This window comes from Pristiophorus japonicus, chromosome 19 (assembly GCF_044704955.1).
Source record: "Pristiophorus japonicus isolate sPriJap1 chromosome 19, sPriJap1.hap1, whole genome shotgun sequence".
Lineage (NCBI taxonomy): Eukaryota > Metazoa > Chordata > Chondrichthyes > Pristiophoridae > Pristiophorus > Pristiophorus japonicus.
The window spans coordinates 88,063,529-88,351,886 of record NC_091995.1 but is presented as its reverse complement, the minus strand read 5'-3'; the positions used below and the strand labels follow the sequence as shown (position 1 = coordinate 88,351,886).

At 48.0% G+C, this 288,358-nt stretch overlaps 5 protein-coding genes and 1 pseudogene across 10 annotated transcripts in view; 3 read left to right on the top strand and 3 right to left on the bottom strand.

The window, feature by feature from the left end:
- The window catches only part of LOC139230286 (proline-rich protein 12-like), an 84,843-nt gene extending 51,938 nt beyond the window's left edge, over positions 1–32,905 (bottom strand). The window contains exon 1 of the mRNA XM_070862115.1: positions 32,556–32,905. Coding sequence (XP_070718216.1) covers positions 32,556–32,650 — 95 coding nt within the window. The 5' untranslated portion in view covers positions 32,651–32,905. The remainder of the gene's footprint in view (positions 1–32,555) is intronic.
- Positions 32,906–50,620: 17,715 nt separating this feature from the next.
- prrg2 (proline rich Gla (G-carboxyglutamic acid) 2) lies at positions 50,621–72,000 on the bottom strand. Its single transcript, XM_070862352.1, has 7 exons — positions 71,854–72,000; positions 64,638–64,756; positions 61,915–62,078; positions 59,751–59,790; positions 55,599–55,728; positions 54,693–54,863; positions 50,621–51,922 (listed from the first exon to the last, which is right to left on the bottom strand). Exons 2-7 carry the CDS (start codon positions 64,744–64,746, stop codon positions 51,892–51,894), a joined length of 645 nt encoding a protein of 214 aa, XP_070718453.1. The 5' UTR covers positions 64,747–64,756; positions 71,854–72,000; the 3' UTR covers positions 50,621–51,891.
- Positions 72,001–93,253: 21,253 nt separating this feature from the next.
- nosip (nitric oxide synthase interacting protein) lies at positions 93,254–113,584 on the top strand. Its single transcript, XM_070861755.1, has 9 exons — positions 93,254–93,324; positions 95,394–95,490; positions 99,775–99,880; positions 100,573–100,654; positions 104,776–104,917; positions 105,913–106,031; positions 108,978–109,165; positions 111,584–111,692; positions 113,284–113,584. Exons 2-9 carry the CDS (start codon positions 95,421–95,423, stop codon positions 113,353–113,355), a joined length of 888 nt encoding a protein of 295 aa, XP_070717856.1. The 5' UTR covers positions 93,254–93,324; positions 95,394–95,420; the 3' UTR covers positions 113,356–113,584.
- A 6,096-nt stretch (positions 113,585–119,680) lies between these two features.
- Positions 119,681–137,148, bottom strand: rcn3 (reticulocalbin 3, EF-hand calcium binding domain). The gene is made up of 7 exons (XM_070861754.1): positions 137,001–137,148; positions 134,925–135,156; positions 132,314–132,507; positions 128,010–128,188; positions 125,151–125,211; positions 122,117–122,316; positions 119,681–121,070 (listed from the first exon to the last, which is right to left on the bottom strand). The coding sequence occupies exons 2-7, from the start codon at positions 135,149–135,151 to the stop codon at positions 120,963–120,965; spliced, it is 969 nt and encodes a 322-aa protein (XP_070717855.1). The 5' UTR covers positions 135,152–135,156; positions 137,001–137,148; the 3' UTR covers positions 119,681–120,962.
- Positions 137,149–137,926: 778 nt separating this feature from the next.
- Positions 137,927–187,259, top strand: LOC139230022 (F-box only protein 47-like). Of its 6 annotated transcripts, XM_070861749.1 has the most exons (13): positions 137,953–138,089; positions 141,737–141,766; positions 146,207–146,328; positions 149,790–149,994; positions 152,404–152,583; positions 154,591–154,667; positions 162,555–162,632; positions 163,502–163,610; positions 169,683–169,859; positions 170,956–171,099; positions 173,374–173,516; positions 174,403–174,562; positions 182,964–187,259. In XM_070861749.1, the coding sequence occupies exons 4-13, from the start codon at positions 149,790–149,792 to the stop codon at positions 183,074–183,076; spliced, it is 1,386 nt and encodes a 461-aa protein (XP_070717850.1). In that variant the 5' UTR covers positions 137,953–138,089; positions 141,737–141,766; positions 146,207–146,328; the 3' UTR covers positions 183,077–187,259. The 6 variants fall into 6 exon arrangements, with proteins under 6 accessions (XP_070717851.1, XP_070717850.1, XP_070717852.1 ...); XM_070861750.1 differs by lacking the exon at positions 141,737–141,766 and having other exon boundaries at positions 137,927–137,996; XM_070861751.1 differs by lacking the exon at positions 141,737–141,766 and having other exon boundaries at positions 146,207–146,311.
- A 52,437-nt stretch (positions 187,260–239,696) lies between these two features.
- Positions 239,697–266,310, top strand: LOC139230522 (paired box protein Pax-6-like; annotated as a pseudogene).
- The last annotated feature ends 22,048 nt before the right edge of the window (positions 266,311–288,358 follow it).

The following is a 288,358-nucleotide window of genomic DNA, read 5'->3' as shown; positions in this document are numbered from 1 at the left end:
GGGAGAAAGAGAGAGAGGGGGAGAAAGAGAGAGAGGGGGAGAAAGAGAGAGAGGGGGAGAAAGAGAGAGAGGGGGAGAAAGAGAGAGAGGGGGAGAAAGAGAGAGAGGGGGAGAAAGAGAGAGAGGGGGAGAAAGAGAGAGAGGGGGAGAAAGAGAGAGAGGGGGAGAAAGAGAGAGAGGGGGAGAAAGAGAGAGAGGGGGAGAAAGAGAGAGAGGGGGAGAAAGAGAGAGAGGGGGAGAAAGAGAGAGAGGGGGAGAAAGAGAGAGAGGGGGAGAAAGAGAGAGAGGGGGAGAAAGAGAGAGAGGGGAGAAAGAGAGAGAGGGGGAGAAGGAAGGAGAGAGAGGGGGGAGAAGAGGAGAGGGGGAGAAGAGAGAGAGAGGGGAGAGAGAGAGAGGGGGAGAAAGAAGAGAGAGGGGGGAGGGAAGACTTTGCATTTAGCTCCATGACCACACAGATCAAGCTCTTTACAGCCAATGAAGTACTTTTGGAGTATAGTCACTGCTGTAATGTGGGAAACGCTGCAGCCAAATTGCGCACAGCAAGCTCCCACAAACAGCAATATGATAATGATCGGATAATCTGTTTTTTGATTGAGGGATAAATATTGGCCAGGACCCCAGGGAGAACTCCCCTGCTCTCGAGTGCACATCCTGTGACATAACTGGTGACAGGATATTGTACAACCCCCACAAACCCAGCCCGACTCCTACTTTTGCCAACTTTACTTGGGTGCATTCCTGGAGGTTTCATCACATGATTTTCCCCTCCCCGCCTCGAACTGCCCCACCCCCACACACCCGCCATTGATCTATCCTTCAGGCGACACGGCCTTCTCACAGCCAATTGGAATGCGAACATACTTTTTGTTAACTAACTTAATTAATCTTCACTGTTCATGAAAGAGCCTTTTTTGCCCCAAACTCTCAATATTTTTATAACTAATAAATGAGTGTGTTGGGTATGTTCTTCTCTCCTGGCTTACTGGCAGTTCTTGGAGACTCCAGGACATTCTAGAGGTGGAGAATTGAAAAGTAGCAAAGTTATGCTAACCCCGTATCGAATCTTGGTTAGACCACATTTAGAGTACAGGTTGAACCTCCCTTATCCAGAACTCCCTTATCCGGAAGCATCCCTCATCCGGAACCAGTCCCGGCCACCAGGTGGCGCATGCGCAGAACTCCGACACAAGCAAATTAAAGTCCTTCCTCGCTGCTGACTCCCGCAATCGCTGGCCTGACCCCGCGATCCTCTGTGACCCCATAATCTCTCTGCCACACTCCAGCCCCAAGCCATCCCCTTGCTCAGTTCCCTGTACCATCCAATTTAACGTGACCATCCCTCGTCCGGAAAAATCCCTGATCCGGAACAGGCCAGGTCCCGAGGGTTCCGGATAAGGGGAGGTTCAACCTGTACTTATAAATCTCCTCCCTGGCCTGGCGATAATGAAGCTAAATTGCGATATAAATTGCAATATATTGTTGTTCTGCACCCTCTCCCCACTGCTGCCTCGCAGTTCATTGGCTCAATCAGCACAGACCAGTGATAAGAACATAAGAAATAGGAGCAGGAGTAGGCCATATGGCCCCTCGAGCCTGCTCCGCCATTCAATAAGATCATGGCTGATCCAACAGACAGGTAGCCCTACACAGGGCGACGGCAGCGAAGAGTGACGTCATCAAGGTCCAGGTCGGTGATTGAAGCATGGGCAGATACAGCAGGAGCGGCGAGAGACTGTGGAGGGATGTGATCGGGGGCCCAGGAAAGGCGTGAGTTCAGGGCCAGGGACCCAGGGGCAGCACGGGCCAGCCCACACTGCGATATGTGTGTGCACTAGGTCCGTGCAGCAGAGCTGGTCTCCAGTCGCCTTGGTTAATCCTCGCCACTGGACCAAGACCTGGCTCTGTCAAGCCCGTGTGGTGGCTGGTGTGCAACGGTCACCATGCGTTTAAAAAAAAATCCACCCACAGGCATCTTCCACCCTTCAAGAATTTAGTTCTGGATCTGGAATATTGAAACACCTGTGAACTCATTCCTTTTTGGCATGGAAGCAAGTCATCTGCGCTTCGAGGGACTGCCTATGATGATGATGATGATGATGATGGTTGATCTGATCATGGACTCAGCTCCACTTCCCTGCCCGCTCCCCATAACCCCTTATCGGTTAAGAAACTGTCTATTTCTGTCTTAAATTTATTCAATGTCCCTGCTTCCACAGCTCTCTGAGGCAGCGAATTCCACAGATTCACAACCCTCAGAAGAAATTTCTCCTCATCTCAATTCTAAATGGGCGGTCCCTTATTCTAAGATCGTGCCCTCTAGTTCTAGTCTTCCCCATCAGTGTAAACATCCTCTCTGCATCCACCTTGTCAAGCCCCCTCATAACCTTATACGTTTCGATAAGATCACCTCTCATTCTTCTGAATTCCAATGAGTAGAGGCCCAACCTACTCAACCTTTCCTCATAAGTCAACCCCTCATTCCCAGGATGAACCTTCTCTGAACTGCCTCCACAGCAAGTATATCCTTTCGTAAATATGGAAACCAAAACTGCACGTAGTATTCCAGGTGTGGCCTCACCAATACCCTGTACAGCTGTAACAAGACTTCCCTGCTGTTATACTCCATCCCCTTTGCAATAAAGGCCAAGATACTATTGGTCTTCCTGATCACTTGCTGTACCTGCATACTATCCTTTCATGTTTCATGCACAAGTACCCCCAGGTCTCGCTGTACTGCAGCACTTTGCAATCTTTTTCTATTTAAGTAATAACTTGCTCTTTGATTTTCTTTCTGCCAAAGTGCATGACCTCACACTTTCCAACATTATACTCCATCTGCCAAATTCTTGCCCACTCACTTAGCCTGTCTCTGTCCTCCTGTAGCCTCTTTATGTCCTCCTCATACATTACCCTTCCTCCAATCTTTGTATCATCATCAAACTTGGCTACGTTACACTCAGTCCCCTCTTGCAAGTCGTTTATATAGACTGTAAATAGTAGACGGAACCTTGATGCTTCCTGCTGGGTGACTGAGCAATTGGAGGGGGTGGGGCCAAAAGGATGTCTCCTCAATGGTTGGCCTGGAAGCTTTCTTCACTTATTCGTGAGTCAAGTCTTAAAGAACTTACATTTACACAGCAGCTCAGCAACATCTCAAGACCCTTTTAAAAAAAAAAATGTATTCATGGGATGTGGGCATCGCTGGCAAGGCCAGCAATTATTGCCCATCCCTAAGGAGGTTGGGCCTCTACTCATTGGAATTCAGAAGAAGAATGAGAGATGATCTTATCGAAACGTATAAGGTTATGAGGGGGCTTGACAAGGTGAATGCAGAGAGGATGTTTCCACTGATAGGGGAGACTAGAACTAGAGGGCATGATCTTAGAATAAGGGGCCACCCATTTAAAACTGATGAGGAGAAATTTCTTCTCTGAGGGTTGTAAATCTGTGGAATTCGCTGCCTCAGAGAGCTGTGGAAGCTGGGTCATTGAATAAATTTAAGACCGATAAGAGGATAAGGGGTTACGGGGAGTGGGTGGGAAGGTGGAACTGAGTCCATGATCAGATCAGCCATGATCTTATTAAATGGCGGAGCAGGCTGGAGGGGCCGTATGGCCTACTCCTGCTCCTATTTCTTATGTTCTTATGTAAAACCGATTGTGGCCTTGTTTTGTTAAAAGTGTCGTCCGATGACCTGTAGATACCTCAGATTCACCGTGTTGCAACCAGGGTCAACTCCCTGCGCTGGGTCGAGTTGCCACAGCCCTCCAGGATTGTCCAGGTCACGAAGCCTCCAGGAATATGGCCAACCAGAGTTGGGAGCTCTAGGGCTGGGCTTCACTATACACAATCAAGGGGTATGGCGAGAAAGCAGGAATGGGGTACTGAAGTTGCATGTTCAGCCATGAACTCATTGAATGGCGGTGCAGGCTAGAAGGGCCGAATGGCCTACACCTGCACCTATTTTCTATGTTTCTATGTTTCAATTGAGGAAGAGTGCAACCCTGGCTCCAATGTATTTTGCTCGCGTGTGATCTGCGTCATCGCCCAGCTTAACATTTACGTCAATCACTCTCTGGAAATGGGCATCACTGGTAAGGCCAGGAATTTATTGCCACTCCCTGGTTGCCACGAGGGATCGGTGGCGGTGTGAACCGCCTTCTTGACCCGCCGGGAACGCGGATTTTGTTTCAACGGAGCGGTTCGGCACACAGGCCGTTGAGAGCCAACCACATTGGTGCGGGATGGGAGTCATGTGTCGGCCCAGACTGGTTAAGGACAGCAGGTTTACTTCCGCCAAAGGACACGAAGCCCATGTGATCCCAGGGGTGCTTGCGAACCACCTGCACCCCGGGGACACATGGGTCTTTAGGCATGTCTACGCACAGAGGCCCAGGAGCGCGAGTCTCCGTGGATCCCGAGGCAGGAGGTCGGCGCGGTCTATATTTGAGGATCGAAACCTCCGACCCAAAATTCTGCCCAATAACTTGGGGCTCTGCTCAAGGACACAAGCTGGGAATTTACCAATCTACATCTGCCAATCTACAAGCAACGTACGCCTCTAACTAAATACCATTTGGGTATTTAGGGCAATCTGACAGCTTTCATTGTCACTTTTCTTGATAGCAGATTTTTTTTAATTTCCAGAATGCAACTTCTCAAACTGCCCTGGATTTGAACTCGTGTTGTGTGGATTATTAGTCCAGGCCTCTGGATAATAGTCCATACATTAACCACTACATTACCAAGCAGTGCACAGTTTATGCTGTCAAAAGTATCAAAAAAAGCCACAGTCATTTCCTGCTTATTTTCTGACATTGTCCCAGATTTTCCAGGGGCCTACGGGCACATACGCGTGAAAACCCAGAATCTTCGACAGGTCATCCCCATCCCCGGAAAATGGACATTCACTGACGGAGAGTCGGGCTATTTGCCCAACTACTACCCAGCGAATATCTGTGAAATTCTTATACCTAGTAAATGCATGTTTCTATATGCGGCCTACTTTTAAGAGTTTAAATGAACATAAAAATGTTTTTTTTTAAGTTATTTAAATATTAAAAAAAACCTGTAAAATAAGTTCATTATTTTTAGCCCCTTTAAAACATTTCAATTTCATTTATGAAAATATTAATACTTTAATTGTATTTTACTTAATTTTATGTATTTTTATCAATATTTATTTGGTATACAAATGTGTATTTTTAATGTGATCACCATTCATTTCGAAAATGGAACCTCCACAAGCATGACCATTCATTTCGAAAATGGAACCTCCACAAGCATGAATAGTAATTCCCTTCGTTTATTGGTTGGGCCGGCCCATGTGATCCCAGGGGTGCTTGCGAACCACCTGCACCCCGGGGACACGTGGGTCTTTAGGCATGTCTACGCACAGAGGCCCAGGAGCGCGAGTCTCCGTGGATCCCGAGGCAGGAGGTCGGCGCGGTCTATATTTGAGGATCGAAACCTCCGACCCAAAATTCCGCCCAATAACTTGGGGCTCTGCTCAAGGACGCAAGCTGGGAATTTACCAATCTACATCTGCCAATCTACAAGCAACGTACGCCTCTAACTAACCTCAGGGTGCGCCTCTTTGGACCACTTTCTCCAGAGAGTGCCTTGAGCAGAGGCTCGACAGGGAGTGGCCAGGTCCATAAACCAGCTAAGTGTTACAACTGCGCTCCAGACCCAAAACCACAGGGAGCAATAGAAACATAGAAAATAGGTGCAGGAGTAGGCCACTCGAGCCTGCACCACCATTCAATAAGATCATGGCTGATCATTCACCTCAGTACCCCTTTCCTGCTTTCTCTCCATATCCCTTTAGTCGTAAGGGCCATATCTAACTCCTTCTTGAATATATCTAATGAACTGACATCAACAACTTCCTGCGGTCGAGAATTCCACAGGTTAACAACTCTCTGAGTGAAGAAAGTTCTCCTCATCTCGTTCTCAAATGGCTTACCTCTTATCCTTAGACTGTGTCTCCTGGTTCTGGACTTCCCCAACATCGGGAACATTCTTCCTGCATCTAACCTGTCCAGTCCCGTCAGAATTGTATATGTTTCTATGAGATACCCTCTCATCCTTCTAAACTCCAATGAATACAGGCCCAGTCGATCCAGTCTCTCCTCATAGGTCAGTCCTGCCATCCCGGGAATCAGTCTGGTGAACCTTCGCTGCACTCCCTCAATAGCAAGAACGTCCTTCCTCAGATTAGGAGACCAAAACTGAATGCAATATTCCAGGTGAGGCCTCACCAAGACATCTGTACAACTGCAGTAAAACCTCCCTGCTCCTATACTTAAATCCTCTAGCTATGAAGGCCACCATACCATTTGCCTTCTTCACCACCTACTGTACCTGCACGTCAACTTTCAATGACTGCTGTACCATGACACCCAGGTCTCGTTGCACCTCCTCTTTTCCTAATCTGCCGCCATTCAGATAATATTCTGCCTTCAAGTTTTTGCCACCAAAGTGGATAATCTCACATTTATCCACATTATACTACATCTGCCATGCATTTGCCCACTCGCCTAACCTGTCCAAGTCACCCTGCAGCCTCTTAGCATCCTCCTCACAGCTCACACCGCCACCCAGTTTAGTATCATCTGCAAACCTGGAGATATTATACTCAATTCCTTCATCTAAATCATTGATGTATATTGTAAATAGCTGGGGTTCCAGCACTGAGCCCTGCAGCACCCCACTGGTCACTGCCTGCCATTCTGAAAAGGACCCATTTATCCCGACTCTCTGCTTCCTGTCTGCCAACCAGTTCTCTATCCACGTCAGTACATTACCCCAATACCATGTGCTTTGATTTTGCACACCAATCTCTTGTGTGGGACCTTGTCAAAAGCCTTTTGAAAGTACAAATACACCACATCCACTGGTTCTCCCTTGTCTACTCTACTAGTTACATGCTCAAAAAATTCTAGAAGATTTGTCAAGCATGATTTCCCTTTCATAAATCCATGCTAACGTGGACCGATACTGTCACTGCTTTCCAAATGTGCTGCTATTTCATCTTTAATAATTGATTCCAACATTTTTCCCACTACTGATGTCAGGCTAACCGGTCTATAATTACCCGTATTCTCTCTTCCTCCTTTTTTAAAAAGTAGTGTTACATTAGCTACCCTCCAGTCCATACGAACTGATCCAGAGTCGATAGACTGTGGAAAATGATCACCAATGCATCCACTATTTCTAGGGCCACTTCCTTAAGTACTCTGGGATGTAGACTATCAGGCCCCGGGGATTTATCGGCCTTCGATCCCATCAAATTTCCAAACACAATTTCCCGCTGAATAAGGATTTCCTTCAGTTCCTCCTTCTCACTGGACCCTCGGTCCCCTAGTATTTCCAGAAGGTTATTTGTGTCTTCTTTCGTGAAGACAGAACCAAAGTATTTGTTCAACTGGTCTACCATTTCTTGGTTCCCCATTATAAATTCACCTGAATCTGACTGCAAGGGACCTACGTTTGTCTTCACTAATCTTTTGCCACAGGAGATTACCTCGTTGGAAAATAAAATCACACTTAAGGCACTGCATTCTAAATGTTGTGCCAATACATTTCTTATGCGATGCTCTTAATTTATCGGCTTAAATTGCTGCCACCATTATAACCCTCTTGGTGACAGACGTGTAACCACCAACACTTCATCCGTATTACACAGGATTACACAGGTTATACGGCCCAGAAACAGGCCATTCGGCCCAACCAGTCCATGCCGGTGTTTATGCTCCACTCGAGCCTCCTCCTGTCTTTCCTCATCTAAATCTATCAGCATAACCCTCGATTCCCTTCTCCCTCATATGCTTGTCTAACCTCCCCTTAAATGCATCGATACTATTCGCTTCAACCACTCCCTGTGGTAGCGAGTTCCACATTCTCACCACTCTCTGGGTAAAGAGGTTTCTTCTAAATTCCCGATCGGATTTCTTGGTGACTATCTTATATTGATGGCATCTAAGTGGAACTCTCTCTGTATCTACTCAATCAAACCCTTCAGAATTTTTATGACCTCTATTAGGCCACCCCTCAGCCTTCTTTTATCCAAGAGAAAAGAGGCCCAGCCTGTTCATCCTTTCCCGATATATAAACCCTCGCGTTATACAACTCAAAATGCTCTCTCTCAACAACAGCTTGCATTAATATAGCGCCTTTAACGTCCCAAGGAGCTTCACAGAAGCATAATCATTAGGGCAGTTGACTAAAAGCTTGGAGAGAGAGAGATAGGTTTTAAGGAGCAGCTTAAAGCAGGCCCGAGGGGAGACGGGCGGAGAGGTTTAGGGAGAGAATTCCAGGACTTAGGACCCAGGCAGTGGAAGCGATGGCCACTGTATTGTATTTGCTGCAAGCGTTCTTTGCTTAAGAATTCATGGCAACATGCTGCTATTAATAACCAGTTAGTTTATTAGCAAAGGCTTAACAATCACACTACACATTACCAGTTCGTCCATGAGGCTCACAACTGCATACCTCATCGTGCATGACCTAGACCCAACTGACTGGGGTTTTATTGAGTCTTGTGAACATCACATGACTGGCTACGCAACAGCTCCATAATTATTTTAAACTAAACTTGAAATCAAGTACACCCTTTTTGTAAGGGCACTCAAACCCACAAATTTAGAAATTAACTGGGAACTTTGCCAATCAAATTACAATCTGTTCCCGGGGGTGATGATGCACTCCAGTCCCTCCGGCGCCCACCTCTCGCGGAAGGCCGCGAGCGTACCGGTGGACACCGCGTGCTCCATCTTCAGGGATACCCTGGCACGAATGTACCCGTTGAATAGAGGCAGGCAGTCAGGCTGAACGACCGCTGCCTGGACCAGTTAATGGCCACCTTGGCCAGGCCCAGGAGCAGTCCCACGAGGAGGCCCTCTGACCTGCCCGCTCCCCTCCGCACAGGGTGCCCAAAGATCAGGAGCAGCACCTTCAAATAATGGAAGAGGGGCTGCAACCACACACACTGTACATATACATAGAACACGGACTCCTCTAGACTGCAGAAATTGCAGGCGGCCTGGGAGTCCGTGAGCCGACTTAAAAACTTATTGCACGGGACTGCACCGTGCAACACCCTCCAGGCCAAGTTCCCAATAAATAGAGGGAGGACTCCCACGTAGAGTGCACTCCATTGGTGACTCCCGCCTCCTCCAGACGGCAAGATGGTGCGCCATGGTGTGTCCGGATGGCAGACGAGGATGGCAAGGTGGAGAGTGTGCAGGAGCAGCCCGTACAGTTGTACAGGGCCTTGGTGAGGCCTCACCCTGGAATATTGTGTGTAGTTTTGCTCTTCTAAACTGAGGAAGGACATTCTTGCTATTGAGGGAGTGCAGCGAAGGTTCACCAGACTGATTCCCGGGACGACAGGACTGACATATGAAGAAAGACTGGATCGACTAGGCTTATATTCATTAGAATTTAGAAGGATGAGAGGGGATCTCATAGAAACATATAAAATTCTGATGGGATTGGACAGGTTAGATGCAGGAAGAATGTTCCCGATGTTGGGGAAGTCCAGAACCAGGGGTCACAGTCTAAGGATAAGGGGTAAGCCATTTAGGATCGAGATGAGGAGAAACTTCTTCACTCAGAGAGTGGTTAACCTGTGGAATTCTCTACCACAGAAAGTTGTTGAGGCCAGTCCGTTAGAATTATTCAAAAAGGAGTTAGATGTGGCCCTTACGGCTAAAGGGATCGAGGGGTATGGAGAGAAAGCAGGAATGGGGTACTGAAGTTGCATGATCACCCATGATCATATTGAATAGTGGTGCAGGCTCGAAGGGCCAAATGGTCTACTCCTGCACCTATTTTCTATGTTTCTATGTACAGGAATCCCCTCCGCACAGAGTTGAAAGGTTAACAGCTGTAGAAACCAATGAGCAACTTCACAGGTGTATGCATCACTGCCGTCAATGGTGGAGCGATTAAAATCGGGGATACACAAGAAACCTCTCCAGAACCAATCCAAATTCAGGAAGAGAAATATATAATTATACTGATCTGCTGAAGGGCCATCGAGTGGCAACGTTAACTCTGTTTCTCTCTCCACTGATGCTGCCTGACCTGCTAGGTATTTCCAGCATTTTCCCGATGTTCTATTAATTATACGGCTGGATACTTGTGTTTTGTTCAAACGGACACAACGGGAACGTTTCAGCCACCCAGCGATGCACTTCAACAAAATCTTCGCAGCAACACTGACAACTGTGACAGTGCTGCCCCCGGATTCACATTCCAGATAAATTAAGGATTCTTTATTTCAGTAAAATAATTAGACAAAGCTCGCCGGATGGTCCAGTTGGTAAAGACACTGCCTTGTGTCCGACTCGACTGTCCTGGAAACTAGGTCAGTAATTTTCTGCAATTGAATATTAGGAAGACCGAAACCATTGTTTTCGGTCCCCGCCACAAACCCCGTTCCCCAGCCACAGACTCCATCCCTCTCCCCAACTTCCGTCTGAGGCTGAACCACACTGTTCGCCAACCTTGGTGTCATATTTGACCCCAGAAATGAGCTATCGATCACATATCCACAGCATAACCAAGACCGCCTATTTCCACCTCCGTAACATCGCCACTCGCCTCAGCTCATCCGCTGCGGAAGCCCTCATCCATGCCTTTGTTACCTCCAGACTTGACTATTCCAACGCACTCCTGGCTGGCCTCCCACATTCTACCCGACGTAAACTAGAGGTGATCCAAAACCCGGCTGCCCCGTGTCCTAACTCACACCAAGTCCCGCTCACCCATCACCCACTGTGCTCACTGCCCCGTGTCCTAACTCACACCAAGTCCCGCTCACCCATCACCCCCTGTGCTCACTGACCTACATTGGCTCCCGGTTAAGCAACGCCTCGATTTCCAAATTCTCATCCTTATTTTCAAATCCCTCCATGGCCCTCACCCCTCCCTATCTCTGTAATCTCCTCCAGTCTCACAACCCCGCTGAGAAGTCTGCGCTCCTCTAATTCTGCTCTTTTGACCATCCCTGATTATAATCGCTCAACCATTGGTGGCCGTGCCTTCTGTTGCCTGGGCCCCAAGCTCTGGAACTCCCTGCCTAAACCTCTCTACCTCTCTTTCCTCCTTCAAGACGCTCCTTAAAACCTACCTTTTTGACCAAGCTTTTGGTCACCTGCGCTAATTTTTCCTTATGTGGCTCGGTGTCAAATTTTTTTGATCTTCTGTTAAAGGCGCTATATAAATACTTGTTGTTGTTGTGTACAACTCAACTGTCCTGGAAAGTAGGTCACGGGCTCCAATCATCTCGAGTTAGCCGACTTCACTCAGGCCAGCAATTGAGACACGATGATTGTCTGCAGTACTTCGGGGCTGGAGGGTAGGAGGGATTGGCCAATATTCCCAACCAGATCATTGCCTAATGACTCCAGCGACAATGTCTGTATCTGGTGATAGGAGTGGCACTCCACTGTGAAGCGCGACACCATCCAGGACAAAGCAGCCCGCTTGATTGGCACCCCATCCACCACCTTCAACATTCACTCCCTCCACCACCGGCGCCCCCTGGCTGCAGTGTGCACCATCTACAAGATGCACTGCAGCAACTCGCCAAGGCGTCTTCGGCAGCACCTCCCAAACCTGCGACCTCTACCACCTAGAAAGACAAGGGCAGCAGGCGCATGGGAACACCACCACCTCCACGTTCCCCTCCCAGTCACACACCATCCTGCCTTGGAAATATATCGGCCGTCCCTTCATCGTCGCTGGGTCACAATCCTGGAACTCCCTCCCTAACAGCACTGTGGGAGCACCTTCACCACACGGACTGCAGCGGTTCAAGAAGGTGGCTCACCACCACCTTCTCACGGGGCAATTAGGGATGGGCAATAAATGCCGGTCTTGCCAGCGACGGCCACATCCCTGTGAATGAATTATGAAAAATGCTCCATAGCCAAATAACCCACCAACTCTCACACCTGGTGAATGACCATTTTGGCCAAGATACTCAGGGCTTCCTTCAGGGGCAGAGGGTCGGAACCTGGAGTGAACAATAAAAACCAAGGCTCAAGGAACTGGCTGAAAGCATTTCGAACAATGCTTATTCACTATCAGGACCCGGGCTCCAATCCTGTCCCGACCTATAGATTGAAGAGTTTCTCCCAGATACATCACATGAGACAGGGGCACGCTTGCTGCATTTCAACAATGGATTGGCATCTCACTCGTGCAAGGTGCAATAATAAGCTGTGAAATGGAAAGCTCAGACTCCTTTCAGCAGGGGAATATTTTTCCTGAGGCTGAAAGGGAGCTTTACTCTGTATCTAACCCCGTGCTGTACCTGCCCTGGGAGTGTTTGATGGGACAGTGTAGAGGGAGCTTTACTCTGTATCTAACCCCGTGCTGTACCTGCCCTGGGAGTGTTTGATGGGACAGTGTAGAGGGAGCTTTACTCTCTATCTAACCCGTGCTGTACCTGCCCTGGGAGTGTTTGATGGGACAGTAGTGGGGAAAATGCTTGAAGCTATCATTAAGGAAGAAATAGCGGGACATCTAGATAGGAATAGTGCAATCAAGCAGACGCAGCATGGATTCATGAAGGGGAAATCATGTTTAACTAATTTACTGGAATTCTTTGAGGATATAACGAGCATGGTGGATAGAGGTGTACCGATGGATGTGGTGTATTTAGATTTTCAAAAGGCATACGATAAGGTGCCACACAAAAGGTTACTGCAGAAGATAAGGGTACGCGGAGTCAGAGGAAATGTATTAGCATGGATAGAGAATTGGCTGGCAAACAGAAAGCAGAGAGTCGGGATAAATGGGTCCTTTTCGGGTTGGAAATCGGTGGTTAGTGGTGTGCCACAGGGATCAGTACTGGGACCACAACTGTTTACAAAATACATAGATGACCTGGAAGAGGGGACAGAGTGTAGTGTAACAAAATTTGCAGATGACACAAAGATTAGTGGGAAAGCGGGCTGTGTAGAGGACACAGAAAGGCTGCAAAGAGATTTAGATAGGTTAAGCAAATGGGCTAAGGTTTGGCAGATGGAATACAATGTCGGAAAGTGTGAGGTCATCCACCCTGGGAAAAAAAAACAGTAAAAGGGAATATTATTTGAATGGGGAGAAATTACAACATGCTGCGGTGCAGAGGGACCTGGGGGTCCTTGTGCATGAATATCAAAAAGTTAGTTTGCAGGTGCAGCAGGTAATCAGGAAGGCGAATGGAATGTTGGCCTTCATTGCGAGAGGGATGGAGTACAAAAGCAGGGAGGTCCTGCTGCAACTGTACAGGGTATTGGTGAGGCCGCACCTGGAGTACTGCGTGCAGTTTTGGTCACCTTACTTAAGGAAGGATATACTAGCTTTGGAGGGGGTACAGAGTCGATTCACTAGGCTGATTCCAGAAATGAGGGGGGTTACCTTATGATGATAGATTGAGTAGACTGGGTCTTTACTCCTTGGAGTTCAGAAGGATGAGGGGTGATCTTATAGAAACATTTAAGATAATGAAAGGGATAGACAAGATAGAGGCAGAGAGGTTGTTTCCACTGGTCGGGGAGACTAGAACCAGGGGGTACAACCTCAAAATACGGGGGAGCCAATTTAAAACCGAGTTGAAAAGGAATTTCTTCTCCCAGAGGGTTGTGAATCTGTGGAATTCTCTGCCCAAGGAAGCAGTTGAGGCTAGCTCATTGAATGTATTCAAGTCACAGATAGATAGATTTTTAACCAATAAGGGAATTAAGGGTTACGGGGAGCGGGCGGGTAAGTGGAGCTGAGTCCACGGCCAGATCAGCCATGATCTTGTTGAATGGCGGAGCAGGCTCGAGGGGCTAGATGGCCTACTCCTGTTCCTAATTCTTATGTTCTTATGTTCAGTGTAGAGGGAGCTTTACTCTGTATCTAACCCCGTGCTGTACCTGCCCTGGGAGTGTTTGATGGGACAGTGTAGAGGGAGCTTTACTCTGTATCTAACCCAGTGTTGTACCTGTGTTGGGAGTGCAGACCAGTATCCGTCATGTACCTGTTGGGTCGAATGACCTGATTCTGTACTGTAAACGCTATGCACGATCACGGACAAAGAAATAATATCCATCAGCAACACTGACAGCTCTCCCCTCGATAAACACAAAAATATATCATTTAAAATAGAGGATTTACAATATCAACTTGTATTTATATAGCCTCTTTAAGGAGTATTACGAGATTAAAAATTTGACACCGAGCTGCATAAGTAGAAATTAGCGCAGGTGACCAAAAAGCTTGGTAACAGAGGTAGGTTTTAAGGAGCGTCTTGAAAGAGGAACTCGAGGCAGAGAGGTTTAGGCAAGGAGTTCCAGAGCTTGGGGCCCAGGCAACAGAAGGCACGGCCACCGATGGTTGAGTGATTATAATCAGGGATGCTCAGGAGGGCAGAGTTAGAGGAGTGCAAATATCTCGGGGGGTCGTGGGGCCGGAGGAAATTAGAGATAGGGAGGGGCGAGGCCATGGAGGGATTTGAAAATAAGGATGGGAATTTTGAAATCGAGGCGTTGCTTAACTGGAAGCCAATGTAGGTCAGCGAGCACAGGGGATGATGGGTGAGCGGGACTTGGTGCGAGTTAGGACACGGGCAGCCGAGTTTTGGATCACCTCTAGTTTACACGAAGTGTTATTATTTAAATGGATTATTATTTAAATGGAGAAAAATTACAAAATGCGGAAGTACAGGAGGAGCTGGAGGTCCTTGTGCATGAAACACAAAAAGTTAGCATGCAGTTACAGCAAGTAATCAGGAAGGCAAATGGAATGTTGGCCTTTATTACAAGGGGGATGGAGTATAAAGTCAGAGAAGTCCTGCTACAACTGTACAGGGTATTGGTGAGGCCACACCTGGAGTACTGCGAACAGTTTTAGTCTTCTTATTTAAGGAAGGATATACTTGCATTGGAGGCAGTTCAGAAAAGGTTCACTCGGTTGATTCATGAGATGAGGGGGTTGACTTATGAGGAAAGGTTGAGTGGGTTGGGCCTCTACTCATTGGAATTCAGAAGAATGAGAGGTGATCTTATTGAGACATATAAGATAATGAGGAGGCTCGACAAGGTGGATGCAGAGAGGATATTTCCCCTTGTGGGGGAATCTAGAACTAGGGGGCAAAATTTTAGGATAAGGGGCCGCCCATTTAAAACTGAGATGAGGAGAAATTTCTTCTCTCAGAGGGTCGTGAATCTGTGGAATTCTCTGCCCCAGGGAGCTATGGAGGCTGGGACATAGAATATATTTAAGGCAGAGATAGACAGATTTTTGAGCGATAAGGGAGTGAAGGGTTATGGGGAGCGAAGGGTTATGGGGAGCGGGCGGGGAAGTGGAGCTGAGTCCATGATCAGATCAGCCGTGATCTTGTTAAATGGCAGAGCAGGCTCGAGGGGCCGAATGGCCGACTCCTGCTCCGATTTCTTATGAAGTGCGTATTCCTCCTGGAAGAGCTGAAGTCCAGAGGGGGGAGAAAAACTTGTTACCGATTCGGGATAAAACTCTGGGAAAGTCCTCGAGCTTCCCAAGTTAATCGAGCAGAGCACGAGGGTGAACGGGACTCGGTGCGAGTTTGGATACGGGCAGGATCGCAACAGTCATCCACATATCCGTCATAACCGGGGCGAGCAGGGAACATGACCTCTCCGACTGGAAATGCTCCCTTCCGTCAGGAATTTGTCAAGTTTTAAACAAAATATTGGTTCCCGAGATGCTGGCGTCTCTGGCAAGGCCGGCATTTATATCCCATCCCTAATTGCCCCTTGAGATGGTGAGCCGCCTTCTTGAACCGCTGCAGTCCGTGTGGTGAAGGTGCTCCCACAGTGCTGTTAGGGAGGGAGTTCCAGGATTTTGACCCAGCAACGATGAAGGAACGGTCGATATATTTCTCAACTCCATTTCCCTGCCCATTTCCCATAACCCTCGACTCCCTTATCATTCAAAAATCTGTCTATCTATCTATGTATCTATCAGCCTCCACAGCTCTCTGGGGTGGAGAATTCCAAAGATTCACAACCCTCAGAGAAGAAATTCCTCATCTCCATCTTAAATGGGCGACCCCAATGAAGGGTGTTGGAGACATCATCATTGACTGGATGGTGTGGGCTGGATAAACCCCCTCTCATCAGTTTTACTGATCGACCTATTCAAAATCCTTAAAACCCTGTAATTATTTGTTTACTTATGTTCACAGCTGCTGCAGGGAGGGGAGATGATCAGACGTTTCTAAGGACGAGATGAATAGTCTCGCTCATTTACATTTATCATTGTACAGTATTTCATTCTGTTTCACATGCCAGATAAATTAAGGATTCTTTATTTAAGCAATGAAGTAATGATGGTCCAGCTGGTAAAGACACTGCCTTGTGTACGGCTCAACTCTCCTGGAAAGGTGGTCAGAGATTTTCTCCAACTGAATGTTGGGAAGACCGAAGCCATTGTTTTCGGTCCCCGCCACAAACTCCGTTCCCTAGCCATCGACTCCATCCCTGCTTCTCTGAGGCCGAACCAGACTGTTCGCAACCTTTGACCTGAGCCTCCGACGCCATATCCTTCCCATCACAAGGACCCTCGATTTCCACCCGTCACATTGCCCGACACCGGCCCTGCCTTAACCCTCATCCACACTATGGTTACCTCCAAATTCGACTATTCCGATACTCTCCTGGCCAGCCTCCCTGCTTCCACCCTCCATAAACTTTAGCTCATCCAAATCTTTGCTGCCCGTGTCCCAACTCGCACCAAGCCCCGCTCACCCCTGTGCTCGCCGGCCGATATTGGTTCCCAGTACGGCCTCGATTTTAAAATTCTCACCCTGGTTTGCAAATCCCTCCATGGCCTCGCTCCCTCTGTAACCACCTCGGGCCCCACAACCCTCTGATCGAAATCCAGAAGTCACGACACTGTCACTATTCACTTCATAGCCAACAGGGCGTGCGTTGGAACAGTCAAGTCTGGAGGTAACAAAGGCATATGGCACAGGAAGCGGCCATTCGGCCCATTGTACCTGCGGCGGCCCTATGAAAGAGCGATCCACTCCCGCCTGCTCTTTCCCCTAAAAGTAAGATCCCTGCAGCAGAGCTGGTCTCCAGTCGTCCTGGTTAACCCTTGCCACTGGACCAAGAGCCCGCTCTGTCAAGCCCCGTGTGGTGGCTGGTGTGCAACGGCCACCCCACGTTAAAACAATCCACCCACAGGCATCTTCCACCCTTCAAGATGTAGTTCGGGATCCGGAATATTAGGTCCTTCATTGAAACACCGGTGAACTTTTTGACATGGAAGCAAGTCATCCTCGACTCGAGGGACTGCCTGTGCTGATGAAAAGTATTTATCACATTCTCTTTTGAAAGTTACAACTGAATCTGCATCAACCGCCCGTTTCAGGCAGTGAATTCCAGATCACAACCACTGCGTAAAAATATTCTCATTATTTTAAATCTGTGTCAGTGGAAACAATTTCACTCCAACTACTCCATCAAAACCCTCATGATTTTGAACACGTCTATTAAATCGCAACGTAACCTTTGCTGCTTTAAGGAGAGCAAACTCAGCCTCTCTAGTTTCTCCACGTAACTGAAGTCCCACATCCCAGATACCTTTTGAGTAAATCTCCTCTGCCCCCTCCCAGGCCTTCATATCCTGCCTAAAGTGCAGTGCTCAGAATTAGACACAATATTCCAGCCGAAGCCAAACCAATGTTTTATACAGGTTTGGCACAACTGCCTTGCTTTTGTACTCTAGGCCTCTACTTATAAAGTCGAGGAGCCCGTATGACAATGAAAGACAGACTTGGATTTATATAGCGCCTTTCACGACCACCGGACGTCTCAAAGCGCTTTACAGCCAATGAAGTACTTTTAGAGTGTAGTCACTGTCGTAATGTAATGATACCAACATAACAAAAACAGATTATCTAGCCATTGGACTGTGAACGGGCCCAGCTCACACTGTGCGATGTGTGCACGCACTAGGTCTGTGCAGCAGAGCAGGTCTCCAGTCGTCTTGGTTAAGCCTTGCCACCGGATAAAGGTCAGAGTGCTGAGGTTGGTTATCGGGACAGGAGTAGGCCATTCAGCCCCTCGAGCCTCTTCCCACATTCAGCTCGCTCACGGCTGCTCTGTCTCTCAACTCCAGCTACCCGCCTTGGTTCCCGCTTTGAACGATAAGGGAGTCGAGGGTTGTGGGCAGCGGGCAGGGAAGTGGAGCTGAGCCCAAGATCAGATCAGCCACGATCGTATTAAATGGCGGAGCAGGAGCCAGGGGCCGAATGGCCGACTCCTGCTCCTATTTCTCATGTTCTTCTTATCCCTTGATACTTTTGCCTAACAAAAATCTTATTGCTCTGATTTTGAAATGTTCAAATTGACCCCCAGCCTCGACAGCGTCTTGGGAGGAGAGTCCCAGATTTCTCCGGCCGGGTGGTGGCTGATGTGCAATGGTTGCCACACATTAAAAATAAATCCACGCATAGGCATCTTCCAGCCCCTCAATTGGAGTTCCGGACTGAAACATCGGGTCCTTCATTGAAACATCTGTGAACTCATGTGGAAGCAGGTCATCCTCGTTCGAGGGACCGCCTACGAAGATAATGGTAATGATGTTTGAGAAGCATTTGCAACTTTCCGTGCCACTTTCAAATATTCGTGTGTGTGTGTGTGTGTGTGTGTGAGAGAGAGAGAGAGAGAGAGAGAGTTTTGTTTTTGGCATGGAGCCAGACAGAGCAGAAAGTCCCGAGTTTGTGCTCAGTTATCGGGTCTCAGCTGAGCTTAGGGATAGGAGCAGGACAATCGACCTCCGACCTGCAGGATCCAATTTCCAGAGAACATTACGGGATATTTTTTTGGGAGTTTTTAGTGCATCACCTGGGGTTTTTTCGATTCTTCGAAAATGATATCTGGTGCTTATTTTCTTTGTTGTCTGCGTGTATGTGGGGCGCATATTTCCTCTGGCTGGGTGGGGGGGGTCCAGTCGGACCCTTAAATTTAGAGCCAGGCCGTTCAGGCGTGATGTCAGGAAGCACTTCTTCACACTTCTTCAAAGGGTCGGAGAAATCTGGGACCCTCCTCCCAGAACGCTGTCGAGGCTGGGGGGGTCAAATGAACATTTCACAATCGAGAGTAATAAGATTTTTGTGGGGCAAAGGTATCAAGGGATAAGAAATAGGAGCAGGAGTAGGCCATTTGGCTTTCTCTCTGAGACCTTATGAAATGGTTCCTGGTGGAGTGGTGTGTGTGTGTGTGTGTGTGTGTGTGTGTGTGTGTGTGGAGTTGGATGGCATTAAAATGGCGGGAGGAGCATGTGTGGCACAGGACCTCCTCCTAACTCGCTCGGAGGGAGATTGAGTCGGGACACCGAGCTACATCCTGGGGGACACAAATCCACGTGCAGCCCTCGTCCATCTTTGAAGGCTGTTTTGATTATTTCCTCCCCCCCCCCCCACCTTAAAACCCACCCCTCCCCAGGCTCGCCTCCAGCTGAGCGAGAGCCATTGAGCGCCTCACACCAGAGCCGTGTTCTTCACAGGTGACCCTCAGACAGCGGTAAGCAGGCTACACGACTGTGGAGGTCATCAGGGTCAAGTCCTGTCCCATCCCATTGTCACCTGGCAACCACGCTCGTGCACTTTATCAGCCGGTGTCACTGGACTGGGGCTTAAAGGGTTAAATTACGAGGGTGAGTTCCACAGACTTGGCTCGTGTTTCCTCGAGTTTATGCGGTTGAGGCGGGGGTGATCGAATCGCAGGGGGTTTCCAAGGATTAAAAAGGATTCGATCGGGCAGATACAGAGAGGCTATTTCCTCTGGTGGGGTCATAACCCTAAAACTAGAGCAAGGCTGTTCACGGGCAAAATCAGAGAACACACAGGGTGGTGGGGATCTGTAACGGTCCCCCGCAAAATGCTGTCGAGGCTTGGGGGTCAACCGCGATTCTCAATACCGAGATCGACAGTTTTTTGGTTGGGTAAGTGCGATGACGGATATGGATCAAGGGCGGGTAAGTCGAGCCAAAACTCGGCTGCCCTGTGTCCTAACTCGCACCAAGTCCCGCTCACCCATCACCCCCTGTACCCTGTACCACCACTTCTCTTGACCCCTCCACGGTCTCCAAGTTGTCAGACTGCTTGTCCGACATCCAGTTCTGGATGAGCAGAAATTTTCTCCAATTGAATACTGAGAAGACTGAAGCCATTGTTTTCCGCCCCCGCCACAAACTCCGTTCCCTGGCCACTGACTCCATCCCTCTCCCCAACTCCTGTCTGAGGCTGAACCACACTGTTCGCAAGCTTGGTGTCACAGTTGACTCTGAAACGAGCTTTCGGCCCCAGATCTGCAGCATAACTAAGGCCACCTATTTCCAGCTCCGTAACATCGCCCGTCTCCGCCCTTGCCTCAGCTCATCCGCTGCTGAAGCCCTCATCCCTGCCTTTGTTACCTCCAGACTTGATTATTCCAATGCACTCCTGGCTGTCCCTCCCACATTCTACCCGACGTAAACTAGAAGTGATCCAAAACTCAGCTGCCCGTGTCCTAAGTCGCACCAAGTCCCGCTCACCCATCACCCCCTGTGCTCGCTGACCTACATTGGCTCCCGGTTAAGCAATGCCTCGATTTCAAAACTCCCATCCTTGTTTCGAAATCCCTCCATGGCCTCGCCCCCTCCCTATCTTTGTAATCTCCTCCAGCCCCACAAGCTTCCAAGGTCTGTGCGCTCCTCTAACTCTGCCCTCCTGAGCACCCCTGATTATAATCGCTCCATCATTGGTGGCTGTGCCTTCTGTTGCCTGGGTGGGGAAGGAGGGAGGGGTGGCCGGGGAAGGAGGGAGGGGGGGGTGGGGAAGGAGGGAGGGGGGGGGTGGGGAAGGATGGAGGGGGGGTTGGGGAAGGAGGGGGCGCGGGGAACGAGGGGGGGGGGGCGTGGGGAAGGAGGGAGGGGGGGCGGGGAAGGAGGGAGGGGGGGCGGGGAAGGAGGGAGGGGGGGGCGGGGAAGGAGGGAGGGGGGGGGCGGGGAAGGAGGGGAATTCAGCTCGGATTCCCACTCTTGGTCACTATCCAATCACACGCTTGAAAATACTTACAGGCATCAGAGACTCGACTGTGAGGTTCTCCATGGCCAAATATCCCGCCTACACTTGCTGTGCAAGTGCGCAGATGACGAATAGCTGCTTGGTGGGGGGGGGGGGGAGGGGGGGGGAGGAACCAGGCATGCAGCCAGCGCAATTGTGTATCCTCAGCGAAAAACAGCAACATGAGAAAAAAATTGAAAATATGTAACTTAAGGGCAACAGACTCTAATCGCTTCTAATCCACAGGAGTGACCTCTGACCTGTGGCCTCAAAGTTGGTCAAAGAAACACAGCCAACAATTAAAATCAAGCAATAATAGTAAAAACGCCAGTGTCTGGGTTGAAACAGAGCTGGGACTCGCTCTCTGTCTTAGCCTGTCTGAAGATAGAGCAGCCTGCAGCACCACAGCGATAATGTACATTCACGATGTTGTAGTGGTTATGTTATTGGGCCAACAATCCAGGCAATGTCAATTCAAATCCCACTATGGCAGTTTGAAAATTTGAATTCAGAGATTAAATTGCTGGCACCAGTTAAAGTGACCACTAATGCTGCTAGATCGCTGTAACCAACCCAACTGGTTCACTAATGTCCTTTACTGTGTTCTTCGAGTGTCAGACGTGGCCCAGTGGGCAGCACTCTCGTCTCCCGAGTCCCACTCCAGGGACTTGAGCACATAAATCTAGGCTGACACTCCCAGTGCAGTGCTGAGGGAGCGCTGCACTGTCGGAGGTGCAGTCTTTTGGACGAGACCTTAAACCGAGGCTCCCGTCTGCTCTCTCGGGTGAATGTAAAAGATCCCACGGCCACTATTTCTAAGAAGAGCAGAGGGAGTTATCCCCCGGTGTCCTGGGGCCAATATTTATCCCTCAATCAACGTCACTAAAAAAAAACAGATTATCTGGGTCATTATCACATTGCTGTTTGTGGGAGCTTGCTGTGCGCAAATTGGCTGCTGCGTTTCCCACATTACAACAGTGACTGCACTTCAAAAGGTACTTCATTGGCTGTAAAGTGCTTTGGGACGTCCCGAGGATGTGAAAGACGCTATATAAATGCAAGTCTTTCTTTCTTTCGGGAAGGAAACCTGCCGTGCTAACCCGGTCTGGGACTATATCTGACTCCAATCGCACGTCAATGGGGCGGAGTCTTAACCACTCTCTGAAGTGACCTAGCGAGACACTCGGTTGTCTCAAAACCTTTCATGGTGGCGGTTCACCGCCCAGGGCCGGATTCAGAGCCGGGGGCAGGGCCGGGTTCAGGGCCTGATGGGTCGGGGGCAGGGCCAGGTTCAGGGCCTGATGGGCCGGGGCCTGATGGGTCGGGGGCAGGGCCTGATGGGCCGGGGGCAGGGCCGGATGGGCCGGGGGCAGGGCCGGGGGCAGGGCCTGATGGGTCGGGGGCAGGGCCCGATGGGCCGGGGGCAGGGCCTGATGGGCCGGGGGCAGGGCCTGATGGGCCGGGGGCAGGGCCTGATGGGCATGGGGCAGGGCCGGATTCAGGGCCTGATGGGCCGGGGGCAACTTGGTCCACATGGGCTGATAGTTCTGTTTGTTCATGTTTATTACATTACGTGTATGATTCTGATTCTGAGTATGGAAACACAGGCCGGTATATTCAACAATGAAAGTATATATTCTGCATTAAGTAGGTATATATTCTGGTTCTAATAACATTGCAATACTAGATTCCTATATATATATATGCAAATTTCTCTCAACATGTGAAATAAAACAGGCTAGTACATATTCTGTTCTGTATATAGGTACATCTGTATATCGGTATAAACAAGTGAATCTATTTCCCTCGGTCTTGTTTTTCCTCTCTTTCTGTCGATCCTATTCGGCCTATTCGGGAGGCCTTACATTATTTTTCCTACATTTATTTGGTGGGCCTGGGGCTGCATTGTTAATCTGCCCCTGTCATCTTCTCAAGGCATCTAGAGATGGGCAATAAATGCCGGCCTTGCCAGCGACACCCACATCCTCAGATTCAATGTTTTTTTTTTTAAATGTGCTTGAACGATGCGCCCATCAACTTGGTCAGGAGGCAGTGTCCTTGGACAATGTTTTTGGCTTCACCACCCCCGGCCGTGACCCCCCTTCCCTCTCTGCCCGAGGTGCTCTTGCTTTCCCCGCCGCGCCCCCTCTCCCCCCAACCCGGCCAAGTAAAGATCAAACTGTGCTCAATAAAGGGTTCTCTGTCCACACCCTCAGCCCCGCAGTAAACTTGAGGTCATCCAAAACTCGGCTGCCCCGTGTCCTAACTCGCACCGAGTCCTGCTCACCCATCACCCCCTGTGCTCACTGCCCCGTGTCCTAACTCGCACCAAGTCCTGCTCACCCATCACCCCCTGTACTCACTTACACTTGTCCTAACTCGCACCAAACCCCGCTCACCCATCACCCCAAGCCCCGCTCACCCATCACCCCCTGTACTCACTTACACGTGTCCTAACTCGCACCGAGTCCCGCTACCCATCACCCCCTGTACTCGCTGCCCCGTGTCCTAACTCGCACCGAGTCCCGCTCACCCATTACCCCCTGTGTTCGCTGCCCCGTGTCCTAACTCGCACAGAGTCCCGCTCACCCATCACCCCCTGTGCTCGCTGCCCCGTGTCCTAACTCGCACCGAGTCCCGCTCACCCATCACCCCCTGTGCTCGCTGCCCCGTGTCCTAACTCGCACCAAGTCCTGCTCACCCATCACCCCCTGTACTCACTTACACGTGTCCTAACTCGCACCAAACCCCGCTCACCCATCACCCCAAGCCCCGCTCACCCATCAGCCCCTGTACTCACTTACACGTGTCCTAACTCGCACCGAGTCCCGCTACCCATCACCCCCTGTACTCGCTGCCCCGTGTCCTAACTCGCACCGAGTCCCGCTCACCCATTACCCCCTGTGTTCGCTGCCCCGTGTCCTAACTCGCACAGAGTCCCGCTCACCCATCACCCCCTGTGCTCGCTGCCCCGTGTCCTAACTCGCACCGAGTCCCGCTCACCCATCACCCCCTGTGCTCGCTGCCCCGTGTCCTAACTCGCACCGAGTCCCGCTCACCCATCACCCCCTGTGCTCGCTGCCCCGTGTCCTAACTCGCACCGAGTCCCACTCACCCATCACCCTCTGTGCTCGCTGCCCCGTGTCCTAACTCGCACCAAGTCCCGCTCACCCATCACCCCCTGTGCTCGCTGCCCTGTGTCCTAACTCGCACCAAGTCCCGCTCACCCATCACCCCCTGTGCTCGCTGCCCCGTGTCCTAACTCGCACCAAGTCCCGCTCACCCATCACCCCCTGTACTCTCTGACCCAACATTGGTTCCCGGTCCAGCAATGTCACGATTTTAAAATTTCTCATCCTTGTTTTCAAATCCCTCCGTGGCCTCACCCCTCCCTATTCAGTAATCTACTCCAGCCCCACAACCTCCCAGAGATATCTGTGCTCCACCTCTTCTGGCCTCCTGAGCATCCCCGAACTTAAAATCGCTCCAGCATTGCCTTCAGCTGCCTGGGCCCCAAGCTCTGGAACTCCCTCCCTAAACCTCTCCGCCTCTCTCTCCTCTTTTAAGACCCTCCTTAAAACCCAATGCTTTGAGCAAGATTTTGCTCACCTGCCCCGATATCACTTTTTAGAAACATGGAAACATAGAAAGTAGGTGCAGGAGCAGGCCATTCGGCCCTTCGAGCCTGCACCACCATTCAATATGATCATGGCTGATCATTCACCTCAGTACTCCATTCCTGCTTTCTCTCCATACCTCTTGATCCCTTTAGCCGTAAAGGCCACATCTAACTCCCTTTTGAATATATCCAACGAACTGGCCTCAACAACTTTCTGTGGTAGAGAATTCCACAGGTTCACAATTCTCTGAGTGAAGAAGTTTCTCCTCATCTCGGTCCTAAATGGCTTACCCCTTATCCTTAGACTGTGACCCCTGGTTCTGGACTTCCCCAGCATCGGAATGTGGGTTATGTGGCTCGGTGTCAAATTGTGTCCGACAACGCTCCTTGTTCAGTGCCCGGGACGTTTTACTACGTGGGAGGCGCTAGATAAATTCAAGTTGTTGTTGTTGCCACAGTGTTAACTCTCATTGAAACATCTGTGAACACATTCCTTTTGGTGTGGAAGCAAGTCATCCTCGTTCGAGGGACCGCCTATGATGACCCCTCACAAATCTCCCAGGGTCGGATGGGGGTGCATCTGTGCTGGTTTTAAACGCTGCAGACACACCAGTCCAGAGAGTGCACTGGGGAAGAGGTAAGGGGGAAAGGGGGAGGGGGGGGGGGGAGAAGGGGGATGGGGAGTGAGGGGAGGGAGGAGGGGGAGGGGGGGGGAGAAGGGGGATGGGGGGGTGAGGGGAGGGAGGAGGGGGAGGGGGAGGGGGGAAAAGGGGAAAAGGTGAAAAGGGGGGGGAAGAGGGAACGAGGAGGGGAGAAGGGGGGGCGAGGGGGAGGGGGAGAAGGGGGAAAGGGGGAGGGCGAGGCAGTGCAGTCGGGAGATCTGCCTGCAATATCGCGAGCTAGGGAACTGGCACAGACATCATCACGGATCGATCGAGACATTTGCAGAGATTCTGGGAGCGATGGGGGAGGAGTAGGAATCCCGCGACCATTCTGCAATCAGGCGTGGAATGTGTGTGAAGCTTTGATCGAGTGTGGAGTTTGGGGGGAGAAGGCCGGAAGAGCAAAGACCGGCTTGTGATAGCCTCATTCTGATGTGCTGCTGGAGCTGAATTTCCATTAGATTTCAATTGGGTAAGGTCATCAAGGGATATGGGTCAAAGGCAGGCTCCTGGAGTTGAGGCAGAGAACAGCCATAATCTAATTGAATAGCAGAACAGGATCGAGGGGCTGAATTGCCATCTCCTGTTCCTATGTTCAACACTCACCCAGAGCAGTGACCAGCTGTAAATAAGAACATGAGAACATAAGGAGTCGGCCATTCGGCCCCTCGAGCCTGCTTCACCATTCAATGAGATCCTGGCTGATCTTCGACCTCAACTCCACTTTCCCGCCCGATCCCCATATCCCTCGAATCCATTAATATCCAAAAATCTATTGATCTCTGTCTTGAATATACTCAAAGACTGAGCCCCCACAGCCCTCTGGGGTAGAGAATTCCAAAGATTCACCACCCTCTGAGTGAAGAAATTTCTCTTCACCTCAGTCCTAAATGGCCGACCCCTTATTCTGAGACTGTGACCCCTGGTTCTCGACTCCCCAGCCCGGGGGGAAACATCCCCCCTGCATCTACCCTGTCAAGCCCTGTAAGAATTTTGTATGTTTCAATGAGATCACCTCTCATTCTTCTAAACTCTGGAGAATATCGGCCTAGTCTGCTCAATCTCTCCTCATAGGACAATCACCCCCATCCTTGGGATCAGTCTGGTGAACCTTCGTTGCACTCTCTCTATGGCAAGTATATCCTTCCTCGGGTAAGGAGACCAAAACTGTGCACACTACTCCAGGTGTGGTCTCACCAGGGCCCTATAAGGGAAGACACAATAAAATCTTACAGCACAGCAAGAGGCCAATCTGCCCATCGTGCCTGTGCCGGCCCTTTGAGCGAGCCCAATTAGTCCCACTCCCCTGCCCCTTCCCCATAGCTCTGCCAAATCCTTCACTTCAAGTATATATCCAATTCCCTTTTTGAAAGTTATTATCAGATCTGCTTCCACCACTGATCTCGTAAGTGGAAAAGACAAGGCTGAAGGGTTCGCAACCATCTTCAGCCCCAAGTGCTGAGCAGAGGATCCATATTGGCCTCCTTCCGAGGTCCCCACCATCACAGATGCCAGTCTTCAGCCAATTTGATTCACTCCACATGAAATGGCTGCACAGACTGGATACGGCAAAGACTACATTCTTTGTAGTCCCGACAACATTCTGTCTAGAGTCCTAAAGACCTGTGTTCCAGCACTAGACACACCTCTAGCCAGGCTCCTCAAGCACAGCTGCAACACTGTGGAAAATTGCCCAGGTGTGTCCTGTCCAAAAAGCAGGACAAGTCCGACCCGGCCAATTTACCGTCCCATCAGATTGCTCTCAAACCCTCAGCAGAGGTGAGGCGAGAGTGACTGCCCTTGATATCATGGCAACACGTGACCAAGTGTGGCACCAAGGAGCCCCAGTAAAATTGAAGTCAAAGGGGATTGGCAGGGAAAGCTCTCCACTGGCTGGAGTCATACCGAGCACAAAGAAAGGTGTTTGTGGTTGTTCCTCGGGGCAGTGTCCTAGGCCCAACCATCTTCAGCTGCTTCATCAATGACCTCCCCTCCATCATAGAGTCAGAAGTGGGAATGTTCGCTGATGACTGCACAGCGTTCAGTTCCATTCACAACTCCTCAGATAATGGAGCAGTCCGTGCCCGCATACAGCAAGACCTGAACAACATCCAGGCTTGGGCTGACAAGTACAAGTACAATTTGTGCCATCAAGTGACAGGCAATGACCATCGCCATCAATAAAGAGTCTAACCGCCAGCCCTTGACATTACCGTCACCGAATCCCCCATCAACATCCTGGGGGTCACCATTGACCAGAAACTTAACTGGACCAGCCACATAAATACTGTGGCAACAAGAGCAGGTCAGAGGCTGGGTATTCTGCGGCGAGTGTCTCACCTCCCGACTCCCCAAAGCCTTCTACAAGGCACAAAATCAGGAGGGTGAGGGAATACTCTCCACTTGCCTGGATGAGCGCAGCTCCAACAATATTCAAGAAGCTCGACACCATCCAGGACAAAGCAGCCCGCTCGATCGGCACGCTACCCACCACCTTCAACACTCACTCCCTCCACCACCGGCGCCCCCTGGCTGCAGTGAGTACCATCTACAAGATGCACTGCAGCAACTCGCCAAGGCTTCGTCGGCAGCACCTCCACCACCTAGAAGGCCAAGGGCAGCAGATGCATGAGAACACCACCACCTCCAGGTTCCCCTCCCAGTCACACACCATCCTGACTTGGAAATATATCGGCCGTTCCTTCATCGTCGCTGGGTCAAAATCCTGGAACTCCCTCCCTAACTGTGAGAGCACCTTCACCACACGGACTGCAGCGGTTCAAGAAGGCGGCTCACCACCACCTTCTCAAGGGGCAATTAGGGACGGGCAATAAATGCCGGCCTTGTCAGTGACACCCACATCCCGGGAATTAACTTGTAAAAAAAAACCCTCTCGGGCAGTACATTCCAAATCATAACTCTCTCTGCAAAAAATTCTCATCTCCCCTCTAGCTCTTTTGCCATAAATTACAAACACTGAGTCTCCATGGGTGAATTGAACTCCAAGTTACTGAATAGATATGGCTTATTAGTACAGGTTGCACCTCCTTTATCCAGAACTCCCTCATCCGGAACCATTCCCAGGTGGCGCATGCGCAGAATTCCGACATGAGCAAATTGAAGGCCTTCCTCGCTGCCGACTCCCGCAATCGCTGGCCTGACCCCACGATCAACCGCTTCCCCCCCCACCCCATGATCTCTCTGCCGCACTCCCAGCCCCAATATCCCCTTGCTCAGTACCTGTACCATCCAATTTAACGTGACCACCCCTCGTCTGGAAAAATCCCTTATCCAGAACAGGCCAGGTCCCGAGGGTTTCAGGTAAGGGAGGTTCAACCTGCACAACCCTTACTTACACCACCCCGCTATGGACATAGAGTGTTGAGGTGATTTTTTTTTTAATATAAAAGATCGCCTATTCTTGCTGTTTCTGTCTAGGGAGAGTCAACTTCTGTGTCTGACCCTCTCCCGTTGGATAAATATTGTCCAAAATATCGCCAAGTCGGGATGGTGTGTGACTTGGAGTGGAATTTGGGTGGTGTTCCCACGCGCCTGCTGCCCTTGTCCTTCTAGGCGGCGGAGGTCGCGGGTTTGGGAGGCGCTGCTGAAGAAGCCGGAGGCACGGGACGGCAGTGCGGGACGTGAAGCCCACCATTGCTGAACAACCGCAATCTCAGCAGACCAGCTCCTGATGCCTGACTTGCACTCAATCCTGCTCCACTTTCATAAAGGAGATTCTGAGTTGTACGGGGCCCTGACACCACAGACTTCAGATAGAGACCAGCGATTTCGAAAAGTAGAATGCCTTAATAAAAATAGGGGTCGATGGCTCCAATTAAAAGGCACAAGTTTTCCACAAGTTGAATTTGAGGTCATAGAATCTGACGGCAAAGAAGGAGGCCATTCAGCCTGTCGTGCCTGTGTCGACCCTTTGGAAGAGCGATCAAATTAGTCCCACCCCTTCCTGCCCTTTCCCCGTAGCCCGGAAATTTTCTCCCCGTCATGTATTTATCTAATTCCCTTTTAAAAGTTACTACTGAATCTGCTTCCACTGCCCTTTCAGGCAGCGTGTTCCAGATCGCCACAACTCGCTGTGTGCAAACATTTCCCATCTCACCACTCAATATTATTTAGAACTATAGAGCATCGTAATCGCTGGAGGAAAAAAAAAAATTCTAGAATACACATTTATAATACATATCTGGCCCCTCATTGTCCATTATTAAAGATAGTTTTAAGCTTTGCACAGTAAAGCTGTGGTAAGTCTCAGTACCAATGGCTCCTACCCCTGACCTGTACTCTTCTCAACCCTGTTCAATTAACAACTTGTATTTATATAGCGCCTTTAACGTAGTAAAACATCCAAAGGTGCTTCCCAGGAGGGTTCCCAAACACCGAGCCACACAAGAAGATATTAGGGCAGATGACCAAAAGCTTGGTCAAAGAGGTAGGTTTGAATGAGGTAGAGAGGCGGAGAGGTTTAGGGAGGGAATTCCAGAGTTTGGGGCCTGGGCAGCTGAAGGCACGGCCACCAATCCTAGAATGGTCACAGCATAGAAGGAGGCAATTCAGCCCGTCGAGCCCGTGCCGACTCTCAGCCAGTCCCACTCCCCCGTCCTTTCCCCGTAGCCCTGCTAATTTTTTGTCCTTCAGATACTGATCCAACTCCCTTTGGAAACGCAAGATGGTGCCACCTCTGCCATGTACCGGAACCAAAAGAGATTCCACTCGCTCATTGTCCAGCTCATGTGCGACCACAGGCAGCGAATTTGCAGGTCAACAACACCAACAAATTGTATTTATAGAGCACCTTTAACATAGTAAAACGTCCCACAGCACTTCATAGGAATACTACAAGACAAAAAAATTGACACCGAGCCACACGAGGAGAAATTAGGGAAGGTGACCAAAAGCTTGGTCAAAGAGGTAGGTTTTAAGGAGTGTCTTAAAAGGAGGAGAGAGAGGTAGAGAGGCAGGAGAGGTTTAGGGAGGGAGTTCCAGAGCTTGGGGCCCAGGCAACAGAAGGCACGGCCACCGATGGTGGAGCGATTATAATCAGGGATGCTCAGGAGGGCAGAATTAGAGGAGCGCAGGCATCTCGGGGGGGGGGGGGGGTTGGGGGGGGTTGTGGGGCTGGAGGAGATTACAGAGATAGGGAGGGACGAGGCCATGGAGGGATTTGTAAACAAGGATGAGAATTTTAAAAATCAGGGCGTTGTTTAACCGGGAGTCAATGCAGGTCAGCGGGCACAGGGGGTGGTGGGTGAGCGGGACTCGGTGAGTCACCAGCTGTTGGGTGGTGGTGCAACGTGCGATCGTCGGCAGGGGGTGAGCACAGCTCCTGACGGCAGAGTCTTGCCGCGACACAGTTCCGTCGGGGTGCTGCCAGCCCAGTGCCACTTTACCCAGCTGACCACGGCCACGATCGTGTCCCGTCACCTCACCCGACATCCCGGCACGTGGCATTGTCCGATGGCGATCGGGAACGGGAAGCCCGACTGATGATTTTACCCTCCCTCTTTCACCCCTACCCCCTTATGGTACTGAGCTCACACCACAGCATTCCAACCGTGACCCTAACCGAGCACATCTCAGCACTGACCTCAAATCAAACTTGGTGCCCACCCAACCTGGAATTTTTAGTGCAATGTCAGCTGTGGCTCAGTGGGCAGCACTCTCGCCTCTGAGTCCGAAGGTTGTGGGTTCGAGTCCCACTCCAGGGATTTGCACACAAAAAGATCTGGGCTGACACTCACAGTGCAGCGCTGAGGGAGCACCGCACTGTCGGAGGTGTGCCGTCTTTCGGATGAGACGTTAAACCAAGGCCCCGTCTGCTCTCTCTCAGGTGGATGTAAAAGATCCCGTGGCTACCATTTTGAAGAGGAGCAGGGGAGGTGTCCTGGGGCCAATATTTATCCCTCAATCAACACAACAATACAAAGGATTATCTGGTCATTAGCACATTGCTGTTTGTGGGAGCTTGCTGTGCGCAAATTGGCCGCTGCGATCCCCACATTACAACAGTGACTACACTCCAAAAAGTATTTCATTGGCTGTAAAGCGCTTTGAGCTGTCCGATGGCCGTGAAAGGCGCTATATAAACTCAAGTCTGTTTTCCTTTTACCCCTGAAACTGTCCATAAATAAACTTACAAGAACAGGTGAACTCTTCCCTTTCCCCCACCCCCCCCAAAAAAAAACACAAGTGGGATGGTGGGTTCAACAAAGAGAGGCTGCAACTCACACTCAAAAAAATAATCCAGGTACCATCTTTATTACAGCCCTCATTCAGATGTGCCCGTTGTCTCACTATCAGACGAACGCCAGCAAGATCAACAAAATTAATGTTTTTTTGCAGCTCGCTCTCCGGTATTCCCTGCCTCTCGCCCCGTCTTTGGGGGAAGAGAGAAAAAAGGTCACACAACTCAAAAAAAAAAAATTGCCAAGCACACAGTATGTGAACCCGAGCAGGCAGGCAGAGAAGGCCACTTGTAGTTTTTGCAATGCATTACACAAATGGCTATGAGGCCTAGCACACAAGAGAGATAAAAAAAGAGATTTGATTCTACATTGGAGAAAGAAAGGGAGAGGGAGCGCATGCGTTTCCAAATTGGAGCAATTTACACACACACACAATTGTGGAAAGGCCGGGGTTGTGGTGCTGGGGAGGGTGGATAAAGGGGGCATGATGTATCCAGGGAAAATCTCAGGCCCGCCGCCTTGTTATCAATAACATCCAATTCTTTCAATTTCACTCGCGTCTCTTTCTCTCTCCCGCGGCCCTTTGATCAGTTTCCAGCCGCTCGCAGGCGCTACATTATATCGCACATTTGTTACAAATTCTGTTCGCCCCCTGTATTCATTTCGCTGGCTACATCAAAAAGGCCCTTTATTGCAATCTTTGTGTGTGTGTGTGTGTGTGTGCATTACGTTGTATCTTACACACAAAAACCTTTTTTTGGAGAGGGGGGGTTAACTTTACATTGTAACCCGTATGGTTTTTTTTGTGCAAGCAAAGCGACTCGCAAAAAAAGCAAACCTTCTAACCACCCCCCCCCCCCCTCTTTTTAACATTCACCGGCTTTTTTTTCTCCTCCAATTTTGAGGGGGGTGGGGAGAGAGGGAGGAGAGGGGGGGGAAGAGAGGGAGGAGAGAGGGGGGGAAGGAAGAGATGAAACGACGGATTTTTCTTCTCTAACCTGGCTTTTACTCCTGATGATGTCCTGTCGTAACTCCATCCTTGCCCAGTGCCTAAAGGGTCTCCGAAGCCAGAAGCAGGGTAATTTCTATCCATTAAAATCACTTTGAGCTGGGTTTTTTTTCCTCCTCCTTTTTGAATTGTTAAGCCCGGGCTCTCGCTTTTTTTTTTGCAACCTTTCGAGTCGTTTCTTGATTGCAATTTCCCCCCCTACCCCGGATCTGACTGATTTAATCTGCTGCTAAATTATTTTCCTGGTTTGTTTTTTTTTAAATGCAATTTTTTTTTGCAATGTGTATATATATATATATATATATAAAATCTTGCAGAGGACTTACGGTGCGGCCATGTTTCAGCCGCGCTCTCTCTGCCTGTCTGTGATCTCAATACCCAGAATACATTTCAGAGAGACAGAGAGGGAGGGAGTGGGATAGGATCAGATATCTTGAGAGCAGTGATATACTAAAACGGTACACACAAGATTCAGCCGGGACCACACAGCAACACACACCAGAATGGACCAAAAATAATTCAAATAAAGAGCTGAAAAACAGCGACTCAGGATTAAAAAGGAGGAAATGTATTCAGATCAGGAGGGTGGAAAAGGGAGCAGGGCTTGTGGAAACTCAAAATGCCCCCAAAAAAATCCTCATATATTGATCAACGGGAAAGGTGTATTTGCATTTTCAGAAGGCATTCGATAAGATGCCACACAAGGGGTTATTAAACAAAATTTGGGATTTTGGGTAATCATCATCATAGGCGGTCCCTCGAAGCGAGGATGGCTTGCTTCCACGCAGAAAAGGGATGGGTTCACAGGTGTTTCAATGAAGGACCTAATATTCCAGGCCCTGAGCTACATCCTGAAGGGTGGAAGATGCCTGTGTGTGGATTTTTTTAACGTGGGGTGACCGTTGCACCCCAGCCATCACACGGGCTCGACAGAGCTCGGTCTTGGTCCAGCGGCAAGGGTTAACCAAGACTAACTAGAGACCAGCTCTGCTGCACGGACCGAGCACGCACAAATATCGCACAGTGTGGGCTGGGCCCGTGCTGCCCCTGGGTCCTCGCCTCTCCTGGGCCCCAGATTCACGCCTCTCCTGGGCCCCGGTCACTTCCCTCTACAAACTCTTGCCGTTCCTTCGCCCCTCCTGCTGTGCCTGCCCGCACTGCGATCAGCGACCTGGCTTCGCAGCCGTCGCCCTCCTGCAGCAGCACGTGCTGCTCCCTGCAGCGGTATACCACCGCACGCTGCTCCCTCCAATGGCCCCAGCCTTCAAAACCATGGATTGAGGATTGGTTAACGGACAGAAAACAGAGAGTAGGAATAAACGGGTCATTTTCGGGTTGGCAGGCTGTAACGAGTGGGGTGCCGCAAGGATCGGTGTTTGGGCCCCAGCTATTCACAATCTATATTAATGATTTGGATGAGGGGACCACATGTAATATATCCAAATTTGCTGATGGTACAAAGATAGTTGGGAATGTAAGTTGTGAGGAGGATGCAAAGAGACTTCAAGGGGATACAGACAAGCTAAGTGAGTGGGCAAGACCTTGGCAAATGGAATATCACGTGGAGAAATGTGAAGTTATCCACTTAGATAGGAAAAATAGAAAAGCAGAGTATTTTTTAAATGGTGTGAGATTGGGAAATGTTGGTGTTCAGAGGTACCTGGGTGGTGAATCTTTGTAATTCTCTACCCCAGAGGGCTGTGGAGGCTCAGTCTTTGAGTATATTCAGGACAGAGATCGATAGATTTTTGGATATTAAGGGAATCGAGGGATGTGGGGACAGTGCAGGAAAGTGGAGTTGAGGTCAAAGTTCAGCCATGATCTCATTGAATGGTGGAGCAGGCTTGAAGGGCTGAATGGCCGACTCCTGCTCCTAATTCTTATGCTCTTATGAAATATTGCAAGGGTCAAAATACAGGGATCATGAATCAATTCCAACATTCAAATCATAGATTCTTAGAATTTACAGCACAGAAGGAGGCCATTTTGGCCCATTGTGTCCGTGCCGGCCGACAAAGAGCTATCCAGTCTAATCCCACTTTCCAGCTCTCGGTCCGTAGCCCTGTAGTTTACGGCACTTCAAGTGCACATCCAAGTACTTTTTAAATGTGCCACTACCATCCTTTCAGGCAGTGAGTTCCAGACTCCCACCACCCTCTGGGTGAAACAGTTTCCCTTCAAATCCCCTCTAAACCTCCTACCAATTACTTTAAATCTATGCCCCCTGGTTGTTGGCCCCTCTGCTAAGGGAAACAGGTCCTTCCTATCCACTCTATCTAGGCCCCTCATAATTTTACACAACTCAATCAGGTCTCCCCTCAGCCTCCTCTGTTCCAGAGAAAACAACCCCAGCCTATCCAATCGTTCCTCATAACTAAAATTCTCCAGTCCAGGCAACATCTTCATAAATCTCCTCTGCTCCCTCTGTAATCACATTGTTCCTGTAATGTGGTGACCAGACCTGCGGCCTAACCAGTGTTTTATACAGTTCAAGCATAACCTCCCTGCCCTTGTATTCTATGCCTCAGCCAATCGAGGCAAGCATTCCGTATGCCTTCTTAACCACCTTATCTACCTGTCCTGCTACTGGGATCTGTGGACATGCACTCCAAGGTCCCTCTGTTCCTCTACACTTCTAAGTGTCCCATCATTTAATGTGTATTCCCTTGCCTTGTAAGCCCTCCCCAAATGCATTACCTCACACTTCTCCGGATGGAATTCCATTTGCCACTGCTCTGCCCACCTGACCAGTCCATCGATATCTTCCTGTAGTCTACAGCTTTTTTTCCTGAAATATAGTGATGCAAAGTAGGTTTCGACAGCGGTCTTCTCAAGCACTCAAGCAGCAGCCCAGGCACGAAAGTATCTGGTGCATGTCAGGATCCTCCATGGAACGCTCCCTTCCACGGGCTTGTCCGTGCCCAGGTAACCTTGGAGGGGGAGCATGCAGTGCCCACCAGTACCCTCGCCGCGACCAGTGGACACAACAGGGCATGGGATGCCTTCTTCTTTGGCAGTCCCTCGGAGCCGAGGAAGACTTGCTTCCACGCTAATATGAGTTCTCAGGTGACTGATGAGACCAATGTGGGACCTACAGTCTCTGTCACAGGTGGGGCAGACGGTGGTTGGAGGGACGGGTGGGTGGGGGGTGCTTGGGCTGTCGTACGCCCCTTCCGCTGTTCGTACTCGGCTTCCGCGTGCTCCCGGCGAAGAGACTCGAAGTGTTCGGCGCCTTCCCGGATGCTTCTCCTCCACTTTGAGCGGTCTTGGGACAGGGATTCCCAGGTGGCGGTGGGGATGTTGCACTTTATCAGGGAGGCTTTGAGGGTGTCCTTGAAGCGTTTTCTCTGCCCACCTGGGGCTTGCTTACTGTGTTGGAGTTCCGAGTAGAGCGCTTGCTTTGGAAGTCTCGTGTCGGGCATGCGGGCGATGTGGCCCTCCCAATGGCGCTGATCGAGCGTGGTCAGTGCTTCGATGCTGGGGATGTTGGCCTGAGCGAGAACACTGACGTTGGTGTGCCTATGGATTTGCCGGATCTTGCGGAGGCAGCGTTGGTGGTACTTTTCCAGTGCTTTGAGGTGCCTGCTGAGCATAGCCATGTCTCTGAGGCATATAGGAGGGTGGGTATCACTACTGCTCTGTAGACCGTGAGCTTGGTGCCGGGTTTGAGATCCTGGTCTTCAAACACTTTCTTCCTCAGGTGACGAAAGGCTGCACTGGCGCACTAGATGGATTGTAGACGCCAATTACAGAGTGATTATTTAATTGCTGTTCTTTTTTATGTTGCTTATTAAGCACATTGTTATGTTGAATTTTTTTTCTGTTTACTTAATAGTTGTCATATTGATTTTGTGTTTCCGTTTGGGGACACTGGGGCAACTTAGTGATGTCCCTACAGGTCAATCAAGAAAGGCTGGTGTGAAATGTGGTTGGCACATTCAACACTCTTCCTCGTGTGCAAGTGCAAATCACCACCCTCGGGGACTAAGTGGGGCAAAGCGCAATCAAATGCAAACTGACACAGTTGGGGACATTTGTTCTCAGACATCATCTGAGGAGCTTTTTTAGGGGCCAGTATAGAGGGAGCTTTACCCTGTATCTAACCCCGTGCTGTACCTGCCCTGGGAGTGTTTGATGGGACAGTGTAGAGGGAGCTTGACTCTGTATCTAATCCCATGCTGTACCTGCCCTGGGAGTGTTTGATGGGACATTGTAGAGGGAGCTTTACTCTGTATCTAACCCCGTGCTGTACCTGCCCTGGGAGTGTTTGATGGGACAGTGTAGAGGGAGCTTGACTCTGTATCTAACCCGTGCTGTACCTGCCCTGGGTATGTTTGATGGGGCAGTGTAGACGGAGCTTTACTCTGTATCTAACCCCATGCTGTACCTGCCCTGGGAGTGTTTGATGGGACAGTGTAGAGGGAGCTTTACTCTGTATCTAACCCCGTCATGTACCTGCCCTGGGAGCGTTTGATGGAACAGTGTAGAGGGAACTTTATTCTGTATCTAACCCCGTGCTGTACCTGCCCTGGGAGAGTTTGATGGGACAGTGTAGAGGGAGCTTTAATCTGTATCTAACCCCGTGCTGTACCTGCCCTGGGAGTGTTTGATGGGACAGTGTAAAGGGAGCTTTACTCTGTATCTAACCCCGTACTGTACCTGCCCTGGGAGTGTGTGATGGAACAATGTGAAGGGAACTTTATTCTGTATCTAACCCCGTGCTGTACCTGCCCTGGGAGTGTTTGATGGAACAGTGTGGACGGAACTTTATTCTGTATCTAACCCCGTGCTGTACCTGCCCTGGGAGTGTTTGATGGGACAGTGTAGAGGGAACTTTACTCTGTATCTAACAACAACAACATGCATTTATATAGCACCTTTAATGTAATAAAGCGTCCCTAAGACCTCACTGAACAGCAGAATAGGTTTGAGGGGCTAAATTGTCTACTCCTGTTGACATGGGGCTACCCACACTAAATTTGACACCGAGCCACATAAGGAGGTATCAGGACAGGTGACCAAAAGCTTTTTGAAAGTGGAAGGTTTTAAGGAGGGTTTAGATTAGGTAACTGGAGAAATAAAAACAAAAATGGAACATTTAGAAATAGTTCTAAAGATACAGCTATGGGAGAAGTCCTAACCTTCCCCTCATCCAATTGTTTCAGAAATGTGTTCAGGATTTCTGGCCTCCGCGACTCTACCCGGGAGTCTAATCCACATGTTGCTCACTTGTTTCGGGAAGAAGAAAGCCCTGATTCCAGCAATTTCTCTCTCTCGATCCCTCTACAATTTTGCCTTGAAATCTAAACTAAATGAGCAGACGCAAGTTTAGTTTTCACGGCTGGGCGAGGCCTCGGGAAGAGCCTAGGCCGAGAAATGGGCCTGCTTAGCACCTCCCGTTATCACCTCCGGAGGGGGGCGTTAATGGGGCGCCAACCACTTACCGACCGGGCGCGGCAAGGTGATCGACTCCCGCTAAATTCGGCAGGAGGTTTTTGCGGCGGCGGTAACATGTTGTGTGACGATTTCCTTCGCCCGGGGGAGTGTGACGTCATCGCCATGATGTCATCGCCCCCGTTAACGCCCCGGATCCGAACTTGGGTTCCGCCCCCTGCAGCATCGCCGGGGCGACAACACTGACAGCTGCAGGGGGCATCGATCAGGAGGCCGGGCACTTCGGGGGGGGGGGGGGGGGGGTGCGGGGGCGAGGGGGCGAAGGTTAAAGGTGAGGTGGCCGAGGTAAGTAATTTTAAAAATTCAAAACGGTGTTTACTACTTTATTTTGCTTCCTCTTCGGCCGCGATCGATCAGCCCAGCCCTCACCGAATCCGATCGTCACCTGAAGGGAGAACGTCAGCAGAAGATGGACAATTGGCGGCGTGGAGACAGAAGGAACTGAAGAGTGGTTTCAGACAGACTCGTGTCTCCAGAGGATGGAGATGGGAGCAATAGTCCAAGAGGAACACCTCAAGAAGCCCACACCTTGTGATAAATCAAAGCGTCTTTAAAGGTCGGGGCTCCCCACCCCCAGTCCTTGTACCCGGAGGGACCAGGGGAGTGGGACCAACTGGATATAACCGGATCGCGGCAGCCGTCAGGGACCAGGTTACTCTTTCCAATGCAGAGCCTGCAGCGATTCCTCCTTTAAAGGAAGGTTGGAGCCTCTGAACGTGGCAGCGTGGCCCAGCTAAATTCGGCGGGAGGTTTAACGCCGGCGGTAACACGTTACGCCCCGATCTCCATTGACCAGCCTGCGTCCTGTTGCAACAACAACGTGTATTTATATAGCGCCTTTTAACATAGTGAAACATCCCAAGGCGCTTCACAGAAGTGTTATGAGATTAAACAAATTTGACACCGAGCCACACAAGGAGAAATTAGCAAGGGTGACCAAAAGCTTGGCCAAAGAGGTAGGTTTTAAGGAGCGTCTTGAAGGAGGAAAGAGAGGTAGAGAGGCGGAGAGGTTTAGGGGGGGAGTTCCAGAGCTTGGGGCCCAGGCAACAGAAGGCACGGCCACCGATGGTGGAGCGATTATAATCAGGGATGCTCAAAAGGGCAGAATTAGAGGAGCGCAGACATCTTTCGGGGGGTTGTGGGGCTGGAGGAGATCACAGAGATAGGGAGGGGGGAGGGCCATGGAAGGAGTTGAAATCAAGGATGAGAGTTTGGAAATCAAGGCGTTGCTTAACCGGGAGCCAATGTAGGTCAGCGAGCACAGGGGGTGATGGGTGAGCGGGACTTGGTGCGAGTTAGGACACGAGGCAGCGAGCACAGGGGGTGATGGGTGAGCGGGACTTGGTGCGAGTTAGGACACGGGGCAGCGAGCACAGGGGGTGATGGGTGAGCGGGACTCGGTGCGAGTTAGGACACGGGGCAGCGAGCACAGGGGGTGATGGGTGAGCGGGACTCGGTGCGAGTTAGGACACGGGGCAGCGAGCACAGGGGGTGATGGGTGAGCGGGACTTGGTGCGAGTTAGGGCACGGGGCAGCGAGCACAGGGGGTGATGGGTGAGCTCGACTCGGTGCGAGTTAGGACACGGGGCAGCGAGCACAGGGGGTGATGGGTGAACGGGACTTGGTGCGAGTTAGGACACCGGCTGCCAAGTTTTGGATCACCTCTAATTTATGTAGGGTAGAAAGTGGGAGGCCAGCCAGGAATGTGTTGGAATTGTCAAGTCCAGAGGTAACAAAGGGATGGATGAGGGTTTCAGCAGTGGAGGAGCTGAGGCAAGGGTGGAGACGGGCGATGTTACAGAGGTGGAAATAGGCGGTCTTAGTTATGCGGCGTATATGTGGTCGGAAGCTCATTTCAGGGTCAGATATGACACCAAGAGTGCGAACAGTGTGGTTCAGCCTCAGACAGGAGTTGGGGAGAGGGATGGAGTCGGTGGCTGGGGAACGGAGTTTGTGGCGGAGACCGAAAACAATGGCTTCGGTCTTCCCAATATTCAATTGGAGAACATTTCTGCTCATCCGGATTTAGCACTCCACTTCCTTCCTGGAGCACTAACCACAAATTTTTTTAAGTTGAAAATCATTAGCGCTTGCTGCTAATTGTTTCAACTTTTAAAAGGTCGCGCCCCAAGCTTGGAAAGTGTCAGAGGAGAGCTACGTAAATGATTCCCAGCTTGAAGAACTTTAGCTACTCAGATAAGAACATAAGAAATAGGAGCAGGAGTCGGCCATTAGCCCCTCGAGCCTGCTCCGCCATTCAGTAAGATCATGGCTGATCTTCGACCTCAGCTCCACTTCCCTGCCTGCTCCCCATAACCCTTGACTCCCCTTAGTTCAACAATCTGTCTATCTCCACCTTAAATATATTCAATGACCCAGCCTCCGCAGCTCTCTGGGGCAGAGAATTCCAAAGATTCACGATCCTCTGAGAGAAGAAATTCCTCTCCATCTGCGTTTTAAATGGGCGACCCCTTATTCTGAAACTATGCCCCCTAGTTCTAGATTCCCCCACGAGAGGAAACATCCTCCCTGCATCTACCCTGTCAAGCCCCCTCAGAATCTTAAATGTTTCAATAAGATCACCTCTCATTCTTCTAAACTCCAATGAGTACAGGCCCAACCTGCTCCACTTTAATAAGACAACCCCTCATCTCAGGAATCAACCTCGTGAAACTTCTCTTCAAATTGGGAAATACAGCCTATTTTGCACATGGTGGTATTGCACAAACAGAAAATTAATCAATGGCCAGATAATTGTGTTCTTGTTTTTGAGTGTGTTGGTTGAGACATAATTGTTGGTTAGACAACCAGAAGAACGCTCTTTGTCCTTCTTCAAATAGTACCCTGAGCTCTATTAAATACACCTAAAGCAGGCAGATGGGGCCTCGCTTTAACGTTTCATCTAAAAGACGGCACCTCCACCAGTGCGGCACTCCCTCACTACCACGCTGGGAGTGTCAGCCTAGATTTTGTGTTCAAGCCTCTGGAGCGAGGCTTGAACCCACGACTGTCATGTATTCAACCAGCATTGTAACCCATGTATAACCTGACCTAAGTTGTACACTCATGTTGGAGGCGTGGAGGCACACACTCAGCCGGAGTTTGCAGAGATGAGCAAAATACCTGCAGAATTTGCAGAAGTGAACGCTGGGGGAAATCGCTGGAAGCTGAAGTTCAGCGAGTTCATGTGGAGCACGTATACAGTTCATACACCAGGACGCCACCGATAATGATGAAAGTGCTCCTCAATGGAATCCCAGTATCAATGGAGCTAGACACGGGGGCCAGCCAGTCCCTGATGGGTATCAAACAGTTCGAAAAGTTGTGGCGTCCAAGGCCAGGAGGCCAAAATTATCGCCGATTGATGCACAGCTACGGACGTACACAAAGGAGATCATTCCGGTGCTAGGCAGCGCCACGGTAGTCGTGACCCACAAAGATTCGGAGAACAAGTTGCCACTCTGGGTTATCCCGGGGGACGGTCCCGCACTACTGGGGAGGAGTTGGCTTGCTGTCATGAACTGGAAATGGGACGATGTCAATGCAATTTCCTCTGTGGAGTGAGTATCATGCTCACAGGTCCTGGACAAATTTGACTCATTATTTCAACCCGGTATTGGCATTTTCATGGGGGCCAAGGTAGTGATTCACATAAACCCGGACGCCAGGCCAGTACACCACAAGGCCAGAGCGGTGCCGTACGTGATGCGGAAAAAGATAGAAGGCGAATTGGACCGCCTGCTGAGGGAAGGCATCATCTCGCCAGTCGAATTCAGTGACTGGGCGAGCCCGATTGTGCCGGTGCTCAAGGCGGATGGGTCGGTCAGGATATGTGGTGATTACAAGGCCACCATCAATCGGGTGTCACTCCAAGACCAGTACCCGCTACCGAGAGCGGAGGACCTCTTTGCGAGGCTATCCGGTGGCAAACTTTTTTCAATATTGGACCTGACCTCAGCTTACATGACCCAGGAGCTAGCGAGTGAGTCGAAGAAGCTGACCACCATCACGACACACAAGGGGTTGTTTGAGTACAACAATGTCCGTTCTGGATTCGCTCGGCCGCCGCGATCTTCGAACGCAATGTGGAAAGCCTCCTCAAGTTGATTCCAGGTTCGGTGGTTTTTCAGGACGACATCCTCATCACGGGTTACGATACTGAAGAACACCTCCACAACCTGGAGGAGGTGCTACGCAGACTGGACCGGGTAGGTCTGCGACTGAAAAAGGCGAAGTGCGTCTTCCTAGCTCCAGAGGTAGAATTCCTGGGGATGAGGGTAGCAGCAGACGGGATCAGCCCTACTGCATCCAAGACGGAAGCGATCCAGAGAGCACCCAGACCCCGTAACACGACGGAGCTGCGTTCGTTCCTGGGGCTCCTGAACTATTTTGGTAACTTTCTTCCCAAATTGAGCACGCTGCTAGAGCCGCTACACGTGCTCCTACACAAAGGTCGCGAATGGGTCTGGGGGAACAGCCAGGAAAGGGTTTTTAATAGAGCACGCAATTTGTTATGTTCCAACAATCTGTTAACACTATATGACCCATGGAAGAAACTTGTGTTAACGTGCGATGCGTGTCCTTTGGTGTCGGGTGTTTGTTGCAGCATGTCAATGCCAAGGGTCAGTTACAGCCGGTAGCTTATGCCTCCAGAAGTCTGTCCCAGGCAGAAAGGGGCTACGGGATGGTAGAAAAAGAGGCGCTCGCATGTGTATATGTGGTAAAGAAAATGCACCAGTACCTGTTTGGCAGGAAATTTGAGCTGGAGACAGATCACAAACCCCTAACGTCCCTTTTGGCCGACAACAAGGCCATAAATGCAAATGCATCGGCCCGCATACAGAGGTGGGCACTCACGTTAGCCGCCTATGACTACACAATTCGGCACAGACCGGGCATGGAAAACTGCGCCGATGCACTCAGCAGGCTCCCACTAGCCACCACCTAGCGGGCTACTGAGCATGCTGCTGAGATGGTCATGACTGTTGAAGCTTTTGGAAGCGATGGCTCACCCGTGACAGCCCGTCTGATTAAAGTCTGGACAAATAGAGACCCGCTATCGTCTCTAGTCAAGAAATGTGTCCTGAATGGAGACTGGGCAGCCACGTACAGGGCATGCCCTGAGGAATTTAAACCATTTCACAAGCGCAGGGATGAACTCTCGATTCAGGCCGATTGCCTACTGTGGGGAAACCGCGTAATCATGCCTCAGATGGGCAGAGAGGTGTTCATCAGAGAACTCCACAATGAGCACCCAGGCATTGTCATGATGAAGGCAATTGCCAGGTCACACGTTTGGTGGCCAGGGATAGATGCAGATCTGGAACTTTGTGTTCGCAGGTGCAACACGTGTGCCCAACTGGACAATGCGCCCAGGGAAGCCCCCCTTAGCCCCTGGCCATGGCCCGCCAAGCCTTGGTCACGCATCCATGTGGACTACGCAGGTCCTTTCATGGGAAAAATGTTTTTGGTTGTAATAGACGCCTACTCCAAATGGATCGAGTGTGACATTTTAAATTCAAGCACATCCTCTGCCACGGTAGAAAGTCTACGGGCAATGTTCGCCGCCCATGGTCTACCGGACATCTTGGTCAGCGACAATGGCCCGTGCTTCACAAGCACTGAATTCCAGGACTTCATGGCAGGCAATGGAATTAACCATGTTAGAACGGCACCGTTCAAGCCGGCCTCAAACGGCCAGGCAGAACGAGCAGTGCAGATAATCAAACAGGGGATGCTCAGATTCCAAGGGGGTTCCCTACAATGCCGCTTATCACGCCTCCTGTTGGCCTACAGATCCCGACCACACTCGCTCACAGGGGTTCCACCCGCAGAGCTGCTAATGAAAAGGACGCTCAAAACCCGGTTATCCCTTATACACCCCACCATGAAAGAAATTGTCGAGAGCAGGCGCCAATCACAATATCACTACCATGACAGGAATGCGAGGGCACGATATATTGATGTAAATTACCCTGTTTTTGCCCTCAACTACGCTGCAGGGCCCAAATGGCTCGCAGGCACTGTGATTGTCAAAGAAGGAGATAGGATTCTGGTAGTTAAACTTACCAATGGACAAATCTGCCGCAAACACGTGGATCAAACAAAAAGGAGGTTCAACAGCCCCATAGAAGAAGCAGAGGAAGAACACGATATAGAGTTGACTCCACCACAGGTGACCGAACACCGGAACCAAAGGGAGGAGAGCCCAGTTACTGTGGGCAGTCCGGACAGGCCTGAGGCACCACAAACAGCAGACACTCAGGCCAGCGCCCAACAACCGGAGCCCCAACTCAGGCGCTCTACAAGGGAGCGTAAACCACCAGAGAGACTCAACCTGTGATCCCAATAAGACTTTGTGGGGGGAGGTGATGTCATGTATTCAACCAGCATTGTAACCCATGTATAATCTGACCTAAGTTGTACACTGTGAGAACAATGACCACTAGGTGGTGAACTTGTGGGAGACACTCCTAACCTGGACCTTCAGGTATAAAAGGGGAAGCTCCACCCACTTCCATGACTTGAGTGCTAAAGAATAAAGGACAGGTCACAGACTGAACTTCTCTCAAACATGGGCCTCGTGTGCATTTATACTGTGTAGTAAGGACGTATCAACGACCTTCTGACTGAGTGGCGGATACTGAGCCAAGCCGACACTGATAAATTGAGTCCTCTTGGAAGGCAGCTTTGGATTGATGCCAGCAGGATAATGAGGAGAAATGCAGGGAAACATGGGGAGTGTTGGGAATCACTAAACATTTACTTGATGTCAATTCAATTCATGTCATTCTCTGTCCCAAAAAGGAAAAAAAAAGACTTGCATTTATATAGCGCCTGTCACGACCGCAGGACACCCCAAAGCGTTTTATGGCCAATTAAATACTTTTGAAATGTAGTCACTGTTGTAATGCAGGAAACACCGCATGACAATTTGCACACAGCAAGCTCCTACCACCAGCAATGTGATAATGACCAGATAATCTGTTTTTGGTGATGTTGGTTGAGGGATAAATATTGGCCCCAGGACACCGGGGATAACTCCCCTACTCTTCTTCAAAATAGTGCCATGGGATCTTTTACCTCCGAGTGAGAGAGCAGACGGGGCCTCGGTTTGATGTCTCATCCGAAAGACGGCACCTCCGACAGTGCGGCGCTCCCGCAGCACTGCACTGGGAGTGTCCGCCTGGATTTGTGCTCAAGTCTCTGGAGTCGGAATGGAATATTTATTGCAGAATTGATTAAACAAAAGAACTGAAGCTAAAAGCAATTTTATTACAGAGATCTTACAGAAATATATATTAAAGCACTTTACAGAAATATATATTAAAGCACTTAAAACACTAACATTCACACCTAGCACAAGGCACACTGGTTCAGTTTTTTATCTAATTTGCAGGAAAGCCTTACTCAGAATTTATTTTAGTTTTGTTTCCACACTCCTGCACCCCCATCGCTCCCAAATACTTTTGCAGGGAGGGGGCAAGTTTAACTTGACTCGTGGAGCGGGAAACCCACACTGTAATGTATGCACCTGTGACCATACGGGTTTGTAGAACTGTTGGGCACCGGAGGGACTGGAGTGCAACCAAAATGTAATTTGATTTAAGTTTACAATAGAAAGTTAATTTGTTTATTTGTCAGTTTTAGTGCCCCCTTTAATAAGGGGTCACTTGTTTTACGGTTTCAACTAAAAATAGTTGCAGAGCTGTTGCATTGTGTGTGGCTTAGCCAGTCATGTGATGTTCACAAGGCTCAATAAAACCCTGGCCAGTTGGGTTCAGGGGATCCACGATGAGGCAGGTGGTTGTGAGCCTGGTGGATGAACTGGTAATGTGTAGTGTGATTGTTAAACCATTTGCTCATAAGCACATAAGAAATAGGAGGAGTCGGCCATTTGGCCCCTCGAGCCTGCTCCGCCATTCAATAAGATCATAGCTGGTCTGATCATGGACTCAGCTCCACTTCCCCGCCCGCTCCCCATAACCCTTTACTTCCTTATCGCTCAAAAATCTATCTCTTCCTTAAATATATTCAATGACCCAGCCTCCACAGTTCTCTGGGGCAGAAAATTCCACAGATTCACGATCCTCAGAAGACATTCCTCCTCATCTGTTTTAAATGGGCGGCCTCTTATTCTAAGACTATGTCCCCTAGTTTTAGTTTCCCCTATGAGTGGAAATATCTTCTCTGCATCCAACTTGTCGAGCCCCTTCATTATCTTATGTTTCGATAAGATCACCTCATTCTTCTGAACAATGAGTATAGGCCCAACCTACTCAACCTATCTTCATACGTCAACCCCCTCATCTCTGGAATCAACCTAGTGAACCTTCTCTGAACAGCCTCCAATGCAAGTCTATCCTTCCTTAAATAGGGAGACCAAAACTGTATCATCAACCAAATAGTTCTTAAGAATTTATAGAAACACACTGTTATTAAGCAAAGAACCCATGAAGCAAATACATTACATGCGGGATTAGATGGAATGCCAGTTTCACGCCCCTTGACCTCAACGGAGACTAAAATTGGGCCGGGCGTAAAGTCAGCATTGCACCCAATCCGGTCGGTTCCCCCAACAGGCAGATTAAGTTAAAATTGACCATTGCTGGGGTATGGTTTCCATGGGCATTAGGTAACTTCCGGTACCTCACTCTTCACAGTGTGGGCCCAGAAGCGGAGAGGCAATTGGCTCTTCGGCTGCGGGAGGGAAATCAGAAACCCGATGCCCATATTCATCATCGAGGTGGTCACTGGATAGCGACTGGAATTCCACACCCTGGCTGGTTTATCCGCCCTCTTTAGCCCAGGTATTTATCCGGCTTCCCCATCGGCAAAACGCATCACGGGCCTGACTGACTTTGCCCGTGCCTCAACCCAGGGTGCCGAGGGCCAACTGTCGCATCCCAACACAACGGAGATCGGCAGCGACTCGGTATTGAGCCTGGGAAAACCGTGTGGCTCAGCTCCCGACTACACCATGCAGTTACCCACTCAAACCACTGTCGGGGTGGGGTCAAATGGGCGGGGTTACTGACGGACCTCCAAAGCCGTCAGCCAGCCACATGGAGACACCGCTGGTAACTCGGCCTTCAATAAGGTAACAGCCCGCGTTCCGAGCCAGAACCCCATGTCCCTCCCGATGACTGCTTTTGAAAAACTCAATGAAGATCACACGGCAGTCGAAAAATTAGAGACAGACACTGTTCCTGTTAAGCTGCGTGGCCGCACAGAGATCTGGAGGTTCCGCGCAGGCTGATCAACGGCTTTACAAGCAAAATAAGCGTGCATGCAAGAGAAATTGAATGGGCCGCGCACTCAAAAAATAATTGTCAGGGACACTGAAGCCTGTCCTTTCAGGAGCCAAGTTAGGAAACACTTGGTAGAAGTTTGGAATTCAACGGCAATTGATTCTGGATCAACTGTTCATTTTAAATCTGAGACTGATAAGATTTTTCTTTTATTAAGCAAAGGGTTTTAAGAGATAGGGGTAAAGGCATTAGGTCATAGGTCAGCCATGATCTCATTGGATGGCGGGACAGGCTCGAGAGGCTCAATGGCCTCCTCCTGCTCCTGTGCCTTGCACTTACAACCCAGAGCCGGAGAGCTCAGGATGCCAAACGGGACTACTTGGTTTCTTTATATCTTAAATTTAAAAAAGTCTCACCCCCTCGCTGCTCTGCCTGCCCCCACCCCACCTCCGTTTGGCCTATGGGTGAACTCCAACACCAACGCAAGCTGATTGACACTCAACCCCCTCAGGAGAAATGGGAATGGGAGATAACGACAGCCGAGGTAGTGTTACCTCCAATCAGAGAACGAATTTCGAACCAAAAAAAAAAATTCATACACCAGTGTAACTACTTTCGGCCTTTTAAAAAAAGAAAATTCATTTTCTAACTCAGAGTTTCTCTCTGCCCCTCCCGCCCAACTTGGACTCAACGAAGCAAGTCAGTGACTGTGTGAATCATACACTGCCCCGTTAAATTGAGGACACCAAGCACAGTACACAGTCTTACAAATAATTCACAGCAGTTACTAAAAGTTTAAATAAGCTGCTGTGTTGCCTGCCGCATGGTTAAACCCGCCCTTTATTAGGTAGGAGTCAGAATTACAGCGGAAAAACACGGGCCTTCCATTTCAACAATTATTTATACAAGCTGGAATTCCCCCCCCCCCCCCTCCCCATGGCTTTATTTTGTGGGGCATTCCTGGAAAATGCCCATTTTTGTGCAATTTATTCGCTTCGTCTCAGTCCCCAGGATCCTCCTCACCTTAATGGTTCAGTAAATAGGGGCATGGTAGCACAGTGGTTCTGTTATTTGGAGTAATCCAGAGACCTGGACTAATGATCTGGAGATCCGAGTTCAAATCCCACCACGGCAGCTGGGGGAATTTAAATTCGGTTAATTAAAATAAACATCGAGCGTCAGTAAATGGTGAAACTATCGGATTGTCGTAAAAACCCACCTGGTTCACTAATGTCCCTTTAGGGAAGGAAATCTGCTGCCCTTACCCGGTCTGGCCGATATGTGACTCCAGACCCACAGCAATGTGGTTGACTCTGAAATGGCGCCTCACTACCACCTTCTCAGGGGCAATGAGGGATGGGCATTAAATGCCGGTCTTGCCAGCGATGCGCACATCCCAGGAATGAGCTTTTTAATTGGGAAGGGGTGGGTGCTGTCAGAAGTCAAGACCTCGTTGCCATGGATACCCCAAATGGAGGCCTCCATAGTTATTGGTACAATTTTTGAAACTTTTTCCCCCTCAGAATTAACTAACTCGGATACAGGAGAGATATCTCCCTTACAGTCGTTCCCAGTTCGGGTCCAAATTGTGGTTTTCTGGGGTGGGGGATGGGATTTGGCTCGGAAAGAACTGTTAATCACTTGTTTTCTGTAAACGTGCAGATTGCTCTGCTGACAGTCTAAATCTTGAATCAATAAAGTTTCGGCAATTTGAAGTCTGCCTGCGGGGAGCAGATCCCATTAGAGTGCTGCCAAGCTGCCCGGCTCTGTGAGGTCACCAGCGTGAATGGGGCAATCTCTATTCAACCCCTCCCCCTCACTTGTCCAAAAGGTACCGTTGCACACGTGGGTACAGTTCCACAAGCACCAACACCCCCTCCCCCCCGCAATACTTCACCCAGTGGCCCATTCACTTGCGAGCTGATGCAGCGAGCATCACTATACTATTGAACCATGCAAGGCATCACAGTGTTACCAACCTCCTCATCCGGAATACCCGGGCTTCAAGGGTTAAGTTATGAGGAGAGATTACACAGACTAGTATTGTATTCCCTGGAATTTAGACGCTTAAGGGGTGAACTGATCGAAGTTTTCAAGATATTAAAGGGAACAGATAAGGTAGATAGGGAGAGACCTTCTACTGGTCGGGGAGTATAGGATTAGGGGGCACGGTCTAATAATTAGAGACAGACCTTTCAGGAATGAAATTAGGAAACACTTCACCACACAAAGGGTGGTATAGGTTTGGAACTCTCTTCTGCAAGTGGCAATTGAAGCCAGATCAATTGTTAATTTTAAATCTGGGATTGATAGATTTTTGTTAACCAAAGGTATGAAGGGATATGGGCCAAATGCGGGTTTATGGAGTTAGGTCGCCGGTCAGCCAGGATCTGGTTGAATGGTGGAACAGGCTCAAGGGGCTGAATGGCCTCCTCCTGTTTCTATATTTCCCCCAGGCATTGACTCAAATCCAGATTTAAATACGGAGGGACATTCATTTTCCTTGTGCCGATGAGGAATGTTTAAGATTCTAGTGGCTGGGCCTGGCAGTGACATTACAAAGGCCTTAAGCGGGGCTTCGTTTCAAATACAGAGGAACCAGCCTTCAGTGTTCACTCTCAGAACGGAGTTCCCGTCAACATGTTCCTCTGCTCCCCTCCACCCATCCCATTTATTTATCACCTCAGGATGTCCCAAAGCGCTTTACAGCCAATGAAGTACTTTTTGGAGCACAGTCACTGTTGTAATGCGGGAAATGCGGCAGCTCCCACAAACAACAATGTGATAATGACCAGATAATCTGGGGAGGGGTTGGGGGGGAAGGGTGTGTGATGTCAGTTGAGGGATAAATATTGGCCCAGGACACCGGGCAGTACTTCACCCCCCCCTGCTCTTCTTCGTAATAGTGCCGAGGGATCGTTTACGTCCACTCGGCACTCGGGAGGGCAGACGTAAAGCTCCAAATACAAGGCAGACCAGATACACACAAAGATCGACACCCAGTCACAATACGTGGGAGGTGGTGTTATGGTGGGTTATCCTTCATTGGGATGGATTAAGAACATAACATGAGTCGGCCATTAGGCCCCTCGAGCCTGCTCCGCCATTCAATAAGTACATGGCTGATCTGATCCTGGGCTCAGCTCCACTCCCTTTGCGGTGCATCTCCCAGCTTGGGGGCAAGAGTGAGATGGGGTCTGGCATTAGGTGACCCATCCAGAGGCCAGAGGAGCTGGACCTTCCACGGGGAGAAGAAAAACCAAGTGATTTCAGCCCTCAGTTCCCCCCCAAAAATGGACTGATCTGCCCCCCCACCCCTCCCGCTCCCCCAATAGTTTCTCCCACTGGAGGTACAGCTCTCTGGCCTTTGGTGGCTCTGGGGAACTGGACCTACCTTTGGCCACCAACCAAGAAGATCATCGTGGCCAACCCCATCGCATCACCCGCCCGGGGGCACCCAAAGGCCACACACAAAACAGGTGACCACTGGATAGTGGCTGCAATGTATGCACCCGTGAGCATGCTCACAGGCTTGTAGAGCCGTTGACACGCCAGGGTTTCCCCGGAGATGGAACACGCGGTGTCCACCAGTACGCTTGCGGCCTTCTGCGAGAGGTGGGCGCCGGAGGGACTGGAGTGCATCGTTACCCCCGGCAACCACATTTTAATTTGATTGCTTTAAGTTCACGGCAAAGTTTTATTTGGAAATTTGTGGCCCTGCCAAAAGGGGCCACCGATTAATGTTCCACTTAAAATAGTTGTAGAGCTGTTGCGTTGGGAGTGGCTTAGCCAGTCACCATGACATTCACAAGACTCAATAAAACCCCAGCCAGTTGGGTTCGGTGGATCCACGATGGGGCAGGTGGTTGGGAGTCTGGTGGATGAACTGGTCATGTGTCGTGTGATTGTTAAACCTTTTGCTAATAAACCAGCGAGTTCTTAATAGCAATGTGTTGCTGTGAATTCTTAAGCAAAGAACCCATGGAGCAAATACATTACAGCGACCATGAATGAAAATCTTGCCCCATTCACTCTCCCCCTCCGCTCCTCCAAACTTGGCGGAGGGGGGGGGGGGGTGAAGAAAGAGCACTGAGGCCAACTGTAGCTCCCCCTTACACCCACTTTGACTGAAACCAGCCACAAAACACCCCCCGCCCCCCCCGAGAGATTTAATTCCGGGCGAGCGTTTAACATTTTCGCACCAGAATGGCTTCACTGAACATCAAAGGTGCACTGCAGATGGTTGCTCCGGCGATGAGTTATGCTCGGGGAAATATTTCAATAGAAAACCGATGACATCAAAGCGGCAGGATCGAGTGTTCGGTTTGAAATGACAAAGTGTGTGTGTAAAGCGAGAGGAGAGGTGGGCGACAATATAAACCGCGACTGGTTCTCGAAGTCCCTTGTGGAAGAACGTGTCCCGGTGATGGCAGACACTTGCGGGGTGGGTGCTTGGTGTGTTTTTTTTTCCTCTTTCTTCATTTGTTTTACGATCCTCGAAATACTGCCCGGCAGTGTTTTCCCTCCATCTCCCCGTCGCAAGATTTCTCTCCTCCCCCTCCACCGGCAGATTGTAAAATCAGAAGCAAAAAGGAAGTGTCCCAAATCGATCTCTGTGTTTCAGCTCGGTTGTTGCGCCCCAGAAGGTCCGCTGCGGAGACAGGGAGGGCAGGTTAGGGGGTGGTACACAAGAAATAGGAGCAGGAGTCGGCCATTCGGACCCTCGAGCCTGCTCCGCCATTCAATATCATGGCTGATCCGATCACGGACTCAGCTCCACTTTCCCGCCCGCTCCCCATAACCCTCGACTCCCCTATCGTTCAAAAATCTATCTCCGCCTTAAATATATTCAATGACCCAGCCTCTACAGCTCTCTGGGGTAGAGAATTCCACAGATTCACAACCCTCAGAGAGGAAATTCCTCCTCATTTCCGTTTTAAATGGGCGGCCCCTTATTCTGAAACTATGCCCCCCCCCCTAGTTCTAGATTCCCCCACGAGGGGAAACATCCTCTCTGCATCTACCCTGTCAAGCCCCCTCAGAATCTTCAATAAGATCACCTCTCATTCTTCTAAACTCCAATGAGTATCGGCCCAACCTTTCTACATAAGTCAACCCCTTCATCTCAGGAATCAAACTCGTGAACCTTCTCTGAATTGCCTCCAATGCAAGTATATGCCTCCTTAAATAAGGAGGCCAGAACTGTACACAGTACTCCAGGTGTGGTGACTTCTTACTGTACAAGAGCCCACAGCCTCCCCTCCCAGAAATATTGATCCACCCTCCAGAGACCGCCCCACCCCCGCCTGAAAATATTGACACGTTACAGGTAAGCCTGCCTACAGATACTGACTCTGTCCCTCTGGAGATACAGAGTGTCCCTCTGACTCTCCCAGGGGCCAAATCCTAAACTCTGAAATACTGCATCAGGCTCCCAAGAACGAAAGCAATGTCGGTCTCAGAAAAGGTGTCTGATTGATACACAGCATCAAATAAGAACATAAGAATTAGGAGCCATACGGCCTCTCGAGCCTGCTCCGCCATTCAATAAGATCATGGCTGATCTTCTACCTCAACTCCACTTTCCTGCACGATTCCCATATCCCTTGATTCTCTATCGATCTCAGCCCTGAATATTCAGAGACTGAGCCTCCACAGCTCTCTGGAACAGAGAATTCCAAAGATTCACCACCCTCTGAGTGAAGAAATTCCCTCATTTCATTCCTAAATGTCCGACCCCTTATCCTGAGACTGTGACCCCTGGTTCTAGACTCCCCAGCCCGGGGGAAACATCCTCCCTGCATCTACTCGGTCAATCCCTCTCAGAATCTTGTATGTTTCAATGAGATCATCTCTCATTCTTCTAAACTCCAGAGAGTTCAGGACCAGTTTAGCCGCTCGCCAAGAATTTCAGAAACGCAATGGCCCCTCTGGAACACCCTCCGCTCCCAAGTGACTCACGCCGGACTACAACTGGTCACCGGGCCCTATCCCCCCACTGCCTCGCCCGATCGGTTCTCCGCCATGTGCCCGTTTGGGCAGCAGGAGGCATCACAGCCGACCTCATTCAACCTGGCGCACCGTGGCTGCAGTGTGCACCATCTACACGATGCGCTGCAGCAACTCGCCAAGGCTTCTTCGGCAGCACCTCCCAAACCCACGACCTCTACCCCCTAGAAAGACAAGGCGCGACCTCTACCGCCTAGAAGGACAAGGGCAGCAGGCGCATGGGGACACCACCACCTCCACGTTCCCCTCCAAGTCACACACCATCCAGACTTGGAAATATATCGGCCGTTCCTTCATTGTCTCCCTCCCGAACAGCATCATAGACTCAGAAATTTACGACATGAAAGGAGGCCATTTCGGCCCATCGTGTCTGTGCCGGCCGACAAAGAGCCGGATCCCGCTTTCCAGCTCTTGGTCCGTAGCCCCTGTGGGTTACAGCACTTCAAGTGCACATCCAAATGTGGTGAGGGTTTCTGCCTCTACCACCCTTTCAGGCAGTGAGTTCCAGACCCCCACCACCCTCTGGGTGAAAAAGGTTCCCCTCAAATCCCCTCTAAACCTCCTACAAATTACTTTAAAACTATGCCCCCTGGTTGGAGACTCCTCTGCTAAGGGAAACAGGTCCTCCCTATCCACTCTATCTCGGCCCCTCATACAGCTCAGTATCAGCACTGTGGGCGCACCTTCACCACACGGGACTGCAGCGGTTCAAGAAGGCGGCACCTTCTCAAGGGGCAATTAGGGATGGGCAATAAATGCCGGCAACGCTCACATCCCAGGAACGAATAAAAAAAAAAACTCATATAAACATCTTCCAGCAAAAGGTCATCAGGGTCAAGGCCTCAGGCTTTTCCTCTCCCAATTGCCATGGTAACTTATTGCTGATCAGCACAGACTGGAGATTGAACCCTGAGCCCTTAAGGTAGGGTTGTTCTGGAGTCTCTGGGATCGTCCTGGAGAGTTTGCAACCCAGGAGAAAAATCTCAAGGGGCATTAAAAAAAAAAATTGGGCGTTTAAATTATTTTTCTTCAATAACGCTAGTTATTAGTAATAAATATCTGAGATGTGGGGGGGGTGTGGGAAAACAGCTGTTTGACACTCAGTCAGAAAATCAACCAATCGGGTAACAAAGAGTCTATTCGCTTTCCAATTGGCTGTGGGAAGGCGGGGCGCCGCGACGATGGGTGTGTCGGGCGGCCAATGGCGGGGCCTGTTGGAGGCACAAAGTCCTGCGACGGCACCTCCAGCAATACGTCCAATCAGACGAGGCGACTTCAGGGTCACGGTGCCACAGTGTCGTTACCAACCAGGGGGGTTCCAGAGATTTACTCATTGAGACTAAATTTGCTTGCGAACAGCTTTCAAAAAAAAAAAATAAATAAGAAGAAGAGGGATAAGCGAGTGTACGGACCCAGTGTACGGTGGGGGAGCGGAGTCATAATGTCCCGATTTTCTCAGTGCCTCCTCGTACGATGGCAGTCCGGGGGCGCTTGCCCCCAGGGCCGTCAGGGGCAGCTCTTCGTTTGGGCCGGCAACTGGTTGGCTGGTCGGCACCAGGGCTCGCGTTCGGTAGTTGGGCGGTCTGGAAGAAAAAGAGGAAGGAGGGAGTTAGAAACGCGAGGGGGGGGAGGAAATGCCGCGGACCGGAGGACATTCTTGCTCCCGCTCCCTCACACGATTCCAGTCGAGGTTCTCGTTCAGCTCCTGCTCGCCCCAAATTGCAACCCCCACCGCCACTCCCCAACTCTCCTGACTTAGGCGGGGAGGGAGGGGTGTGAATGCAAGCGTTGGGTAACCCGAGCGACCATTCTTCAAGGTGTTGACGGATGCACCTGTGAGTATGCTGCCGCGTTTCCCACATTGCAACAGTGACGACAATTCAGAAAAGTACCTAATTGGCTGTTGGTCGCTTTGAGACGTCCGGTGGTCGCGAAAGGCGCTAGAGAAATGCAAGTATTGTCCCTTTCTTTCAAAGTGTGCACACGCTTACTGCTGGGGTTTAAAGTTCCAAAACCCAAAATGACAAGGACGTATGTCGGCCGTTCCTTCATCGCCTCCGGGTCACAGTCCTGGAACTCCCTAACAGCACTGTGGGAGCACCTTCACCACACGGGACTGCAGCGGTTCAAGAAGGCGGCTCACCACCACCTTCTCAAGGGGCCATTAGGGATGGGCAATAAATGCCGGCCTTGCCAGCGACGCTCACATCACATGAATATATATATATTTTTTTTACAAAGACCACCCCCTCCCAGAACGCACCACCCCTAACTTCCCCTCTCCGGGACATGCCTCTGGTTTAGAGTCAGATACCGACCTGTCGGTTCTCTTCCCTCGCTCTTTGCAGAGGTAGACGATGAGCAGTCCGAAGAGGATGATGAGGATGAAGCCTCCGATCAAACCCGCCACCAGGCCGGCTACGTCGAACCGGTGAGCAGTGGGGCCTCCTGCGGAACACACAAGGCAGACTCAATCCAAAGCTCGACCCAGAGCGGGAAGGAACACAAGAACTTAAGAAATAGGAGCAGGAGGCAGCCATTCGGCCCCTCGAGCCTGCTCCGCCATTCAGTAAGATCATGGCTGGCCTGATCCTGGCCTCAACTCCACTTCCCTGCCCGCACTCTTGACTCCCTTATCGTTCAAAAATCTGTCTATCTCCACCTTAAATATATTCAATGACCCAGCCTCCACTGTTCTCTGGGGCAGGGAATTCCAAAGATGCACAACCCTCAGAAGAAATTCCTCCTCATCTCCGTTTTAAATGGGCGACCTCTTATTCTGAAACTATGCCCCCTAGTTCTCGATTCTAGAGGGGAAAACATCCTCTCTGCATCTACCCTGTCGAGCCCACCCCCAGAATCTTATACGTTTCAATAAAATCACCTCTCATTCTTTTAAACTCCAAGGAGTACAGGCCCAATGTGAATCAAGGAAAACCTCGCGTTAAACGGGGCCCCACCTTCACCAAACATCAGAGAAACACACTTTCCAATCGCTAGCCGTGGACGACACAGTGATATGGTCACCTTATTTTGGTGTCCATATCACAGTTTTGGTCACCTTACTTAAGGAAGGATATACTAGCTTTGGAGGGGGTACAGAGACGATTCACGAGGCTGATTCCGGAGATGAGGGGGTTACCTTATGATGATAGATTGAGTAGGCTGGGTCTTTACTGGTTGGAGTTCAGAAGGATGAGGGGTGATCTTATAGAAACATTTAAAATAATGAAAGGGATAGACAAGATAGAGGCAGAGAGGTTGTTTCCACTGGTCGGGGAGACTAGAACTAGGGGGCACAGCCTCAAAATACGGGGGAGCCAATTTAAAACCGAGTTGAAAAGGAATTTCTTCTCCCAGAGGGTTGTGAATCTGTGGAATTCTCTGCCCAAGGAAGCAGTTGAGGCTAGCTCATTGAATGTATTCAAGTCACAGATAGATAGATTTTTAACCAATAAGGGAATTAAGGGTTACGGGGAGCGGGCGGGTAAGTGGAGCCGAGTCCACGGCCAGATCAGCCATGATCTTGTTGAATGGCGGAGCAGGCTCGAGGGGCTAGGTGGCCTACTCCTGTTCCTAATTCTTATGTTCTTATGTTCGTATAAAACCGCGAGGAACTGCATCACCTTCAAGCGGCACGAGGACTGGTTACATTTCCGAAATTAGATAGCAAAGGCAAACCCTTCCCCTAGCCGTGGCTCAGTGGGCAGCACACTCTCTCGCCTCAGAGTTAGAAGGTTGTGGGTTCGAGTCCCACTCCAGAGACCTGAGCACATAAATCCAGGCTGACACTCCCAGTGCAGTGCTGAGGGAGTGCTGCACTGTTGGAGGTGCCGTCTTTTGGATGAGACGTTAAACCGATACGCGTCTTCCATCTCAAGTGGACGGAAAAGTTCCCACAGCACTATTTCGAAAAGCAGGGGAGTTATCCCCAGTGTCCTGCGACCAATATTTATCCCTCAATCAACGCCACTAAAACAAGATTATCTGGGTCATTATCACATTGCTGTTTGCGGGAGCTTGCTGAGTGCACACTGGCTGCCACGTTTCCCACATTATAAAAGTGACTACACTTGAAAAAGTACTTCATTGGCCGTAAAGCGCTTTGGGACATCCCGAGGGTGGTGAAAGGCGCTATAGAAATGCAATTTACCCCCAGGGATGCTTGGACGACCTGCTGCACCTGAACTGATGCCCCAGGCCAGATCAATCAGCTCAATGGCGACCAATGATCCCGCCAGAGACAATCGTGGTCTTTATCACTCGGCGGTTCACCGGTGGGGGAGGAACGAGGCCCCAGTGGGTGGGGCAGAGGAGGAGCTGAGTTTTTGCTCACTGTGAGCAGTCAACAAAAACAACTTGTATTTATATAACGTAGTAAAACGTCCCAAGGCGCTTCACAGGAGCAGTTGCAGAGAATGAATTTGACACCGAGCCGCAGAAGTAGAAATTAGCGCAGGTGACCAAAAGCTTGGTCAAAGAGGTGGGTTTTAAGGAGCGTCTTGAAGGAGGAAAGAGAGGTCGAGAGGCGGACAGGTTTAGCGAGATGTTCCAGAGCTTGGGGCCCAGGCAACAGAAGGCACGGCCACCGATGGTGGAGCGATTATAATCAGGGATGCTCAGGAGGGCAGAATTAGAGGAACGCAGCCATCTCGGGGGTTTGTGGGGCTGGAGGAGATTACAGAGATAGGGAGGAGCGAGGGCCATGGATTTGTAAACAAGGATGAGAATTTTGAAATCGAGACATTGCTTAACCGGGAGCCAATGTAGGTCAGCGAGCACAGGGGGTGATGGGTGAGCGGGACTTGGTGCGAGTTAGGACACGGGGCACAGGAGGTGATGGGTGAGCGGGACTTGGTGCGAGTTATGACACGGGGCACAAGTGATGGGTGAGCGGGACTTAGTGCGAGTTAGGACACGGGCAGCCGAGTTTTGGATCACCTCTAGTTTACGTCGGGTAGAATGTGGGAGGCCAGCCAGGAGTGCGTTGGAACAGTCAAGTCTAGAGGTAATGGATGCGGATTTCTGCAGCGGATGCGGAGGGAGGTCGCACCGCTAGGCCGGACAGGCTGGCTGAGCACAGAATCAGAGAATGACACAGCACAGAAGGAGACCATTCGGCCCATCGTGCCTGTACAGGCTCTTTGAAAGAGCTGTCCAATTGATCCCTCTTCCCCCTGCTCTTTTCCCATAACCAATGTTCTCTCTAATTCCCCCCCCCCTCCCCCCGGCACCATGAATGGTCCACATTAAATTTCCCCGCGGCTCAAACAAAGTTTGCGCATGTGCGGCGGATTTTACAATGAGCGGCCCTGCATGGAACTTCGGACACTGCACATCAGCGAAACCATGCAGCTTCCAGGGAACATTGCCCATAGCCCTGCAATGGCTGCCTGTTCAACTATTTACCTAATTCTCTTTTGAATGCGAGGGTTTGAATGTGAACCTCCCTGATCCAGAACTCTCTTATCCGGAACCACCCCTCGTCCGGCACCATTCTCGGCCACCAGGTGGCGCTTGCGCAGAACTCCGACATGAACAAAGTGAAGTTCTTCCTCACTACCGACTCCCGCAATCGCTGGCCTGACCCCGCGATCCACCGCCCCCCCCCCATGATCTCTCTGCCGCACTCCCAGCCCCAAGCCAGCCAGCCCCAATATCCCCTTGTTCAGTAGCTGTACCATCCAAGTTAACGTGACCACCTCCCATCCGGCAAAATCCCTTATCCAGAAGAGGCCAGGTCCCGAAGATTCCGTATAAGGGAGGTTCAACCTGTATTTAAAAGTTATCAGGCGAGTGCATTCTAGATCGTAATCATTAGCTGTGTAAGAAATGATTTGCTCATGTAGCCTCCAGTTCTTTTACCCATTACCTTAAATCGGTGTGTCCTCTGGTTACTGATCCTTCTGCCCCTGGAAACCATTTCTCCTCATTTACCCCATCACAACCCTTCATGAATTTTGAACGCCTCAATCAAATCTCCCATTAACCTTCTCTGCTCCAAGGAGAACTGTTATATATGTAAACTTGTATTTACTCTGTTCAGCCACCAGAGGGCTCATCCACTGCAGTCCCAAGGGATCCCATAATCCCTTGGGAGCACAGGTATTTAAGGAGGCCTCACAGGTTGGAGGGGCACTCTGGAGACCTGCAATAAAAGACGAAGGTCACACTTTACTTTGAGCTCACAGTGTTCAGTCGGACTCTTTCTCCATACACAACAAAAACCACCCCAGCTTCTCCAGTCTCTCCACGCAACTGACGTCCCCCAATCCCTGGAACCATTCGAGTAAATCTCCTCCACAGCCCTCTCCAAGGCCTTCACATCCTTCCCGACATGCGGTGCCCAGAACTGGGCTTCAGTCACAGCTACAGCCCAACCCTACCTTAACTAAAAATCCGTAGCTTACGTGAATCGTACCAAAGTTGGCCACGGACCTGGAGATACATGGCACTCTGGTGGTGCTTACCTGGTTGCTGGTTTTGCATGTATTTCTTCCAAAACTCTTCCTGCAAAAAAAAACACACGCACATCATCAGTTTGAATAATAAAATAACCTTAAGATTAGAGCCAGGCTATTCAGGGGTGATGGCAGCAAGAATTACTTCACTCAAAGGGTCGCGGAAATCTGGAACTCTGTCCCCCAAAAACCTGTGGAGGCCGGGACACAATTGAACATTTGAAAACTGAGATTGATAAGATTTTTGTTCGGCAAGGGTTTTGAAGGATACGGAGCCAAGGTGGGTGAATGGATTTAAGATACAGATCAGCCATGATCTAATTGAATGGGGAAAAATGGGCTCGAGGGGCTGAAAGGCCTCCTCCTGTTCCTGTGAAACAGGCTCGAGGGGCTGAAAGGCCTCCTCCTGTTCCTAATGTAACAGGCTCGAGGGGCTGAATGGCCTCCTCCTGATCCTGTGTAACAGGCTCGAGGGGCTGAAAGGCCTCCTCCTGTTCCTGTGTAACAGGCTCGAGGGGCTGAAAGGCCTCCTCCTGTCCCTGTGTAACAGGCTCGAGGGGCTGAATGGCCTCCTCCTCTCCCTGTGTAACAGGCTCGAGGGGCTGAATGGCCTCCTCCTGTTCCTGTGAAACAGGCTCGAGGGGCTGAAAGGCCTCCTCCTGTTCCTAATGTAACAGGCTCAAGGGGCTGAAAGGCCTCCTCCTGTTCCTAATGTAACAGGCTCGAGGGGCTGAATGGCCTCCTCCTGTTCCTGTGAAACAGGCTCGAGGGGCTGAAAGGCCTACTCCTGTTCCTAATGTAACAGGCTCGAGGGGCTGAATGGCCTCCTCCTGTTCCTGTGTAACAGGCTCGAGGGACTGAAAGGCATCCTCCTGTTCCTGTGTACAAAGGTTGATCAGCTCACAATCATCGACCTCAACTCCACTTTCCCACCCAATCTCCATATCCCTCGATTCCCCTCGACTCCAAAAATCTATCTATCTCAGCCTTGAATATATTCAGAGACGGAGCCTCCACAGCCCTCTGGGGCAGAGAATTCCAAAGATTCACCACCCTCTGAGTGAAGAATTTCTCCTCATCTCAGTCCTAAATGGCCGATCCCTTATTCTGAGACTGTGACCCCTGGTTCTAGACTCCCCAGCCAGGGGAAAACAACTTCTCAGCATCTACCCTATTAATGCCCCTCAGAATCTTGTATGTTTCAATGAGATCACCTCTCATTCTTCCAGAGAGTATAGGCCCAGTCTACACAATCTCTCCTCATAAGACAGCCCTCTCATCCCAGGTAGCATCCAAATTAACCAAACCCACAAGACACTACCAAAAAAAACACTACAGATTAAATGGCCTTTAATAAAAATCCTAGCATGTAACGGCTGTCATATTTGTCAACATAACAAATACACTATGCCCAGTACTTCAACAATAACTTATATTTATATAGCGCCTTTAACGTAGTAAAAAGTCCTGAGGCGCTTCACAGGAGCGTTATCGAACAAAATTTGACACCGAGCCACATAAAGAGATATTAGGACAGGTGACCAAAAGCTTGGTTAAAGAAGTAGGTATAAGGAGCGTCTTAAAAGGAGGAGAGAGAGAGAGGTGTAAAGAGGCGGAGAGGTTTAGGGAAGGAATTCCAGACTTTACGGCCCAGCCAGCTGAAGGCATAGCCACCAATGTCTAAAGTTTAATTTGTTTAATTTGCCAGTTTTACTGCCCCCCCCCCCCCACCCTTTTAGCCAGGGGACACTTGTATAATTTCTGATTTTAGTGTCCTAAAAAAAAATTTTAAAGGGGCACTGGAAAAAATGTATTTTGGAGTGTGACCCCCCCCTCTTGCAGGGGACATTTGTTTAATGTGCACAACTAAAATAGTTGAACTGGTAATGTGTCGTGTGATTGTTAAACCTTTTGCTAATAAACCAACTAATTCTTAATAGCGATGTGTTGCTATGAATTCTTAAGCAAAGAACCCATGAAGTAAATACATTACAGTGCCAGAGCACGTTACCTGGGCTGACACTCTCAGTGCAGTTCCGAGGGAGTGCTGCACTGTTGGAGTTTGCTGTACAAGGCACTATGTAATTGCAAATTGTCGTCGTCACTCCCATCAGAGACATTCCCAACGCTCGGTGAAGCGTCGCAGCCCGACAACCCCCGGGATGAGGCTTACCGTCTTCTTATCGTCCTCGAAGATTTCATGCACTTCCTCGTAGTTGCACAGTTCCTCATTGCATTCCCGTTCCAAATTTCCAGGCGTGATGAGTTCAAAATCCCAGCTATTGTACATCAGCTTCCGGCTCAAGAAGCCAGCGGCGTGCCTTTCGTCCAGGAACACTGCACGGAATGAGAAAAAAATATATACATCAATTTTATACACTTTACTGCATCCGTGTGATTCGAGTCAGATTGCAAGAATTGAAATATTACGTGGAATTTACAGCTCAGACACAGGCCATTCGGCTCAACAGGTCCATGCCGGCGTTTATGCTCGATACGAGCCTCTTCCTTCTTTTCTTCATCTCATCTTGTCAGAATAACCTTCTATTCTGCAATGTAGGCACCTGTGAGCATGCTCACGGGTTTGTAGAGCTGTTGCACTGAGTGGCTTAGCCAGTCACATGATGTTCACAAGACTCAATAAAACCCCAGTCAGTTGTGTTTAGATCATCCACGATGAGGTATGCCGTTGTGAGCCTGGTGGATGAACTGGTAATGTGTAGTATGATTGCTATTAACAACTAATTAACAAAGGTTTAACAATGTGTTGCTATAAATTCTTCAGCAAAGAGCCCATGAAGCAAATACATTACATACTCCTTTCAGCCGTTGTTTTTTTCCAACTTCCTCTTAAAAGGCATCGATACGATTCGCTTCAACCACACCCTGTGGTAGCGAGTTCCACATTTTCACCACTCTCTGGGTAAAGAAGTTTCTCCTGAATTCCTTATTGATTTATTAATGACTATCTTTTATTTATGGCCAATGTGCACTGTAAATTTTTTTGGCAGCCAAGCGGCCCATTCAAAATTCCACGTACAAGAACATATGACCCCTCGAACCTGCTCCAGCATGCAACAAGATCAGAGCCGATCTTCGACCTCAACTCCACTTTCCCGCACTATCCCCATTGTTATGTATGTAAACATTACCAATGTGTAAGACTTGCCACCAGGGGGCGCACCTGTGGGAGACCAAAGGGTCACTTGCACACCCCGGGCAAGCAGGTATAAAAGGCAGTCTACCATGTTGCCTCCTCACTCTGGAGTTACATTAAAGAGACCAAGGTCACAACAGTTTGAGCTTACAATATACAGTCTTGTGGAGTTATTCTGAACATAACACCCATTGCAATGTATGCCCCTGTGAGCATGCTCACAGGTTTGAGCTGTTCAGTCACTCTATGCGGGAGTCCTCCCTCTATTTATTAGGGACTTGGCCTGAAGGGTGGTGCACGGAGCAGTGCCGTGCAATAAGTTTTTAAGCCGGTTCACGGGCTCCCAGGCCGCCTGCAATTTCTGCGGTCTGGAAGAGTCCGTGTTCCATGTTTTTATCGACTGTGCGAGGTTGCAGCCCCTCTTCCATTACTTGAAGAGGCTGCTCCTCAATTTCTGGCTGCACTTCAGTCCCACGCTCCTGATCTTTGGGCACCCTGTGCGGAGGGGAGTGGGTAGGTCCGAGGGCCTCCTCGTAGGACTGCTCCTGGGCCTGGCCAAGGGGGCCATCAGCTGGTCCAGGCAGCGGGCGGTCGAGGGGGTCGTTCAGCCCGACTGCCTGCCTCTCTTCCGCGGTCACATCCGAGCCAGGGTGTCCCTGGAGCACGCGGTGTCCACCGGTACGCCCGCGGGCTTCCGCGAGAGGTGGGCGCCTGAGGGACTGGAGCGCATCATCACCCCTGGCAACCAAATTTTAATTTGATCATTTAAGTTTAAAGTTTAATTTGTTTAATTTTTTGGTTTTAGTGCCCTCCCCCCAGTATAATTTCTCTTTTTAGTGCCCTAAAACTCTCCTCCCCCACCCCCCACTCCAAAAAAAAGGTCACTGCAAAGAAAAAATGTATTTTCGAGTGTGACCCCCCCTTGCAGGGGGCATTTATTTCAAGTGCACAACTGAAATAGTTGAACTGGTAATGTGTAGTGTGATTGTTAAACCTTTGCTAATAAACCAACTAGTTCTTAATAGCAATGTGTTGCTATGAATTCTTAAGCAAAGAACCCATGAAGCAAATACATTACACCCATATCCCTTGATTCCCTTAATATACAAAAATCTATTGATCTCTGTCTTGAATATACTCAAAGACTGAGCCTCCACAGCCCTCTGGGGCAGAGAATTCCAAAGATTCACCATGCTCTGAGTGAAGAAATTTCTCCTCATCTCAGTCCTAAATGGCCGACCCCTTATTCTGAGACTGTGACCCCTGGTTCTAGACTCCCCAGCCCGGGGGAGACATCCTCCCTGCATCTACCCTGTCAAGCCCTGTAAGAATTTTATATGTTTCAACTAGATCACCTCTCATTCTTCTAAACTCGAGGCCTAGTCTAGGCATGTGCGGCTTGTCCTGTTTAAAAGCCAATGAGCTGGCTGCACGGGAACCGTAGAGTGTTGCGTGGTTGCGCAGCTTAAAGGGAGCATGGTTCGTGACTCTCTTATATTTCTGGCCCCTAGTTACGGACTCCCCCTCCCCTGCCTCTCCCCTGCCCCCTCCCCCGCCTCTCCCTCTCCCCCGCCACCTCCCCCGCCTCTCCCTCTCCCCCGACACAAGTGGAAACATCTTCTCTATGTCAATCCTGTCAAAGCCCTTTTGTAAATCCCTCCATCAATAAACGGTTAGAGAGCTTTTTGGAAGATTTGGTCGACGCGCAGAAAAGGTAAAGTAGAAGAAAGCGTGCGTACCTTCACCTCGGGCGCCCCCGGGCCAAGTCAGCATCCGTGCGGCGGTCGGGCGGGCGTTGGCGAGGGCCCACATCGCGAGCACAAAGTGCGGTAACCAGTCAGCGAGCATGCTGGAGGCCCTGGTCCCGGACGGAGGGAGAGAAGTCACACACGTGTTAGTTAGCACAGGTTAGGGAGGGGGAAATTGGGGGCGGGGGGTGCATTCTGTGTGTCCAGCGACCGCGAAAGGGGGCGCGACGATCCTCATCGTCCTAACTCCCGAAGGACGGCGCTCCTCGGGCCTCCTCAACCCAACTAACCAGACGTCACCTGCGAGCCTCGGCAGGTGGTTCCAGCAGTCGGGTCGCCAACACGGGTTGGACATATTCCTGGGAGTTTCATCACATGACCTCCGCCCCATCCCTCGGCCTCCAACCGCCCCAACCCCACTCGCCCCCACCCAACCCCCACTCACCCCCCATCCCCCAACCGCCCCCACCCCAACCCCCACTCACCCCCCAGCCTCCAACTGCCCCAACCCCCACTCACCCCTCCCCACCCCCATCCCCCGGCCTCCAACCGCCCCAACCCCACTCGCCCCCACCCAACCCCCACTCACCCCCCATCCCCCGGCCTCCAACCGCCCCCACCCCAACCCCCACTCACCCCCCAGCGTCCAACTGCCCCAACCCCCACTCAAAACCCCCACTCACCCCTCCCCACCCCCATCCCCCGGCCTCCAACCGCCCCCACCCCAACCCCCACTCACCCCCCAGCCTTCAACTGCCCCAACCCCCACTCACCCCTCCCCACCCCCCGGCCTCCAACCCCCCCCATCCCCCACTCACCCCCCATCTCCCAGCCTCCAACCCCCACTCACCTCCCCCACCCCCAACCCCCACTCACCCCCCATCCCCCAGCCTCCAACCGCCCCAACCCCCCTCACCTCCCCCACCCCCAACCTCCACTCACCCCTCATCTCCCAGCCTCCAACCGCCCCAACCCCCACTCATCCCTCCCCACCCCCCCCCCCCACTCACCCCCCCATCCCCCAGCCTCCAACTGCCCCCGCCCCCGCTCGCTCACCCCCCCCCACCCCAACCACTCCCCGGCCTCCACCCACCCCGTCGATGATTTTGGTCGCTGTTTGGCCTGCGGAGGCATCAGAGCTAAAACCATCATCATCGTGTCCGAACGTTTACTGCCCCCTCTTTCGTTTCCCCAAGGGATGATGAGCCTTCTTCGCTTAGCACTGAATTTAAAAAAAAACATTCTTAAACAATTGATTGGCTCAGTGAATGGCTTCAGAGATCGTGTGAGACCCGAGACACATGGGGGGCGGGGGGGGGGGGGGGGGGGGGGAAGGGGAAAGTGAGACGACCACCAGACATCTCAAAGCGCTTTACAGCCAATGAAGTACTTTGAGTGTAGTCACTGTTGTAATGTGGGAAACACGGCAGCCAATTTACGCACAGCAAGCTCCCACACACAGCAATGGGATAACAGGCCAGATCATCTGTTGTAGTGATCTTGGTTGAGGGATAAATATTCTTTGAAATATGGAAGATGAGAATAAGATGAGAAACGCACCTCACTAGGGTAACAATAACGGGGGGGGGAATACAAGCAGCCAGAACTTTGCTTTTTCACTTTACGTAATCGCAATACGGCGCAATGCGATACCGAGACCACAGATGCGAAAGTAAAACTGAATTGTTCTCCCCGCTGCTTCCTTCCTGTCACTGCTTTCCAGCTTTCAGATCGTGTGGCTAATATGACTCACCGTTTGAGGACACGCCCCGAAATTATAAACAGCTTCTGCCTGATTCAACCCACTGCGATACCCAACAAGTCCCGGCAACTCTGCCCACACTCACACGGAGTACGTCACCTCATAATATTTACCACACGCCGACTGTCCCAGTAAATCACCTTATAATACAGTAGCAACTTATATTTATATAGCGCCTTTAACAACAACAACAACAACTTGTACTAATATAGCGTCTTTAACAACAACTTATATTTATATAGCGCCTTTAACAACAACAACAACAACTTGTACTTATATAGCGTCTTTAACAACAACTTATATTTGTATAGCGCCTTTAACGTAGTGAAACATCCCGAGGCACGTCACAGGAGTATGAGGAGATAAAAATTAGCGCAGGTGATCACAAACTTGGTCAAAGAGGTAGGTTTTAAGGAGCGTCTTAAAAGGAGGAAAGAGAGGTAGAGAGGGAATCAACATTACTGTAAGCTGTGCGGCCGTGCTATGGTCTGGAGGTCCTGGGCAGCCCATTAAAGGGACTGTGCACAAAAACGTTTTTTTTACAGGGAACGCTGGAGGGAATTTCAGAGCTTAGGGCCTTGGTAGCTGAAGGCACAGTACCACACTGACTGTCTCAATACATCACCTTATAATGAAAGAAAGAAAGACTTGCATTTATATAGCGCCTTTCATGGCCACCGGACGTCCCAAAGCGCTTTACAGCCAATGAAGCACATTTTTAAAGTGTAGTCACTGTTGTAATGTAGGAAACACAGCAGCCAATTTGTGCACAGCAAGCTCCCACAAACAGCAATGTGATAATGACCAGATAACCTGCTTTAGTGATGTTGATTGAGGCCTAAGGGGAATCTAGAACTAGGGGGCATAGTTTCAGAATAAGGGATTGCCCATTGAAGATGGCGATGAGGAGGAATTTCTTCTCTCAGAGGGTCGTGAATCTTTGGAATTCTCTGCCCCGGAGAGCTGTGGAGGCTGGGTCATTGAATATATTCAAGGTGGAGATAGACAGATTTTTGAATGATAAGGGAGGCAAGGGTTATGGGGAACGGGCAGGGACGTGGAGTTGAGGCCAAGATCGGATCAGCCATGATCTTATTGAATGGCGGAGCAGGCTCGAGGGGCTGAATGGCCGACCCCTGCTCCTATTTCTTATGTTATGTTCTAGGAGCGGCATCTCCAGACAGGGCAAACTTGTACATTCCCTTTTTACTTTCTGCATACCTTAGTTCCAAACACTGGAACGCATATTTGAGCCGTACATCCTGCAGCACAACAATGATCACACCTCAAAAAAAAAGTACTTCATTGTCTATAAAGCGCTTTGTGACGTCCCAAGTTCAGGTGACTTGCCTTAAAATAGTGCCTTTCACAACCTCTGGATGTCTCAAAGTGGGTTACAGCCAATGAGTGGCCATGGGATCTTTTCTATCCACCCAAGAGGGCAGGTGGGGCCTCGATTTAACGCCTCATCCGAAAGGCGGCACCTCCGACAGTGCGGCGCTCCCTCAATTTGCTGTTCGCACCCTGGCCCTCTCAGGCTAGTGGCTGTATCGCCACCGATTCAGCTCCCTTTTGCCGTCAGACCTCCCAGCATCTCTTCCTGGACTGTCGATTTGTCAGCACTCTCTGTGCTGTGTGAGGAAGAGAGAGTGTTTGAAGACCAAGCCCTCAAATCTCATGGTCTACAGAGCCGTAGTAATACCCGCCCTTCTGTATGGCTCAGAGACATGGACCATGTACAGTAGACACCTCAATTCATTGGAGAAATACCACCAACGATATCTCCGCAAGATCCTGCAAATCCCCTGGGAGGACAGACGTACCAATATTAGCGTCCTCGACCAGGCCAACATCCCCAGCATTGAAGCACTGACCACACTTGATCAGCTCCGTTGGACGGGCCACATTGTCCGCATGCCAGACACGAGACTCCCAGAGCAAGCGCTCTACTCAGAACTTCTTCACGGCAAACGAGCCAAAGGTGGGCAGAGGAAACGTTACAAGGACATCCTCAAAGCCTCCCTGATAAAGTGCAACATCCCCACTGACACCTGGGAGTCCCTGGCCAAAGACCTCCCTAAGTGGAGGAAGTGCATCCGGGAGGGCGTTGAGCACCTTGAGTCTCATCGCAGAAAGCCAGCGCAGTCAGCGGAAGGAGCGTGCGGCAAACCAGTCCCACCCACCCTTTCCTTCAACGACTATCTGTCCCACCTGTGACAGGGTCTGTGGCCCTCGTATTGGACTGTTCAGCCACCTAAGGACTCATTCTAAGAGTGGAAGCAAGTCTTCCACGATTCCAAGGGGCCGCCCGTGATGACTCTGTGCAAACAAAAAGTAAAAAATTCCCAAATCTAACAGAGGGGCTGCGCGGCTATCCACAAGAAGACGGCTTTACCATCCAGCAGGCCGCAATTATCAATCCACTTACCGTGGGCAGACCTTCAACATTCAGACCTCTCGCAACTATGAGTGTGATTCCCCCGGTCTGCGTTGGAACCATATAAACGCAGAGCGAGGATAAATGAATCTAAAGCTACAGTGTCAAACAGGCAGGTGCTGAAGCACCATTGTCTCACCTCGAGTGCCTAGCTTCAGGCCCAGTCGCTCGCTCTCCCTCCCTCCGAGGGAGGGATTGGGTGTTGCCATCAGTGAGACCACTGAACTCTCACCCTCTGCTATAATTAAACTATTCAGCCTGACAATCGTGCTGACAGCTCCAAAACTAATTCCCTACTATTCACACATCCGCGCACCTCAAAGGCTGCGTCATTTTCACAACACAAAAGGAACAGGCTCTACAAGCGTCCAACAAAACAAATACTTTCCACCCCAATTCTTGCCGGGTCTCAGTGGAGAGGTTGCAACCCCGAGTACCTTGACTAAGTAGCTGTTCTTCTTGAACAAGAACATACTAAATTAGGAGCAGGCCATTTGGCCCCTCGAACCTGCTCCACCATTCAATGAGATCACGGTTGACCTTCTGCCTCAACTCCACTTTCCTCCAGCGTCCTCGACCAGGCCAACATCCCCAGCATTGAAGCACTGACCACACTTGATCAGCTCTGGTGGGCGGGCCACATTGTTCGCATGCCCGACACGAGACTCCCAAAGCAAGTGCTCTACTCGGAACTCCTTCACGGCAAGCGAACCAAAGGTGGGCAGAGGAAATGTTACAAGGACAGCCTCAAAACCTCCCTGATAAAGTGCAACATCCCCACCGACACCTGGGAGTCCCTGGCCAAAGACCGCCCTAAGTGGAGGAAGTGCATCCGGGAGGGCGCTGAGCACCTCGAGTCTCGTCGCCGAGAGCATGCAGAAACCAAGCGCAGGCAGCAGAAGGAGCGTGCGGCAAACCTGTCCCACCCTCCCCTTCCCTCAACAACTCTGTCCCACCTGTGACAGGGACTGTGGTTCTCGTATTGGACTGTTCAGCCACCTAAGGACTTATTTTAAGAGTGGAAACAAGTCTTCCTTGATTCCGAGGGACTGCCTATGATGATGATGATGAGGTGAATCTCATTGAAACATACAAGTTTCTGAGGGGGATTGACAGGGTAGATGCAGGGAGGATGTTTCCTCCTGGCTGGGGAGTATGGAACCAGGGGTCACAGTCTCAGGATAAAGGGGTCGGCCATTTAAGACTGAGATGAAGAGAAATTTCTTCATTCAGAGGATGGTGAATCTTTGGAATTCCCTACCACAAAGGGCTGTGGAGGCTCAGTCATTGAAGAGAGCAATAGATTTTTGGACTCTAGGGGGAAATCGAGGGATATGGGTATCGGGCAGGAAAGTGGAGTTGAGGTAGATGATCGGCCATGATCTCATTGAATGGTGGAGCAGGCTCGAGGGGCCGAATGGCCTACTCCTGCTCCTAGTTCAATATCTTATGGAAAAGGGGGAAATAATTTGACACCACGAGTGGGTTTGGCAGACTAAAACCCAAAAGATATGGGGGGAGAACTAAAAAGGAAGACACTCTCCGGTCAGATACTGAAATTGCTCAGTGTTGCAGGGAGTGCTTGTGACAATATTAGAATATTTTGTCACAAGATAATTACAGATGACTCATTTTAGTTCATCACCACATTGCAACATCTAATTGTCTTTTTAAAATTCGATTCCGGGGTTTTGACTTCCACCACTTTATATGGGAGACCAGTCCCCACATTGGTCACGCTGTGTAAACAACAAAAACAGCTTGTGTTTCTATAGCACCTTTAACGTGGTGAAACGTCCCAAGGAGCTACACTGGAGTCTTATGAGATAAAGTGCAACATCCCCACCGACACCTGGGAGTCCCTGGCCAAAGACCAGTCCGCCCTAAGTGGAGGAAGTGTATCCGGGAGGGCGCTGAGCACCTCGAGTCTCGTCGCTGAGAGCATGCAGAAACCAAGCGCAGGCAGCGGAAGGAGCGTGTGGCAAACCTGTCCCACCCTCCCTTTCCCTCAACCACTGTCTGTCCCACCTGGGACAGGGACTGTGGTTCCCGTATTGGACTGTTCAGCCACCTAAGAACTCATGCTAAGGGTGGAAGCAAGTCTTCCTCGATCCCGAGGGACTGCCTATGATGATGATGGTGCCAGGAGTGGGACTTGAACCCAGAAGCGAGTGTGCTGCCCACCGAGGAGGGAATATACTAGACTATTTGGAAGGCATAATTCGAGGTAGCACTGGAGGGGAGGAGGATATTATTTGGAATACCTGAGGATGGATTCACTAAAATGAGATTAATGTTCTTCCTCAACGTTAAATATCGTTTGACCACCCACCCCACATACACACACACATACACACACACACACGGTCTGCACAACAACCGAACAGGGAGATGCCATCTTAAGTAAACAAGTGGAGGGCTGTGTTAAAACAGGACATGGCAGAACGAGAAGCGGCGGCGCCCGAGCAGGAGAAATTAACCTCCCAAGTGGTTACATATAAACCCAACGAGCCAGGATTTCTCTCCCCCTGCTTGAACAAGCCCGGACGCACCCACGGCCTTGCCCCAGACTTACTGGGGTCCCGACAAGTCAAGGAATTCTTTAAAAAAGAATAGATAGAATAATATCAACTGCTGTTACTGTCGCCTGGATTAATGACCTGGGGTGCGTGTGGAAAAAAACACTCAGTACAGAGACAGAGAAAATATCTATTTTCCCAAAGGGGGTCATAACAAAAAAATTATATACAGCATTAAATGAAAGAGAGAAAGGAAAAACCAGACAATCTGGTTTAACAGCGGAGTCAATTTACATGGGTAAATGTTCCCTTGTCTCTCGCTTAAAAGTAGCTCAAAAATGGTTTGAAGATTTTTTTAAATACAACAATTCAGGGGTTGGTTCAGTAACCGAGAGAGGAAAGGCAGAGACAGATCGCCCCCTTTCACTTCCACGCACTTCTCACTCAAACGAAACAATCACTTTTTAAAAAAAAAAGTGTCCAACTCACAAGAACTTCGCGTGTTGTCCAATTTCGGGTCAGTTTCAAAGCGAGGGAGATTTTCCCCAAATGAATGAACCCCGGATTCCTCAGCAGGTTGAAGCAACTTGTCTAACGATTACAAACCACCATCTCTTGTTTTTTTCCCCCTTCCCGAAGAGTCAGGTGTAGGAGAAGGAAGGGAAAAAAAACAATGCACAGAATACTCTCGGATTACTCAACCTGACATCCGCCAATCAGATGCTCGCTACGTTCAGGTGAAGGCAAAGTTGCCAAGTTCTTAAAGGTAGAAAAAGTTGTCAAAGGTAAAAAGTTTTTAAAGGGAAAAAGTTCTTACAACAACAACTTTTATTTATATAGCGCCTTTGACGAAGTAAAACGTCCCAGGAGTATTACTAGAAAAAATATTTGACACCGAGCCGCATAAGGACAAATTAGAGCAGGTGACCAAAAGCTTGGTCAGAGAGGTATGTTTTAAAGAGCGTCTTGAGGAGGAAAGAGAGGCAGAGAGGTTTACGGGGGGAATTTCAGAGCTTGGGGCCCAGGCAGCTGAAGGCACGGCCACCGATGGTGGAGCGATTGTAATCAGGGATGGTCAGGAGGGCAGAATTAGAGGAGCGCAGACATCTCGGGGGGTTGTGGGGCTGGAGGAGATTACAGAGATAGGGAGGGGCGAGGCCGTGGAGGGATGTGTAAACCAGGATGAGAATTTTGAAATCGAGGCGTTGCTTATAGAGCCAATGTAGGTCAGTGAGCACAGGGGGTGATGGGTGAGTGGGGCTCGGTGCGAGTTAGGACATGGGGCAGCGAGCACAGGAGGTGATGGGTGAGCGGGACTCGGTGCGAGTTAGGACATGGGCCAGCGAGCACAGGGGATGATGGGTGAGCGGGACTTGGTGCGAGTTAGGACACGGGGCAGCCGAGTTTTGGATCACCTCTAGTTTACATCGGGTAGAATGTGGGAAGCCAGCCAGGAATGTGTTGGAATAGTCAAGTCTGGAGGTAACAAAGGCATAAAAAAATTCTTAAATGCTCTGTGCAAGTATGACCCAGCCTTTTTCTTTTCTCTCACTCCAGCCTTCCATTTAGTTGCCTTATTTCCCACATTACAACAGTGACTGCGCTTCAAAAGTACTTCATTTATACCTGTTGAATTATGCAGTGTTGCTCAAATCCCTCCCATTTCTCCTCTTGTCACTTGATTTACCCTCGTGTTCAGAGGCAAGTTTAGGACCGAGGGGAGCCACTCCACACACCAATAAAGCTTTTCTTTATTCGTTCCCGGGATGCGGGCATCGCTGGCGAGGCCGGCATTTATTGCCCATCCCTAATTGCCCCTTGAGAAGGTGGTGGTGAGCCGTCTTCTTGAACCGCTGCAGTCCGTGTGGTGAAGGTGCTCCCACAGTGCTGACTTTGTCGTAGTGGTTTGGTACAACGGAGAGTCTCGCTGGGCCATTTCAGAGGGCAGTTAAGAGTCAACCACGTTGCTGTGGGTCTGGAGTCACATATCGGCCAGACCGGGTATGGGCGGCAAATTTCCTTCCCTAAAGGACATTAGTGAACCTGTTGAACTTTTCGGACAATCTGAAAGTTTCATGGTCACCATTACTGACACAAGTGTTTAATTTTTAAAATGATGATTTATTTAATTAACTGAATTTAAATTCCCCCAGATGCTGTGGTGAGATTTGAACTCATGTCCAGTAACATAACCAGTCTGCTACAGTACCCGACTACATACTGAATTTAACACTTGACATGATGCATTGCCCAGGGTTTTGGAGTTGCCTTTTTTCTTGAATACTTCAAAAAGCAACAACTTGCACTTATAAGAAAGAAAGACTTGCATTTATATAGCACCTTTCATGACCACCAGATGTCCCAAAGCTCTTTACAGCCAATGAAGTACTATTTGGAGTGTAGCCACTGCTGTAATGTAGGAAACCCGGCAGCCATTTTGCACACAGCAAGCTCCCATAAACAGCAGTGTGATAATGAACACATCATCTGTTTTTAGTGATGTGGGTGACAGGGTGCAGGGCTGTGGCCCAGAAGTGACGCAGCATGGACCAACAGCGAGTTCATGAGAGCGCATTGCATCCTATGAAACCCAGGGATAGAGGCCCTGCGGAAAGGAGGAAGAAGGATAGTAAGAGTATTTGTGTGTGTATGAACTAGGCCCATACAACAGAGCCTGATCTCCAGTCATCTTAGATCCCCTTGCCACTGGACCAAGACCTTGTTCTGTCAAGCCCGTGTGGTAGCTGGTGTGGAACCCCCACGTTAAAAGAATTCATGCACAGGTATCTTCCACACTTTGCTGGAGTTCTTTGAGGATGTAATGAACAGGGTGGATAAAGGGGAACCAGTGGATGTGGTGTATTTGGACTTCCAGAAGGCATTTGATAAGGTGCCACATAAAAGGTTACTGCACAAGATAAAAGATCATGGGGTTGGGGGTAATATATTAGCATGGATAGAGGATTGGCTAACTAACAGAGAACAGAGAGTCGGGATAAATGGTTCATTCTCTGTTTGGCAACCAGTAACTAGTGGAGTGCTGCAGGGATCAGTGCTGGGACCCCAACTATATACAATCTATATTAACGACTTGGAAGAAGCAACTGAGTGTAATGTAGCCATGTTTGCTGACAATACAAAGATGGGAGGAAAAGCAATGTGTGGGGAGGACATAAAAAATCTGCAAAAGGACATAGACAGGCTAAGTGAGTGGGCAAAAAATTGGCAGATGGAGTATAATGTTGGAAAGTGTGAGGTCATGCACTTTGGCAGAAAAAAAATCAAAGAGTAAGTTATTATTTAAATGGAGAAAGATTGCAAAGTGCCGCATTACAGCGGGACCTGGGGGTACTTGTGTATGAAACACAAAAAGGATAGTATGCAGGTACAGCAAGTGATCAGGAAGGCCAATGGTATCTTGGCCTTTATTGCAAAGGGGATGGAGTATAAAAGCAGGGAAGTCTTACTACAGCTATACAAGGTATTGGTGAGGCCACATCTGGAATACTGTATGCAGTTTTGGTTTCCATATTTATGAAAGGATATACTTGCTTTGGAGGCAGTTCAGAGAAGGTTCACTCGGTTGATTCCGGGGATGAGAGGGTTGACTTATGAGGAAAGGTGGAGTAGGTTGGGCCTCTACTCATTGGAATTCAGAAGAATGAGAGATGATCTTATCGAAACGTATAAGATTATGAGGGGGCTTGACAAGGTGGATGCACTGGTGGGGGAGACTAGAACTAGAGGGCATGATCTTAGAATAAGGGGCTGCCCATTTAAAACAGAGATGAGAAGAAATTTCTTCTGAGGGTTGTAAATTTGTGGAATTCGCTGCCTCAGAGAGCTGTGGGAGCTGGGACATTGAATAAATTTAATACAGAAATAGACTGTTTCTTAAACTATAAGGGGATAAGGGATTATGGGGAGCGGGCGGGGAAGTAGTGGGCCATCTTAGAGACTCCCCGTGCGGGATAAATGAACGCCTCACGACCCTTCGGCTCACTCTAGCCCGGCATCAGTGCGCTACAGTCTTCAGTGCGTACGCCCCAACACTGGAAGCTACAGACGAGACCAAAGAGGAATTCTACTCCAGCCTTGAACAATCCCTGTCCCAAGTCCCAACGAGTGACAAGCTGATCCTCCTCGGCGACTTCAATGTCAGAGTTGGAAAGGACACTGACCTCTGGGGAGTTGTGATCGGCAGAGAGGGGGTAGGGAAAGCCAACTCCAATGGCACCCTCCTCCTGACGAAATGCTTAGAACACGACCTCATCATAACCACTAACCTGTTCCATCTGAAGGACAAATATAAAGCTTCGTGGCAACATCCTCGCTCCAAACACTGGCACCCGCTCAACTACGTTCTTTGAGGATGTAATGAACAGGGTGGATAAAGGGGAACCAGTGGATGTGGTGTATTTGGACTTCCAGAAGGCATTTGATAAGGTGCCACATAAAAGGTTACTGCACAAGATAAAAGATCATGGGGTTGGGGGTAATATATTAGCATGGATAGAGGATTGGCTAACTAACAGAGAACAGAGAGTCGGGATAAATGGTTCATTCTCTGTTTGGCAACCAGTAACTAGTGGAGTGCTGCAGGGATCAGTGCTGGGACCCCAACTATATACAATCTATATTAACGACTTGGAAGAAGCAACTGAGTGTAATGTAGCCATGTTTGCTGACAATACAAAGATGGGAGGAAAAGCAATGTGTGGGGAGGACATAAAAAATCTGCAAAAGGACATAGACAGGCTAAGTGAGTGGGCAAAAAATTGGCAGATGGAGTATAATGTTGGAAAGTGTGAGGTCATGCACTTTGGCAGAAAAAAAATCAAAGAGTAAGTTATTATTTAAATGGAGAAAGATTGCAAAGTGCCGCATTACAGCGGGACCTGGGGGTACTTGTGTATGAAACACAAAAAGGATAGTATGCAGGTACAGCAAGTGATCAGGAAGGCCAATGGTATCTTGGCCTTTATTGCAAAGGGGATGGAGTATAAAAGCAGGGAAGTCTTACTACAGCTATACAAGGTATTGGTGAGGCCACATCTGGAATACTGTATGCAGTTTTGGTTTCCATATTTATGAAAGGATATACTTGCTTTGGAGGCAGTTCAGAGAAGGTTCACTCGGTTGATTCTGGGGATGAGGGGGTTGACTTGAGGAAAGGTGGAGTAGGTTGGGCCTCTACTCATTGGAATTCAGATGAATGAGAGATGATCTTATCGAAACGTATAAGATTATGAGGGGGCTTGACAAGGTGGATGCAGAGAGGAAGTTTCCACTGGTGGGGGAGACTAGAACTAGAGGGCATAATCTTAGAATAAGGGGCTGCCCATTTAAAACAGAGATGAGAAGAAATTTCTTCTGAGGGTTGTAAATTTGTGGAATTCGCTGCCTCAGAGAGCTGTGGGAGCTGGGACATTGAATAAATTTAATACAGAAATAGACTGTTTCTTAAACTATAAGGGGATAAGGGATTATGGGGAGCGGGCGGGGAAGTAGTGGGCCATCTTAGAGACTCCCCGTGCGGGATAAATGAACGCCTCACGACCCTTCGGCTCACTCTAGCCCGGCATCAGTGCGCTACAGTCTTCAGTGCGTACGCCCCAACACTGGAAGCTACAGACGAGACCAAAGAGGAATTCTACTCCAGCCTTGAACGATCCCTGTCCCAAGTCCCAACGAGTGACAAGCTGATCCTCCTCGGCGACTTCAATGTCAGAGTTGGAAAGGACACTGACCTCTGGGGAGTTGTGATCGGCAGAGAGGGGGTAGGGAAAGCCAACTCCAATGGCACCCTCCTCCTGACGAAATGCTTATAACACGACCTCATCATAACCACTAACCTGTTCCATCTGAAGGACAAATATAAAGCTTCGTGGCAACATCCTCGCTCCAAACACTGGCACCCGCTCAACTACGTCATTGTCCGAGCGAGGGACCGCAAAGACGTGCACATCACCCGTGCCATGACGGGAGCTGACAACTGCTGGACGGACCACCGCCTAATTCGCTCTGGCATCACCATCAACATTGCCCCAAAACAGCCACGGCAATAGAAACGATGCCGCGGGAAAATCAACACCGGTGCACTCAAAGATCCCGCTACGAAAGCCCTATTCAGCCAGTGCCTCACAACCAACCTGACGACTCCCAGTGACCCAGAGATACAGATTGTCCACAGTATCTGGTCAACCCTCGAGGCTTCCATAATCAGCACCTGCGAAGAGACGCTCGGTCACTCAACCAGGAAACACCAAGACTGGTTCGACGAGAACGGCCAGGAGATCCAGGAGCTAATATGCCGCAAGCGCAAGGCATTCTTGGACTGGAAAGCTGCAACACAACTCGAGAGCAAGAAAGCAGCTCCACAGACGTCTGAAGGCCGAAGTCCAACAGAAAACCCGTGACCTAAAGAATAGATGGTGGGTGGAGAAAGCTCAAGAAATCCTGCAGCTAGCCGACAACCACGACGTGTGAGGATTCTTCAGCGCAGTCAAGGTGACCTACGGTCCAAGCACCCAAGGCCCTACCTCACTGCTGGCCAAGAACGGAGAGGTGCTCATCAAGGACAGCGAGGCAGTCAGTGCCCGCTGGAAGGGGCACTTCGAGGATCTCCTTGACCGAGACTCTGTCTTCGATGTGAGTGTCCTCGACACCATCCCACAGCATCCCACCCGCCACCATCTCAGCACAACCCCAGCCCGGCACGAGGTTGAAAAGGCCATCCAACAACTGAAGAGTAACAAATCATCAGGAGCAGATGGAATCCCTGCCAAAGCCCTAAAACATGGCGGAGAAGTACTACTGGCGTGGATCCATGATCTCATCTCTCTTATCTGGAAGGAGGAGATCATGCCAGGGGATATCAGAGACACTGTAATCATGACCTTCAAGAAAGGGGACAAGTCCGACTGCGGTAACTCCAGAGGAGTTTCTCTGCTGTCAACCACAGGGAAAGTCATCACAAGAATCCTCCTCAATCGCCTTCTCCCTGTGGCTGAAGAGCTCCTCCCAGAGTCGCAATGTGGATTCCACCCACTAAGGGGCACAATGGACATGATCTTCACCTTGTGGCAGATACAAGAGAAATGTAGGGAACCAACCCCTGTACATGGCCTGCTTTGACCTCACAAAAGCCTTCGACACTGTCAACCGTGAGGGATTATGGAGCGTTCTCATCCATTTCAGCTGCCCCCCAACAGTTAGTCACCATCTTCCGCCTGCTCCACGATGACATGCAAGCTGTGATCCTGACAAATGGATCCACCACAGACCCAATCCACGTCCGGACCTTGATCAAGCAGGGCAGTGTCATCGCACCAACGCTCTTCTCGATCTTCCTTGCTGCAATGCTCCATCTCACCCTCCGTAAACTCCCCGCTGGAGTGGAACTAAACTACAGAACCAATGGGAACCTGTTCAACCTTTGCCGCCTCCAGGTTAGATCCAACGTCGTCCCATCCTCTGTCGTTGAACTACAGTACGCGGACGACGTCTGCGTCTGCGCGCACTCGGAGGCCGAACTCCAAGCCATCGTCAACATCTTCACCGAGGTGTACCAGAGCATGGGTCTTACACTAGTCATCCGTAAGACATTCTCTACCAACCTGCCCCCGCCACACAGCACTGCCCCCCCCCCCGGTTATCAAAATCCATGTCGCGGCCTTGGACAACGTGGACCACTTTCCATACCACGGGAGCCTACTATCAACAAGGGCAGACATCGACGACGAGGCCCAACACTGCCTCCAGTGCGCCAGTGCAACCTTCGGACACCTGAGGAAGAGAGTGTTTGAAGACCAGAACCTCAAATCCGGCACCAAATTCACGGTCTACAGGGCTATGGTGATACCCGCCCTCCTATATGGTTCAGAAACATGGACTACGTACAGCAGGCACCTCAAAGCACTGGAGAAGTACCTCCAACACTGCCTTGCAAGATCCTGCAAATCCATTGGCAGGATAGGCGCACCAACATCAGTGTTCTCGCTCAGGCCAACATCCCCAGCATCGAAGCATTGACCACGCTCGACCAGCTCCGCTGGACGGGCCACATCGTCCGCATGCCCCGACACGAGACTCCCAAAACAAGCGCTCTACTCGGAGCTCCGACACGGCAAGCAAGCCCCAGGTGGGCAGAGGAAATGCTTCAAGGACTCCCTCAAATCCTCCATGAAAAAAAATATAACATCCCCACCGACACCTGGGAGTCCCTGGCCAAAGACCGCCCTAAGTGGAGGAAGTGCATCCGGGAGGGCGCTGAGCACCTCGAGTCTCGTCGCCGAGAGCATGCAGAAAACAAGCGCAGGCAGCGGAAGGAGCGTGTGGCAAACCAGTCCCACCCGCCCCTTCCCTCAACCACTATCTGTCCCACCTGTGACAGGGACTGTGGTTCTCGTATTGGACTGTTCAGCCACCTGAGAACTCATTTCTAGTGTGGAAGCAAGTCTTCCTCGACTCTGAGGGACTGGCTATGACGATGATGAATGAGCAGATAATCTGTTTTTAGTGATGTTGATTGAGGGATAAATATCGGCCCCAGGGCACTGGGGATAACTCCCCCATTCCCCTCATCAAAATAGTGCCGTGGGATCTTTTACGTCCACCTTGGGGCCTTGGTTTAACGTCCCATCCAAAAGTCGGCACCTCCGACAGTGCGGCACTCCCTCAGCATCGCACTAGGAGTGTCAACTTGGAATATTTTGTGCTTGCGTCCCTGGAGTGGGACTCAAAACCACAACCTTCTGAGAGAGTGCTACCCACTGAACCACGGCTGGCGCATTTAACACTAGAACATGAAAAGATATATATTGGCCTTGGAAGAGGTGCCGCTCAGATTGCCCAGAATGCTACATGGGGTCTGAAAGGGTTAAATGACGCTGACAGGTTGCACAGAGTAGGCTTGAATTCCCTGGAGTACAGAGATTAAGGGCTGATCTAATTGAGGTGTTAAAGATAATTAAAGGATTTGATCATGTCGATGGAGAAAATCTATCTCCTCCGGTGGGGAAGTCCAGAACAAAAAGAAAAGACTTGCATTTATATAGCGCCTTTCACGACCTCAGGACGTCCCAAGGCACGTTACAGCCAATGGAGTACTGTTGTAACGTGGGAAACAAGGGGGCGTAACATGAAAATTAGAGCCAGGCCGTTCAGGGGTGATGTCAGGGAGCACCTCTTCACACAAAGGGCAGTGGGAATCTGGAACTCTCTCCCCCAAAATGTTAATGAGGCTGGAGGGGGTCACAAGTGAACGATGAGGAAGTTAGGGGGAAGAGGACCCAGTGGGAAAATCAAGTTATAGAATCACAAAACGGTTACGGCACAGGAGGAGGCTATTCGGCCCGTCGAGCCCGTGCCGGCTCTCTGCAGGAGCACCTCAGCCAGTCCCACTCCCCCGCCCTTTCCCCGTAACCCTGCAAACTTTTTTCTTTCAGGTACTTATCCATCACATCATCATAGGCAGTCCCTCGGAATCGAGGAAGACTTGCTTCCACTCTAAAAGTGAGTTCTCAGGTGGCTGTACAGTCCAATACGGGAATTACAGTCTCGGTCCCAGGTGGGACAGACAGTGGTTGAGGGAAAGGGAGGGTGGGACTGGTTTGCCGCACGCTCCTTCCGCTGCCTGCACTTGTTTTCTGCATGCTCTCGGCGACGAGACTCGAGGTGCTCAGCGCCCTCCCGGATGCACTTCCTCCACTTAGGGCGGTCTTTGTCCAGGGACTCCCAGGTGTCGGTGGGGATGTTGCACTTTATCAAAGGGACTTATCTAGCTCCCTTTTGAAAGCCATGATTGAGTTTGCCTTCACCGCCCGCTCAGGCAGTGCATTCCAGACCCTAACCACTCGCTGCGCAAAAAAGTTTTTTTCTTATGTCGTCTTTGGTTCTTTTGCCAATCACCTTAAACCTGTGTTCTCTGGTTCACGACCCTTCCGCAAATGGGTAGAGTTTCTCTCCATTTACTCTGTCCAGATCCCTGGCTGACACTCCAGTGCCGTGCTTAGGGAGTGCTGCACTGTTGTAGGTGCTGTCTTTTGCCACGGTACTGGAGATTTATTTTTATGGTAATGCCATTGGATGTCAAGGGAGGTGGTTAGTGTTATGTATTTAACCCCTTGTAACCTGCATCACACCTGTCCACCAGAAGGCCGCCCTGTTGGAGTCTCAAGGGATCCCAGCATCTATTGGGAGTACAGTATATAAGCAGGCCACCCACGAGGTACCTGCACTCTGGAACCTTAAGAAAGAAGCTAAGGTGACACTTGCTCATTACACACAGTACTCAGTCTGACCATTTATTATGAGTGTAACAATTGGCGACGAGGCAATGAACAACCGCGCAAAAATGCAAAGAACAATGGGCATCCTAGAGAAGTTCTCAGAGGGGGATGTTTGGGAGGCCTTCATGGAGAGACTTGACCAATACTTCGTGGCCAATGAGCTGGAAGGGGACGAGAACGAGACCAAACGAAGGGCGATCCTCCTAACTGTCTGTGGGGCAACAACCTATGGCCTCATGAAGAATCTCCTGGCCCCGGCAAAACCAACAGAAAAATCCTACGAAGAACTGTGTACGCTGGTCCGGGAGCACCTAAATCCTAATGAAAGCGTTTTGATGGCGAGATATCGGTTCTACACGTGTCAACGATCGGAGGGCCAGGAAGTGGCGAGCTATGTCGCCGAACTAAAGCGCCTTGCAGGACATTGAGAGTTTGAGGGATTCCTAGAACAAATGCTCAGAGACTTTTTTGTACTGGGCATCGGACATGAGACAATCCTTCGCAAACTGTTGCCTGTAGAAACTCCGAATCTGAGTAAAGCCATAACGATAGCTCAGGCATTTATGTCCATCAGCGACAACACCAAGCAGATTTCGCAGAACAAAGAAATTTCGGCCAGTACTGTGCATAAAGTAATGTCGGTTTTGAGCAGAAATGTACAGGGCAGAACGTACACGCCGGCTGCTGTGGCCTGACCTCAATTGACTCAGAGTCCACTATCATCTGTTAATGCGAGGCAGTTAACACCCTGTTGGAACTGCGGGGGTGATCATTGGCCCCATCAATGCCGCTTTAAGCACTATGCGTGCAATGGCTGCAGAACAATGGGACTCCTCCAATGAATGTGCAGGCGAGCTGCAAACCCTGAAAACCATCACGTTGCAGAGGAAGATCGATCCACAGTGGATCAGACGGAATTGGAAACTCGTACTGAGGAGGCAGAGGTGTACGGGGTATACACGTTCACGGTGAAATGCCCACCAATAATGTTGAAAGTTGAACTGAACGGTATTCCAGTGTCTATGGAGCTGGACACGGGCGCAAGTCAGTTCATAATAAGTAAAAAGGCCTTCGACAGGCCGTGGGGGCAGAAGGCACACAGGCCCAAGATCAGCCTCATTCACACCAAACTAAGGACTTACACCAAGAAACTAATCCCTGTAATTGGCAGTGCTGAAGTCAAAGCCTTCTATGATGGAGCAGTACACGAATTCCCGCTGTGGATTGTGCCAGTGATGGCCCCACATTGTTTGGCAGAAGCTGGTTGGGAAAAATCCGCTGGAACTGGGATGACATCTAAGCGCTTTCGTCCGTTGACGACACCGCATGTACCCAGATTCTAAGCAAGTTCCCTTTGTTATTCGAGCCAGGCATTGGAAGCTCTTCGGGGGCGAAAGTGCAGATCCATTTGTTTCCCGGTACGCGACCCATCCACCACAATGCTCGGGCGGTACCGTACATGATGCGTGAGAAAGTGGAAATCGAGCTGGACAGGCTGCAACGTGAAGGCATCATCGTGCCGATGGAATTCAACGACTAGGCCAGTCCGATTGTCCCGGTACTCAAGGAGGACGGCACGGTTAGAACTTGCGGAGACTATAAAGTAACGATTAACCGTTTATCGCTGCAGGACCAGTACCCGCTATCCAAGGCAGATGACCTATTTGCGACCCTGGCTGGAGAGAAGACGTTCAGCAAGCTGGACCTGACCTCGGCCTACATGACGCAGGAGCTGGAGGAGTCTTCGAAAGGCCTCACTTGCATTAAGACGCACAAAGGTCTGTTCATCTACAACCGGTGCCCGTTCGGGATTCGGTCGGCCGCAGCGATCTTCCAGCAGAATATGGAGAGCCTGCTAAAGTCAGTTCTTTGCGCAATGGTCTTCCAGGACGACATATTAGTTAAGGTCGGGACACCGTGGAGCACTTGAAGAATCTGGAGGAGGTTCTTAGTCGGTTGGATCGCGGGGCTCAGGTTGAAACGCTCAAAGTGTGTTTTCCTGGCACAGGACGTCGAATTGATATAATTGGCATCACGGAGACATGGCTCCAGGGTGACCAAGGCTGGGAACTCAACGTCCAGGGGTAGTCAACATTCAGGAAGGATAGACAGAAATGAAAAGGAGGTGGGGTAGCGTTGCTGGTTAAAGAGGAAATTAATGCAATAGTAAGGAAGGACATTAGCTTGGATGATGTGGAATCTGTATGGGTGGAGCTGCGGAATACCACGGGACAGAAAACGCTAGTGGGAGTTGTGTGCAGACCACCAAACAATAGTAGTGAGGTTGGGGACAGTATCAAACAAGAAATTAGGGACGCGTGCAATAAAGGTACAGCAGTTATCATGGGCGACTTTAATTTACATATAGATTGGGTTAGCCAAACTGGTAGCAATACGGTGGAGGAGGATTTCCTGGAGTGTATTAGGGATGGTTTTCTCGAAACATAGAAACATAGAAAATAGGTGCAGGAGTAGGCCATTCGGCCCTTTGAGCCTGCACCACCATTCAATATGATCATGGCTGTTCATGCAACTTCAGTACCCCATTCGTGCTTTCTCTCCATACCCCTTGATCCCTTTAGCCGTAAGGGCCATATCTAATTCTCTCTTGAATATATCCAATGAACTGGCATCAACAACTCTCTGCAGTAGGGAATTCCACAGGTTAACAACTCTGAGTGAAGAAGTTTTCCTCATCTCAGTCCTAAATGGCTTATCCTGAGACTATGTCCCCTGGATCTGGACTTCCCCAACATTGGGAACATTCTTCATGCATCTAACCTGTCCAGTCCCGTCAGAATTTTATATGATTCTATGAGATCCCCTCTCATCCTTCTAAACTCCAGTGAATACAGGCCCAGTCTCTCCTCATATGTCAGTCCTGCCATCCCGGGAATCAGTCTGGTGAACCTTCTCTGCACCCCCTCAATAGAAAGAACGTCCTTCCTCAGATTAGGAGACCAAAACTGAACACATCAAGGCCCTGTACAACTGCAGTAAGACGTCCCTGTTCCTATACTCAAATCCCCTCACTATGAAGGCCAACATATCATTTGCCTTCTACACCGCCTGCTGTACCTGCATGCTAACTTTCAATGACTGATGTACCATGACACCCAGGTCTCGTTGCACCTCCCCTTTTCTTAATCTGCCGCCATTCAGATAATATTCTGCCTTCGTGTTTTTGCCACCAAAGTGGATAACCTCATATTTATCCATATTATACTGCATCTGCAATGCATTTGCCCACTCACCTAAGCTGTCCAAATCACCCTGCAGCCTCTTAGCATCCTCCTCACAGCTCACACCGCCACCCAGCTTAGTGTCATCTACAAACTTGGAGATATTATACTCAATTCCTTCATCTAAATCATTGATGTATATTGTAAATAGCTGGGGTCCCAGCACTGAGCCCTGCGGCACCCCACTAGTCACTGCCTGCCATTCTGAAAAGAACCCGTTTATCCCGACTCTCTGCTTCCTGTCTGCCAACCAGTTCTCTGTCCATATCAGTAAATTACCCCCAATACCACGTGCTTTGATTTTGCACACCAATCTCTTGTGTGGGACCTTGTCAAAAGCCTTTTTGAAAGTCCAAATACACCACATCCACTGGTTCTCCCTTGTCCACTCTACTCGTTACATCCTCAAAAAATTCTAGAAGATTTGTGAAGCATGATTTCCCCTTCATAAATCCATGCTGACTTGGACCGAACCTGTCACCGCTTTCCAAATGCGCTGCTATTTCATCTTTAATAATTGATTCCAACATTTTCCCCACTACTGATGTCAGGCTAACCGGCCTATAATTACCCGTTTCTCTCTCTCTCCTTTCTTAAAAAGTGGTGTTACATTAGCTACCCTCCAGTCCATAGGAACTGATCCAGAGTCGATAGACTGTTGGAAAATGATCACCAATGCATCCACTATTTCTAGGGCCACTTCCTTAAGTACTCTGGGATGCAGACTATCAGGCCCCGGGGATTTATCGGCCTTCAATCCCATCAATTTCCCCTAACACAATTTCCCGCCTAATAAGGATTTCCTTCAGTTCCTCCTTCTCACTCGACCTCGGTCCCCTAGTATTTCCAGAAGGTTATTCGTGTCTTCCTTCGTGAAGACAGAACCAAAGTATTTGTTCAACTGGTCTGCCATTTCTTTGTCCCCCATTATAAATTCACCTGAATCTGACTGCAAGGGACCTACGTTTGTCTTCACTAATCTTTTTCTCTTCATGTATCTATAAAAGCTTTTGCAGTCAGTTTTTATGTTCCCAGCAAACTTCCTCTCATACTCTATTTTCCCTTTCCTAATTAAACCCTTTGTCCTCCTCTGCTGAATTATAAAATTTCTCCCAGTCCTCAGGTTTGCTGCTTTTTCTGGCCAATTTATATGCCTCTTCCCTGGATTTATCACTATCCTGTTTGTGGGAGCCTGCTGTGTGTAAATTGCTGCATCTCTTTCATTACAACAGTGACTGTACTTCAAAAGCACTTTATTGTCTGTTAAGCGCTCTGGGATCAATGTCCCCTTGAAGCCATGCGGCCAAGAGCGCTCTGGAACTCCCGTGCAGCCGGCCTGGAGTGGGATTTGAACCCACGACTTTTTGACTCAGAAGCAAGTGCGCTACCCACTGAGCCACAGCTGACACCCTACGTGGAGCAGTTGAACAGGGCCCCCGACAGTACCCCAAAAGCCACGTGGAAAAATTGGGGAAACCACGTGCGAGCGGAATTTGGACCGGGCCGCGCAGTCCCTTAAAGGGACCTGCATCTAAAACAAAATTAAAGGGAACATTGCTTGGGAACATGTCGCGAAAGACGCTACGTGAATGCAAGTCTTTCTTTCAAGACTTAAGCGGGGAAATGAGTGAGGAAATTGCGCAAGTTGTGTTCACTTACGGCTTCAAACATTGCCTGTTACCATGGCGAGGAAGCGAATGTTCAAAGATCAGACCCTCAAATCTGGCACCAAGCTCATGGTCTACAGGGCAGTAGTGATACCCGCCCGCCTGTATGGCTCAGATACAGTCGACACCTCAAGTTCCTGGAGAAATACCACCAACGATGTCTTCGCAAGATTCTGCGAATCCCCTGGGAGGACAGACGCATCACGTCAGTGTTCTCGATCAGGCCAACATCCCCAGCATCGAAGCACTGACCACACTCGACCAGCTCCGTTGGGCGGGCCACATTGCCCGCATGCCTGACACAAGACTCCCAAAGCAAGCGCTCTACTCGGAACTCCTACACGGCAAGCAAGCCCCAGGTGGGCAGAGGAAACGTATCAAGGACACCCTCAAAGCCTCCCTGATAAAGTGCAACATCCCCACCGACACCTGGGAGGGGAGTCCCTGGCCAAAGACCGCCCTAAGTGGAGGAAGTACATCCGGGAGGGCGCTGAGCACCTCGAGTCTCGTCACCGAGAGCATGCAGAAACCAAGCACAGGCAGCGGAAGGAGCGTGCGGCAAACCAGACTCCCCACCCACCCTTTCCTTCAACCTCTGTCTGTCCCACCTGTGACAGAGACTGTAATTCTCGTATTGGACTGTTCAGTCACCTGAGAACTCACTTCGAGTGGAAGCAAGGTTCCCGCTCCCAATCATTATCCCAACCTGCTGGGAAAAAAGTGAACATGGAGTAGGGCAGAACGGGCTTACATGTAATGCCCCCCGCGGTTGAATTGCCTACCGACCTCAATATCCAGCCAGACACAACAACAACTTGCATTTATACAGCACCTTTAACATATTAAAACGTCTATGAGGCGCTTCACAGGAGCGTTATAAAACAAAATTTGATACCGAGCCACATAAGGAGATATTACGAGCAGATGACCAAAAAGCTTGGTCAAAGAAGTAGGTCTTAAAGATGGAAAGTGAAGTAGAGAGGCGGAGAGGTTTAGGGAGGGAATTCCAGAGTTTGGGGCCCAGGCAGCTGAAAGCACGGCTGCCGATGGGGGAGCGATTAAAATTGGGGGTGCTCAAGAAGGAAGAATTAGAGGAGCGCAGACATCTCGGGGGGGGGGTTGTGGGGCTGGAGGAGATTACAGAGATAGGGAGGGGGCGTGGGCCATGGAGGGATGTGAAAACTAGGACGAGAATTTTGAAATCAAGGCATTGCTTAACTGGAAGCCAATGTAGGTCAGTGAGCGCAGGGGGTGATGGTTGAGCGGGACTGGTTGCGAGTTAGGACACGTGGCTGCGAGCACAGGGGGTGATGGGTGAGCGGGACTCGGTGCAAGTTAGGACATGGGGCAGTGAGCACAGGGGGTGATGGGTGAGCGGGACTCGGTGCGAGTTAGGACACGGGGCAGTGAGCACAGGGGGTGATGGGTGAGCGGGACTCGGTGCGAGTTAGGACACGGGGCAGCCGAGTTTTGGCTGAGCTGAAGAAGGATTCTTCACATGTAAAGAATGCCCTTCTGGGTTAATCACCAGAGATCTGCTGCAGCCCGCAGAACAGTGCAAATGTGCATATGAAATCATGTTAAATTTGTGATTAAAAAGTTTTAAAAAATTACATTCGAAGTTACTTTTCTTTGTGGAGGGACAAGCCCAGCTTCTATAATGGTTAAGAAGTGAGAAAAGTGGAAGTGGTGAGGGGTCATATCTCCTCCACCCTGAGATAACACGAGCGAGTTCACAGCTTCTTAAAGCTGAATCTGTGTGTCAATTACTGACACCTTGCCCTCTCCCCACTCCCAGCCATCAGGTTAACCACAGACCAATCTTATCTCTGTCTCACGTCACGTGCCTCCAGTTCGAGGCTCCCGTTCGAGAACAGTTCACTCTCAGTGGCGAAGATAGCGAGCCTCTGTAAAACCTGCTCTGTTAATATTTACCCCTTTATTCTCTTCCTGTGTCCCTCCCCCTGCCTCTTTAGACACTGACTCATGCTGATTCGGTTCCAAATACTCAAACCTCCACGTTCCAGACACACAGGTAGTCACAAACAAAAGGAGTGGCTATTTTTACAAGCCAGATACTTTGGTGTCCGGTTGATATTGCTGAAATAGCCAGACAACTTGGTGCAAGTATTTGTGCAACTTTTCTGTAATACGAATTGCATCAACCCCTCATCAATTTTTTTTAAACATGAAACGGCATTTTTTTTAAATGCCCTTTATAACTTTCTTCCTGTTTTCTCATAGCTTTTCTTGCAGCCCCGGTTTCCCAAGGGTGTCAGCGGCCTTCAGTATCTCACCTGTTATGTATTTAACTCTTTGTAACTTGTATCACACCTGCCCGCCTGTTGGAGTCCCAAGGGATCCCAGCATCCCTTGGGAGCACGGTATATAAGCAGGCCACCCACGAGGTACCTGCACTCTGGAGTCTTATTAAACGAGCTAAAGTCACACATGCTCATTGTACACAGTACTCAGTTTCACCCTTTTATTGAGTGTACCATCACCCAACCAGCCTAATTCACCTGTGATCCCAGACAGTTGGTAGGCTAACGGACCGTGGGGGGGGGGGGGTAATCATTATCATCATCATCATTATTTAAATGGAGAAAGATTGCAAAGTTCTGCAGTACAAAACTCCCCTCGGGCTGTACTTGTAACTTCTTTTTTGTGTACATGGAGCACCATGATCTGTAAACACCTATGTGGTGCCATGTACAATGCAAGGCCTGTTTCGTAATGCACGTTGAAAAGAAAAAATGTAAATGTACCGTCACCCATTCCGTGTACTGTATAGTGACACATGTAATGTAATTTGTCGAATGTACTACAATGTATCCCGTATTGTACCGAATTGTACTTGAAATGAAAAGCAAGGAAATGTATCGTCGGAACTGCCATCAGCACCCAAATGTAGTGTATGGGATTGCTGACCACAGCTAAACGTACTGAACTGCTTTTGAATGTACTGTACAAATTTTTATATGAATAAAGTATATTTTGAAATTAAAAAAAAGTTCTGCAGTACAGCAGGACCTGGAGGTACTTGTGCATGAAACACAAAAGGATAGTATGCAAATACAGCAAGTGATCAGGAAGGCCAATGGTATTTTGGCCTTTATTGCAAAGGGAATGGAGTATAAAAGCAGGGAAGTCTTGCTACAGCTGTATAAGGTATTGGTGAGGCCACACCTGGAATACTGTGTGCAGTTTTGGTTTCCATATTTACGAAAGGATATACTTGCTTTGGAGGCAGTTCAGAGAAGGTTCACTCGGTTGATTCCGGGGATGAGGGAGTTGACTTATGAGGAAAGGTTGAGTAGGTTGGGCCTCTACTCATTGGAATTCAGAAGAATGAGAGGTGATCTTATCGAAACGTATAAGATTATGAGGAGGCTTGACAAGGTGGCTGCAGAGAGGATGTTTCCACTGATAGGGGAGACTAGAACTAGGGGGCATGATTTTAGAATAAAGGGCCGCCCATTTAGAACAGAGATGAGGAGAAATTTCTTCTCTCAGAGGGTTGTAAATCCGTGGAATTCACTGCCTCAGAGAGCTGTGGAAATTGGGACATTGAATAAATTTAAGACAGAAATAGACAGTTTCTTAAACAATAAGGGGATAAGGGGTTATGGGGAGTGGGTGGGGAAGTGGAGCTGAGTCCATGATCAGATCAGCCATGATCGTATTAAATGGCGGAGCAGGCTCGAGGGGCCGTATGGCCTACTCCTGCTCCTATTTCTTATGTTCTTATGTTCTTATCATAGGCAGTCCCTCGAAGCGAGGATGACTTGCTTCCACACCAAAAAAGGGCTGAGTTCACAGGTGTTTCAATGAAGGACCTGATATTCCAGATCCCGAACTACATGTTGAAGGGTGGAAGATGCCAGTGGGTGGATTTTTTTAACGTGGGGTGACCGTTGCACACCAGCCACCACACGGGCTTGACAGAGCCAGGTCTTGGTCCAGTGGCGAGGGTTAACCAAGACGACTGGAGACCAGCTCTGCTGCACGGACCTAGTGCGCGCACATATCGCACAATGTGGGCTGGGCCGTGCTGCCCATGGGACCCTGGCCCCGAACTCACACCTTCCCTGGGCCCCGATCACATCCCTCCACAGTCTCTCGCCGCTCCTGCTGTACCTGCTCACGCTCCAATCACTGACCTGGACCTTGATGACGTCACTTTTCGCTGCCATCCCCCTCCTGCACCAGCGCACGCTGCTCCCTGAAAAAGTACGCCTCCACGTTGCTCCCAGACTGCTCACCTCCGCTCCTTTTATGGCCCCGACCTGCCGCTGGTGTTCACACGCAGGCCGAGGCCTCCACGCTGCTGGGGGCTATACGGAGGGTATACAGCTGCATCCTATCCACTTACGCAGACTTCTGTAGTTCATTCACTTCATGGGTTCTCTGCTTAAGAATTCATAGCAACACATTGCTATTAAGAACTAGTTGGTTTATTAACAAAGGTTTAACAATCACACTACATATTACCAGTTCCTCCACCAGGCTCACGACCACCTGCCTCATCGTGCATCCACCAAACCCAACTGGCTGGGGTTTTATTGAGTCTTGTGGCTAAGCCACTCACAATGCAACAGCTCTTTTAGATGAAACCATCAATCAAGTGCCCCCTTATTAAAGGAGGCACTAAATTCGACAAATAAACAAATTAACTTTTTACCGTAAACTTACATCAAATTTAAATTGCTGCGGTGATGATGCACTCCAGTCCCTCCGGCACCCACCTCTCGCGGAAGGCCGCGAGCGTACCGGTGGACACTGCGTGCTCCATCTCCAGGGACACCCTGGCTCGGATGTAACCGTGGAAGAGAGGCAGGCAGTCGGGCTGAACCACCCCCTCGGCTGCCCGCTGCCTGGACCGGCTGCTGGCCCCCTTGGCTATGCCCAGGAGCAGTCCTACGAGGAGGCCTTCCGACCGGCCCGCTCCCCTCCGCACCGGGTGCCCAAAGATCAGGAGTGTGGGACTGAAGTTCAACAACAACTCTACAAACTTATGCGCATGCTCACAGTTGCATACATTACAACTTCCGATGAGCACCAACATAGGGATCAGAAAATTTGGTGGATTTTTCCTAAGACCACCTATTTCCACCTCCGTAACATCGCCCGTCTCCACCCTTGCCTCAGCTCATCTGCTGCTGAAGACCTCATCCGTGTCTTTGTTACTTCCAGACTTGACTATTCCAACGCACTCCTGGATGCCTCTCACATTCTACCCTACGTAAACTAGAGGTCATCCAAAACTCGCACCAAGTCCCACCCACCCATCACCCCCTGTGCTCGCTGACCTACATTGGCTCCTGGTTAAGCAACGTCGTGATTTCAAAATTCTCATCCTTACTTTCAAATCCCTCCATGGCCTCACCCCCTCCCTATCTCTGTAATCTCCTCCAGCCCCACAGCCCCTTGAGATGTCTTTGCTCCTCTAATTCTGCCCTCTTGAGCATCCCTGATCATAATCGCTCAGCCATCGGTGGCCGTGCCTTCTGTTGCCTGGGCCCCAAGCTCTGGAACTCCCTCCCTAAACCTCTCCGTCTCTCTACCTCTCTTTCCTCCTTTAAGATGCTCCTTAAAACCTACCTCTTTGACCAAGCATCTGCCATAATTTCTTCTGTGGCTCGGTGTCAAATTTAACTGTCTGTAACGCTGTTGTGTGGCGCCTTGGGACGTTTTACTACGTTAACGGCGCTATATAAATAAAAGTTATTATTACAGGCAACTCTTGATTATCCGCACACGGGTGCAACGGGAAACCGTTGGAACGGCATTTAAAATTCCATGTGAGTGCGCTGCTGCAGCCGCTATCTCTCGCGGCCGCCGCTGACATCGGAGTCCTTTCAGCCCGGGAAGGCATCGGACCGGTGCGTTCGGAGTCCATTCAGCCAGGGAAGGCATCCCGGAACCCCGGAGCTGGACAATCTCCTCCTCGAGGCCACCTGCATGTAATCTGGTAATGTCCATACTTAACTGTCTTGTTACTGTTTGTAGCTGGTTGCACAGTATTTATTCATTGCAGCTTTAACTTTATAATGTCAACTCGCTCTAACGGAGAAATCGTTTACCCGGCATAGCCCAATCCCCGGGGGACCCGGATAATCGAGAGATGACTGTATTGCCTCTTTGACCAAGCTTTTTGGTCACCCGCACTAATATCTCCGCATGTGGCTCGGTGTCAAGTTTGTATCTTATTCCATTAATGCAATGTGCCTTGGGACATTTTACTAAGTTGGAGGCGCTATATAAATGCTTGTTGTTGTTGTTGTATGTGGTCAGTGCTCCTCCCGGGCGGCAGGGGGCGCTGCAGGCGCACACCAACACGCCTGCCGGGCGGCAGGGGGCGCTGCAGGCGCACACCAACACGCCTCCCGGGCGGCAGGGGGCGCTGCAGGCGCACACCAACACGCCTCCCGGGCGGCAGGGGGCGCTGCAGGCGCACACCAACACGCCTGCCGGGCGGCAGGGGGCGCTGCAGGCGCACACCAACACGCCTCCCGGGCGGCAGGGGGCGCTGCAGGCGCACACCAACACGTCTCCCGGGCGGCAGGGGGCGCTGCAGGCGCACACCAACACGCCTCCCGGGCGGCAGGGGGCGCGCCAGGCTCACAGCGCAGTGATGGGAGACAGTGCGCATGCTCAACCGTCGCTACATCCGGGACTGCTGGCCGGCGGGGGTTTTGTTTCCGGTCGGGTCGAACGTGACGCACTTCCGACCTGGTGGAACCTGTGTTGTTGGGGGTGAGTCCCAGAGTTAAATGTACTTCAGTAATCATCATTTGGTGTATAATCTTGTACCAGGTTTGCATGCAGCTTCAGTAGTGGCTTTCCACACAAGTGGCATCAGATATCTGCTTGAAATAGGGGAGCAGTCTGCAGGGATTGGATAATTCCCCCAAAAGGGGCTAGCACAGGCACAATGGACCGAACGGCCTCCTCCTGTGCTGTCTCAGCCTCAAAATAGTCTTTAAATGTTTAAATATCATCATCATAGGCAGTGCCTTGCGATCGAGGAAGACTTGCTTCCACTCCTGAAGTGAGTCCTTACATGGCTGAACAGTCCGATACGAGAACCACAGGCCCTGTTACAGATGGGACTGGTTTGCCACACGCTCCTTCCGCCGCCTGCGCCTGACCTCTTCACGCTCGCGCCGTTGAGATTCAAAGAGCTCAAAGCCCACCCGGATGCACTTTCTCCTTTGTCGGGCCGAATGGCCTACTCCTGCACCTATTTTCTATGTTTCTTCGGCCAGGGTCCTCCCAGGTGTCAGTGGGGATGTCGCACTTCACCAGGGAGGCTTCGAGGGTGTCCTTGTAACGTTTTACGCCGCCCCACCTTTGGCTCGTTTGCCGTGAAGGAGCTCCGCGTAGAGCGCTTGCTTAGGGGGGGGGGGGGTGGGTCTCGTGTCTGGCATGCGAACAACGTGGCCTGCCCAGCGAAGCTCATCGAGTGTGGTCAGTGCTTCAATGCTGGGGATGTTAGCCTGGGCGAGGACACTGATGTTGGTGCATCTGACCTCCCAGGAGATTTGCAGGATCTTGCGGAGACATCCTTGGTGATATATCTCCAGCGACTTGATGTGTCTTCTGTAAGTCGTCCATGCCTCTGATCCATTCAGGAGGGCGGGTATTACTACAGCCCTGTTTAAATACACATATATGTTAATGCACTTATGCATTGGAGACACTCTCACCTCTACCCGAGCCCACAATCTGCACCGACACTTCCAATGCAGTGCCGAGGGAGCGCTGCCCTGTCGGAGATGCCGTCTTTCAGATGAGATGTTACACCGAGGCCCTGTCTGCCCTCTCAGGTGGACATAAAAGGTCCCACGGCTGCTATTTCGAAGAAGAGTAGGGGAGTTATCCCCGGTGTCCTGCGGCCAATAGTTATCCCTCAATCAATGTAACAAAAACAGATTATCTGCTCATTTGTGATTTGTAGCATCTGGTTTTGTGAAAAATGGTGGCCTGCGTAAGTGATTTAACTTTTCAGTGTACGTGAAGTGTTTCCGAGATGTGATTAGGTTCTATGTGAAGGTTTCTTTTTACTTGGGAGTAATCATGTTTTAAGTTTATTTACTTGCCATGTAAGGTGGATGAAAAATAATAACTTTATTAGTGTTTTAAAACAATGTGTAGAAGCTGATAGTCTCTGCCAACCAACTTGTATCTTATCTTTATTTCTGGGGCAGTGTTTCTCAAACTAGCTGTCTGATACTGATAGTTAAAGGAATGTCTCCAAATTGTGTTTGGGAACTGATATAAAACACTGACGCATATTAATTGAATGTTTTTATAAATGCTCAAAAGATGTAATTACAAACTGTTGTCCCAAACTATAAAGAAAAAGAAAGACTTGCATTTATATAGCGCCCTTCGTGATCTTGGGACGCTTTACAGCCAATGAAGTACTTTTGAAATGTAGTCACTCTAGGAAACATGGCAGCCAACTGCGCACAGCAAGCTCCCCCAAAATGTGTGATAATGACAAGATAATCTGTTTGTTGTTGTTTTGATTGCGAGATAAACATTGGCCAGGTCACCGGGGAGAACTCCCCTGCCCTTCTTTGAAACAGTGCCGTGAGATCTTTTACGTCCACTTGAGAGAGCAGACGGGGCCTCGGTCTCATCCGAAAGACGGCACCTCAGAGTGTAGCACTCCCTCAGAACCGCACTGGGGAGTGTCAGCCTAGATTTATGTGCTCAGGTCCCTGGAGTGGGACTTGAACCCACAACCTTCAGACTAAGGCGAGAGCGCGGCCCGCTGAGCCACGGCTGATATTTCTTCCTTTCGTTCATTCCTGCAGGACTGAGCCACGGCTGGTGTGTGAGTGATGACGAGACACGGGAAGAACTGCACGGCGGGAGCTGTGTACACCTATTACGAGAAGAAGAAGGACACAGGTACCGGGCTGCAGGTGGGAGGGGGGGGCAGGTGGGAGTGAAAGCCCGTATTACCCGAATGCCTCGCTTTATGGCGCAGTCTGGAGATGACACACACACTGGGTTAAAAGTTGAAGCAGCTTTTCTGATGAACATGGAGTGTATTGAAGCTTGGACCAAAGCAGAGGATGTCAACACAAAAACAGGATGCTAGATGGTGTGAGAGTCATTCAGCAGTTTAAAATGTGTCAATCTGATCACCTGTGTGTTTACAGTATTTCATGGCAAGGGTCGATTGTGGCAATAAGACCTGGTTTCAGGACAATGGGTAGCTGATCGTTTAGTCTACGTCGTCTGTTTGTGATACCCGCCCTCCTGTGGCTCAGAGACGTGGACCATATACAGTAGACACCTCAAATCACTGGAGAAATATCATCGACGATGTCTCCGCAAGTTCCTGCAAATCCCCTGGGAGGACAGACGCACCAACGTCAGCGTCCTCGATCAGGCTAACATCATCATCACAGGCAGTCCCTCGAAGCGAGGGTGACTTGCTTCCACGCCGAAAAGGGACGAGTTCACAGGTGTTTCAATGAAGGACCTAATATTCCGGATCCCAAACTACATCGTGAAGGGTGGAAGATGCCTGTGGGTGGATTTTTTTAACGTGGGGTGGCCGTTGCACACCAGCCACCACACGGGCTTGACAGAGCGAGGTCTTGGTCCAGTGGCAAGAATTAACCAAGACGACTGGAGACCAGCTCTGCTGCATGGACCTAGCGCGCGCACATATCCTAGTGTGGGCTGGCCCGTGCTGCCCCCGGCTCCTCCGGGCCCAGTACCGTCATCCCCAGCATCGAAGCACTGGCCACACTCGATCAGCTCCATTGGGCGGGCCACATTGTTCGCATGCCTGACGCAAGACTCCCAAAGCAAGTGCTCTGTTCTGAATTCCTACACGGCAAGCAAGCCCAAGGTGAGCAGAGGAAGCATTTCAAGGACACCCTCAAAGCCTCCCTGATAAAGTGCAACATCCCCACCGACACCTGGGAGTCCCCGGCCAAAGACCGCCCTGAGTGGAGGAAGAGCATCCGGGAGGGCGCTGAGCACCTCGAGTCTCGTCGCCGAGAGCGCGCAGAAATATTGTGACGTGATCAGGGTTGACCTGCAGGCTGGAAGGGTGGCTGGAAGTAAATGGTGTGGTAATGAACGGGATGTGAAGCTTGAAGCCCAACACTGGGTTGAGCAAACTGCTGAGACCTCGTGCAGTTTAGATCATCTTGAGCGAGCGGCCAGGGAGGGAGACGGAGTCAGCAGCGAGGGCAACGCTGTTTTTGTTGGGCATCGAAAACAAGGGCTTCGGTCTTCCCGATGCAGAGAGGATGTTTCCACTCACGGGCGAATCTAGAACGAGGGGGCATAGTTTCAGAATTAGGGGTGGCTCATTTAAAACGGAAATGAGGAGGAATTTCTTCTCTGAGGGTTGTAAATCTGTGGAATTCTCTGCCCCAGAGAGCTGTGGAGGCTGGGTCATTTTATATATTTAAGGCGGAGATGGACAGATTTTTGAACGATGAGGGAGTGTGAAGGGTTATGGGGAGCGGGCAGGGAAGTGGAGCTGAGCCCGAGATCAGATCAGCCGTGATCTTATTGAGTGGTGGAGGCTTGAGGGGTCAAATGGCCGACTCCTGCTCCTATTTCTTATGTTCTTTTGGAATAAAAACAGAAAATGCTGGAAATACTCAGCGGGTCAGGCAGCATCTGTGGAGAGAGAAACAGAGAGTTAACGTTTCAGGTTGGTGATCCTTCGTCAGAACCCAGTCGACTTGAAACTGGTCACCGACCTGAAACATTAACTCTGTTTCTCTCTCCACAGATGCTGCCTGACCCGCTGAGTATTTCCAGCATTTTCTGTTCTTCTTTCTGATTTCCAGTATCCGCGTTGTTTGGAATGTATTTACTTGGATCTGTTTCCTCCGTCTTTTCCATTGCTTACGCAGCTTTTCTTTTAATATTGTGATGACTCTAATTATGTATGATCTGACCAGTGCATTGTAAAACCCCAGCACAGCCTTTGTCCTATCCTGCCAATGAATGTGCAGGATTTTCCAGTGGACAATGTGGACCCCTTTTACCGTACCCTGGGGGCCTAGGAACATCGGCTCCTTCATCGAAACACCTGTGAACTCGTGCAAGCGAGCCATCCTCGTTCGAGGGACCGCCTAAGATGATGATGATAATGACTATCAGCAAGGATAGACATCGATGACCTATCCTGTTCTGCCTGTACTTCTATTCACGTGTTTATTACTTTGGCACACTGTCGAGACATTGAGGGTGACCTGTCTACTGTAACTCCCAGCTCCTGTTACTAGTCTATCTGCATTCATTCAATGCCTTCGGCAGCACCTCCCAAACCCGCGACCTCTACCCCCTCGAAGGACAAGGGCAGCAGGCGCATGGGAACACCACCACCTCCACGTTCCCCTCCCAGTCACACACCGTCCCGACGTGGAAATATATCGGCCGTTCCTTCATCGTCGCTGGGTCACAATCCTGGAACCCCCTCCCTAACAGCACTGTGGGAGCACCTTCACCACACGGGACTGCAGCGGTTCAAGAAGGCGGCTCACCACCACCTTCTGGATGGGCAATAAATGCCGGCCTTGCCAGCGATACCCACATCCCAGGAACGAATTGGAAAAAAAATCCATTCACTGTGTATTTGCATTACACATTTTTTAATAGATCAAATGTGTATTTAACATCTTTGAGCGTTGTCTATCATTTGCTAATTGTGCATTCAGCGTTGGTGGTACTTCTCCAGTGCTTTGAGGTGCCTGCTGTACATGTTCCATGTCGCTGAAGCATAAAAGAGGGCGGGTATCACCACTGTTCTGTAGACCATGAGCTTGGTGCCGGGTTTGAGATCTTCGCCTTTGAACACTCTCTTCCTCAGGCAGCCGAAGTCTGCACTGGTGCACTGGAGTGGGTGTTGGCCTTTGTCATCGATGTCTGTTCTTGCTGATAGTCGGCTCCCAAGGTATGGCAAGGGGTCCACATTGTCCACTGCAAAAATCCTTCAAATTCATTGGCAGGATAGGCACACCAACTTCAGCGTTCTCTCTCAGGCCAGCTCCGACGGGCCACATTGTCTGCATGCCCGATACTGACTCCCGAAACAAGCACCCTACGCCGAGCTACGTCACGCGGGCGAGTCCCAGGAGGGCAGAGAAAACGCTTCAAGGACACGCTCAAAACCGTTTTTAAAAAAAAAAAATGTAACATCCCCACCGACTCCTGAGAAGGCCACTCAAAGTGGAGGAGGATTATCCGGGAAGGCGCCGAATACTTCGAGTCTCTTCGCCGGGAGCACGCGGAAACCAAGTACAAACAACGGAAGGAGAGCACGACAACCCCCGAGCCCCCCACCCACCCGGCCCTCCAACCACCGTCTGCCCCACCCGTGACAGAGACTGTCGGTCCCACATTGGTCTCATCAGTCACCTGAGAACTCGTGTCAGTGTGGAAGCAAGTCATCCTCGACTCCGGGGGACTGGTTCAGAAGAGATTGTTGGTACATCAACACAGTTCAGTTTCATGTGGGGTCAGTCATGATGTGACAGCGGGGAGACAGAGAGGTAGAAGGAGCGTGGGGCAGGTGGATGTGTTTCCTGCAGTTTAAGGGACTAAGGCTGGTGGTTGACGCGAGTGAGGTGTTCTATTTTAATGGTTAATCCTACTAATTGTTCAGTCTTGTGTCCATGCTATCTACAGTGTTGAGATTAATTGTGGTGCAGGGGATGCCTCTGTGCTCCAGATGACTCTAAATACTTGTGTCAGCCATGGCTCAGTGGGCAGCACTCTCGCCTCTGAGTCAGAAGGTTGTGAGTTCAAGTCCCACTCCAGCACAGAATCCAGGCTGACACTCCCAATGCAGTGCTGAGGGAGCGCCGCACTGTCGGAGGTGCCGTCTTTCGGATGAGACGTTAAACCGAGGCCCCGTCTGTTCTCTGAGGTGGACGTAAAAGATCCCACGGCACTATTTTCGAAGAAGAGCAGGGAAGTTTTCCCCGGTGTTCTGGGGCCAATATTTATCCCTCAGTCAGCATCAGATGATCTGGGTCATTATCACGTTGCTGTTTGTGGGAGCTTGCTGTGCGCAAATTGGCTGCCGCGCTTCCCACATTACTGCAGTGACTACACTCCAAAAGTACTTCATTGGCTGTAAAGCGCTTTGAGACGTCCTGGTAGTCGTGAAAGGCGCTATATAAATGCAAGTCTTTTTCTTTCTTTCTCGCCCAGCGGTCTCCGGCTATGGTACGCAGTCCTTGCGTCTCAGCAAAGATGCCATCAAGGACTTTGACTGCTGCTGCTTGTCCCTGCAACCATGCAAAGATCCCGTCATCACGTGAGTCTTCTTCTTATGGCCAATATTTATCCCTCAGTCCACAGTACTGAAACAGAAGATCTGGCTCATTCTCACGTTGCTGTTGGTGGGAGCTTGCTGTGCGCAAATTGACTGTCGCGTTACCCACAATACAGCAGTGACAACACTCCAATAAATGTACTTCATTGGCTGTAAAACACTTTGGGGACGTCTGGTGGTTGTGAAAGGCGCTATATAAATTCAGGTCTTTCTTTGGGGCGGGAATCCCAGAGCACGTGCCCAGAAAAGACCTTAATTTTAACACTAGTGATGAGCAAACAAACAAGAACTAAGTGCATTATGTAGGAGGACGACAACAAAATGTACCACATGCCTTTAACCAGCACCTGCAGCAGACTGAGGCTGCCATCCAGCTTTCCCACATTGCAACAGTGACTACACTTCAAAAGTACTTTATTGGCTGTAAAGAGCTAAGGGACTGATGTTGATGTAAGGCGCTGTAGAAATGCAGGTTCGTTCGTTCTTAACTCGGCACAGATCAGGCATCAAACCCGTGGCCTTTCGGTCTCAGTGGGTCACCGGGCACTTGGCCTTTGAACCAATGAGGGGGCGGGTCAGAATGTGGTTAAATGCAACACGTCTGTGTTCAGTGTTGGAAAGGTCAGCGGTTTGTCTCACGAATAAATGTTTCTTTTTCTGTATCCGTTTTGCAGACCCGACGGGTATATCTATGAAAAGGAAGCAATCCTGGAATACATCTTGCACCAGAAAACCGAGATTGCCAAGAAAATAAAGGTGGTGTCCCCTTTCTCATCACTTCCTCCGGCGCCCCCTCCCCCCCCCCAAACCTGGAGTGGCAACCTTCCCACGCTTTGGTTGGATCTCTCTCGCTCGCGCGCTCTCGCTCGCGCGCTCTCGCTCGCGCGCTCTCTCTCGCTCGATCGCTCTCGCTCGAGTGCTCTCTCTCTCGCGCTCGCGCACGCTCTCTTTTTCTCGCTCTCCTTTTCGTTCAAATAGCCATTCTTCAGAATGGGTTGAGTGAGTGAGTGATGGTAGACACTCTGACCACAGAGCGAGACAAAAGCTAAAACCAATCCTTTTTACCTGACTGACCCTGCATGCATTATTTCCCCGGTAGAGTGCAGCAGAGACTGAGACTGGGAACCTGGGCCGGTATTCACTCTCGGACCTCTGGACATTGAGGCCAATTCTGCCTACCTCTTACTGGCTGAGAATTGGAACCTGTTCAACCTTCGTCGCCTCCAGGCTAGATCCAAGGTCGTCCCATCCTCTGTCATCGAACTCCAGAATGCAGACGACGTTTGCGTCTGCGCTCACTCACAGGCCGAACTCCCAAGCCATCACCGAGGCATTCAAAAGCATGGGCCTTACACTAAACATATTGCTCACATGCCCGACACACAACTCCCAAAGCAAGCGCTCCACTCAGAACTCCTGCACGGCAAGCGAGCCCCAAGTGGGCAGTGGAAACGTTACAAAGGCACCCTCAAAGCCTCCCTGATAAAGTGCAACATCCCCACCGACACCTGGCCCAAGATCGCCCTAAGTAGAGGAAGAGCATCCGGGAGGGCACTGAGCACCTTGAGTCTCGTCGCCGAGAGTGTGCAGAAATGAAGTGCAGACAGCGGAAGGAGCGTGAGGCAAATCTATCCCACCCACCCTTTCCTTCAACGACTCTCTGTCCCACCTTTGACAGAGACTGTAATTCCCGTATTGGACTGTTCAGTCACCTGAGAACGCACTTTGAGTGGAAGCAAGTTTTCCTCGATTCCGAGGGACTGCCTATGATGATGATGATGACTGGCTGAGATCAATGAGAGATTTACTAGGTTGACTCGTGGGATGAAAGGGTGTCCTAATGGGCCCACACTCTATGGAGTTTAGAAGAATGAGAGGTGATCTCATTGAAACATACACAATTCTTACAGGGCTTGACAGGGTAGATTCAGGGAGGATGTTTCCCCCGGGCTGGGGAGTCTAGAACCAGGGGTCACAGTCTCAGATTAAGGGGTCGGCCATTTAGGACTGAGATGAGGAGAAACTTCTTCACTCAGAGGGTGGTGAATCTTTGGAATTCTCTGCCCCAGAGGGCTGTGGAGGCTCAGTCTTTGAGTATATTCAAGACAGAGATCGATCGATTTTTTGGATACAAAAGGAATCATAGAAACATAGAAAATAGGCGCAGGAGTCAGCCATTTGGCCCTTCTAGCCTGCACCGCCATTCAATGAGTTCATGGCTGAACATGCAACTTCAGTACCCCATTCCTGCTTTCTCGCCATACCCCTTGATGCCCCTAGTAGTAAGGACTTCATCTAACTCCTTTTTGAATATATTTAGTGAATTGGCCTCAACAACTTTCTGTGGTAGAGAATTCCACAGGTTCACCAATCTCTGGGTGAAGAAGTTTCTCCTCATCTCGGTCCTAAATGGCTTACCCCTTATCCTTAGACTGTGACCCCTGGTTCTGGACTTCCCCAACATTGGGAACATTCTTCCTGCATCTAACCTGTCTAAACCCATCAGAATTTTAAACGTTTCTATATGATCCCCTCTCATTCTTCTGAACTCCGTGAATACAAGCCCAGTTGATCCAGTCTTTCTTCATATGTCAGTCCCGCCATCCCGGGAATCAGTCTGGTGAACCTTCGCTGCACTCCCTCAATAGCAAGAATGTCCTTCCTCAAGTTAGGAGACCAAAACTGTACACAATACTCCAGGTGTGGCCTCACCAAGGCCCTGTACAACTGCAGCAACACCTCCCTGCCCCTGTACTCAAATCCCCTCGCTATGAAGGCCAACATGCCATTTGCTTTCTTAACCGCCTGCTGCACCTGCATGCCAACCTTCAATGACTGATGTACCATGACACCCAGGTCTCGTTGCACCTCCCCTTTTCCTAATCTGTCACCATTCAGATAATAGTCTGTCTCTCTGTTTTTACCACCAAAGTGGATAACCTCACATTTATTCATATTATACTTCATCTGCCATGCATGTGCCCACTCACCTAACCTATCCAAGTCATTCTGCAGCCTCATAGCATCCTCCTCGCAGCTCACACTGCCACCTAACTTAGTGTCATCTGCAAATTTGGAGATACTACATTTAATCCCCTCGTCTAAATCATTAATGTACAGTGTTAACAGCTGGGGCCCCAGCACAGAACCTTGCGGTACCCCACTAGTCACTGCCTGCCATTCTGAAAAGTCCCCATTTACTCCTACTCTTTGCTTCCTGTCTGACAACCAGTTCTCAATCCATGTCAGCACACTACCCCCAATCCCATGTGCTTTAACTTTGCACATTAATCTCTTGTGTGGGACCTTGTCGAAAACCTTCTGAAAGTCCAAATATACCACATCAACTGGTTCTCCCTTGTCCACTCTGCTGGAAACATCCTCAAAAAATTCCAGAAGATTTGTCAAGCATGATTTCCCTTTCACAAATCCATGCTGACTTGGACCTATCATGTCACCTCTTTCCAAATGCACTGCTATGACATCCTTAATAATTGATTCCATCATTTTACCCACTACTGAGGTCAGGCTGACCGGTCTATAATTCCCTGTTTTCTCTCTCCCTCCTTTTTTAAAAAGTGGGGTTACATTGGCTACCCTCCACTCGATAGGAACTGATCCAGAGTCAATGGAATGTTGGAAAATGACTGTCAATGCATCCGCTATTTCCAAGGCCACCTCCTTAAGTACTCTGGGATGCAGTCCATCAGGCCCTGGGGATTTATCAGCCTTCAATCCCATCAATTTCCCCAACACAATTTCCCGACTAATAAGGATTTCCCTCAGTTCCTCCTCCTTACTAGACCCTCTGACCCCTTTTATATCCAGAAGGTTGTTTGTGTCCTCCTCAGTGAATACCGAACCAAAGTACTTGTTCAATTGGTCTGCCATTTCTTTGTTCCCCGTTATGACTTCCCCTGATTCTGACTGCACGGGATCTACGTTTGTCTTTACTAACCTTTTTCTCTTTACATATCTATAGAAACTTTTGCAATCTGTCTTAATGTTCCCTGCAAGCTTCTTCTCGTACTCCATTTTCCCTGCCCTAATCAAACCCTTTGCCGTCCTCTGCTGATTTCTAAATTTCTCCCATTCCCCGGAATCGAGGGATATGGGGATATGGGGATCGGGAGGGAAAGGCGAGTTGAGGTAGAAGATCAGCCATGATCTTATTGAATGGCAGAGCAGGCTCGAGGGGCCGAACGGCCAACTCCTGCTCCTATTTCTTGTGTGCTTATGGGCTAACTCAGCACAGACCAGGAATCAAAGCTGGGACATTGCATGGTTCAGGCACACCGGGTGTGCTGACCACTAGTGGGGAGTGTTGCACCTTTGCAATGAACGGCTGTGCCAAGTGCTGCACCTTGCTCGTTCTAAGGTTCTCGGATGATTTCTCTCTCGGGCGTTTTCCAAGTGGTCCACAGCTGCTGAGCAGGGCAATAACCTGCCTCGTTTCATGTTGGTAGCAACGATAAAAGAAAGAAAGACTTGCATTTATCGATAGATTTTTGGATATTAAGGAAATCGAAGGATTATGGGGATCGGGGGGAAAGTGGAGTTGAGGTCGAAGATCAGCCATGATCTTATTGAATGGCGGAGCAGGCTCGAGGGGCCGAATGGCCGACTTCTGCTCCTATTTCTTATGTTCTTCTGTAATAACTCCAGAAGGGCAATAGGGATCTATGACAATGTTGGTGCTCCCCTAGCTGCTCGGTGATGTTAGTGCTGACTTGCCTCCACCTGCTTGACCCCGTCCGGGACTTGACCTGCGGGAGGTCGCGAGCGCGGACCTGACCCCGACCTCGCCTGGCGCCGTGCCTCTCCTCGTTTCAGCTTTCGTAAAGCTTTATTTAAAAAAAAATATATTCTTCCCCCAGGCATACGAGAAGCAGAAGAATGTCAAGAAGACGGAGTTGGCCGAGCTGGCCAAAGCGGAGAAGGAGACCAAAGTCAAAGCCTTCCTGGAGAAAGAATCGACCATCGTGAGCAAGCCGCTGAATCCCTTCAGCGCCAAAGGGGGTAAGGTGTCCTACGGCGGGTGGAAGCCTTTGTTACCTCCAGACTCGACTATTCCAACGCACCTCTGGCCGGCCGCCCACATTCTACCCTACGTAAACTCGAGGTGATCCAAAACTCGGATTTCCGTGTCCTAACTCGCACCAAGTCCCGCTCACCCATCACCCCCTGTGCTCGCTGACTCACATTGGCTCCCGGTCCAGCAACGCCTCGATTTCAAAATTCTCATCCTTATTTTCAAATCCTTCCATGGCCCTCGCCCCCTCCCTATCTCTGTAATCTCCTCCAGCCCCACAACCCCCCCAGAGATGTCTGCGCTCCTCTAATTCTGCCCTCCTGAGCATCCCTGATTATAATCGCTCAACCATCGGTGGCCGTGCCTTCTGTTGCCTGGGCCTCAATCTTGGAAACTCCCTCCCTAAACCTCTCCACCTCTCTAAACCTCTCTCTCCTCCTTCAAGACACTCCTTAAAACCTACCTCTTTGACCGTGGCTTGGTGTCAAATTTTTCTCGCATAATACTCCTGTGAAGCACCATGGGACGTTTCACTACGTTAAAGGCGCTATATAATTACAAGCTGTTACATAAGAACATAAGATATAGGAACAGGTGTAGGTCATTTGGCCCCTTGAGCCTGCTCCGCCATTCAATAAGATCATGGCTGATCTGATCTTGGCCTCAGCTCCACTTCCCCGCCCGCTCCCCATTACCCTTGACTCCCTTATCGTTCAAAAATCTGTCTATTTTCAACTTAAATATATTCAATGACCCCCCAGCCTCCACAGCTCTCTGAGGCAGAGAATTCCAAAGATTCACGAACCTCTGAGAGAAGAAATTCCTCCTCATCTGCATGCACTGGGAGTGTCAGCCTAGATGTTGCGCTCGAGTCTCTGGAGTGGGGACTTGAACCCACAACATCGACTTTTAATATATGCGTATCTGTGCCGTGTATGGTCTTTTTTTGTCCCCCCTCTGAACTTTGCCCTTTGATCCCCAGGGGAAGCCGAAGCTAGTTCCAGCAAGGATCCTATTCAGCAGGAGAAGCAAAAACATTTGCCCAGTTTCTGGATCCCATCACTCACTCCGGAGGCCAAGGCATCTACCATAAGAAAACCGGTAAGGTGATCTGAGGCAATTGGTTGTATTTCGGCGCTCTTCCAGTCTGCCCCTTTTATATTTAAAAAAAAAAATTCCTCCCATTTCAAATCGGGACCGAATTACACCTGCACATTCTTGTCCTATAATCCCATCCTGCGGACGCTGGGAATCTGAAATAAAAACAGAAAATGCTAGAAATACTCAGCAGGTCAGGCAGCGTCTGTGGAGGGAGAAACGGAGTTAACATTTCGGGTCTGAACTGGAAAAGTTTGAGATGTAACTGGTTCTAAAGGAACTGCACCTAGAGTACTGCGTATAGTTTTGTCTCCGTGTTTAAGGAAGAATATACTTGCATTAGAGGCTGTTCAGAGAAGGTTCACTCGGTTGATTTCGGAGATGAGAGGGTTGACTTATGAAGGTGGGTTGGGCCTATACTCATGGAGTTCAGAAGAAAGAGAGGTGATCTTATCGAAATGTATAAGATATTGAGGGGGCTTGACAAGATGGATGCAGAGAGGATATTCCCACTCATTGGAGAAACTAAAACTAGGGACACAGTCTCAGAATAAGGGGCCGCCCATTTAAAACTGAGATGAGGAGGAATTTCTTCTCTGAGGGTTGTAAATCTGTGGAATTCTCTCCCCCAGAGAGCTGTGGAGGCTGAATATATTTAAGGTGGAGGTAGACAGATTTTTGAGCGATAAGGGAGTAAAGGGTTATGGGGAAGTGGAGCTGAGTCCATGATCAGATCAGCCATGATCTTATTAAATGGCAGAGCAGGCTCGAGGGGCCGAATGGCCGACTCCTGCTCCTATTTCTTATGTTCTTATGCAAGGGCACTGAAAGAGGGAAAGGAGGAATAAATAAAAGGGAAGGTCTGTGAAAGGGTGGAAGGCAGGAGAGATTAGAGAGCAAAAATGAGATGGTAATGGGTCAAGTTAGGAAACAAAAGATGAGTCGAGATGGGGTGTGAATGGCAGAATAATCCCTCATCCTGGCTTCACCTGGCACGGCCCTGGACAACATGGACCATTTCCCATACCTCAGGAACTTTTATCAACAAGAGCAGACATTGACGACGAGATTCAACACCGCCTCCAGTGTGCCAGTGCAGCCGGCTGCCTGAGGAAAAGAGTGTTTGAAGACCAGACCCTCAAAACTGCCACCAAGCTCATGGTCTACAGGGCTGTAGTAATACCCTCCCTCCTGTATGGCTGAGACATGGACCATATGCAGTAGACACCTCAAGTCACTGGAGAAATACCACCAACCATGCTTCCGCAAGATCCGACAAATCCCCTGGGAGGACAGATGCACCAAAATTAGTGTCCTTGACCAGGCCAACGTCCCCAGCATTGAAGCACTGACCACACTTGATCAACTCTGTTGGGCAGGCCACATTGTCCGCATGCCAGACACGAGACTCTCAAAGTAAGTGCTCTACTCTGAGCTCCTTCACGGCAAACGAGCCAAAGGTGGGCAGAGGAAACGTTACAAGGACACTCGCAAAGCCTCCCTGAAAAACTGCAACGTCCCCACTGACACCTGGGAGTCCCTGGCCAAAGACCGCCCTAAGTGGAGGAAGTGCATCCGGGAGGGCGCTGAGCACCTCGAGTCACATCGCCGAGAGCGTGCAGAAACCAAGCGCAGGCAGCGGAAAGAGCGTGCGGCATACCTGTCCCACCTGTGACAGGGACTGTGGTTCTCGTATTGGATGGTTCCGCTCATTTCTAGAGTAGAAGCAAGTCTTCCTCGATTCCGAGGGACTGCCTATTGATGATGGTGACTGATCTGACAGTGCAATGTTCTGGTTATAAGGTACAATGTACAGACCACACTGTTCTGTACTAGCAGAAAGCATGTACTGTCCTACTGGCAAACTGTGTTCAGTCCTCACCTGTTCAATATTTCTTTCCCCTTCCTCCTCCTCTTCTAAAGCACTTTCTCTGACTGGGGAATGCTCCCAAGGGGGCCTACAGACCTCCACACCGCATCCAACTGGCTGTTCTTGTAAGTTTCTAGAAAACTATTTGACTGTGGTGGTGTCGCTGCCAAGCCCGGTCTTGGCCTTGCCCGGCATTTACAACCATACACTTTGCAGGAATGGCGACTGCATAATGATCAGGATCTTGGGACCCCTGGTTGATCCTTCACTGATCGTGTAACACTGCCCTGGCTTGAGGTCAGCACCGACTGACCCCGAGGCGAGAGAGCGAACCCACTGAGCCACGGCTGACGCAGATGACCCATGGGCCGTACTGCCGAGGTACGGCGATACTTTAAACACACCGAAGGACTGACTGATGATGTCTTGACAGCCTCTGGAGGCTTGCTGACTGGTGCAGCCCAGGGTTAAAAGAAAGACTTGCATTTATATAGCATCATTAGCAATCTCAGGACGTTCCAAAGCGCTTTACGGCCAATGAAGTACTTTAAGAGTGCAGTCACTGTTGTAATGTGGGAAACACGGCAGCCAATTTGCGCACAGCAAGCTCCCACAAACAGCAATGTGATAATGACCCAGATAATCTGTATTTTAGTGACGTTGGTTGAGGGATAAATATTGATCTAGGACAGCGCTACCAACTCCCCTGCTGTTCAAAATAGTGGCCGTGGGATCTTTTACATCCACCTGAGAGAGCAGACAGGGTCTCGGTTTAACGTCTCATCCGAAAGACGGAACCTCCGACAGTGCGGCACTCCCCCAGCACTGCACTGGGAGAGTCAGCCTAGATTTATGTGCTCAAGTCTCTGGAGTGGGACTTGAACCCACGACCTTTTGACTCAGAGGCGAGGGTGCTGCCCACTGAGCCACGGCTGACGGAGAGGGAGGGGGAATTGGGATTAGCGAGAGGGAGCTGCAGGGCGAATGAAATGACGGCGCAACATCAATGGGCCAAACATCCTGCTCCTGCCCCTGTATCTCTGAATTGTAAAGCTGCCTTCTCCCGCCTCTCCTCGCAGGACAAGACCGTGTACTGCCCGATGAGCGGGAAGCCCCTGAAGATGAAAGACCTGATCCCTGTCAACTTCATGCCGGTCGACGAGAAGCTGGAGCGCGTGCAGCTGATCACCAGGCAGGAGCGTTATGTCTGCGCCGTGACCCGGGACGTGCTGGGAAACTCCGTACCGTGTGCCGTGCTGCGCCCGTCGTAAGTGATCCGTGAGCCCGCGTTCCCCCACCCCCTCGGCTCCTCCACCCTCCCTTCCCTCCCCCCCCCTCCACCCTCCCTTCCCTCCCCCCCTCCACTCTTCCCTTCCCCCTCCCCCCCTCCACTCTTCCCCCTCCCCCCTCCACTCTTCCCCCTCCCCCCCTCCACTCTTCCCCCTCCCCCCCTCCACTCTTCCCTCCCCACCCCTCCACTCTTCCCTCCCCACCCCTCCACTCTTCCCTCCCCACCCCTCCACTCTTCCTTCCCCACCCCTCCACTCTTCCTTCCCCACCCCTCCACTCTTCCCCCCCTCCACTCTTCCCCCCCTCCACTCTTCCCCCTCCACTCTTCCCCCTCCCCCCCTCCACTCTTCCCCCTCCACTCTTCCCCCTCCCCCCCTCCACTCTTCCCTCCCCACCCCTCCACTCTTCCCTCCCCACCCCTCCACTCTTCCTTCCCCACCCCTCCACTCTTCCCTCCCCACCCCTCCACTCTTCCCTCCCCACCCCTCCACTCTTCCCTCCCCACCCCTCCACTCTTCCCTCCCCACCCCTCCACTCTTCCCTCCCCACCCCTCCACTCTTCCCTCCCCACCCCTCCACTCTTCCCTCCCCACCCCTCCACTCTTCCCTCCCCACCCCTCCACTCTTCCCTCCCCACCCCTCCACTCTTCCCTCCCCACCCCTCCACTCTTCCCTCCCCACCCCTCCACTCTTCCCTCCCCACCCCTCCACTCTTCCCTCCCCACCCCTCCACTCTTCCCTCCCCACCCCTCCACTCTTCCCTCCCCCCCTCCCCCCCTCCACTCTTCCCTCCCCCCCTCCACTCTTCCCTCCCCACCCCTCCACTCTTCCCTCCCCACCCCTCCACTCTTCCCTCCCCACCCCTCCACTCTTCCCTCCCCACCCCTCCACTCTTCCCTCCCCCCCTCCACTCTTCCCTCCCCCCCTCCACTCTTCCCTCCCCCCCTCCACTCTTCCCTCCCCCCCTCCACTCTTCCCTCCCCCCCTCCACTCTTCCCTCCCCCCCTCCACTCTTCCCTCCCCCCCTCCACTCTTCCCTCCCCCCCTCCACTCTTCCCTCCCCCCCTCCACTCTTCCCTCCCCCCCTCCACTCTTCCCTCCCCCCCTCCACTCTTCCCTCCCCCCCTCCACTCTTCCCTCCCCCCCTCCACTCTTCCCTCCCCCCCTCCACTCTTCCCTCCCCCCTCCACTCTTCCCTCCCCCCTCCACTCTTCCCACCCCCCTCCACTCTTCCCTCCCCCCCTCCACTCTTCCCACCCCCCCTCCACTCTTCCCTCCCCCCCTCCACTCTTCCCTCCCCCCCTCCACTCTTCCCTCCCCCCCTCCACTCTTCCCTCCCCCCCTCCACTCTTCCCTCCCCCCCTCCACTCTTCCCTCCCCCCCTCCACTCTTCCCTCCCCCCCTCCACTCTTCCTTCCCCCCCTCCACTCTTCCCTCCCCCCCTCCACTCTTCCCTCCCCCCTCCACTCTTCCCTCCCCCCCTCCACTCTTCCCTCCCCCCCTCCACTCTTCCCTCCCCCCCTCCACTCTTCCCTCCCCCCTCCACTCTTCCCTCCCCCCCTCCCCCCCTCTCTTCTCTTTCCCCCCCCTCTCTTCTCTTTCCCCCCCCTCTCTTCAGCTCCCATCCAATCCTTCTACCAATTACTTCAATCTATGCCCCCTGGTTGTTAACCCCTCTGCTAAGGGAATTAGGTCCGTCCTATTCACACTATTTAGGCCCTTCATAATTTTATACACCGCAATTAAGTCCTCTCCTCAGCCTCTTCTGTGCCAAAGAAAACAACCCCAGCCTATCCAATCTTCCCTCATAGCTAAAGTTCACTTGGGATGGTGTCTACAGCTGATTTTCCCAGCCTAGAGGTACTGAAATCCGTTGTAGCGCCCCTTTCTGTCAACCCAGCTCAGATCATCCAACTCTGATCCAACCTCGGATTTTTCTAGTCAAAGCTGCTTATAATTTTATTTATTTTCTCTCTTTCTCTCTCCCTGCCCCTTATGTGACCCATTAATAATAGGACCTTAATGGGCAGACTTTAGGTGGAGGGCAGTAACAGAAGGGGGACAGTGTCGCCCATCATTGGAAATTTCTTCTCTCAGAGGGTCATGAATCTTTGGAATTCTCTGCCCCAGAGAGCTGTGGAGGCTGGGTCATTAAATATATTTAAGGTGGAGATGGATAGATTTCTGAGCGATAAGGGAGTCAAGAGTGTGGGCAGAGAAGTGGAGTTGAGGCCAAGATCGGATTAGGCATGATCTTATTAAATGGCGGAGCAGGCCAAATAGCCTACTCCTTCACCTATTTCTTACGAGTTTCAGGGCTGCGTGCGTAGGAGTCTTTGCCGCTCGTGTGGCAGTCTCGATTGATTGTGTCCTTTTTTTAAAAACTGGTTTGCAGAGGGGCCGTGGTCACTATGGAGTGCGTGGAGAGACTGATCAAACATGACATGGTAGATCCAATCAACGAGGCCAAACTGACGGAGAAGGACATCATCCAGATACAGAGGGTGAGTGAGGAAGTGTGGCCCATTTGTGTGCGTGTGAGTGTGCGGCGCCTCGGGATCTCCGCACGGGCGTCTACGAGTCTCCCACTCGGTGCTACATTCCAGCTTGTGATCGTACGGAAATGTAAAAGGCCAGCTGGCTCATCGAGCCTGCCCCTCGCTCGTGATGCTCCAGGCATCATGATCAGACACTTCCCAGCCCCATTCCCTGCTGCCGTGTCATCTCCCGAGAGGAAAAAAAAACTAGGGCCAATAAGGGGTAAAAGAAACTCTGGAAAATCCCTCTCCGATCCCCGCAGGTGAACCCAGTCCAGAAAATGACACCGACTGTAATATATGCAGACTACAGTTATACTCTGTGTAGTCACTGTATAGTTGCATAAGATGGAGACTTGTTACCTGATGGACTATCACTAAGGTTTACACTGTGTATATAATATGCTGGCACCACTAGAGGGTGTAACTGGTGGAGACCGGCGTTTCCTGCCCCTGTGGCAGAGGCTGTCCACCAGAGGGCACTTCGGTGGGAGACCTGAGGGTCACCTGCACAGGTGTGCAGGGCCCAGTATAAAAGGCTGCCCACCATGCTTGTGCCTCACTCTGGAGTTACGAATAAAGGACCAAGGTCACTACAGTTTGAGTATAAGTGCATTACAGTCATAACACTGACAATGTGCAAGTGAACTGTTAATCCACTTGCTTGCTATAAGAACCGGTCTAGCTCCCGCTTGAAGGCTGGCAGAGAGTCAGCACAAGCTGGCAATGCATTCTAGAGGCCCTCCCATCATAGAAAGAGGCCATTCGGCCCATGGTGCCTGTGCTGAGAAAGAGCAATCATAACACAAGAAATAGGAGCAGGAGTCGGCCATTTGGCCCCTTGAGCCTGCTCCACCATTCACTAAGATCATAGTTCAAGAAGCTCACCACCACCTTCTCAAGGACAATTCGGGATGGGTAATAAATGCCGGCCTTGCCAGCGACGCCCACATCCCGTGAACAAATTAAAAAGAATAAGTGTTGCTTCTGAGTCAGAAGGTTGTGGGTTCAAGTCCCACTCCAGAGACTTGAGCACAAAATTCTAGGCTGACACTCCCAGTGCAGTGCTGAGGGAGTGCTGCACTGTCTTTCAGAACATGCATTAAACCGAGGCCCCGTCTGCCCCCTCCAATGGATGTAAAAGATCTCGTGGCACTATTTCAAAGAGCCATGAATTCTATGGTGACTTGTCCACCATTTCTCCCTCAACCAACATCACTAAAACCGATTAACCCATCATTGTCTGGGACAGGTTAGACAGACCAGCTGCCCTTTCCCTGTTTGACGTTTCCGTATGCACCATGGCGTCGTTTGTGGGATCTTACTGTGTGCAAATCGGTCGCCACATTTGCCTACAAAACAACTGCCCGTCGAAAGTAATTCATTGGCTGTGAAAGCACTTTGGGACGTCCCGAGGACGTGAAAGGTGCTATATAAATGCAAGTTCTTTGTAATAGGGTTCTTTGCCTTTAATGAAGTTAAACACTGCTGGATGGTGAAGATTGCGGGATTGTGTCTTACGGTAGTTCTTGCTCACTCACCTGTTGTTTGAATGCAGGGCGGGACTGGATTCGCGGGATCTGGAGTGAAACTGGAAGCCAAGGAGTCGAGGCCGGTGATGCAGGCGTAATAGGTCAATGGGCTGCGACAGCCACCGTCTATCAGGTGTCTATCCAAATAACAGGCTTCAACTAAACACAGGTGGACTTTCTTCTGCTCAAAACCCCATCACCAGCACTTGGTCAGCGCATTGAAGTTTAGTAGAACTGAAATTTGTTTTGTCATTTTGGTCCCTTTCTATCCCCAGACTCCCTCTTTGCTTTGTTAATATCTTGTATTAAATAAAATGATCACCTTCACCACTTTCCCCCTTCTGTTGGACTAAAAGTACCGTCACCAGACTGATTCCCAGGATGGCGAGACTGACATATGAGGAGAGTGGATCGACTGGGCTTGTATTCACTGGAGTTTAGAAGGATGAGAGGGGATCTCATAGAAACACAAAATACTGTCGGGACTGGACAGGTTAGATGCAGGAAGAATGTTCCTGATGTTGGGGAAGTCCAGAACAAGGGGGTCACAGTCTAAGGATAAGGGGTAAGCCATTTAGGACCGAGATGAGGAGAAACTTCTTCACTCAGAGAGTTGTGAACCTGTGGAATTCTCTACCGCAGAAAGTTGTTGAGGCCAGTTCGTTAGATATATTCAAAAGGGAGTTAGATGTGGCCCTTACAGCTAAAGGGATCAAGGGGTATGGAGAGAAAGCAGAAATGGGGCACTGAAGTGAATGATCAGCCATGATCATATTGAATGGCGGGGCAGGCTCGAATGGCCTGCTCCTGCACCTATTTTCTACGTCAGTTATCGAAGCGTGACAACTGTGTATGAAGAGAAGCTTACTCGTAGAATCGTACAGCAAAGGAGGCCATTCGGCCCATCGTGCCTGTGCCGGCTCTTTGAAAGAGCTCTCCAATCAGTCCCACTCCCCCCTGCTCTTTCCCCACAGCCCTGCAAATTTTCCCCTTCAAGCATTTATCCAATTTTCTTTTGAAGGTTGCTAACTAGCTGCGTTAAAAAAAATTCTCATCCCCTGTTTCGCCAATTACTTCTGTGTCCTCTGGTTACTGACCCTCCTGTTGGTGGAAAAAATTTCTCTTTATTTACTCTTATCAAAACCCTTCTTGATTTTGGATGCCTCTGTTAAATCTCCCCCTTTAACCTTCTCTGCTCAAAGGAGAACAATCCCAGCTTTTCCAGTCTTGCCACAAGTCGCTCCGCAGACGCCGTGACACCTATGTCACGCCGGTCAGAAGGTGCCGGGTTTGATCTCACCCATGTTAGCCGTCGTTGCGCAAGAATTGGCCTCAGTCCCTGGGGGCGGGGGAGGAATCAGCAACGGTTCCAAATTTAGATCACCATCCAGTGACTTTTACTAGAAAGTGCACATCTGAGCAAGATGTGAGGGCAAGATTAGACTCGGCTATGATGCCGCCCCCAGTCAAATAGCCTTCTGACGCTTGCTGTCCAGGCTTGCACATTTTTTGCGTGGGGAATCAGAGGGCACAACACTGTACACTGAACAATTCTGGAACTGTTTCCCTACTGGAAAGGAAGAGAAATAAATTCATTTTATTAGTTTTATTCTGTGAATTACTGTGAAACCCTCTCACCATTTTCTCTCCCTCCTAAAGACACTGACTCTTTGTGAGTTGCAGTGCCAACAGCATTCTCGGAACCCTTGTCCTGTTCCATTTATTGCATGCGAGGCCCGGCAGGCAATTTGACTATGGGGAGCATCACATCTTGGGCTCATCTTGTTCTTGCCTGCAGTGCCCACATGTGCAGCTTCCATCCACTTGATATTTCTGCACGACATGATTTCACGCGCCCCCAAACATAACCCAGGGTCGTTGAGACGGATTGTGGCGCTCAGGCCCCAGCCCCAGTGAAGGATGTCTAACTCCGTGCAGACCAGGAATCGAATCCAGCCGTTTCTGCTATTTCATGACTCATTACTACCCGTTGCTTTATTTGCCCAGTGAACCCTCTGAGAACCCTGCTGCTGTGTAATCAGATGCTCGAGGTGGTGTGGGGAGCAGTAGAAAGACTTGCATTTATATAGCGCCTTTCACAACCTCAGCATGTCCCAATGCGCTTCATACTTTGAGTGCAGTCACTGTTGGAATGTGGGAAATGCGGCAGCCAATTTTCTCACAGCAAGCTCCCACAAACAGCAATGTGATAATGCCCCAGATCGTCTTTTTGTTATGTTGATTGAGGGATAAATATTGGCCCCAGGACACCGGGGATAACTCCCCCTGCTCTTCTTCGAAATAGTGATGTAGGATTTTTTTACGCCTACCTCAGAGGGCAGACGGGCCTCGGTTTAGCTTCTCATCCGAGAGACGGCACCTCCGACAGTGCAGCGCTCCCTCAGCACTGCACTGGGAGTGCCTGGGTGTATGCTGTGCAGTTAAGGTGTAAAACTCCTCATTACTCAGCGGGGCACGGAGTGTACCAACATCCTGTATATCAATATTTAGGGGGTGAGGGGGGCTGTAGGGGAAAGGAAAAACGTACAAAGATTAGTTTGAAAAGTAGGCGCAGAATACAGAAAAGTTATTTTAATAAAGGATTTATTGACAAACTGAGTTTCTCGTCAACGACTGGCTCTATAACACAGGACCAGGCACTATCTCCACACGTTCAGCAAGAGAATCCAACACTGATGAGTGAGGCAATGGAAATTCAATAATAAACCCGTGGGCCTCAAGCCTGTTTATTCCCCTATTCCCCCTGACCATTTGACGCTGAATCTCACTGGGGTTCAGTTCCTAAGCTGCAGTCCGCCTTTTATTCACGGGTGAACTTTGTCACCAAATTATTCAGAGCCTCCCCACCGATCCTGGTCTCTCCCGACCTTTGCTCCCACATGCACTTTCCAAGGGTCATAGTTTAGTGATCGGGAGCAGTAATCCCGACTGATTTTCTAACCCCCATTTCCTCAAGCCGAGGAAATGGGTTGCCAACCCACCAGGATTGTCCAGAAATGTAAAAAAAAAAAACAACTTCCTGGACTCTGCTTCGAGCAAATCCAGATCATCAATCGTAGGAGCATGTATATAAAAAAAAAACGTGTTCGTTTCTCTCATTTTTCTTCAACACTCTTGTTTATTGGGAGCGGGGAAAGGCTGTTTGATTGGGGAGGGGGGCGGTCGGAGGCATATGTAGTCATGTGATAAAGCCTCCAGGAATATGTCCGACAGAGTTGGCAACCCTCCGAGGAAATGGGGAGGCGGTTTCAACATTTTAATCTCAATGTTTAAAATCTCGTAACACTCCTGTGAAGCACCATGGGACATTTCACTATGTTAAAGGCACCATGTAAATACAAGTCGGTGTTGATAGATTTTTTGGACATGAAGGGATATGGGGATCGGGCGGGAAAGTGGAGTTGAGGTCGATGATCGACCGTGATCTTATTGAATGGCGGAGCAGGCTCGAGGGGCCACGTGGCCTCCTCCTGCTTCTAAATCCTGGGGAGGTTGACCATCAAAGGTTCTGCTTGATCAGTCAAACTGCCAAGTGCTACTTTTTAAGCCAATCACCATGGACTCTCGGGTTTGCATTGTTCAGCGCTCAAATGCAAAAAGGGTTCGGGCAGACCTTGGCTGTTGGATGGATATTGCACATGTAACACTCCTGTGGAATGGTGGGTAAACAATTAGTGCTCAATAACACGGTCAATACTGCGGGTTGGAGGCGATTGATGGAAACTGTTACATCAGGTGATTGTACCACGGGTGTTCTGGGGGGTGGTGGGGGGGGAAGACTCCATTCCAGCCTCATTCGAGAGGTAAGTTAGCAAAGGCCTCGTTTAAGATGCGGGCAACCCTGAAACTAAACCTCATGACGCCCACAAGCCCCTCGTGTCCGGTGGGCACCAAAGGATCCATCGCTATGGAGAATAAGGTCATGATTTAACTTGCCGTGTACGGTTTTAGTCTGTTCAAACCAGTCATTTTAGTGGTGTTCCCCCGAGGAGGCTATTGTTGGGAATTAATTGGTTTTTGGTGGCATTGGGGAAAACCCTCACTGCTCAGACCACATAGAAGAGGAACGTTGGTGCTGGAGAATGGAATGGGTCTCCTTTGCTCACTCAGCGGCAACATCAGCCGCCTATCTGGTACAGTGTGGTTACATGCAGAGCAAAGTTTCCTGTACAACATGCCAACTATGTACCTCAGCCCCAAACTCAGATGTAACCACAAGTGAAAGATTCTTCTCCCCCCCCCCTCCCCCCAATCATCCCAGTCTATCTCCCCCCTCATCCCATTCTATCCCCCCCCTCCCCCGGGCGTGAGACCATCAAAAGATTTGTCCCATAACACTGGCTTCAACCTAGATCGAGTAAGTGGAAGAGACATTGGGTCTTAAAAGGTTCGCGGATTAAATACAGCCCAATGATTGGGACAAAGGCCAGCGAGATCTTTCCATCCAAAGAAAACGAGTTAAGAGATTAGGTACAAAAATCCAATACACAGCGCCAAAATGAACCCCGCCCCCAGAACATGGGGAACTGTGCAGCCTCGTGCAGGGGGCGAAGGGGACGCGAAGAGCGATAACTCAGTAACCGTGGGCCAACTAAAGCTCGTCGTGCGTGACCATCATGTCTCCGTAATCGGTCACCGCGCTCCCTACGAACCTGGTGTAGTCCTCCAGGAATTCTTCCCTCGACAGTTTGCCGTCCTGACAGAGAAGCAAGACTTCACATTAGCAAAGGAGGACGAGACAACAGCTGCGTCCTCTCTTAAAAAAATATAATAATTTGTAACAGCTCATCCTCCAGATAGATAGTTGACAGAGAGAGAGAGAAAACATTACACAACCGATTCTCATTAACATCTTGCAACAGCTCTTTAGGACGATCTTGGTGAGGTCCAAGTGGTATGAATTAACTAATACTGTAAGTTTGGAGTGTTGCTTTTGGTTCCTCCTCCTCGAAGGCCTGTAGCTGGGTTGTGGTTGCCTGCGAGTGCCTTGCGCAAGAGGCTGTTTTGTGCACACACATTAGCGCTCAGACAGCGGCTCTCCGCAGACCACCTGACTCGCTGCCGTGGCGCATGGTGGCATTCTCGCCTGTTATTCAGACCAGCGAGGAGGAAGGGGGCGTGCAGAGGTGAGGGGGCTACTGGAGTGGGGAACGGGAACCCAGGCTGACCGCTCCCTGCACTGACTTGGCGGCCACGCGAGAGATTCAGCGGCAGCGCCCCCCCCATTACTGCCGGGGTCAGAGCGAGCCCCAGCCCGGGTGGGGCAGCGACCCTGGGGGACCCCTGGCTCCACACCGCTCAGTATTACACAGTGGAGTCCATGAAGCTAGGCAGGCTTTCGCTATAAAAGTGAACGAGTGTAACCAGCTAAATATGATCTAATTCAGATTTAAAAAGGGGGCACTGATGCAAGACGTGTGTCCCACCCTCCCGAACTTTCTCCAGATAATTAAAGGGCCAGGAACCATCAGGTAAAGGATGGACACCTCGGCCTAGGGGCAGGAGTTATAAAGACCACCATTGTATATCTTAAGTGGCCAATTCCACAGCAACAGCTGCCAGGCCCAGAAACCACCCTTCAGTATATTCAGGTGGGTTTCCCCCATAGACGGACCCTCCAGTGCAGGAATGACACACCCTTGGGACTTGCTGAAGGAGAGGTGAACTAAGCCTCCTTCTCTTCCCCTGTAGCCAACTTCCCATTAATGGCTGGCTTCTCTCTCTCTCCCCCCGCCCCCCCCCACCTCTCTCTCCCTCTTCCCCTGCCCCCTCCCACCTCTCTCTCCCTCTTCCCCCGCCCCCCCCCCCCACCTCTCTCCATCGGGAAAGGCCGAGCAGGAACCTAGCTTCAGAGGAAGAAAGAAAGGTAGAAGATAAAGTCAACAATCATAGCCTTCAGTGGCCCAGCTGACGATACTTGGCACAGAGTACGATTAAATGAACACTGCATTAGACAGCCAACGGGAATCGAATCAGACGCGGGGACCGGCAAATGCCTGCCACTTGGGCCTGCTTTTCCAGCTCTCTTCGAATGAATGGACAGCGCGGAAAAAGTCAACTGGACCCTAAACAAAATAAATGTCCCCCGTTCCTCCGCACAGTGCCCTCCATATTACATCTGTGCTTTGTAACGTGGAGGTGGACTGGAGATATCGCGATGACTTGGTCAGTGAAGGAAGTCTCACCACTTAAGCCCCGATCCCTCTCAAATTCAGGCAGGGCAGCAGTCAATGTCCGAAGCTGGATATGGCGTGTATGGTCTGGCACAGGTCCCCACAGAGGACATACACCACCCAGTCTCTACACGGCAAAGTGTTTGCTGCAGCCGACGGAATGCATTACAGGTCAGCGCCTGCTGATCGGGATACATTGCCCCCTCTTGTCCCCCTTACCCACCCCCCCGAAAATTGTCAAGACGCCCCATCGAGAAAAAGCCATTGAATTCGGCGCAAGACATTCCAATCGGCCCTGGGTGTTAGTGGAGCGCGGAATCGATTCAGGTTTCTGAGCGCTTGGGGAGTGTTCAACTGATGCCATAGCCGTCTCTCTCCCCTCCCGATTGCTGGCCATGGATCCTGCTTCACCATGACCCTTGCCCTCTAGACCACTGGTCACTCAGACCCTGCCACTGCCAACAGGAGGCCCAAGGTCTTGTGCACGCGCCCCCCGGCAGCAGTTGGGCGCGGTTATAACTAGCATCAGTTGGACACTTCCCTGACCTCGCCCGGCAGGACGGGGGAGGTATATGCTTGGGTTGCGATGAGAAATGCACTTTCCATCAAGTTCCCTCGGCACTGATCCTTTTTTGAGATTGTACAGGGTGGTGGGCAGAACGTGCCAAGATGGGGGTCGGCCATTTTAGGACCGAGATGAGGAGCAACCTCTTCTCTCAGGGGATGGTGAATCTTTGGAATTCTCTACCCTAGTGGTCCGTGGAGGCTCAGTCGTTGAGTACATTCAAGACAGGGATCGATAGATTTTTGGATGTTGAGGGAATCAAGGGATATGGGGATAGTGCAGGAAAGTGGAGTTGAGGGTAGAAGATCAGCCGTGATCTCACTGAATGGCGGAGCAGGCTCGAGGGGCCGAATGGCCGACTCCTGCTCCTAATTCTTATGTTTTCAGACTGCCCGCTGACTTGAACCATTGAACCGAATCTCAAATAAAATCGATGAGATTGGTAATAAAAGAAAATGATGATTTGAAAGAGGAGGCCCTTTTGTGGGACAAGGCTGAGAGAAAAAAAAATGCAGACCATTGCAATGTAGCCTTCCTGCCGGAGAAGGGGATGGGGAGCTCACTTAAAAAAAAAAAATTCCCCCTCAAGAATATCGAACCCGTGGGAGGGGACAAATGAATCCAATTACAATCCCACCAATAGATAGATGGCGGACATTAACCCATTACTGGGACAGCTCCTCGGTTGCAGCAGATGGGATTGGCCAGATTCACCTCATTGCGACCTACGCCCACGGGGCATTGAAACCCACTTTTTTTTTTGAGGAGGAGGCGAAACTTGATGGAAATTCAGTTCCTCGAAACAGGAGTGCAGGGTAATGAACTCAATAAATACAATTAACGTTTATGATCACAGTTCCAATTATCCATGTCCTGGGTTAGTGATTCCTGCAGGATTGGCACCAATTCCAATGGGTTCACCGATTAGAAATATTGATTCAAAGGCTCAGAGTTCGTCGTGTTTCCGCGTCAGGTCCTCCCCGTAATTGGTCACTTGGCTTCCAACAAACATACTCCAGTTGTCTACAATCTCCTGCTTGGTCAGTTTATCATCCTGTGAACAGACATCACAATAGAGAGAGAGAGAGAGAGAGATGACGAGGTTACTGGGAGTTTTCTGAACAGCACGGTGAGCTGTCGAACTTTTTCGGCGTTTCCTCGGTGAAGCTCACCCGGGGAGTTGGGAGTGTTCCAGCGCAGAAGGAGGCCATTCGGCCCACACCGGCTCTTTGGGCCATCCCAATTAGTCACACTCAGCCCACCCACCCACTGCTCTTTTCCCCCCCCCCCCCAGAGCCGTGCGAATTTAGGGGGCATGGCTTTACAAAGGGGTACCAAGGGCGAGAATGCAAGCGAGGAGAAGGGATGAGTGGGAGAGGGGGAGGGAAGGACAGCAGATTAGAGAGTAGGGAAAGAGAGGCTGCAGGCGTGTGCAAGGCAGAATGGGAATGTGCACAAGAGTACGCGCGTGTTCGCACATGCACACACGAGAAAGAGAGACGGAATGACAGCAAGAGGGAGATAAGAGAGAGAGCGGGAGCAGGCCATTCAGCCCCTCGAGCCTGCTCCGCCATTCAGTAAGATCATGGCTGATCTGATCTTGGCCTTGACTCCACTTCCCTGTCCGCTCCCCATAATCCTCAACTCCCTTGCATGAGAGAAAGGGAGAATAGAGGGAGAGTAATGAGAGCGAGTGTGAATGAAACAGCACGTATGAGAGGTAGAGCACGTCCGCAAGAGAGCGCACTGTGGTATATTCTCTATGACATCACAAACACACAGACTTCCAAGATGGCTCTTAACACAGGAACTTGTCAGGTGACCTGTCAGCTGACGCTTTGTTATTGTAAACAGCAATGGCTGCATTACCACAGTAGTCCATCAGGTGGAGCAGTATTCCACTAGATGGAGCTCTATCTTACACACGTGTGTGTGTGCGCGCATAAGAGGAAAACTGCGAGGGGAGCGAGCTTGACAGAGAGGGAGGTTAGAGAGAAAGAGGGAGCGAGAGGAGAGAGAGAAAGGATTGAGCGGGAAGTCAGATATTTCAGCGGGGGTCTCGAGATGGGAGCAACAACCGACCGGAGGATGAACTCTGACCTCGTTTTTATCGGACTCGTGGATCAGATGTTGGGCCTCCGACTCCACGTGATTGTAATCCCCGGGGAGAATCCAACGCTCGATCTCGCTGTGGTCCATTTTCCCGTCCTTGTTTATGTCGCGGAACTGTCGGAACTGCTCCTTTTCATTCGTCACCCAACTGGGTTCCGGCTCGCCTTCTTCGGGAGTGTACATGTCACCTGTCGGAAGCGGGATACGGGGAGAAAGTTACGGGCGCCGTCCTCTCTGGGAAGCTGTGGGCGTTAAAGGGCGAACATTCGAGGCCCAGGCATCTTTTCAGATAAAGGACTGAAAACTGGGGCCATATCTATCCATTTAACAAATGTGTTCATTAAGATTTAAAGGAATTAACCAGCGTGTCTATTGATACCACTGTGTCAGACAATGAGTTGGAGGCGGAGTGGAACTTACGGCAGGACTCGCAGCCAACTATCTACTTTACGGCCAGCAAAGACTACTTACTCAGCAAACAGTGTCTATTTTAACAACGCATGACAGCAAACAGTCTACAGTGTCTATTTAAACACCACACTACAGCAAACAGTCTACAGTGTCTATTTAAACACCACACTACAGCAAACAGTCTACAGTGTCTATTTAAACACCACACTACAGCAAACAGTCTACAGTGTCTATTTAAACACCACACTACAGCAAACAGTCTACAGTGTCCATTTAAACACCACACTACAGCAAACAGTCTACAGTGTCTATTTAAACACCACACTACAGCAAACAGTCTACAGTGTCTATTTAAACACCACACTACAGCAAACAGTCTACAGTGTCTATTTAAACACCACACGACAGCAAACAGTCTACAGTGTCTATTTAGACACCACACGACAGCAAACAGTCTACAGTGTCTATTTAAACACCACACTACAGCAAACAGTCTCTATTTAAAAAAAAAAAGTTTCTACCAACTACAGCAAACAACTCCCGATAAATTAGGTCGACTTCTCCAGCGTAATGCAGCAAGTGGAAGATAGTTACAGAACACAAATTCTGTCGCAGTCACTGACAGAGATGCGGTCTCCAGGAGTGATGGACTGGGGGGGGGGGGGGGGCAGGGGGAAATTATCCAATCACATCCATTCTGGCCGGGACTTGTGATGTCACTATGCGCAGCCTTAATTAACTCAAAAAATGACATTGGGCACTCTGTTGGAACACTGTCCAAATGTCCCTGGAATTGAGATTCAAGTCAAGTCCAGCCTAGAAATGGGTCCATTGACCCCCTCCATCTGTTGGGTGCAAGGGTTCGAAATGAACAGGTTACAATCCTGCACAAAACTTCCTTTGGGATGAGGGGGTTGTCCTCGGAGGAGAGATTGTGTCGATTGGGCCTATACTCTCTGGAGTTTAGAAGAATGAGGTGTGATCTCATTGAAACATACTAAAATTCTGAGGGGGATTGACAGGGTAGATGCTGAGAGGCTGTTTCTCCCGGGCTGGAGAGTCTAGAACCAGGGATCACAGTCTCAGGATAAGCGATCGGCCTTTTAAGTCAGAGATGAGGAGAAATTCTTCACTCAGAGGGTGGTGAATCTTTGGAATTCTCTACCCCAGAGGGCTGTGAAGGCCGAGTCATTGAAACATAGAAAATAGGAGCAGTAGTAGGCCATTCGGCCCTTTGAGCCTGCACCGCCATTCAATATGATCATGGCTGATCCTCTATCTCCCCATACCCCTTGATGCTTTTTGTGTCTAGAAATCTATCTCTCTCCCTCTTAAATATATTCAGTGACTTGGCCTCCACAGCCTTCTGTGGTAGAGAATTCCACAGGTTCACCACCCTCTGAGTGAAAACATTTCTCCTCATCTTGGTCCTAAATTTCCTATATTAAATAGCTAGATTTTTGGGCTCGAGGGGAAATCGAGGGATATGGGGATTGGATGGGAAAGTGGAGTTGAGGTCGAAGATCAGCCATGATCATACTGAATGGCGGAGCAGGCTCGAGGGGTCGTATGGCCGACTCCTGCTCCTAATTCTTATGTTCTTATGTCCAGCACTAAACTGGTAACTGGACTTAAGTACGTAAGATTGCAAAGTGCCGCAGTCCAGCGGGACCTGGGGGTACTTGTGCATGAAACACAAAAGGGTAGTATGCAGGTACAGCAAGTGATCAGGAAGGCCAATGGTATCTTGGCCTTTACTGCAAAGGGGATGGAGTATAAAAGCAGGGAAGTCTTGCTACAATTATACACGGTATTGGTGAGGCCACACCTGGAATACTGCGTGCAGTTTTGGTTTCAATATTTACGAAAGGATATATTTGCTTAGGAGGCAGTTCAGAGAAGGTTCACTCGGTTGATTCTGGGGATGAGGGGGTTGACTTATGAGAAAAGGTTGAGTAGGTTGAGCCTCTACTCATTGGAATTCAGAAGAATGAGAGGTGATCTTATCGAAACATAAGATTATGAGGGGGCTTGACAAGGTGGATGCAGAGAGGATGTTTCCACTGATGGGGGAGACTAGAACTAGAGGGCATGATCTTAGAATAAGGGGCCACCTATTTAAAACAGAGACGAGCAGAAATTTATTCTCCTGAGGGTTGTAAATCTATGGAATTCGCTGCGTCAGAGAGCTGTGGAAGCTGGGACACTGAATATATTTAAGACAGAAATAGACAGTTTCTGAACCGATAAGGGGCTAAGGGGAGCAGGTGGGGAAGTGGAGCTGAGTCCATGATCAGATCGTCCATGATCGTACTAAATGGCAGAGCAGGCTCGATGGGCCGTATGGCCGACTCCTGCTCCTATTTCTTATGTTCTTATGTAAAGACCAAAGGATAGCTGGTTTGAGAAATGGGAATCTTTATGAAGTAGGTGGTGTATTCTTGGAGTTGGGGTTAAAACATGTTTTTGGGTTGATGCAGGCAAAGGGAGCATCCCAGGTCAACTACCTCCTCGGGTAACTAACTGCCCCACTGATGAGCAAAATGTTTTATCTAAATTATATTCACCTCGGGTAAAACTACAGTGGGAGAAAAAGTCAACACAGTCTTACCGATGTATTCATCCAGATCCACCAGACCATCACCATCCTTGTCGATGTCTTCAATGGTTTCCTAGACAAAGAGGAGATGTTAGCACCCTCCGCTCACAAGCAAAATCCGGGCTTCAATAATAATAATAAACTTTTATTTATATAGCGCCTTTAAAAGTAGTGAAACGTCCCAAGGTGCTTCACAACTGTGTTACGGACATAAGAAATAGGAACAGGAGTAGGCCATACGGCCCCTCGAGCCTGCTCCGCCATTCAATATGATCATGGCTGATCCGATCATGGACTCAGCTCCACTTCCCCGCCCGCTCCCCATAACCCTTCACTCCCTTATCGTTTAAGAAACTATCTATCTCTGTCTTAAATTTATTCAATGTCCCAGCTTCCACAGATCTATGAGGCAGTGAATTCCACAGATTTACAACCCTCAGAGAGAAGAAATTTCTCCTCATCTCTGTTTTAAATGGGCGGCCCCTTATTCTAAGATCATGCCCCCTAGTTCTAGTCTCCCCCATCAGTGGAAACATCCTCTCTGCATCCACCTTGTCAAGCCCCCTCATAACCTTATACGTTTCGATAAGATCACCTGAATTCCAATGAGTGGAGGCCCAACCTACTCAACCTTTCTTCATAAGTCAACCCCCTCTTCTCCGGAATCAACCGAGTGAACCTTTTCTAAACTGCCTCCAAAGCAAGTATATCCTTTCGTAAATATGGAAATCAAAACTGCACGCAGTACTCCAGGTGTGGCCTCACCAACACCCTGTATAGGGGTAGCAAGACTTTCCTGCTTTTATACTTCATCCGAGCCACTGAAGAAATTAAGGCAAATGATCAAAAGCTTGTTTAAAGAGATCGGTTTTAAGGAGCGTCTTAAAAGGAGGAAAGAGAGGGGGAAGAGGTTTAGGGAGGGAGTTCCAGAGCTTGGGGCCCAGGCAGCTGAAGGCACGGCCACCGATGGTGGAGCGATTATAATCAGGGATGTTCAAGAGGCCAAATTTGAGGAGCGCAGACATCTTGTGGGATCGTGAGGCTGAAAAAGATTACAGAGATCGGGAGGGGGCGAGGCCAGGGAGTGATTTGTAAACAAGGTGAGAATTGTGAAATCGAGGCGTTGTTTAATCAATGCAGACTGAAGCCCTCCTTCTCTATTAGCGGGCAGCAGGCAGTTAAAGGGGGGGGGGTCTCGGAACTCCAGTTCCTGGTGGGGGCAGACATTAGACCCGGAATCTCCCTTAGAATGGCCGCCTCTTGTGCCACAGTGTACTATCTACCAGATGCTGCTGAAATGTGCCTGCGGGTTGTCCGGCTATTTCAAGAGTTTAACCAGACACTGGTCCAGTCAGCGAACCGCCAACGGGCACCACTCCCACCACGGCCCTGGTTGCACCATGCACTATGCGGGATTAGCTGGTCGCAGCTCGGGCAGCACAGTTGGCCTTGTGACCCAGGACAGGGGGATAAACCCGATCGCAGCCCAGCGATTGTTGCTGGAAAGCGTGCCTTCGCGCGCGAGTTAGGATCGGGCTTCGCTGGCGTGACCCTCAACCTTCAAACAGCTGACACATACAGGCGCAAAGAACAGACTCTCGGGCGAGATACCAAAGATCTGTCTGAACTGTACGCCCCAGCAAGGCCTCCGCAACTTCAGGAGTGCAATGTATTTGCTTCATGGGTTCTTGACTTAAGAATTGATAGCAACACGTTGCTATTAAGAGCTAGTTTGTTTATTAGCCAAAGGTTTAACAATCACACGACACATTACCAGTTCATCCACCAAGCTCACAACCACCTGCCCCATCGTGGATCCCCCTGAACCCAACTGGCCGGGGTTTTATTGAGTCTTGTGAACATCACGTGACTGACTAAGCCACTCCCAACTCAACAGCTCTACAACTATTTTAAAGTTGAAACATTAATACAAGTGCCCCCTGATTAAAGGGGGGGGGGGGGGGGGAAAGCACTAAAGCCGAGACAATTAAACAAATTAAACTTTGGACAGTAAACTTAAATCAAATTAAAATTTGGTTGCCGGGGGTGATGATGCACTCCAGTCCCTCCGGCGCCCACCTCTCGCGGAAGGCCGCGAGCGTACCGGTGGACACCGTGTGCTCCATCTCCAGGGACACCCTGGCCCGGATGTGACTGCGGAAGAGAGGCAGGCAGTCAGGCTGATCGACCCCCTTGACCGCCCGCTGCCTGGACCGGCTGATGGCCCCCTTGGCCAAGCCCAGGAGCAGTCCTACGAGGAGGCCCTTCGACCTGCCTGCTCCCCTCTGCAAAGATCAGGAGCGGGGGACTGAAGTGCAGCCAGAATTTGAGGAATATTCCCTTCAGATAATTGAAGAGGGCCTGCAACCTCACACATTCGATAAAAACGTGGAACACGGACTCTTCCAGACCGCAGAAATTGCAGGCGGACTGGGAGCCCGTGAACCGACTAAAAACTTATTGCACGGGACTGCTCCGTGCACCACCCTCCAGGCCAAGTCCCCGATAAATAGAGGGAGGACTCCCGCGTAGAGTGCACTCCATCGAGGACCCCCCCCCCCTCCTCCGGACGGCAAGATGGTACGCCATGGCGTGTCCGGACGGCAGACGAGGATGGCAAGGTGGAGAGTGCGCAGGAGCAGCCCGTACAGGAAACCCCCCCCGCGCGGAACTGAACAGCACGGAGGGGATTTCCCAGAGGAGGCTCACGTTGTGAGGCGCCTGCTCTCGAGGGAGGTTCTGGGGCTTGGTGACCACAGCCCTACAATCCCGTGGCCATGCATGACAAAGGAGAGAAAACCTGGGAGGGGAAAAAAAAAAAAAAAGAGCAAAATTTGTCATCTACCGCTCCTTCACCCCCTTCCCACTTACCGTGACGACAATGGCCTTCATGTAACCAAACTCCTCGGGGTGAAGGAAAGCAGTGAACTCCTCTCGTGTGGCGATCAGGTCGCCATCCTTGTCCGCATTTTTGAATCGGCGTTCGTCTCGCCTCAGCATCTTCTTGTAGCTGGCTTTGTCCGCAGGGTCAACATCACTAAACTCCTCGCCTGGACGGGGAATAAAAAGCGAAAGAGGAGGGTTTTTGACACGAGTAGGTCGGGGAGAAACGGTCTCCAGTGGCGGTAACCACAGCGCACAGAATTGGCAAACGAACCAGGAGGGATGAGATGAGGAAAACGTTTTTTTTTTAAAAAAAGGATAAACGCAGCGAGTTGTTGTGATCTGGAATGCGCTGCCTGAAAGGCCGGTGGCAGCAGAAATGTTGATTGGACAAATTATCGACTGCAGGACGTATGGGGTGAGAGCAGGGGCAAAGGGGGGGGGGATGCGGAGTGGGAATAATCGGGCAGCTCTTTCAAAGAACCGGCACAGGTACGACGGGCCGAATGGCTTCCTTCTGCGCTGTGAGATTCGACGGTGACCTGCCACGCGTTTTAAACTAGGCGTTCCTCATTTCCCCCACCTCCCCGCCGACAGAATCCACGTGTGAAGGGGGCTGCCCCTTTGCTGGGGTCCAGTTCCAAGGGCGCCCTCAAGTGACCACTCTTGAGTGCTTATGTTGATTGAGAGATAAGTATGTGCTTTGAAATAGCGGCCGTGTGATCGCCTTTGTCCACCCGAGAGGTTTAACGTCTCATCCGAAAGACAGTGGGAGTGTCAGCCTGGATTTGTGTGCTCAAGTCCCTGGAGTGGGACTTGAACCCACAATCTTCTGACTCAGAGGCGAGAGTGCTGCCCACTGAGCCACTGGCTGACACTTACCAGTGAGATACCAGAGGGCAGATTTTGACTATAAAACGTATAAAATTCTGACGGGACTGGACAGGTTAGATGCAGGAAGAATGTTCCCGATGTTGGGGAAGTCTAGAACCCGGGGTCACAGTCTAAGGATAAGGGGTAAGCCATTTAGGACCGAGATGAGGAGAAACATCTTCACCCAGAGAGTTGTTAACCTGTGGAATTCTCTACCACAGAAAGTTGTTGAGGCCAGTTCGTTAGATATATTCAAAAGGGAGTTAGATGTGTCCCTTACGGCTAAAGGGATCAAGGGGTATGGAGAGAAAGCAGGAATGGGGTACTGAAGTTGTATGATCAGCCATGATCATATTGAATGGTGGTGCAGGCTCGAATGGCCTGCTCCTGCACCTACTTTCTATGTTTCTACATCGGAGGCAGCATACCAATTTGGATTTTGATAGATTTCATCGGATATGGGCATCGCTGGCAAGGCCGGCATTTAAATTAGATTGTAGAAGGTTAAGGAAAATGGGACTGAGTCACCCAAATATGTGTTCCTTTTTTTCCCCCTCAAGCACAGGCAGCTGGTTGCTCTTTGGAGGTCGAACCGTGTCTGATGATGCTAGTTACCTCGTTTCTTAAATATAGCGTTTGCAGAGCAGGAGGAGCATCTGTTCTCCGCTGTAAATAAACCGCTGGGCTGCCCCAGTGTCAGAACGAGAAAGACAAATGTACAAGTGGCCCCTCAAACTGAGGAGGCAGCACCAATATTTTAAAAAATGGAGTGACTCCTTCCAACAACCGGAAGCTGCACACAAACAGAATCGTTTTTTTCCCCCACAAAGCATTTTTGACCAGCATTCTTCCTCACAGCCTGCTCCCTCCCGGCATTTAATTTTATTTTAAACGAACCCTATCTCGTGACAAACCGGCAGCGAAGCCTGCGCAAACCAGCTCCGGTTCGTTGGCAGCAATCGCGTCCTAATTAAACAAAAATAAACTCCCAATTTAAACAACATTCACAACACTATCCAAATGTGTTCGTTGACACAAACTTAAAAAAGCAACAAGATATAAAAGCAGGGAAGTCTTGCTACAGTTATACCGGGTATTGGTGAGACCACACCTGGAGTACTGCACGCAGTTTTGGTTTCCATATTTATGAAAGGATATACTTGCTTTGGAGGCAGTTCAGAGAAGGTTCACTCGGTTGATTCCGGGGATGAGGGGGTTGACTTATGAGGAAAGGTGGAGTATGTTGGGCCTCTACTCATTGGAATTCAGAAGAATGAGAGGTGATCTTATCAAAACGTATAAGATTATGAGGGGGCTTGACAAGGTGGATGCAGAGAAGATGTTTCCACTGATGGGGGAGACTAGAACTAGAGGGCATGATCTTAGAATAAGGGGCCACCCATTTAAAACTGAGATGAGGAGAAATTTCTTCTCTCAGAGGGTTGTAAATCTGTGGAATTTGCTGCCTCAGAGAGCTGTGAAAGCTGGGACATTGAATAAATTTCAGACAGAAATAGACAGTTTCTTAACCGATAAGGGGATAAGGGGTTATGGGGAGCAGGCGGGGAAGTGGAGCTGAGTCCATGATCAGATCAGCCATGATCGTATTGAATGGCGGAGCAGGCTCGAGGGGCCGTATGGCCTACTCCTGCTCCTATTTCTTATGTAAGATCAGTTGCATTACTGACTTTCCTCCACTGGAGGGCGATGCTGCGCTTTGCACCACGTTAGTGTCTGTCACATTGGAGCTCGATAAAAGTTTTGAATAACTTCACTACTTTTCAATTCTATCGCTCTAGAAATTAACCTGTGTTTGGTTTGCTTTTTATGGCCTTGTTAATCTGTGTCGATACTTTTAGTGATTAGTGTAAGTGTACTCAGAGATCCCCTTGTTCCTTTACCCCATTTAGATTCTGATTTTGAGTAATTTGTGACCTCGCTAGTTTTAAAAAAAAATGTAATATCTCACATTTATCTGTGTTAAACTTCATTTGCCAATTATATGCTCAATCTGCAAGTTTATTAATCCCTTTTTGGTGTGGAAGCAAGTCTTCCTCTATACCAGGGGTCACAGTCTAAGGATAAGGGGAAAGCCATTTAGGACCGAGATGAGGAGAAACTTCTTCACTCAGAGAATTGTGAACCTGTGGAATTCTCTACCACAGAAAGTTGTTGAGGCCAGTTCGTTAGATATATTCAACAGGGAGTTAGAGGTGTCCCTTACGGCTAAAGGGATCAAGGGGTATGGAGAGAAAGCAGTAATGGGGTACTGAAGTTTCATGATCAGCCATGATCATATTGAATGGTGGTGCAGGCTCGAAGGGCCGAATGGCCTGCTCCTGCACCTATTTTCCATGATATGAGGGGCCACCCAAGAAGCAGACATTGGGGCTTTTCACACCATTGCTCATGTGAAACTGGAACACCAGGGACTGGAGGAGGAGGCCATTCAGCCCCTCACGCAGTTTCTCCATTTAAAAGCCAGCCTCTGGCTGCGCGGGACCTACAGTGCGCTTCACGTACACGGAGATTAAAGGGAACATTGGGCAGATTTCCAGATTCCTACTGCCCTTCGTGTGAAGAAGCGCTTCCTGACATCACTCCTGAACGGCCTGGCTCTAATTTTAAGGTTATGCTCCCTTATTCTGGACTTCCCCCTTCAGAAGATATAGTTTCTCTCAAGAAGAAATAATTACCCTTGGGGTATAATAGTAGGGAAGTCCTGCTACAACTGTACAGTGAGACCACACCTGGAGTACTGCGTACAGTTCTGGTCTCCTTATTTAAGGAGGGATATACTTGCTATGGAGGCAGTTCAGAGAAGGTTCACGAGGTTGATTCCTGAGATGAAGGGGTTGACTTATGAAGGAAGGTTGAGCAGGTTGGGCCTGTACTCATTGAAGTTTGGAAGAATGAGAGGTGATCTTATTGAAACACAAGACTCTGAGGGGGCTCGATAAGGTGGATGCAGAGAGGATGTTTCCCCTCGTTGTGCAATCTAGAACCAGGGGCCATATAGTCTCAGAATAAGGGGTCGCCCATTTAGAGGTGATCTTATTGAAGCATATAAGATTGTGAAGACAATTGGCAGGGTAGATGCTGAGAGATTGTTTCCCCCGAATCGGGAGTCTAGAACTAAGGGGCATAGTCGCAGGATAAGGGGTCGGTCATATAAGACTGGGATGAGGAGGAATTTCTTCCGTCAGAGGGTGGTGAATCTTTGGAATTCCCTGCTCCAGAGGGCTGTGGAGGCCGAGTCTCTGAATATATTTAAGGCCGAGATCGATGGATTTTTGGAGTCTCGGGGAAGCAAGGGATTATGGGGATCGGACGGGAAAGTGGAGTTGGGGTCAACGATCAGCCCATGATCTTATTGAATGGCGGAGAAGGGCCTCCTATTTCTTAAGCGTTTATCTTACCAACGTAGTACCCGTAGGTAGTGTTCTTGTACTCGTCCCAAGCCACCTTCCCGTCCTGGTTGAGGTCGTAGTCCTTCCAGTTCTTGTTGACGTTCTCTTCCATGTAACGGTTCTGCGCGCGCTTGATCCAGGTGGCCAGCTCCTGTTTGGTCACCAGTCCGTCGTGGTCGTGGTCGATGCGATCCACGATCTTCCTGCAGGGGGCGGGACCAGAGAGAAGACACAAGGCAGGCAGAGGGTCAGAGGCGAGGGAGGAGAGGGCTCCTACCCAAGAGGGTGGCCCAAAGAGCTGCCGCCTGCACTCCTCCCCAGCCACCGCGCCCATCCTGGTTGGCATCGTAAATGCCCAACTGTTGGCTCATGCGCTCCGTCAGCCAGCGCCGCCCAACCCGCTCGATCCACCCGCGCAGCTCGCTCGATCCACCCGCGCAGCTCGCTCGATCCACCCGCGCAGCTCGCTCGATCCACCCGCGCAGCTCGGTGGCCGTTACTGAGCCGTCGGGAGACATTGTTGGTTTTATCTACAAGTAAGTTTGGAGATCTCTCCACTTTACCAGACGTTATTATTAAATTGCTCCGATCTCTCTCCCTCTCTCTCGGGCTTTGACCGCAAACGGTCAGCGGCCGGAGCCCAATCTCACCAGCGCGGCCTCACATCACCAACACCCCAGGCCGGCTAGCTGTATTCGGGGTGTCAGACGTGGCTCAGTGGGCAGCACTCTCTCGCCTCCAAGTCAGAAGGTTGTGGGTTCAAGTCCCACTCCAGGGACCCGAGCACGTAAATCTAGGCTGACACTCCCAGTGCAGTGTTGAGGGAGTGCCGCACTGTCGGAGGTGCCGTCTTTCGGATGAGACGTTAAACCGAGGCCCTGTCTCCACTCCAAAAGTACTTAATTGACTGTAAAGCGCTTTGGGACATCTGGTGGTCTATGAAAGGTGCTGTAGATATGCATGCAAGTCAAATTTATTTACAGCACAGATTGTAGAGGTCTGGGATTAAATGAAAAGAAAGACTTGCATTTATAGAAAGCGTTTAATTATCATGCTCCGCCCATCGAGAGTGGCTTGATGGACCAGCTCGTCTTTTCCCGCCCGTCAATTTCGTATATTGTAATGTGGGAAACGTGGCAGCCAAGTTACAAACAGCAATGTGATAATGACTCAGATAATGTGTTTTTGTTATGTTGATTGAGGGCCCCAGGTCACCAGGGATAACTCCCCCGCTCTTCTTCAAAATAGTGGCCATGGGATCTTTCACGTCCACCTGAGAGGGGGCAGACGGGGCCTCGGTTTAACGTCTCATCCGAAAGACGGCACCTCCGACAGTGCGACGCTCCCTCAGCCCTGCACTGGGAGTGTCAGTTTAGATTGTTATGCTCAAGTCCCTGGAGTAGGACTTGAACCCACAACCTTCGGAGTCAAAGGCGAGGGTACTGCCCACTGACTGACACACAGACTCTTAAAATGTACCCCCTCCCACACCCAGTAATATAACGTCTGATCACTTTTTATCCTCCCCTGGATCCCTACAATCTGTGCTGTGAATAAGTGCAGTGCAGAAACATGCAAATAATTACTGGTCTGGACTTGCTTGGCGGGTGGCCACGGGGCCTGAAGTTGCTTGCTCTGCCACGTCTATTGACTCTTCAGATAAAAAAAAAGTTCCATCACTGCCTGGGAGTGGGAGTGGTCCTCACTGCCAACTCAGCTCAAAGAGCAGAGACACAAGAAGGGGGAAGTCTAGAAAGCACCAGCCCAGATCAAAGGAACACCGCCAGTCAGTTACAAGGGGATTGCATCACGGTCTGACCACTGGCTTTCAACAAGGACTCAGAGCTGAAATTTACTCAAATAAAGTCCACAAGCTAACAAGCGGCACACGTCAGGCACTCTGCCTTTTCCGATTTCCCCTTCAACTCATGCAATAAACCCCAGCCTCTCCCACACCCACGTTGCAAACACATCCCAGTTAGAACTGCAACATTGAAGATTGCAACATACAAATTGTCACTAGTTTTGTTACAGGCTTTCTCACTGTTTATCCAGTGTAAAAAGTGTCATTAACTTACCACAAAAAGCAAGTAAGATCTTATCGACAACAATTACCGCTACCTTAGAAAGAGCAACAACTTGGAACCAACTGGGCAGAGATACTCTCCACAAGCGGGTGTGAGGGAGCTCGTTAAAGGGGCGTGCGAGGAGTGAGGGGCTGGGGTTGGAAGGTCAGGGAAGGGGGGCATTAGGAGTGGCCAGCTGCAGTTGGAGGGTTGCTTCAAGAAAAGAAAGACTTGCATTTATATGGCACCTTTCATGACCTCAGGGCGTCCCAAAGTGCTTTACAGCCAATGAAGCACGTTTTTGAAGTGTAGTCACTGTTGTAATCTAAGGGGTAGATTCGGAGAGTGTAGCTGGATTGGAGGGTCAGTTTAGGGGTGTATAAGGAGTGTAGCTGGATTGGAGGGTCAGTTTAGGGGTCCATTCGGAGTGTAGCTCAGTCGGAGGGTCAGTTTAGGGATACATTAGGAGTGTAGTTCGGTCGGAGGGTCAATTTAGGGGTACATTAGGAGTGTAGCTGGATTGGAACAGGTTCGAAGTATATATTTCGGGTTACCCCAGTCTCTCTTTGCTCTCCTCGGGAGTGAGTTGGTCGAACGTCTTCGACCCCTCTTTCCCCAGGAAGGCCTCGTGATCGAACTGGAAGCCTTTCTGATCCTCGGGATCCCGCTCGCCCAGGTCATTGGCGTGGTGCACCCGATCCTTCTTCTCGGAGGTGGGCTTGCAAAAGGTCACCGAGGCGCAGATTGCCAGCAGCCCAAGGAGTCTCAGTAACTTCATCATCACCACTGAAAGAAAACACACGGAATCAGAGGCTGGAAAGGCAAGGTGAAGCATGAATTAAAAAAACATAGCCTCTTGTATTTAACAGAAAGCAGTATCACCCTTTCATTTACATTCTACCAGTTTCAAACAACAATCCTTCTGAAACTTTAAGGAACCTTTTAAAATCAGGAATAGAATCTAACATTTAGCAAAGTGCTCACATTTCAGAAAAGTGCCAATAATTTTGCTCGATGTAAACAAATTAACTGGAGGTAAACACAATTTTGCTCGATGCAGAAGGAGGCCATTTGGCCCAACGTGCCTGTGCCAGCTCTCTGAAAGAGCTATCCAATTAGTCCCACTCCCCCTGCTCTTTAGCCAAGCAAATCTTTCCTTTCCAAGGGTCAAAAATGTTGTCTGCCCCTGTAATGCACCTTGGGACGATTTTAACTATATTAAATACAGGCAGTGGAGTATATCTACTTCTGCCACCCTTTCAGGCAGTCCATTCCAGATCATCATAAATTTTGTACAAAGAAAAAAAAAGTGCTTATCTCCCCCTCTGGTTCTTTTACCAAATTGTCTTAATGTGTGTCCTCTGGTTACCGACCCTCGGGCCAGTGGAAACAGTTTCTCCAGAGATAATCACATAAAACCACAGGATGAACGGATTTTTGAAACGGTTCAAATTGCAAATATAATTAAATGCAAGTCAGATAATATTGAGGAAATTAGCACATTTCCTTGCCTGCAGGCAACACATAACATGCTATATAATGCCTGGGTGCAAAACAAGCCAGCCCCCTCCTTATCCAAAGGATAATGGACGCATCACCACTTCCAGACCTGAGCAAGTTAAGTATTTGTGTTAGAAAGATCCCGGGCAGAACTTTTATTTATAAAAAAAGGTGGGATTTCAGCTTTCCTATTGAGTTAGACTTTAATATTAATGTGAATTCATTACTGAAATCACACTGAACAGGACTAGACAAGAGACAATTCTAAAATGTTTGATAGAATGAATAGGAAGTGAAAGTTTCTGATTTATTTCTTATCTCCTTTTGCATAATGCATTATTCCCAGGAGTATTTTCCCTCTAGCCTGAAGTGTTTATAAATATTAATTATTTTGTTCACATTCAAACCCATTTTAAAAATCTCGTTAAATATATCATTGCCAAAAAAAAATCACTGTGGCTTCAAAATCTGCGAGTTAGAAAGAAGTGTAATTTATGCAAAAATGCAATTTACAGTTAGCGAAAATAACTGTCCTTACAAATTTCAGGAACCGGTTGAGTCTGTTAAGACAGTGTCTGTGCAGTACAGTCCGTTTTTCTACCTGCTTGATCGATTTTACCATGCAAAGCAATAGGGGAGATGTTGGTGGGTCTCTGAATGGGGTTTTGCAAATACTCCGCTCTATTTTTAGTGTTACAGACCAGACACAATCTACAGAAACCCTTTGGGAAGTTCAGAACAATCCTCCAGAGCTCTAACAGAGCATTGTAATTAAATTTAACAGAAAGCAGCACTACCATTTCATTTACATTCATTCAACCAGTTTAAAACAACAATCCCTTCTGAAACTTTAAAGGAAACTTTCAGAAAACTTTTTAAAACCAGGAATAAAATGTAACATGTAGCAAAGTGCTCAAATTTCAGAAAAGTGGGCAGTAAAACATAACTTTGCTGACAAATATAACTTTGCTAAACAAATTAACATGAGGTAAACACAATTTTGCTAAATGTAAAAAGATAACATGACCTACTTATGTAAACTTTAAAACATTCTTCAAAACTTTTAAAGTTGTAACTTAAAACAAAAAGTAAAATGCACAATTGTATTAAAACAAATTAAAGTTCAATACCTGGGATTTTAGCAGCGCAAGTTGAAATCTGATTTTCTCTTTGATAAATCTCGCCAGTTTTATCAGTGAGTATGATAAGATGCTGAAATTATCTAACTCCGCGGCTGCACAAAGTTATAACTACGGCCAAAGAAAGGGCGGCCAAATTACCCAATCGCCGCTCGGCTTTCATTTTGCTAACTGGGCCCTCACATTTGTCACGGGCCCTGCGATTGGCGGAGTTCCTTTGCGTTGCCATCGTTGCCGCGGAGGGCTTTCTGATTGGTCAGGAACCGCCACGTTGACAGGCGTGCGAGTGACTGCGCCTGCGCAGTGACCGTACTGCCTTCTGGGACTTGTAGTTTCTAAAATAAAATGAGTTTGCATTTATTTAGCGCCTTTGACGTCCCAAAGCAAAAATAGAAGATTACGGGAGGGGGGGAAATGAGTAAAAAGGACTAGAATGCTTTTTCACTCATTTTTGATCGACGGCTGAAACCTCCAATCACAATAAGGTCGGGGCTTGAATGATGTTCTTTCAGCCAATGAAAATGATGGAAAGACGCTGGGGCTCCACCCACCGCCCGTCAGAGGTTAACCAATCAGAATTAAGCTGGCACTTGAGTGATGTGCTCGCAGCCAATGAAAATGAAGTAACGGTGCTGGGGGCGCCCACTCACTGCCAACCAATCAGTTATCCAATCAGAATTAAGTTGCTACTTGAGTGATGTGCTCGCAGCCAATAAAAATAAGGTAGCGGCGCGAGGAGAAAGGGGGGGCCCCCGACGCAGCGCTGCTCGGAAGAATGACCAATCAGAATGAAGCTTATGATTGATTGATGTGCCCTTGGCCAATGGAAGAGGACCCCCGCCTGGAGCAGGTCGGAGGTGGACCAATCAGGCATCCATTGGTCCCGCCCCACCGCTGATTGGCTGGCCGCGTTTGAGCGGGAGGGTGTTGTCCGCAGGTGGGAGGCTGGCGGCGCCACAAGTCCACACAGACCAGAGTTCACACCAAGTAAATTGTAAAATATTTGAGCAAAAAGTCTATTTTAACATTTTATAAATAAATGTTCAGGGTAGGTGACAGCTTTTTACCCGAAAAAAAGAGGTGAGGAATAAAATATAAAAAATTATTGTGAGCAAAAAAAAATCCTCTAAAATATTTTATAAATTCTGTCAGAATTTGCTGCATTTTACCTGTGGCCTACAGAGAGAGAACTGAAAGGGCTCGGAGGTTAGCATTAGGGAGGCATTTATGTTTTACAGTCAAGACAATTATTATTTGCATCAAAATTCAGGGATGTCCCTGTTAAATGTTGCACCAAATTCCCCGCACTGCTAATCACTAGAAGGATGCTTCATGGGTCCCAATTGAATACTGGGAAGACCAAAGCCATTGTTTTCGGTTCCCGCCACAAGCTGCGTTCCCCAGCCAAGCCACCGACTCCATCCCTCTCCCCAACTCCTGTCTGAGGCTGAACCACACTGTTCGCAACCTTGGTGTCATAATTGACTCTGAAACGAGCTTTCAGCCCCAGATCTGCAGCATAACTACGACCGCCTATTTCCACCTCCGTAACATCGCCCGTCTCCGCCCCCTGCCTCAGCTCATCCGCTGCTGGAGCCCTCATCCATGTCTTCGTTACCTCCAGACTTGACTATTCCAACGCACTCCTGGCTGGCCTCCCACATTCTACCCGACGTAAACTTGAGGTCATCCAATACTTGGCTGCCCCGTGTCCTAACTCGCACCGAGTCCCGCTCACCCATCAACCCCTGTGCTCGCTGCCCCGTGTCCTAACTCGCACCGAGTCCCGCTCACCCATCACCCCCTGTGCTCGCTGCCCCGTGTCCTAACTCGCACCGAGTCCCGCTCACCCATCACCCCCTGTGCTCGCTGCCCCGTGTCCTAACTCGCACCGAGTCCCGCTCACCCATCAACCCCTGTGCTCGCTGCCCCGTGTCCTAACTCACACCGAGTCCCGCTCACCCATCACCCCCTGCGCTCGCTGCCCCGTGTCCTAACTCGCACCGAGTCCCGCTCACCCATCACCCCCTGTGCTCGCTGCCCCGTGTCCTAACTCGCACCGAGTCCCGCTCACCCATCACCCCCTGTGCTTGCTGCCCCGTGTCCTAACTCGCACCGAGTCCCGCTCACCCATCACCCCCTGCGCTCGCTGCCCCGTGTCCTAACTCGCACCGAATCCCGCTCACCCATCACCCCCTGCGCTTGCTGCCCCGTGTCCTAACTCGCACCGAGTCCCGCTCACCCATCACCCCCTGTGCTCGCTGACCTACATTGGCTCCCGGTTAAGCGATGCCTCGACTTCAAAATTCTTATCCTTATTTTCAAATCCCTCCATGGCCTCACCCCCTCCCTATCTCTGTAATCTCCTCCAGCCCCACAACCCCCCCCCCCGAGATGCCTGCGCTCCTCTAATTCTGCCCTTTTCAGCATCCCTGATTATAATCGCTCAACCATCGGTGGCCGTGCCTTCTGTTGCCTGGGCCCCAAGCTCTGGAACTCCCTCCCGAAACCTCTCTGCCTCTCTTTCCTCCTACAAGACGCTCCTTAAAACATACCTCTTTGACCAAGCCTGTGCTAATTTCTCCTTATGTGGTTCGGTGTCAAATTTTTATCACATAATACTCCTGTGAAGCGCCTTAGGACGTTTCACTATGTTAAAGGCACTATATAAATACAAGTTGTTGATGAGGTTGAAGCAGACTGTTTGCAATCTTTGGTGTTGTATTTGACACCAGATAGAAGCCCCCTACCACATCTCCGCACCATCACTAAGAATGCCTATTTCCACCTCCAGAATTTCGCACGACTCCACCATCAGCTCATGCGCTGCTGAAACCCTCATCCACGCCTTTGATATCTCTAGATTTGACCATTCCAACACTCTCCCGGCCAGCCTCCTATCTTCCACCCTCCGTAAACTGGAGGTCATCCATAACTCACCCATCACTGTCGTCCCCTCCCCCGCTGTGCTTGCCGACTAACATCGGCTCCTGGTCTGGCAAAGCCTTGATATTAGGTGTTAGCCATGGCTCAGTGGTAGCACTCTCGCACTCCGAAGTGGATGTCAAAGATCCCACGGCACTATTTTGAAGAAGAGCAGGGGAGTTCTCCCCGGATTCCTGGGTAATATTTATCCCTCAATCAATGTCACTAAAACAGATTATCTGGTCATTATCACATTGCTGCTTGTGGGAGCTTGCTGAGCGCAAATTGGCTGCAACGTTTCCTGCATTACAACAGTGACTACACTTCAAAAAGTACTTGTTTAGCTGTAAAGCACTTTAGGACGTCCCGAGGTTGTGAAAGGTGCTATATAAATGCAAGTCTTTGTTTCTTTACCTCCTCCAGCCCCACAACCCTCCAATATCTCTGCGCTCCTCTAATTCTGGCCTCTTGCGCATCCCCGATTTCCATCACCCCACCATAAGCGGCCGTGCCTTCTGCTGTCTTGGTCCTAAGCTCTGAAATTCCCTCCGTAGGCCGATCTGTTCTCTACCTCCTTCTTTAAGCCTTAAAACCTATCTGACAAAGCTTTGGTCACCTGCCCTAATGGCTCCTCAATTAAAATCAGAAACTGTTGGAAATACAGGTCAGGCAGCATCTGTGGAGAGAGAAACAGAATTCCATCAGAAATGGAAAAGTTCGAGATGGAACAGGTTTTAAGCAAGGAAAGGGAAAGGGGAGGAAAGGGGAGGTCTGTGATATGGAGGAAGGCAGGAGAGATTAAATGACAAAAAGAATGATGGTGCGAGGCAAACGGAGATGGTAATGGGACAAGTAAAGAAACAAAAGATGGGTCTAGAGGAGATGTAAATGGCCATAGCAGCATCATTAGCCTTTCTCTGTCTGAAAAAATAGGAGCAGCTGTTATGATTTGACATTGTTGAACTCGATGTTGAGTCCGGAAGGCTGTAAAGTGCCTGTTCGAAAGATGAGGTACTGCTCCTCGAGCTTCCATTGTGCTTCATTGGAACAATGTAGGTCCTTCCCTTAAGACCTTCCCTTTTGTTCGTTCCTTCCCTTCCTCCCCGTTCCCTGTCTCTGCTTGCTTAAAATCTGTTATAGCTGTATTAGTTAAGTTGCCCATGGACAATTGATGAATATCGGTATTTTTATGTAAAGATACTAGTTCTGATGAAAGGTCGTCTGAAAGGTCATCGACCTGAAACGTTAACTCTGTTTCCCTTTCTGCAGATGCTGCCTATCCTGCTGAGTATTTCCAGCAATTTTTGTTTTTATTTTAGATTTCTATCATCCGCAGTATTTTGCTTTTGCTCTAATAGCTCCTTATGTGGCACGTAAGTATTATGTATTACGCTCATGTGAAGTGCGTTGGGATGTTTTATTATGTTAAAGGCCCTATATAAATGCAAGTTTTATTTATATATATATATATTAAAAAAATTACATATCTTGAGTATGTGCGCAGTTCCTGTTTAACTTCTTGTCATATTTGGCCATGATTTGATGTCAAGGTTTAACATTAACACAGCATGGAAATCCTGTATGTAAACAGTTTCCTGTAACACTGTAGTTGCAGGCTGTGGCCAGTAGGTGATGCTGTGGAGTGAGTTTCTAAAGTCTGTCACCATCTTTGTATGAAAATACCGATATTCATCAATTGTCCATGGGCTGTTTAACTAATAGAAATATTAGCTTTATCCTTCTGACATTTGCCAGTCTCTAATTTTTCCTCCATCCTTGTCTCTCCCTTTTGATCTTGCTAGGCTGGACACCTGCTGTGGCTGACAGGATTGGTAATCCTCTTATTTCTAAGCCTCCGACAGTACTGCTTTGAATCTGTTGCAGGGAAGGGTTGGAAAGTCGCCTTTTTTTTCTATATTGTTCCCATCATGCAATGGCTCGTCACAGCTGAATTGGACTGAAATCAGGATCCTGGTAGAACAGAAAGGTCCCCTGTGCTGCAGAACCGGATAATCTAGTTATTAATTGTTATATTTTAGACAAAAAAGGGGAACATAAATAATCTCCTCAGCACAGAACTGGAATGATGCAGGGATGTAAACATGCACTGCCTTTATCCAGGTTTGATTTGGAAATTTGTGGGTTCTAGTGCCAAAGGGGAGGGGGGGGGGAGGGGGGCACTTGGATTTAAAGTTTCAACTTAAAATAGTTGTATCCAGGTTTGCAGTAGGGGAAGGACTACCTTTATGAAGAAAGGTTGAGCAGGTTGGGCCTATAATCATTAGAGTTTAGGTGATCTTATTGAAAAGATTAAGATTCTGAGGGGGTCAAACTCCCTCAGAATCTCAGAGGATGTTTCTCCTCATGGGGGAATAGTGGGCATAGTTTCAGAATAAGGGATCGCCCATTTAAAATGGAGATGGGGAGGAATTTCTTCTCTCAAAGGGTTGTGAATCTTTATAATTCTCTACCCCAGGGAGCTGTGAAGGCTGGGTCTTGGAATATATTTAAGGTGGAGATGGACAGATTTTTGAACGATAAGGGAGTCAAGGGTTATGGCGATTGGGCGGGAAAATGGAGTTGAGGTAGAAGATCAGTGCGGAGCCGGCTTGAGGGCCCAAATGGCCTACTCCTGCTCCTAATTCTTATGTTCTGTCCTACTTCATCCTGATGACGATAAATTGAAAAACAAAATGAGGTTTGTAATGAGCAGGGATGTCAAGGGTGAATCCTTACCAGCAATAAAATTAAAAGAGAGAGACGACAATTCTATTGAAACCTTGTTGAGCGTCCAACATGTTGACTGTCAGAATAATCTTGTGTTGTCCAAAAGTGTTGAAATGATCTGAGCTGAGTGTCCTTTCTCACATCTCATCACGTTCTTCCACTTTCTGCAACATTGCCGGTGTCTGCCATAACCTCGCCCCAGCCGCTCCCGAAACTCTCTTTCACGCCTTTATCACCTTGAGGCTTGATTTCTATAATTATCTCCCCGCTGGCTTCCACCTTCCACAAATTTCAACTCATTGAGAATTCCACCGTCTTAACTTTTAAAGGAATCTTTTCCTTTGTTGCAACCCTTTGAAGGTTGTCTTTAGAAACCACAGATTACAGAAAACCTTTTGTTAACGGGCTAGAAAAAGAGTATTATGTTAGGGACTTTACCAGAATCCCAGCATAATGGTCGAGGGAATGAGTATCATCTCGGTGATGTTTATAACTTCTGACAATCAATCATTTTGAGACAATCACTGCCAAGAGAAATTCACATAGAGTAACAATATGGAGGACCCCATGGAAACAAACAATGGAATGAATTTTATGCCGATAGATATGCTTCGAAACAGCAAAGAAAAGTTATTTAAGTCAGACATTCCCTGTAGACACACGATCTGCAGACTTCCAATTTGAATCTTGACGAGGGAGAACAGATTTAACTCGAGCCGTTTTAAAAGCTATATAAAGGCATTGTAAAATTGAAAAATGGCTTAAATGTAGACCCAATGCTAGCCAGCGCACCTTATACCACAAAGGCTATTGTCTACAAGGCCACATTGCACAGGAGCATTGGCGCTGTGCTAAATGACCGCAGGGACAATCAGCTGACTGCTTGAGCCATAAGTTCTTTCTGAAAGAAAGGATGTACTCAGCAATTGGAAGAAAGATATTCAACCTTCATTTGGCTGCTGGAAAAGTTACAGCCATAGCTGTTTGGACTGACATTTAAAACATAAGAACATAAGAAATAGGAGCAGGAGTAAGCCATTTGGCCCCTCGAGCCTGGTCTGACATTTAATAATGGCTGATCTGATCTTGGGCTGGCTCCCCATAATCCTTCACTCCCTTATCGCTCAACAATCTGTCTATCTCCACCTTAAATATATTCAATGACCCAGCCTCCACAGCTCACTAGGACAGAGAATTCCAAAGATTCAGGACCCCCTGAGAGAAGAAATTCCTCCTCATCTTAGTTCTAAATGGGTGTCCCCATATGCTAAAACTATGCCCCCTAGTTCTAGATTCCCCCCATTACTGTACATTCTGACCACAATTCCGAGTCAGGTTAAACGCTAGGCAAATTTGTTCCCAGGAAGGGCCAAGCCATTCAATTCAAATACAAACATCTTTTGACAAGAACCCATAACTAAGATCGCCTATTTCCACCTCCGTAACATCACCCGTTTCCGCCCTTGCCTCAGCTCATCCGCTGCTGAAGCCCTCATCTGTGCCTTTGTTACCTCCAGACTTGACTATTCCAACGCACTCCTGGCTGGCCTCCCACATTCTACTCTACGTAAACTAAAGGTGATCCAAAACTTGGCTGCCCGTGTCGTAACTCGCACCAAGTTCCACCCATCACCCTTGTGCTCGCTGACCTACCTACCTAAGCAATGCCTCGATTTCAAAATTTTCATCCTTATTTTCAAATCCCTCCATGACCTTGCCCCTCCCTATCTCTGTAATCTCCTCCAGCCCCACAACTCTCCGAGATGTCTGCGCTCCTCTAATTCCGCCCTCTTGAGCATTCCTGATTATAATCGCTCAACCATTGGTGGCCATGCCTTCTGGTGCCTGGGCCCCAAGCTCTGGAACTCCCTCCCTAAACCTCTCCACCTCTCTACCTCTCTTTCCTCCTTCAAGACACTCCTTAAAACCTGCCTCTTTGACCAAGCCACTGCCCTAATTTCTACTTATGCGGCTTGGTGTTAAATTTTTATCTCATAATACTCCTGTGAAGTGCCTTGGGACATTTCACTACGTTAAAGGCACTATATAAATACAAGTTGTTGTTATCACTGATACAACAGATAGAGGGAACTCAAACACAAAAGCAAAGTACTGCGGATGCTGGAATCTGAAATAAAAGCATCAAATGTTGGAAATACTCAGCAGGTCTGTGATAGGGTGGAAGGCAGGAGAGATTAAGAGACAAAAGGAAAAGTGGTGTCAGGCAAAAAGGAGATGGTAATGGGACAAGTTAAGAAACAAAAGATGAGTCTAGATAGGATGTAAATGTATTTTCATCATTCCTTTTGTCTCTTAGTCTCTTCTGCCATCCACCCTATCGCAGACCTTCCCTTTTGTTCTCTCACCTCCACCCTTTCCCTTCCTCTGTACTTGCTTAAAACCTGTTACATCTCTTAACTTTCTCCAGTTCTGATGAAGGGTCATCGACCTGAAACGTTAACTCTGTTTCTCTCTCAGATGCAGCCTGAACTGCTGAGTATTTTCAGCATTTTCTGTATTTATTTCTTATATTAGAGTGTGTTATCTCCACAATCATTTCAAGAGTGAGTGTTAACGCCGGGTGAAAATTTTAATAGAGTTTGTTTCAGGCCTGGCGTAGTAAACAACTCTTAACCAGCAAAGGGACAGCTGTCTGCATCCCTTAACTCGAGTGATAGATAGAAATAATTAAAGTTGTTGCGACCAAAATGAAGCATTTCCCTGCTTCATTTTTGTCTGTGGTGAATTATATTAATTGCTTCCTTTTTCATAGTTATGTATGTGATTAAAGCCAGATTCGATATAAGAAATGTCCAAAAGCAAAATACTGTTGATGCTGGAATCTGAAATAAAAACAGAAAATGCTGGAAATCTCAGTGGGTCAGGCAGCATCTGTGGAGAGAGAAACAGAGTTAACGTTTCAGATCGATGACCTTTATATTGCAGTTATTAAAAATAAAGTGTCTGTTTGTATAGGTCAGGGAGGCCTTCATCTGCAAATGAGTATTGCTACTACAGGTTGAACCTCTCTTATCCAGAACTCCCTTATCCGGAACCACCCCTCGTCCAGAACCATTCCCGGCCACCGGGTGGCGCATGCACAGAACTCCGACATGAACAAATTGAAGTCCTTCCTCGCTGCCGACTCCCGCAATCGCTGGCCTGACCCCGCGATCCACCCCCAACCCCCCCGCCCCCTCCATGATCTCTCTACCACACTCCCAGCCCCAAGCCAGCCAGCCCCGATATCCCCTTGCTCAGTACCTGTATCATCCAATTTAACGTGACCACCCCTCATCCGAAAAAATCCTTTATCTGGCACAGGTCAGGTTCCGAGGGTTCCCGATAAGGGAGGTTCAACCTGCACTATTATTTTTGATCGGGAAAATCTCAGTTAATCCAAAATGTTTGAAAGAGGTTAATCTGTTTCCAGGAAGAAATGGCTAAAGCATTTGATTCAAATCCAAACCTTTTTTGTGTCTGTTAAAGTATGTGTTTGACAATTCTAAGTTTGAGAGATACATTTTTGATTTCCTTTGTTCCAGTCAAAGCTGAAAGGATTTTGAAAGGACACCTTGGGGAGTACAAGGTCTGTTATTCAGTCCTTATGACGTCATCAGAAATATAGAGGCAAGGGGGCTCCATGGAAGGTTAGCAGCGAACCCAAGTAAGATTACGGCCAGGGACCCTGTTTCAGGTCCAGTTTTACATTGAGTTATAGTGCAGGGGTTGTGCGTTTGTTATTTTCTATGTTTGTGTAGAACTAGTTAAACTCCGCATATTACTATAAATAGCGTTGCTCTTGTTACTTAGATTTCTTAACATTAAACACATTGGGCCCAAGTTTCCACATGATTTGCGCCTGATTTTTAGGAGCAACTGGTGGAGAACGGACTATCTTAGAAATCGCAATTCTCCACATTTTTTTTTTCTGCAGTTCTAGTCAGGTAGAACAGTTCTACTTTGGAACAGAATTTTTTCTTCAAAAGGGGGCGTGTCCGGCCACTGACGCCTGATTTCAAAGTTTCCACAGTGAAAACGTACTCCAAACTAACTTAGAATGGGGCAAGTGAAGATTTTTGTAGAACTGAAAAAACCTGTTCTACACATTAAAAAATCAGGCGCAGGTTACAAATTAGGCGTCCAGAACGAGGTGGGGGGGGGGGAGGGGGGGGGAGAAGGGAAGTCATTAAATTCTACAATAAATCCTTATTTATACTTCTACAAATATTATACAAATAAATCCAACCTGAATAAAAATTTATAAGCAAAGAAAAGATTAAATAAACCATCTTCCTACCTGTGTGAAAGTGCTTCAGCCAGCCTCACAAGTTCGTTCGTTCGTTCCCGACGGCAGGGGGGGAGGAGGAAGCCGTTCCCGACGGCGGGAGTGCGGGACCGACCGACCGACCGCAGCGGGGGGGGGGGGGGGGAGGAAGACGTTCCAGACGGCGGGCGGGAAGGAGACAGTGAGAAGGCTGCAGGAAGCCTCAGTGCTGATGGCAATGTGCTTTTATTAAAAAATGTTCAAAAATTAAACAGCTACAAAGAACTACAAAAATGGCCGAGTGCCAATGTTTCCTTCACACTGCGCGTGCGCGAACGCTCCAACGCACACGCGCAGGGTTGCCGGCAGGAAAAAAACGAATTTAAATAGTACCCGCCCCCTCCCACTTACAAAATCGGCGCGAGTGTAGGCTCCGCCCCCCCCTGGGCGCCGTGCCAAACAGACAAGGAGCTGCAGGGCTCTCCAGAATCGCGAGTTTTTTTCCGGCGCCGTTTTAGGCGTGAAAAACGGGCGCCCAGCTCGGAGGGGCGCCCGTTTTTTATCGTGTGGAAACTTGGACCCATTGTTAGTTTAATGCCTCAGCCATTGTCTGATAGTATGCATCTACTGTTTTCCGAAGTAAGGGAAATCACGTGACACCTGAATATAGCGACATGCATTTCTGTTTGACCCCTGGGCTCACCACCTAGCCACAATTACCTAGCTACTGGGCATGTAAAAGCACGCTCCAATTCATCGGGAGTGAGGGCTTGCATACAGGAGTAGTCATTGGCACTGAGCACAAGGAAAATATCTGAGGTAAATGTTCAAAAACATTGACAGTTATGGCCATAATTCTTAGCTTGTTGCAAAGTATTGGGTATTCAAAGAAACATGCGGCTTTGATCAAGGGTGGCTAACACAGGTGTGGAGAAGTGTTAGTGTGGTTGGCCGTTTCTCTGCTAGAGTTCCCTGTTTCAACTAGTTGTATTCCATGTTACAGCAGTGAGATAGAACTCCGCGGGCATAAACATGCCTATGCTACGATCTTCAAGGACTCTAGGCCTTTAGGGCCCAATTTTGGCCATGACTTGCATCAATTTTTTTGGAGTAAGTTGTTTTTTCTGGCGTAAGGTTAAAAAATGCCATTTTCCCCGAAAATTTGCCCCGGAGTAAGTCAGTTAGGTACGATTTTTTTTTAGGTCAGCTTTTTTTTCAAAAGGGGGCGTTCTCAGACACTTACGCCAGTTTTGGCCATTTATGCCACTTTGGCCAGCTAAAACTTACTCCAAATCAACTTAGGTATGTGGTCAGCTCTGAAAAACCTTGCGGGCAGTGAAGAAAAAGCAGCGCACATTCGGCAGAGATTAGGGCAGGGATAGGGGAGGGAAGGGAACTGGAGAGGACCTCAACAACCAAGCATCAAACATTGCAAGGAAAAGCTCAAACAATTAAAATACTAATAAAAATGAAGTAAATCCTACCAGAGAAATGCGAATTGCTGGTCGCGATGTCACCGGGTGGAGGGGTGGGGGGTGGGTAGCCTGAGAAAGAGAGAGAGAGAGAGATGCTGGTATACAAAACACTTTTTCTCTCCCCCGTCCCCCCAATACACTCTTTCTCCTCCCCCCCCCACCCCCCGCAAACTCTCCTCCTACCCCCCCCGCACAAAACTCTCCTCCTCTCCCCATACCCCCAATCAAAACTCTCAAGCACACACAACCACTAAATAAAAAATAGAACCAAAGTCCTACCTCAACTCAGCGGGCCGGCCGGCCGGTGCGGGAGGCCACTCGGCCGGGGACAGGGTGCGGCGAGATCGGGCGTCCCTTCAGCCAGGGATAGGGGCTGCGAGCATCGGGTCCTGCTCACAGCCCACATGACGCGCTGGGAGGGCAGGAGCATGCGCGCAGCCCTCACTGAGCATGCGTGCAGGTGCCGGCAGTGCTTTCTGGCTGGCCTGTTGCTCCGCACCCCCCACTTCAGTCTGCACACCAGACCACGACTCCGGGGATTCCGAAGAGCGGCCAGGATGGGGCCCCTTTTTTCTGGCGCCCTTTCCAGCGCGCAAAGTCGGCGCGCTTCAGGTCAATGCGCCGAAAAAAAGGCTTGGGCAATGTTGGGCCCATATTCTCTAGAGTTTAGAAGAATGAGAGGTGATCTCATTGAAACATACAAAATTCTTACAGGGCTTGACAGGGTAGATGCAGGGAGGATGTTTCCCCTGGCTGGGGAACACAGGAGTCACGGTCTGAGAATAAGGTGTTGGCTATTTAGGACTAAGATGAGGAGAAACTTCTTCACCCAGAGGGTGGTGAATCTTTGGAATTCTCTACCCCAGAGAGGCTCAATCTTTGAGCATATTCAAGACAGAGATCGATAAATATTTGAATATTAAGGGAATCGAGGGATATGGGGACAGTGCAGGAAAGTGGAGTTGAGGTAGAAGATCAGCCATGATCTTATTGAATTGCGGAGCAGGCTCGAGGGGCTGAATGGCCGACTCCTGCTCCTAATTTTTATGTTCTTATGGCTCAGTGAAAAGATCCTGAAATGGGATTTTAAGATTTGAAACATCATTATTTTATTTTTTGGAAACAGTTTAAGGTATTATGCCAGTCAAACTTTGTGTTGTGAATTGCCTCTCAAATATCCTGCTGACACTGTAGGCTCACGTGTTGAATGGCTACTTGGGTGAAGGGCAATGGGACTGCTGGCTATTGATCCATACGCCAGCTTGAGTTACCACCTTCAGGAGAAACGGGGAGAAAACTAGGCGGGGGTGGGGGGGGAGGGGAGAAACAAGAAAGGAGTTGCTTGGCTTGTAACATATACTTGACTGTTTCCTTTGCAAATACCAGATGAAGCCAATGGAGGGAGATGAGGTGCCATTGAGGATAAATACTTTCACCCTGATTCCAAACCAGAAATACAGAAGAAGTTGTAGACATCTGCAATCCAAGAAGGATGGTGACAGGCTGGAAAACTTTCACATACAGTATAACTGTGGCTACTTCCAGATAATACCGGTTGAAATCTTTCACAAGGTCTTGTGTTATCTTTCAGGTACAAATATAACAATCCATATGTTTTTAAGTAAATCAACTTTTTTTTCTCTCTCCTTTTTCTTTTTTAAATTCATTCTCAGGATGTGGGTGTCACTGGGCAGGCCAGCATTTATTTTCCATTCCTAATTACTCTTGAGAAGGTGGTGGTGAGCCACCTTCTTGAACTGCTGCAGTCACATGTGGTGAAGGTCTTAGTATACTTTTTTTGTAGCGGTTTGGTACAACTGAGGGGCTTGCTAGGCCATTTCAGAGGACAATTTAGTGTCAAGCACATTATAGGCCAGACCGGGTAAGAACGGCAGATTTCCTTCCCTAAAGGACATTAGTGAACCAGATGGTTTTTTGTGACAATTCAATAGTTTCATGGTCACCATTACTGATGCTAGCTTTCGTAATCCAAATTGAAATTAACTTCCCCAGCTGCTGTGGTGGCTTTTGAAGTCATGTCGCCAGATGATTCGTCCAGGCCTCTGGATTACTAGTCCAGTATCATAACCACGATACCACCTGTCTTAATTTCCTTCCCCATCTCTCCTAAAGAGATTGACTCATGCTGGGATAAAGTTCCATAGACAGCCCCTCTAATACCTCATCCATTCAGTGGCTATATGTTGCATGCGAGCTTGGATAGTGATGGTTAACAGTTTATTCGATTGTCAGGGGCCTCACCGCAAAGCTTTATCCTGCTTTCACGCCATGTTACAAGCCAAGCAACTCACAAACTTTCCATCATGGTCCACTAAATATTAATCAAGAGATGGTTTTTCAATCACCCCTAACCCAGGAGCGCTGAGTGCAATTATAACTATAGTATAGTCTGAGGAAATCAAGCTTGTAATCTTCCTGGTCTATAGTTTCAGTACCACACTGGGTGATGTACTGCAGTTAGTTAAATTACTGTTATCCAAATTAGGTGCCAGTAGGGTATCTTAAAGAGTCATCCCTGGTGAAGTGATTTGTAGCTAATGTTACCAGGTTTGTAAATGCTGCTGCTTGCCGATACAATATACCATTGTGTCACTGGTTTCGTTTGCAATATTTTCTTAAAAACTAAAAGATCAGCATGGAAGCTGAATTGTGGGTCTCCCTATGGCATTATAGATAAAGTCACTGCCCGATGTAGTACTGAGCCATGCAAACCAGAAGGCCCTATGTTAGCTAATCCTTGGCAAATTCCCATTCCCGATCACTTCCCAATGACCCCTGCACATGTGTGTATTTTTCAGTGAGAACAAAATGGAAGTCCCCCGTGTTTGAATAGCCTGCTGACTCTCACTGTCTCGGTTCACAGCTGAAGAACAGACACTTGGACCTGGTATCAAGAGCATGTTGCTGTGTTTGGAGCTCTATCCAGCAAGATTTGGTGCTTTTGGAAGATATGGGGAGAAAATTGCAAATATGGGGGCCTATGTTTCTGGTACAGTTTTGGCACATGTGGTGGCATATTGCGCTGAGTCACCAATGCTAGTTCCAGAATGGAGTAATGCAGGCTTCATTTCTTAAGCCTATAAGTCTCTAATCTAGCTGTAACAAGATGCTGAGTTTAGGTCAAAACTTTCCCACTGGCGACAGATACTTGTGCAGTTTCTGCCACTGGGCTTCTAATGGTGGAATTTGACAGAAGCCCTGAAATAAGTTGCCCTCGGTTGCAGGACATGGATAAGTCAGTTCGACCTGTGCAGAGAAAAAAAAAAGAGACATAACAGAGTGACTTTGGGCTGGATTCTCCGGTGATGTCTGTCTCTGCTTTTGCCCCGGAGGGGCGGCAATGGCGGTGGCGAGCCCTTCTGGGTGGGCAACCAGCTTCCAGGGGGTTTTGGGGGCCGGTTTTGCGGGGATGCAGAGCAGTATCGCCCGGAAGAGTTGAGCCGGTGTGCCTCAGCGGCTCGCTTTTGGACTCCCGCCCGACCTGTATGGCCCGCTGCACGCCCTGCTGGGACTGCCTGAAAAAAACGGGCAGTCCAACCTATACCGGCTGCAGTGAGGGACGTAATGTCCATCTCAGGTAAGTGTGTTTGTTTTTTCTTTTCTTTTTTCTTGCGATTTATGTTGGCATGAGCTATGGATTGGGAATGTTTTTGTTATTTTTTCCTCAAGTTTTTTTTTTCTCCCCAAGCCTCTCTTAGGGTGATCCTGGGCTGGCTCTTTAGCTCGAGATTTTCCTATGCTCAGCTGGCCTAGCGCCCTAAGAGAGGTGTACAACGCCTCCCTTAGTGCTCTGCCCCACACTCAGGGCCCACACCTTTTGATGACGGAGGCGCAAACTGTTCCCGGGCGCAAACTTTACCGCCCCGAAATCAGCAAAGCCGAAAAACCAGCCCTTTATGCCCCCTTTTTAAATATAAAGTAAAATCAAGAGCTAACATGATCAAATATGGCAGCTTACTTTTTCACCCTGTTTTTGCAGTGACAGACATCAGTGTTCTGAGCATGGCGTCAAAAGTGATTGGCACTCAGGTTGTGGGTTACATTGCCACTTCATCTGGCATCAAACGGCTTTTGTTGGAGGGATTCCACTCTACTGATGTTTCCAAGAAATCAATTGCACTGGAACACTACAGATCCTTAGGTAACATCCTAATGCAGGGTAAGGCATACTGAATGGTGCTTAAAGTCATCCATTGAAGCTTGCAAATCATTATGATTCCTCTACCCCTGAAGACCGATTTGCCGCTGTACTGATCCGCAGGCATTCGCCACCCACCCGCCTCCGATTCAAATGGCATTCTTCATGCGAAGCAGAGATTTGGTTTGTACTGGAAGCATAAAGGGAGAGAGGTTAGGAGAATTTTTTTCAAGCAAATGGTTATTGAATCTAATTCAATTACACTTGACTAAGAGAAATATAAAAGGATTGGTTTTGGGGGGTGGGGGGGGGGAATGGGGGAGAAGAGCAACAAAATAGCACTGTAGTGTATAGCTCCAGTCTGGAATTATTCGTGGTGCATAGAAACATAGAAAATAGGTGCAGGAGTAGGCCATTCGACCCTTCGAGCCTGCACCACCATTCAATATGATCATGGCTGATCATGCAACTTCAGTACCCCATTCCTGCTTTTTCTCCATACCCCTTGATCCCATTAGCCATAAGGGCCACATCTAACTCCCTTTTGAATATATCTAACGAACTGGCCTCAACAACTTTCTGTGGTAGAGAATTCCACAGATTCAAAATTCTCCGAGTGAAGAAGTTTCTCCTCATCTCGGTCCTAAATGGCCTACCCCTTATCCTTAGACCATGACCCCTGGTTCTGGACTTCCCCAACATCGGGAACATTCTTCCTGCATCTAACCTGTCCAATTCTGTCAGAATTTTATATGTTTCCATGAGATCCCCTCTCATTCTTCTAAATTCCAGTGAATATAAGCCTAGTCAATCCAGTCTTTCTTCATATGTCAGTCGTGCCATCCCGGGAATCAATCTGGTGAACTTTTGCTGCACTCCCTCAATAGCAAGAATGCCCTTCCTCAGATTTGGAGACCAAAACTGTACACAATAATCAAGGTGTGGCCTCACCAAGGCCAGTAAGACCTCCCTGATCCTGTACTCAAATCCTCTCGCTATGAAGGCCAACATGCCATTTGCCTTCTTCACCGCCTGCTATACCTGTATGCCAACTTTCAGTGACTGATGTACCATGGCACCCAGGTCTTGTTGCACCTCCTCTTTTCCTAATCTGTCACCATTCAGATAATATTCTGCCTTCCTCTTTTTGCCACAGACACAATGGGGAGAAATTGCCTCCTGCTTTGTTCCTATGGCACGTAAGTGTACATAGTTGCGTGGCAGGATATTTAATAATCAAAGCAGAACCCAATTCAGTTCTCTCAACATATACACATGTGCACAATTAGTAGGAGACACATGATGCCGATTTAAGAACAGAATTCCTGGCTGTTTTTTTCCCCCATTTTTGAATGCAACTAACAAAAAAAGAATTATATCATATGAGTGGCAAATTCAGAAAGGTCACTAAATATCAGTTAAGAGCGGGAACCCAGTCTGATTTTTCCTCTTCCCGGGATACTGAGGAGGGTTGTACATAGCACAACAACAGGCAATTTGGCCCAACAGGTTGTGTTTATGCTCCACACGAGCTTCCCAATATTTATTTCCTCTCACTCTAACAACATATCCTTCTATTCCTTTCTCCCTCATGTACCTTCTATGCTATTCATCTCAACCACTCCCTGTTCCACATTCTACATTCTCACCACACTCCCGGTAAAGACGGTTCTCCTGGATTCCTTACTGGGTTTATTAGTGACTATCTTATGTTTCTGGCCCCTAGTTTTGGACTCCCTACAAGTGGAAACATTTTCTCTATGTCTACCCTATCGAAGCCTGCCATCATTTTAAAGACCTCTATCAGGTCACCTCACTTTGTTCTAGAGAAAAGATCCCATTTGCTGCTGGCCTCTCCGAAGGAGGAGGGACCAATTCTAGCACCCAATAGCTTCTTCAACTGAGGCCATTAATTCATCGAGGACTGAAAGTGGATTGGAACTAACAGTATGCATTTAGCAATCACGAACCCTATCAATCTGTGGCACTATGTTACCACAACAGTCAATTTTGATTTCTTCCACCCAGGTTTGCTGTTTAAAAGATGTACCCTTTTACTGCCCACGAAGGAGCGACTAAAGTTTGTGCAGAACCAGTTATTAAAGGTAAGATACCATTATAAAGATTTTATTAATGCAGTGTCCGCGAAAAAGTATAAATGATGGAGCTAGTGTCAAGTCTGTTGATCCACGGCAAAATCTAAGCTGTTCGAGTGTAATTTTTATTGGTTGGCAAATACTGGAGTATGGGTTGGATGACATTGTTGTGCCAAATTTATACCTTCTATAAAACTTCCTGAAGATGTTACATGTGCCCCCCAAAAAACAGAATGGGTTGAGAACATCCTAAATGACTGTATGGGTAAATGCACCTGCATAGTATACCTGATTCGTTCAAGTTTCCCCAGGAGTTGCTCCGTTTTTTTTGGAGCAACTAGATTTTTTTGGAGTAAATTTAAAAATCGCAATTCTCCCCATTTAAGTTGCTCCAGTGTAAATGAGTTAGTTAGGTTTTTCTTTAGTTAATTTTTTTTTCAAAAAAGAGGCGTTACCAGCTATTTACGCCTGTTTTGGCCATGTAAGCAAGTTTAGCCAGCTAAAACTTACTCCAAACTAAGTTAGGCCAGAGTAAGTGGCCACATTTGTATGTTCTGAAAAACCCTGCGGTGAATTAAGAGATCAGCGCAGGTAGTCTCCAAATGACAGTGTTATGATAGGAATGCTAGTTTAAAAAAAAATCCCAAGCAGCGAGATGGGACAGGGTGTATCAGCCTGATTACACTGAGTATATTTTTAGTAAAGAGAGCTAGTTATCAAAGGAAAACCTTTGAAAACTCTTTCCCTCCCCCCATCAAAACTCTTCCCCTCCCCCTCCCCCATCAAATCTCTTCCCCTCCCCACCCCAATCAAATCTCTTCCCCCCTCACCAACCTGTCTCTTGTAGCCCTCAGCGTGGGAAGGCAGCGGCCAGCCTGTGCGGCAGGCCACTCGGCCCGGGATAGGGACGGCGAGCGTCGGCCCCTCCCACACAGCCTGCATCACAGACCCTCAGATTCTGGGGGCGAGGAGCTACTGCACATGCGTGCTAGTACTGCGCATCCGCGCGCACTCTAGCGCGCATGTGCAGAAGTCCCGGCACTGTTTTCCGCGCCGGGACCTGGCTCCATCCCCAAATCCAGTGGCCACGCTATGCCACCATGGAGGAGAGGCCAAACTCGGCCCGAAGATTTTTGCCGCCCTTGGAGCTCTACAAAAGTGGCGTACCTCTGGTGAGTGCGCCAGAAATCTGTACTGGCCAAATTTGGGCCCATATAAACCAGAAAGATTCCAGGTTCAACAAAAACAACCCCTTACTCCCCCCCCCCCCCAAGGAGTTTAAGTCTCCCCTTTGATTGCAGCCCCCCCACACCCTGCAATTTCACAGTCTCTGAACTCCATGGGAAAGGTGGGAAATGATTCTGTTTAAAGTTAATGCGGTTTAACCTCGTTCTGACTCCCAACTAGTCATTATTTATAGTAGCTCACATAAGTGTCTGTTTTTCATGTGGGCACATTGCAGCGAGATATTTAAATCATCCATCTCCCAGGCAGCCGGAGGCAGTGCTCAAGATAGGAACCCCCCGATTCCAGGAAGCTGTGGAATGAGATGTGATGTTGCACGGCGCAGTTCCCGGCTTTTGTGGAATCTGGAGTTATTTACCCATCTATCGTGGCAGAGAAATTGCTCTGTCCCTGGGCTAGAGCTCTGAAAGCATTCAATCCCAGAGATAGAGTGGTTTCTGTGCCGCAGTGGATGCTGGGTAAAGAAATCGCCATTCCAGAAAAGCAGTTTCTTTCACCCGCTGCCGCCTCGCACTTACCGGCTTGTCCCGTGTTTTAAGTTTTAAACGGACTTTTAAAACATTTATTCGTGCACGGGATGTGGGCATCATTTATTGCCCATCCCTAATTGCCCCTTGAGAAGGTGGTGGTGAGCCATCTTCTTGAACCGCTGCAGTCCATGTGGTGAAGGTACTCCCACAGTGCTGGCTTTGTTGTAGCGGCTTGGTACAACTGAGTGGCTCGCTGGGCCATTTCAGCGGGCAGTTAAGAGTCAACCACATTACTGTGGGTCTGGAATCACATATATAGGCCAGACCAGGTAAGGACGGCAGATTTCCTTCCCTAAAGGACATTAGTGAACCAGTATTTTTACGACAATCTGGTCACCATTACTGATAGGAGCTTTTAAATTCCTTGTGGGATTTGAACTCATGGCTCCGGATTATTAGTCCAGGCCTCTGAATTACTAGTTCAGTAACATAACCGCTATGCTACCATACCCTACTCGGTACATTGAAGGCTGTCCATAGTTCGTAATTTCCGAGTGTCTGTGATTTAAGAGTGCAGCTTGTATTTATTACAAAGTCATCATCACCATCATAGGCAGTCCCTCGAAACGAGGATGACTTGCTTCCACGTTGAAAAGGGATGAGTTCACAGGTGTTTCAATGAAGGACCTAATATTCTGGATCCAGAACTGCATCTTGAAGGGTGGAAGATGCCTGTGCATGGATTTTTTTAGTGTGTGGTGGCCGTTGCACCCCAGCCACAGCACGGACTTGACAGAGCTAGGTCTTAGTCCAGTGGCAAGGATTAACCAGGACTACTGGAGACCAGCTCTGCTGCACGGACCTAGTGTGCACACATATCGCAGTGTGGGCTGGCCCTTGGGCCCTCGCCTCTTCTGGGCCCCGAACTCTCGGCTCTCCTGGGCTCCGATCACATCCCTCTACGAACTCTTGCCGCTCCACCGTCCCGACCTCGCCACTCCTGCTGTACCTGCCTGCGCTGCAATCAGCCGTCGCCCTCCTGCAGCAGCACTTGCTGCTCCCTGCAGTGATATGCCGCCGCACGCTGCTACCTCTAATGGCCCCGTCCTGCTGATGGTCTTGGAGGCCGGGAACGCATCGATTTTTGGGCAGGGCTGCCACACGCGGCTCCCTTTAATGGCCCCAGCCTGCTGATGGTTTTGCAGGCTGGGACTGCGCCGATTTCCGGGCAGGGCCGCCGCATACTGCTCCCTTTAATGTCCCCGGCATGCTAATGGCTATTTGAGACTGGCAATAAGTTTATTACAGGTGTCCGTTTGTACAGGTTGCACTCTGCATTTCTAGAGCACCATTAACGTAGAAAACTGACCCAAGACGCTTCACAGAGGCATAATTAAATAGATGGCTAAACAAAGAAAGAGATAATAGTGGTGATTAGCAGCAGTCAAAGAGTTGGGTTTTAAGGAGGGTCTTGAAGGAGGAGAGGAAATTGAAGAGGAGGAAGGGTGAGGAGGGAATTCAGAGCATGAGATCTCGGCGGCTGAAGTGAGATGGAGGGTGGGGAGGGACGATGCAAGGAGGCCAGTCAGAGGAATGGCGAATTTGAGAATGGAGTTGTAGGGGGAGAGTACAGACAGGGAAGGGTGAGGCCACGGAGGGATTTAAACACAAGGAGGTGAATTTTCAAATGTAAGCTGTTGTGGGTCAGTGAGGTCTGCGGTGGTCGTTGACTGGGACTTGGCGCAGGATAGAATACAGGCAGCAGAGTTTTGGATAAACTGGGGCTCACGGAGGGTGGGAGGCTGTCGAGGAGAGCATTGGAATAGTTGAGCTTGGAGGTGACAATCGTATGAATGAGGGTTTTAGCAGCAGATCGGTTGAGGTTTGGGCAGACTTGGCTGTTGTTACAGAAGTAGAAGTAGGCTTTCTTTTAAGTTTGAAGCTCAGCTCGGATCGAATAGGGTGTTGAGGACTCACCTACCTATTCTCAATTAGTGGGGTCGACTACATCAATATTCCTTTTTGAAAATCTGTCTGTAGTGTATTTGTTTAATCGGTTCTTTGCTTAAGAATTCATAGCAACACATTGCTATTAAGAACTAGTTGGTTTATTAGCAAAGGTTTAACAATCACACTACACATTACCAGTTTATCCACCAGGCTCACAACTGCATACCTCATCGTGGATGACCTAGATCCAACTGGCTAGGGTTTTATTGAGTCTTGTGAACATCACGTGACTGGCTAAGGCACTCACAATGCAACGGCTCTACAACTATTTTTAGCAGAACATTAATACAAGTGCCCCTTATTAAAGGGGCACTAAACCGACAAATGAACAAATTAAACTTTAGATGTTACGTGGTTCAAATTAAAATTTGGTTGCTGGGGATGATAATGCACTCCAGTTACTACGGTGCCTGGAACAGCTCCACAATTATTTTTGTGTATCTATAAATCTAGTGCCCCCTTGTTAACAGTGGGGGGGAGGGGGGACTAAAACTGTAAAATTAAACAAATTAAACTTTAACGATCAAATTAAAATTTGGTTGCTGGGGATGATGGCGCACTCCAGTTCCTCCCATGCTCACCTCTCGCGGAAGGCTACGAGCATACCGGTGGATACCGCACGCTCCATCTCCAGGGACACCCTGGCTCGGATGTAACCGCGGAAGACAGGCAGGCAGTCGGGCTGAATGACTGCCCGCTGCCTAGACCGGCTGATGGCACCCTTGGCCGTGCCCAGGAGCAGTCCTACGAGGAGGCCTTCGGACCTACCCGCTCCCCTCCGCACAGGGTGCTCAAAGATCAGGAATGTGGGACTGAAGTGCAGCCAGAATTTCAGGAGCAGCCCCTTTAAATACTGGAACAGGGGCTGCAACCTCGTACATTCAAGAAAAACGTGGAACACGGACTCTTAAATTGCAGGCGGCCTGGGAGCCCGTGAACCGACTTAAAAATTTATTGCACGGGACTGCTCCATGCACCACCTTCCAGGCCAAGTCCCCGATAAATAATGGGAGGACTCCCGCATAGAGTGCACTCCATCGGGGACCCTCCGGACGGCAAGATGGTGCGCCATGGCGTGTCCGGACGGCAGACGAGGATGGCAAGGTTGAGAGTGTGCAGGAGCAGCCCGTACAGGAAATCCCTCCACACAGAACTGAAAGGCACGGAGGGGATTTCCCCGAGGCGGCTCAAGTTGTGAGGCGCCGGCTCCCGAGGGAGGTTTCGGGGCTTGGCGCCAATGAGGAATTCCGTTCGGACGGGATCTCCCCACGTGCTTGAATCTCCTCGACACACCTAATGGAGTGAGGGGCCCAGAGCTGTTTTTAGCGACTTGATGGCATTGGCTGCACGCCGGACATCGGCCCAAGATAGGTGCCGTGCCAGCTCTTCAGGCATACGACAGCTCTACAACTCTTTTGGTGACGACAGCTCTACAACTCTTTTAGGGAAGCAAAAATAAACGTTAAATCAAGTGTCCCCCCAATCTGGGGGACACTCCAAACACTTTTCAACTGCCCTTTTTTAAAAAAAAAAATTTTTTTGTGTTTTTTTTTAATGGTTTTTTTTGTGGGTTTTTTAAATGTTTTTTGGGGGGTTTTAAAAGCATAAATTATTACAAGTGCCCCCTATAAAAGGGGAGGGGGATACTAAAACCGGCAATTAAAACAAATTAAACTTTAAAACATATAAAATCAAATTAAAATGTGGTTGCCGGGGGTGATGATGCACTCCAGTCCCTCCGGCGCCCACCTCTCACGGAAGGCCGCGAGCGTACCGGTGGACACCGCGTGCTCCATCTCCAGGGACACCCTGGCTCGGATGTAGGCACGGAACGACAGCTCTACAACTCTTTTGGGGGAACAAAATAAACATTAGATCAAGTACCCCCCCCCCCCGATCTGGGGGACACTCCAGACACTTTTAACTGCCCCTTTATTTTTTTAAATGTTTTTTTGTGATTTTTTTGGGTGGCATTAAAACCATATATTTTACAAGTGCCCCCTATAAAAGGGGAGTGGGACACTAAAACCGGCAATTAAAAAAAATTAAACTTTAAAACATATAAAATCAAATTAAAATTTGGTTGCCGGGGGTGATGATGCACTCCAGTCCCTCCGGCGCCCACCTCTCGCGGAAGGCCGCGAGCGTACCGGTGGACACCGCGTGCGACAGCTCTACAACTCTTTTGCGGGGGGGAACAAAATAAACATTAGATCAAGTGCCCCCCAATCTGGGGGACACTCCAGACACTTTTAACTGACCCTTTGTTTTTTTAAATGTTTTTTGTTTTTCTTTGTTTTTTTGTGTGTTTTTTTTGTGATTTTTTTTTGGGGGGCATTAAAACCATATATTTTACAAGTGCCCCCTATGAAAGGGGAGGGGGACACTAAAAATCCGGCAATTAAAGCAAATTAAACTTTAAAACATATAAAATCAAAATTTGGTTGCTGGGGGTAACGATGCACTCCAGTCCCTCCGGCGCCCACCTCTCGCAGAAGGCCGCGAGCGTACCGGTGGACACCGCGTACGACAGCTCTATAAACCTGTGAGCATACTCACAGGTGCATGTATTACACTGTGTAATAAGTTTTGCTCCAATGTGCCTACTCCCTCTCGGAAGCTTGGGAGTTGAATTTTATTTCTTTCTGCAAGCTTCTTTTGTTCATCTCTGATTTTTCTTCCAATATTTTTCGGGTCTCCATGCATGTGTGACAAGTGAAATGTTGCCATCATTTATTGTTTATATCTTGCAATCTATTAAAAAATGGATAGACAGTAGCGTTTCTTTATATGTGTTTCTGAACGAAAACTCAAAACCAAACAGCCGAAAAAGGATTAAGATGAGTGGCAAATTTGGGAAGGACTGTCACAAGTTTAATGGGAGGTCCTGATGTTTATCTATGCAGAACCTTTGCACTAATTATTGTTACAGATCTGTTCGGGAAAAAAGGAAATATACCAATTAATTAAATAGTTAAGTTTTATATTTCTTAATCTTCAGTATAAAAAAAGATCCTAAACAAGTAGTATAGTCTGCCATTTGATATACTGTGATAAGTCTCTTTTGAAAGGAAATGTTTTATAACTCTTAATAATTAAGAAGACAGAAGAAACTGGTGCATTCTCCGCATCAGTCCCTGCGAATGGCATCGGACCCTGATTTGTGTGTTACAAGTAAGCTCGTGATTGAAACACGCGAGCACCCTGACTGCTTATTTCCAAAATGGGTCAGATATGGTATTGGGCGGATCGGTAGGGGATTGGAGCGATACATAGCCCCCTTCCTGCCCTACGGAGGACCCGAAAATAGGCTCCTGTGCCTCTCACCAGCCCCACCCAAGTTTTATATTCTTTGTCTTTCGGATGTGATGTTAAACTGTACGTAAACTGTCTCAGGGGCACTTTTCAAAGAAGAGCAGAGGAGCTGCCCCGGTGTTCTGGGCCATTATTTATATTTCAACCAACATCGCTAAAACAGATTATTTGGTCATTATCTCATTGCTGATTTTTGCGTAAAATTGGCTGCCACGTTGCCTACATTGCAACAGTGACTACAATTCAAAAGGTACTTCATTGGCTGTAAAACACTTTGGGACAACCCGAGGTCATGAAAGGCGCTATATAAATGCACATTCTTTCTTTTTCTGGCCTCTACCCTGCGGCCACGATCCCTAACTCACCACTCCTCAACTGCTTACGTACAGCCTTTACAGCACGGAAGGAGGCCATGAGACCAATGATGGCCACGGGTTCGGCCAGGCCGTACCCCCTCTTGGGTGCCAGGCCGCTGGCCCAGCCAAACCCGCTCCCTGATGGCCCAGTGGGCTCCCTGGAGGCCTCACTAGGCCTGGCAGCATACCTCTCCTTTAAGTGAAGGGGGGATGTTGCGACACATCAGCGCCGCGCTAAATGACACCACTTGCCTTCCGCTCCGCTCCCGACTCTGTTGCGTCCCGCTCCCGCCTCCAACAGCACCCGAGAGCGCCAGTAGGCTTCCCAAGAAATAAAGTCCCAAATATCGTTCCATTCTCTGCCCCAGCTCTACGGCGCTATAACTTCGGTGAATTCAAATTATCCGCCCCAAACGTGCCTTTTTTATTCCAATATTTTCTGTCTCTCTCTGTGTTAATATTGTTCTTAAAGGTGTCTTTTTATTCTTTCCCCTTGTCAGAATCCATGCTTCAGGATGGGTGGCTGTACAATGCTTGCACAGTGTTCAGGATTTGCTTGTTTCGGGATGTTGTTACAGGTAAGGCTATAAGTAGTGATGATACATTATGGTTTTTGGTAATGTGTAAAAAGGATGTAATGATCTGCTGTGGAATTAAGGCCTTCCTTGCTTTCCCAAGTTATTAACAAATATTTATTCACCCTCATTGTTTTAATCAATACTTGTTTTAAAAGGGTGTTGAGGGTCATTGAGATAATAACAGATCTGTTTGATTCACGTAGGTAGGCGGAGAGTATGAAATTCGGGGTGGGGAGATTATGGTTGGGCTGCCATGCTTAGACTGGAAGGAGCAGGCTGAATTATCTTTTCTCTTATGTTCTTGCCGTACCCTTGCATAACCTTGAGAGGACGAATATGCTTCAGGATAGACACAACACAGCTCATTCATTCTTGGGATGTGGGCGTTGCTGGCAAGGTCCATCCCTGGTTACCCTGAAAAGATAGTGGTAGGCCTTCTTCTTGAACCGCTGTTCATAATGGTTTGATACAACTGAATGACTTACTATGCCACTTCAGAGGGCAGTTAAGAGCCAACTGTGTTGGTGTCATTGCAGCCATCTTGTGTCCTCCCTGACTTAAACTACCCGTTAGTATTGAATTGGGGCAGTTTTTGTCTGTGGATCTTTGCCCACTAGAGCTGTACGTAAAAGCTTGGCTTGAGTGGAAGAGAAAATTGGAGGGAGAGTTACTCTGCCAGCTCCTGTTCACCCTCCTGGTATTTATCGAGGTATTGCTGGAGGCAGAGAAGCAATCCTCCACCTCAGTTGTAAAATGAAGAGACCCGGGGAGGGAAGAAAGCAATAAAGTAACTTAAGGGAGGAAAAAAAAAGAGAACTCTACATTTTGCAATTGTCATGTAATACAAATTTTCTTACACCTTCCTGCAGACTCTTATAGCCGGCTGGGATGAGCTGGAGTGCCATCGTGTGTTTAACTTTCTGAGTGAAGGTGCAAATCTGCCACGAAAAATGCAAAGTGTGGTGTGCAGTAGACCAGGTAACTTGGTCAAAATTACAATGGAGCAGGCAAGGTCAACCAGTGAAAGCACAATGCCAAACATGGTGCATATGCAAATTGATATATGCCTAATTTTAAACTATACTAGGTCAGTTGATGGTTTGAGGGAAATAGCTGGGGAAAATTACTACGCTTGACAGTGTTATGGAGCTGAGCTAAAATATTAGTGATACAGCCATTAACAGCAATTTGCTTCAGTGAACATGTCATCCCAGCTCTGTCTGTTAATTCAGCACCCATGCAATGTTGGGCTCAGCAACTCTTTCCAGCCAGAAGCCCCAGTGAAGGCTTCAAACGCAATCACTGTTGAAGCAAAAATTAATATGTACAGACAGTGATGACTCAGTGGATAAATGCACTCTTGATATGATACTACGCCATACTAACCAGAAAAGTCCCGGGTTTGATCACGGCTGCATACTGAAAGAGCTCGTCTCCAGCTGGGCCAGCAGTTGACCTCATCGTCCCTGGGTTGCGGAGGAAGAAAATCTGCCCTTGTTCCTGCTCCCGATTGTTTTCCAGTGACTCGAGCTTCCCTGCATGATGAAATAGCTTGCCAATACTTACACGCAAGGCTCGCGCATGAAGAATAGCCACTTGTGCAAAATTCCAGCGCGAGGCTGGCACCAACAAGAGGCACGTGCTTCAGGGAAAAGAATATTTGCATGTATACAAAAATAAAAGGATGTTAAGTTCAATCTTTTGTAACTAATCTTTTGATTTGTAATAAGGAGCCTGATGGCCAAACTCCTTTTTAAAGAGGAGCGTACAATTAAATGAGATTAATTGTATAGCTTCTGTAGTAAAATGTGGGTGCGAGTCCCACTCCAGGGACTTGAGCACAAAAATCTAAGGCTGACACTCCCAGCGCAGTGCTGAGGGAGCGCTGCACTGTCGGAGGTGCTGTCAATGCGAGTATTCGGAACCCAGGAGAGGGCTCTGAGCTAGTTAGAGTGGGTGAGAGCGCAGATGAACAGGACCCCAAGGAAGAATGCGAAAGGCAGGAGGCAACAGAGCAGAGTAGCACTGGGGTAAGTGTAAACCACAAGGTGATAGGAAGGGACAATATGTATGAATATAAAGGGGCTGCAGGAGGGGTCAAAACTAAAAATAATGGTTTAAAAACTAGTATTAAAACACTCTACCTAAACGCATGCAGCATTCGAAATAAAGTAAATGAGTTGACGGCACAAATCATTACAAATGGGTATGATTTGGTGGCCATTACAGAATCGTGGTTGCAGGGTGGCCAAGACTGGGAATTAAACATACAGGGGTATCTGACAATTCGGAAGGATAGACAAGAAGGGAAAGGAGGTGGGGTAGCTCTGTTAATAAAGGATGACATCAGGGCAGTTGTGAGAGATGATTTTGGCTCGAATGAACAAAATGTTGAATCATTGTGGGTGGAGATTAGAGATAGTAAGGGGAAAAAGTCACTGGTCGGCGTAGTTTATAGGCCCCCAAATAATAACTTCACGGTGGGGCGGGCAATAATCAAGGGAATAATGGAGGCATGTGAAAAAGGAACGGCAGTAGTCATGGGGGATTTTAACCTACATATCGATTGGTCAAATCAAATCGCACGGGGTAGCCTGGAGGAGGAATTCATAGAATGCATACGGGATTGTTTCTTAGAACAGTATGTAACAGAACCTACAAGGGAGCAAGCCATCTTAGATCTGGTCCTGTGTAATGAGACAGGAATAATAAACGATCTCCTCGTAAAAGATCCTCTCGGAATGAGTGATCACAGTATGGTTGAATTTGTAATACAGATTGAGGGTGAGGAAGTAGTGTCTCAAATGAGCGTACTATGCTTAAACAAAGGGGACTACAGTGGGATGAGGGCAGAGTTAGCTAAAGTAGACTGGGAACACAGACTAAACGGTGGCACAATTGAGGAACAGTGGAGGACTTTTAAGGAGCTGCTTCATAGTGCTCAACAAAAATATATTCCAGTGAAAAAGAAGGGCGGTAAGAGAAGGGATAACCAGCCGTGGATAACCAAGGAAATAAAGGAGAGTATCAAATTAAAAACCAATGCGTATAAGGTGGCCAAGGTTAGTGGGAAACTAGAAGATTGGGAAAATTTTAAACGACAGCAAAGAATGACTAAGAAAGCAATAAAGAAAGGAAAGATAGATTACGAAAGTAAACTTGCGCAAAATATAAAAACAGATACTAAAAGCTTTTACCGATATATAAAACGGAAGAGAGTGACTAAAGTAAATGTTGGTCCCTTAGAAGATGAGAAAGGGGATTTAATAATGGGAAATGTGGAAATGGCTGAGACCTTAAACAATTATTTTGCTTCGGTCTTCACAGAGGAAGGCACAAAAAACAAAAATTGCTGGTCACGGGAATGTGGGAAGGGAGGACCTTGAGACAATCACTATCACTAGAGAGGTAGTGCTGGACAGGCTAATGGGACTGAAGGTAGACAAGTCCTCTGGTCCTGATGAAATGCATCCCAAGGTATTAAAAGAGATGGCGGAAGTTATAGCAGATGCATTCGTTATAATCTACCAAAATTCTCTGGACTCTGGGGAGGTACCAGCGGATTGGAAAGCAGCTAATGTAACGCCTCTGTTTAAAAAAGGGGGCAGACAAAAGGCAGGTAACTATAGGCCGGTTAGTTTAACATCTGTAGTGGGGAAAATGCTTGAAGCTATCATTAAGGAAGAAATAGCGGGACATCTAGATAGGAATAGTACAGTCAAGCAGATGCAACATGGATTCATGAAGGGGAAATCATGTTTAACTAATTTACTGGAATTCTTTGAGGATATAACGAGCATGGTGGATAGAGGTGCACCGATGGATGTGGTGTATTTAGATTTCCAAAAGGCATTCGATAAGGTGCCACACAAAAGGTTACTGCAGAAGATAAAGGTACGCGGAGTCAGAGGAAATGTATTAGCATGGATTGAGAATTGGCTGGCTAACAGAAAGCAGAGATTCGGGATAAATGGGTCCTTTTCGGTTGGAAATCGGTGGTTAGTGGTGTGCCACAGGGATCGGTGCTGGGACCACAACTGTTTACAATATACATAGATGACCTGGAAGCGGGGACAGAGTGTAGTGTAACAAAATTTGCAGATGACACAAAAATTAGTGGGAAAGCGGGTTGTGTGGAGGACACAGAGAGGCTGCAAAGAGATTTAGATAGGTTAAGCGAATGGGCTAAGGTTTGGCAGATGGAATACAATGTCGGAAAATGTGAGGTCATCCACCTTGGGAAAAAAAACAGTAAAAGGGAATATTATTTGAATGGGGAGAAATTACAACATGCTGAGGTGCAGAGGGACCTGGGGGTTCTTGTGTATGAATCCCAAAAAGTTAGTTTGCAGGTGCAGCAGGTAATCAGGAAGGCGAATGCAATGTTGGCCTTCATTGCGAGAGGGATGAAGTAAAAAGCAGGGAGGTCCTGCTGCAACTGTACAGGGTATTGGTGAGGCCGCACCTGGAGTACTGCATGCAGTTTTGGTCACCTTACTTAAGGAAGGATATACTCGCTTTGGAGGGGGTACAGAGACGATTCACTCGGCTGATTCCGGAGATGAGGGGGTTACCTTATGGTGATAGATTGAGTAGACTGGGTCTTTAATCGTGGGAGTTCAGAAAGATGAGGGGTGATCTTACAGAAACATTTAAAATACTGAAAGGGATAGACAAGATAGAGGCAGAGAGGTTGTTTCCACTGGTCGGGGAGACTAGAACTAGGGGGCACAGCCTCAAAATACGGGGGAGACAATTTAAAACCGAGTTGAGAAGGAATTTCTTTTCCCAGAGGGTTGTGAATCTGTGGAATTCTCTGCCCAAGGAAGCAGTTGAGGCTAGCTCATGGAATGTATTCAAATCACAGATAGATTTTTAACCAATAAGGGAATTAAGGGTTATGGGGAGCGGGCGGGTAAGTGGAGCTGAGTCCACGGCCAGATCAGCCATGATCTTTTTGAATGGCAGAGCAGGCTCGAGGGGCTAGATGGCTTACTCCTGTTCCTAATTCTTATGTTCTTATGTTCTTATGTCTTTCGGATGAGACGTTAAACCGAGGCCCCGTCTGCTCTCTCAGATGGACGTAAAAGATCCCACAGCCACTATTTCGAAGAAGAGCAGGGGAGTTATCCCCGGTGTCCTGGCCAATATTTACCCCTCAATCACCATAACAAAAACAGATTCTCTGGTCATTGCCACGTTGCTGTTTGTGGGAGCTTGCTGTGCGCAATTTGGCTGCCGCATTTCTTACATTACAACAGTGATCACACTCCAAAAGTACTTCATTGGCTGTAGAGAGCTTTGAGACATCCGGTGGTCGTGAAAGCTGCTATATAAATACAAGTCTTTTCTTTCTATAATACTGATAATTTTGCTTAAAATCCATTCGGAATCTCCAATAGTAAGCTCTAGATTTTCCAATTACAAATATTTTAATGATTGTGGTAATCAATTTAAAACAAATGGCTCCATAAGGTTTGAAAATAAATAGGTTATTGCCAACGGTAAAATAATTGAATGGAAAACCTAGGCTTAACACTCTTAAATGCCACTGTTTTTCGGAAGCAGTGCTTAATTCTTGCCACCAGAGGCTGCTGCGGTATTATGTAAAATGTACTTAGTTTGTCAAATCACATAAAAGTTTAAAGGCTCCGTACTGTCTCCTTTTCGAGGGAAAAGCATATCAGCCCGATCATAATAACTGCTTGGAAGAGCTTAAGCTGTGAGGTGATGTGGTGTTCAGTTTCTTACAGCATTGATGGGACTCGTGTTTGCATTCCTGTGAATCCTCACATAGTGAGTTCTCATCACCATCACACTGCTGGTGGGGCCCAGTGGAATGTCACCGAGTCGAAGTCAGGTTCTTCTCACAAGCACCAATCAGGTGGACATGAAAGATCCTGAGGCACTGTTTCGAAGAAGAGCAGGGGCATTTTTCTCTGGTGTCCTGGCCAATATTTATCCCTCAACTAATACCTAGAAACAGATTATCCGGTCATTATATCATTGCTGTTTGTCGTACCCTGCTATGTGCAAATTGGCTGCCACGTTTCCTACATTACAACAGTGATGGCACTTCAGAAAGTACTTCATTGGCTGTACAGCATTTTGGGGCATCTTGAGGTCATGAAAGACGCTATATAAATGCAAATCTTCTTTCTTTTTACCATTTTTCTGAACAGTGTGCAGTCCATTGTTCCCAAGTTGAAATGATTGTATCTGCCAGAAAAGGCCTGATCTGCCCTGGGGAGGGGAAGGGGATTTATCCCTGGGACACAATAAAGCTTTTTATCCACACCTTTTGGTGTCTGAGAGCCCCCATACACAAATATCATTTTAAAAACTTTCTCCCCTTTTTTTAGATTTTTCTGTGCCACACATGAAGGCATTTAAATAGTCAGACAATCTGCTCCCTGACTTCAGCCAATGCTGCACTTGAGCTGGTTGATAAGGGGAGGGGACAAAGCAACCAGGGAGACCACCCAAATTCATCCCTCTGGGGAAAGTGCCTCGTGTCTGCTCTGCATCTTTGCCACTGGCATATCCCTGCTTAGCAACTTACTATGCAAGGAAACACAGTTACTTACTTTTAGCTTACCACTCTGTCTTAAAGCACATTGGAGCACTCTTACACTGTGCCATTGTGCTTTCGTTGGTGAGACTTTAAGGCAGCAACAGAAACTTTGCAGTAGGGGACATAAACTTGCCCAGTGAATTTGGAAATGCCATCACGTATCACCTCCAAAGACTAAAGAGTAGACGTTACTTTGCAGAGAAGATTGTGAGAGCTTTCTAGCCAATGATACGAATTGTAGTGGTACCTAAGACTCCTGGTAGCATTAGTTATACATAGAGAGGATGCACAAGTTTCCTCGTGTCAACATTTTCTTGTTCCTATGTCTCTCCTTCCCCCCCCCCCCCCAACAAATCCACACGGGGCTATTCATGACATAAATATTTATTCTAGCGATCTGAATCCTATAAATCATACATCATAGTCTTCGAATTTGTAGAATTTCTGATTTTTCTTTTGTTTTGCGCTTGTAATAGGTGCGACTAGAAAGCTGGAGTTACAGATCCGTCTGTTCTACCGACGGGTTCTCTTAGATCACTGGGAGCATCAGTGCGACATAGCTTTCTGGCTGACTCGCATCCTAAAGCCATGGCCGATGGTGAACCAAGCAAGATTGCTGTATCTACTCTACGGACCTATGTCCATCAGTGATGGTAAGGACAGGCTTAGAACTCTTGAACTTTTTTATATACTTTTTAAAAAAAATTAATTTTCTCCCTTATTTTTTGACGTACCTGATTCTTGCTGAAGCACAGCATCATGAGTGCGGGCAACTTTCGAGTACCTCCCTCAAGCGATCACTCCTCATGTGCAAGGCTGAACAGTAAGTGTGGCTAATCAATCATGATGGGCATCGTCGGTGACACCAATGTTCCCTTTAAGCTGCGCGGCCGCACAGAGCTCTGCAGCACTCGCGGAGCTGGCTCACTGGCTCGGAAATAGGAAAAACCACACCTATTTCGAATAGGCTGCCCACCCAATAAACAAATTAAAGGTGACACACCCTTCCGACTTTTAAAAAAATTTGTTCACAGGATGTGGGCGTTGCTGGCAAGGCCAGCATTTATTGCCCATCCCTAATTCTCCTTGAGAAGGTGGTGGTGAGCCGCCTTCTTGAAATGCAGTCCGTGTGGTGAAGGTGCTGACTTTGTTGTAGCGGTTTGATACAGCTGAGTGGCTCGCTGGGCCATTTCAAAAGGCAGTGAAGAGTCAACCACATTGCTGTGGGTCTGGAGTTACATATCGGCCAGACCGGGTAAGGGCAGCAGATTTCCTTCCCTAAAGGACATTAGTGAGCCTGAAGGGTTTTTCCGACAATCCGGTAGTTTCATGGTCACCATTACTGATACTAGCTTTTTAAATTTCAGAATTATTTAATTAACTGAAATTAAATTAAATTCCCCAGTTGCTGTAGTGGGATTTGAACTCATGTCTCTGGATTATTAGTTCAGGCCTGTGGATTACTAGTCCAGTAACATAACCACTCGGCCATCATGTGACATGCCAGACGATGAGTGGTACTATTCCAGTAAGAGTCAATTCTTTCATGTTTAAACAAACATCTCTTGTTTCTAATTTTCTTTTTTTCCCCTCATGGAGATGCATATCCATGCTGGGATACAGTTTCACATGCATGGCCCATCCTGTACTACACTCAGCACTCTTTCTCCAGTAGGAAGAGTCTTGTGACTACTTTCAAAGTGTTCTATAAATGCAAAATGTTGTTGTTTGTTTACATTTCATTCTCAGGTCAGATCCATTGGCATCATATGACCCAGATACCTGCGAGCGAGGACAGTATAAAGGGTCTTGCAGCAGCGGTTAGATTACTGCATGAAAATGCCAAGGAATGGACAGCGGATGACATCTTCACCTTGTTAGAAGAATTGGCAGGTAACTGCATTTTTTAAAATGCCTGCAGATTGTAAGAGAAAGGAAAGAATGCGCGAGGTAATGAGGTCCACAGTTTCGAGGTCCTGGGAAAGAAGGAATAAGAGTGGTAGATGATGCGATGTCTCTCGGTTTCATGTAAAAAAAATAATGCTCGTCGTAGGATGCAGGGAGGACAAATGTGTTAATGGATGGATAATTCCAGGCTGAGAAGAAACAAAAGAAGTATATTCAGAAAAGTATCGACTGGTAGTATAAGTAAAATAGAGGCAAGAAATTGTGATGGAGAGGTTAAGAGTTACCGAGGGGAAAGAAAGTGAATTGCATGAACTGAGGAGACTGTGCTTGAAGGCATCTTGTCATCTTGTAGATAAAGTTTATGGTTGACATTTCTATAATCCCAGCAGCACAGGAACTATGATATCCTATAGAGTATTTGATCACCATGTCTGTAATTCGCTTTCTAATCTTCAGACCTTCTTGTTAACCAGATGTGCAACCAGCTCTATTTTCAAGCGTGTTGTCCAACATAACATGGAGCATTGTTGATGGAAGCCTCGGCAACATATCCACTAATTTGTATAATCTCTAGTTCTTATTTGGCACTTTAACTTTGCACGGTGCACTCCTCTGTCAGCTGTGGCTCAGTGGGTAGCACACTCACCCCTGAGTCAGAAGACTGTGGGTTCAAGCCCCACTCCAGTACAGTGATGAGGGAGCGCTGCACTGTCGGAGGTGTGCCGTCTTTTGGATGAGACGTTAAACCGAGGCCTCGTCTTTTTTTTTCCAAAAATATACTTTATTCATATCACATTTTCACAATACATTGGAAAATAGTTTAGTACCTTGTGGTCAGCAATTCCATACAATTCGTTTGGATGCTAACAGCAGTTCCATACAATGCACTAGGTTGCGTTTCATTTCAAGGTACAGTTTAGTACAATCCGTAAATCACATTACATGTAGTACTGTGCAAATGAGGGTATTACATGGAGCAGATGAGAACAGGTTTACGTTACATTCCAGGATACATTTCAATACCGATTACGAATCACGTTACATGTAGCGCTATGCAGATGAAAGCAATACACGGAACGGATGGGGATACATTTACATTTCTTTACAAGTTACTAAACAATGCAGAGACTTTCATTATACATGGCACAACACAGGTGTTTTTCAGTACATGGTGCTCTATGTATACAAGCAGATTAGCAAGTACAGCCCGAGGAAAGCGAGGAAATGTATCGAACGGATCTGCCGTCAGCACCCAAATGTAGTGTATGGGATTGCTGGCCGCAGCTAAATGTACTGAACCGCTTTTGAATGTACTGTACAAATTTTTACATGAATAAAGTATATTTTGAAATTTAAAAAAAGTACAGCCCGAGGGGGGTCTGATTCCATCCCCTGGGTTTACCGTGGCGGAAGGGCCTTAAACTGTGGCTCTTCCCCATTGTGCCTTTGTAGCGACTGCACTAATCTTTAGTGCGTCCCTCAGCACGTACTCCTGAACCTTGGATTGCGCCAGTCTGAGACCTCGTCTGCTCTCTCAGGTGGGCGTAAAAGATCCCATGGCACTATTTTGAAGAAGAGCAGGGGAGTATTATCCCCGGTGTCCTGGCCAATATTTATCCCTCAATCAGCATAACAAAAAAACAGGTTATCTGGTCATTATCACATTGCTGTTTGTGGGAGTTTGCTGTGCGCAAATTGGCTGCCGTGTCTTCCACTTTACAACAGTGACTACACTCCAAAAGTACTTCATTGTTGAGACGTCCGGTGGTCGTGAAAGGTGCTACGTAAATGCAAGTCTTTTCCACTGATAATTAGAGGGAATGACTGTTTGTTGCCCCGATTTTAATGCATAAACACACCATATGATACTGAGCCATTTGGCTGAGTGGGTCCCAGGTTTGACTTGACTAAGTTAGTTGAGTTTGTTCAGGACAGTGAACAGGATGTTTCCTTGGCATGCCCGGATTAAGAAGTGGGGGGAGTGATATCCAGCGATCCCTGCTTAAAAGGTGCATGTGTGCACTTCAGGCAAAGACAGGATGGAGCTTGTATGCGATGTCCCAAGAGTTGAATAGTCCAGATGACATTCACTACGTAGGCTCACAAATGAAGAATGGCCACCTGGGCAAGGTACAAGCTGCTGATGCCCATGGAGATGTACCCCAGAAGGAGTTCTAGCCTTGAGGAGAATAGGGCAGAAAAGAGGAGAAATTTGGAAAAATTGAAAAGGGGCTGATGACTGGTCTGTGTTCATTCCAGGTTTCCCTCAAGAGTGGCTGCTGGAGAACAGTGCCCGTCTTCTGATTTGTTGTGGAAATAACATGTGCTTTACATTCCTGGCCAATAAAGCTGTAAACGGGAGACTCAATGAACTCGCCACACTCATTGTGTTCCTGTCTTTGGTGAGTAGATAGAAAAGAACTGAATCAGATTGCATCAGACTGAGGAGAACCTATTTGTTACGTTCAGGTATCCTCGGGCTATCGCAGTTATGGGTGTAACTAAACAGATGTTTTCTTTTCAATTTTCGTGTCTTTGTAAAGTGCCCTGGTAAGAAGATTAAGGCTGGTTGAGAGCAGTCTGGGGAGGGGGAGAATGGAAATAGTTACTGAAAAGAGAGATTATGAGAATTAAAAGTGGGCTGAAAAGTAGTTTCAGAGGCCCCAAAACTGTAGTTACATCCAGAATTATAGCTTGGATGCCTGCCACAATTTTAAAGATCATAAATTGTACAGCCCAGTGTTAAGAATAATCCTCTTCTGTTATGAATAATAATCCTTTTCTTTCACAACTGAAACTTGAGTTGGGATGAAAAACTTCTCTCACGACGGAACGTAGTATGGGGTGACATTGGACAATTCCTAATAAGGGCACAGCACAGAATTGCCCCTAAATCAATAAAATTGGCATTAAGTTTGTAATCGTACTTGGATAGACCCTAAGATTGGCTGGTTGGTGATGGGAAGTTGAAATGTTAACTTTTGCTTTGGGCGCTATTCGTCAGAGGTTGGGTTTCTGGCACATAGTTGGGGCAGAGTGGAGAGAGCTTTACTTTGCGCCTGGTCTCCAATCTGCTTCTAATTCTGATGAAAGGTCCCAGCCGAAATGTTAACCCTATTTTTCTCTTTCAGGTGCTGACTGGCCTGGAGTGCATCTTCCAGCATTTCTGTTTTCACTTCAAATTTCAAACATGGTTTTTACTTAAAAAAAAAAAATAATATGCTCTAGTATAGTATTTGTGCTTGTAGTAGATATCAACACCTTCAGTCCTTTGATTTCTGGGTACAGGTCTGTGAAAAGGATGGGTACTGCATGGACTGGACTGTGAAAATGGTTCACAGAATCTGCAAGGTGATAGCTAGCAATGAAAGCAGGTGGAATTTTCTACAGGCCATCGAGAAGGTCTTTGCTCGGGTTACCATGGATATGATTGAATCCTTAATGTTTAGTGAGTACATTTCACTTATATATTTTTAAAGTTAGTCTGAGGAAATCAAAAATATTTTTTTTGTTACGGGTGATTCATGGCCTTCACTGTTGGTTGTGTGGCGGGGGTTAATTTCTGTATTGATGCTCAACAACTGTTTCTGGACCAAGACAATTCTTTGCCAACATTGGTCACGAGCAACACAACAACAACTTGCATTTATACAGCGCCTTTAACGTCGTAAAATGTGCCAAGGCGCTTCACAGGCACCTTATCCAATGAAAAAGTGGGTATGCTCACAAATAATTGAGGTAAGGTTCTCATCAATCTTCTGAACATAGAACCCACACCCTCGCTCATATTTTACCACTGAAGTAAAACAAGCAGTTTTCAAAATCTAACTCTGTGAAACACTAACTGTTATATATTAATATAACCATGCATCACTCTGGACTCATTCGCTCACCCACCTATTCCGCTCCACAAACACTCATTTAGTTTCTTCTTGGTCAAGTGTTCTATTGCCTCAGCAATCTGACTTGCAAAATGTAACTTGTGTACAAATCAGAGGGGAATTCTACTGGCATCCTTTCTAAATGACTGAGGTGATAGCTGGGGATGCGGGGAAGCTGACTGCTGTGACTGAATAACTTAGAATCCGCTGAATTCCCCAGTCCCCATCTGGCCTCCCTTTACTCTCATTGGTCCAGAGACCTGTCAGTTAATACAGAACAATTATAGAATCATGCAGCAGAAAAGGAGGTCATTCAGCCCTTTGTGCCTGTGCCAGCTCTTTGAAAGCTAGCCAATTACGCCTATTTCCCTGCTCTTTCCCCATTGCCCTGCAATTTGTTTCCTTTTCAAGCTCATCATCATCATAGGCAGTCCCTCGAATCGAGGATGACTTGCTTCCACGTCAAAAAGTTCACAGGTGTTTCAATGATGAACCTAAAATTCCAGGTCTGAACTAAATCTTGAAGGGTGGAAGATGCCTGTGCGTGGATTTTTTTTACCGTGTGGTGCCGTTGCACACCAGCCACCACATGGGCTTGACAAAGCTAGGTCTTGGTCCAGTAGCAAGGATAACCAAGATGACTGGAGACCAGCTCTGCTGCACGGTCCTAGTGCGCACACACATTGCAGTGTGGGCTGGCCCGTGCTGCCCCTGGGCCCTCGCCTCTTCTGGGCCCCGAACTCATGCCTCTCCTGGGCTCCAATCACGTCCCTCTACAATCTCTCGCCGCTCCTTCGCCCCGACCTCACCGCTTCTTCGCCCGACCTTGCCGCTACTGCTGTACCTGCCCACGCTCCAATCACCGACCTGGACCTTGATGACGATCTATGAAAGTTACGATTGAATCTGCTTCCACCCTCCTTTCAGACAGTGCATTCCATATTATAACAACTTATTGCAGAAAAATATTTATGCTCATCTCCCCGGGTTCGTTTGCCAATTATCTTAAATCTGTGTCCTCTGGTTACCGACCCTCCTGCCAGTAGACAGTTTCTCCCTATCAATTCTATCAAAACCATTCATAATTTTGAACACGTCTTTTAAATCTCCCCTTAACCTTCTCTGCTCCAAGAAGAACAATCCCACCCCCTTTAGTCGCTCCACAGAACTGAAGTCCCTCATCTCTGGTAACATTTTAGTAAATCTCCTCTCCAAGGCCTTGACATCTTTCTCTTGAATGGATTAAAAAAAAATCGACTTCAAAGATCCAGATTTAAGGTACAAAGTTCAGGGATGTTTAACGACTGTGAATAAACAGACAAGAGTTCAGCCAATTAGGTTAGTAATGGACTTACTAGTGGCCAAAGAGCTTGTAGGACAGTCACACTCATGGAATGGGTGTGTGATCACTGCGGCAATGAGACTGCTGAATAGTGACATGTAACAATTTAAAAAAATTAATGTGTAATATTCAAAACTAAATAAAATAGAAAATAAATGTTTGAACTGAATGTTTGAAAATAGTACTGATGGTTAGACTGTTACTTTAAGTAGTGAATTTAAATCCAATAAGAAATTCAGGAGAAACTTCTTTACCCAGAGAGTGGTTAGAATGTGGAACTCGCAACCACATTCTTCTTTCGTATGGAAGTAGCAAAGCAAGTCAAATGTCAATATCTAAGTTGGATATCCAGGCCAAAGCTTCCGGTGTAACAGTGTGGATATCTTGTAGGCTGCCTGAAAATTTTCTCTGATGGCAGTGCTCAATGATGTGGTCCAGGGTCAGATTAGGAGCTCCACAGTCACATGATGGGGATGCTTTAATCTTCCACCTATGGCGAATAGCTCATATGCATTTAAGGGGACTATAGATAAGTACATGAGGGAGAAATGAATAGAAGGATATGCTTTATGCTTTATAAAAATGTGTTCCTGGGATGTGGGTGTCGCTGGCAAGGCCGACATTTATTGCCCATCCCGAATTGCCCTTGAGAAGGTGGTGGTGAGCCGCCTTCTTGAATCGCTGCAGTCCATGGTGAGGGAGGGAGTTCCAGGATTTTGACCCAGTGACGATAAAGGAATGGAGGATATATTTCCAAGTCAGGATGGTGTGTAACTTGGAGGGGAACGTGGAGGTGGTGGCGTTTCCAATCCACCTGCTGCCCTTGTCCTTCTAGATGGTAGAGGTCGCGGGTTTGGGAGGTGCTGAGCGGTTCGATGAAGTAGGATGGGAGAAAGCTCATGTGGAGCATAAAAACCGAACACAGATCTCTTGGGCCGAATGGCCTGTTTCTGTGCTGTAAATTCTCATCATAGGCAGTCCCTTGGGGTCGAGGATGACTTGCTTCCACACTAAAAATGAGTACTCAGGTAACTGATGAACTCATTTTAAACGGTGGAAGATGACTGTGCGCGTACCAGCCACCACACGGGCTTGACGGAGCAAGGTCTTGGTCCAGTGGCAAGGTTTACCCAAGACGACTGGAGACCAGGCTCCGCAGCATGTGCCAATACATACACACAAACTCAAACATACTCCTTCTGTCCTCCTTTCTTCCTCCTTCCCACAGGTCCTCTACGTGGAATTCACAGTTTGCAATGTGAGCCTCACAACCTCACAGCCTCGCTATTGGCCCGTGCTGCACCTTTCCTTGATCTTGTCCACACTGCTCCACCTCTGGATTCTGACCTCTCCGCTCCTCCGTGCCTCATCCGTCCTCTCCGCTTCCGATCTCCGAACCTCGCTGGTCCCGACCTCCGGACCTCGCCCGTCCCGACCTATGTAAATGTAAATTTTATGGCAATTCAATGAATTATATCGTATGACATCATTAGTCAAATTGCAGTGAATGGGCGCTTATGACATCATAGTCTTCGCCACAGGCATTGGCAGCTGATCCTGGGCACATGCTGCCAAGTCAATCAGATCAAATATTCCTTCACGGACTGAAAAGGAGCAGTTTTCAGTTATCCTTGATCCGAACAATTTAAAGTTGTGGACAGGGGGGAGGGGGAGTGGGGGGTGAGGGGGGTGGGGGGCAGAGAGAAGAAAATAAATCAGAGACACAGTATTAAAACAGATTCTCTAAATAAAAACTCAATTATACTGGCATTCAGTGCTTGGGAAATTATGCCAATTAAATGGGAAATGTTAACTGGTGCAAAATGGTAATAGATATTTCATATATAATTTTGTAATATAGATACATAAACCTTCGTTTTACTGTGTTCATTCTGTGTATATTTTGACGTTTACATTTGTTTCTGTACCCCTTGTTTCCTTCTGCTCAATAATTTATCCCATATTCCCCACATTTAGTGGGGGTGAAAGTCGACCAGGACAGTAGCACAAAAACAGGGCAATAGCGAATCAGCATATTTTATACTTGATTTTCTTTTATATTTGAAGGCGTTGGCGAAGAAAGTCGGGTAGAGTTTAAAAGAAGCTGCCGATTTGCTATCGCCAGTTTTGTGCAACCCCCCCCCCTCCTCCTCCTCCCCCCACCCCAGGATTAATTTCACCCCGATGTTTCTTCCAGAAGTTGAAGCACTGGGTGGGAAAACGATTGAAACTAACAAGTAAACTGTTCATTAAGCTTGATTGTGGAAAGAAATCCTGCTCCCTTCTGCTTGTCATCTTACACCCTCTAACAAATGCAGAATAAAAAAAGCCAATGCTGCCCATTATAGTAATGCATCCTGACAGCTCCTGCTCCCTCCAATGCAGCCTCGCAGCTTTCCCTTACCTAACACAAACGACAGAAAAATATGATCGCAATTATGACAATCGGCTTAATAAACTGCGTGTGAGGAGAAAAGGCAAGGTTCTTTGAATGATTGCACTCATATTGAATATATTTGTACCAGAATTCATCTAAGTACTTTTTATAATCTCCCCCCCACCCCATCATGCATCTGTTATTCATCAATTATCCTCACTAGGGGGAATTCTAACCCACCCCACCCGGTGGGATTGGTGTGCGTAAAGCGAAAATAGCTGTGAAAAGACTTACCGCCCCATTGCCGCTTGAATCCTACCCGCTGCTATCTTAACTAGGCCCCTCTTTTTCGGCGGCAGTGGCAGGAGCCTCATTAATATATGCTAATCAGCATTCAGTGACGTCCATAGGACCTCATTAGCGTTATTACAGCCTGACGGGTAAGAAAAGGAGGCCCTCTGAAGTAAGTTAAATATTTCCTTAAGTGTGGCAAGGAGGAATAGGAATGCTGTAAATTCGCCTGAAAATCCTTGCACTACTTCACACTGCTCTCCAAGGGAACAGTGTTTTCAGGTGTTGACCAACATGGAGGAGTTCTGATTCGGCAAATGATGGAGGTCGGGGGGTGGGGTGGGGACAGACAGAGAAAACAATGATCAGCAGGAAGCTTATTTGATCTTGTTTGATTTGAAGTCACACGAGCTCCAAGGGATGTGGAATCCATTTTGAGGACTCCCAAAACTGTCCTAACCAGTGCGCCCCCACATCTGCTGGGTCAGGATAGACACAGGTATGGTGACGGAAGGGTCTGGGATATTGGCTGATGATTTGATTCTGTGTGATTGACCGTGTCAGGCTGTTGCTTGACTAGTCTGTAGGACTTCTCTCTAATTTGATCTGCAGCCCCCAGATGTTAGTGAGGTGTATGTTGCAGAGCCATCTGGGCTGAATCTTGCCCTGATAGAATGCCTGGGTCATTGCCAATAGGTTCATCTAATATTTTCTTTATTTTCTAACTTTATAATCATTGTTCACAGCCGAGTGGCTTGCTAGGCCATTTCATAGGGCATTAAGCGTTCAAAATTCGGCACTGCCATTTTTGAGGCGGTGTCACGGCCTGAGTGCTGGTTTTACCGCCAGGCGCTAAGTGCTGGCTCAAACTGCCAAATTCAGTTTTTACCCCCAAAGGTGAGAGAGCAATGCTAAAAAGTTCCGTTGCACGCTCATCCTCGGGCAGGAGCTCAGGAGGCCGACTGAATTTCGCATCAGGAGGCTGCCGCCATGCTCGCTTTAAAAACCTCAAACTTCTCCGACCCACACAATAAATTTCCCCACTGTTACAACTAATGAAAAAAATGAAGAAATAAAAATGAAAAAAAACTTATCTTGCTCTCTGGGCGATTCCGCCCGAGTTCTGCTCTTTAACCACCAGTTTTTTCAGGCTGTACGGTCGCCTGCCATATGGCAGCCGTACAAAGCAAATATCGCGACAGAGGCATCAAAGAGGCGTTGTATGCTGGATGACCTCACCATGCTTGTGGCTTTAGCCGGCGCAATGTTGCCTCTTGGCGCCTCTGCCAAAGAGCCGACTCAATTTCAACCGCCGTTTAACGATGACGGTCGGCCTTTGCCGTCCATTGCCGGCGGTAACGGACGGTGTACACAACTGAATTTCAACCCCTAAGAGTCAACTGTTTAGTATGGGACTGGAGTCACGTGTAGGCCAGATGTGTAGGCAGTAGTGAACCAGTGGAATTTAGGACAATCCAACAGCTTTCACAATTATTTTTCTGGTACTAGCCGATAACTTCCCATTATTTGTATTGATTTTGTTGACTATTTTTGTTCAGCCAGTAAGTTCTCATGACATCAGTGGGATAACCAATAGAGAGTTACTGAGCCTAACAACCTGAAGCAACTGGATTAACTCATATACACAGCTGAGATGACATGATCACTGAAATAAACCGGAGTTAATGACTGAATTTCTGCCTATGCTAATTTTGTTCCTTCACACTGTCAAGCCAAGTAACGATATCAAGCAATTCTCCCGATTAAGTCAGCAAAGATTCTCAGGGAGAAGAAAAAAAATCAGCCCGCGTTCTTGCTCCTGATTACTATCCGGTGATCTGTGCTATACTGTGTGAGCTTGTGGACACTGAGTGAAAACAGGATTGGGCTCACCTTTAAGGCCCTCTCATGGTCAAATGTCCTGCCAACATTCACTGCCTGGGCGAGGTTCCTGAGGTGTGCTAGCACCGGTGGAACCTTACCCCAGCAAACAGCCCTTCAGCAACGACGGGGAGAGCATTGGAAAAAAATATAGGGGGTGAAATTCGACTTGGGCGGGAGCACATCTCCCACCAGTTATACGTCTAGTCCGATATTTATTTTTATTCATTCACGGGATGTGGGTGTCGCCAGCAAGGCCAGCATTCATTGCCCTTAATAGCCCTTGAGAGGGTAGTGGTGAGCCTCCAATCCAGAGGACAGGTAAGAGTCAACCACATTGCTGTGGGTCTGGAGTCACATACAGGCCAGACCTGGTAAGGGCGGCGGATTTCCTTCCCTAAAGGACATTAGTGAACCAGATGGGTTTTTACGACAATCCGATAGTTTCACGGTCACCATTACTGGCACTAGCTTTTTAATTGCAGATTTATTTAATTAATGAATATAAAGTCCGCAACTGCCATGGTGGGATTTGAACTCACGTCACTGGATCAGTAGTCCAGACTCCTGGATTACAAGTCCAGTAACATAACCGCTATGCTACCGTACCTGTGACTTCAGTGGAACAGAATATTAGGCGGGGCGTATAAACTGGCAGCAGATGCAATACAACCAGTTTTGCATTCCCGCCTGTAATGTGAGATTTGTAGAGCTGTTGCGCTGCTCCTCAAATTCTGGTTGCACTTCAGTCCCACACTCCTGATCTTTGGGCACCCTGTGCGGAGGGGAGCGGGTAGGTCCGAGGGCCTCCTCGTAGGACTGCTCCTGGGCACGGCCAAGGGTGCCATCAGCCGGTCCAGGCAGCGGGCGGTCGTTCAGCTCTGCCTGCCTCTCTTCTGCAGTTACATCTGAGTCAGGGTGCCCCTGGAGATAGAGCACATGGTGTCCACCGGTACGCTCGCGAGAGGTGGGCGCCGGAGGGACTGGAGTGCATCATCACCCCCAGCAACCACATTTTAATTTGAGGTTTTTTTGTCTAAAGTTTTATTTGTTTATTGTGCCGGTTTTAGTGCCCCCTCACTTTTAGCTAGGGGGCACTTGTATAATTTGTGTTTTAGTGCCCTTAAAAAAAAAAAACAAGGGGGCACTTGAAAAGTTTTTGGAGTGTGCCCCCCCTTTAATCAGGAGGCACTTGATTACTGATATACAACAAAATAGTTGTAGAGCTGTTGCATTGTGAGTGGCTTAGCCAGTCACATGATGTTCACAAGACTCAATAAAACCCCAGCCAGTTAGGTCTAGGCTATCCACAATGAGGTATGCAGTGAACCGGTAATGTGTAGTGTGATTATTAAACCTTTGATAATAAACCAACTAGTTCTTAATAACGATATGTTGCTATGAATTCTTAAGCAAATACCACCCAAGTCGAATTTCACCCCCATAGAAATTAAAGAAAGAAGGACTTAGATTTATATAGCGCCTTTCATGACCACCACACATCTCAAAGCACTTTACAGCCAATGAAGTACTTTTTGAAGTGTATTCACTGTTATAATGTAGGAAACACAGCAGCCAATTTGCACACAAGCAAACTCCCACAAACAGCAATGTTTTTTTTGGTTATATTGATTGAGGGACAAAGATTGGCCAGGACACCAGGGATAACTCTCCTGCTCTTCTTTGGAACAGTGCCATGAGATCTTTCACATCCACCTGAGGACAGACAGGGCCTTGGTTTAACATCTCATCTGAGATGAGAGCCCCTCCAACAGTGCAGCACTCCTTCAGCATTGCACAGGAGCATCAGCCTAGATTTTTTTTGTGCTCAAGTCCCTTGCATGGGACTTGAACCTACAACCTTCTGAATCAGAGGCAAGGGTGCTACCCACTGAGCCACAGCTGACACTTGAAGTTAACAAATTGAACTTAATCATAATTGTAATGTAGTGGTGTTATAATTTCTGTTTTTGTATTGATTTCTGATACTGAAAGTCATTCTTTAAATTAAGTGAACTGTGATTAAATTTGCTAATCCGACAATGGCTAAGATGTAGCTCCGCTGTTTGTGTTGCAGGCGGGATGGAAGAGGACGAAGGCGTGACTTACAACATGTACAACATGGTGAACGCCCAAGCAGAGTTTCATAAAGAAGTCATGCTTCGTGCCTTCAGCAACATACTAACGTGAAAGGCGTTACTGAAATCAACAGTAATGCGTTAGATAACCTAATCTGTGGTCAGACCAAACAATCTTCTGTTTCTTTTTTTTTTCCTGGCCAATTGAGAAAACAAGATAGTTTTTCTTTGACTCAGGTAGCATTTATTTTGAGCTCTTCCTTGTGAGAGTAAAACTTATTCCAGCTAAAATGGTAAAGCTGTGATCTCTCGGTACTACAGTTTGAGACACCTTGGATCAAATTGAAGAGCGATCCCGCAGTCTTATACTAGTCTGGCGATGAGTTGGGTGCCTTTTCTAATGGTTATTACTTGTCCACTGATTCTGTTCTCTTTAGATCATAAGAGGGCAGGAAGGTGATGTTACTCAGGCATTGGTTCCCATTGCCACTAATGGGAACAAAATGGTGATCCTCAGAGTTCTTCCGCTCAGTGGCGAGAAGGCTCAGCCTGCACCAGGCTCCTCTGTTAACAGAGTGGCTGAATGGGAAATCAGAGGTGCAAACCTACATCCAGGATGCTAAGATGTGAATCTGTTGGATGTCCAATGGGCAGAGCTAAAAAGTGCAAAATCTGGAAGGCCAAGTTCAAATTTCTGTTATTTATCATTTTAACCTTTTTGACATTAAAATTTTAATAAATAATCCATTAAAAATGTTTTCCTCAACGGTGTCACAGTAAGTGTCCAGGATGACGAAGACACAGTCAGTCGGGTTAATGTATTACAGTATACACTCAGTCAGATACCCACTTTTACCTCCTGTGATGTACACAATTGGGAATTGCTGCTAACACGGGTCTCTCACTAATACTAACAGTGTGCACCTGGTGTATCTAACACATAGATTTATAAACACTTTACAGCAAGTACCTGCCATGTCTAAACACATGGCAATGTTAGCATGGAACCCTGATAGTTAGAGACAGCTTCCGGTGTAAAGTCTAGCTTGTACGGAGCATTGATGCAAGAATCAGGTACTGAGGTCAGTGCACCTTAGTCACAGTGCCCCTTGCTCTTCCAGTCAATAAAATCAATGGTTGGAGGATTGGCCACACTGATCTCTGCATCCGGTTTTCTAATCTGCGCTCCTGTGCAACAAGAGTGCACGGCTAAAGGGGAGACTCTCAACATTGGGAACTCTGAGCAGTATAATACATGGCTGTGTTAAATAAAACATATCTGGTATGTCCAAGCCGGGATAAAATGTTACAATACCTACTATGTGACTAGCACACAATAGATTTTGGCACGCATAGAAGAGTGCTCCAGTTGGCTGAGGTTATTGTAAAACTTGCAGGTGGAAACTGGACATGGCTAGGGGCGCAAAACAAGTGGAATCGCATTTCCCGCCTATTGAAGTCAATGGAATTGAATATCGGGTGGAGTGTATACCAGGCGACCTGTACAATATCGTCTGTTCTGCTTTCCCGCCCATATCCCCAATTTCACCCCCTTGGATTTTTTGGGCCTCGGAACCTTTCATTGTTCTGCTTCAAAGCTGCTGCTGCTGTCAAGACAGCTGAAAGTAAAATTAGATTAGTTAGGGTTACTTTAGAAATCGGCTTTGTCTTGTGATGAAATTAGTTCCAGTGTCCTAATATCTTCAGCTCACACCACTTTTGTTCTTCACTGCTTAATAATTGACCAGTGCTTGGTCGGGAAAAGTAGGCAGAATAACTGATGGCATAGTGCAATGTAAGGACGAGGAAAAACTTGGTGACGGTTGAAATTCTGCTCAGTGCTATATTTAGTGCATTGGTTAACGTTTCCATGTAAAATCCCGCGCGTTAGTTTAACAGAAGCACTAGCGTATTTAAGATAAATGGGTTAACAATTTTGTCACAAAAAAACATCCTTAGGAACTTTACACAAATCTGTTAACTACTGCGCTGAAAATAGTGCCCAGTGGAATTTCAGCCACGCAAATTTTACATTGCTCTTCAATTAAAGGTTTCACAGAACGGTAATATATGCTCAGAAGACCATTCCAATATCTAGTTCTTGGCATTAATGTTTCTTTTTTTGGGCTCTTAAATACTGGTGGATCTCTCATTGCGTAGCCCACGGAAAGTCAGGAGACAGCGAATTCTCCTCGGAGCGCATTAGTGAAGCTCTATGTATAGGTGTGAGGGTCTGCAGCTTATCTAGTGATGTTCAGTTGCGGACGTGATTGCGTGTCTCTCAGTATGGTGATGCTCAAATAAAGAATGCGCGACATGCATGCTAAATTTTACATATCACAAATTTCCCCTTCTCTTTAGGTTCCTCCAATACCGTGCAACATTTCCTCGCTGAGAGGTCATGCATTCGAGCTGCTCCTGAACTTCTGGCAATGCGTCACCTCAAGCTAGCCACTAGCAAGTGTACTAGAGAGAGCCCCAAGCATTTCTCATGTTCCCGTTATTTAATTTGCTCCCTGTGGCAAATTATCAGAACTCTGCTGAGTGCATTCTCCCCACCCCCTGCTCCAGCAAGCTGCGGTTGGAATCTTGCCCTGTGCGGCATTGAGTAAGGGCCGGTACCTTAAGGTATTGTTATGTTAATACGTGGGCTTAAGCATAGATCCATGTCCTCTAAGCACCGCTTTCCCCGTTTTTTTTTTTAACATGCGTGTCACCAATCCTTATTGCGCCTGTGAGGGCTTGTGGGAAGGTGACCCACATTTTGTGCTGCCTCAGATAGCTACTATTGGGGCCCCAGAAACAGCTGAGTCTTGGAGCTGCCGAAGTTACAGCATTTATTTCCTTAAAGTGTGCTACCAGTGTACCTCTGACAGTACGGTAACAATATTAAAAAGCCTTTAGAACAGAAAAGCTCTACTTCACTGCCATAGTAACTAATTTATTGCTCCAGTTCTTTACACAATAATGTCAATTTAAAAATTAATGCTCCCACTTACTGAGAGCAGTATGACTTTGTTAGCAACCTTTGGTCCACCAGTCACTGTTGTCTACTGCTGCCTAAAATGCATAGGGAAATTGGAAAATGTCGGTATTGGAGGGCTTCTTAACATTGGGGTGTATCGGGATAACTGGGGTCCCCTTGTTAGAAGGTTAATTTCCTGTGTGTTAGTTGCTATCTTGCACTCTAATCGGTGAAAAAAAAACAAAGCTAAACACACAGCCTGAGATCTGCCATCCTCCTGTGTCGATTTGTGGGAGGAGTTGGGATAGATGGCAGCTGAAAATTCCAGTGGGATCCCACCCCCTCCCCATTTGATTTTCCGCTGGGTGACCTTAAATACACCTGGGTGGGCATATTTGAATAACATGCAAATGAGAGAAATGTCAATAAAACTGTGCTACAGCAACTCTGGGCGTCAAGGATGTCTCTTCATCTCTGGCATGCAGAATTGCTACAGAGGCTGCAGGAGGTTACTTAACATTTTGAAATCAAAGTCTGAGGTCACGTGCACATCCCGGTATAAGGTGTTATTCCTGCTCCAATGGCCCAATTCCGTGAAAGCAGAAAATCTAGCTTACAATTTCTAGATTTCCGTACACGTTTGTAGTTTGGCAAAAAGAAGGCGCTGCATCGTCGTAGGTAACCTGACCATGACAACCAGCTAAAGCTCTATGCATAGCAATGAAACCTCTGCTGTGAAACCCTTACCTGTGCATTACTTGCACGCCTCCAAGTATTTCCGAATCTTTGAAATATCAGCTTGATATCCGGAAAGGAGACTCTCTCCCTTCCATAACATATGTAGAGTTGCAAAGAATTGTAATGAACTTTAATGAACCTTTTATTTATTTCTGTTAATTAATATTTTTGTTCGAACATTCTGCGTTGATTGCGCCGTCCAGCGAGCTTTTTTAAGGAGTTGCTGAGGCTAACGAGGTGCACACAGTTGAAATGATACAGAGACTACATTTTTTGTCTTTGCTAATTTTAGTTAAAAAGTAGATGTGGCTAAGATGTGGTGGAGGTATGGCTTTTTATTCAACCTTACCTTTCCCATCAAATGAATGAAGACATGAGCTCTAGCTCCATGGTTGTGAGCTCTTATGTAGTACTAAGCCATAGAGAAACAGAAACAAATAAAATAATAATGTTAAAACTAATCATAATTCTTTGCAACTCTTATTTTTGAAGAAATATATGAGTGATGAGTCTACCTCCTTAAAGAGATGCGTAAAGGGATAAATGCAAAATATATCAGCTAGAAATTAGCTTAAATTTAAAAATAAATATCTATGACTACATTATTTATTTGTTAGCGTACTTGCATATGGTAATGTTTGTGCAAGGTAATTTAGATTATTTTAAGGTATTGAAAAGTAACCTGCAAAATAATTTAAATTATTTATTTGTAAATAGATTTGAAATTGTATTTTTCATGTTTGTTGGTGATGGACATTAAAGCTTAAAACCTTTGAGTGGAATTTAGTGTTTTTTCTCAACTGTGAGGATGTCGTAGTGTGGTCCATATTTAATTGTCTTTTTTCCTCCCTTGAAGGTGCTGACTCCAGTACCTCGCCCAATGATGCATTCTTATATGTGAGCCTAGACACTGAGTGTAGGTAGGATGTTTCCCCATATATGGTATCGCGTCTACAACAACACCTCTACTCATTGGAATTCAGAAGAATGAGAGGTGATCTTATCGAAACGTATAAGATTATAAGGGGGCTTGACAAGGTGGGTGCAGACAGGATATTTCCACTGATAGGGGAGACTAGAACGAGGGGGCATAATCATAGAATAAGGGACCGCCCATTTAAAACTGAGATGAGGAAGAATTTCTTCTCTCAGAGGGTTGTAAATCTGTCAAATTTGCTGCCTCAGAGAGCTGTGGAAACCAGGACATTGAATAAATTTAAGATAGAGATAGACAGTTTCTTAACCGATAAGGAATTATGGGGAGCGGGCAGGGAAGTGACCCTGAGTCCATGATCGGATCAGCCATGATCGTATTAGATGGCGGAGCAGGCTCAAGGGGCCATATGACCTACTCCTGCTCCTATTTCTTATGTTCATATGTTCTAACACTGTTATAGCCACACGCATTCATTTTAGAAGAAAATGCCTTGCGCACAATTAGAGTTAAATGTAATTTACATGTATATTTACTTAAGAAACATCTACCAGCATTCAGAGCAAAACGTTTCCCTCTTTCTCTTTACCGAATTTTGGAATTCTGCTATGAATTTATAAGGCACGGCACATCTGAGTGCAGCTTCTAGGTTTTTGTCCAGCAGTTGCGAGCAATACTTTGACTTCCTCAAAGTGATTACTGGGAATGTTGAAAACGTCAGACCTGACCCCCGCTCTTCATCCAGACACACCCCCCCCCGCCCCGTTCTCCCTCCAGACCCGTCCACACTCTCCCTCCAGCCCCGCTCTCCATCCAGACCTGATCCCCTCTCTCCAGCCCCGTCCCCACTCTCCCTCCAGCCCCACAGTCCATCCAGAGCCGTCCCCAACCTCGCTCTTCCTCCAAGCCCTATCCTGCTCTCCCTTCAGACTCGCCCATGTTCCCTCCAGACCTGCCCCCGCTCTCCCTCCAGACCTGTCCCTGCTCTCCATTCATAACGCGTTTGGATGCTCCTTGCCCATTGCCGCGACGTGCCTGGTTGGAGCTGCTTGCTATTGGCTGGGCTTGCTTTTTTCTGCTGGCCAAGAGCGGTTATTTCGATTGTTTGAGCTGACCTCGATGACAGCTCGATTTAGCGTTTCCATGGTGCCGAAATCTGGAGTTTTCACCCATGTTAAACACTACTTTAGCAGATAGTCAATAATCAGTAACTAAGGAAGTAAACAACACATTAATCAAAAAACACACGCACGCTCTGCTTTTCGTCTTATAATTTTACCAACAAACTCTCAAAAAGATTAATGTTTACATACATCGTGCGGATATGAGTATTGTGATCATAACACCGGCGGTGTCTATTAGTCATTTTTAAATTACTAATCATAAATGATCCTCATCTGGATTCCCAATTAGCCACATGTGTCTGGTGACTAATGTACTGGACAATGCTGTTGCTGGTGTGGTGAGTGACTCGCTGGCTCCCAATAGTACACACTTACTACTGAATGCTGTGGCAAGATGGTGTGTTGCAGATTGGAGCAGTGATGCAGGGAACTATGGCAATGGAAATGCAGAGTAACAAAAAAAACTACAGACCTTAATCTAGAATATTTCAGTTTTTATTCACGGTATGTTAATACACTTCTCAACCTGTGGTGTGCTGAAAGCATGGAACTGGGATTGGGTTGGAGTTCAGTTTTCTGTAGAACTGACAAAGCACCTGATTTTGCTGGCTGAAGGGTTTTGTGCTCGGCTGTTTTTCTCAGAAGTGCGGGTGCCCTGATTAAAAGGGACAGTTGAGTGGTGTATGTGAACGTCGAACTCACTACCACATACATAGTTGAGACAAGTAGCACAGATGCATATAAAGGGAAGCTAGATAAACAAGTAAGGAAGAAAGGAATAGAAGGGTATGCTGATAGTGTTAGATGTAGTAGGGTGGGAGGTGGCTCATGTGAAGCTGTTGGGTCAAAAGGCTTGTTTCTTTTTGTAAATTCTATGTAACTGTTAACTTGGCTCTCACAGTGTCAGCGTGCTTGGCCACAAGATTCTGTGTTACAAGTATCAACATTGGGAAATTGCTTGGGCTACTAAATGGTGTAACCTGGGCCTGATTTTAATTCAATTTATTTCAAACTGGTAGTTGCTTCTAGCGCCAGTACTAAACATAGTCATAAAATTAGATGGGCAGGGTGCTACATGCATAGACATCTGAGTAATGGATCTCTGCCCATTTTACTAATTGGTTACCGCCATTATATCCTAATGCTCAGGCATCACCAATCAGAAAATCTACTCTTATGTATTTGTAGTTGTAATGTATTTGCTTCAAGGTTCTTTGCTTAAGAATTCATAGCAACGCATTGCTATAAAGAACTAGTTGTTTTAACAATCACACTGCACATTACCAGTTCATCCACCAGGCTCACAACCACCTGCCTCATCATGGATCCCCCGAACCCAACTGGCTGAGGTTTTATTGAGTCTTGTGAACATCACGTGACTAGCTAAGCCACTCCCAACTCAACAGCTCTACAACTCTTTTGTTGTATAACAAATAATAAAGTGCCCCCTGATTAAAGGGGGTGGGGGCACACTCCATAAACTTTTCAATTGCCCTTTTTTTTCTTTTAGGGCACTAAAAACACAAATTATACAAGTGCCCCCTGGCTAAAAGGAGGGGGAGCACTAAAATCGGCAAATTAAACAAATTAACACTTAGACTTCAAATCAAATTTAAAAATTTGGTTGCTGGGGGTAATGATGCACTCCAGTCCCTCCGGCGCCTAACTCTCGCGGAAGGACGCGAGCTTACCAGTGGACATCGCGTGCTCCATCTCCAGGGACACCCTGGCTCAGATGTAACCGCGGAAGAGAGGCAGGCAGTCAGGCTGAACGACCCCTTCGACCGCCCGCTGCCTGGTCCGGCTGATGGCCCCCTTGGCCAGGCCCAGGAGCAGTCCCACGAGGAGGCCTTCCGACTTGCCCGCTCCCCTCCGCACAGGGTGCCCAAAGATCAGGAGCGTGGGACTGAAGTGCAACCAGAATTTGAGGAGCAGCCCCTTCAGATATTGAAAGAGGGGCTGCAACCTCACACACTCGGTAAAAACGTGGAACACGGATTCTTCCAGACCGCAGAAATTGCAGGCGGCCTGGGAGCCCATGAACCGACTTAAAAACTTATTGCACGGGACTGCTCCGTGCACCACCCTCCAGGCCAAGTCCCCAATAAATAGTGGGAGGACTCCCGCGTAGAGTGCTAGAGTGCACTCCATCGGCGACCCTCCTCCGGACGGCAAGGTGGTGCGCCATGGCGTGTCCGGACACCAGAGATGAGGATGGCAGCGTGCATGAGCAGCCCCCTCTGCGCAGAACTGAAAGGCACGGAGGGGATTTCCCCGAGGAGGCTCAAGTTGTGAGGCGTCGGCTCCTCAACAACTCTACAAACTTGTGAGCATACTCACAGGTGCATTACAGTAGTGTTTGTGTTTTAACAGATTGACCCACCCTCGGGGAGCAGTCCAGTGGCGAGCGCAAGGATTTATGTGAGGGAGACCCTTGTCACCTGTAGGCTGGCAAATGGTGCATATCCTGAGGCGAGGAGGAGAAAATAACATTTTAAAATGTATGAATGGTATTGAAACTAAGGACACGTAGGAATAGCAGCAGGAGAGAGGACAACCTGCTCTCAAGCTCCCACTCATGCAGGCAGCTGTGAACTGACTTAAGGTAGCCTCGGGAAGTCATTTTCTTTCCCTCACCTATGGAAACATCCCCGGCCTCTGCTCATTGGTTCTCCTTGGTAATTTGGCTGAGATCGGAATCTATTGATCATTCTTGCTATTGAGGGTATGCAGCGAGGTTCACCAGACTGATTCCCGGGATGGCAGGACTGACATATGAAAAAAGACTGGATCGACTAGGCTTATATTCACTGGAATTTAGAAGAATGAGAGGGGATCTCATAGAAACATATAAAATTCTGACAGGACTAGACAGGTTAGATGCAGGAAGAATGTTCCCGATGTTGGGGAAGTCCAGAACCAGGGCTCACAGTCTAAGGATAAGGGGTAAGCCATTTAGGACCGAGATGAGGAGAAACCTCTTCACTCAGAGAATTGTGAACCTGTGGAATTCTCTACCACAGAAAGTAGTTGAGGCCAGTTCGTTAGATATATTCAAAAGGGAGTTAGATATGGCCCTTATGGCTAAAGGGATCAAGGGGTATGGAGAGAAAGCAGGAATGGGGTACTGAAGTTGCATGATCAGCCATGATCATATTGACTGGTGGTGCAGGCTCGAAGGGCCGAATGGCCTACTCCTGCACCTACTTTCTATGTTTCAACCACACTCCAATTTACTAATGGTTCTTTAGTTCTTGGTCATGCTAATTAAATCCCACAGACGAACAGGCGCCTCCTTGATGATCAATTGAGAAATCTTGAGAAAGGATGGAGGCCCAAAGTGCAGCAGAGTTAAGAAGAAGAGAAGACAAGGTAAATTAAGGACTAACGATTAAGTGACCTTCATAGCTTCTGTTTTAAAAGCATGTAGCACAACAGAGTCCAGAGTCCTGTGGCCCACATGGCATCCCTGAACCCTGGCAATCTGGTCTTTGCAGTCCAGGGAACGCAATTATATTTGCGCTGATTTCTTACTTGCTAGTTTGCCCTGTCTGAATTTTGTGGGCCTAGCCATTCAGAAAGGGCTGCTTTTAGTGTTGACTCCCTGCTGGTTAAATCCTAAATCAGAACATCAAGATCTGCTGGTATCAGCAGTTTGAGACATATGTAAGTTAATGGGAACAGTGATTGAAACGATACATTTGGCTCGTGAGGCTCCTTGGCGTACAATAAATGGCCCATAAGCTTGGATACTCCTGTTGTAGACAGTATGAGGGTGGAGAAAAATGCCCAATAACAACTTGCATTTATATAGTGCCTTTAACGTAGTAAAATATCTCAAGGTGCTTCACACGAACTGTCATGAATCCTGTCATGGCTACTGCTGGTACTATTACAAGGTGTGCCACCAGAGGGCACCGCTGTGGGAGACTTGTAGGTTACCTGTACAGCTGTGCCAGGCCGAGTATAAAAGGCAGGCCACCATGTGTGATCCTCACTCTGGAGTTATCAATAAAGGACTAAGGTCACTACAGTTCAACACATTGCCTCGTGGAGTCATTATCAGAGCATCTAAAGACAATACAGGAACATATTCAGATCAAATTTGACACCGAGCCAAAGAAGGCGACATTAGGACAGGAGACCAAACGCTTGGTTAAAGAGGTAAGTTTTAAGCAATATCTTAAAGGAGGAGAGACAGGTAGAGAGCCTAAGAGGTTGGGGAGGCAATTCCAGTGCTTACGGCCTAGGTGGCCAAATGGACAGAAAATGCTAATAATTTTTTTTGAAATTGTTACACTATATTTGACTTGAAATAATGGACTTTGCATGTACTATCTTGCCACATTGAAAATTGAATAGATTTACGGAATCATTTTTCAGACTTATCTTTCAATTATTTGTCTTAGCCTCAATATGATGAGACAGTGCACTTGTCCATCCATTACTCCAAAACCCCTTCCCACATTACATGATTAAAAACAGCCTTAACTTGATTTCCTAAACTAGTAAAAGATGGCTTCTGACAGCCAATTAGGTTGCATCTGTCATTTTTATAACTGTAAATATGTAGCAACCTGATTAAGGTTGCAAAGTCTGGTTGGACGTATTCTGGGAAATTTCATCACAGCTCCTCTAACTAACCGCCTCGCCCATCACCATTGGGAACACGTCCATCCTCACTCCCCGCCCTTCCCACAACAATTGGGCAGCACAGACACTTCGTTACACAATTGGATGATTACTGACTGTCAATCAAACAGCCTTTTCACCCCATCTGCAATATTTTTTATGACTAATAAGCAAGAGTGTTCAAAGAAAATGAAAAAAAAAAATCACAATTTATTTAATGCCCCAATGAATTTTCTCCAGGATTGCTTGCAGGAGTGTCCTAGAGGTCAATCCTGGAAGTTTAACAACCCTAGGCCTAATAGAGGCGTGGAATAGAAAAAGTTAATGTGGAGCACCAGTTTAACTTAAAATGACAACTCCATGGACTTGGTACAAACCCTTACAAGGCAAGTTCAAGACTGCTATTCCTCATCTGTATTTATCTTCACGATTGCAAAATGTATACCAAGCCCTTTGGAGTACCCTGACACTGGGGAGTGGGGTCTGGTGTGGGGTGAGACTATGGGTTCGGGGCTGGAGAGCAGAACCTGAAGTGACTCGATAGCGGAGCCAGGAAGAAAGAAAAAAGATGGATTTATATAGCGCCTTTCACGACCACCTGAAGTCTCAAAGTGCTTTACAACCAATGAAGTACTTTTGAAGTGTAGTCACTGTTGTAATGCAGGAAATGCGGAAGCCAATTTGCTCACAAGAAAGCTCCCACAAACAGCAATATAATAATGACCATATAATCTGTTTTTTTGTTATGTTGATTGACGGATAAATATTGGCCAGGTCACCAGGTATAACTCCCCTGCTCTTCTTCGCAATAGTGCCATGGGATCTTTTATGTCCACCTGAGAGAGCAGACGTGGCCTCAGATTAACGTCTCATCAGAAGGATGGCACCTTCAACAGTACAGCACTCCCTCAGCACTGCACTGGGAGTGTCAGCCTAGATATTTTTGTGCTCAAGTCCTTGGAATGGAACTTGAACCCACAACCTTCTGACTCAGAGGCGAGAGTACTACCCACTGAGCCACAGCTGACACAGGAAGGCTGGGAAATGGGACGTGAAATGCCTTGAGACCAGGGAGCAAGACTTTGAGTGACTTGAGACAAAGGGAGTGGACCCTGGAATGTCCTGGGGCGATGATGAGGTCGAGGTTGCAGGCCAGGGCCAAGGTTTAGATGGACCATTCAAGGTGAAAGGCACCACAGAAAATTAGATTGATGTTCATGTGGTTATCGTGTGCCAGTCAGATTGCATGAAATGGAGTTCCTGCATTGGCTTCACCTAATGAAGCAATCCATTGCAAAAATTGTGGCTTCAGCAACATTGGACTTTAGGTTCAGGAGGTACCTGTTCCCTAACAAAACAATAATGTTTTGTGTTGTTTGGTTGTCCGGGTCTTCCAACCCCAGTTATATTGCACTCTCAAAGTTGGACAGTGATGACATAGAGCAGAACTGGTTATTTGGTGTATCTGGGAGTATATTGCAGGGTATAAGTCGAGCAAGACCAGCAATTAATGGCATAGTGGATGGGGTGAAAAGGAGATCTCATTATCTTCCACCCAATTTTCTCCACTTTTATTTCCCGAAGACGGTAACTCATCCTGGGCTGCAATCCTATGGACAACAAAATTCATACTGCCTCGTGGCCACTCTTCATCTTTGAGCCTAATAGCGAATGGAGTGTGGAGGGTGTGGACATGGGATGAGGGTCGGGTCTGGTTCAGTTGTGATGGCTCCTGTGGTTGGGCAGCCCACCAATACTCATTACTCAGCGTGAACATGAAGAACAACCATTTGGTTTCGAATGGTGTTCAGCATCCATGGCATCCATCAGCAAGAGTTTCCGTCCTCTGGCGCTGTTTTCTCCTCAAATAAATGAGTGAATGTATCGAAACATAACGCCTTTTCTATATAACCCCTACGAAAGTGGACAGGATGGAGCAGGGTGGTGGGACTAGGAGGCGGGGGGGAGGGGGAGAAAGCATGTATAAAAATGTTTTCAGTCTAACCGTTTTACGTTCTGCTTCGACACATCCATCCCCAGTTTAAACCAAAGTAGATTGGAGATGACAGCCTTCCCATTCTACCCAAAGAAAGTCCTGATCACTTGTGAAATATTGTCTCCTTTTGTCCATATAAATGCTCAGAAGCATTTATGGATGTGAACTTCCATTACATTGTGTAAGGGTATAAGTGCATAATGCGCTTTAAAGGGAGTTGACACTTAACTGATAACCGATGGCCTCATATATATAAAGGGAAATATTTGCTCTCATATGAAGCTCAGAAGGCTGATGAGTTGTGATGTGATGTTGCGAAAAAAATGCAGCCCCCAATAGTAATTACTTATACTGTTTGCCCCACAGCCCCAACTCCAGCTCTCCCACCTGTTCTCCCGAAATGATCGACTTTTTTGGGGGGCACAATTCCATTCGTGCTGACTACTCTCTGGTGCCTCATCCAAATGGTGTGAGCCCAGGCAATGAAGCTTCGATTTTCCAATGGGTGGTTATTTTAACACCAGCGTTGGCTATAGAGGGTCATTTTTACCTTCACCATCTGGGCAGTAATCTGGCAGAGCAGATTGCACCGCATTGTCGAATTGGCCCAAATTCCAGCCTGTTGAAATCAGTGGGATAAAGATCGGGCGACTTCTACAACGATATCCTTTGAACCAATGACACAAATTAGATTGAGGCGCAACTTTATTTGTGTCCTGGCAATTATTTATTCCTCAACCAACATCACTAAGACAGATGATCTGGTCATTATCACATTGCTTTTTTGGGGAGCTTGCTTTGCACAAATTGGCTACCACGTTTCCTACATTACAATAGTGACTACACAGAAAAAGAATTAATTGGCTGCAAAGTGCTTTGGGACGTCCTGAGGCCGTGAAAAGGGATATATAAATAGCATGGATCTCAAAAGGGAAGGTCTTGTTTGACTAACCTCATTCAATTCTTTGAGGATGTGGTGGTGAGAGTGGACAAGGGTTATTGTGTCTGTAAGCACTCTAGTAATGACTCCACGAGGTAAGATATTGCACTTGAACTGCGGTGACCTTAGTCCATTTATTGCAGCTCCTGAATGAAGGTACAGCATGGTGAGCTCCCTTTAATACCTGGTTACCTGCAGTGTGCAGGTGACCCCTGGGTCTCCACCAGTTGCACCCTCTGGTGGTACAGGCATAGTGTATACAGTGTGAAGATACATTCAGTGGTCTTATGTAACTGTACATTAAGTGTACAGGGTATATACATACACAACAAGGGTAATGTAGTAGATGTGATTTGTCTGGAATTTCAGAAGGCCTTCGATAAGGTGCCACATAATAGACTGATGAATGGGGTCAGAGCATGCGGAGTCGGACTAGTAGCTAGCTGGCTGCAGGACAGAAAGCAGAGAGAAAGGGTGGCTGTTCAGTGTGGCAAAAGGTAGAAAGTGGGGTCCCACAAGGATCAGTGCTGGGACCACTTGTTCATAATTTATATTAACAATTTAGACTTTGGAATCAAAACACAAGTTCTGGATTTACGTATGACACTACGTTGGGGGGAGGGTCAATGTTGTTCAGGGCTGCAACTGATTATTGGAGGACATTGATTGGCTTACAGAATAGACGTGTAATTGGCAAATGAATTTCAACAGGGATAAGTGTGAGGTATTACATTTTGGTAAGAAAGATAAGGAGGTCACATATTACTTGGAAAATAAGAATCTAAATGGGGTAGAGGAGCAAAGGGATCTGGGGGTACAAATACACAGATCACTAGGGGTAGCGACGCAGGTTAATAAGGCCATAAGGCAAACCAAGCACTAGGATGTATTGTGTAGGCTAGCTGTGGACAAATAGACAGAGAGAGAGTGTTTCCACTTGTGAGGAAGAGCAAATCTATGCAGGCCATCAATATAAGATCGCCACCAATAAATCAATAAGGAATTCAGAAGAAACTTCTTTAATCAGAGAGTGGTGAGAATGTGGTACAGGGAGTGGTTGAGGCGAATAGTATCGATGCATTTAAGGAAGATGGACAAGCATAGGAGGGAGAAGGGAATAGAGGGTTATGCTGATTGAGTTCGATGAGGAAGGCTAGGAGGAGGCTTGAGTGAAATACAAATGCCGGCAGGGGCTGGTTGGGCCGGATAGCTTGTTTCTGTGTCGTATATTCTGTGTAATAAATGCAAGTTCTTTCTATCTCTTTGTGTTTCTTTCTTTCACTATCTTTTTTCTCCCATTTACCATCAGCAGAGCTCACTGGGTATATTCGTAGGCTAGCTGTGGATAAACAATTGCCGCTTTCTAGAAGGCTGCTACTTCAAAAGAAACGTACACTTGCCCGTGTGAATTTGAAGAAATCGCACTAAAGAGGCAACGTGCACGTTCAATATTTTCAGGTTGTTGACAGTGATTCGCCACGAGAACTACTGTGCCGTGAACAGGCACGCTCACAATATAACATGTACAGAATACTTTGTGCGCCTCCTTCAAGCAGAATTTTCAACAGTATTGGGGTGCACAGTAGCACCGCTTTCAACTCCCCTCCGCCCAGCCCACAAAAACAGCTAGAAATGTTGGCTGGAGCAGTTCTATGCAACTGGGTTTCACAAGGTGAATAAAGAACGTTGGTTTCCATTCCCAACCACAACATAAGTATTGGGTTGAAAACTGTAGGCTTTGCTCTATAGTTCAACTCCGATGTATTGACTGTGACAGTAACGAAGTGTAGCCCGCGGCTGTGTTCACACATGAGTCAATCCGTGTAGCTTTTTTAATAGATCTAACCTGATGTACAGTGGATTTCACTTATCTGAGTATTCAGTAAATATGTTTTAAAAAAAAAAACACGAGCTTCTTTACAGGGGCGTCTCGAATGCAAAGTTTAAAATCCCCATCATTATGATCTTTTTTTGAGAGTCAACCACAACAACCTGCATTAATATAGCGCCTTTAACCGAGTAAAAAGTCCCACGGCACTTATTGTTGTGGCGAAGAGTCTCTCCATTCGTAGTGTTCTGCCCGAGGGCAAGTCCTAGATCAAGTCTCGCGCATAGGATTCTTGAGCCACTTACTGGGGAAGGTTGGCTGCGGTAGTTTCCCATTGGCTTCCTCCATGGTTTTAATCTTCGTGTGACTTCCCATAGGTGTGCTGCAACCGAGACTAAAGAGCCCCACCTACCCTTTACGATGGGGTGCCCATCAGACCTACACCCATTGGCACAAACGCCCTCCGCTGGACTTCAATCTGGAATTCACAGCCATGAAAAAGTGAGATTATGTTTGTCTCAGCAGTCCGAGCAATTGCTTTACCTGTCTGAGATACTATCTTGCATTTTTCCTATTTCTCAAGTATACCTTCAGTTGCAAGAGCTCACATAACCCTTTGTGGTTTAACAAACGTGCCATGTCTTTCTTTCTCCGGCACCCCTCCCTTCCCTGAAGCTGCAGCCTCCTGCCCCGCCAGTACCTCCAATAAGGGACAATTCTTCACATGTGAGCTTATGAAGCGGGGCCCTAAAATTCTGGAAATCCTGCGCCGCTGACAGAGCAGAGCCCTTTGGGAGCAGCGCGGACCCTGTCCCAAATTACTGGCATAGATTCATTCCGGGTGGGCAGCCCAGACTTTGAAGGCTGTGCAAGAAGTGGAAAATGGGAGGGCCAGGAAAGGAGGAAGAAGTAAGGCAGGCAACTTCTGAAATGCAAATGCCAATATTTAGCAAGGTGATAAGGAAGTAAGAATTTGCATTTTTGTAGCACCTTTCACGACCTCAGGACACATCAAAGCGCTTTACAGCCAATGAAGTAGTTTTTGAAATGTAGTCAAGAAGAACAGAATTCTCTCAGTCATAGTCAGCAGCTTTTGTCCAACAGATCAACTTTGTGGGATCAGAAAGGATTCTCCAGATTTCCTTCCCCCCCCCCCCGCCAATTTGCCTTGGGTTTTTTGACAACAGTTTTTCACCTCTTCCAGGAGACTCCATTGCACTTGCGGGGTAAGGAGCCTCCAGAGACTTGAGCACAAAATCTGGGTTGACATACCAATGCAGTACTAAGGGAGTGCTGCATTGTCAAAGGTGCCATCTTTCGGATGAGACATTAAACCGAGGCCCCATCTGCCCCTCAGGCAGAAATAAAAGATCCCACGGCACTATTTCGAAGAAGAGCAGGGGAGTTATCCCCGGTGCCCAGGCCAATTTTAATCCCTCAGCCAACATTACTAAAAAAACAGATCATCTGGTCATTTATCTCACTGCTGTTTGGGGAGCTTGCTGTGTGCAAATTGGCCACCGTGTTTGCTGCATTACAACAGTGACTACAGTTCAAAAGTACTTCACTGACTGTAAACTGCTTGAAGTCGTGAAAGGAACTCCATGAATGCAAGTCTTTCTATTAAAAGTTAACGATGTATTATTATTTAATCTGCTTTGAAACGTTGTTCTCAATATAGATTCACTACTCTCCTGCTTCAATATAGGTTTTAGTAAGCACAAAACCTTGTGTTTGTGCATTGTATTATTTACCTTATGAAAGTGCAAAAGAAGATTCTTTTACTAATACGATTACTTTGCAACAGCAGAGCATGAAATTCAACCTGAATCACTGTCACCGCTTTAAAGATTCTGTGGTCTTTTGTCACATTGTGGTTGAGCTCATTAAAATATCTGTGCCTGCTGGACTCAGCCTGCAGTTATATTGTTTTAATTTTTGATTTTTCTTGGCTGTGCACAGCCGAAAACCCTTTTGCAAGCATGCTTGGGCGCGTGTTGCTGGCACTGGCCTAGAGCGAGGATTGAGATGTCTGTGCCAGAGAGGGAGAGATGCAGAGAAAATGGGGAGATTGTCAGATAGAATCTAGTGTGCGTTGTCTGAAATGAATCTGTATGTGTCAACCGGACATAAATTATACAGTTACTCGTCTGAAAATGTACCTGGCCTACTAAAGGGGAATGTCCTGTGTTTTTCTCTTGTTTTTTCTTTCTACTTTCTATAGCCCCGGTTTTCATGAGCGTCAAGGCCCGCCCATTTGCCGCCCAAAGAGCCACCAAGAGATTGGACGGTACTTTGCCTGAAAGATTCCTCTAAAAGAGGTGGCAGCACCGACCGGCGGCAAAATAACGGCTTACGCCGTCAATCCGGGCAGCAGCGAGCAGGAGCTCTCAATCTCGGCAGCAAACGAGCTTGCCGCCCAAGTACCACCGAGGATGGAGTCGGGCCCAGGGAGGGGGGAACTCTGAAAAGTAACAAACATTACCCCCCAAAAAAACACCGAAACACCTTCAGGGGACCCCCATCCAGGTAAGTCGCTGTAAAATTTTTTTAAAAAAGATGTTTGCTAACCTTTTCATTCATGTCCTCATACCTACCGTCGGGGTAAGACCAGTCTCCATACAGCGGTCCTTCCCCCTGCTGGCACCAACTCCCGCCCGCACCAATCTGGCATCTCGGCAGGCCACTTAATGTGACTTGGCCGGCAGAGGACGTCAGCGGGCGGTTTCCGGTAGTGCTTCCCTCCCGCTCGCTCCAGCCCAAGTGGAAACTGGGGGAGAGAGGAAAACGGCAGCAGAATTCGGCGGCAGCAGGCAGCAGTGGGCGGTATGGCCACCAATATCGGGGCCTATTTTCCTTGCTTTCTATTTCTCTTTCTACTGTTCTCTGCTCCTCATTTCTGTCATTCTCTTTCTTTCCTTCTTGTTTCATTCATTCCCATTGCTTTATTCCTTCTAATTTGTATGCCATGCCTCTCTGTAATTCAGCCTCTCTGCTCTTGCCTCCATTCCATGCACTACTCTAATTCTGCTCTCTTGAGCATCCCTGATTATAATCGCTCAACCATAGGTGGCTGTGCCTTCTGTTGCCTGGACCTCAAGCTCTGGAACTCCCTGCCTAAACCTCTCCGCCTCTCTACCTCTCTTTCCTCCTTTATCACGCTCCCTGAAACCCATCTCTTTGACCCTCATTTGCCTTAATTTCTACTTTTATGGCTCGGTATCAAATTTATCTGTTTTGTTTTGTAACACTGCTGTGAAGCGCCTTGAGACATTTTACTACGTTAATGGTGCTATATAAATAAAAGTTATTAATATTATTCCTGGTCTCATGTATCTTTCACCATACGTCGATTTTCTCTTTCTCCTTTTCTCGTGTTCAACCTCAGGTTACCAGATGGACCATTTTTTCCATTGCTGTATTTAAGTTTCCCCTTCTCTCCAGTCTGTTGGTCATGTGTCCTTCCCAGGAAATAGAAGGTTATGTTGATGGGGTTAGATGAAGTAGGATGGGAGGAGGCTCGAGTGGAGCATAAACACCGGCATGGACTGGTTGGGTCGAATGTCCTGTTTCTGCCCTGTATATCCGGTGTAATTGCACAATATAGAATTTACAGTGCAGAATCAGACCATTCGGTAGACTGGTCCATGCCAGTGTTTATGCTCCACTCGAGCTTCCTCCCACTCTATCAACATATCCTATTCTTTTCTCCCTTATCCAGCTTCCCCTTAAATGTATTTATGCTATTCGCCTCAACTGTTCCATGTGAGTTGCACATTCTCCCCACTCTGGGTGAAGAAGTTTTTCCTGAATTCCCTATTGGATGTATTAATGACTCTCTTATATTTATGGCCCCTAGTTTTGAACTCCTCCACAAGTGAAAACATCTTTGCTTCATTTACCTTATCAAACCACTACATAATTTTAAAGACCCCTCTATTAGGTCCCCCTCAAACATAACAAATAGGAACAGGAGTAGGCCCAATGAGCCATTCAATAAGATCATGGCTGATCTGATCATGGACTCAGCTCCACTTCGCTGCCTGCTCCCCATAATCCTTTACTCCCTTATCGCTCAAAAAATCTGTCTATCTCCTGCCTGATACATTTTCTTAATCTGTTGCTTTTGTCTCCATCGTCTGTTTTTTTGTCTTTATTTTTCTATTCTCTCCCTGTATCTTTTTTTTAAAACACAGATTTTTTTAATTTATTCGTTCACAGGATGTGGGTGTCACTGGCGAGGCCAGCATTTATTGCCCTTGAGAAGCTGGTGGTGAGCCGCCTTCTTGAACCGCTGCAGTCCATGTGGTGTCCATGTACTCCCACAGTGCTGACTTTGTTGTAGCGGTTTGATACTTGCTAGACCATTTCAGAGGGGCAGTTAAGAGTCAACCACATTGCTGTGGGTCTGGAGTTACAAATAGGCCAGACCCAGTAAGGGCGGCAGATTTCCTTCCCTAAAGGACATTAGTGAACCAGTTGGGTTTTTCCAACAATCCGGTAGTTTCATGGTCAACAATACTGATTCTAGCTTTTTAATTCCAGATTTATTTAATTAACTGAATTTAAATTTTCCCAGCTGTCGTGATGGGATTTGAATCTGCGTCTCTAGATTATTAGTCCAGTAACATATCACTATACTACCTTACCACTTGCATTTGCAAAGTGTGTTTCAAGAATCCCAGGACATCCCAAAGCGCTTTACAGCCAATGAGAAGTGTCGTCACTGTTGTAAAGTCGGAACGCAGCAGCCAATTTTCACACAGCATGGTCCAACAAACATCAATACGATAATGACCCTATAATCTGATGTTGGTTTGGGGGATAAATATTGACCAGGACTCTGGGGATACCTCCCTTGCCCTTCATCAAATAGTGCCATGGGATTTTTTTTATGTCCACCTGAGAGAGCAGGCAAGGGCCTTGGTTTAACAGTTGCAGGTATATCTTTTAAATATATCTTATCCCAATCCAGAGACTTGAGCACAAAATTGAGTGCGGCACCCCACTGAGTCGGTGCTGTATTGTCGAAGGTATCTTGTCAGTTGAGACGTTAAACCGAGCTCCCATCTGCCCTCTCAGGTGGACGTAAAAGATCCCGTGGCACTACCTCGAAGAAGAGCAGGGGGAGTTCACCCCAGTGTCCTGGCCAATCCCTCAACCAACATCAGTAAAACAGATTGTATGGTCATGATCACGATCCTGTCTGTGGAAGCTTGCTGTGCGCAAATTGGCTGCCACTTTACAACAGTGACTACACTCCCCAAAATGCTTCATTGGCTGTAAAGCGCTTCGGGGCGTCCTGCGATTGTGAAAGAAGCTATATAAATGCAAGTCTTTCTTTCACTTTATCATGCTCTCAAAATCTGGTTGCACACCTCCCCTGGTCCGGTTGCCTTTCCTCTATCTCCTGTTCTCTTCTTTCTTGTCCCCTTCCACTCTGCCCCTTTCCCTCCTCGCCCACTCCCTCCTCCCCTATTCATTAGATATAGCCCAGAGAGTGGTTTCGGGAGTAGTTTGTGCAGTTTTTTTTCCCTTCTCCCTCCCCTCCTTGACGTACACACTTGGACAGCCTGACCCCTCCGATCATGCCACTGTTTTGTCGCAAACAGGCAACTTTTTTTTACAACACGAGGCGTTGACTCGAAGTGACAAGCCTGCCACGAATGTTCCAAATGATCTTTCCAGGCAACCTAGCGTACACGATACCTCAAGACTCCCGCAGCCCATTCTGAGGAATTAAGTTCAAAGTTGACGTTAATGCTACGAACAAATGTCACAAAGACTCATCTCCCCATTCTTGCATTTCCCAGAACTTATTTATTCATAGGGAGTTCATATTTGGAATCAGTCTGACTCACAGCATTATAGGCACAAGGCTGTCGACACAGGAGTTACCCATCCAGCTTTAGGCTGAGTATGACTGTATTTTTTTTTCAATTTATGCTTGTTTTTCAATGCTTTGGGGATTTTTTTTAAAAAGAAAAGGAAGCACAAATAAGCACGGTGTTTTTTTCGGGAAATCTAAACACAGCGTAGGAGTCACAAATAAAACCGGTCTTTATTTGTGTTGTAACAAATGTTGAGCCTGGAGACGTTGCGCCGTAAATTTAAAAGTGGGCTTTGATCGCCGCGTAAGGGTTAGTAACATCTTTAACTATACGCGTGAGAGCTACCAACAGGGAACACACTTTGCCCTGTAGTTAAAGGCTTGTTGAAGGTGTTTCGTTTGTTTTCTCGTTTTGCAATTGAAGCGTTTGAGATTTATTTATTTTTATTTGTTCCAGAGGCTATTTAATTGTGGCAGCAATTCTCCTTTTAGTTGGATGCTGGTGGGGCAAAAAAAAATAATTCTACATGAACGAAAAGTGGTTACAATTATTATTTATTGCATGACACGGGTAGCTACTTTTGTTTTAAATATCCAGGGTCATTGGCAGTTTTATTTTCACTGCAAAGGTGTGTTAGTGAATCTCGCTCTCTGTATCCCCGAAGATGTCTTGAGATCAATCTCGGCGATTCAGCTGCTTCTGAGTTCTTGCTTCAAGTTAAATCCCAAATGTTCGTTGTACGGCGAGTGGGTCCGGATTTTTTCACTCCAGACAATGAATGTAACAGATTTTGTCTGAATTTTATGAACGGGTCAGACTAATGAATGTGTGTGTATATATATTTTTTAAATATGTTGCAGTTGTATCTTCTGATTTATCATTTTTATGCCAGTGTATTCAGGGAGCGAATATTGTTTTGGAATTTTATGCTTGGATTGAAACTATACCGAGGAAAGTCAATGGAAACTTTATTTTGTATTATAGGTGAAACAGGCTCCAAGGTATTCTGCAAGTTAATATGAATATTATATTGGAATTAATCCAGGGGAGAGAATGAATGCTTTGATAATTGTTGCAGTTGGATTAGGCTGTGCCAGGAACTAATTATTGTTAATAACACTTGCCTCCTTCCCCAGTGAAACATCTTAAAGCTTCACGTAAATGATTACATTTTACAATATTTAATGTATAGAGCATTTTAAGGGGTGTTATTTCTCTTCAGCGAATATCCCAAGTGCAGCAACTGTAATATGATGTTCAGTTAACATTTTTTCAACATCACAGAGGCACCCTTTTCAGTTAAGGAATAGAAAGCTCTTGTAACAGCTTTAATATAACCAGTGAATTGATGTAGTATTAGAATAGTGACCATGTTGGTCAGACACAGTAAAGCTGTCTATCTCACTTTCCCTTTATAGCCGTGTTGCTGTTTCCCTTACTTATAGAATCTTGCAGCGCAGAAGGAGGTTATTCGGGCCATCGTGCCAGTGTCGGCTCTTTGAAATGCTATCCAAAAGGCGTTAGATAAAGTGCCGCATAATAGCCTTGCCAGCAAAGTTGAAGCCCATGATATAAAGTGACATTGGCAGCATGGATACGAAAATTGGCTAAGTGACAGGAAACAGAGAGTAGTGGTGAACGGTTGTTGCTCAGACTGGAGGAAGGTCTACAGTGGTGTTCCCCAGGGGTCGGTACTAGGACCACTGCATTTCTTGATATATAATTAATGACTTGAGGCCCGAAATTGATGGCCTTGCTGTCCACTGCCGCCGGCATTTCTCTTGAAGTTGCGCCCAGCGGCACTTTCCATTTGGTGTGGAGCGGGCGGGAGGGGAAAACTGCCGGGAACCGCCCACTGACGTCAGCGGAGGGCCGAGTGGCACAACTGTGCTCCCGCCCGCCGAGATGCCATATTAATGTCGGCGGGAGTCGGCGCCAGAATGGGGAAGAACCGCTGGCTGGAGGCTGGTCTGTCCCCGACGGTGAGTATGAAGAGCTGAAAAGAAAGGTTAGTAAACATTTAAAACATTTTATTTCTTTACAGCGACTTACCTGGATGGGGTCCATTTAAGGTGCTCCGATGTTTTTTTTTGATGATTTTCCTTCTCAGGTCTTCGACCCTCCATGGGCCCGACTGCATCTGAGGCGGCAAGCGCCTTTACTGCCAAGATTGAGAGCTCCTGCTGGCTGCTGCCCAGATGGGCTGCATAAGTCCCTCTTCTGACGCCCGCCGCCCTTTCAAGGACCTTTTTGATGAAAATCCCACCCAAAGTACCGTCGCGGCCATCGGCGGTCTTTAGGGCGGCACTTGGGCGGGCGGGGGCCTTCATCAATTTCGGCCCCTTGGACTTAGGTGTACAGGGCACAATTTCAAAATTTGCATCGGACACAAAACTTGGAAGTATAGTGAACAGTGAGGAGGGTAGTGACAGATTTCAAGAAGATATAGACAGGCTGGTGAAATGGGCAGACATGTGGAAAATGAAATTTAATGCAGAAAAGTGCGAAGTGATATATTTTGATAGGAAGAATGAGGAGAGGCGATATAAACTAAAGGGTGCAATCCTAAAGGGGGTGCGTGAACAGAGAAACCTTGGGGTACATGTGCACAAATGGCAGGGCAGGTTGAGAAAGCGGTAAAAAAGCATACGGGACCAGTGTTTTATAAATAGAGGCATAGGGTACAAAAGCAAGGAAGTTATGATGAACCTGTATAAAACACTGGTTCGGCCTCAACTGGAGTATTGTATCCAATTCTGGGCACCGCACTTTAGGAAGCATGTGAAGACCTTAGAGAAGGTGCAGAAAAGATTTACGAGAATGGTTCCTGGAATGAGGAACTTAAGTTACCTGGATAGACTGGAGAAGCTGGGGTTGTTCTCCCTCAAGCAGAGAAGGTTGAGAGGAGATTTAATCGAGGTGTTCCAAATCATGAGGGGTCTGGACAGAGTAGATAGAGAGAAACTGTTCCCATTGGTGGAAGGGTCGAGAATCAGAGGACACAGATTTAAGGTGATTGGCAGAAGAACCAAAGACGACATGAGGAAAAACATTTTTACGCAGTGAGTGGTTAGGATCTGGAACGCACTGTCTGAAAGGGTGGTGGAGGCAGATTCAATCGTGGCTTTCAAAAGGGAATTGGATAAGTAGCTGAAGAAAAACATTAGCAGGGCTATGGGGAAAGGGCGGGGGTGGGGAGTGGGACTAGCCGAAGTGCTCTTGGAGAGAGCCGGCACAGGCTCGACAGGCCGAATGGCCTCCTTCTGTGCTGTAACCGCTCTGATTCTAGTCCCACTCCCCTTGCTCTTTCCCCATAGCCCCGCAAATTGTTCCTTTTCAAGTATTTATCCAATTCCCTTTTGAAAGTTGCTATTGAATCTGCTTCCACCGCCCTTTCAGGCAGTGCATTCCAGATTATAACAACTAGCTGCATAAAACAAAATTCTCCTCATCTCCCCCTCTGGTTCTTTTACCAATTATATTCAATCTATGTCCTCTGGTTACCCACCCTCCCGCTAGTGGAAGCAGTTTTTCCATTTATTAAAACCCCTCGTAATGTTGTACTTACACTTACCTGTGTCGTACTTTAGTCTCACTTATCTTACAGTCTGTTCATCTTCTTTTCCATCTCTCAGTTCTGGTCCAACCTCACTTACCGATATTCTAGAGGATACGCTGATAGTGTTAGATGAAGTAATGGGAGAAGGCTCATGTGGAGCATAAACCAGTTAAGCCGAATGGCCCGTTTCAGTGTTGTAGACTCTGTAATTCAAGTTTTCCATTATATACTTGTGAGGAGCCTTTAACTCTCCTAACTTATCTGCATTATGTCTCCTGTTCTCGTTCTGTCAGGACAGCTATGCAGTGGCAATAGTAGTGGCAGTGAAACAGTACAGACAGTATGCAACTGTCTCTAATGTAGCATTGTAATTAATAATCTCACTGCAATCGGTCACAGGATGGATCATTATGGAAAATAGAAAAAAAGTTGTTGTGCTGGGAGATTGGAGGCCGAGACACATTGTTGGGGCAGGGTAGTGGAAGCTATACTCTGCGTCTAATCGCCCTGTAGCTTGACGTGAGAGTGTTTGATGCTAATGTGGGATGAAAATGTGGCAGATTTTCCATTCCCCAGCATTAACATCCCTGACCTTGACGAGCACCAAGAAAACCGAAGCAGCGTTTTGGTGTGTCCTTGCACGGCTGGTAAGATGGGGGGGGAGCTTGTTTCTGCGTTTCCCTCATACACTCGAGTTCCCGATTGTAATCTGAGGGGGACTGAGCAGAGACTAGATGGAGAGGGAGGGGGTATAAAAACAGGGGTGAGTGGGTAGTTATAGAATAGCATTGACACCAGTCTCGGAGCAGGCTGAGTGCCAGTCTACTTAGCAGGCACTGAGCTGTTGCAGAGGGGAACCCTCAGCTGAGGAAATAATATGTCTGGAAGAAATGCCGATGCTCTCCAACAACAACAACAACAACTTTTATTTATATAGTGCCTTTAACGTAGTAAAACATCCCAAGGTGCTTCACAGCAGTGTTATAGGACAAAACAGATAAATTCAACACCGAGCCACATAAGAAGAAATTATGACAGATGACCAAAAGTTTGGTCAAAGAGGTAGGTTTTAAGGAGCGTCGTAAAGGAGGATAGAGAGGCGGAGAGGTTTAGGGAAGGAATTCCAGAGCTTGGGGCCTAAATTTCCAGTGGGAAATTGGTAGAATGTCTAGAGATATTGCGTGAATGGCTAAAAGTGTCTATTTACCCCATTTCTACGGGACGTTTGGTCGCCTGTTCAAATATCTCCTTCTTTGGCTCGGAGTCAGTTTGTGTCTGATTTTACTCCTGTGAAGCGCCTTGGGACATTTTACTGCTCTAAAGGCTCTTTATAATTGCAAGTTGTTGTTTCTGTCGCTCTCCTACCAAAGCTACAGCATGAGAACCCTTGCGGGGCCGTACATTTAAAAAATGGAATAAGCTGCCTCAATCTAGGCTGGCACCCCAGTGTAGTACTGACGGGGTGCTGCACTGTTGGAGGTTTTGGCTTTCAGATGAGATGTTAAACCGAGGCCCCATCGGCTCTCTCAAGTGGACATAAAAGATCCCTCGGCGCAGGGGAGCTCTCCCCGGTGTCCTGGTCAATATTTATCCCTCAACCAACATCAGAAAAACAGATTACCTGGTCATTATTACATTGCTGTTTGTGGGACCTTGTTGTACGCATTTTTGGCTGCCGCGTTTCCAACATTACGACAGTGACTATGTTTCAAAAGTACTTCATTGGCTGTAAAGCGCTTTGCGACATCCTGTGGTCATGAAAGGTGCTATATAAATGCAAGTCTTTCTTTCTCAATAGCTTATTGGGACATATATCACCTGATAATGCTTCTGCATACATTTCATATAATCATCATCAACATAGGCAGTCCCTCGAATCGAGGTTGACTTGCATCCACGCCAAAAAAGGGATGAGTTCACAGGTGTTTCAATTAAAGACCTAATATTCCAGATCCTGAACTACATCCTGAAGGGTGGAAGATGCCTGTGCGTGGATTTTTTTAACGTGGGGTGGCCATTGCACACCAGCCCCCACACGGGCTTGACAGAGCTAGGTCTTGGTCCAGTGGCAAGGGTTATCCAAGACGACTGGAGACCAAGCTCTGCTGCACGGACCTAGTGCGCACACATAGCGCACATGTATAATAATACACTTTCGTTATATTGCATGTACAGTTAATTGTCTGAGAGTGTACTTCAAGACAGCAGTAAATTGAATCAGTTTAATCAGGAAAGGGAGATAAGCTTATTAAGTTTCACAGACATCACACTGTGAGATTGTGTAACAGCCTGTAGTGCACATTCCCAGGCACCCGCTAATCAACATTACGTACACATCTTTCTACTCTGTTTTTTACACTCGTGTTTCCCTGTTCAAATTCAGCATATTTTGTTCTGATATGGAGTCAATACCTTAGGGGAGGAGGGAAAGAGACAGAGTGTGTAAGCGGAAGCTAGATAATTACATGAGGGAGAAAAGGAATAGAAGGATATGTTGATAGGATGAAGTAAGGAGGGAGGATAGATAAAGAAAAGCAGTTCCCATTAGCTGATGGCACAAGGATTAGGGGTACAGATTTAAGGTATTGGACAAGAGACACACGGAGGATGTGAGGAAGAACCTTTTTACGCAGCGAGTGGTGATGACCTGGAACTCGCTGCCTACGAGGCTGGTGGAAGCAGAGACGATCAATGATTTCAAAAGGAAATTGGATAGGAACTTGGAAATAAACGTTCAGGGCTACAGGGAGAGCGGGGGGAATGGGACTGCTGGATTGCTCTACAGACACGGCATGGACTTGATAGCCTGAGTGGCCTCCTTCTGTGCCGCGATGACTCTATAAACACCGGCACAGACCTGCTGAGCCGAATGGCCCGTTTGTGTTCCGTAAAATTCTATGCAAAGTTCAAGGAGTTATTCTGCAGATAAGCTGAGTTTTGTTATTCATCATATTTTTGATGGAATATTTGCTTTCTCGCCCCTAAGTTATTGGCTGCATGCCAGAGTACAATCCCAGAGGTATTTTCGGCCTTCCTATGCCTCACTCTGTGGGACGCCAAACAAGCAGTGCCAGTGGGCTACTTGCTGGTGGGGGGCATCACAGCTGAGCCCAATCCTGCCCTTACCCAACATCCACGCATGCACTCTCCAGCATGGGTCAGAATAATAGTAATACTCGCACCTATATAGCAAATATGGAATTGTCCAAATGTCTTAAAGTTCGTCGCCGAGCAAACTTGTTTTTGGAGTCGAGCTGTGGCTCAGTGGGTAGCACTTTTGCCTCTGAGAGTCAGAAGGTTGTGGGTTCAAGTCCCACTCCAGAAACTTGAGCTCTGTCGGAGGTGCCATCTTTCAGATGAGACGTTAAACTGAGGCCCCTGTCTGCTCTCATCGGTGGGTGTAAAAGATCCCATGGCACTATTTTGAAGAAGAGCAGGGAGTTATCCCTGGTGTCCTGGCCAATATTTATCCCTCAATCAACATAACAAAAACAGATTATCTGGACAGTATCACATTACTGTTTGTGGGACCTTGCTGTGCGCAAATTACAACAGTGACTACACTCCAAAAAAGTACTTCCTTGGCTGTAAAGTGCTTTGAGACATTTGGTGGTCATGAAAGGTGCTATATAAATGCAAGTCTTTCCTTCATTCTAGACTGACTACTGTTTTACATTTTGTTTTCTTCCTAAACTGTCCTAAGATTTTTTTCTTATTTTTCGCCTCTCCCAGGAGATTGCATGGCTGGTGGATAGCTGGAGTTGGGGAGAGGGTGATGGTGTGTAGACTTTGCACCATGACAGTATAGGTCAGACTCAATATACCAGCTGGTCTTTTCCAGTCCTTCATCTTTGCCAACTTATGTCATGTCGGTAACATGGCAGCCATTATGCCTCAGCAAGGATACTGTATTGTCGTGATAATGTCACTGAACTATTAATTCATAGGCCTGGACTAATTATCTAGAAGGAAGTGCGTTCCAATCCCACCGTGACAGTTTGAGAATCAGTTTAAAATATGTAGAAGTTTTGAAAAAGCTGGTACCGTACAACAAAAGTGACCGTGAAGCTGTCGGATCGTTGTAAAAAAAATCCAACTGGTTCATTAACTTCCTTTAGGGAAGTCAGGTGCTGTCCTTACCCGTCTCGCCTATACGTGACTCCAATCTCACACCGAAGTGGTTGACTCTTAACTGTCCTCTGAAGGTGTATCAAGCTACTTGGGGATGGGAAATAAAAGCGATACCCACATCCAGGAATGAATAAGGAAAAGATAATGCATGCATTAAATACATGCAGAAGTGTCATAACCCAGTAACACAAAGCAGCGTATGTTTGGCTCCCGTGGTAGTTGTTATGCTCCGCTGTCATCTGAGTCAGAAGGTTGTGGGCTCAAGCCCACCACCAGGACTGTTGGACATAATCTAGGCTGAGGGTATGGTGTATTTGCTTCATGGGTTCTTTGCTTAAGAATTCACAGTTAAACATTTGCTGTAAAGAACTAGTTGGTTTATTGCCAAAGGTTTAACAATCAAACTGATTGTTCATCCGCTAGGCTCACAACTGCACGCCTCATCGTGGAGAACCCAGACTCAATTAATTTGGGTTTTATTGAGTCTTGTCAACATCACGTGACTGTCTAAGCCACTCACAGTGCATCAGCCTCACAACTATTTTGTTATGAATAATTAAATCAAGTGCCCCCTGATTAAAGGGGGGGACACTCCAAACACTTTTGAACAAGTGCCCCTTGTTTTTTTTTTGAGGGCGCCATCACACAAATTATACAAATGCCCCCTAGCTAAAAGTGGGAGAGGGGGGGCACTAAAACCGGCACAATAAACAAATTAAACTTTAGACAAAAAACATCAAATTAAAATTTGGTTGCCGGGAGTGATGATGCACTCCAGTCCCTCCGGCGCTTACCTCTCACGGACGGCCGCGAGCATAGCTTCACAAACCTGTGAAGTATGCTTACAGGTGCATACATTACACTGGGAATCCTCCAATGTTAGAGACTGTCTTTCTGATGAGGTGTTGGACCGAGGCCTGGTTAGGTAGATGCAAAAGATCCTACAAAATAATTCTACAGGGGTCCTGGATAACATTCATGTCTCAGCCAGCACTGCCATTATTATCTGTTCATTTATCTCATTGTGGCAGTTTGCTGCGTGAAAATTGGCTGCTGTGTTTGCCTACAAAACAACACTGAGAGCGTAAATGCTAGTTCTTTCTCTTTATTATCAAATGCAGTATATACTGAACTGTTACATGCACAGCATGTTATTTCCACTCTATAAGAAGAGATGTGTATAGCATCCATTTTGTCTGTCACCCACAAGATGTCACACTTTGTCGCAGATCTTAATAAAAAGAGAAAGACACCCACTCAATGCAGGGTCTCAACATGTAGAACTCAGGTGAAGTAGGCAACAAGTGCAGCATTAGGCAGTCGGGTAGCAAGGATTTTCCAACAATTAAACTCTGATTGATGGCTTCTTATTTTTTTAACAAATATTCATTCACGGGATGTGGGCGTCGCTGGCAAGGCCAGCATTTATTGCCCGTCCCTAATTGCCCTTGAGAAGCTGGTGGTGTGCCGTCTTTTTAACTGCTGCAGTCCGTGTGGTGAAGCTAATCCCACAGGGCTGTTAGGGAGGGAGCTGCTAGTATCTTTGACCCAGTGGCAATGAAGGAACGGCCAATATATGCCCCAAGTCGGAATGGTATGTGATTTAGGAGGGGAACTTGGGCACTAATGGTGTTCCTATGAGCCTGCTGCCCTTCTCCGAGGTGGTAGAGGTCACGGGTTTGGGAGTAAATTTGAATATTGGCATTCAAATAATACAATGTTTAAAATTCACTGAACAAGGTAGACTTTGATATATATCTCATTAGAAGGGCAAAACCTTAAACAATGAGCGCTCTCTCAGTACTGCACTGGAGTGTCAGCCTAGATTATTTGCTTAAGTCTTGGGATAGAGCTTGAATATTGTGTATAGTTTTGATCTCCTAATCTGAGGAAGGACATTCTTGGTATTGAGGGAGCGAAGGTTCACCAGACTGATTCCCGGGATAACAGGACTGACATATGAAGAAGGACTGGATCGACTAGGATATTCACTGGAATTTAGAAGAATGAGAGGGGATCTCATAGAAACATATAAAATTCTGACAGGATTGGACAGGTTAGATGCAGGAAGAATGTTCCCGATGTTGGGGAAGTCCAGAACCAGGGGTCACAGTCTAAGGATAAGGGGTAAGCCATTTAGGACCGAGATGCGGAGAAACTTCTTCACTCAGAGAAATGTGAACCTGTGGAATTCTCTACCACAGAAAGTTGTTGAGGCCAGTTCATTAGATATATTCAAAAGGGAGTTAGATGTGGCCCTTACGGCTAAAGGGATCAAGGGGTATGGAGAGAAAGCAGGAATGGGGTACTGAAGTTGCATGATCAGCCATGATCATATTGAATGGTGGTGCAGGCTAGAAGGGCTGAATGGCCTACTCCTGCACCTATTTTCTATGTTTCTATGAACCTCAACCATCTGACATGGAGGTGAAAGTGAAGCTGAACGGGTTAAAGTTACATGTACAAGATAGTCGTTAAATGGTTTTATTAGACAATATACGCAGTAGCTTTATAATCCATCGATACACCATGTGTTATTGTATAATACATAGAGGGCTATTACAACACCAAGTAACAAAAGTGTAATTGTATAATTATGCAGCAGGATACCAATGTCGTGTAGTATATTATTTTGTAATACCAGCGTGTCTCCTGCGATGTTGCTTCTCGGGCAGCAGCAAAGGGTTAGGTTGCGACAGGCAGAAAGTAATCAGTGGGCCCGGGTTGAGGCCCATTGGAGAGAAGTAGGTACCCATGGGAGAGGGGAAGGCGGGCATGTGGAATGGGAACAATGGCAGGTTAGGGACTGATAGGTGAAGCAGGCAGCAAGTGCATCACAGGCAAGCACAGGTGGGAAGTTATAGATGTGTTGTGTGTTTCTACGTTCTTACAGACAAAAATGGTTGATACAGACATATAGGTAGATAGATCAACCATAACAACTTGCACTTATAAAGTGCCTTTAACATAGTAAAACGTTCCAAGGCGCATCATAGAAACATAAATCAGACAAAAATTTTACACCGAGCCACATGAAGAGATATTAGGACAGGTGACCAAAAACTTGGTCAAAAAGGTAGGATTTAATCAGCATCTTAAAGGAGGAGAGAGAGAGGCGTAAAGGTTTAGGGAGGGAATTTCAGAGCTTAGGGCCTAGCCAGCTGAAGGCACGGTCACCAGTGGTGGAGCGATAGAAATCGGGATGTTCAAGAGGCCAGAATTGGAGGAGCGCAAGATCTTGGAGGGTTGTCGGGCTGGAGAATGTTACAGAGATAGGATGGGGCAAGGCCATGGAAGGATTTGAATACAAGGATGATCATTTTAAATTTGAGGCGTTGCCGGACCGGGAACCAATGTGGATCAGCGATAACAGGCGTGATGTGTGAACGGGACTTGGTGTGAGTTAGCAGGGAGGATGGAGAGAGGTGTGGATTAGGATTTTGAGAGAGGAAGGGCCAGAGGTAGGTGTTGTTATGGAGGTGGAATAAAATGGTAATGGATGTAGGGAAGGAAGCTCAAATCGTAACTGGGCAGTTCAATAACGCTCCACACCTCTTAGCCTGAAATAGCAAATGGAGGTTGTTGATAGAGTCAAGGCCAGAGGTGTTGATTCTGTACCTCCAGATGGTATTGCTCAGAGGAGCATTTAAATAGTAAAGTGGGGGGGGGGGGGGGGGGAGGGTGTTCAAGGATAGGTTTCTGGTTATACCCAAGGTGACTGTGCAGACATGGAAGGAGAACTTAATCGATGAGGTGCAGAGGTAGTTTTGCAAACTCCAAACTCAGTAATGAAAACAAGGCAATCATTTTCGGCCCTTACTTCACTACTTCACTCACTGCTAATGGGGTTGTGCATTGGGAGTGGAGCTTCACAAATTATCCCCAAAGTGTCGTTGTTGGGATTGGCATGAGTGGAACCAGGAGAGAGCTGTGCCACGGAGAGTAAGCGGAGACGAGGAGAGACAATGAGTCGTGGCCACAATTGTCCAGGATGTTGTTTGTGATTTCGGCCTCAGTGCTCTGGGTGGAGTAGAAGATGGATTCTGAGGTCGTAAGAGGTAGGATCATAGAATCATAGAAATTTACAGCACGGAAGGAGGCCATTTCGTGTCTGTGCCAACCGACCAAGAGTTACCCAGTCTAATCCCACTTTCCAGCTCTTGGTCCATAGCCCTGTAGGTTACGGCACTTTAAGTGCACATCCAAGTATTTTTTTTGAAGTGTTGAAGGTTTCTGCCTCTACCACCCTTTCAGGCAGTGAGTTCCAGACCCCCCACCACCCTCTGGGTGAAGAAATTTCCCCTCATATCTCCTCTAAACTTTAAACCTATGTCCCCTGGTTGTTGACCCCTCGGCCAAGGGAAACATGTCCTTCCTATCCACTCTATCCAGGCCCCTCATAATTTTATGCAGCTCAATTAGGTCTCCCCTCAGCCTCCTCTGTCCAAAGAAAACAGACCCAGCATCTTTCCTCATAGCCAAAATTCTCTAGTCCAGGCAACATTCTTGTAAATCTCCTCTGCACCCTTTCCAGTGCAATCACTGGTAAGAGTATAGTTGCAAGGCCACAACATTAAACAGAACCTTAGGAAGGAAGGGGAGGTTTGAAATGGGAGCAATAATTGGTGAGAAAATGAAGACTAGAGGTGATGAACATGATTTTGAAGGAGATAGAGATAGGAACAATGTAGAAAGATAAATACAGGCTTTTACACAATACAGTATCGTATGAAAACTAAAATGCATGCATTTTGTTTTGCGACGTAGTTCATCATCCTGATTAATGGGCCTGATCACTATCAATGCAATGCTCTGTGTTGGAAAATGTTCATTTGAGAATTGGTTGAGGACAGAATCATGCTTGGCAATGATGCTCCCTATTATGGAGTCTCCTGCACTTACTGCCATATGAAGAATGCCCCTGGATCGAATCCCTTGGTAATTACATAGTACAGCACAGAAATAGACCATTTGGCCCAACTGGTCCATGCTAGTGTTTCTGCTTCACACGAGCCTCCTCCCGCGCCTCTGCATCCAACCCTATAACTGTATGCAAGCAAGTCTTTCTGATCGACGAAGGTTCTGATGAAGGGTCATCGACCTGAATTGTTAACTCTGTTTCTCTCTCCACATACGTTGCCTGAGCTGCTGAGATTTACAGCATTTTCTGTTTATATTTCAGATTCCAGCATCTGCAGTATTTTGCTTTTGTATTAATCTTTCTGGTTGGCACGGTTTAGTGCCACACTGGTGATGCCTTTCCGCACTGGTTAGGCCTGCAGCCAAAAAATATTTTAGTGTCACGCGGGAAAACAAAAGGTATATAGAAAGAAAGGCAGTCATTCGCAATGTAGAGGGAAACGCCTCAGAAATTATAGAATCCATAATGTCTGCAGCTTCTTAATTGACCTCTGCATGAACTCACCCAGTGTTTCCTTAACAGCAATTAGACTTTGTAGCCTTAAGGGGGACACATAGCTGCGCTTTGGTCAAAGAATAATATTAACGGAGAGGAGATCACAGGCTGGCGTGTGGACAAGTGGAATTTCTATTCTTCTGTCTGATCCTGTCCTGATAAAGAGTGTATCGACTGACCTAGCATCAACAGCGCTAAGTTCGCTAGTTTGTATAAAGTCTTGCATTTGTCACACTTTAAAGCATCACAGTTAATTACAGATGGAAAAGCAGTTTGGAAAAGGAATGCAGTAATTTCATGCCAGATCCATTTGGGTATCAGACTTGGCTCCGTGGTAGAACTCTCATCTCTGAGTTAAAAGACCACGGGGGGTCACAGGGAGGATGTTTCCCCGGGCTGGGGAGTCAAAAACCAGGGGTCACAGTCTCAGAATAAGGAGTCGGCTATTTAGGACTGAGATGAGGAGACATTTCTTCACTCGGAGGGTGGTGAATCTTTGGAGTTCTCTAAGGGCTGTGGAGGCTCAGTCATTGAGTATATTCAAGACAGAGAGCGATAGATTTTTGAATATTAAGGGAATCAAGGGATATGGGGATAGTGCAGGAAAGTGGAGTTGAGATAGAAGATCAGCCACGATCTTATTGAATGGCGGAGCGGGCTCGAGGGGCCAAATGCCCTACTTCAGCTCCTAATTCTTATGTTCTTATGGCTTCATGCCCCACTTTAGAGACTTGTGTGCATAATCCAGGCTGACGCTTCAGTGCAGCAATGAGGACAGAAATCGGCACGATCCCAGCCTGCAAGACCATAGCAGGCCGGGGACATTGGAGGGAGCAGCGTGCGGTGGTATACCACTTCAGGGAGCAACGCTGCTGCAGGAGGGCGACGGCTGCGAAGCCAGGTCACTAATCGCAGTGCAGGCAGGCACAGCAGGAGGGGCGAAGGAGCGGCAAGAGTCCATAGAGGGAAGTGACCGAGGCCCAGGAGAGGCGTGAATCTGGGGCCCAGAAGAGGCGAGGGCCCAGGGGCAGCACGGGCCCAGCCCACACTGCGATGTGTGTGCGCACTAGGTCCGTGCAGCAGAGCTGGTCTCCAGTTAGTCTTGGGTAACCCTCGCCACTGGACCAAGACCTCGCTCTGTCAAGCCCGTGTGATGGCTGCTGTGCAACGGCCACCCCACGTTAAAAAAATCCACGCACAGGCATCTTCCACCCTTCACGATGTAGTTCGGGACCTGTAATATTAGGTCCTTCATTGAAACACCTATGAACTCATCCCTTTTTGGCGTGGAAGCAAGTCATCCTCGCTTTGAGGGACTGCCTATGATGATGATGGTAATTTCACGGCACAGAAGGAGACCATTCGGCCCATCCACCCCTCTGCCGGCTCCCTCAAAGAGCTGTCCACTTAGTCCCATTTACCTGACCTGCCCCCATTCCCGTTCAATGATTTCTTTATCAAATAGTTATCCACTTTCCTTTTAAAAGCTACTCTGAATTCTGCTTCAACCAGTGTTTCTGGCCTGGTGTGCCCAGTCCTTGCAACCCTCTGCGTAAATAAATTCTAACTTCTCTGTTCATTGTTTTGCTGATGATCTGAAACGTGTGCCCACTAGTTACCAACTCACTGACCAATGGACATAGTTTTTCCTAATTTAGATCATCAAAACAATAATAATTTTGGACAACTCGATAAAATTCCTCTCCGCCTCCTCAGTTCTACTGAAAAAGGCCCAGTTTTTCTAGTCAGTACTTGTCGCTAAAAATTCTCATCCTTGGATTATTTTCGGGAATCTCTTCTGAACCCCTTTGATAGCCTTACCGTCCTTTCGAAAGTAAAGTGCCCAAAAGTGGATATGATATTCTATACTACAGCCTTAGCAATGAAAAAAATAGCAATCTTGCATGTCTATAGCATGTATATAGCGCCATTCATGACCTCAGGACATTCCAAAGCTCTTTATAGCCAATTAAGTACTATTGCGGTGTAGTTACTATTGTAAACGTGGCAGTCAATTTTGCACACAGCGAGGTCTCTCAACAGCAGTGTGATAATGACCAGATAATTTGTTTTTGTGATGTTGACTGAGGGATAAATATTGGCCAGGACACCGGGGATAACTCCCCTGCTCTTCTTCGAATAGTGCTCTAAAACAACAACCCTCCAAACAAAGAAACATGGAAAATAGGTGCAGGAGTAGGCCATTCGGCCCTTCGAGCCTGCACCACCATTCAATAGCTGATCATTTTTGGAACTTCAGTACCCCATTCCTGCTTTCTCTCCATACCCCTTGATCCCTTTAGCCGTAAGGGCCACATCTAACTCCTTTTTGAATATATCTAACGAACTGGCCTCAACAACTTTCTGTGCTAGAGAATTCCACAGGTTCACAATTCTCAGAGTGAAGAAGTTTCTCCTCATCTCGGTCCTAAGTGGCTTACCCCTTATCCTTAGACTGTGACCTCTGGTTCTGGACTTCCCCAACATCGGGAACATTCTTCCTGCATCTAACCTGTCCAATCCTGTCAGAATTTTATATGTTTCTATGAGATTCCCTCTCATTCTCCTAAATTCCAGTGAATATAAGCCTAGTTGATCCAGTCTTTCTTCATATGTTAGTCCTGCCATCTTGGGAATCAGTCTGGTGAACCTTCACTGCACTCCCTCAATACCAAGAATGTCCTTCCTCAGATTAGGAGACCAAAACTGTACACAATATTCAAGGTGTGGCCTCACCAAGGCCCTCTACAACAGCAGTAAGACCTCCCTGCTCCTAGAATCAAATCCTCTCGCTATGAAGGCCAACATGTCATTTGCCTTCTTCACCGCCTGCTGTACCTGCATGCCAACTTTCAATGACTGATGTACCATGACACCCAGGTCTCGTTGCACCTCTCCTTTTCCTAACCTTTTCTCATTCCTTGGGCATTCAAACGTGTGCCCAAACAGAGTGTGCCAGCAGGCTATTTAACTCTGGAGGGAATCCTATCCAATTCTGCCCTGTCTTCATTCCTTGTCCATACATATCCACCTTTTCGAGGAGGGGGTCAATGGATAGGCGTAAGGAGCGGGACCCTGAGCTGATTTATTTCCCCTTGAGGGTGAGGCCAACTGGAATGCTCCAACTGTTGGGCACCTTATTTGGTCTGAGGGACTCTGGGTTTGGGAGTGGAATTATAATGCTTGGTTCTTGCTCCTAATCGCTATAAAAGACTGGAATTTCTACAGTGTCTTTCACGACCACTGGTTGTCTCAAAGTGCTTTACAACCAATGAAGTACTTTTGGAGTGTAGTCGCTGTTGTGGGAAACGCAGCAGCCGATTTGCGCACAGCAAGCTCCCACAAACAGCAATGTGATAATGACAAGATAATCTGTTTTTTCTGTTATGTTGATTGAGGGATAAATATTAGCATTGGGGATAACTCTTCTTCGAAGTAGTGTCATGGGATCCTTTAGTCCACTTGAGAGAGCGGACGGGGCCTTGGTTTAACATCTCATTCGAAAGACGGCCCCTCCGACTGTGCAGTGCTCCCTCGGCACTGCACTGGGAGTGTCAGCCTAGATTTCTTTGTGCTCAAGTCCCTGGAGTGGGACTTGAATCTACAACCTTGTGACTCAGAGGTGAGAGTATTACCCACTGAGCCACTAGCCACTGGCTCAGTGTCTATCTCCACTGGAAAGTGGATGTCGAGGGAGACGTGGTTGAACCTGGCTATTGTTGTGAATATATTCTTGTAATAATATAGACAAAGGCTGCTGTTTGTGTGTATGTGCCAAGAATGAGTTCAAAACATGGAGTCAAACACTTGGAGGTTTATTAAAGATTGAATTGAAAAAAAAAAACAGACTTGCATTTATATGGCGCCTTTCACAACTTCAGGATGTCCCAAAGCGCTTTGCAGCCAATGAAATAGTTTTGAAGTGTAGTCGCTGTTGTAATGTAGGAAACGCGGAAGCCGATTTACGCACAGCAAGTTCCCACAAACAGCAATGTGATAATGACCAGATATTCTGTTTTTAGTGCTGTTGATTGAGGGATAAATATTGGCCCCAGGACACCGGGGATGACTCCCCTGCTCTTCTTCAAAATAGTGCCATGGGATTTTTTACATCCGCCTGAGAGGATTTAACATCTCATCTAAGAGACGGCACCTCCAACAGTGCAGCACTCCCTCAGCACTGCACTGGGAGTGTCAGCCTAGAGTTTGTGCTCAAGTCTCTGGAGTGGGGCTTGAACCCACAGCCTTCTGACCCAGGGGCGAAGAGTGCTAGCCACTGAACCACAGCTGACAACAAACATGGGTTGTAGTTGCTTTCATTTTGAAACAGTTTCGCTTTTTGGCCGCTGGACTTGGCACGTCTTCTTTGAGGCTAACTATTGAAACGCCGAGTTTCAGAACTGTTGCCGTGGATGCTTGGGAGAGACATTCTGAGAAAACCCAAGGAGCCCAAATTGTCTTCAAAAGCTCAGAGTCTTCGCGCTGATTGGGGAGAGCTGGTGGGAGGACAATTTTCAAACCGTCACCCGCTTCATTCATGATAGAAATCGGGGAGGTATGGAGTTGATTTATTTTTTTAACGATCCTGCCAATTGACTCGATTTTCAAGTAGGCTTTGAAATGGGCACTTGGAGCTCGCACCCAAAGCAGGCGGGGATCTTATTAAAATATTTATATAGGGGCTGTGCGCTAGTTGTACCAGTGGGGCATTGGAACAGGAGGAGGCCATTCAGCCCCTCAAGCCTGAACCGCCATTCAATTGGATAATGGCTGATCTGCACCTCGACTTCATTTACCCGTCTTTGCTCCATATCCCTTGATACCTGTAATATTTTTACATCATGGGTTCTTTGCTTAAGAATTCATAGCGACACATTGCTATTAAGAACTAGTTGGTTTCTTAGCAAAAGGTTTAACAATCGCACAACACATTGCCAGTTCATCCACCAGGCTCACACCCACCTGCCCCATCGTGGATCCCCCGAACCCAACTGGCCGGGGTTTTATTGAGTCTTGTGAACATCACGTGACTGGCTAAGCCACTCACAACTGAACAGCTCTACAACTATTTTTGTAACGCAAAAGATCAAGTGCCCCCTTATTAAAACCGACAAATATAAACAGATGTACTTTTTAACAAAAATGGTTCAAATTAAAATTTGGTTGCCGGGGGCGATGATGCACTCCTGTCCCTCCGGTGCCCACCTCTCGCGGAAGGTCGCGAGCGTACCGGTGGACACCGTGTGCTCCATCTCCAGCTCTTCCACAACTATTTTGTTGCATACTTCAAGTGACCCCTGATTAAAGGGGGGGGGGGGGGGGTTGGGGGCACACTCCAAAAACTTTTCAAGTGCCCCCTTGTTTTTTTTGGGGGGGAGCACAAAAACACACATTATACAAGTGCCCCCAGGCTAAAAGGGGAGCAGGCACTAAAACCGACAACTTAAGCAAATTAAACTTTAGACATTAAAATCAAATTAAAATGTGGTTGCCGGTGGCTGATGATGCACTCCAGTCCCTCCGGCGCCCACCTCTCGTGGAAGGCCGCGAGTGTACCGGTGGAATCAACAGCTCTACAAACCTGTGAGCATACAATACAATACCCTTACCCAACAAAACTCTATCAATCTCAGCCTTGAAAGCTCCAATTGCTCCCCAGCTTTTTGGAGGAGGAAGCTACAGATTTCAGCTACCCCCTCTGTGTGAAAAAGTGTTTCCTGATTTCGCTCCTGAAGGGCCTAGCTCTAATTTTAAGATGTTGACCCCTTGTTCTCGATTCCCTCACCAGAGGACATATTTTCTCCGTAACGACCCTATCAAATCCTTTTAATATTTTAAACACCTCGATCAGATCACCCCTCAATCTCCTATACTCCAAGGAACCCAAAGTTTTGTCCCCCCCAGTGTAGTTTCTGATCCTGTCTGGCACCGTCTGCTGAGTACCTTAACCTCCCGGCCCCCACAAAAATCTTCAGACCTGCTGTGGGCCGCCCGCTGATCCCTTCTCCCCCGTTTGCCCCTTCCCTGGAATACTTCTCCCCTCCGCCCTCTGTTTTGAGGCCTGATTTCCAGCTCTGCTGCACGCAAGTGCCGCTGGATTCCCCATGTCCACCCCCGCCCCCCAGCGACCATCAAGATGCGCTCGCTGAATGCTGGCTGCTTGCCCAGAAGATTCAGACGAGGCCCTCAACCGTGAAAATGGCTCGGGTCTTTCGCTGGAGCCATTGGGCGGATAGCTTGCTCGCTCGCTCCACCCCACTACCCCTGTTACCTGTGGAAATTATTTCATACTTTCCGTGCTTTACTTATGAGTGCAGGCGATACATGCGTTATCAGTCACGGTAATAATGAGAGTGTTAATATGAGGGTTGCTGCCATTGATTACAGGTGATTCTGCGTAACTTCTAATATGTTGAAAATCACTGACGTCAGCTCCACTGATGGTCTGGAGGGCAAATATATTGAGCAAATATACAGACTAGAAGTGACCAATGGGGAAAGAGCGGGGGAGTGAGCCTAATTGGATAGCTCTTTGAAAGAGCCAACATCGGCACAATGGGCCAATTGGCCTTCAGTGCTGTAAGATTCTACTTGCCTGATAGGGACTGCATCGTCTCCCTTCCTGCTTTTCTTTTGCGAGGTAACCTATGCACAGGGCTCAGGACCCTCTGAGAGAAGTGGACAAAACCAATTAAAGCCATTCAGCTTGCAAGCACAAAGCTAATGTTGACTTGGACCGATCCTGTCACTGCTTTCCAAATGCGCTGCTATTACATAGAAACATAGAAAATAGGTGCAGGAGTAGGCCATTCGGCCCTTCGAGCCTGCACCGTCATTCAACAAGATCATGGCTGATCACCCACCCCAGCAACCTTCCCAAGCCCCCTCCACACCCCCCCCCCGACCCCCCCAGCCGCAAGGACTACATCCAACTCCCTCCCGAACACATCCAATGAACTGGTATCAACAACTCTCCACGGCGAGGAACCCCACAGGCCAACAACTCCCCGAGTGAAGTCGTCTCTCCCAATCCCAGCCCCAAACAGCCCATCCCCCATCCCAAGACCGTGCCCGCCCCCCCCCCCCCCCCCCACCCGGCTCCGGACCCACCCAACACCGGGAACACTCCCCCCGCACCCAACCCGTCCCGTCCCGTCAGAATCCTTCCCAATTACCGAAGACCCCCGGATGCCAAGCCCCCAGTCCCGGCCACCCCGGAGCCACGCCCCCGCGACGCCAACCACATCACATCCACCAACCGCCATCTGCGCAGTCAACCCGTCCACCCCACTCCGAACACTCCCCGCACCGAGGCACAGAGCCCCCAGGCCCGCCCCTCCAACAAACTTCACCCCCCCCAGACCTCCGCTGCCATGTGGCCCCTCCTGTCCCCCGCCCTGGGTTTCTCCACCCCCCACCTCCACCACTCTCCCCTCCATCCCCCGTCTCCCCTCCACTTCCCTCTGCCTCCCCGCACAGGCTCCCATCTTGGGGGCGGTAACCTTCTGGGGCAGGGAATTTTAGCCCCCAGCGTGGAAGTCCTGCTCCCACCGCAGAAAATTACATCTTAATAATTGATTCCAGCATTTTCCTCAATACCGATGTCAGACTAACCGGTCTATAATTCCCTATTTTCTCTCCCTCTTTTAAAAAGTGGGGTTACATTAACTACCCTCCAATCCTTATCCACATGATACTACATTTGTCATGATCATATTGAATGGTGGTGCAGGCTCGAAGAGCCAAATGGCCTGCTCCTGCACCTATTTTCTATGTTTCCCACAACTGTCTAACAAGGCCTCTCTGACCCTAAATTATACTGCATATTGACAGGAAAAAGAAAGTCTAGGTGCCATGCCAATTACTTTATTTATGCCCCTGGTTGTTGAATACCCCTCTGCTAAGGAAAGTAGGCCCTTTCTAACCACTATATCTAGATCACTCATAATTTTATACACCTCAATGAGGTCTCCCCTCAGCCTGCTCTGTTCCAAGGAAAACAAACCCAGCCAATCCAATCTGTCCTCATAGCTAAGATTCTCCACTCCCGACAAGATCCTCTTAAATCTCCTCTGTACCCTCTCCAGTGCAATCACGTCCTTTCTGTAATGCAGTGACCAGAACTGCACGCAGTACTCCAGCTGTGGCCAAACCAGTGTTTTATACAGTTCAAGCATAACCCCCACCCCCCCACCCGCTCTTGGAATCTATGCCTCAGCTAATAAAGGAAAGCATTCTGTATACCTTCTTAACCACCTTATCTATCTGGCCTGCTACCCGCGGGGATCTGTGGACATGCACTCCAGGGCCCCTTTGTTCCTCTACACTTCTCAGTAGTCAGGTCTAGAGGTAACAAAGGCATGGAGATTCTGCTGGTCTCCAGGCGAAGTGATGATGGAAGATCAGGAGAGCCCCCATGAAATTTGATAGACTACCGTCACAAATTATTGAACTCCCTCAGGGGTAAACACACCGACCTAGAAGGCTCCGGCTTTAATGCTGGCTCCGTGCGGCGTGAGTTGATCGGGCCTGAGGTTCGCTCTTGCATTGCTGCAAGCAGCCTGTGTGCCTCAGGGCTGGAAACCAGCCAGGGCTTTTTCCCCCCCTGGTGAACCCCCGTCCACGTCCTGACTGAAGGTGGAGTTGGGGCTCAGCTGTGGTGCCCGAACTGCGATACAACATCATTTGTGCTTCCGTGAGAATGGCAATTCTGGAGAACGGGCCATTTCCCAGCTGCACCAAAGTATTCCTGGGTCGGGTAAGGCACGAGTTAGATGGATTTAGATTGAAACCCCCTCTACGCTGCCCCTTCAAGCATTGCAAGGTTGGATACAAAATGAAAAGACTTGCATTTATATAGCGCCTTTCATGACCACTGGACATCCCAAAGCTTCTTACAGCCAATGAAGTACTTTTGCAGTGTAGTAACCGTCGAAAGTGGGGTAAATGTAAAGCAAAGCTCTCTCCAGTTCAAGTACAGCCCCTCGCAGGGCGCATGGGATCAATTAATAGATTCTTGGAGGTACTTAAAAGCACAAAGAATAATTTGTGGAGTATATCTTTTTTAGCATATAATGGGGCAGTACGTTGAGGAGATTTGAGGGGAAATTTCTTCAGGCAGAGGGTTGTGGGGGTCTGGAACTCACTGCCTGTAAGGGTGGTAGAGGCAGAAACCCTCACTACACTACTTGAAGTGCTGTAACCTGTAGGGTTACGGACCTAGAGCTGGAAAGTGGGATTAGGCTGGATCATCATAGGCGGTCCCTCGAAACAAGGATGACTTGCATCCATGCCAAAAAAGGATGAGTTCACAGGCGTTTTGAATGAAGGACCCGAACTACATGTTGAAGGGTAGAAGATGCCTGTGGGTGGATTTTTTTAACGTGTGGTGACCGTTGCACACCAGCCACCACACGGGCTCGACAGAGCTAGGTCTTGGTCCAGTGGCAAGGATTACCCAAGACGACTGGAGACCAGCTCTGCTGCACGGACCTAGTGCGCGCACATATAGCAGTGTGGGCTGGGCCCGTGCTGCCCCTGGGCCCCTGGCCCTGAAATCGTGCCTCCCCTGGGCCCCGATCATGGGCCCCGATCACGTCCCTCAACAGTCTCTCGCCGCTCCTTCGCCCCGACCTCGCCGCTCCTGCTGTACCTGCCCACGTTCCAATCACCGACCTGGACCTTGATGACTTCGCTCGCGCTCCTGCACCAGCTCGCGCTGCTCTCTGAAGTGGCATGCCTCCACGCTGTTCCTGGGCCACCGGACCCGGGAGGCTGGATAGCCTCTTGTTGGCCGGCATGGACACGATGGGACGAAACAGCCTCCTTCCGTGCTGCAAACTATGATTCTATGATACTCCAACACACTCCTGGCTGGCCTCCCACATTCAACCCTACGTAAACTTGAGGTGATCCAAAACTCGGCAGCCCATATCCTGACTCACACCAAGTTCCGCTCACCCATCAGCCCCCCCGTGCTTGTTGACCTACATTGGCTCGATTTCAAATTTCTCATCCTTGTTTACAAATCCCTCCGTGGCCTCGCCCCACCCTATCTCTGTAATGTCCTCCAGCCCCACAACCTCCCGAGATGCCTGCGCTCCTCAAATTCTGCCCTTTTGAGCATCTCTGATTATAATCGCTCAACCATTGGTGGCTGTGCCTTCAGCTGCCTGGGCCCCAAGCTCTGGAACTCCCTCCCTAAACCTCTCCGCCTCTCTACCTCTCTCTCCTCATTTTTAAAAGGCTTCTTAAAACCCACCTATCTGCCCTAATATTTCTTAACGTGGCTCAGTGTTAACTTTTGTCTGAAAACGCTCCTGTGAGGCGCCTTGGGACGTTTTATTAAAGGCGCTATATAAATGCAAGTTTTTGTTTTCTCGCTGGAGTTAGGATGGAAGAGCACGAGAATCCTCACGGAATCTTTAAAAACCTTCTGACAGGGAGAACTGTCTGTTTAACATTTGAAAGAACGGCACAAGGGATCCTTAATTAAAAGTCTACAGATGCCTATTTGGTATTCAGGGTGTGTGGCGGTAACCTATCTGTACTGGATATGTGTGTCCTGGCCAATATTTATCCATCACTAAAAACAGATTACTTGGTCATGATCTCAATGCTGTTTGTGGGAGCTTGCTGTGCGCAAATTGGCTGCAGAGCTTCCTACATTACAACAGTGACTACGCTTCAAAAAGTATTAATTGGCTGTAAAGCGCTTTGGCATGTCCTGGGGTCATGAAAGGGGCTATATAAATGCAAATTCTTTCTTTTTCTTTTCATCATTTTCCTGCTTTTGGAGTTCATAATCTTTAACATCTACACTTGCACCTTACAGATCTGTGCAAGTGTTATCTGTTCCGCAACAGAATAAAACAGTTAAATCTTTCTGCATGTTAATTTGTAGACGTTGGTTACATTACCAAAGTGACTACACTTAAAAAAAGTACTTCATTGGCTGTAAAGCGCTTTGGGATATCCTGAGGTTGCTATATAAATGCAAGTCTTTTTGAGAACTGAATGGTCTCTTATTGATTCATTGTAGAAGGTCTAAAACTCCAAATCTTGGGGGGGTGGCGAGGGAGGTTCCTTTGCGCCCATCAAGGTGCTGGGAATGGAACACCTATGTTAGATACCCAAACTACGATTCTAATCGCGCACACCCAGCGAGAATGGTGCGGGCAGCAGCAGGGCGCTTAAAATGGCCACTGGGCGCTAACCACGCGTTTCTTACATATTCGTGCCCGGTGACATTTTAACTCCCAGTTTTTCGGGAGGCGGAAAGCTCGTTAATATTGGAATGTCGGGGGTCCGATGGCGTTCTCATGCTCTGCCCTTTTTCTCTATAATACATGGTACTCAGCGGGCAATTGTAGGCGAACCCACCCATGCTCGGCGGGAAACCGACGGCATCTCATTGTCTGCCTAATGTTACCTTTCATTGCCTTTGATGGCGAGTAACATCAGGCCGGGTGTAAACTGGCGGCTGATCCGATTCCTGTCAGTATCATGTCGGGCGGCATAGGTTAAAATTACCTCCATAGGCTTTACTGCTCCTCCTCCCCCCTCATCCTCATGTGCATTTGCCACCCTTTCCATGCTCATACACAGACCCACACACACATAGACCCACACACTCACACATAGACCCACACACATACACACACACACACATAGACCCACACACACACACACACACCCAGAGACCCACACACACACACAGACCCACACACAAACACATAGACCCACACACTTACACATACATAGACCCACACACACATACACACATAGGCCCACACACACACCCAGAGACCCACACACACACACAGACCCACACACAAACACATAGACCCACACACTCACACATACATAGACCCACACACACATACACACATAGGCCCACACACACACCCAGAGACCCACACACACACACAGACCCACACACTCACACACACATAGACACACACACACATACACACATAGGCCCACACACACACCCAGAGACCCACACACACACACAGACCCACACACAAACACATAGACCCACACACTCACACATAGACCCACTCACATACACACACACATAGACCCACACACTCACACACACATAGACCCACACACACACACACACACACACACACACACACACATAGACCCACACACACACACATACACACATAGGCCCACACACACACCCAGAGATCCACACACACACACAGACCCACACACAAACACATAGACCCACACACACACACATAGACCCACACACATACGCGCACACACATAGACCCACACACTCACACACACATAGACACACACACACACACATAGACCCACATACACACACACATAGGCCCACACACTCACATAGACCCACACACACACATAGACCCACACACACACACACAGACCCTCACACACACATAGACCCACACACAAACATAGACACACACACACATACACAGGCCCACACACACAGGCCTACACGCACACACAGACCCTCACACACACATAGACCCACACATGCACACATAGACCCACACACTCACACACACATAGACCCACAAACACACATAGACCCACACACACACACATAGACCCGCAAACACATATAGACCCACACACACACATAGACCCCCACACACACATACACACACACACACACACACACACAGACCCTCACACACACATAGACCCACACATACACACATAGACCTACACACTCACACACACATAGACCCACACACACACACATAGACCCACACACACACATAGACCCCCACACACACACACACACACAAACCCACACACACACACACACATAGACCCACAAATACACATAGACCCACACACACACATAGACCCACACGCACACACACAGACACACACACACACACACACACCCTCACACACACACAGACCCACACATACACACATGGACCTACACACTCACACACACACAGACCCGCAAACACACATAGACTCACACACACACATAGACCCACACACACACATAGACCCACACACACGCACACATAAACCCACACACACACACATAGACCCACACACACACATAGACCCACACACACACAGACCCACACACACACACACACACACACACCCTCACACACACACAGACCCACACATACACACATGGACCTACACACTCACACACACATAGACCCGCACACACACATAGACCCGCAAACACACATAGACTCACACACACACATAGACCCACACACACACATAGACCCACACACACACACACATAAACCCACACACACACACACATAGACCCATACACACACACAAACCCACACACATACACACACATAGACCCACACACACACAGACCCACACACACACACCCTCACACACACACAGACCCACACATACACACATGGACCTACACACTCACACACACATAGACCCGCACACACACATAGACCCACACACACATAGACCCACACACTCACACATAGACCCACACACACACATACACCCACACGCACACACACATAAACCCACACACACACACACACATAAACCCACACACACACACATAGACCCACACACACACATACACCCACACATACACACATAGACCTACACACTCACGCACACATAGACCCGCAAACACACATAGACCCACACACACACAGACCTGCAAACACACACATAGACCCACACACACACACAGACCCACACACACACACACACACACACACACATAGGCCCACACACTCACATAGACCCACACACACACACAAACCCACACACACACATACACCCACACTCACACACATAGGCCCACACACACAGACGCTCACACACACATAGACCCGCAAACACACATAGACCCACACACTCACACACACATAGACCCGCACACACACATAGACCCCCACACACACACACAAATAGACCCCCCCACACACACACATAGATCCACACACACACACATAGACCCCCCCACACACACACATAGACCCCCGCACACACACACATAGATCCACACACACACACATAGACCCACACACACACATAGACCCACACACATACACACACACTCACAGATAGATGCACACCCACACACATGCACACAGACACATCCGGTTGCTACCCATTGCGCAGTCTGAAACCGGACAGAGGTTGGGGGATAAGCAGGAGGACATGGGCATGGCTTAGGAAAAGAACTTTGCAAAACATTGTTTTTGGCAAATTATTTCAACTATTGCGGTGTCTCAGCAGTCACTAGGTGAAGGAGCTATATTTATTTTGATGCTATCTCTCGGTCTCTCCTGTTGCAGGATTTCCTGGTTCCTGCCTGTTTTCTTATTATTGTTCTGTCTTTGTATTATATTTACATGGATTTATCGAAAAATTGCAACACAGAACCAGGCTGTTCGGCTCCACCAGTCCGTGTTGGTGTTTATCATGCACACAGATAGTCGTCCTAATCCCATGTGCCACTCTGTCGGCATATCCCTTTAAACACCTTTCCTGCAACCACCTATATAAACTGTTTCTGGCGGGCCGGAGATCACTTCATACAAAAGATAGTTACTGCATAGAATTAGCAGGACCAGGAATGGTCTCCTGGATAAGCTTTGATCGCCTAAGGGGGTCGGAGAGGAATTTCCCTTATTTTTTATCCCCAAATTGGCCTGGGATTTTATCTAGCCTCTCTCAGGAGATCACATGGTTTCTGAGTGGAATGCGGGGTGTAGATATTGTGATGCACAATACCAGGTACGGTAGCGTAGTGATTATGTTGCTGGTGCAGTCCGGACTAATGATCCGGAGACCTGAATTAAAATCCCACCACGGCAGCTGGGGAATTAAAAAATTTAATTAATTAAGTAAAATTAAAAAATCTGGTATAAAAAGCCAGTATGAAGCTACCAGATTGTTGTATAAACCTGTCTGGTTCACTAGTGTCCCTTTAGGGAAGGAAATCTGCCGTCCTTACCTGGTCTGGCCTATATGTGACTCCAGACCCACAGCAATGTGGTTGGCTCTTAACTACCCTCTGAAATAGTGGCAATTAGGGATGGGCACTAAATGCTGACTTGCCAGTGACATCCATATCCCGTGAACAAATAAATAAAAGTTGTAGGCTAGATGGACCGGCGAGTCTTTTCCAGTCCGTCATTATTCGTCCGTATGTATTCTTAGTCAGATGTGGCTCAGTTAGAACATAAGAACATGAGAACATAAGAAATAGGAGCAGGAGTAGGCCATACGGCCCCTCGAGCCTGCTCCGCCATTTAATAAGATCATGGCTGATCTGATCATGGACTCAGCTCCATTTCCCTGCCCGCTCCCCATAACCCCTTATCCCCTTACCATTTAAGAAACTGTCTATTTCTGTCTTAAATTTATTCAATGACCCAGCTTCCACAGCTCTCTGAGGCAGCGAATTTCACAGATTTACAACACTCTGAGAGAAGAAATTTCTCCTTATCTCAGTTTTAAATGGGCGGCCCCTTATTCTAAGATCATGCCCTCTAGTTCTAGTCTCCCCCATCAGTGGAAACATCCTCTCTGCATCCACCTTGTCAAGCCCCTTCATAATCTTATACGTTTCAATAAGATCGCCTCTCATTCTTCTGAATTCCAATGAGTAGAGGCCCAACCTACTCAATCTTTCCTCATAAGTCAACTCCCTCATCCCCGGAATCAACCGAGTGAACCTTCTCTGAACTGCCTCCAAAACAAATATATCCTTTCGTAAATATAGAAACCAAAACAGTTGGTAACACCCTTGCCTCTGAGTCAGAAGGTTGTGCGTTCAAGTCCCTTGCTGAGGGAGCACTGCACTGTCGGAGGTGTTGTCTTTCAGATGAAACGCTAAACCGAGGCCCCTTCTGCCCTCTCAGAAGTAAAAGATCCTTTGGCACTATTTTAAAGAAGAGCAGGGGAGTTATCCCCAGTGTCCTGGGGCCAATATTTATCAACAACACTAAAACAGATTATCTGGTCATTATCACATTGCTGTTTGTGGGAGCTTGCTGTGTGCAAATTGGCTGCCACATTTCCTACATTACAACAGTGACTACACTTCCAAAAAAAAGCTCTTCATTGGTGGTAAAGCGCTGTGGGACAGCTGGTATTCGTGAAAGGTGCTATATAAATGAAAGTCTTTTCTTTTTAAAAGTTGATATGACCATTGATTTAAACACTAGCTCTCGTGCATTCCACAAACCCACATAAAGGATTCTACTGCATCCACACCTAAATCTCTTACATTTAACTTATATCTGTGGCCCCACTTTCCAGACCCCTCAATCACTGGAAACAGTCCGGCTTAGAAATCGGATCGCGGACAAAGGCGAAAGGGTGCATGGTAAATTGGCCCGTTGGTCTCATCGACTTAGTACCGGCGAGCTACGTCTCCAGTCGCGGTCTAAGAGCCAACATGCCCATCACGAGAGGGGGTGGGGGTGAAATCAGCCGGCTGGAACACTGGTCGTGGGGGTAACGCAAGTCCTGGAGGGGGGTAGGGGGGGTGGCGAGTTTGAGCCTCCAGTGGCTTGGGTTTTAGTGTGGAGCCAAGAGAAGCACTCCCGCACCCACTGGCCTCACATTTAGGTAAGTAAAACCATTAAACTTATCTCCAGCGGTCCCTTTAAGGATGACTGGATTGGCTGCTGCCACATCAGAAAACAGCAACACCTGTGTCCGTCGCTGTAGGTCTGTGTGCTTCTGTCTGGCTGGGTCTGTTTTTGTCTCCGTGTGTCTGTGTGCGTGTGTGTCTGTGTGCATGTGCGTCTGTGCGTGTGTCTGTGTGCATGTTTGTCTGTGCGTGTGCGTCTGTGCGTGTGTCTGTGTGCATGTTTGTCTGTGCGTGTGTGTCTGTGCGCGTGTATGTCTGTGTGCGTGTGTTTGTGTCTCCGAGTGTTTGTGTGCATGTGCGCCTGTGCGTGTGTTTGAGTCTCCGAGTGTCTGTGTGCTTGTGCGTCTGTGCATGTGTGTGTGTGTGTGTGTGTGTGTGTGTGTATCTGTGTGCGTGTGTTTGAGTCTCCGTGGATCTGTGCGTGTGTTTGAGTCTCCCTGTGTCTGTGTCTGTGATGGCAGCATGTCCCGCGCATTCTGCAGTCAGTCACAAGCGAATTGCACGAAGGGGCCTGAAATAGACGACTTGAGCCCAGCACCCGATTCAGGCTCGCGCTTTCTGTGGGCAGAGGACAGGCAAAAGCTTGACTGAGAGCCGTGTCCGACTCGTGCCTAGTCTCACACCTTGGGATTTAGCAGCCCTCCCTTCTAGCCACGAAATGATACAAAGTGCACGTAAGGTTTCTGTGTTTCGGCCAGATTTTTGAGCAAACTGTCCTTTTCTAAAATAACATTTTCCCCACCAGAGGAAATAGTTTTTCCACATCTACCCTATCGAATCCTTTTACCATTTTAAACATCTCAATCAGATCACCTCTCAATCTTCCATACTCAAGGGAATACAAGCCAGGTTTATGCAACATGCAATGTTAACTTAACCCGCTAAACAACGGTATCGTTCAGGTGAACCTGAGCTGCAGTCACTCCAAGGTCAATATAACCTTCCTGAGGTGCAGTGCCCGAAACTGAACGCAGTACGCCAGATGGGGTCTCACCAATGCCCTGTTCAACTGAAGCATTACTTCCTTCTCTTTGTATTCCAGCCTCCTTGAGATAAAGACCAAGATCCCGTTTGCCTTTAGTTTAATGTCCATTTAAATTTTGTTTCCATGGTGTAAAATTAGCCGGTTGAGAGGGTGTGCATGAGTTCTGGTCGGGCATTGGCAAAGGAACTCGCAATGCAGAACTGAGCTGATGGTATTTTGGTTACCGTAATTACCAAATAATACATTGCATCTGAGTATAAGACGCACACCTCCTCCCCGAATTATCTCCCTGTCCTTGATGAAGACAGTGACTCATGCTGAGCTGCGATGGGGGCGGGGGGGAAAGGGCGGCAGGTGAGGAGTATCACAACCTGTTGTCAACCAGCGGGGGGGTCACTGTTTAATGATCGGCACTGGGAACCCCAGGGAAATTGGCTGTGATGCCCCGCCCACCATCCCCCACAGCTGAATAGTCTGTTGGGATTCATTGCGTCTGGCCAAAGACAAAAGTAAGATACTGGGAGGCTGCGAGCACCTGCACATCACCTCGGGAGAAAAAGATTTTCGCTTGTTTTTTTAAAATCATGATTTGAAGCAATATTCAACAAATCTAACCTTAATCGTTCATCTGTCTCCAGCTTAAAGGCCCCAGCGTCCACTTACTCATGTGACCCGCAGAGACGAGCCAGAAGTTGGCAGAAAGCTTATTGCCTTTCCTTATGATTGTCTGTCTGTTGAAGGTTATATCACTGAGGTTGTTACATCGCCTAATCTCCTGGTTGCAAATATTCTGCTCGCTGATCTCATGACTGAGGTAAATAAATGTTTTTCCGTTCTATATTTTCAATGTTTTGCTAGTTTTCTCCTCCTCTCGCCCCTCCTGGTTACAAACCCCTGTATCCTGAGACGTTAAATCGAGGCCCCCCATCGGCCCTCTCGGGTGGATGTAAATGATCTCACGGCACTCTTTTGAAGAAGAGTTCTCTCCCCAGTATCCTGTGGCCTAATATTTATCCCTCAGCCCAACATCACTAAAAACAGATGATCTGGTCATTATCACATTGCTGTTTGTGGGAGCTTGCTGTGCGCAAAATTGGCTGATGCCTTTCCTACATTTCAACAGTGACCACACTTCAAAAGTACTTCATTGGCCCTAAAGCGCTTTGGAACGTCCTGAGATTGTGAATGGCACTTTGTAGATGCAAGTCTTTGTACCTAACTGCTGATTATTACTCGTTGGACTTGCAGGGTTGCATTTTCAGTGGAAACGAGAGAAGGGCAGTTTCGGTGACACACGGCCAATCCGCAATGCCACTTTCACATCCTGGGCGGCAGGTTTAAAATCTACCCCTGTAAGAAATTGTGAATTGGAAAAAATAACTTGAGACCAAAAAGTCTCTTCAGACTGGCATTAGAATTGAAGATTCATTCTGTAATACAATAGATAAAGCGGCTTGAACAGCGCGATCATAAATACCTGATAACAGGCAGCTCCAAACATCTGAGGGCCAAGAAAGGCCTGTCTGACTCCAACCTTGGGAGGATGTGAAGAGGAGGGTTTCTCCCAAGAGTGGAGACAAAGAACCTGACATATCCTAGGTTAAAATGGATCCTGCCAAAATACTACACCAGGCCCACCCCTAAAAAGGGATTAAAATAAGGACCTAGAAGGTGTTTCAGGGCAGATGGTGAAGATAAGAACTGTTCATGCCACCAGCCGTCTGTCCGATCGGGACTAGTACCAGCTACTTGTCATGGCCGTATTTGTACTATGTCTATCCTGATTGTGTTTGACTATATTTGAACTACCGCTCCCTTAATAAAATGTCTTATAACCCCTAAGACCCTTTGGATATCTGTGTGTGACCTGTGATCCTAATCTTACACACCCGAGTGTTTGTGGTACAATTATTGATGCCTCTTATTGAGTGAGGGGCCAAGTTGAAAAGAGTGGGAGGAAAGATGAAGTAATTCAAGAAGGAGTGATCGGATGGCGACAAGCTTGAATTGTACAAGGAAGGGAAAACTACGGGAGGCTGGGAGGTCCATAGCTTTGAGCTTCTGAAAAAGAATGAGTGAGAGTAGGAGATGGTGAGATGGCTTTTGATTTTGACATAGTAAGGGAGTCATCATCATAGGCAGTCCCTCGAAATCGAGGAAGACTTGCTTCCACTCTAAAGGGGAGTTCTTAGGTGACTGGACAGTCCAATACGGAAATTATAGTCTCTGTCACAGGTGGGGCAGACAGTGGTTGAGGGAAAGGGTGGGTGGGACAGGTTTGCCGCACGCTCCTTCTGCTGCCTGCGCTTGCTTTCTGCATGCTCTCGGCGACGAGACTCGAGGTGCTCAGTGCCCTCCCGGATGCTCTTCCTCCACTTAGGGCAGTCTTTGGCCAGGGACTTCCAGGTGTCAGTGGGGATGTTGCATTTTATCAGGGAGGCTTTGAGGGTGTCCTTGATGTGTCTTTGGATGCTCTAATAATGACTCCACGAGGAAATGTGTTGTACTTGAACTGTAGTGACCTTAGTCCTTTATTGATAACTCCAGAGTGAGGATCACACCTGGTGGCCTGCCTTTTATACTAGGCCAGGCACACCTGTACAGGTAATCTACAAGTCTCCCACTGCTGTGCCCTCTGGTGGCACACCTTGTGATAGCACCAACAGTAGCCATGTAGGACACATGACACTTGAAATGTTTCCTCTGCCCACCTGGGGTTCGCTTGCCGTGTATAGGAGTTCCGAGTAGAGCGCTTGCTTTGGGAGTCTTGTGTCAGGCATGCGAACAATGTGGCCCGCAAAATGGAGCTGGTCGAGTGCGGTCAGTGCTTCGATGCTGGGGATGTTGGCCTGATCGAGAACACTGACATTGGTGCGACTCTTCTGGGATGTCTCATTAAGACTCCAGCGGGAATAAGAGCAGAAGATTTAGATGAAGAATGACTATAGGAATATCAATAGAATAGAGACAAAAAAAAATGATGGTGGGAGGACTGATGTTGTGATGTACAGTAACTTGGAGTGCAGTGGCTGCCGACATCTCTGACTCCCTCCATCAAACACAACATTAAAGAGGCCCCTCACTGATGAGTATCATAAAAGTAGTTAGAATGATAGAATCTTACCGCACAGAAGGAGGCCATTCGGCCCATCGTGCCTGTGCCAGCTCTTTGAAAGAGCTGTCCGATTGGTCCCACTGCTCCCACACTCTTTCCCTATATCTCAGCATCTTTTCCCCCTTCAAGTATTTAACCAATTCCCTTTTGAAGGTTATTTTTGAATCTGCTTCCACCACCCTTTCGGACAGTGCATTCCAGGTGATAACAGCTTGCTGCATTTTATTCCTCATCGTTCCTTTGGCTCTGTTTCCAATGACCTTACGTTGCCAATTTGCACACAGTGAAATGATTTCAAAGCTGTTGTTTCATTTTGGGATTAAAATAATGATAAAATCACGTGAGCTTCAGTTTTAAAATTTACAAAATCTTATGAAGCCTTTAATGAGACTGCAGTCTTGTCACCTGAACCCCTCGCTTATATTCCAGCCTGTAACTCACTCTGGGTATTGGCTATTCTATGTGAGACTCATTCAACCCCTTCCATTAAATTCCAGCCTGTACCTCACTCCCAATTATCCATTAATCTATGTATAAACCATCCAATATCTTCAACTAGATTCCAGCCTATAGCTCACTTCTAGATATCCATTAATCTGTGTATAAATTATCTAAAATCTTCAATTAGATTCCAGACTGTAACTCACTCCTGGGTATCTGTTATTCTGTATATAAACCACCCAAACCCTTTGGTTAGATTCCAGCTTCTAAATCACTGCCGGGTATCGATTATTCTATATATAAACCCCCCGAATTCGTCAATTAGCTTCCAGCCTGTAGCTCACTCCAAGGTATCCATTATTCTGTATATAACGCCGCCCCCCCCCCGAACCCCTCGATTAGATTCCAGCCTATAACTTACTCCAAGGTATCCATTATTCTATATATAAACCACCCAAACCCCTCGATTAGATTCCAGCCTATTACTCAGTCCCAGGTATCTGTTATTCGACAGATAAATAACTCGAACCCCTCGATCAGACCCCAGCCTGTAACTCACTCTTCGGTATCCGTTATTTTGTATATAAGCCACCTGAATCCCTCGATTAGTTTCCAGACTGTTGCTCACTCCCGGGTATCCGTTAGTCTATATATAAACCCCCCCGAATCCCATGATTAGATTCTAGCCTGTAGCTCACTCCTGGGTATCCGTTACTCTATATATAAACCTCCCCTCCGAACCCCTCGATTAGATTCCAGCCTGTAACTCACTCCCGGGTATCTGCTATTCTATATATAAAGCACCTGAACCCCTCGATCAGATTCTAGCCCGTAACTCACTCCTGGGTATCTGTTATTCTATATATAAACCCTCCAAACACCTCAATTAGATTCCAGCCTGTAACTCACTCCCGGGTATCTGTTATTATATATATATAAAGCATCTAAACCCCTCAATCAGATTCTAGCCTGTAACTCACTCCCGGGTATCCGTTATTCTATATATAAACCCTCCAATCACCTCGATTAGATTCCAGCCTGTAACTCATTCCCGGGTATCTGTTATTATATATATAAAGCACCTGAACCCCTCGATCAGATTCTAGCCTGTAACTCACTCCCGGGTATCCGTTATTCCATATATAAACCTCCCCTCCGAACCCCTCAATTAGATTCCAGCCTGTAACTCACTCCCGGGTATCTGTTATTCTATATATAAACCCTCCAAACCCATCGATTAGATTCCAGCCTGTAACTCACTCCTGGGTATCCGTTATTCTATATAAAACTCACCTCCGAACCCCTCGATTAGATTCCAGCCTGTAACTCACTCCCGGGTATCCGTTATTCTACATATAAAGCACCTGAACCCCTCGATCAGATTCTAGCCTGTTGTTCAGATTGCTCTGATTAGACTGCTGCTAGAATGCCTTGTTTCCTGGTTTCTTTCAGGTTCTGTCTGCAAGTGGAGCCTTGCGCACCCTGGCCACCGAGGAGCATCCAATGGGAGCTGATGGGATGTACGACAAGCTACGGATGCTGAACGTACAGACAGGGAGCTGGGGAGGGAGGCCAGGCTGGTACCAGGGAAGCTCGGTACCAGGGCAAGCCAGTACAGGTAACCTAAACGGCGCATCACCTGAGCGCATCTGTTTTATCGACAAGAATGTATTTTATGCAAGTGCTGATTATTCATGGGGTGTAGTGGCTCAGTGGCTAGCATGCATGCCTCTGATCCAAAAGGTTGAGAGTACAAGTCCAGCTCGAGAGACTTGAGCACAAAATTTAGACTGGCGCAATACTAAGGCACTGCAGCACCATCGAAGGGGCTGTTTTTCAGATGAGACATTTAACCAAGGCCCCATCTGCTCTCTCGGATGGATGTAAATAGATCCCATGGCACTATTTCGAAGAAGAGTGGGGGAGTTATCCCCGATGTCCTTGGCTCAATATTTATCCCTCAACCAACATCACCTAAAACAGATTATCTGGTCATTATCACAGTGCTGTTTGTGGGAGCTTGCTGTGCACAAATTGGCTGCTGCGTTTCCCACATTACAACAGTGACTACACTCCAAAAGTACTTCATTCCCTGTAAAGCGCTTTGGCAGGTTCTGAGGTTGTGAAAGGCGCTATGTAAATGCAAGTCTTCCTTTTAGGCCCTGATTATTTTTCTGGACTCACAGTGAACAAGGGGTTTGGGTGGGTTTATATAGAATAATGGACGGGAGGCCCACGAGCCAATAGAATATACAAACTTTTTGGTCTACTGCCACATTATTTTTCGCATTTATGAGATCATGCGTCCTTTGTGTAGTTGTGCCTGTGGCGGTCACAAGGCCATCATAAGATCATAAGAACATAAGAATTAGGAACAGGAGTAGGCCATCTAGCCCCTCGAGCAGCTCCGCCATTCAACAAGATCATGGCTGATCTGGCCGTGGACTCAGCTCCACTTACCCACCCGCTCTCCGTAACCCTTAATTCCCTTATTGGTTCAAAATCTATCTATCTGTGATTTAGAAACATAGAAACATAGAAAATAGGTGCAGGAGTAGGCCATTCAGCCCTTCTAGCCTGCACCGCCATTCAATGAGTTCATGGCTGAACATGAAACTTCAGTACCCCCTTCCTGCTTTCTCGCCATAACCCTTGATCCCCCGAGTAGTAAGGACTTCATCTAACTCCCTTTTGAATATATTTAGTGAATTGGCCTCAACTACTTTCTGTGGTAGAGAATTCCACAGGTTCACCACTCTCTGGGTGAAGAAGTTTCTCCTCATCTCGGTCCTAAATGGCTTACCCCTTATCCTCAGACTGTGACCCCTGGTTCTGGACTTCCCCAACATTGGGAACATTCTTTCTGCATCTAACCTGTCTAAACCCGTCAGAATTTTAAACGTTTCTATGAGATCCCCTCTCATTCTTCTGAACTCCAGTGAATACAAGCCCAGTTGATCCAATCTTTCTTGATAGGTCAGTCCCGCCATCCCGGGAATCAGTCTGGTGAACCTTCGCTGCACTCCCTCAATAGCAAGAATGTCCTTCCTCAAGTTAGGAGACCAAAACTGTACACAATACTCCAGGTGTGGCCTCACCAAGGCCCTGTACAACTGTAGCAACACCTCCCTGCCCCTGTATTCAAATCCCCTCGCTATGAAGGCCAACATGCCATTTGCTTTCTTAACCGCCTGCTGTACCTGCATGCCAACCTTCAATGACTGATGTACCATGACACCCAGGTCTCGTTGCACCTTCCCTTTTCCTAATCTGTCACCATTCAGATAATAGTCTGTCTCTCTGTTTTTACCACCAAAGTGGATAACCTCACATTTATCCACATTATACTTCATCTGCCATGCATTTGCCCACTCACCTAACCTATCCAAGTCACTCTGCAGCCTAATAGCATCCTCCTCGCAGCTCACACTGCCACCCAACTTAGTATCATCTGCAAATTTGGAGATATTGCATTTAATCCCCTCGTCTAAATCATTAATGTACAATGTAAACAGCTGGGGCCCCAGCACAGAACCTTGCGGCACTCCACTAGTCACTGCCTGCCATTCTGAAAAGTACCCGTTTACTCCTACTCTTTGCTTCCTGTCTGACAACCAGTTCTCAATCCACATCAGCACACTACCCCCAATCCCATGTGCTTTAACTTTGCACATTAATCTCTTGTGTGGGACCTTGTCGAAAGCCTTCTGAAAGTCCAAATATACCACATCAACTGGTTCTCCTTTGTCCACTTTACTGGAAACATCCTCAAAAAATTCCAGAAGATTTGTCAAGCATGATTTCCCTTTCACAAATCCATGCTGACTTGGACCTATCATGTCACCATTTTCCAGATGCACTGCTATGACATCCTTGATAATTGATTCCATCATTTTACCCACTACTGAGGTCAGGCTGACCGGTCTATAATTCCCTGTTTTCTCTCTCCCTCCTTTTTTAAAAAGTGGGGTTACATTGGCTACCCTCCACTCCATAGGAACTGATCCAGAGTCAATGGAATGTTGGAAAATGACTGTCAATGCATCCGCTATTTCCAAGGCCACCTCCTTAAGTACTCTAGGATGCAATCCATCAGGCCCTGGGGATTTATCGGCCTTCAATCCCATCAATTTCCCCAAAACAATTTCCCGACTAATAAAGATTTCCCTCAGTTCCCCCTCCTTACTAGACCCTCTGACCCCTTTTATATCCGGAAGGTTGTTTGTATCCTCCTTAGTGAATACCGAACCAAAGTACTTGTTCAATTGGTCCGCCATTTCTTTGTTCCCCGTTATGACTTCCCCTGATTCTGACTGCAGTGGACCTACGTTTGTCTTCACCAACCTTTTTCTCTTTACATACCTATAGAAACTTTTGCAATCCGCCTTAATGTTCCCTGCAAGCTTCTTCTCGTACTCCATTTTCCCTGTCCTAATCAAACCCTTTGTCCTCCTCTGCTGAGTTCTAAATTTCGCCCAGTCCCCAGGTTCGCTGCTATTTCTGGCCAATTTGTATGCCACTTCCTTGGCTTTAATACTATCCCTGATTTCCCTAGATAGCCACGGTTGAGCCACCTTCCCCTTTTTATTTTTACGCCAGACAGGAATGTACAATTGTTGTACTTCATCCATGCGGTCTCTAAATGTCTGCCATTGCCCATCCACAGTCAACCCCCTAAGTATCATTCGCCAATCTATCCTAGCCAATTCTCGCCTCATACCTTCAAAGTTACCCTTCTTTAAGTTCTGGACCATGGTCTCTGAAATTACTGTTTCATTCTCCATCCTAATGCAGAATTCCACCATATTATGGTCACTCTTCCCCAAGGGGCCTCGCACAATGAGATTGCTAATTAATCCTCTCTCATTACACAACACCCAGTCTAAGATGGCCTCCCCCCTAGTTGGTTCCTCAACATATTGGTCTAGAAAACCATCCCTTATGCACTCCAGGAAATCCTCCTCCACCGTATTGCTTCCAGTTTGGCTAGCCCAATCTATGTGCATATTAAAGTCACCCATTATAACTGCTACACCTTTATTGCATGCACCCCTAATTTCCTGTTTGATGCCCTCCCCAACATCCCTATTACTGTTTGGAGGTCTGTACACAACTCCTACTAACGTTTTTTGCCCTTTGGTGTTCTGCAGCTCTACCCATATAGATTCCACATCATCCAAGCTAATGTCTTTCCTAACTATTGCATTAATCTCCTCTTTAACCAGCAATGCTACCCCACCTCCTTTTCCTTTTATTCTATCCTTCCTGAATGTTGAATACCCCTGAATGTTGAGTTCCCAGCCCTGATCATCCTGGAGCCACGTCTCCGTAATCCCAATCACATCATATTTGTTAACATCTATTTGCACAATTAATTCATCCACCTTATTGCGGATACTCCTTGCATTCAGACACAAAGCCTTCAGGCTTGTTTTATTAACACCCTTTGTCCTTTTAGAATTTTGCTGTACAGTGGCCCTTTTTGTTTTTTGCCTTGGGTTTCTCTGCCCTCCACCTTTCCTCATCTCCTTTCTGTCTTTTGCTTTTGTCTCCTTTTTGTTTCCCTCTGTCTCCCTGCATTGGTTCCCATCCCCCTGCCATATTAGTTTAAATCCTCCCCAACAGCACTAGCAAACACTCCCCCTAGGACATTGGTTCCAGTCCTGCCCAGGTGCAGACCGTCCGGTTTGTACTGGTCCCACCTCCCCCAGAACCGGTCCCAATGCCCCAGGAATTTGAATCCCTCCCTGCTGCACCACTGCTCAAGCCACGTATTCATCTGCACTACCCTGCGATTCCTACTCTGACTATCACGTGGCACTGGTAGCAATCCCGAGATTACTACTTTTGAGGTCCTACTTTTTAATTTAGCTCCTAGCTCCTTAAATTCGTTTCGTAGGACCTCATCCCTTTTTTTGCCTATGTCGTTGGTACCAATGTGCACCACGACAACTGGCTGTTCTCCCTCCCATTTCAGAATGTCCTGCACCCGCTCCGAGACATCCTTGACCCTTGCACCAGGGAGGCAACATACCATCCTGGAGTCTCGGTTGCGGCCGCAGAAACGCCTATCTATTCCCCTCACAATTGAATCCCCTATCACTATTGCTCTCCCACTCTTTTTCTTGCCCTCCTGTGCAGCAGAGCCAGCCACGGTGCCATGAACTTGGCTGCTGCTGCCCTCCCCTGATGAGTCATTCCCCTCAACAGCACCCAAAGCAGTGTATCTGTTTTGCAGGGGGATGACCACAGGGGACCCCTGCACTACCTTCCTTGCTCTACTCTTCCTGCTGGTCTTCCATTCCCTATCTGGCTGTGGACCCTTTCCCTGCGGTAAGACCAACTCACTACACGTGATACTCACGTCATTCTCAGCATCGTGGATGCTCCAGAGTGAATCCACCCTCAGCTCCAACTCCGCAACGCGGTCGGTCAGGAGCTGGAGGTGGACACACTTCCCGCACACGTAGTCGTCAGGGACACCGGAAGCGTCCCTGAGTTCCCACATGGTACAGGAGGAGCATAACACCCGACTGAGCTCTCCTGCCATGTCTTAACCCTTAGATACACTTAAACTGGTAATAACAATGTTAAAAGTTACTGACCAATATAAGAAGAAAAAGAAAAACTACTCACCAATCACCAGCCAATCACTTACCCCCTAGGCTGTGACGTCACCTTTGTATCTTTGCCTTCTCCCTGCAGCTGCACCGGTACGCCTCTCGCCGACCCCGGACTCGCGCTGCTCCGAGCTCCCGCCTCCTCGACTGACTGCTCCGAGCTCCCGCTGGCCTTTATAGGCCTCTCGCCGACCCCGGACTCGCGCTGCTCCGAGCTCCCGCCTCCTCGACTGACTGCTCCGAGCTCCCGCTGGCCTTTATAGGCCTCTCGCCGACCCCGGACTCGCGCTGCTCCGAGCTCCCGCCTCCTCGATGAGCTAGCCTCAACTGCTTCCTTGGGCAGAGAATTCCACAGATTCACAACCCTCTGGGAGAAGAAATTCCTTCTCAACTCGGTTTTAAATTGGCTCCCCCGTATTTTGAGGCTGTGCCCCCTAGTTCTAGTCTTCCCGACCAGTGGAAACAACCTCTCTGCCTCTATCTTGTCTATCCCTTTCATTATTTTAAATGTTTCTATAAGATCACCCCTCATCCTTCTGAACGCCAATGAGTAAAGACCCAGTCTGCTCAATCTATCATCATAAGGTAACCCCCTCATCTCCGGAATCAGCCTAGTGAATCGTCTCTGTACCCCCTCCAAAGCTAGTATATCCTTCCTTAAGTAAGGTGACCAAAACTGCAGGCAGTACTCCAGGTGCGACCTCACCAATATCCTGTACAGTTGCAGCAGGACCTCCCTGCTTTTGTACTCCATCCCTCTCGCAATGGAGGCCAACATTCCATTCGCCTTCCTGATCACCTGCAAACTAACTTTTTGGGATTCATGCACAAGGACCCCCAGGTCCCTCTGCACCTCAGCATGTTGTAATTTCTCCCCATTCAAATAATATTCCCTTTTACTGTTTTTTTTTCCAAGGTGGATGACCTCACATTTTCCAACATTGTATTCCATCTGCCAAACCTTAGCCCATTCGCTTAACCTATCTGAATCTCTTTGCAGCCTCTCTGTGTCCTCTACACAACCCACTTACCCACTAATCTTTGTGTCATCTGCAAATTTTGTTACACTACACTGTGTCCCCTCTTCCAGGTCATCTATGTATATTGTAAACAGTTGTGGTCCCAGCACCGATCCCTGTGGCACACCACTAACCACCGATTTCCAACCTGAAAAGGACCCATTTATCCCGACTCTCTGCTTTCTGTTAGCCAGCCAATTCTCTATCCATGCTAAAACATTTCCTCTGACTCCGCGTACCTTTATCTTCTGCAGTAACCTTTTGTGTGGCACCTTATCGAATGCTAAATACACCACATCCATCGGTACACCTCTATCCACCATGCTCGATATATCCTCAAAGAATTCCAGTAAATTAATTAAACATGATTTCCCCTTCATGAATCCATGCTGCGTCTGCTTGATTGCACTATTCCTATCTAGATGTCCCACTATTTCTTCCTTAATGATAGCTTCAAGCATTTTCCCCACTACAGATGTTAAACTAACCGGCCAATAGTTACCTGCCTTTTGTCTGCCCCCTTTTTTAAACAGAGGCGTTACATTAGCTGCTTTCCAATCTGCTGGTACCTCCCCAGAGTCCAGAGAATTTTGGTAGATTATAACGAATGCATCTGCTATAACTTCCGTCATCACTTTTAATACCCTGGGATGTATTTCATCTGGACCAGGGGACTTGTCTACCTTGAGTCCCATTAGCCTGTCCAGCACTACCCCCCTAGTGATAGTGATTGTCTCAAGGTCCTCCCTTCCCACATTCCCGTGACCAGCAATTTTTGGCATGGTTTTTGTGTCTTCCACTGTGAAGACCGAAGCAAAATAATTGTTTAAGGTCTCAGCCATTTCCACATTTCCCATTATTAAATCCCCCTTCTCATCTTCTAAGGGACCAACATTTACTTTAGTCACTCTTTTCCATTTTATATATTGGCAAAGGTTTTTACTATGTGTTTTTATGTTTTGCGCAAGTTTACTTTCGTAATCTATCTTTCCTTTCTTTATTGCTTTCTTAGTCATTCTTTGCTGTCGTTTAAAATTTTCCCAATCTTCTAGTTTCCCACTAACCTTGGCCACTTTATACACATTGGTTTTTAATTTGATACTCTCCCTTATTTCCTTGGTTATCCACGGCTGGTTACCCCTTCTCTTACCGCCCTTCTTTGCCTCACCATAACTGCTGAATTGTTCAGGAGAGGAGAAAGGACCAGCTTTGCAGAAAGTGTTGGACATGCCCAAAGGGTGAAATTGGTATCGGGCTGCAGCACGAAATGGAGAGATAGTAAATCAACCGCCCGTTTTACACCCTGCTCATTGACTTTGATGGAAAGGAATATCAGGCAGGGTGCCTAACAGGGGGCCGATTCGCTAACGCTGCGTTTTGTTCGACCGTTCCAGACCAATTTCCCCACCTCCCTCGTCCAAAGGGAAAGATGAGTTATAGATTGATCGATTCACCTGTCATCTGTTCTGATGAGAGTTACACCAGAAACATTGATCTACCGTTTCACTCTCAGATGCTGTGAGGATTTATAAGAAAATAAGAAATAGGAGCAGGAGTAGGCCATACGGCCCTTCGAGCCTGCTCCGCCATTCAATAAGATCATGGCTGATCCACTTCCCCGCCCGCTCCCCATAACCCCTTATTCCCTTATCGGTTAAGAAACTGTCTATCTCTGTCTTAAATTTATTCAATGTCCCAGCTTCCACAGCTCTCTGAGGCAGCGAATTCCACAGATTTACAACCCTCTGAGAGAAGAAATTCCTCCTCTTCTCAGTTTTAAATGGGCGGCCCCTTATTCTAAGATTATTTGTTGTGCATTTCCGCTTTATTTTGTTTCGGATTCCCGCCATTTGCTGTTCCCTTTTTGCCTGTCTTTTGTGTGAAAGACTGGACCAGGATTTGTTAGCTTATCGGGCCTGTGCTGCTACAAGTACATCTCGCTGCTCAGTTGTCAGATATTAAACCCTTGGTGCTCAGTTAGTGCTCCCACTTTCCTCTCTCACAAGGCCTAATATATTTTAGACGAGGGTTGTGCGACCTTCATGTCCTAATTTTACCGGCATTGTGCCCCCTTTTTCCAAACAGACAGCTGCCAGCAGCTGGAGGTCAGAGGTGAAAATGGCAGCGGGGTCAACGTGAACGGAGAAGATTCTGACGAGTCCCAGATCCGACTCCAGCTTAAAAGGAAGCTCCAGCGAAACCGCACGTCCTTCACACAGGATCAGATCGAGGCGTTGGAGAAAGGTACCAGCAGCCCAACTCTCCCGGTATAAATAAAGGCTGTGAATTCCCTCGGATCTGCTCCGGCTCCGTAACTTCACCGTCAGTTCGTCGGAAGTGCAGCGGAAATCCTGGTGGAGCTGGAGCGACTCTGAGGAAATGACCGGCCAACCTTTTGCTCAAAGTCATACAGATACATGTTTGACTCGTCCCTTTATGTCTCTCGTTCAGAATTAGCATGGATAGAGGATTGGCTAACGAACAAAAAACAGAATGTAGGGTTGGCAACCAGTAACTCGTGGGGTGCTGCAGGGATCAGTACTGAGACCCCAACTATTTACACTCTATATTAACGACTTGGAGGAAGAGACTGAGTGTAACGTAGCCAAGTTTGCTGACGATGCAAAGATGGGAGGAAAAGCAATGTGTGAGGAGGACACACAAAATCTGCAAAAGGACATAAACAGGTTAAGTGAGTGGCAAAAATTTGGCAGATGGAGTACAATGTTGGAAAGTGTGAGGTCATGCATTTTGGCAGAAAAAAATCAAAGAGCAAGTTATTATTTAAATGGAGAAAGATTGCAAAGTGCTGCAGTACAGCGGGACCTGGCGGTACTTGTGTATGAAACTCAAAAGGTTAGTATGCAGGTACAGCAAGTGATCAGGAAGGCCAATGGAATCTTGGCCTTTATTGCAAAGGGGATGGAGTATAAAAGCAGGGAAGTCTTGCTACAGTTGTACAGGGTATTGGTGAGGCCACACCTGGAATACTGCGTGCAGTTTTGGTTTCCATATTTACGAAAGGATATACTTGCTTTGGAGGCAGTTCAGAAAAGGTTCACAAAGTTGATTCCAGAGATGAGGGGGTTGACTTTTGAGGAAAGGTTGAGTAGGTTGGGCCTCTACTCATTGGACTTCAGAAGAATGAAAGGTGATCTTATTGAAACGTATAAGATCATGAGGGGGCTTGACAAGGTGGATGCAGAGACTAGAACTAGAGGGCATAATCTTAGAATAAGGGGCCGCCCATTTAAAACTGAGATGAGGAGAAATTTCTTCTCTCAGAGGGTTGTGGATCTGTGGAATTCACTGCCTCAGAGAGCTGTGGAAGCTGGGACATTGAATAAATTTAAGACAGAAATCGACAGTTTCTTAAACAATAAGGGAATAAGGGGTTATGGGGAGCGGGCAGGGAAGTGGACCTGAGTCCATGATCAGATCAGCCATGATCTTATTGAATGGCGGAGCAGGCTCGAGGGGCCGTATAGCCTACTCCTGCTCCTATGTCTTATGTTCTTGCTTTGTTCATTTCTCTCCCTACCTTCTTCCTTACTTTTTCTCCCTGTGCACAAAAAATCTAGGCCGACTCTCCCAGTGCAGTGCTGAGGGAGTGCCGCACTGTCGCAGGCACTGTCCTTCGGATGAGACGTTAAACCGAGGCCCCGTCTGCCCTCTCAGGTTGGCGTAAAAGATCCCACGGCACTATTTTGAAAAAGAACAGGGGGAGTTTTCCCCGGTGTCCTGGGGCCAATATTTATCCCTCAATCAACATAACAAAAAAACAGGTTATCTGGTCATTATCACATTGCAGTTTGTGAGAGCTTGCTATGTGCAAATTGGCTGCCGCGTTTCCCACATTACAATAGTGACTACACTCCAAAAGTATTTTGTTGGTTGTAAAGTGCTTTGAGACGTCTGGTGGTTGTGAAAGGTGCTATATAAATGCATGTCTTCTTTCTGCCTATCTTCCTGCTGTCTTCTCTATAACTCTGTTTCTCAATTACCCTCTTTCCCCAGCTCTCACATAGAAACATTGAAACAGAAAATAGGAGCCTGCACCGCTATTCAATATAATCATGGCTGATCATACAACTTCTGTACCCCATTCCTGCTTTCTCTCTATACCCCTTGATCCCTTTAGCCGTAAGGGCCACATCTAACTCCCTTTTGAATATGTCCAACGAACTGGGCTCAACAACTTTCGGTACAGAATTCCACAGGTTAACAACTCTCTGGGTGAAAGAGTTTCTCCTCATCTCGGTCCAATATGGCTTACCCCTTATCCTTAGACTGTGACCCCTGGTCTGGACTTCCCCAACATCGGGAACATTCTACCTGCATCTAACCTGTCCAGTCCCGTCAGAATTTTATAAGTTTCTATGAGATCCCCTCTCATCCTTCTAAATTCCAGTGAGTATAAGCCTAACCGATCCGGTCTTTCCTCATATGTCAGTCCTGGCATCCCGGGAATCAGTCTGGTGAACCTTTGCTGTATTCCCTCAATAGCAAGCACGTCCTTCCTCAGATTAGGAGACCAAAACTGCATACAATACTCAAGGTGAGGCCTCACCAAGGCCCTGTACAACTGCAGTAAGACCGCCCCACTCCTATACTCAAATCCTCTCGCTATGAAGGCTAGCATGCCATTTGGTTTCTTTACTGCCTATGTACCTGCATGCCTACCTTCAATGACTGATGTACCATGACACCCAGGTCTCGTTGCACCTCCCCTTTTATTAATCTGTCACCATTCAGATAATAATCTGCCTTCCTGTTTTTGCCACCAAAGTGGATAACCTCACACTTATCCACATTATACTGCATCTGCCATGCATTTGCCCATTCACCTAACCTGTCCAAGTCCCCCTGCAGCCTCTTAGCATCCTCCTTACAGCTCACACTGCCGCCCAGCTTAGTGTCATCTACAAACTTGGAGATATTACATTCAATTCCTTCATCTAAATCATTAATGTATATTGTAAATATACACCTCACTTGCTGTTGCAAAGACTCCCCTGCTTGTATCCTATCCCATACAAAGTACTGCAGCCCCACTATCTATATCCTTGATGACCTCTACTGGCTCCCTGTCCCCCACTGGACTTGTGACTTGTGAAATCCCATCCACTCCTCTCTTTTGACTCTGATCTTCATTGCATTCCTCTCCCCTCCCTTCCCTTCCCCATTGGTGGCAGAGCCTTTAGCCACTTTGCACTCGCGTTCTGGAATCCTTTCCTTAAACTTATCCAGCTTGCTACCTCAGTCTTCGAAAGATATTCAAAATGTGGCAGCTTCAGTCACCTCTCCTGGCATTTCACCAACTTCCCGCTCCCTTGTCAAGCACCTTGGGACATTCTGATCTGTGAAAGGTGCTGGATAAACGTTAGGTTATGTACTCGGGGTGTGGAAAGGCCATCGGGCCTGTAGGCACTCGCTCTACTCCTTACTGGACTCTCCCTGTATCCCCACCCTTCCTCCCCCACCACCTTCTGGGAGAGACAAAATAACACAGAGACCTGTAGCCAATTCAGGAACCGCTGCAGAAGTTGCTCTCTCACCGTTCAAAGGCAATCAAAGAAGCCCCAGAGACCCCCAACCCATTGGTTATTACCTAAATATAAGTTACTGTGCATTGCCTTGTTCATTGTTAGTTTATCACTCTAGTTGAGTGGAGGAAGTGCATCCGGGAGGGCGCTGAGCACCTCGAGTCTCGTCGCCGAGAGCATGCAGAAATCAAGCGCAGGCAGCGGAAGGAGCGTGCGGCAAACCAGTCCCACCCACCCCTTCCCTCAACCACTGTCTGTCCCACCTGTGACAGGGACTGTAATTCCCGTATTGGACTGTTCAGTCACCTAAGAACTCATTTTTAGAGTGGAAGCAAGTGTTCCTTGATTTCGAGGGACTGCCTATGATAAGAACATAAGAAATAGGAACAGGAGTAGGCCATATGGCCCCTCGAGCCTGCTCCGGCATTCAATAATTTCATGGCTGATTTAATCATGGACTCAGCTCCACTTCCCCGCCCGCTCCCCATAACCCCGTATCCCCTTATCGTTTCAGAAAGTGTCTATTTCTGTTTTAAATGTGTTCAATGTCCCAGCTTCCACAGCTCTCTGAGGCAGCGAATTCCACAGATTTACAACCCTCTGAGAGAAGAAATTTCTCCTCATCTCTGTTTTAAATGGGTGGCCCCTTATTCTAAGATCATGCCCTCTAGTTCTAGTCTCGCCCATCAGTGGAAACATCCTCTCTGCATCCACCTTGTCAAGCTCCCTCATAATCTTATACGTTTAGATAAGATCATCTCTCCTTCTTAATTCCAATGAGTAGAGGCCCAATCTACTCAACCTTTCCTCATAAGTCAACCCCCTCATCCCCGGAATCAACCTAGTGAACCTTCTCTGAACTGCCTCCAAAGCAAGTATATCCTTTCGTAAATATGGAAACCAAAACTGCACGCAGTATACCAGGTGTGGCCTCACCAATATCTTATATAGCTGTAGCAAGACTTCCCTGTTTTTATACTCCATCCGCTTTGCAATAAAGGCCAAGATACCATTGGCCTTCCTGATCACTTGCTGTACGTGCATACTATCCTTTTGCATTTCATGTACAAGTACCCCCAGGTCCCACTGTACTGTGGCACTTTGCAATCTTTCTCCATTTAAATAATAAGTTGCTCTTTGATTTTTTTCTGCCAGAGTGCATGACCTCACACTTACCAAAATTATACTCCATCTGCCAAATTTTTGCCCACTCACATAGCCTGTCTATGTCCTTTTGCAGATGTTTTGTGTCCTCACACATTGCTTTTCCTCCCATCTTTGTATCGTCAGCAAACTTGGCTACGTTACACTTGGTATCTTCTTCCAAGTCGTTAATATAGATTGTAAATAGTTGGGGTCCCAGCACTGATCCCTGCGGCACCCCACTAGTTACTGGTTGCCAACCCGAGAATGAACCATTTATCCCGACTCTCTGTTGATGATGATGATGATGATGATGAGTTCAGTCTTAGAGTTACTAATCCTCCAAGAATGCCCCGGAGTCTCCAGGAATGAAAGATTAACCTCTTGGACAATACTGCGAGCAACCCAGAGGAAAATCGTAGCGGTGTGATTTAAAAAAAATAAATGTGAACACCATTGTAATAAAACTATTGGAGATGGTGGAAAACAGGCTGTTTGATTGGGTGGGATGCTTGGAGGTGGGAGGCCGTGTGATGGAACCTCCAGGAATACGTCACACCTCAGTTGGAAACTCAAGTTGAGTCAGACTCGGGTTGAAGTGTCCAGAGTAATGCCCCTAATGTACCCCACATTGGCTGGCCAGCAGTGCGTGTTCGGGTTTTAGCTGCAGGTAATTGGCTTCCTCCCCACCCGCTCAGAGGCTTGCAAGTTTACCTTGACATGACATTTGACCTTCCTGTCACGGGGACGTGGCCATCAGCTCTTGGCCGGTCTTTTAAATGGAGTGCACCCCTATCCGTCTTCAGGAGAGATGGGGAAGGGGGTGCTGATTCGTTGGAGAAGACCACCTCCTACTCATCAATCACTCTCCGAGTTTGAGGAATGGCCATGTGGTCTGGAGGTGGCAGGAAGAGTTCCTATTGGGAAAACAAAAGGAATGTTTGCCTTTAAAATTCTTGATTTTAAAATGTTCATCCTTGTTTTCAAATCCCTCCATGGCTTCGCCCCACCCTATCTCCCACAACCCTCCGAGATAGCTGCGCTCCTCTAATTCTGGCCTCTTGCCTATCCCTGATTATAATCGCTCCACCATTGCCGGCCGTGCCTTCAGCTGCCGAGGCCCCAAGCTCCGGAATTCCCTGCCTAAACCTCTCTACCTCTGTAGTATATGCAAGCACTCTGATAACGACTCCACGAGGTAAGGGTATTGTACTTGAACTGTAGTGACCTTAGTCTGTTTATTGCAGCTCCTTGAGTCCATACACAATGAGGAGAGCTCCCTTTTATACCTGGTTACCTGCAGTGTGCAGGTGACCCTTAGGTCTCCACCAGTAGCACCCTCTGGTGCTACAGGTGTGGTGTATATAGTGTGAAGTTACATTCAGTGGTCTAGTGTTGCAGTACATATATTAACATACATAACAACCTCTCTCTCCTCCTTTAAGACGCTCCTTAAAACCTACCTCTTTGACCAAGCTTTTGGTCACCTGTCCTAATATCTCAAAAATATTCCTGTCTTATAACACCACTGTGAAGTGCCTTGGGACGTTTTACTAGGTTAAAGGCGCTAGTTGCTGCTATGAGTTGTTATACTGGAGTGAGATGGTAATGGGAGATCCCCCAACACCAGTAGATCAAACCTGGATTGCATATTCTGATGCCCTTCAACAGTGCTGTGTAATAGAAATGACTGACTGGCCACAGTGTGGAGTGGCAACACCATTTTAGCCACATGCACTATTTTTAGTAGAAAACGCCTTCCAGGCAATACAGGTAAGCGTGCTTCACACGTGTATATCTACTTAACAACCATCTACCGCCATTCAGAAACCAAGGGAGTAAAGAAGCCACAACGATCAGAAACACACTCGCACGTTCTGATTTTTGCCTTACCATTTTACCAACAAAATCACAAAAGGGTTAAAGTTCACACGCACATGCCGTCCAACTCTGAGAGTACACGCACAACGACTGTGTCTGTTCCTCATTTTTTATTTACCGAGATCGAATGCAATTAGCCACATCTTGATTCCCAATTAGCCTTAGTGGTGAATGTATTGGACGACACTGCTTTGCCAGGGTTGGGAGCAGCCAGAAAGTGTATGAAAGTATATGAGTAATTCGAGACACGCCTTGCGATAAGTGCAGCATACGCGGGAGGAACAGGTGACTTTGGGCCTATGGTTCCTAAAGCTCTCCACCACTGAGGCTATTCCTCGCCTCATGCCTGGGTCTGTTGTAGACTGACCGATAGAGGTTGATTGTTACGTTTAGTCAACAACTCCATTATTGCACCATGCGACCACCAGGATGGGAGAAGTCGAACTAGGTGGACCTGGGTCTTTTTTCAGAAGAACATAAGAAATAGGAACAGGAGTCAGCCATTCGGCCCCTTGAGCCTGCTCAGCCGCTCAATAAGATCACGGCTGGTCTACCTCAACGCGACCTTCCTGCTCTATTCCAGCATCCCTTGATTTCCTTAATACCCAAAAACCTATCGCTCTCTGTCTTGAATATACTGAACAACTGAGCATCCACAGCTCTCTGGGGTAGAAAATTCCAAAAATTCGAGTGAAGAAATTTATCCTCATCTCAGTCCAGCAATTGCTATGTTCCTATAATACATCTGGATGGTGTGATGAGAGATCTTGGGCAGTAAAGGGATGAATGTCCCTGATTTGAATGGCTTATTCTCACTAAGAACTCACCAAAGAACTCATTTTTAGAGTGGAAGCAAGTCTTCCTTGATTTCGAGGGACTGCCTCTGATGATGATCACTTTCCGTACGATTGTAACCAGTTTCAGCTTACCAGCAGTGCCTATTGTAAACTTTATTTTTCATTTTTTTTTAAAGAATTTGAACGTACTCACTACCCAGATGTCTTTGCCAGGGAAAGGTTAGCGGCTAAAATCGACCTGCCTGAAGCCAGAATACAGGTAACTGGAAAAGAGATGTGTCTAGGTCGGTATGAGACACGGTGAACAGCTCAAGCTTTTTGTGGTCTGGAGTCCGCTACAATGGGGTTCCCTGTAGCTCTTGAATCTGAGGCACAAAGGATGCTGTTGTGATTGTGGTTAACACACATTATTAGAATGGATACAGCCAACTACATCTGCTGTGATGTAGAGTCGCCTGTGGTTTAGTGGGGTAGCACCCACATGCAGGTTGTGGGTTCAAGTCCCACTCCAGGGACCTGAGCACATAAATCGAGGCTGACACTATTGTGATGCTGAGGGAGCGCCGCACTGTCGGAGGTGTCGTCTTTCAGATGAGATGTTAAACCAAGGCCCTGTCTGCTTTTTCAGGTAAGAAGTTCAAAGATGTCATGACACTATTTCGAAGAAGAGCATGGAAGTTATCCTTTGTGTCCTGGCCAATATTTATCCCTCAATCAGCATCACTAAATCAGATTATCTGGTCATTTTCACATTGCTGCTTGTGGGAGCTTGCTGTGTGCAAATTGTATGCTGATTTCCCACATTACAACAGTGACTACACTCCAAAAATACTTAATTGGCTGTAAAGCGCTTTGAGATGTCCGGTGGTCATGAAAGGCGCTATATAAATGCAAGTATTTCTTCTTTATCTGACCCATGTGGCACCTGTGAAGTTTTGCTATGCTTAAAGCATAATATGTTTCTGTCATAACCCTCCCCCATTCCCGTGGAACACAAGTGACTTGATGTCTGGAGACTGCTAGGATCATAGGAACAGGAGTAGGACATTTTGCCCCTCGAGCCTGTTCCGCCATTCAATGAGATCATGGCTGATCTGTGACCTAACTCCATATCCTTTGCCCCATATCCCTTAATACTTTTGGTTAACAGAAATTGCTTGATTGAAGAATCACATTTTCATGAGTACAGAGAGGCGCTGTTAGGGCTACACTAACACTGAAAGCACGGATGTGGATTGAATCCATTTTACAATGTGAAGTCAGCTAGAAAATCTGGAGTTGGGATTGCAGGATTCTGCCACTGTCCTACAGGGGGCCTCATTTTCAGGGGGAGGGTCCTCTACGAGTGAGCCTTTGGTGGTTTGGAGGCACATCTGTGGTGCAACTTGCCAAAGACTCTGGAACTGCTCGTGGTAGCGAGCTGGTCCTGGGGGCAAGGGACTCCGCTTGCTGGAGGAGAAATCGAGGTTCCTCAAGTAGCCCCCTCACAAAGAGGGCTTCTTCAACCCTCCACCTCTGCCCCACACCAACATTTTGCCAATCACCTTAATCTGTGTCCTCTAGTTAGCAACCCTTCCGCCAATGGGAATAGGTTTTCTCAATCTACTCCGCCTCGACCCCTCATGATCTTGAACACCTCTATCAAATCCCCCCTTAACCTTCTCTGTTCTAAGGAGAACAACACCAGTCTCTCCAAATAACTGAAGTCCCTCATCCCTGGTACCATTCTAGTAAGTTGGCCACTTCGTCTACGGGGATCTAGGCCCCGCCCCCTGTATGGACCCTCCAGATAAGAACATAATTAGGAGCAGGAGTCGGCCATTCGGCCCCTCGAGCCTGCTCCGCCATTCAAAAATATCATGGCTGATCTTCTACCCAACTCCACTTTCCTGCACTATCCCCATATCCCTTGATTCCCTTAATATGGAAAAATCTATCAATCTCCGTCTTGAATATACTCAACGACTGAGCTTCCATAGCCCTCTGGGGTAGAGAATTCCAGAGATTCACCACCCTCTAAGAAGTTTCTAATCATCTCAGTCCTAAATGGTCGACCCCTTATTCTGAGACTGTGACCCCTGGTTCTAGACTCCCCAGCCCGGGGGAAACATCCTCCCTGCATCGACCCTGTCAAGAATTGTGTATGTTTCAATGAGATCACCTCTCATTCTTCTGAACTCTAGAGAATATCGGCCTAGTCTGCTCAATCTCTCCACATAGGACAATCCCCCCATCCCAGGAATCAGATCCTCACTTCTGCCAGGCATGCCTAGATAGACCAGGTGTCCCTGCACCGATCATACATTGGGTCCCAACTGATGGACTAGGAGTATGAAATCTCGATTTCGGGTGGGTCCCAACTGATGGACTAGCAGTATGAAATCTCAATTTAGGGAGCCGTGTTTTGCGGTCATTTCAGTGATGCCTCCGAGCTGATAGCCTGAGTCTACCACAATGGTCCATACCATTTCGGGGCCTATGTATCTCTGATTTCCAATGGGCTTTGCCTGGAGCTGTGGCAGCAACTAAGCTCATTAGGAAATGCGGGTTTCCACTCGTGTGATGTTGCCCAGGGACAACTTATAACAAGGCAAAGCAGTCACCAGCTGTCACAGAGCCAGCGCCAATCGATCGGGACCACACAAAACACAAAAGCAAAATACTGCCAATGCTGGAAATCTGAAATAAAAACAGAAAATGCTGGAAATGCTCAGCAGGTCAGGCAGCATCTTTGGTTCGAGACTGGAGTTGACTCCTTAGCCCCCATTGTTGAGTAGAGGAATTCTGCCCTGTTTTTCAACCCTGGTTGATTGGAGCACTCTTGTCTCCAAGCCAAACGTTAGTGGGTTCAAGCTCCCCCAGAGACTGGAGCACATATTCTAGGCTGACACTCCCAGTGTAGTACGGAGGGAATGCTGCACTGCCAAAGGGACCGTCTTTGATGAGACGATAAACCGAGGCCCGTCTGCCCTCAGCTGGAAGTAAAAGATCCCACAGTACTCTTTGCAGAAGAGCAGGAGAGTTCTCCCCGGTGTTCTGGCCAAGATCTATCCCTCAACCAGTATCACTAAAAACAGATTATCTGGTCATCATCTCATTGCTGTTTGTGGGATCTTGCTTGTGCGTAAATTGGCTGCCGTGTAACGTACTTTTCCACAGTGACCACACTTCATAGAAACATAGAAAATAGGTGCAGGAGTAGGCCATTCAGCCCTTCGAGCCTGCACCACCATTCAATATGATCATGGCTGATCATGCATTTCAGTACCCCATTCCTGCTTTCTCTCCATACCCCTTGATCCCTTTAGCCGTAAGGGCCACATCTAACTCCCTTTTGAATATATCTAACGAACTGGCCTCAACAACTTTCTGTGGTAGAAAATTCCACAGGTTCACAATTCTCAGAGTGAAGAAGTTTCTCCTCATCTCGGTCCTAAATGGCTTACCCCTTACTCTTAGACTGTGACCCCTGGTTCTGGACTTCCCCAACATCGGGAACATTCTTCCTGCATCTAACCTTTTTGAGGATGTTTCCAGTAGAGTGGACAAGGGAGAACCATTTGATATGGTATATTTGGACTTTCAGAAGGCTTTCGACAAGGTTCCACACAAGAGATTAATGTGCAAAGTTAAAGCACATGGGATTGGGGGTAGTGTGCTGACATGGATTGAGAAATGGTTGTCAGACAGGAAGCAAAGAGTAGGAATAAATGGGTACTTTTCAGAATGGCAGGCGGTGAGTAGTGGGGTACCGCAAGGTTCTGTGCTGGGGCCCCAGCTGTTTACACTGTATATTAATGATTTAGACGAGGGGATTAAATGTAATATCTCCAAATTTGCGGATGACACTAAGTTAGGTGGCAGTGTGAGCTGCGAGGAGGATGCTATGAGGCTGCAGAGCGACTTGGATAGGTTAGGTGAGTGGGCAAATGCATGGCAGATGAAGTATAATGTGGATAAATGTGAGGTTGTCCACTTTGGTGGTAAAAACAGAGAGACAGACTATTATCTGAATGGTGACAGATTAGGAAAAGGGGAGGTGCAACGAGACCTGGGTGTCATGGTACATCAGTCATTGAAGGTTAGCATGCAGGTACAGCAGGCGGTTAAGAAAGCAAATGGCATGTTGGCCTTCATAACGAGGGGATTTGAGTACAGGGGCAGGGAGGTGTTGCTACAGTTGTACAGGGCCTTGGTGAGGCCACACCTGGAGTATTGTGTACAGTTTTGGTCTCCTAACCTGAGGAAGGACATTCTTGTTATTGAGGGAGTGCAGCGAAGGTTCACCAGACTGATTCCCAGGATGGCGGGACTGACCTACCAAGAAAGACTAAATCAACTGGGCTTGTATTCACTGGAGTTCAGAAGAATGAGAGGGGAACTCATAGAAACGTTTAAAATTCTGACGGGTTTAGACAGGTTAGATGCAGGAAGAATGTTCCCAATGTTGGGGAAGTCCAGAACCAGGGGTCACAGTCTAAGGATAAGGGGTAAGCCATTTAGGACCGAGATGAGGAGAAACTTCTTCACCCAGAGAGTGGTGAACCTGTGGAATTCTCTACCACAGAAAGTTGTTGAGGCCAATCCACTAAATATATTCAAAAAGGAGTTAGATGTAGTCCTTACTACTAGGGGGATCAAGGGGTATGGTGAGAAAGCAGGAATGGGGTACTGAAGTTGCATGTTCAGCCATGAACTCATTGAATGGCGGTGCAGGCTAGAAGACCTACTCCTGCACCTATTTTCTATGTTTCTATGTTTCTCTGTTTCTAACCTGTCCAATCCCGTCAGAATTTTATATGTTTCTATGAGATACCCTCTCATTCTTCTCCATTCCAGTGAATATAAGTACTTCAAAAGTACATCATTGGCTGTAAAGCGCTTTGCGATATCCTGAGGTTGTGAAATGTATAAATGCAAATCTTCTTATTTGTATTTGACACACTATTCCTGGCAGTCCTCCCTTATTAACTGGACAAATTAACAACTTCTCTGCTGTTCGCAGTATGATTTATTTATATCTGAATTCAATAGCATTTTGCATTATCATCTTTCATAAAACCCTTGACACTTATTGCCCAGCTGGGCCATTCTTTTTCCTTTCTCACTCTCAAGGTATGGTTTTCAAATCGACGCGCCAAATGGAGGAGGGAAGAGAAACTCCGCAATCAAAGGAGGCAGGCATGTAGTGGCCCGAGTCACGTTCCCATCAACAGCAGCTTCTCGCCCACGCTTTATCAGTCGCTTCCGCAGCCCGCAACCTCAGGTCATTATACCATAACTCGTCGAATCAACCCTCTTCTTTTCTTTTTTCTCCCCTATTTTTTTTTCCATCTTTCGGATGGGACCTTAAACCGAGGCCCTTGTCTGCCCTCTCAGGTGGACGTTAAAAAAAAAATCCCACGCCGCTATTTCGAAGAAGAGCAGGGGGCGTTATCCCCGGGCAATATTTATCCCGCAAAACATCACTGAAACAGATGATCTGGTCATTATCACCATTGCTATTTGTGGGAGCTTGCTGTGCGCAAATTGGCTGCCGCGTTTCCTTCATTACAACAATGGCTATACTTCAAAAAGACTTAATTGTCTGTAAAGCGCTTTGGGACATCCTGAGGTTGTGAACATTGTTATGTCTTTCCCTCCCTTCGCCTGAGCTACTGATACTTGCTGGGGTTCGGTTCCACACAGGGACATAGCTTGTAAATTGCTCCCCCCATCCCTGCAAATGTTGTCTCCTAGGATCGCAGTCTCTTCTCGACCATTTAGCCCTCCTCCACCCATAGCCACTACTCCTCCTGTGACCATTTATCCGTGGGACTTGAGGCCCTGACACTGATTTTGCAGCATTGTCCTATCTGCCGCTTCTTATTCTTTGGGTGAAATGATGAAAAAATCGTTTAAAAAAAATGATGTTCCATATCTCTGTGCGGAGCTGCGATAAATTGGAAAGAAATTGCTGCCTTCTGATGCCCCCTGGCCTTACAGGCACAGGGTGACCTCGTAACCACGGCCAAATATTCATGTGGGAGCCAAAATAGTGCTGTTTGACCTGGGGGGGGCATCACAGCCAAGCCCTACCTTGTCCAGGCCCAGTGTCCATACCAGTGCACTGCATGGCAATTGGGCATGGGAATCCTGGGTGACTTCTTTCCTCCTTAGTCCAAGAATGGCAATGCCAATTGCGCCACCCAGCTCCTGTCCCTGCTGAAATCGGCTCAGTCAGTTAATGTGAGGTGTTGTTGACGTTATTTTTATTCTCTTCAGGACCAATGCTGGGCAGAAACGAGCCCTCTCTCACAAACAGTTACAGTGGGCTTCCACCAATGCCAGCCTTCGCCATGGCAAATAATCTCCCCCTACAGGTAAGATCTACCGAGGTGGGAGCGGGATGGTGCTGAATGGAGGCACCACTGGCAGTATATTGTATGTAATGCCAGCTCAGCTTAATTGGTAGCAATGTAGACTCTTGAAATGAGAATGCTGATTCCTGGATTTAGCGCATGTTCTAAGTTGGCACCTCAGTACAATAACTGAGAATGCTTCATTGTCAGTAGTTCTGCCTGCGTGAAATGTTGAACCAAGGCCATGTCTGACTGTGGTTCAAGTGAACTGTAAAAGATCCACTATTTTAGGAAGAGTAGCGAGTTCTCTGGCGTGGACACGATGGGCCGAAATGGCCTCCTTCCGTGCTATAAATTTCTATGATTCTATGATTCTCCTGGTGTCCTAGCCTCCCTCAACCAACACCACTGAAAACAGATTACTTGGTCATTTATCTTGTTGTTTGTGTGCCTTCGGCAAATCGGCTGTTGTAAGAACGTAAGAAATAGAAGCAGGAATAGGCATACGGCCCCCTCGAGCCTGCTCCGCCATTTAATATCATGGCTGATCCGATCATGGACTCAGGTCCACTTCCCTGCCCGCTTCCCATAACCCCTTATCCTCTTCTCGGTTAAGAAACGATCTCTGTCTTAAATTTATTTAATGTCCCCACTTCCACAGCTCTCTGAGATAGCGATTTCCACAGATTTACAACCCTCTGAGAGAAGAAATTCCTCCTCATCTCAGTTTTAAATGGCTGGCCCCTTATTCTAAGATTATGTCCCCTAGTTCTAGTCTCCCCTATTCACTTCATAAAGTAACTCGTTGGTTATGAAGTGCTTGGGAGATCTTAAATACATGATCATGCCCTATATAATAATCAGGATGCTCTATATAATAATCAGGATGCCCTATATAATAATCAGGATCATGCCCTATATAATAGTCAGGATGCCCTATATAATAATCAGGATCATGCCCTATGTAATAGTCAGGATCATGCCCTATGTAATAGTCAGGATGCCCTATATAATAATCAGGATGCCCTATATAATAATCAGGATCATGCCCTATATAATAATCAGGATGCCCTATATAATAATCAGGATCATGCCCTATATAATAATCAGGATGCTCTATATAATAATCAGGATGCCCCTTATAATAATCAGGATCATGCCCTATATAATAATCAGGATGCCCTATATAATAATCAGGATCATGCCCTATGTAATAGTCAGGATGCCCCTTATAATAATCAGGATCATGCCCTATATAATAATCAGGATGCCCTATATAATAATCAGGATCATGCCCTATGTAATAGTCAGGATGCCCTATATAAGAATCAGGATCATGCTCCATATAATAATCAGGATTATGCCCTATAGAATAATCAGGATCATGCCCTATAGAATAATCAGGATGCCCTATATAATAATCAGGATGCCCTATATAATAATCAGGATGCTCTATATAATAAACGGTAGCATAGAGGCCTGGACAAATGATCCGGAAATATGGGTTTAATTCTCACCATGGCAGCTGGGGAATTTAAATTCAGTTAATTAAATAAATATGGAATAAAAATCAGTAATGAAACAAATTGTCATAAAAAAAAAAATCCATCTGGTTCACTAATGTCCTTTAGGGAAGGAAATCTGCCGCCCTGACCCGGTCTGGCCGATATGTGACTCCAGACCCACAGCAATGTGGTTGACTCTTAACTGCCCCTCTGAAATAGCCTAGCATGCCACTCAGTTGTATCACAGCGCTAGGAAAACCTTCACCACACGGACTGCAGCGGGTCAAGAGGTTGGCTCACCTTCTCGAGGGCGATTAGAGATGGTCACTAAATGCCGGTCTTGCCGGCGATGCCCACATCCCGTAAGTTCATTTAAAAAATTGAGCAGGACATGACCATGCCCGCTATAATGATCAGGACATCATGCCCTATATAATAATCAGGACATGAGCATGTAATGTAAAGACATTTTTTCTTTTACTTGTAATTTCCACAGGATTCCTTTGATCTCCCATTGTAACTTTGGCGGAAGGTCAGTGAAACTCCTGGAGCAGCCGAAAATGGCCACTTACTTGCTTCCTCCTGGGGATCTGCCAGAGTTATGGCGGGAGATCGAGAGACCCTTGGCGGGCGGAAGGGCGGGCAAGAGGCTTTGTTGAGCTGGGACTAACAAACCCAAATCAGCCACTTCTCAGAAGGGCTGCTAAATCCTATAAGGAGCTTCCAGTGTTTTGGGATGGGGCCAATACCCAATTTTACTCTCCCTCCTTCATCCATTTCCCTCATCCACTCCTTCTGTCACATTCGTACATTGCAGCAGTGACTGCACTTCAAAAAGTACTTCTTTCTTTCTCTCTTTTACATCGAATATCCAGCATACAAACAGGCCATTCGGCCCAACCAGCCTATGCCGGTGTTTATCCTCCACTGCCTCCTCCCGTCCTTCCTCATCTAACCCTATCCTTCTATTCCTTTTTTCCTCATTACAACAATGACTATACTGCAAAAGCATTCATTGGCTGTAAAGCGCTTTGAGACGCCCGGTGGTCGTGAAAGGCGCTATATAAATCCAACTCTTTTTTTTCCTTTTTCGTGTACTTATCTAGCTTAAAGGCGTCTGTGCTAATTGCCTCAACCACTCCATGCGGTAGCGAGTTTTAGATCTGCGTTTCGGTGATCTCTCCAAGGGTGGTCTTCAAGAGAGACATTTCACGATCTTCTGTCTTCCAGCAATCTGTTCAGCCAGGTCAAACCTCCTCGTATTCTTGCATGATTCCGGCCAGCCCATCTGTCAGCGTGCGGAGCTATGACGCGTACACTCCTCCTCACATGCAGCCGCACCTGAACTCGCAGTCCCTGGCTTCAACAGGAGCTTCCTCTACAGGTGAGGCCCATGAGTCACATGCAGCAAATGTGGTGAGTAAGCGGTCTGTGTTAAGAGTGGGCCGACTCTCGCTGAGGTTCGCTGACAGCACGGTCCCTCGCCCAAAGTGGGAACCCAAGATCACTAAGTCAATTATAGTCAATCCTACTCCTGCTCCAGTAAGTAGTCTGTTTGGTGTCAACCGTGGCTCAGTTTGTAGCACTCTCATCTCCCAGTCAGAAGGTTGTGGGTTCTAGTCCCACCACAGACATAATCTGGCCACACAATCTGATCTCACACTCCAGTGCCGTACTAAGGGAGAGATGAAACGTTAAACCGAGCGTGTCCTCTCAGGTGAACATAAAAGATACCACCGCAATATTCCGAAGAAGAGCAGGGGAGTTCTCCCCGGTGTCCTGGCCAGTATTTATCCCTCAACCAACATCACTAAAACAGATTATCTGTTACTGTTTGTGGGACGTTGACGTGCGCACGTTGGCTGCCGCCTTTCCTGCATTACAACAGTGACTAACCTTCAGAAGTACTTCTTTGGCTGTAAAGTGCTTTGAGATATCCCGAGGTCGTGAAAGGTGCTTTATAAATGCAAGTCTTTCTTTCGATTCAGACAAGGCTCAAACTTGGGACCCATGATCTGAATGGCTGTGTATCTACTTATTCAGCTGTGGGAGGAGCCTCAATAAATGTCTTTATGGAGCGTCTCATTGAGTGGTAGAACAAGCCTTTGTTCTGTGTTATGTACATGCTGAAGTAGGGAGGCTTCCACAAAGGGGTGGAAAAGGCAAACAAAGGGAAGAGAGTCTCATGACACCACTATGTCAGACAATGAGTTGGAGGCGGGCAGGACTTACGGCAGGGCTCACAGCAAACAGTCTATTTTACAGCAAACAAAATCTATGTACTCATCAGAGACTGTATAAAGAGCGCACTACAGCAAACAGTCTACAGTATCTATTTAAACAGCGCACTACAGCAACAGTCAACAGTGTCTATTTAAACAGCACACTGCAGCAAACAGTCTACAGGTCTATTTAAACAGCGCACTACAACAATCAGTCTACAGAATCTATTCAAACAGCATACTACAGCAATCAGTCTACAGAATCTATTTAAACTGCACACTACACAAACAGTCTACAGTGTCTATTTAAACAGCACACTACAGCAACAGTCTACAGTGTCTATTTAAACAGCACACTACAGCAACAGTCTACAGTGTCTATTTAAACAGTACACTACAGCAACAATCTACAGTGTCTATTTAAACAGCACACTACAGCAATCAGTCTACAGAATCGATTTAAACAGCACACTACAGCAATCAGTCTACAGTGTCTATTTAAACACCGCACTATAGCAAACAGTCTACAGTGTCTATTTAAACAGCACACTACAGCAACAGTCTACAGTGTCTATTTAAACAGCACACTACAGCAATCAGTCTACAGAATCGATTTAAACAGCGCACTACAGCAATCAGTCTACAGAATCTATTAGAACCTAGGTAATAGAGAGGCTCAACAAATTAGAACTTTTGCACTGGAACAGAAAAAGTTAAGAAGGTGGGGGCGGGGGGAATAAATTGAATTTTTCCAAAATCAAGGCTTTGAGAAGGGAAATAGTAAAAGATTGTATTGATTGGTTTTTTGAATTAAATTCAGGATTATGACTGGAAAAAAAGGGTGAAATTAGACTACGTTTTTTTTCACACAACATCACTGGAGATTTGTCAGCTTATTTATTTTCATTTTCCGTATTTTGTCTTTCTCCACAGGACTTATCTCCCCTGGAGTGTCGGTCCCGGTTCAAGTTCCTGGAGGTGATCAAGACATGGCTCAGTATTGGCCCAGGCTGCAGTAAGATGGGGGGGTGGGTGGGTCGGAGGGGGAGGGGGCGGGAAAACGGAACAGAAAAAGGAGACCATCACATTTGAGATGAAGCCAGGTTCTGCCGACAGTGTCTCAGCGGTGCCAGTGTGATATGAATCCACTCTATCGAATTAAGTGGGACTCAATCGGTATAACAGCAATGACTGACTGTCTGTACATTTAACCCATGCTAACAATTCTGCTATTTTTGCTTCTATAAAAAAAAGGGGAATTTAATTGGATCTTGTTGCCATGCTGTTAAACGATCTTGAAATCTCCAACGTGAAGATACCAGAGTTGTAGTTTTGTAGTATAGAGAGCTCCCACATTACGCCAAGCTGAAACCCTTACTGGGGCAGAATAGGACTGGGTGGAGGGAGGGAGCTTGGCTTGAGATCTAATGTTTTCTTTGGCTCTGGTGAAGATTCATTGAAAACCTTCACGACCGATACCTTCACATCATCAGGCAAAAGGAAGTGAAGGAAATTGGGTTTGCTATTTTAATGACTGGGCCGCTGGTCACATCATCGAGTCGCCCGAAAACCGGACGTTTCCCCCACGCGGTGTCGCTAATCACTCCGATTTGGCAATGACTAAACCTTTATCTGTGGGCAGGCTGTGTTCCAGGAATATCTGGCTCCGCCAATTTTTGCTTCTGGGGGAAAATTACCTTGATATAATTAACCGAGGTTGCACACCATCAACCTTAACAGAGCTTTGGGTGGAACCAGGGACGAGGCTGTTACCGGCTTGCTTTAAAAAAAATGATACTGCAAAGTTGTATTGAATCACAGTATAGGAAGGTATCAAACAATATTTAATCCTATTTTCAAGTTACTTGCTACTGATAATGTGTACAGAACCGACACCTTCCCTGTACTTGACTACTTGTGGAAGCATTATAATTAATAGAATTATACAGCACACAAACAGGCCCCTCGAGCCTGCTCCGCCATTCAATAAGATCATGGCTGATCTGATCATGGACTCAGCTCCACTTCCCTGCCCACTCCCCATAACCCTTTAACCACTTATCGTTTAAGAAACTGCCTATTTCTGTCTTAAATTTATTCAATGTCCCAGCTTCCAGGCAGCAAATTCCACAGATTTACAACCCCCTGAGAGAAGAAATTTCTCCTCATCTCTGTTTAAAATGGGCGGCCCCTTATTCTAAGATCATGCCCTCTAGTTCTAATCTCCCCCATCAGTGGAAACATCCTCTCTACATCCACCTTGTCAAGCCCCCTCATAACCTTATACGTTTCGATAAGATCACCTCTCATTCTTCTGAATTCCAATGAGTAGAGGCCCAACCTACTCAACCTTTCCTCATAAGTCAACCCCCTCATCCCCGGAATCAACCTAGTGAACCTTCTCTAAACTGCCTCCAAAGCAAGTATCTGAGTTCCTCTAAATTTTCCTTTCCTGTTACTTCTAATTTCGAAATGAACTGCCCTATACATTTTTGCACACCTTATAAATCACTGTTTTTAAAATCAAAGCTCATTGAACTGTCTTCAACTCAGAACTCATTCTTTCCCAGTTCCTCAACACTACGGAGCTCCAGACCTCCCTGAAGTCTCCAATAACCGACCCAATTTAAGACCTGGGCTTGGGCCTCATTTAATCGCCACTTTCTCAGTTACCTCACCTTGCATCCGACTGCTTTCAACCTCGTGGCGTTTTTGCACGAGGGCCTTTATCCCGTCGCACAGGTTTGAGCTAGCAGCTACTGTCCACAAAAACCCTGATCAAAGAGATTAACCCAGAACTCAAAAATAGAACCTATTACGGGGTTTAATGGAAAACCAGGGCATGATTTGCAGGCTCAGCCGATGGTCCTGAACTGCTTAAACTTTCGCTTGCTGGTTTTTAAACATTGGATTTCCTCTATTTAAAACGTTGCTGCCACATTTTGAGTTACAAATGTCGGACACTTTCCGATTATTGCATTGATATTTCCGATTTCATGTGAGGTAATGGGAAGTATTAAGGCGCTGTGAGGTGGTTCATTGACTGTTGAAAGGTAATTCTTTTAAAAAAAACAGCACGATATCTCTAACCAGGCCTCTGCAGACCTCCCAATTCACCCTCATTTCTAAACATGTACTGGCAGACTTTTTAATGTACATATATATATATACTTATCTCATTACTGGTTATATTTTGTGCCATAATTGAAGGGTTTGGGACAACCCAAAATTTCTGGGACCTGAAGCAGATTTTCACCTTCTGCACCTGGCCACTTACCTCAGGTTGGATGGTCTATATCTGTTACCTGTAGCTGCACCACAAATGACATGAAGTATGATCATTGAATGCACGCTGATGTGGACTCCACTGGAGTGTGGAACTTTGAGTGCACTGGGCTAGAGGTTCTACTGGTGTGTGGAAGTCTCTGAGTCCACTGGGCTGGAGGTTTCTATGGAGTGCGGGACTCTCTAAGTGCACTGGACTAGAGGTTCCACTGGAGTATGGGACTCTCTAAGTGCATCATCATCTTAGGCAGTCCCTCGGAATCGAGGAAGACTTGCTTCCACTCTTAAAATGAGTTCTTAGGTGGCTGAACAGTCCAATGCGAGAACCACAGTCCCTGTCACAGGTGGGACAGATAGTCGTTGAGGGAAGGGGTGGGAGGGACAGGTTTGCCGCCTGCTCTTTCCGCTGCCTGTGCTTTGTTTCTGCATGCTCTCGGCAATGGGACTCGAGGTGCTCAGCGCCCTCCCGGATGCACTTCCTCCACTTAGGGCGGTCTTTGGCCAGGCACTCCCAGGTGTCAGTGGGGATGTTGCACTTTGTCAGGGAGGCTTTGAGGGTGTCCCTGTAACGTTTCCTCTGCCCACCTTTGGCTTGTTTGCCGTGAAGGAGTTCTGAGTAGAGCGCTTGCTTTGGGAACCTTGTGTCTGGCATGCGGACAATGTGGCCTGCCCAGCGGAGCTACTGGGCTAGCGGTTCCGCTGGAGTATGAGAGGCTGGAGGTTTCTATGGGGGGTGAGGCTAGACTCCTTAATCCACCAGAGATGTAAGCTCATTTGCTGGACTGAAACAGAGGTTCCACAATGCTGTGAAGCTTGCTGAGTGCAGTCTGGGAAGGGCAAGGGGGCGGGGTGGGGGAGATCCACTGGGACGTGAGGCTTGCAATGTACAGTGGGCCAGAGACCCCATTGGAATGTGATATTTACCAAATCCACTGGGGGGGGGGGGGGAGGCCAGATTTTAACTGCAATGTGACTCGATTAATCCTCTGAACCAGAGTCCACCGGAGCGTGAGGCTGTTCTGAGTGCACTGGGCCAGAGGACCCTTCACTGCATCCTTTCCAAGTCTTACGATCAGATACCAGGCTCAGTGCTTCAGCTGCAATCAGTCCAACTTTCCCCGCTGCTCATTACAGAATCCTGGATGGAGGTGATGCGATTTTGCAAGTGAGAGAGTTTGATGATTCGATTGACGGAATATAGTCCATCAGGAATATTGTCCTTCAATCAACGGCACAGCACCCTTAGTAATGTGTCCATGACTCATGTGGTTTAAACAAGAAAAGTTTAATTTCAGCAGAAATATATTCACTTAACAGGAATCACCAGCTGAAGTCACTTAGGATCAAATACAGTTCGTGTAGATAGGAAGTTGTTTTATTTGTTGAAATTTGTTCACTGGGTGGAAATGATCACTTATCAGATGCACACATATAGGAGGATAGTAAACACATTCTTTACAATAAAAAGGTGTGATACCGGTTTGGCAACTAAAATGGTAGACTTCTCCTCAGAGGGCTGGGTAACTAAAGCATCACAGTTACTGGGCTGCCTTTGAGAGGGCTTGGGACCTCTATCAATAGATTCCCTGCCATCAGGCCTTGGAGCTTTGGTGGCACTGGACTGGATTTCCTTTCAGAGGGGTGTAGTATAGCGTCAGATCGACATTCAGAGGATTCGGGCTGATGTTCACACGCCATGAAAGGGGGGGGAAGGAGGGAGTTTTCCCAGATCTGAGCTCGACAGCGAAAGTGAATTCTTACCCGGAGTAGAGTGTCCGGCCTTAGACCGGGAGATCTATCCCCACTGACAAAGAGCACCAACAGCTGACCCAGCCACCAAGGCAGCTCGCGGTGCAGCGTTGCCAGGGACCCGGGGACAGATACGATAAAATGACTGGTGTTGGGCTGGACCAAGGATCAAAGGGGGCGGGGTTCATTCTGTGTGACCTCAATTGAGTATGTGATGATTACCTTGAGGGATTGTCAAGCGAGGGGCCGGCCTGGAGTTTGGAACGATACGGCCCGTGCAGCGAAACAAACAGAAAGTTCCGGACAGATTTTCTTTTCCTCTAGTTGTGATGCATGAAAACATATTTACAACAACAAATACACATCAACGTGTTGTCTGTTCTGAATCAATAAATTGAACGATTTTGTGTTTGATACCAATATATGTTTGTGAATATATGATATGTGGAAATTAGAGAATGGCAACATTTTAATTCACAAAGTAATGAAAATAAAAACATTGTTAAGTAAATGACCCGAATTAATTCATTCTTTCCTTTCTCCGAGGCCTGATAAGAAAAACCTTGTTACGTTGATTTTCATTTGCAACGCCTTTGATTTGTTTTTCATTTTCCTTCCTCTCTCATTCTCTCTCTCGCGAAGGAGCTGATTATTGCTTCGGGTAAAGTTCCATTGTCCCTGGCAACTCACCAATTCAGCAGTCGTCTCACTTAACCAAAGGCAGTGACTGTCAGTAGGCTATTGTGGCGGGTGTAGGGACATTAAGAACTTGAGGTCATTCAGCTCCTCGAGCCTGTTCCGACATTCTGTTCCATCATTGCTGACCTGCACCTCAACTCCAATTTTCTTTTATTTATTCGTTTCTGGGATGTGGAGATCGCTGGCAAGGCCGGCATTTATTGCCCTTGAGAAGGTGGTGGTGAGCCGCCTTCTTGAACCGCTGCAGTCCCGTGTGGTGAAGGTGCTCCCTCAGTGCTGTTAGGGAGGGAGTTCCAGGATTTTGACCCAGCGACGATGAAGGGACGGCCGCTATATTTCCAAGTCAGGATGGTGTGTGACTTGGAGGGGAACGTGGAGGTGGTGGTGTTCCCATGCGCCTGCTGCCCTTGTCCTTCCAGGTGGTGCAATATCCCCAGCGACACCTGGGAGTCCCTGGCCAAAGACCGCCCTAGGTGGAGGAAATGCATCTGGGAGGGCGCTGAGAGCATGCAGAAATCAAAAGTGCAGGCAGCGGCAAGAGCGTGCGGCAAACCAGTCCCACCCACCCCTTCCCTCAACGACTGTCTGTCCCACCTGTGACAGGGACTGTGGCTCTCGTATTGGACTGTTCAGCCACCTAAGAACTCATGTTGAGTGAAAGCAAGTCTTCCTCGATTCCGAGGGACTGCCTATGATGATGAGGTAGTAGAGTTTGCGGGTTTGGGAGGTGCTTTCAAAGAAGCCTTGGCGAGTTGTTGCAGTGCGTCTTGTAGATGGAACTCACTGCAGCCTTTGATCCATATCCCTTGATACCCTTACCCAACAAAATTCTAGCGACCTCAGTCTTGAAAGCTCCAATTATCCTAGCGTTTATGGCCTGGTTCTAATTTTAAGAATAGACCCTCTCGCTCCGAATACCCCTGCCAGAGGAAATCGTTTCTCTGAATCTATTCTATTGAACCCTTTTATCATTTTAAATACCTTGATTAGTTCAGCCCTCAAATTTCTAAGTTCAAGAGAATACAAACCAAATGTATGCAACCTGTCCTCATAATTTAGCTCTTTCAGACCTGGTATCATTCTGGTGAATCTGTACCTCTGCAAGGGCAACATATCCTTCCTGAGATGTGCCCCAAACTGAATGCAGTGTTCCAGGTGGGTCTGGCCAAGGCTGTTATACAACTGAAGCATTACCTCCTCCCCTTTGTATTACAGCCCGTTTGAGGTAATCCCCAACATACCATTAGCCTTTCTGATTGCTTTTTGTGCCTATGCACTAGCTTTCAATGATTTGTGTACATGGACTCCCAAGCCCCTTTGATCCTCCACAATTTCTGGTCTCTCACCATTTGGAAGACATTCTGATTTGTCTTTCTTGGATCCAAAGTGGATGACTTCATAAGAAATAGGAGCAGGAGCAGGCCATTCGGCCCCTCGAGCCTGCTCCGCCATTCAGCAAGATCATGGCTGATCTTTGACCTCAACTCCACTTTCCCGCCACATCCCTTGATTCCTTTAGCGCCCAAACATCTATCCATCTCAATCGTGAATATAGTCAACATCTGATATTCCGCAGCCCTCTGAGGTAGAGAATTCCAAAGATTCATGACCATTTGAGTGAAGAAATTTCCCATCTCCGTCCTAAATATCCGACCCCTTATTCTAAGGCTGTGACCCCTCGCTCTCGACTCCCCAGAATACCTCCTCACATGGAACTCTATCTGCCACAGTTTTACTCGCTCAGTAAATCTGTCCCTGTGTCATTTACTGCTCCCAACTACACAACTTACTGTGCCTCTTAACCTGGCAGCTCTGAATAACCAACCATTTACACCAATGTTCCCTTAGCACTGAACTCGCATGGTCCTGGGTAATCAGCCCCCATTGTTGCCAACAGAGGAGCGAAGATTGCCCGCATCCTGTAGGAGGTGCTACATTTAGCCTCAGTGCCCAGGGCTGGGGAAGCGATAAATCATCCAGAACGACTGCTTCCTATCACCATCCAATGACCTTCTGCTGCAAAGTGTGTATTTGTGGGCGTTGCGAAGGAAAGAAAGACTTGTGCCTGTCACAACCTCAGGACGTCCCAAACCGCTTTACAACAAATGAAGTACTTTTTGAAGTATAGTCACTGTTGTAAATTAAGAAATGCAGCAGCCAATTTGCACATAGCAAGCTCCCACAAACAGCATCATCATCGTAGGCGGTCTCTCGTATCGAGGATGACTTGCTTCCACGCCAAAAAAAGGATGAGTTCACAGGTGTTTCAATGAAGGACCTAATGTTCCAGGCCCTGAACTACATCCCGAAGGGTGGAAGATGTCTGTGCCTGGATTTTGTTAACGTGGGGTGGCCGTTGCACACCAGCCACCACACGGGCTCGACAGAGCGAGGTCTTGATCCAGTGGCAAGACGACTGGAGACCAGCTCGCTACACGGACCTAGTGCGCACACAAATCGCACAGTGTGGGCTGGCCCGTGCTGCCCCTGGGTCCTGAACACACGCCTCTCCTGGGCCCCGATCACGTCCCTCTACAATCTCTCGCCGTTCCTTCGCCCCGACCTCGCCGCTCCTGCAGTACCTGCCCACGCTCCAATCACCGACCTGATCAGGTCCCACAAACAGCAATGAGATAGTGACCAGATAATCTGTTTGTAGTGATGTTGATCGAAGGATAAAAATTGGCCCCAGGACACCAGGGAGAACTCCCCCTGCTCTTCAAAGTAGTGCCATGGGATATTTTACGTCCACTTGGGAGAGCAGGCGGGGCCTCGGTTTAATGCTTCGACAGTGCAACGCTCCCTCAGTGCTGCACTCTCAGGTGGAGTATGTGCTCTAGAACAGGGCTGGAACCCATGACCTAGCTGATGCAGGGTGCTACCCAGTCATCATAAGCAGTCCCTCGGAATCGAGGAAGATTTGCTTCCACTCTAAAAATGAGTCCTTTGGTGGCTGAACAGTCCAATACGAGAACCACAGTCCCTGCCACAGGTGGGGCAGACAGTGGTTGAGGGAAGGGGTGGGTGGGGAGTCTGATTTGCCGCACGTTCCTTCCGCTGCCTGCGCTTGGTTTCGGCGACGAGACTCGAGGTGCTCAGCGCCCTCCCGGATGCACTTCTTCCACTTAGGGCGGCATTTGGCCAGAGACTCCCAGGTGTCGGTGGGTACGTTGCACTTTATCAGGGAGGCTTTGACGGTGTCCTTGTAACGTTTCCTCTGCCCACCTTTGGCTCGCTTGCCATGAAGGAGTTCTGAGTAGAGCGCTTGCTTTGGGAACCTTGTGTCTGGCATGCGAACGATGTGGCCTGCCCAGCGGAGCTGATAAAGTGTGGTCAGTGCTTCAATGCTGGGGGTGTTGGCCTGGTCGAGGACACTAACGTTGGTGCGTCTGTCCTCCCAGGGGATTTGTAGGATCTTGCGGAGACATCATTGGTGGTATTTCTCCAGCGACTTGAGTGTCAACTGTACATGGTCTACGTCACTGAGCCATACTGGAGGGCGGGTATTACTACAGTCCTGTAAACCATGAGCTTGGTGGCAGTTTTGAGGGCCTGGTCTTCAAACACTCTATTCCTCAGGCGGCCAAAGGCTGCACTGGCGCACTGGCATCTCTCGAACAGACCCATGGCCGAGCTGATGCAGGGTGTTATCCAGTGAGCCACGACTGATGTTAGGATCGGGCTTAGATGTGATGACCCCCTTGGTCAGACAGCCTCCCAGGACGAACCACCGAGGTTCACACAGTGAGTGCTGGTGCCTGGGGGTACTGTGACATCTGCGGGAACCAGAGAGCAGGGAGGGAGGTTTTTATTTGCACAAGACAGCGTTGTCTCACCGTCCTCTGCCATTCGGCTGTGGAAACCTGCATCCCAGCCAGTGTCCCCAAAGAGTTAAAAGACTCGCAACAACAGCAGAAGCGATGGAACAGCGATGAGGAGTATATTTTGTGTCACCGCTCGTAGGCCTGCCTTTCAGAGTCACGGAAAAGGTCGTATGTTAAAAATAAAAATTGAAACAAAAGAAAATGCTCCAGTTCAGGGCGGGGGGTTGAATCAGCAGCAGTCGGAGCCTGGGCTGAGCCGAGGCAAATTGAAACATGCACCACGGGCGGTGCAGCGGGAGCTGAGCTGTCACAAGCTGTAAGAGTCATACACGTCGGTTCAAAGCAGTCCGCCGTGAGGTGGGGGGTCGGCTGGGGGAGGGGAGAGGCAGAGGAAGAATCCACACGGAGAGATAAGTCAGGCAGCAGAGAGTGTGCCGTACCATCATCATCATACGCAGTTCCTCGGAATCGAGGAAGATTTGCTTCCACTCTTAAAATGAGTCCTTAGGTGGCTGAACAGTCCAATACGAGAACCACAGTCCCTGTCACAGGTGGGACAGATAGTCGTTGGAGGAAAGGGTGGGTGGGGAGTCTGATTTGCCGCACGCTCCTTCCGCTGCCTGCGCTTGATTTCTGCACGCTCTCGGCGACGAGACTCGAGGTGCTCAGCGCCCTCCCGGATGCACTTCCTCCACTTAGGGCGGTCTGGTCTTTGGCCAGGGACTCCCAGGTGCCGGTGGGGATGTTGCACTTTATCAGGGAGGCTTTGAGGGTGTCCTTGTAACATTTCCTCTGCCCACCTTTGGCTCGTTTGCCGTGAAGGAGTTCCGAGTAGAGCGCTTGCTTTGGGAGTCTCATGTCTGGCGTGCGAACAATGTGGCCTGCCCAGCGGAGCTGATCGAGTGTGGTCAGTGCTTCGATGCTGGGGATGTTGGCCTGGTCGAGGACGCTAATGTTGGTGCGTCTGTCCTCCCAGACTAGCACACGCACAATGAGGTGGTCTCTTCCATCTTTTTCTCCCGCACGCCGACAGACTGAAGTCTTTTCCGAAGCCCCGAAACTGGGCAGGTCCAGGAGTAAGAAAGGAGGACTTGGCATTTATATAGCACCTTTCACGACCTCCGGACATCCCAAAGCACTTTGCATTGCAGCAAATACTTTTTAAGCGTAGTCACTGCTGCCAACTCGCAAACGCGGCAACCAATCTGTGCACAGCAAGGTCCCACAAACAGCACTGCGATAATGACCAGATCATCATTTTTTAGTGATGTTGGTTGAGGGCTAAATATTGGCCCAGGACTCCGCGGTTAACTCCCCCTGCTCACTTGAGAGGGCAGACAGGGCCTCGGTTTGACGCCTCATCCAAAATACCTCCAGTGCAGAACTCTCTCGGGAGGAATTTTAATTTTTTTAGAATGTTTTTCCTTCTTTGCCACTGTCCACACCTGCTAGCCCAAGTATTGGCCCTCACTCCCTCCCAGGCTAAGCACAGGCTCCTGCTATTCCCACGTCCAGTCCCACTCCCTCCCAGGCTAAGCACTGGCCCCTGCTATTCCCACGTCCAGTCCCACTCCCTCCCAGGCTAAGCACAGGCTCCTGCTATCCCCATATCCAGTCCCACTCCCTCCCAGGCTAAGCACTGGCTCCTGCTATTCCCACGTCCAGTCCCACTCCCTCCCAGGCTAAGCACTGGCTCCTGTTCCACTCCAGCCTGAGCCCTTGCCCTAGTTTCCTTCTCACCCTGCAGCTGATCCCAGGCGACCTGTACCCGCCCATCTTTGGCCCTGACCTGTGCCCACTCGATCCCGGTACCTCCCCTGATGTGGTACAAGTCATCTGTCATCACCCTGGTCTTTGAAATAGGTAATAGACACAAATTAAATCAATTAAGTAAAAGAACATGTGGTAGAGGCATAGAGGAAGAGGGGAGAAGAGACAGAGAGCAGAGAAGAGACAGAAAGAAGGAGAGAGACAGAAGGAGGGAGGGAAGAAGTGGAGGGAAGAGACAGAGAAGAGACAGAGAGGAGAGGGAAAAGGAGAGAGGTACAGAAAGAGAGTGGTAGTGTATTTGCTTCAATGGTTCTTCGCTTAAGAATTCACAGCGATACATTTGCTGTATCGCTGTATACATTTGGGGTACTGAAGTTGCATGTTCAGCCATGAACTCATTGAATGGCGGTGCAGGCTAGAAGGGCCAAATGGCCTACTCCTGCACCTATTTTCTATGTTTCTATGTTTCTATGTAAAGAACGAGCTGGTTTATTAGCAAAGGTTTAACGATCAAACTGAACCCTGCCAATTCATCCACCCACAAATGCACGCCTCATCGTGGAGAAGCTAGACTCAATTAGCTGGGGTTTTATTGAGTCTTGAGAACACCTTGTGACTGGCTAAGCCACTCACAGAGCAACGGCTCCACAAACCTGTGAACATGCTCACTGGTACATAGATTACAAAGTTGACAGAACAGCTGAAGTAGAATCACAGATGATAGTAATGTAGAAAAGTTCTTGAGTGGCAAAGAAAGAGAGAGGAACAGGCACAATATTTAATTAAGAAATTGTACGTGAGTAAAATCTTGTGAGATAACAACATTATTTTAAATGTGTTAATTCCTCCGCTAAAATAGCAGAGAGGAATTTCACATAAATGCATTAAGTATATGTTCACTGGTATCCCAGTGCTTAACTCAGGGCCTCAGAGCCTAACTCAAGACCTCTGTTCCTAACTCAAGGCCTCAGAGCCTAACTCAAGACCTCAGAGCCTAACTCAAGACCTCTGTTCCTAACTCAAGACCTCAGGGTCTAACTCAGGGCCCCAGGGTCTAACTCAAGACCTCAGAGCCTAACTCAAGGCCCCAGGGTCTAACTCAGGGCCTCAGAGCCTAACTCAAGGCCCCAGAGCCTAACTCAAGGCCCCAGGGTCTAACTCAGGGCCCAGAGCCTAACTCAAGACCCTAGAGCCTAACTCAAGACCTCAGAGCCTAACTCAAGGCCTCAGAGTCAAACTCAAGGCCCCAGAGCCTAACTCAAGGCCCCAGAGCCTAACTCAAGGCCCCAGGGTCTAACACAGGGCCCCGAGATGCTGCTTCAGTGGATGTGCAGAAACATACAGACACATGCAAGCAGCCAGAGACAGACTGAATCCTATCAACTCACAGATTGTGTTTCTTAATTTTCTCCCCACCCTCCCTCCCTCCCCACAACTCCCCGCCCGCCACCCCCCCCCCCCCCACCCCCCGCAACTCCTTTCCACTTCTGATCGCTAGTCAGAAGCGCCAGGCCCTGTCGGATCGAATCAAAGCGCCGGAGCGGAGGGAACGAGCACTAATTGCTGGGGCTGTAGGTGATGCCGCGGGTTATAGATTTCAGATGATAACGCGGTTGGAGGAACACTGTCTGCTGTCACCTATTTACAGCTCTGTTTGCGAGTGGGGCCAGAATCGCTCCGACAGGCCTAGCTGTGATACATCAAACGCCCTTCAATCCCTGTCCCTGATAATTGTAAGAAAAGTCCCACATTTTGCGAGATAGCGGGCACTTTATTTTATTTCTCCCCCCCCCACCGCCCCCATCCTCTTGTTTGTTTTTCTTTGTCTGGTGCATTTGTTTTGGTTCATGGGCCACAGGCTCTAAAAAGTGCCCTCACACCGCGCCTCAGAATAAAGGCCCTTCCTGCCAGCTCTCTCCACGCTACGAATTCTTCCTCTTAGGCACGGCTATCAAAGCAATCTCGGAGCCTGGGAAAGTGGGACGGGGGTGGGTGGGGGGGGGAGGGGGTGGGGGTCGTTAGTTGCCTGAGGGAATTCCGCAACCCTCCTGATGGCTGGTTGAAGGGGTATCGTCGGCAGAGGTCGTGGCTGAGGTCACCTTGCCTACGGTGTGGGAAGAAGAGATATTTCAAATGTTATTTCCTTCTTCCGAAGGTCTTAACTCTTCCTGGGGTGCAATTTTGCCATGGGCCACCGGCCCTCTGGTATCAGTGAGGACAGGCGCACCAACGTTAGCGTCCTCGATCAGGCCAACATCCCCAGCATCGAAGCACTGACCACACTCGATCAGCTCCGTTGGGCGGGCCACATTGTTCGCATGCCAGACACGGGACTCCCAAAGCAAGCGCTCTACTCGGAACTCCTAGACGGCAAATGAGCCAAAGGCGGGCAGAGGAAACATTACAAGGACACCCTCAAAGCCTCCCTGATAAAGTGCAACATCCCCAATGACACCTGCGAGTCCCTCGCCAAAGACCGCCCTAAGTGGAGGAAGTGCATCCGGGAGGGCACTGAGCACCTCGAGTCTCGTCGCCGAGAGCATGCAGAAAATAATCGCATGCAGCGGGAAGAGCATGCGGCAAACCAGTCCCACCCACCCTTACCCTCAGCGACTATCTGTCCCACCTGTGACAGGGACTGTGGTTCTCGTATTGGATTATTCAGCCACCTAAGGACTCAATCTAAGAGTGGAAGCAAGTCTTCCTCGATTCCGAGGGACTGCCTATGACATGATGGTATCAGGTAAGAGCCTAGGTGGTGAGTGGCTATTCGCCTGCGGGGCATCGCAACCCAGCCCGAGCCTAATATTCGCCAATGTACACTTCATGGCCGTGGTCACTGGACAGTGGTCAGGAGCTGGATTTTCCCCCTCCTTAAAACCCTCCGAAATCGCTGCCCTCCTCCAATTCTGGCCTCTTGCCCATCCCTGATTTTCATCGCTCCACCGTTGGCGGCCGTGCCTTCAGCTGCCTGGGCCTTAAGCTGTGCAATTCCCTCCCTTAACCTCCCCGCCTCTCTCTCCTCCTGTAAGACACTCCCTTAAAACCTACCTCTTTGACCAAGCTTTTTTGGTCATCTATGCTAATGTCTCCCTATGTCCAAATGTTTGACAATTGCTCCTGTGAAGCACTTTGGGATGGTTTACTATATAAAAGGCGCTGTAAGAACATAAGAAATAGGAGCAGGAGTAGGCCATATGGCCCCTCGAGCCTGCTCCGCCATTTAATAAGATCATGGCTGATCCGATCTTGGCCTCAACTCCACTTCCCTGCCCGCTCCCCATAACCCCTCACTCCCTTATCGTTCAAATATGTCCGATATAAATGCGAGTTGCATATCATGCACATCTTATCACACTTCAAGCGGCACATGCTGGCATCCACCTCAGGCGTCACTCCATCCCATTTGCAAATTTATGGGGCATTACCCTCGCTCACACCACAATGTCCCAAGTCTCATTGTCTCATTGTCACAAATCACAACTGAACAGGTAGCTACCAATCAGCAAAGAGTAAGTCGGAGTGCAAACCACCAACCTGTGAAGTTCAAGATATTGCCACTCAAAAGAGACAGCTGGTAAATGGCGACCAATAGAAGAAAAGAAAGGTGGACCAATCAAATCCCTCAAACTATTTTAGTACCCCTGCCTTTTTCGCTGCCATCTCCATTTCTTTGTTAAATTGAATACTTGGCAATAAGGCGGTAAATGAAGACATTATAAAATTATAAAAATTAAAATTTTTTAATTCATTCATGGGTTGTAGGCAAGGCCGGCATTTATTGCCCATCCCTAATGGCCCCTTGAGAAGGTGGTGGTGAGCCGCCTTCTTGAACCGCTGCAGTCCCGTGTGGTGAAGGTGCTCCCACAGTGCTGTTGGGGAGGGAGTTCCAGGATTTTGACCCAGCGACGATGAAGGAACGGCCGATATATTTCCAAGTCAGGATGGTGTGTGACTCGAAGGGGAACGTGGAGGTGGTGGTGTTCCCATGCGCCTGCTGCCCTTGTCCTTCTAGGGGGTAGAGGTCGCGGGTTTAAGAGGCGCTGCCGAAGAAGCCTTGGCGAGTTGCTGCAGTGCATCCTCTACAGAGCTAACTATGTAAAATAGTCATCATCATAGGCAGTCCCTCGGAGTCGAGGAAGACTTGCTTCCACTCTAAAAGTGAGTTTTCAGTCCAATATGGGAATTACAGTCCCTGTTACAGGTGGGACAGTCAGTCGTTGAGGGAAAGGGTGGGTGGGACTGGTTTGCCGCACGCTTCTTCCGCTGCCTGCACTTGGATTCTGCATGCCTGGTGTCATGGTATATCAGTCACTGAAAGTTGGCATGCAGGTACAGCAGGCGGTGAAGAAGGCAAATGATATGTTGGCCTTCATTGCTAGGGGATTTAAGTATAGGAGCAGGGAGGTCTTACTGCAGTTGTACAGGGCCTTGGTGAGGCCTCACCTGGAATATTGTGTTCAGTTTTGGTCTCCTAATCTGAGGAAGGACGTTCTTGCTATTGAGGGAGTGCAGCGAAGGTTCACCAGACTGATTCCTGGGATGGCAGGACTGACATATGAGGAGAGACTGGATCGACTGGGCCTTTATTCACTGGAGTTTAGAAGGATGAGAGGGGATCTCATAGAAACATAAAATTCTGATGGGACTGGACAGGTTAGATGCAGGAAGAATGTTCCCAATGTTGGGGAAGTCCAGAACTAGGGGACACAGTCTAAAGATAAGGGGTAAGCCATTTAGGACTGAGATGAGGAGAAACTTCTTCACTGAGAGAATTGTTAACCTATGGAATTCCCTACCGCAGAGAGTTATTGATGCCAGTTCGTTGGATATATTCAAGAGGGAGTTAGATATGGCCCTTACGGCTAAAGGGATCAAGGGGTATGGAGAGAAAGCAGGAAAGGGGTACTGAGATGAATGATCAGCCATGATCTTATTGAATGGCGGTGCAGACTCGAAGGGCCGAATGGCCTACTCCTGCACCTATTTTCTATGCTTCTATGTTTCTATGTTTCTATGCTCTCGGCGATGAGACTCGAGATGCTCAGCATCCTCCCAAATGCTCTTCCTCCACTTTGGGACACCCCCCAATCTCTCTCTCTCAACGCCCCCCCCCCAGTATCTTTCTCTCTCGATGCCCCCCCAGTGTCTCTCTCTCTCTCGACTCCCCCCCCAGTCTCTCTCTCTCTCGATGCCTCCCCAGTCTCTCTCTCTCGACAACCCCCCAGTCTCTCTCTCTCGAGAACCCCCCAGTCTCTCTCTCTCGACAACCCCCCAGTCTCTCTCTCTCTCGACGCCCCCCCAGTCTCTCTCTCTCGACAACCCCCCAGTCTCTCTCTCTCTCGATGCCCCCCAGTCTCTCTCTCTCTCGACGCTCCCCAGTCTCTCTCTCTCTCGATGCCCCCCAGTCTCTCTCTCTCTCGACGCCCCCCAGTCTCTCTCTCTCGACAACCCCCCAGTCTCTCTCTCTCTCGACGCCCCCCAGTCTCTCTCTCTCGACAACCCCCCCAGTCTCTCTCTCTCTCGACGCCCCCCAGTCTCTCTCTCTCGACAACCCCCCAGTCTCTCTTTCTCTCGACGGCCCCCAGTCTCTCTCTCTCGACAACCCCCCAGTCTCTCTCTCTCTCGATGCCCCCCAGTCTCTCTCGTGACAACCCCCAGTCTCTCTCTCGCTCTCTCTCGATGCCCCCCCCAGTCTCTCTCTCGTGACACCTTCCCAGTCTCTCTCTCTCTCTCGACACCCCCCCCCCCCCCAGTCTCTCTCTCTTGATGCCCCTGAGAACACTGTTTCGAGCCAAACCAGGACAAAGGGGAAACGGGTTCCAATGTCGGACTGATTTTAGGAAGCTTTTCACATAAAGAGTGAATAGACCTCTTGGGAAGGTAGTGGAGGTAACCGCAAGGTGTATGGCTTTTCATAATGGATAGGATTAGATGGGCTGAATGGCCTTGCTGATCTGTAACTATTGATCTTGGGGCCAGTGAGCCCTCGATATGGGAATTCTTAAACACAGGGAGAAAGAACAAATGTAAAAGGAAACAAGGAGATAATTAATGCCTCTGGTAAATACTTTAGATCGATGGTACGCTGAGTACATACTCTGTGACACCTCCCTCCTCATTTGTTGAGGCCCATCGCCTCAACTATTTGGTCTGGGAGGGAGTCAGACTCAGGATCTGACAACAACAACAACTTGTATTTATATAGCGCCTTCAACGTAGTGCAATGTCCCAAGGCGCTTCAAAGGAGTATTATGGGATTAGGGCAGGTTGGTCAAAGAGGGAGGTTTTAAGGAGCGTCTTGAAGGAGGAAAGAGAGGTAGAGAGGCGGAGAGGTTTAGGAAGGGAGTTCCAGAGCTTGGGGCCCAGGACGGCCACCAATAGTGGAGCGATTATAAAAGGGATGCTCAGGAGGGCAGAATTAGAGGTGCGCAGACATCTCGGGGGGTTGTGGGGCTGGAGGAGATTCATCATCATAGGCGGTCCCTCGATGGAGGATGGCTTGCTTCCACGAGTTCACAGATGTTGCGATGAAGGACCCGATGTTCCAGTCCTGAACTCCAGTTGAGGGGGTGGAAGATGCCTGTGCGTGAATTTTTTTTAATGTGTGGTGGCCGTTGTACACCAGCCACCACACGGGTTCGACAGAGCTCGGTCTTGGTCCAGACGACCGGAGACCAGCTCTGCTGCACGGACCTAGTGTGCACACATATCGCAGTGTGAGCTGGGCCCGTGCTGCCCCTGGGCCCTCGGCTCTTCTGGACCCCAAACCCTCATCTGTCGCACCTCCGTCACGACCTCTCGCCGCTCCTCCACCATAAACATTCACCGCATCTCGTCACAAATACTCACCGCTCATCCGCCCCGACCTTCCCACTCCTCTGTACCTGGGTCCTCCCGATGTTCCTGCCCACGCTCCAAAACGGCGAGCAAGGGTTTTGATGATGTCACCCAGTCGCCCACCTCAATAGGGAGGGGGCGAGGGCCATGGAAGGATTTGAAAACAAGGAGGAGAATTTTGAAATTGAGGCGTTGCTTAACCAGGAGCCAATGTTGGTCAGCGAGCACAGGGGATGATGGGTGAGTGGGACTCGGTGCGAGTTAGGACATGGGGCAGCGAGCACAGGGGGTGATGGGTGAGCGGGACTCGGTGCGAGTTAGGACACGGGGCAGCGAGCACAGGGGGTGATGGGTGAGCGGGACTCGGTGCGAGTTAGGACACGGGGCAGCCGAGTTTTGGATCACCTCGAGTTTATGCAGGGTAGAATGTGGGAGGGAAAAGGAAAAGGAAGAGAGAGAGGTAAATCTAGATAGACGAATACAGCAAGCTACGTACTGCAGATAAGAGATGGAGATGGGTACTTGAGACGAAAAGAAAAACTGAACACGGGAAATCTGAAATACAAATAGAAAAGTGAGGAATTGCACAGCAGGGCGATGGGGATAGAGCAGGGATGTGGCACTGATTGGACCGTTCTGCCCAAATGACCTCTTGCTGTGGTGTATCATTTTATGATTCTAGATGTGTCAGGGTGGAGATCTTTGCTTGTTATCTCCCACTCCCCCAGTGCAGAAGAATGATCTCTATTTGAAACGTCATCTTGATGTTTACAGCCGCCGAGAGCCTCTCTGTACATTTGCGGCCTTTTCTGTTTTTACTTTGTACAGTAGGCTGTGCTGTGTGTGAGCACTGTCCTCTGGTGGAGAAAACTAGGAAATCATTTAAAAATCGTGCACTTTCTTCAAATAAAAATTCGGTGTCCAAACTAGACTTCTGGCTGCATCCCGAGTTCGAGTCAATTCACCCCGTGGTCACCATCCACAAGTGACCAAAAAAACAACTTTAAATGTGTACCCAGCAAACATAAGTTTCTGAGAGGGATTGAGAGTCTTCCTGATTACCTGCTGCACCTGCAAACTAATCTTTTGGGATTCATGCACAAGGACCCCCAGGTCCCTCTGCACCACAGCATGTTGTAATTTCTCCCCATTCAAATAATATTCCCTTTTACTGTTTTTTTTCCCCAAGGTGGATGACCTCACACTTTCCGACATTGTATTCCATCTGCCAAACCTTAGCCCATTCGCTTAACCTATCTAAATCTCCTTGCAGCCTCTCTGAGTCCTCTACACAACCCGCTTTCCCACTAATCTTAATGTCATCTGCAAATTTTGTTGCACTACACTCTGTCCCCTCTTCTATGTATATTGTAAACAGTTGTGGTCCCAGCACTGATCCCTGTGGCACACCACTAACCACTGATTTCCAACTGGAAAAGGACCCATTTATGCCGACTCTCTGCTTTCTGTTCGCCAGCCAATTCTCTATCCATGCTAATACATTTCCTCTGACTCCGCGTACCTTTATCTTCTGCAATAACCTTTTGTGTGGCACCTTATCGAATGCCTTTTGGAAATCTAAATACACCACATCCATCGGTACACCTCTATCCACCATGCTCGTTATATCCTCAAAGAATTCCAGTAAGTTAGTTAAACATGATTTCCCTTTCATGAATCCATGCTGCGTCTGCTTGATTGCACTATTCCTATCTAGATGTCCCGCTATTTCTTCCTTAATGATAGTTTCAAGCATTTTCCCCACTACAGATGTAAAACTAACCGGCCTATAGTTACCTGCCTTTTGCCTGCCCCCTTTTTTAAACAGAGGCGTTACATTAGCTGCTTTCCAATCCGCTGGTACCTCCCCAGAGTCCAGAGAATTTTGGTAGATTATAACGAATGCATCTGCTATAACTTCTGCCATCTCTTTTAATACCCTGGGATGCATTTCAGTCCCATTAGCCTGTCCAGCACTACCCCCCTAGTGATAGTGATTGTCTCAAGGTCCTCCCTTCCCACATTCCTGTGGCCTGCAAATTTTGGCATGGTTTTTGTGTCTTCCACTGTGAAGACGGAAGCAAAATAATTGTTTAAGGTCTCAGCCATTTCCACATTTCCCATTATTAAATCCCCCTTTTCATCTTCTAAGGGACCAACCTTTACTTTAGTCACTCTTTTCCGTTTTATATATCTGTAAAAGCTTTTACTATCTGTTTTTATGTTTTGTGCAAGTTTACCTTTGTAATCTATCTTCCCTTTCTTTATTGCTTTTTTAGTCATTCTTTGCTGTTGCTTAAAATTTTCCCAATCCTCTAGTTTCCCACTAACCTTGGCCACCTTCTACGCATTGGTCTTTGATTTGATACTTTCCTTTATTTCCTTGGTTATCCACGGCTGGTTATCCCTTCTCTTGCCGCCCTTCTTTTTCACTGGAATATATTTTTGTTGCGCACTATGAAAGAGCTCCTTAAAAGTCCTCCACTGTTCCTCAATTGTGCCACCGTTTAGTCCTTGTTTCCAGTCTACTTTAGCCAACTCTGCCCTCATCCCACTGTAGTCCCCTTTGTTTAAGCATAGTACGCTCGTTTCTGACACAACTTCCTCATCCTCAATCTGTATTACAAATTCAAACATATTGTGATCACTCATTCCGAGAGGATCTTTTACGAGGAGATCGTTTATTTTTCCTGTCTCATTACACAGGACCAGATCTAAGATGGCTTGCTCCCTTGTAGGTTCTGTTACATACTGTTCTAAGAAACAATCCCGTATGCATTCTATGAATTCCTCCTCCAGGCTACCCCCTGCGATTTGATTTGACCAATCGATATGTAGGTTAAAATCCCCCATGACTACTGCCGTTCCTTTTTCACATGCCTTCATTATTCCCTTGATTATTGCCCGCCCCACCGTGAAGTTATTATTTGGGGGCCTATAAACTACGCCGACCAGTGACTTTTTCCCCTTACAATCTCTAATCTCCACCCACAATGATTCAACATTTTGTTCATTGGAGCCAATATCATCCCTCACAACTGCCCTGATATTATCTTTTATTAACAGAGCTACCCCACCTCCTTTCCCTTCTTGCCTATCTTTCTGAATCATCAGATACCCCTGTATGTTTAATTCCCAGTCTTGGCCACCTTGCAACCATGTTTCTGTAATGGCCACCAAATCATACCCATTTGTAATGATTTGTGCCGTCAACTCATTTACTTTATTTCGAATGCTGCGTGCATTTAGGTAGAGTGTTTTCATCCTAGTTTTTAAACCATGATTTTTGGTTTTGACCCCTCCTGCAGCCCTTTTATATTCAGTGGCTCTTTTTGTTTCTTGCCTTTGGTTTCTCTGCCCTCCACTTTTACTCATCTCTTTTCTGTCTTTTGTTTTTGTCTCCTTTTTGTTTCCCTCTGTCTCCCTGCATTGGTTCCCATCCCCCTGCCATATTAGTTTAACTCCTCCCCAACAGCACTAGCAAACACTCCCCCTAGGACATTGGTTCCGGTCCTGCCCAAGTGCAGACCGTCCAGTTTGTACTGGTCCCACCTCCCCCAGAACCTGTTCCAATGCCCCACGAATTTGAATCCCTCCCTGCTGCACCACTGCTCAAGCCACATATTCATCTGTGCTATCCTGCGATTCCTACTCTGACTAGCACGTGGCACTGGTAGCAATCCCGAGATTACTACTTTTGAGGTCGTACTTTTTAATTTAGCTCCTCGCTCCTTAAATTCGTTTCGTAGGACCTCATCCCTTTTTTTACCTATGTCGTTGGTACCAATGTGCACCACGACAACTGGCTGTTCTCCCTCCCTTTTTAGAATGTCCTGCACTCGCTCGGAGACATCCTTGACTCTTGCACCAGGGAGGCAACATACCATCCTGGAGTCTCGGTTGCGGCCGCAGAAACACCTATCTATTCCCTTTATGATTGAATCCCCTATCACTATCGCTCTCCCACTCTTTTTCATGCCCTCCTGTACAACAGAGCCAGCCACGGTGCCATGAACTTGGCTGCTGCTCCTCTCCCCTGATGAGTCATCTCCCTCAACAGCACTCAAAGCAGTGTATCTGTTTTGCAGGGGGTTGACCAGATGGGACCCCTGCACTACCTTCTTTGTACTACTCTTCCTGCTGGTCTTCCATTCCCTAGCTGGGCTGTGGATCCTTCTCATGCGGTAAGACCAATTCACTACACGTGATACTCACGTCATTCTCAGCATCGTGGATGCTCCAGAGTGAATCCACCCTCAGTTCCAATTCCGCAACGCAGTCCGTCAGGAGATGGAGGCGGATACACTTCTCACACACGTCGTCGTCAGGAACACCGGAAGTGTCCCTGAGTTCCCACATGGTACAGGAGGAGCATATCACGTGACCGAGCTCTCCTGCCATGCCTTAACCCTTAGATACCCTTAAATTGGTAATAACAATGTTACAGTTTACTTACTGATATAAAAAATAAAAAGAAAAGCTACTCACCAATCACCAGCCAATCACTTACCCCCTTGGCTGTGACGTCACCTTTTGATTCCTTTCTACTTCTTTTTTGCCTTCTCTCCCCGCTGTAGCTGCACAAGTCCACCTTTATAGGCCGCTCCGACACCACGCACTCCCGCCTCTCACCAACTGCTGCTGCCTGTGGAACACCCGCTGGGCCTTTATAGGCCGCTCCGGCGCTGCTCCCGCCTCTCGCCAACTGCCGCTCAGTGATAGTTATCTGGGTGATGGTCACTATCGATGATGGTCACTATCAGTGATGGTCAGTATCGGTGATGGTCAGTATCGGTGATGGTCACTATGGGTGATGGTCACTATCGGTGATGGTCACTGTGGGTGATGGTTACTCTAGGTGATGGTCACTATTGGTGATGGTCACTGTGGGTGATGGTCA

Bases quoted from the DNA above. Each gene is read 5' to 3' on its own strand.
- prrg2 (XM_070862352.1), bottom strand. From the start codon at position 64,746: ATGCTCGCTGACTGGTTACCGCACTTTGTGCTCGCGATGTGGGCCCTC. The intron at 55,729-59,750 runs GTAAGCACCACC...TGTGTTCCGCAG, and splicing joins CATGCAAAACCAGCAACCAG to GAGGCCCCACTGCTCACCGG. The intron at 54,864-55,598 runs GTCGGTATCTGA...TTTTTCTTCCAG, and splicing joins CGAGGGAAGAGAACCGACAG to ACCGCCCAACTACCGAACGC.
- nosip (XM_070861755.1), top strand. From the start codon at position 95,421: ATGACGAGACACGGGAAGAACTGCACGGCGGGAGCTGTGTACACCTAT. The intron at 104,918-105,912 runs GTAAGGTGTCCT...TTTGATCCCCAG, and splicing joins TCCCTTCAGCGCCAAAGGGG to GGGAAGCCGAAGCTAGTTCC. The intron at 111,693-113,283 runs GTGAGTGAGGAA...GTTTGAATGCAG, and splicing joins ACATCATCCAGATACAGAGG to GGCGGGACTGGATTCGCGGG.
- rcn3 (XM_070861754.1), bottom strand. From the start codon at position 135,151: ATGATGAAGTTACTGAGACTCCTTGGGCTGCTGGCAATCTGCGCCTCG. The intron at 128,189-132,313 runs GTAAGATAAACG...TTCCCCGTCCAG, and splicing joins TACCTACGGGTACTACGTTG to GCGAGGAGTTTAGTGATGTT. The intron at 121,071-122,116 runs GTCAGAGTTCAT...GTCTGTTCACAG, and splicing joins ACGAGTCCGATAAAAACGAG to GATGATAAACTGACCAAGCA.
- LOC139230022 (XM_070861750.1), top strand. From the start codon at position 149,790: ATGAAGCCAATGGAGGGAGATGAGGTGCCATTGAGGATAAATACTTTC. The intron at 149,995-152,403 runs GTACAAATATAA...CTGTTTTTGCAG, and splicing joins GGTCTTGTGTTATCTTTCAG to TGACAGACATCAGTGTTCTG. The intron at 169,860-170,955 runs GTAAGGACAGGC...TTTCATTCTCAG, and splicing joins ACCTATGTCCATCAGTGATG to GTCAGATCCATTGGCATCAT.